The 283,924-nt window shown below is 31.5% G+C and overlaps 36 protein-coding genes, 2 long non-coding RNA genes, 1 other non-coding gene and 1 pseudogene across 60 annotated transcripts; 23 read left to right on the top strand and 17 right to left on the bottom strand.

The window, feature by feature from the left end:
• Positions 1-6,372: 6,372 nt before the first annotated feature.
• Positions 6,373-7,069, top strand: LOC102667218 (precursor of CEP14). Its single transcript, XM_006580114.4, has one exon. The coding sequence runs from the start codon at positions 6,491-6,493 to the stop codon at positions 6,779-6,781; it is 291 nt and encodes a 96-aa protein (XP_006580177.1). The 5' UTR covers positions 6,373-6,490; the 3' UTR covers positions 6,782-7,069.
• Positions 7,070-11,114: 4,045 nt separating this feature from the next.
• TRNAI-AAU (transfer RNA isoleucine (anticodon AAU)) lies at positions 11,115-11,188 on the top strand. The gene has a single exon. It is a non-coding gene; the product is annotated as a tRNA-Ile (tRNA).
• A 4,413-nt stretch (positions 11,189-15,601) lies between these two features.
• Positions 15,602-17,757, bottom strand: LOC100795349 (protein GRAVITROPIC IN THE LIGHT 1). The gene has a single exon (XM_003524925.5). It carries the CDS (start codon positions 17,354-17,356, stop codon positions 15,974-15,976), a length of 1,383 nt encoding a protein of 460 aa, XP_003524973.1. The 5' UTR covers positions 17,357-17,757; the 3' UTR covers positions 15,602-15,973.
• Positions 17,758-25,347: 7,590 nt separating this feature from the next.
• Positions 25,348-26,302, top strand: LOC100795880 (probable glutathione S-transferase). The gene is made up of 2 exons (NM_001317696.1): positions 25,348-25,665; positions 25,967-26,302. The coding sequence occupies exons 1-2, from the start codon at positions 25,348-25,350 to the stop codon at positions 26,300-26,302; spliced, it is 654 nt and encodes a 217-aa protein (NP_001304625.1).
• Positions 26,303-27,274: 972 nt separating this feature from the next.
• On the top strand, positions 27,275-28,995 carry LOC548031 (glutathione S-transferase GST 20). Its single transcript, NM_001250769.1, is given in 2 exon segments — positions 27,275-27,677; positions 28,401-28,995. Coding segments are annotated over 2 exon segments (675 nt in total). The 5' UTR covers positions 27,275-27,359; the 3' UTR covers positions 28,758-28,995.
• A 364-nt stretch (positions 28,996-29,359) lies between these two features.
• GSTU17 (glutathione S-transferase GST 17) lies at positions 29,360-30,580 on the top strand. The gene is made up of 2 exons (NM_001248028.1): positions 29,360-29,682; positions 30,086-30,580. The coding sequence occupies exons 1-2, from the start codon at positions 29,365-29,367 to the stop codon at positions 30,455-30,457; spliced, it is 690 nt and encodes a 229-aa protein (NP_001234957.1). The 5' UTR covers positions 29,360-29,364; the 3' UTR covers positions 30,458-30,580.
• A 1,519-nt stretch (positions 30,581-32,099) lies between these two features.
• LOC547583 (probable glutathione S-transferase) lies at positions 32,100-33,198 on the top strand. Its single transcript, NM_001317719.1, has 2 exons — positions 32,100-32,414; positions 32,839-33,198. The coding sequence occupies exons 1-2, from the start codon at positions 32,100-32,102 to the stop codon at positions 33,196-33,198; spliced, it is 675 nt and encodes a 224-aa protein (NP_001304648.1).
• Positions 33,199-35,317: 2,119 nt separating this feature from the next.
• Positions 35,318-39,041, bottom strand: LOC100306692 (ER lumen protein-retaining receptor). The gene is made up of 6 exons (NM_001248086.2): positions 38,823-39,041; positions 38,329-38,594; positions 36,474-36,589; positions 35,979-36,052; positions 35,828-35,891; positions 35,318-35,748 (listed from the first exon to the last, which is right to left on the bottom strand). Exons 1-6 carry the CDS (start codon positions 38,911-38,913, stop codon positions 35,712-35,714), a joined length of 648 nt encoding a protein of 215 aa, NP_001235015.2. The 5' UTR covers positions 38,914-39,041; the 3' UTR covers positions 35,318-35,711.
• Positions 39,042-43,869: 4,828 nt separating this feature from the next.
• LOC113001676 (probable disease resistance protein At1g51480) lies at positions 43,870-44,199 on the top strand. The gene has a single exon (XM_026128576.1). The coding sequence runs from the start codon at positions 43,870-43,872 to the stop codon at positions 44,197-44,199; it is 330 nt and encodes a 109-aa protein (XP_025984361.1).
• Positions 44,200-45,026: 827 nt separating this feature from the next.
• LOC100796929 (putative fasciclin-like arabinogalactan protein 12) lies at positions 45,027-46,166 on the top strand. Its single transcript, NM_001252691.3, has one exon. The coding sequence runs from the start codon at positions 45,116-45,118 to the stop codon at positions 45,959-45,961; it is 846 nt and encodes a 281-aa protein (NP_001239620.1). The 5' UTR covers positions 45,027-45,115; the 3' UTR covers positions 45,962-46,166.
• A 1,543-nt stretch (positions 46,167-47,709) lies between these two features.
• On the top strand, positions 47,710-49,067 carry LOC100812914 (fasciclin-like arabinogalactan protein 11). Its single transcript, XM_003524163.5, has one exon. The coding sequence runs from the start codon at positions 47,861-47,863 to the stop codon at positions 48,815-48,817; it is 957 nt and encodes a 318-aa protein (XP_003524211.1). The 5' UTR covers positions 47,710-47,860; the 3' UTR covers positions 48,818-49,067.
• A 4,353-nt stretch (positions 49,068-53,420) lies between these two features.
• LOC100797462 (U-box domain-containing protein 17) lies at positions 53,421-56,263 on the top strand. Its single transcript, XM_003524929.5, has one exon. It carries the CDS (start codon positions 53,812-53,814, stop codon positions 55,957-55,959), a length of 2,148 nt encoding a protein of 715 aa, XP_003524977.1. The 5' UTR covers positions 53,421-53,811; the 3' UTR covers positions 55,960-56,263.
• Positions 56,264-63,653: 7,390 nt separating this feature from the next.
• LOC106798868 (transcription repressor OFP5) lies at positions 63,654-65,444 on the top strand. The gene has a single exon (XM_026128481.2). The coding sequence runs from the start codon at positions 63,993-63,995 to the stop codon at positions 65,220-65,222; it is 1,230 nt and encodes a 409-aa protein (XP_025984266.1). The 5' UTR covers positions 63,654-63,992; the 3' UTR covers positions 65,223-65,444.
• Positions 65,445-70,769: 5,325 nt separating this feature from the next.
• HSF-11 (heat stress transcription factor 11) lies at positions 70,770-75,746 on the bottom strand. Of its 5 annotated transcripts, XR_005891538.1 has the most exons (5): positions 74,805-75,746; positions 73,634-74,684; positions 73,386-73,446; positions 72,876-72,947; positions 71,399-71,640 (listed from the first exon to the last, which is right to left on the bottom strand). XR_005891538.1 is itself a non-coding variant. In XM_041015542.1 (2 exons), the coding sequence occupies exons 1-2, from the start codon at positions 75,018-75,020 to the stop codon at positions 73,692-73,694; spliced, it is 1,209 nt and encodes a 402-aa protein (XP_040871476.1). In that variant the 5' UTR covers positions 75,021-75,746; the 3' UTR covers positions 73,537-73,691. The 5 variants fall into 5 exon arrangements, 1 of the variants encoding a protein (XP_040871476.1); XR_005891540.1 differs by lacking the exons at positions 72,876-72,947; positions 73,386-73,446 and adding an exon at positions 70,770-70,843 and having other exon boundaries at positions 71,577-71,640; XR_005891537.1 differs by lacking the exon at positions 73,386-73,446.
• Positions 75,747-94,201: 18,455 nt separating this feature from the next.
• On the top strand, positions 94,202-98,786 carry NIP1-6 (aquaporin NIP1-6). The gene is made up of 5 exons (XM_006580117.4): positions 94,202-94,413; positions 94,873-95,097; positions 95,468-95,665; positions 98,067-98,128; positions 98,234-98,786. The coding sequence occupies exons 1-5, from the start codon at positions 94,297-94,299 to the stop codon at positions 98,445-98,447; spliced, it is 816 nt and encodes a 271-aa protein (XP_006580180.1). The 5' UTR covers positions 94,202-94,296; the 3' UTR covers positions 98,448-98,786.
• A 424-nt stretch (positions 98,787-99,210) lies between these two features.
• NIP1-1 (aquaporin NIP1-1) lies at positions 99,211-102,030 on the top strand. Its single transcript, XM_003524931.5, has 5 exons — positions 99,211-99,824; positions 100,048-100,272; positions 100,742-100,939; positions 101,289-101,350; positions 101,598-102,030. Exons 1-5 carry the CDS (start codon positions 99,708-99,710, stop codon positions 101,806-101,808), a joined length of 813 nt encoding a protein of 270 aa, XP_003524979.1. The 5' UTR covers positions 99,211-99,707; the 3' UTR covers positions 101,809-102,030.
• Positions 102,031-102,783: 753 nt separating this feature from the next.
• On the bottom strand, positions 102,784-105,429 carry LOC100813988 (seipin-2). Its single transcript, XM_003524165.5, has 2 exons — positions 104,123-105,429; positions 102,784-103,509 (listed from the first exon to the last, which is right to left on the bottom strand). The coding sequence occupies exons 1-2, from the start codon at positions 105,200-105,202 to the stop codon at positions 103,024-103,026; spliced, it is 1,566 nt and encodes a 521-aa protein (XP_003524213.1). The 5' UTR covers positions 105,203-105,429; the 3' UTR covers positions 102,784-103,023.
• Positions 105,430-109,088: 3,659 nt separating this feature from the next.
• Positions 109,089-120,778, top strand: LOC100305385 (ATP-binding/protein serine/threonine kinase). 4 transcript variants are annotated; one of them, NM_001251468.2, is made up of 25 exons: positions 109,090-109,228; positions 109,310-109,440; positions 111,037-111,208; positions 111,438-111,509; positions 111,646-111,714; positions 111,794-111,865; positions 112,104-112,175; positions 112,293-112,364; positions 112,446-112,517; positions 112,654-112,725; positions 112,828-112,899; positions 112,987-113,058; positions 113,940-114,011; positions 114,322-114,387; positions 114,824-114,886; positions 115,152-115,196; positions 115,277-115,320; positions 116,141-116,532; positions 116,603-116,801; positions 117,895-118,044; positions 118,613-118,731; positions 118,822-119,032; positions 119,406-119,637; positions 119,721-119,871; positions 120,000-120,778. In NM_001251468.2, exons 2-25 carry the CDS (start codon positions 109,335-109,337, stop codon positions 120,285-120,287), a joined length of 2,955 nt encoding a protein of 984 aa, NP_001238397.2. In that variant the 5' UTR covers positions 109,090-109,228; positions 109,310-109,334; the 3' UTR covers positions 120,288-120,778. The 4 variants fall into 4 exon arrangements, with proteins under 4 accessions (XP_025984143.1, NP_001238397.2, XP_014630771.1 ...); XM_026128358.2 differs by lacking the exon at positions 111,037-111,208 and having other exon boundaries at positions 109,089-109,228; positions 120,000-120,695; XM_014775285.2 differs by having other exon boundaries at positions 109,092-109,440; positions 111,021-111,208; positions 120,000-120,695.
• Positions 120,779-120,801: 23 nt separating this feature from the next.
• On the bottom strand, positions 120,802-123,470 carry LOC100814520 (dynamin-related protein 4C). The gene has a single exon (XM_003524166.3). The coding sequence runs from the start codon at positions 123,148-123,150 to the stop codon at positions 121,123-121,125; it is 2,028 nt and encodes a 675-aa protein (XP_003524214.1). The 5' UTR covers positions 123,151-123,470; the 3' UTR covers positions 120,802-121,122.
• Positions 123,471-127,471: 4,001 nt separating this feature from the next.
• LOC100815052 (protein NRT1/ PTR FAMILY 4.5) lies at positions 127,472-131,980 on the top strand. Its single transcript, XM_026128593.2, has 6 exons — positions 127,472-127,540; positions 127,895-128,042; positions 128,532-128,749; positions 129,592-130,038; positions 130,590-130,717; positions 131,104-131,980. Exons 1-6 carry the CDS (start codon positions 127,472-127,474, stop codon positions 131,978-131,980), a joined length of 1,887 nt encoding a protein of 628 aa, XP_025984378.2.
• Positions 131,981-139,854: 7,874 nt separating this feature from the next.
• On the top strand, positions 139,855-143,537 carry LOC100815585 (protein NRT1/ PTR FAMILY 4.5-like; annotated as a pseudogene).
• A 360-nt stretch (positions 143,538-143,897) lies between these two features.
• LOC102664647 (F-box/kelch-repeat protein At3g23880-like) lies at positions 143,898-144,656 on the bottom strand. Its single transcript, XM_006580798.1, has one exon. The coding sequence runs from the start codon at positions 144,654-144,656 to the stop codon at positions 143,898-143,900; it is 759 nt and encodes a 252-aa protein (XP_006580861.1).
• Positions 144,657-146,433: 1,777 nt separating this feature from the next.
• Positions 146,434-147,413, top strand: LOC100799568 (cyclic phosphodiesterase). Its single transcript, XM_003524933.5, has 2 exons — positions 146,434-146,938; positions 147,028-147,413. The coding sequence occupies exons 1-2, from the start codon at positions 146,602-146,604 to the stop codon at positions 147,231-147,233; spliced, it is 543 nt and encodes a 180-aa protein (XP_003524981.1). The 5' UTR covers positions 146,434-146,601; the 3' UTR covers positions 147,234-147,413.
• An 11,391-nt stretch (positions 147,414-158,804) lies between these two features.
• On the top strand, positions 158,805-167,069 carry LOC100800107 (floral homeotic protein AGAMOUS). 2 transcript variants are annotated; one of them, XM_006580120.3, is made up of 9 exons: positions 158,805-159,111; positions 159,677-159,915; positions 164,084-164,168; positions 164,333-164,394; positions 164,525-164,624; positions 164,754-164,795; positions 165,711-165,752; positions 165,867-166,033; positions 166,755-167,069. In XM_006580120.3, exons 2-9 carry the CDS (start codon positions 159,686-159,688, stop codon positions 166,756-166,758), a joined length of 732 nt encoding a protein of 243 aa, XP_006580183.1. In that variant the 5' UTR covers positions 158,805-159,111; positions 159,677-159,685; the 3' UTR covers positions 166,759-167,069. The 2 variants fall into 2 exon arrangements, with proteins under 2 accessions (XP_006580183.1, XP_006580186.1); XM_006580123.4 differs by lacking the exons at positions 158,805-159,111; positions 159,677-159,915 and adding an exon at positions 159,990-161,825.
• Positions 164,053-166,029, bottom strand: LOC121174901 (uncharacterized). Its single transcript, XR_005891541.1, has 2 exons — positions 165,891-166,029; positions 164,053-164,377 (listed from the first exon to the last, which is right to left on the bottom strand). It is a non-coding gene; the product is annotated as an uncharacterized lncRNA (long non-coding RNA).
• Positions 167,070-169,209: 2,140 nt separating the features above from the next.
• Positions 169,210-171,849, bottom strand: LOC100816120 (GDSL esterase/lipase At1g29670). Its single transcript, XM_006580124.4, has 5 exons — positions 171,436-171,849; positions 170,934-171,058; positions 170,353-170,598; positions 169,911-170,175; positions 169,210-169,511 (listed from the first exon to the last, which is right to left on the bottom strand). The coding sequence occupies exons 1-5, from the start codon at positions 171,683-171,685 to the stop codon at positions 169,297-169,299; spliced, it is 1,101 nt and encodes a 366-aa protein (XP_006580187.1). The 5' UTR covers positions 171,686-171,849; the 3' UTR covers positions 169,210-169,296.
• Positions 171,850-177,874: 6,025 nt separating this feature from the next.
• On the bottom strand, positions 177,875-180,459 carry LOC100800635 (GDSL esterase/lipase At5g45670-like). Its single transcript, NM_001255437.3, has 5 exons — positions 180,120-180,459; positions 179,240-179,364; positions 178,894-179,139; positions 178,449-178,704; positions 177,875-178,335 (listed from the first exon to the last, which is right to left on the bottom strand). The coding sequence occupies exons 1-5, from the start codon at positions 180,367-180,369 to the stop codon at positions 178,112-178,114; spliced, it is 1,101 nt and encodes a 366-aa protein (NP_001242366.2). The 5' UTR covers positions 180,370-180,459; the 3' UTR covers positions 177,875-178,111.
• Positions 180,460-195,304: 14,845 nt separating this feature from the next.
• LOC100816642 (alpha,alpha-trehalose-phosphate synthase [UDP-forming] 1) lies at positions 195,305-204,334 on the top strand. Its single transcript, XM_003524170.5, has 17 exons — positions 195,305-195,751; positions 195,998-196,095; positions 196,232-196,620; positions 196,912-197,026; positions 197,200-197,301; positions 197,447-197,597; positions 197,742-197,830; positions 198,982-199,030; positions 199,597-199,697; positions 200,973-201,160; positions 201,457-201,574; positions 201,849-202,013; positions 202,090-202,212; positions 202,307-202,394; positions 202,955-203,085; positions 203,190-203,288; positions 203,814-204,334. Exons 1-17 carry the CDS (start codon positions 195,382-195,384, stop codon positions 204,198-204,200), a joined length of 2,763 nt encoding a protein of 920 aa, XP_003524218.1. The 5' UTR covers positions 195,305-195,381; the 3' UTR covers positions 204,201-204,334.
• Positions 204,335-204,554: 220 nt separating this feature from the next.
• LOC100801178 (exonuclease 1) lies at positions 204,555-209,373 on the bottom strand. Of its 5 annotated transcripts, XR_005891542.1 has the most exons (11): positions 209,169-209,373; positions 208,867-208,986; positions 207,543-207,666; positions 207,261-207,398; positions 206,926-207,135; positions 206,504-206,679; positions 206,321-206,393; positions 205,669-205,789; positions 205,246-205,377; positions 205,085-205,139; positions 204,884-204,971 (listed from the first exon to the last, which is right to left on the bottom strand). XR_005891542.1 is itself a non-coding variant. In XM_014775708.2 (10 exons), the coding sequence occupies exons 1-10, from the start codon at positions 209,327-209,329 to the stop codon at positions 204,715-204,717; spliced, it is 1,428 nt and encodes a 475-aa protein (XP_014631194.1). In that variant the 5' UTR covers positions 209,330-209,372; the 3' UTR covers positions 204,555-204,714. The 5 variants fall into 5 exon arrangements, 3 of the variants coding, with proteins under 3 accessions (XP_014631194.1, XP_003524984.1, XP_006580189.1); XM_014775708.2 differs by lacking the exon at positions 205,669-205,789 and having other exon boundaries at positions 204,555-204,971; positions 205,246-205,359; positions 209,169-209,372; XM_003524936.3 differs by lacking the exon at positions 205,669-205,789 and having other exon boundaries at positions 204,555-204,971; positions 209,169-209,372.
• Positions 209,374-213,716: 4,343 nt separating this feature from the next.
• On the top strand, positions 213,717-221,318 carry LOC100801724 (elongation factor 1-alpha). 9 transcript variants are annotated; one of them, XM_014775709.3, is made up of 12 exons: positions 213,717-213,903; positions 214,063-214,169; positions 214,439-214,597; positions 216,311-216,529; positions 216,788-216,865; positions 217,332-217,882; positions 217,970-218,080; positions 218,173-218,660; positions 219,398-219,566; positions 220,199-220,438; positions 220,535-220,669; positions 220,781-221,318. In XM_014775709.3, the coding sequence occupies exons 2-12, from the start codon at positions 214,070-214,072 to the stop codon at positions 220,910-220,912; spliced, it is 2,382 nt and encodes a 793-aa protein (XP_014631195.1). In that variant the 5' UTR covers positions 213,717-213,903; positions 214,063-214,069; the 3' UTR covers positions 220,913-221,318. The 9 variants fall into 9 exon arrangements, with proteins under 9 accessions (XP_014631195.1, XP_014631197.1, XP_040871480.1 ...); XM_014775711.2 differs by having other exon boundaries at positions 214,442-214,597; XM_014775710.2 differs by having other exon boundaries at positions 213,722-213,852.
• Positions 221,319-222,867: 1,549 nt separating this feature from the next.
• Positions 222,868-224,412, top strand: LOC106798869 (probable xyloglucan endotransglucosylase/hydrolase protein 16). The gene is made up of 3 exons (NM_001370637.1): positions 222,868-223,152; positions 223,603-223,796; positions 223,987-224,412. Exons 1-3 carry the CDS (start codon positions 222,868-222,870, stop codon positions 224,396-224,398), a joined length of 891 nt encoding a protein of 296 aa, NP_001357566.1. The 3' UTR covers positions 224,399-224,412.
• Positions 224,413-225,520: 1,108 nt separating this feature from the next.
• Positions 225,521-228,807, bottom strand: LOC102659482 (uncharacterized). The gene is made up of 2 exons (XR_414441.4): positions 228,363-228,807; positions 225,521-225,868 (listed from the first exon to the last, which is right to left on the bottom strand). It is a non-coding gene; the product is annotated as an uncharacterized lncRNA (long non-coding RNA).
• Positions 228,808-230,047: 1,240 nt separating this feature from the next.
• On the bottom strand, positions 230,048-235,761 carry LOC100802256 (rho GTPase-activating protein gacP-like). Its single transcript, NM_001255796.2, has 10 exons — positions 235,526-235,761; positions 235,017-235,139; positions 234,271-234,340; positions 233,972-234,117; positions 232,750-232,851; positions 231,826-232,023; positions 231,402-231,464; positions 231,195-231,284; positions 230,993-231,067; positions 230,048-230,867 (listed from the first exon to the last, which is right to left on the bottom strand). The coding sequence occupies exons 1-10, from the start codon at positions 235,583-235,585 to the stop codon at positions 230,748-230,750; spliced, it is 1,047 nt and encodes a 348-aa protein (NP_001242725.2). The 5' UTR covers positions 235,586-235,761; the 3' UTR covers positions 230,048-230,747.
• Positions 235,762-238,498: 2,737 nt separating this feature from the next.
• On the top strand, positions 238,499-241,314 carry LOC100527620 (uncharacterized). Its single transcript, NM_001248091.2, has 4 exons — positions 238,499-238,800; positions 239,069-239,781; positions 239,896-239,994; positions 240,983-241,314. Exons 1-3 carry the CDS (start codon positions 238,713-238,715, stop codon positions 239,986-239,988), a joined length of 894 nt encoding a protein of 297 aa, NP_001235020.2. The 5' UTR covers positions 238,499-238,712; the 3' UTR covers positions 239,989-239,994; positions 240,983-241,314.
• A 601-nt stretch (positions 241,315-241,915) lies between these two features.
• On the bottom strand, positions 241,916-243,104 carry LOC100527398 (uncharacterized). The gene is made up of 4 exons (NM_001248589.2): positions 242,843-243,104; positions 242,503-242,722; positions 242,355-242,400; positions 241,916-242,266 (listed from the first exon to the last, which is right to left on the bottom strand). Exons 1-4 carry the CDS (start codon positions 242,967-242,969, stop codon positions 242,171-242,173), a joined length of 489 nt encoding a protein of 162 aa, NP_001235518.1. The 5' UTR covers positions 242,970-243,104; the 3' UTR covers positions 241,916-242,170.
• A 2,120-nt stretch (positions 243,105-245,224) lies between these two features.
• LOC100803307 (uncharacterized) lies at positions 245,225-247,728 on the bottom strand. Of its 2 annotated transcripts, none has more exons than XM_003524939.5 (3): positions 247,611-247,728; positions 245,905-246,154; positions 245,225-245,513 (listed from the first exon to the last, which is right to left on the bottom strand). In XM_003524939.5, the coding sequence occupies exons 2-3, from the start codon at positions 246,121-246,123 to the stop codon at positions 245,400-245,402; spliced, it is 333 nt and encodes a 110-aa protein (XP_003524987.1). In that variant the 5' UTR covers positions 246,124-246,154; positions 247,611-247,728; the 3' UTR covers positions 245,225-245,399. The 2 variants fall into 2 exon arrangements, with proteins under 2 accessions (XP_003524987.1, XP_006580194.1); XM_006580131.4 differs by having other exon boundaries at positions 247,623-247,706.
• Positions 247,729-248,666: 938 nt separating this feature from the next.
• LOC100802788 (uncharacterized) lies at positions 248,667-255,423 on the bottom strand. The gene is made up of 9 exons (XM_006580132.4): positions 254,958-255,423; positions 254,753-254,887; positions 253,616-253,726; positions 252,823-253,104; positions 252,158-252,357; positions 250,675-250,933; positions 250,170-250,280; positions 249,467-249,658; positions 248,667-249,199 (listed from the first exon to the last, which is right to left on the bottom strand). Exons 1-9 carry the CDS (start codon positions 255,300-255,302, stop codon positions 248,852-248,854), a joined length of 1,983 nt encoding a protein of 660 aa, XP_006580195.1. The 5' UTR covers positions 255,303-255,423; the 3' UTR covers positions 248,667-248,851.
• Positions 255,424-262,130: 6,707 nt separating this feature from the next.
• On the top strand, positions 262,131-266,290 carry LOC100818240 (sulfite exporter TauE/SafE family protein 3). Its single transcript, XM_026128577.2, has 11 exons — positions 262,131-262,290; positions 263,073-263,273; positions 263,367-263,431; positions 263,526-263,571; positions 263,959-264,041; positions 264,160-264,246; positions 264,343-264,393; positions 264,611-264,832; positions 264,922-265,015; positions 265,198-265,338; positions 265,884-266,290. The coding sequence occupies exons 1-11, from the start codon at positions 262,134-262,136 to the stop codon at positions 265,973-265,975; spliced, it is 1,239 nt and encodes a 412-aa protein (XP_025984362.1). The 5' UTR covers positions 262,131-262,133; the 3' UTR covers positions 265,976-266,290.
• Positions 266,291-267,042: 752 nt separating this feature from the next.
• Positions 267,043-272,197, bottom strand: LOC100818778 (sulfite exporter TauE/SafE family protein 3). Its single transcript, XM_006580134.3, has 12 exons — positions 271,919-272,197; positions 271,385-271,544; positions 269,895-270,095; positions 269,739-269,803; positions 269,613-269,640; positions 269,439-269,521; positions 269,270-269,356; positions 269,119-269,169; positions 268,695-268,916; positions 268,527-268,620; positions 267,901-268,041; positions 267,043-267,315 (listed from the first exon to the last, which is right to left on the bottom strand). Exons 1-12 carry the CDS (start codon positions 272,108-272,110, stop codon positions 267,230-267,232), a joined length of 1,410 nt encoding a protein of 469 aa, XP_006580197.1. The 5' UTR covers positions 272,111-272,197; the 3' UTR covers positions 267,043-267,229.
• Positions 272,198-272,927: 730 nt separating this feature from the next.
• Positions 272,928-280,254, bottom strand: LOC100819316 (sulfite exporter TauE/SafE family protein 3). Its single transcript, XM_006580135.4, has 12 exons — positions 279,720-280,254; positions 279,393-279,552; positions 276,022-276,222; positions 275,871-275,935; positions 275,514-275,541; positions 275,314-275,402; positions 275,143-275,229; positions 274,970-275,020; positions 274,502-274,723; positions 274,323-274,416; positions 273,582-273,722; positions 272,928-273,136 (listed from the first exon to the last, which is right to left on the bottom strand). The coding sequence occupies exons 1-12, from the start codon at positions 279,924-279,926 to the stop codon at positions 273,054-273,056; spliced, it is 1,428 nt and encodes a 475-aa protein (XP_006580198.1). The 5' UTR covers positions 279,927-280,254; the 3' UTR covers positions 272,928-273,053.
• Between the last annotated feature and the right edge of the window lie 3,670 nt (positions 280,255-283,924).

A 283,924-nucleotide genomic window follows, 5' to 3' on the forward strand; every position in this document is an offset into this window, starting at 1 on the left:
GTACTTTCGGTAATTAGGTAAATCATGTCCCAAGGGAAACACCTGAACTGTGACATGTGTGAATAATTAAGGCTTCTCTGTGTCCATTCTTCCCAGCATCTTTTCCTTCTTTTAGACCTTTTCTAAAGAAGAAAAAAAGTATTTGCCATACACGTAATCCTATCCAACTACAAATTTTGACTTCCCTCCTACTATTTCCTTCAACGTGATATCAATTAGCACAAGTCAGCCATATTGTTATTGTTATTCTTTTAAGTAAACATATGCTAAAAATGTTTGGTTGTATGAACTCCTCCTCCTGGTCCAATTACGCACAACAATCACAAGTATATTAATTTTACAAATTTATTTAATCGATGTAATTCATTTTCACTTGAAAATGTTAGAAAATTAAGCACATTTTGAATTTTTTTTAATTATGATTTTAGATCTCCAATCAAGTTTTTAAATTCAGCTCGATTTTCACCCATGTGAATATACGGATTGCTAATTTCGTGGTGATTAGGATCCTTTATACTAGTACTATTTTGTTTAAGACAAAAACTCAACACGAATTTCATTTGAAAAATGAAAACAACTTAAAATTTTTTATTTTATAGTCTTTTCCTTTATGCCAAACAATGATATTTTTTTAAAAATGTCACATAAATCTTAATACAAGCATCAATCTTTTTTTTATTGGAAAATCTAAAAATAAATAAATAACAAATTAAAAAACTTAATAAATGTGTTTTCAACCAATACTTTTGTGAACATATGTATAACTACGGTCACAATTTACTTTAAATATATATATGTACAACTAAATTAAATCTAACATTAATCATTACCGTCATTATAAAGACAAACTTTTAATGACGAATTATTTTTTATCTAAATTACATATATTTTTCTTAAAAATAATTTTATTCGATCGAGTATAATAAAACTAATACGAACAATAAAATTCCTTATTCAAATATTTAGCACAATAATATATAAAAAAAACTTAAACTCAAGATAATTGATTAAGCTAAATAAGCCTATCCAGTTATCAATTGGATCAACAATCTATACCTAAAACTAAAGATAAGTGACTTATAAAAGTAAACATGTAAAGCAACAAGTATATAGATCATAGGATAATATATTATTGAATGGTATATATAAGAATAAATTTATATATATATATATATCACTTGAGTTCTCAGTTTTGAAAATCACGCATGTTTCTAATTAGCTACAATGATAGGTTAGGAATAACAAAAACCACAGAGCGAATATTGAAGACGAAAATTTTCCTTTCAACCAGGTAGAAGTGCGTTTTATTCTATACTTATTTATTAAATATATGACTTATATACCAAATTTTACATATACACAATTGTCACGCCATTTGTGTTCTCTCGATTAAGAAAATGATGTTATCACTTAATTAGTTACAATGATAGGTTGAGATAACAAAATTATCCATGTATACCCTACCAGCGAATATTGAAGACGAAATTTTTTCTTACAAGCTAGTAGAAGTGAGTTTTATTTTCTATACTTCTTTATTAAATATATGACTTACATATATATGAAATTTTTGTTGGTAATGAATATTCTCTCAGATAAAATTATTCACACCTATCAGAATCGTGAGAATATAATAAAAATTATATCATAAGAAAATAATAATAAATACAATAATTTAACGTGGTTCGACATCTCTTATCTATGTCTACGGATCTGTCTCAAAAAATATTTCATCATCATAAAAATGATTACAAGATTGTAACTCACCTTGAATAGTATATCACCCGAATATCCCACTCAATAGTTACAAGAAATGATAACTCTGACATTTTTCTCTCAACAAAGTAACTTTGATTCATAATCTCTCTTATCATACATTCTCTTGTCATGTATTATTTCTCCACTAGATCTCTCCTTTATAGTGAAATTATTACCAACTATAATAAATAAATTCTTTGAAACAAAAACAACTTCCAATACATCTATTCAACTAAGGTTCATTGTAAAATATAATCTTTCACTTTACATTTAAGTCACTTAAACTTTAATGATAAAAAATCAAATTCTCAATATTTATACACGTTATCTTTTAACTTAAACTCTACAATTTTTACTTATTGAAAACCGTTAAGGCCTTGTGTTCTCAGTTTTGAAAATCATGTCAGCGCTTAATTAATTACAATGATAGGTTGGGAATAACAAAATTATCCATGTATTATGTATACCATAGGTTCACACACACACACAAAAAAAATGTGTACCATACTTGCTAGCGAATATTGCAGAGGAATTTTTTTCTTACAAGCTAGTAGAACTGTAGAAGTGAGTTTTATTTTTCTTACTTATTTATTAAATATGCGGCTTAATAGATCTATCTAATTAACCTTCGTTTCCATTTATATCTGTTTTTTTTTTCTTTCAGTTTTTGTTCATTTTTTTATTCTGCTATGATTTAATAGATATTATACATACTCATTAACACATTATATCCATCATATTTATGAATATATAAAAAATAAATAACTTAAAGCTAGTATTTATCCGACAGGACCGAAAGTTCTGACCGCCCCACCCTACACTTAAAATGCTGTTGCAGTTGAAGTTGCACAGGGACCACGCCCACAATTATAATCATGCCTACTTATTTTAATTGGTAAAGTGATTTTAACCTTTTTGAAGAATGATGATCACATAATTAATTAACGAAAATAAATATATGACACAATTATCTTTAATCTAAGGAATACACATCATTTTATACTTTTAATCGACTCTTTCAACATTATAAAGCCATCACATGTTTTGGCTCCTTACTTGTTTATTCTATATTTAAACGTACTTATAAAACACGTACAAAAGATTATCTTTACATATTATAGATAGTATAGCTAGTTTTGATCGAGACACACACACAATAAAAAATGGTATTTCAAGTTTTGAATACCCGTAATCCAATTTAGTATGTTTTCAACCCAAACCATACTTTTGAAAACTTAAGTTAAACCTTAGGAAAAAGTCTCTTGCTGACTACGTACAATCATAAAGACACTGATTAAAAGAGTCAATAAATTGTTTTTTTAATTAAAAATCACAATGACAATGCACTATAAACATTTTTCTAATTCCTAAATTTAGATATTTCAACTATTTAGTTGCCATAAAATTATTTTAGTTCCCGATTATTTTTGTGTTTTTTTTAAATTATTATTAGAAAAGTTTAGTTAAAAATGAAGTGATAAATGGAGAGCCATCACCTCACCGTGTCATTAATTCATGGAGACATAATGACATATTTTTGGAACTAAATAATAGTTTTAAAAGTATTAAAAATATCTAAATTCTAAAACGAAAAACATGCTTAAATCTTTTTAATTTTTTATTCAGACAATTAACTGTAAGCAAAAAATGAGTTTTTTCAACGAAAGCACAAGGGCGACTAAAAAAAAACAAAAGAACAAGAGACAATCTGCCGGCTGCCCTCGCATAACTTAGATCTTCCACAGTCCGTACTATAAATCACTATGGCTTTTTTTATGTATATAAAACTACGAATCACTATTTAAAAGTCGAATCAGGGAAAATTAAAATTAATGGTTCAATTATTTAAATCGACTAATTTAATGATTTAATTGGAGTTTTTTTTTGTGAATCAATTGGAGTTGAATTGAATATCATAATACAGAATGTTAGATTTTTTTTTTTTTGATAATATAAAGTTAAGCCATTTATCACTCCAAGTCCAATTCTCGCTAAAATCTAAAAAATTACAAGAATAACAATAATTTAGATTCATGTATTAAAATCAATATAGATATAATTAAATTTAATTATTTTTTTCATTAATAGTATTTTCAAATTATTTTACAAAATAATAGTAGATAAATATAAAGAATATTTATTACATTAGTATGCAGTTAGTAGTGTAATTTTGTTAGAAGAATATTATTGTTATTCTATGCTAAGCTACACTAAACTAATACTTGATAATTCTTTCTTGTCCATTTTATTTCCTTTAGTGCTTATTTATACATGACTCATGGATGGTTGTCTGTTAGTGGAAATCATATGATAATAATATTTTTCTAATAGAATTGTACTACTAACTGCATAACAGAATTACTATAGCAGATTCTGTTATGACCTATGGCTAGATGGTGATGGTGTTGTAATCATTGTTCCTTCTTCCTATCATTCCCTAACCCATCAAAAACACCTTGTCCTCAAGGTGTTGGGTATAGGAAAATAGAACCTGGATCCCAAATGAAATTGGGTGTAAGAATGAGTGAATGAAGATCGTTGCGGAGGCAAAGCCATTTAGTAGCGATAAGAATGGCATAGACGATGATGAGGAAGGGGTGGAGATTTGTGTCCCTAACCGTGGTGACAAACACAACAAAAATGGAGAAGTGGAGGTCGAAGGGAAGGATGCAGTGCTAGGGGGCTTCGTGTGGAACCGGTGACTGGCGGCTCGAAGGGGGTCGGAGGAGGGTGCGTGATGCTTGGCGTTAACGGGGAGGTGGGAAGCTGCCATGGGAAGGGGAGGTGGCGTGGTTTTTGTTGGTGGTGGTGGCTTTGCAAAGGAAGAAGATGGGAAAAGTTGGCTGGTTAGCTTGGGAAGTAGAGGCGGCATGGTTCCGGCTAGGGGTGGTGACTTCGCAGAGGAAGAAGATGGAGAGAATTGTCTAGGTACCATGGTATTCAATTTCAGAAGAATGACATCAAGTTTGGAATCCATGGAAGCTTAGGCTGCAGCGAGTTTGACCATGGCGACCTCGAGGCGGTCCACACAGGCGACGGAAAGTTTAGCGTCTGCCATTGAAGAGCGACAAGTCGGACCAATTGTTAAGAACAAAAGACTAAGCTAAGCTACTCTATGCTAAGCTACACTAAACTGATACTTAATAATTCTTCTCTATGCTTATTCTATTTCCTTTAGTGCTTATTTATACATGACCCATGGTTGTCTGTTAGTGAAAATCATACAACAGTAATATTCTTCTAACAGAATTGCACAGCTAGCTGCATAACAAAATTGCTATAATAGATTCTGTTATGACCTATGACTAGATGGTGATGATGCTATAATGATTGTTGCTTCTTCCTATCAACATATGTGAAGCACAGAATCATAGCTATCATTCTATTAGAAATAGCAATTATGTTATTATTTATTAAAAAGACATTTTTCATGCTATCTCATGCATGTGTGGAGAATGTTACGATAAAACAAATAAAAAAATTATATATAAATAGAGTCATGAAAATACTCTCTTTAATTTTTATCATCCATTAATTTATTCCTGTACATTACACATTAAATTTGGGTGTATTAAAAAATAGACTTCAATATCTTTTTAGTATTTGTATAATTGTTACTTTTAGTTCTTCAATTTTTTTTATTAGTCCTTAAATTTTCAAAATTTTATTTTTAATTTCAATTTTTAGTAATTGTGTCATAATTTGTGACGATTTATTATTATTGAAATATTTTTTTAATTTAATTTCTTTAAAAATGATTTATGACAATTTAAAACAGTTAGAATATGTAAAAAATCACAATAATTTTACATTTATTTTTTATTTTCTTTTTTAAAACCAACAGAATTTAAAAAAAAAAACATCAAATTATACAAGTCAAATATTTTGACAGTTTAAAATGGTCAGAAATCATTTTTCAAAATAAATAAATAAATACATTTTGGTATAAAAATTGATATAAATTATGAAATCATGAACACATTAATAAAAATGGACTAAAAGTAATTTTTCAAAAATTTGAGGGATTAATGATAAAAAATTATTTTTTTAAGAACTAAAAAGATAATTACCTAAATTTAAAGTAATAAAAGTATATTTAAGCTTAAAAAATATACAGATCAAATACTTCACCTCTAAAGATTAGTATTAAGAAATTTAATATTAATATTTTTAAATAACTAAAAACAAATAATAAAATATACTAAAGAAAAATGTCATACATTATCAATGTAAAATTTTTTACGTAAAATTTTTTACGTAGTCATCTAATTACAATACTCATATATAATAAATTTATTAATATTTAAAATGATTATTTTAAATTAATTCACAGTTGTAATAGAAAGAAAATGTAATATTTTATACCGCATAAAAATTAAACTCAATATACTATCAAATACATACAAGTTCTTTAAGATCAATTCTTAAGAGAGATTAAAAAAATCCTTTACTTTATATGGCCTGTGTGGGGCTTGTAACATTTTTAATATATGATCAATATCTTAATTTACTATAGACCCACCTACATTCAATCCCAACAATCCCATTCCACATCCTGTTTGGATTTTCAAACCCCACGCCTACTTTCTCTTGACTTTAGCCATCCCTTACTCCTTAAAGCTAGCATGATCTCCAAGTTCTCTCTCTCTCTCTCTCTCTCTCGACCCATTTCTCCATTTCCTTGTATAATTCAATAACTCTCCCTCATAAAGCTATTCCCTCACTCTTTCACAATATGGCACGACCTAGCACGTTGCTGCTCCTGTTGATGCTTCTCTTGTCTTCATTTTGCTCGCTTTTTGAAGCCAGAAAACTTGTTCTAGAGAAGCAGCAGAAGAAGGAAAACCCATCTTCAAGAAGGGACAGTTTGTTTCTGAGTGCACTTCCTAAGGGCACCGTGCCACCTTCTTCACCAAGCAAAAAAGGACACTCTATGGAGGTTGATGAGAAGCTCATAGCACGACACCTCATAGCCATCGATCGAGTTCTTCTAAGATCTGTCCCTAGCCCTGGTGTTGGCCACTAATAAATTAATTAAGTTTGTGTGTTTATTTATTTTTTCTTTAACTTCTTTCTTGAGATATCACACCACATTTTTATTGGTTCAGTTTTGTTATTATATGGCAAGATTCTTTGTATGGTGGTAAAGAGGATTTTGAAATTGTGATATAAATAAACCGTAGGGAATAGTTGAATTGTGTAAAAGTGGAATGAATGAATATGTGTGCTTATGCTTTCCTCTGTTTTGGGACTAATAGCTTTCCTTTTACGATTATACTCATTCACTATCATAAATAAATGAATACATTTTGAACATTGCGTCAACTTCTTTTTCCGGCGTACTTGTAAGCTTTGCAGTTTGCATCAACGTTTTCTCAATTGGAATATTATATTATGTGCCATTTGGAATTGGAACAGAGATAAATTGTTGATTTGGTACTGGGAATCCAGGGATAACCCATTTGGCGTCATACAAAGAAATTATAATACATGAAAAAAAGAAAAAAGAAAGAAAGAAAATTCATTCCAGACAATTCTTTGTAAGCCTCCACTTACTTTTTTTCACCAAGAGTTGGTGCGTCAAGATTCGAGGGTATCTCTGTTTGACAATCGATGTTTTATTATTATCAAGGCATAGCTTTTCTTAAAGTGTGGTTTGTCTTTTGTATTGAAGTGTTATTCATACGCACAAGTAAAAGTTAAATCTTAGTCAATGTGTTTTAAGGCATCTAACTATATATAAATATATGCGTTGGTACTTGTGACTTGGTGATGATCTCGTTAGATGGTTAGAGATTGAAATTGCCTATATATACTTTTCACCTCCTTTCGAGTCTCTCTAATTAAAAAGCTACACATGATTAAAAAGGTGAGTATTTCTCCTAAATTAACTGTAACTTGTTATTGTTGATATGTCGCTTTCCACGCAACGTCAAGAGGCTTTTTTTTTTTTTTTAAGGAAGTTAAGAGGCTATTTCATTTACATAACCTTTTGATATTTATTTCAAAGCAAATGTATTTACTAAAAAAATATTTTTATATGCAAGGCTTTTATGAGTAGAATTTAGGGAAAGACATGACGCAATCCAATACTGAAAAAGATTATGGGCTAAAAACATACTTATATTAATTTTGATTATTTAAGATAAGATTTAATGAATAATATTTATTTCTACCACCAAATTATTAATTTAAGTGATATTGGATTCAATATCTTTAAGTAAGGTCTCGGATTTAAATCTTATAAATAAAAAAATATGATTAAAAAGAAAAAATTTCACTAAAAATATCCAGTCGAATTTTCCAACAAAAATCGATAAAATTAATGAATATTTCATACTAATAATATGATAATAAAAAATTACATTCATTTCTCATACACTTAAAAAGATTTTCTCACTCATATTTTGTTAATTCAAATGTCTAAATACCTCAATAGTTAAATAGTAGTTATTACTTGTTTGATAGGATATCTTTCGTCAGTGCCTGAATGAAATGTTAACTTCTTATTATTTAGATTAAATTACTCAATATATCCCCGAATTATTTGTGAATTTTTAAGTAAGTTCTTATACTATTTTTTTTTAAATTGGATTCCTAAACTAAAATACTATGTTCTTGAATTTATTTTTTGGTAGTTTAAAATCACCACAAAATATGACAATTGGTGATAGTTTTAGAAACTAAAGGGATTAAAAAAAGGGGACCTATTTAAAAATTTGCATATAAATTATAGATTTGATGAGTAATTTAACTAACTAATCAATATATTTATAAAAACTATCCAACCTTCTTTTTCATTACAACGGTCAACATATTACAGCTTCTACGATTTTTCTCTTTTTACATTTTGTTTTTTACTGAAATGATAATAATAATGAAAAAGACAGACACTGTTGAGTTGTTTTGTACTTTTTTACCGAGCAATTGCACGGGCGCTGATCTTGTTTCTATAAAAAAAAAGTGTTTGATTATATATATATATATATATATATATATATATATATATATATATATATCCAACAGTCCAGAACCATAACGAAATGAGTATCTCCAATAATGAACACAATAGTTATGCTGCATCAATTTTTTTACTTCAAGAAGAGTAGGACACAAGGAACTTTAATTCGACCGGGATTGTCCTAGCACATCGCAATTGAGGTATAATCGTGGGAGAATTCCTGAACCAATCCCATCATATAGCACATAATGCTGATCAATCTCATACTAGGGTACTTTGAAAAAAATTCTTATACCAGCTGTAACACTTTGAAAAAAATTTCATGGTACAAGTGTCATAAGTAAAAGGTCCTTTGGATTAAATGCCAGATATACTCAATTTCAGAAAGCATGGTAGGTGAGATCTTCAATTTTAAAGTACAAAAGGAGGAAGAAAAAAAAAATAGCGTTAGATATGGTCCATGCATACAACTACTGGTCTGCCACTCACTTTGCATATTATGGCCAAAAAACAAAAAAAAAACATAGCATCAGAAAAGACTAAAAACGCGTCCAAAGAACCAAGATATAGCATATCCTCAACCAGCACCCAGCTGTTTTTTTTTTTAAGAAGGGGATCACCGTCAGTGGCCTGTGTTTTGCCATTTGCACATCTTCTGACCCAACACTCTTTTCTTGTTGGAGTAATTGCATTAGCATTTTAGCCTGGCACATCTTCTGAAATTATCTAGTGACATTAATAATACTAAAAGATTAAAAAATACAATCGATCAATTAAATCTATTACATTTCAAAGGTAATTTTATAATAGCATCCAAGTAAAATCAATTATTCTAAATTAAATTTTAAAATATTGTTCTGAAATAGGAATCAATTTTTTAATATTACTTTTATATTAATCATTTAAAAATATTAAACTGAACTAAAGAAGCATTTTATGAAGATAAGGGGAAAAAATAATGAAAATGAGAATATATAATAATGTGTGCATCTCACTTGAACTATACGTTTAATTTATTTGCATCCATATGTATTGGATGACGGCAGAGGATTGAATCTTCTACCTAACATAACAGACACCTCACACACCGGAAACATTAAAAAATCAGAAACTACATTATTCATTAGAAACTCGACGTATGTCACACGTACTTGTGTTCCAATCCAACTTCAAGAGTCAGCGTTCTCAATCACACGCAACAAATCACTTCACATACTGCGTGGATAGGTCCATCCTTGTAATTATAGTTATCTCCACTAAATTTCTCTCTTTCAGTCTAATAATTTCCAAGGTTCATTTTTATTATTATTAAGATGTCCTATGTCATGTGCAATATAGTCAAAATATTCTTTATAAGACATGGATCCATTTTAATATGATATTGGTGCTAACCAAGTTGGGTCTCCAAAAGTTGTCAAGGCCCACTCAAAATTGGTTCTCTAGAAATGGTTCGACTGCCTCTTCAGGACAATGAGGATTGAGGAGTAAGAATGTAAAGGATACATGAGAGACTAAAACTTCTTGCACTTCCATTATTGTTTTCGGTTGTGTCGCATTGCATTTTGAAAAGTCTTGTATTTTGGATTGGGCTTTTTTAGAATGCAATGGGACTTAACATGAAACAATAATGAGATTACAGAAGCAACATCCTATGTACATGAGAGGTACTTTAGCACTGAAGTTAATGTGTAAAATGTGTTCATTGACAACGATGAAAAATGCAAAGAGTTGAGGTGAAATGTGTTCACTATTAGCTATCAATGCAAAGAGTATAGAGAACTCACATAATGTTGAACCATGCATACCTATGAACAATGAGAGTAGAGAGACTCACGGAATGTTAAAGCATAAGAATGATGGGAGTAAAGAGAACTCGCAAAACTTTGAAGCATAAGAACAATGAGTAGAGAAAACTCAGAATGCTGCCATTTCTATTTGCTAACCCTTGAGCTCACAGAATGTTACACTTACCTGCCTTCTTTGTATTCAAGCTTAAAAAATAGTTATTAGGTAAAAATAATTAAATACTAAAAAGGTAATTAACAAAAAAATAGTAAGGTTTATTATGAAAAATGTTAAAAAATATAAATCAGGTGAATAAGTATTATGTATTGTTAGAAATTTTACAATATATAACAAAAAAACGTTAGAAATTTGTAACATTTGCAACATACTACAGGTCTACAATATAGCATATACAATTAATACATTCCATTGTGTATATTTTATTCCTTTAATTCAATAATATAAACAAAGGATGTTTGCTAACCTTGTTTTCACTAGCGAATTGTCAAAGAGCAACGAGTATAATCCATCGGTCCAATTTAATTAATAACCTAAATGCCCTAATATATCAAAACACTAATAGATATCTTACTCTTGAACTTATTAATCAAATGGCCTATTAGCTCAGTTGGTTAGAGCGTGGTGCTAATAACGCCAAGGTCGCAGGTTCGAGACCTGCATGGGCCAAAATGTTTCCTTTTTTCGTTTTTCTCTATCTGTGAATTGTTAAGCGAGGCATACAGTCACCTTTAGCCTTCACGGGGTTCTTTCATTTTTTTCTTCAGTAAATCAAACTTATACAAGTAAACATGAATAATCATCTTACACAAGAGTGCATAAAAACGAATGATCTTTTCTCTCTCTCTTTTTTTTTTTTTTTTAAAAAAAAAACAATCAATTACATGATTTAATAGGTTTATAATAATTGCGGGGTTTTCATTGTAATTGTAATTTTTTTAGTAGTTTTAAATCTAAATTCTTTATTAATTATATCACTTACTGATAAAAATATATTAATTGTTATTTATTAAAAAATATTTTTTTTCCTTGAATAATATTTTCAACATGTTAAGTTATGTTGGATTGAAATGAAATGAAATAAAAATATTATTCTATTGTTTGATTATTTTATAATGAAACAAAACAAAAATTTTATTCTATTATTTGAAAAAATGATAAAATGGAATGAATTATAACTTTTAAATTTCATATTATTCTTATATTAAAGATACTTATAAATAAATTATTTTATAATCTAGAAATATTGTTCTATCAAGTGCACCCCAAATTGGGGGCGGGAATGTAATAGATGATGATTTATCTTCTTCTATTATGTTTTATTCCTATTTTTACAAACTAAACATTGTTTGATTTGAAAAAATAATTGTAAAAATATCATTTTATTGGTTATATTTTTGTAATTAAAAGTGATAAATAAAATAAAATCTTAAATCAAACCACCCTAAACTTGTCTCATTTACCAATCCCAACTCCCACATTTATGTCTGCCAATGTGTTTGTTTTGGCAGTCCACCAGTACTTCTACAATGCACTCGGCTTTGTATTGGCTAAACCCAAAGACGTCCCATGCCATCAAGAAACTAAAAACACGGTTTTGTGTTTCCTCATGAAAATGTATTGTCAAAGAGGTTTCCTCATCATGGTGTCAAACATTTGAACTTTTCTTAAAGGTATGCCAAGGTATTGATTGATGAGCTCTTTAGTATTTATTAGCTGGATTTGCCCCCAAAGCGTTTGGTATTAGGAGTGCAGATCAAGCTACGAATAAAATAAAATATCCAAATTGGGAAACATTCTTACCCAATTGCTTGAGAATTCCTACTTACTCTATGCTAAATGTTCAATGCATGCTCAACTTTTACATTAAAATTAATTTGAAGATACAGATGATTATTTTCTGCCATCATATATATATATATATATATATATATATATATATATATATATATATATATATATATTATACCGAAAATAATATATGGCTATCAGATGATGCGATCACATATCTTGGCTATTAGAGGCTTATGCATAGAGATTATGAGGCAATTATTTATTTATTTTTTCATCTTCAAGGGTATGATTACGGTGGAAAGTAATTTTTTTGTATGATAGACAAAAAATAAAGATTTTTAGATTGATTTCATTCCATGTTATTATGCTACTCTACTCTCCCACTATACCTTACCATTGTTTTGCTTTCTTTCTTGCTAACCCTTCTTCCTTCATAGTCTCCAACCACCCCTTCCTCTTTGACACCATCTCTATCGTTGCCATCATTTTCAATCTCAAAACCGATGATGGTTGACAATGATAACTATGATGGTGGTGGAAAATCAACGATATTTTGATGGTGGCATTGTTTGCTGATTTATAGATCTAGACTTGAATCATTGGTCGGGGGTGCATGGTGTTCAACAGTGGGGAATTGTTGGTAGATGGATTGAAGAAGGCCGTTGGAAATCATAGTGGTTTGCAACAAAGAGAAGAAGGAGGGAAAAAGGAAGGGCAGAGAAAAGAGTTTGTGTTAAACTGTGAAGGGTACATTATATTACAATGGACTGAGATCAATCTAAAGACCTTTATTTTTTGTGCATCATACACAATAATATTTGTTTTTCCACTGTAACCTGCGTCATCTTCAAGTTGTTTTTTGCATTTGTAATCTTAAAAGAAAAAAGAATCCTAAAATATTCTAAAAAAATTTATAATAATTTTAAATTTAAATAATATCCTAAAGATAAAATAAGATTTGAAATAAATAATAAATTCTTAAAAAATAAATTAAATTCTTTTTCTAAACTAAAAATGCAACACTATAGACATCCACACTCAGATTGGTTTATATATCTATTAAATTTGAAAACAAAAAAAAGTTTATTCCACAATTACAATTGTTTATTGGGATTGTGCCGTTGTGATAGTGAGTGGGTATGGAAACGACAGACAATATTATTGGCTACAAGTAATATCTAATCCTGACATGTTGCCTATCTATCTCGTGAACCATAGTAAAAAAAAAAAAACATCCAAGTACTTTCTATGATCGAGTTACCCGAAAGAAATAAGAAATTTCCAAGTTTCAAACGGATACTTATAAATGGTAGTTGTGTTTTACCCTAATCACATGAGATATATCCGTCAGACATTGCATGAAAATTTAAATATTTTTTGTTGCATTTTAATTATTTAAATTCTTTTAAAAAATTACATTGATTGCATGAACAAGTCTGTATCATATAATATTTGTGTCCTGATGTATCGTATCCATATTTTCTTGGACTGTTGTTCGTCTATAAAATGAATAACTCTATCAGTTATATCTAACCATCTATTACCTCAAGCCGGACAACTGAAATATTTTAAGATTTCAGTTGTATTTTTTAAACAGGTTAATGTCTATATATTATTTTATATTTTTATTTAATTAAAATTATTTCAAAATAATTAATTTAAAAATTAACTAATTTATCATATATGATAAATTGATGTGTAAATTTTTTTATATCATTAGTATATAATTTTTTTTCTATTTTTTAAAAGAAAAATGTTGTTTGAGAAATCATCATGTAGGCATATTAGGCTGTGTTTAAAGATTAATTAACCGCATATTTTAATGGGTCAGGTTTTGTTTTTTACTTTAAAAAAAGTTTTAATGGGTCAGATTACTAGCAAATTAAGCAGCATATTCCCTAATTTTCTGCTATGAGATATGAATTGTTGCAAAGTTTGAACCGATCACTGTTCCAACAGCCAGTAAGTTTATCTTTGACAAAAATGTATCGCAAGAAGAAACAAATCTGATACTCAAAGTTTCTCTTTTGTGGGGCCCTTAAAATCTGATTATCTCCTACCCCACCACGCTCATTCTCTATTCCTAGATCAGATTAATCAAGATCATAATATTGCTAGTTGCTACCCTGTTGGCCAATTGAAATGTGGGTCCAAAATGGCTATGGCTCTGTGCTCTTTCTGCTCTCACATTCACTTACTGTGCCCATCCTTTGTGGCTCCCCTCCACAGACTTATCCCACGCGCCTCCCTGATGTCACTGCATCCCTGGCCCATCATCAATCATGCACACAAGGCAGGCTTACCTTAGACTCAATTTTCTATCAAATGGAAGGTTTTGAATTCAAAATCAATCATTAAATAGGTGGGAACTAGTAACACTATCCTTTGGGAGTGACTAATGAATATGACTAATTCAGTGCGTGCTAGGTTTTTTGTTTGAAAAATTACCTAACAAGCTTAAGTATAATTTTGTTTTTTCCATAAACATATACTATAATATAAGTAAAATATTTACTCATTTTGTTAATAATTATTTTGTTAAAAAATTTGATCGATCATTTTTTATATTTTTTTTCACAATCATATAGTTTTTCATTTAACATAAAGTCTTACTTAAAGATTTTAAAACTCTAAATGAAAACCAAACATGTTATCATAAAGCATGGGTGAGTTTCAATACCTAATGAGGCAAAGTTTAGTTTTAAAAGGAAAACGTTCCTTCAAATGAAACCACTTCCTAAGCAAGTATCGGTCGGTGTAGATAAACATTCTCATTTATTCATTTCAAAGGAAACATATCCATATTGAAATATAGACAAAATTTAGGTAAATCTCTTCATTGATTGCTTATAGTATTATTCTCTTATGAACATCATAATGTGTACTCATTTTTATACTTACAAAGACATGATAAGGTAGTTAAAAAATAGAACACACATTATGTTTTTATTACAGAATAATACCACAAACACTCGGCGGAACCTTATCATCAAAATCTTTTTCGTAAAATAACCACAAACTTTAATCTTTACTTCATATAACGTTTATAATTGAGCACTACGGCAGCATTTGGTTAAGTAATCAAGGCTATGCTTATTAAAGTAAAAACTTAACATACACTCCAGTCAAAACATTCCAATGATTATGCTTTGAATCATTACTCCTTATTCCTATACTTGGCAAATTAAACCAAGTAATAATGAACTGAAAGAGACTTATCCTTCATTTATTATACTATTACAATCACACAAGATAATTTACAGTTGACATCGCTGATAACAGAAGAAAAACACAGAAATTGAGAAGGTGTATATACCAAATGTTATAGTACTACAAATTCTATGAAGAGAGTCTAACAGAGCACCTGAAGCATCCCTAGTCTAGAGACCAAATGTACAATAACAACTTCAAAAAAGGCCTAATTACACAGGAATTATGAATTAATACTTTGGTATATATCCATCCTTCCCCCCAAGTAATAATACAGAAAATGAGTTGTCAAGTATTCATTTAATCCTCCTTATTATATATTATATATTTCATAAATTTTTCTAAACATTTATTGTGTATACTTGACAACTCATTATGAGTATTATACTCATAATATTACCATGACATGGGATATACTAATACAGTCATTAATACTAATAATACTATGTATTAGGAAGTAGCCGGAGAACCCACCAGAGAGAGGTAAACCTGACTCTGTATCACTGTCTTACCGATTTTGAAACCCGGCACCACCGTGAAACCCACCCTAAGCTCGCCGGAGCTGGAATCGGAGGATTCCCCTGAATGCGAAACGGGTTCTTCGGTGACACTCTCCATGTACACCTCAGAGAACCTCGTGTTCTTCTTGATTTGAAAGACAGTGACATCATCATCCTGAAACGACAACGCCAAACAATGCAGGGTCCAAACGCGCTTTGCCATCTCTGCAAACGCGACGAAGAAAGAAGATTCTGGGTACCCTCCAGAGTTCACCACCTTCCTCTGGTTCAAGTTGCCGAAGAAGGAACACTCCATTTTGGCGTGCACCACTTGAAGGTACTTGGATTTTAGGAACTTGGAGAAGGAAGAGTTTGGGTTGTGGGTTAAGTACTGTTTTGGATTCAAAGATTTGACTTTTTTGAATTTGTCAAAGTAGAGGCTTTGTGCTCCTTGTTTGTGTAGGATTTTGTCTTCTGCGACGTTGAAGTTTGGGTAGTTGAAGCCTTCAAACATTGTTATGCAAACAAACGATTCAAACGCGAAGGTTTGGTGAGTTGGTTTGGTGAAAACCGCGTTAGAATGGATGAACTTAACCGCTGCTTCGAGATCCCAATGAGCAGATTCCATTTCCGCCATCATAACCTTGGAGAAGCTTCTGACTGATCTCAAAGTGTGGTGAAGAAAATGAACAAAATGTGTTGGACTCAACGATGAAAGTGTGAGGTTATCAAACAACGACAATGAGCCACTCGAGTTGAGTTTCTTTTCAATGGATTTGTTGAAGTTGACACAGTCGTCGAGGTGTTTCTTGAGCGATGAGATGTTATTGTCCTTAAAATCAACCTCGGCTTCGAGCCTCTTGATGGTGATTTCGTAGGTTTTCATGAGACTTTGTTGTTCCTGAATCTCCGCGAGCATAATAGTAACATGAGGTGAAAGATCAAGCTCCTTCTTCAAGAACCTGCGTTTCAACTCCGAGATGGCTCGAAGTTCATCCACCACGGCTTGATCCGCGGCTTGAATGGAGTCGTTGTTGTAAGGGTGCTGAGCCATTTGGAGTTCTGCATATGCTGCTTTGATGGTTGTGACGCCAGCGAAGAGTCTCGCGATTAGAGCCTCCATAACTGCTCTATTCTTGTTGTTTCCTTGGTGGGGTTTGTTGTTCTGATCGGTGAAGAGGTCCTCCTTGACTTTGAGGTGGGAATTGAGCATGCAAATGCCATTGTTTGATGCGAGTTTCGTTGCACTTCGGAGGCTTATCACCTTCTGGAACGTCTTTGCCAGTTTCTTGCTCCTATTGTTGAGTGCTGATTTGGGCTTCATGGTTTCCATCTCAAGACAAGTATTTTATTGTTTGAAGAAGCATAAGAGTCTTGTGTGTTCACAGCAAAAATAGATGAAATCCAATAACAATGGGAGAGAAAATGTTTGCAGTAGCAAAAGGAGATTTTGGTTGGAAAAGCAGGTGCAAATCTTTGACTACAACACTTTCAAATCAGAGTCTTTGAGCCGACGATAGAGATTGGTGGTGTGGTGATATTAATATATAAACATAAAAATTTTATGGAAATAATGGGGGGGAGATTAAGTAAATAGGAGTGTGTTTAAAGCGCGGGAAAAGGAAAAGGACGAATGCTTTAGCTTTCTCATGAAAGATGTTAAATACTCCAAGGTAGGCTTCTAGTACAAGAACTTTGACATACAAGCCACTGATTATCTACTTTTTTCTTTTTCTTTGCCTACTTGTGTTTGGAATAATATATCTGTATAGCTACCCACAGAGATGATAGTGTGGGGCATATTGCCTTACGTGATTGATGGGTATGATCTAGTTGTGGACCCTATTAGAATTCAAAATATTGATAAAATTATAATATATCGTATGCAAGGAAAAAATTATAAATAATGATATATATTTTTATTAAAGAGAAAATAGAAATCACGCACGCTAATTTTTAAAATGTTTGATTATTTGTTTAACATGTTTTATATTAAATTAAATGATTGGACACAAATTAAGTGATTGGCCGAATTTTGGATTAACCATATCTCTTTTCCATGATAAATTAGAGGATTAACAAAAAAAATAATTTTTTTGATAAAAAATAATTGTTGAAATTCCGAATGTAATAGTTATTACAAGCTTTTTTATGGGAGAGGCTATCAAATATGTGGGAGACTGGCAAATTTCTTGGTATATTTTATTGTATATATTCTATATAGTAATCTTTATATTAATTTGGTATTTTTAATTTACTAATATCTAAATTTTACATAACAAATTCATCAATTATTAATTGAAAAAAATCTGCCGTTGCAAGAACTGTGAATCTGTCATGCTTGTGACTGATGGAGGACATTATGAAACATGTGAGGGGCTGGGAATGTTGTTTTTTTATGTTGGTAAACTAGAAGGTACCGGCATGTTAAATATCTTTTTATTTGATTTGGAAAAGCAAATGATGGTTAAGCGCGCACTCTACAGTAATTGATTTTTCATTTTTCCATATGGCACCGCAACAAAAGTTTCAATTAATTATTGGAACTGGTTCATTCTAGGTATGTGAACATGAACGGCTACATTTGTGTAGCTAAGTAGCTAACCTGAATAAAGTTTACCATTATCCAGGCTTTATGTTAAAAATATAAAATGCGTGCTACACACAGATTTTATTTGTGGGGGACACTATAGTCACAAACATTATTGTGGTTTCCAAAAAGCTATTTCGATGGTAATAAAAACTCAGAAGGGATGAGGGAATATTAGGTAAGCAGCACTGCAGTCAGCAGCAGAAACAGAAACATGGAAAATGCTCTGCATGCATTTTTTTATTCAATGTATTCAATATCACAACTTTTTAAAAGTAAAAAAATTGAACAACTTATGTGAAACCTAAAACGTTATTGAGTTACATTTCTTTTGGTACATATGATCAATGTTCTCTGGCTAAATTTTATGAGAGAAAATTTTAAATATAATTACTATATGTAATATTCTTTTAAAATATTTAATGTAACTCTCTATATATAAGACTTACACTTATAACTAGTCGTTAAGTTGAAATAACAATTTAGTTGATTATGCATTTACTAGTATTAAGTTACATTTTCATTTTTTTTGCAAGAAATATGATGACAAGTTTGCTAATTTAAAAAAAATGTTTTTTATTGTTTAAATTATTTTAATTTAATTAATGATTTCAAATTCAAATTCTAAATTTGTAAATTAAATATTAAAAAAACATTATCATCTATAATAATTTTATCAAACTTAAACAATTTTATCTCAGTAAAAGTTACATGTAACATATGGCCCAAGTCAAAATGGGCAAGTACCAAGCAGAAAATGTTGACATGTCATAAGTACTTCGAATTCTTTTCACACTAAGATATACAATAAATTTTTTCGTACAGTAATTTGGGTTATAAATTTAAACTTCAAAATCATTGAAATTAATAAATAAATAAAAATTAATTTGATAGTTTCTATTACTTATTTTGATATCTTTTAATAAAAAATTGATTTAAATAAGCTAATATTTTGTTATAATTTAAAATAAATTCCACTAAACCCTTCAAAATATCACTGTTTGATTTTCTTTTTGTGGATTATTATACTTGTTTGGAGGTTTGCTACTATTCAGTATTCAGAGTCATTGTCTTTGCTGGAAAATACTGTGTCCAGTGCCCATGTTCCACTCAAAGCGCGAAACTCTTTGCCATGGGGTCCATTGTCCAATGTCCATTGTAGGCATGTGATCAAAGAAGCTGAGCACGAGAGAAGCAAAAAATAAATTGATTGTGACGAAAACTTGTTTTTTTTTTTTTTGTTTAAATATATATTGTTGGTTTTTGAAAATATTTTCAGTCACCATATATAATTTTCCCTTGACCCCTTAATTAACACTGTTAATATTCCAAGAAATTGAAATCCGTAGTTTATATATAGAAAGAGTCACGTTTTCTTTTCAGTTGTTTTAGAGGAGCTGTCTCTGGTGTGTCTTCGAATGCGGCAAATGAAGAAGAATTAGACCTTTTCTTCATGTTTTCTTAATAATTGCAAAATTGTTGACAGAACAGGAAAAGAAACTAAACGATGTGCTTCCATTTTTACGTGAAAGAACTTTGGCTTTTCTTTGATCACGATCATTGAATTAAAATGACACAAGATAGCATATATTATATATACTAGTAGAATCTTGTCTTGTATTGGAATTGCAATTTCAATTTGATGTGATATTATATTTTTCTTTAATTAGTTCTACTTAGCTGTAGTTCATGAATCCCACTGAAGTGAAGAATATGGGACCAAGGTTGCACATTGGTGGGAAAACATCACAAAAGAGACACAGCCGAAAGATTGATGGTGACTAGCTGAAATATAGCCTCAGGTCTTAATTAAACTTACAGGAGATGGGGTACATACAACAATAGTCAACTTGGGACAGTAATGGTTTATAATAATATCATTGCTTTGTCTTTTGAAAAATCGAAGTAAAATGGCAAGAACATATAACTAACAAATTTGAGTTGTACAAAAAAAAGTATGATCATTAATTTATCACCTTGCATTTGACTTTAATTAAGCTGGAACTATGGCGAATTAATCTTGAATATAACGTTAGGGATTATCTAAGACATATAACTACATTCTTTTTTTAGGAAAAATGTAAATTATATTAAACCCAAAATGATACAACAATAAGCGCGAAGAAAATCAAAAGTCTCCCTAATACAAGAATGACCTATATCAAGATATTAAAACAAATACAACAGGTGCATTTGTCTATACAAAAGAAATTTAATCTGGCTAATAACCTCTACTACAGAAAATTTTGATAATCTTAAAAAAAATTTACTTAGATTTTAGAGACCAGAAGATGATAGAAATTAAAATTTTGTTTTTATTTAATATTTAATGTACATAACTATTTAGAAGAAAGACTATGAGGCCCAAATACACCCTAAATGTCTAAAGTGTTTGATCCATCTTTTATCTTAAAATTTCTTGTTCATATTAGGCACACTCCTCGTTTACTTATGCAAAAATAATGAGTCATAATTAGGTAATGTTAACGAGTGTCTATATCAGTTTAACATCTTATTTCATTTTTATTATTTTTTCTGGTGGAGATTATTATTTTTATTCCTTAATTAAAGGTACTGTTTATTAAATTTTTAATAATAATAACAATAACTAAAAATCATAGCATAAAAAACAAAGTGTCCAAAATGTTTCGCTATCTAAATGTTTACTCTATGTAACTATTAGATTGTATAACAAATTGGAATGTACGTTGGTGAACACGGAGGTAGTTTTATGATTTAGCAATGAAGCCATGAAGGCATGGCTTTAGGTCTAAGAAAAAAGAAGTAATGCCTCGAATGAATGATATTCGTATGTTTGTACGTACGTCTTTAACATCTCTCAACTCATTCATAGTAATTTTATGGTCTTCGTCACGTCCGACATTCAAGTTATAATATTGCAGGAGTATTATTAGTCTAACAGTGTCCAAAGTTAAAATTATCGCATCTTATTAAGAATTAGACGAAGAAGTTTCCTAATACTAATTATTTTATCTTTTAAGATCCGTTTCCACATTATATTATCCTAAGTTTGACATCATTGGCTACTAGTTAGATTGTTGTATTGCAGGAAAGTGATCGAGGTCCAGGATTCAGTCAAAGGCACCTTGATCTAATTGATTCGCATATATATAGTTAATATTTTTTTTTTTGGGGGGGGGGGGGGGGGGAAGTAGCACGAAGTTGTAAATATCAAAATATGTGTTTGTTCATATCTCACATAGTCACATTCATTTAGGGCTAAATCAAACTTTGGATTAGTATTATTAGATTTGAATAATGAATAATTATATCATTGCTTGCTTCTTGAGCGTAGCAATTGGGATGGCCGGGAAGAAAAATCATTTGTCCTCCTAGATTCAAACTTTGATTGTATGGCATGCAGCTTTATGCTTAAATATTATTTGCATTTTGTCGTTAATGATGAATTCTATGTCAAGACTTCTACTGTTATACATTTGTAGCCTTGTAAAAATATTTAAAACCTATTTGGATAAGTTATATAAAAAATAATAATATTTGAATAAGTTGATCTAAAAGAAAAAAAAATGAAATTCTCTATTAACTCAAATTAACTTATGTACATATGATGCTAAACAAAGAGCGTTCCAACAATGTACAACAAATAAACAATAACAACTCATACAAACCCCGGCTTTAGCTTAATTAAAACCTAACCAGTGATTAAATACAAATAATTAATATATTAAATTAAGATGAAATTGTTTAAATAATATTCGATTTCCATTTATAATAAAAATAATTTTTGGTAAGATTTGACTTCTTTTTTAGACAAATTCAGATGAGTCCAGATCCATTTTTTCCTAATGAACCGGAAAAGGTTTAAAAAAACCTTAATTAAAAGGAACGCTGAATTTTAAAGATACAGGAAACAACAGTCCAACCGATGATATGGAAGAAGAATAACATTAGCTCAAATTTTAAGTTGTTCTTTTCGGCTTCCAACTCTTTAAACCCACGAAGCCCAAATTCATCGTGGAAGAAATATTTTTTTTTTATTATTTTACTCTTTTTTTATTGCATTTTACTTTTCTTCTTGAACCTTCCTAATTCTGCACAACATGCTATCACATTTTTTTGTAAATTTCTCTAGCATAAACTAAAGAGTGGTAGAATGGGTCTACTTGTTCTAGGTTGTTCCGCCGTTGACTCGTAAAAAATTAGGTAGGGTGAGTTGCCTTAGGTTGGTATTGTAGGTTAAAAATCCTAATACATCCAGACATCCTATTTAACGACAGTTTGACAGGTTGATGAATTCACTTGCCAAAAACAGAAAAGAAAAACAAATAAATTGAACTGGCAAATGAGCGGATTAACCTAAAAAATAATAAAAAGAATGAAAGATTATAATTATGAAATTTTCTATATTAATAATTAATGTGAGCTAATATTATAAAATAATTATATTAGTGATTTATCATGAGTATGTTTTATTTTATGTTATCAAATTTTCTTTAGACAATTAAATCAGAAAATATGAACTTAAATTATCGAACCGTTACATATAATTTCTATTCCGTAATATCCTAAAAAGAGTACATGAATCAGAAATTACTTTCGAATTTAAATTTCGCTGACTTTGTTTGATCAATAATTATAGATTGAGGTATTCTTACAACTCTTCCTGATAATCTAATGTGTTCCTTGCGGAGTTGTGGTTATATTATTATTTTATAAAGATTCTCTAAAATTCCAACATATAAAAAAATACAAATATAAATATACAAATAATTATCTAATTTTTTTTAATAACTGACTACATAAAAAATCATAAAATATTAGATCACCAGTATTTAAAAACATATTATCACCATACAATTAGTAATCTCGTGTTAAAAAAAAAAACCAGTAATCCCGTGTCTAAAAAATCTACAAAAATAATAAATTCCGAACAATAGTAAAAAATAGCACAGACACCTCATCGTTTATTACCTTTTCCGTCTAAAAAGAAAAATAAAGCATGAAAATTTAATAAGAATACTGTTATATATATTTTTATAATATCTTCTTGATGCTAGTTTGCCAAAATTGTCGTCTTAGAGAATGACGTACGAAAACCAAGACATAACCTAGGAATAAATAGAAGAAAATAAACATGTAACAAAATAAGACGAAACATAGAGATGATGAGAAGCCAGAATGATGTGAAACTATTGAGCTTTGAGTAGAGTCCAGTTGGTCATAGAGTTGAATGGACTCTGAAGCTAAAGGGTGTTGATTTGGAGTATGTAGAAGAAGATATCTTTAACAAGAGCAATCTTCTTCTGGAACTGAACCCGGTTCACAAAAAGGTTCCGGTTCTTGTTCATAACCAGAAACCAATCGCTGAGTCACTCATCATCGTTGAATATATCGATCAAACATGAAAGGAGAGTATCCGTTAATGCCTCAACCTATGAAGCACCGACACCAACACAGACACGGACACAAGAACACCTATAATGTTCAAAATATAGAACGTAGTATGGGTGTCGTATCGGTCGGACACTGACACGGACGCGTGTCGGACACCGGACACGACAAGGGACTGGAATGTCTGTGTTTCATAGGTCTCAACATCCTTATCTATCAAAGAGCTCTTACTCGATTTTGGGGTACCATGGATGATAAGGTAATTTGTCACACCCTCTTTCAATTGTAAATTTTTAAGTTTTCGGTTCATTTTTTACGTTGTAAATTTCTGAAAGAAAGGAAATAATTGCGAACTCACCTTCACTCCTTCATAATGGATTAAGAATAAATTCAAATCAAAGAAAAATTTCCTTGTTCATTTATGAATTATATTTATTTGAATAATATATATTTTTATATAGTTTGTTTTTTTTTTATTTCCTTCGTATGCACCTTACTCCTCGTTGAGTGCAGAGAAAGTAAAATTCCCTTTTCCCTCTTAATACGTATAAGAATTTCTTCGCAATGAATGCAAAATAACAGACCACCGAAAGAAGAAGCAAATAATTAAAATGACTCTTTGGAAACCCACATTGACCAACATAGAAATTGGGCCCAAGTACCCAACAACGAAGAATTTTTCCTTATTATTAGGTACATGACAATGGTTTTACTGTCATTCAAATTTGGCCATGTACCAAGCAACATAAAAGCCACAATTGAGATGAGCTTTCAGTTTTTTCCATGTGCATTTTATGTAGATTTACACAAAATTAATCGAACAAAAAAAAAGTAACTTACAATGACTTAAAAACAAAACTAGCTGTGCCATTAACCAACAAAATCAGGTAATGGTTTAATAGTTATAAGATTTTTAGATTTCATATTCCTCCGTGCAATATGAAGTAAGCCAAAAGAAAGAAAGAAAACCACTCCCTCTAGCTTTTACGGTAGTGTGTATATATATATATATACACACACACATACACAAACACGAGTTTTCTTATATTCTTCGTCGTTGATTCATGCTTTTTCCTCTATCTAATTTAATAGGAAAATGTTTGATAGATACCGAATGTATTAACTAATACCTAGAGAGAGAAAAAAAACACTTACACTTTTTAGAGCTTATAATATGATAAGAAGAAAAACATACAAGAAAAAAATAAGAGGTGTTATTAAAATATTTAAAATAAAAGATGATTTCTGAATAGTTATCCAATTCAATATGATATAGGCAGAGGGAAAAACCTATAAGAGTTAAGGAGAAGAAACACAAGGAGAAGAAAAGAAGGAGGTGAAGCTCTGAATTCTAAAACAAGATGGGAAGTGAAGATCGTGTGAAGCTGGTGAACTTTTGGGCGAGTCCATTTGGCAAAAGGGTTGAATGGGCCTTGAAACTGAAGGGTGTAAAGTATGAGTATATTGAAGAAGATGTCTACAACATGAGCAGTCTAGTTATGGAGTTGAACCCGGTTCACAAGAAGGTTCCGATTCTTGTTCATGCCCAGAAACCAATCGCTGAGTCATTCACCATTCTTGAATACATTGATGAAACATGGAAGCAGTATCCACTATTACCTCAAGATCCTTATCAAAGAGCACTTGCTCGCTTTTGGGCCAATTTCGGTGAGCAAAAGGTATTTTTTTTCTAAACCAAATTCTCTATTTTTTTTTTGAAGGTTTGTTAAACCAATTTGGAGATTCCATTTGACGAGATAATTCTTGTAAAAGCATTTTACATCCATTTTTTTACAGTTCTAAATTTTCTTAGAGAGATACTAAGAATGAGGATATATGTTTCATTCGTTTCTGAATTTTTAGAAACAATTTACATATCATTAACGAATAATCGATGGATGACACCAAAAAGCACTAGCGAAATTCGGGTAATGTTTCATATTTCATGCTTCCTAATTTGTATATATTTTTATATACTAGCTTATGAGAGCAGCACGAAAAGCAATGACAACCAGCCGGGATGAACGCGCAAAGGCTCTTAAGGAAACGAGAGAACTAATGGAGAGAATAGAAGAAGAGATTAAGGGAAAGAAATATTTCGGAGGGGACAATATAGGGTTCCTTGACATTGCACTCGGATGGATCTCTTACTGGCTTCCTGTTGTGGAGGAAGTTGGATCGATGCACATAATAGACCCATTGAAATTTCCAGCCATCACTTCATGGATGACCAATTTTCTCAGCCACCGTGTGATCAAAGACAATTTGCCCCCAAGAGATAAGATGCTTGTTTACTACCGCAACTTTGTTAATTAAGGTTTAGATGGATGTCTTTGACAAATTATGAATTTAATAAAACTACTAGCTCTTTTAACATGCATGCATGTCTTCCATAAATTACGATGAATTTATTAAAAATTGCTCGTGTAATATTTTTCATCAACAATTAAGACTTTGTTGTTCATTTCTTTAGAGTGAATTTCCCGTTTTAAAGAGTTTATTAAATATTAATCTTTTATAAATTAAGAATAATATCTTTAGTTGAATAAAGGTTATATAAACTATGGGAGTAGGTAATAGGGAATAATAAATAATTTGGGTTTGTAATATGTAGTTGTCATCCGATTAGAAACCCTCTTCTTGGTTGTATTGGCGTGTGTAATGCTTATTTTCATTAACGGTATATACAAGAGCCTTATAATATTGGATACAACTCTATCTAGTTAGTTAGTTCTGAGCGAAGTTCGTGAGTTTGATGGTCAAATTATCTTACTCGAACATAACTAACGATGATGGCAATAGATCATAATAAATTTATCTTCATCCATGCAGCCCTTCTAGCTAGCAGCAAATAAGATTATAATAAGTTCCATCTAATGTCAGAACCCATCTCTAATGAAACATTGACTATTGAATATGCTAAATATATAAACAATAATACGTAAGTGTTTGAATAATTTTATTTATACTATTAATTATGAAGAATATAAGTAAGAGCAGTTTAGCTAGGAAATTTAAAAAGTCACGTTAATTGTTGGATAGTGAGATGAAGGTGCCAAGTGCAATCCAGTCCAACACCAATATTGGTCAAATTTGTCAGCCGTAACCAACCAACAAAAGATAAAATTTGTCAAAATTATCGCCATTAGAGATGGTGAAAAGGTGTTGATATATAAGGTGACAATAATTTGCGTATGCATGTTGACGAGAAACAGTGAAACACACACATTAAAGAGACGCGTAAACTATACCAAATTAAAAAAAGAGACACGTAAACTATACCAAATTAAAAAAAGAGACACATACAACAACAAATGTATTAGAGATATAGAAGAAACAAATTAAAGGAATTGAAATTAACTTTTGAAAGAAGATGGGAAGCGAAGAAGTGAAGCTGTTGAGCTTTTGGGTGAGTCCATTTGGTAAAAGGATTGAGTGGGCTTTGAAACTGAAGGGTGTAGAGTATGAGTATATAGAAGAAGATATCTTCAACAAGAGTAGTCTCCTTCTGGAGTTGAACCCGGTTCACAAGAAGGTTCCGGTTCTTGTTCATGCAGAAAAATCCATCATCGCTGAATCATTCATCATCCTTGAATACATAGATGAAAAATGGAAGCAATATTCATTGTTACCTCATCATCCTTATCAAAGAGCACTTGCTCGCTTTTGGGCTGCTACTGCTGAAGAAATGGTAACTTATCAAATCACGCCCCATCTCTAAATGTCTTATTACTATTCTTTATTTTGTTTTTGTTTCTAAAATGAACTTGAAGGTTCCATTTCCAATGGATGAAATAATTTTATTTTATAATTTGCAGAGGTTACCATTTTTCCGTTTTTAATTTGCTTGAAAAAACATTGGGAATTTTTTTTTAGCTTCTGATTTCATAGAAATTAAAATGAACAATTTACTGTTGTTTTATGTTATTTTTTGTCTAAATATTAATCGGTAAATTTTATGTACACTTTTCTGTATTTTTTTGTTGTCACTTATTCCTTGAGCACGTACTGTTTTTGTCACTGAACTCATTTTTTTTTATTCCGTATAGTTTTTATTTTATTTTATTCGGATTGTACTCCTTATATGCTATAGCAGTAGCAGTGATAGCAGTGGTTTTAAACTTATTAGCAACAATTTTTTTACTGTAGTTATAGCCTTTAAGAAAGTTTTAGTGGTGCAAAAAAGTAAAAATATAAAAAGGTCAATAATTAAGCCATAGCTTTATGATGTATGGGTATATATAGTTCCTATTTCATGCACATTCCAAAGTGCGATATGATGTATGCATGATTGAAAAATAGATATATTTTATACAAAAAAAGATTTGTCTTCTAAAAATTTTGATTTTGGGATACAGAAAGCCATATGAATAACTAATTTTCAAATGCCTGTTTTGTGTGTATATATATATAGTTCAGGAAGGTAGTATGGATTGCTTTGCGCAGCCCTACCAGCGGGGATGAACGCGAGAAGGCTCTTAAGGAATCGAGAGAAGTAATGGAGAGAATAGAAGAAGAGATTAGGGGGAAGAAATATTTCGGAGGGGACAATATTGGGTACCTTGACATTGCACTTGGATGGATCTCTTACTGGCTTCCTGTTTTGGAGGAAGTTGGATCAATGCAGATAATAGATCCATTGAAATTTCCAGCCACCACTGCATGGATGACTAATTTTCTCAGCAATCCAGTGATCAAGGACAACTTGCCCCCAAGAGATAAGATGCTTGTTTACCTCAAAGATCTAAGAAGCAAATATATAGTCTTATAATTAAGATGCATGAATTGGTGAAGGACTAGATTTGTTCCTCCAAATTTATGTATGTGATACTTTCAAGATATTTGGATTGGTGTAAAGCATCGGGTCAAATCTCTGGCTAAGTTAGCATTTTCTAGATTTACTCTTTTGAAGTGGCTTTGATCTTTGATGTCAATTATCCTACTCTTATGTAGCTTAACTAATAAATATATTTATATTGATGGCAATAAATCATAATTCAATGTCTTTAGAAAATTGTCATATTAATCGAGAATTAACTCAAGGTTTGTTTCACGAGTCTAAAAGTTTGAGTATCTTGTTGTGGGCAAGAGGATCGGCACAACAAAATAATGAGAAATTATGAAAATATAAAAGGTAAGTTGTAAAATATGTAATTTATTTTTTTACTTTAATAATAATTTGAGAAAAAAAGTTGTTGGAAAGTTAGCATCCAAATTATAAAAAAAAACCATCCTAATGCCATTTCTGGTCAGAGAATGATAAAAGAGAACCAGCCGACACATTAATCATTTGCATAAATTACGAAAATAACCAAACAAACTAACACATAATAAATAGAGAAAAAGAAAAGAAGGAATTGAACCTCTGAAACAAGAAGATGATGGGAAGTGGAGATGTGAAGCTGTTGAGCTTTTGGGTGAGTCCATTTGGTAAAAGGGTTGAGTGGGCTTTGAAACTGAAGGGAATAGAGTATGAGTATATTGAAGAAGATATCTTCAACAAGAGCAATCTCCTTCTCCAGTTGAACCCGGTTCACAAGAAGGTTCCGGTTCTTGTTCATGCCCACAAACCGATTGCAGAGTCATTCATCATCCTTGAATACATTGATGAAACATGGAAGCAGTATCCATTGTTACCTTGCCATCCTCATCAAAGAGCTCTTGCTCGCTTTTGGGCTACTTCTGTTGAACAAAAGGTATTTTTTTTTTCAAATTCCCTTAATTTTTCTTATTGAGGTTGAACCAACTTGGAGATTCCATTTGACGAGATAATTCTTGTAAAAGCATATTGCATCCGTTTTTCGTAATAATTTGTATTTGCTTAGAGAACGAGGATGTTTTTTTTCCTTTCTGAACTTTTAAAACCATAAGACCATGTGCCTGTCTGTCATTAACGAATAAAAAATTATGACACCAAAGAAATTCGACTGAAGTTCAGATTTCATGCATATGCAATCACAATGTGCAACTGCAATGTGATGTTTGATTAAAAAATAGCATTATTCTGTACCATTTTTTTTTATACAAAACCACACTTTCAACAACTTATTATTTTCCAATTAATGCTTGCTCTGTATATATTTATATATAATACAATAGCTTGGGAAGGCTGGATGGGTAGCAATGTCTACCAGCGGGGAAGAACAGGAAAAGGCTGTGAAGGAAGCCATAGAAATGATGGAGAAAATAGAAGAAGAGATTAAGGGAAAGAAATTTTTTGGAGGAGACAATATTGGGTACCTTGACATTGCTCTTGGATGGATTGCTTACTTGGTTCCTGTTTGGGAGGAAGTTGGATCAATGCAGATAATTGACCCATTGAAATTTCCAGCCACTACTGAATGGATAACCAATTTTCTCAGCCACCCTTTGATCAAGGACAGTTTGCCCCCAAGAGATAAGATGCTTGTTTACTACCACAATCGCAAGAACAACTTGCCTTCCGTCTTTCGTAACTTGGTCAAGGATTAGATTTGTTCCTCCATGTGTGTGTGGAATCAAATTCAGTGAAGCTATCCTTTTCTCACAGATGATGTCTTAAACAAATTATGAATTGATTAAATTTACTCTAGTAACATGTACGTCTTTAACTGATTGTAAAGGTTTTATATACTTTGGGAGTAAGTATATAACGATACAACGCCTTTTTGGTTGTATCATTATATACTTGTTTATTTCCGTAAATCGCTTATCAAGCGTTACACTTACATTTTATACAACTTTATCTAGCGAATTTTTGGTGAAGCTCGTGAGTTTGATGTAACTAACGTCCGGGAAGTGCGTGAGGGCTCCTCAAAGCACAGTAATGTTTAAATTAGAGTTTGCAAATTGCACTAGGAACAATAGCACAATCAACTAGGAAGACGACTGAGTGAAAATGTGCATATTCGTAGGTAAGCAAACTGGATTGAGATCTGATATTCCAATCCAAACCCATGTTCAGTAATCTGTGTACATTATGGATCGGGAAAACTATTTTGTGTGGTCAAAGTTTTTATACTTTTATATCCATGAATTTTGTCCTTAAACTATTAAAAAATAATACGTAGATTTAGTCTATTCTCTCTAACAATTTATCATGCTTTTTAACATATTTTCTTTTAAGTTTAAGAATCAAATTCATCTTGTGTTGATTTAATATGTTCTTTACCTTGTCATAGGTGATTTACAGAGCACGGTTCTTTCTACGAGGGATTGTGCATGTGAGGTTAGTGTAGTGTAGCACTGTGCTTTTGTTCGGGTTTTAAGAATTCATATTGCTCCAATTAAGAATCAACATAACTCACTGAGTTGGCTTGGCTCCACACCCTCCATTTGCACCCTTCAAAATATTTCCAGTACTTCACAAGGGTTTGAGCTCTGAGATAAGCCTGAAATCATTGCATTCCAAGAAGCAATATCTTTTCTGGGCATTTTATCAAATACCTTTCTTGCGTTGTCTAAGTGACCCATCTCACAGTACATGTCAAAAAGTCCTCTTTACCATGTTTTGTGAGCTAAATAATTGAAAAAGTTACACATAGAGAGAGCTGAAAACAAATACCACAAAAGGTACCTAAAACCCCCGCATCCCATCAAATTGTTACATAAGCAGCACAAGATAAATGCAAGTAACTTATCTGGATTTTCATTTTTTTTATTTTCTAAAAATTGTTTTTATTTTTAAAAGATTAGAATTCTGAAAATATGTTTAGTTTGATATCTTGTTTTCTGTTTCTAGAAAATAAAAACATTAACAATTTATAATATATTGAATTTTTGTCTTTTTTATATTTTTAGATTTATTATTGTATTTTCATTAGGAAAAAGACAAGAAACAGTACATGCATGCAACCATGGTTCTAATTCACATGCTAACTTGAAAATCAGAAGGCCTTAACTCCCTTTCCCATAATTTGAAGTGAATCATCTGCACAAGAGTATGAAAATGACACGTTGTTGGATATTCATTTTGAGTCAGAGGTGGAAGCGAATTTGGAAACGAAGTCCATTCGGTGAAACTTGTACCCACATGAGGCAACCAAATTAATTACACCGATAATTTGCATAAATTACGAGAAGAACCCACCAGACACACTATTAAAAGAAGGAAGTGGTGAAACACGGAAGGAAGATGGGAAGCGAAGAAGTGAAGCTGTTGAGCTTTTTTGCGAGTCCATTTGGCAAAAGGGTTGAATGGGCATTGAAACTGAAGGGTGTGGAGTATGAGTACATAGAACAAGATATCTTCAACAAGACTAGTCTCCTTCTCCAGTTGAACCCGGTTCACAAGAAGGTTCCGGTTCTTGTTCATGCCCACAAACCCATCGCTGAGTCATTCGTCATCGTTGAATACGTTGATGAAACATGGAAGCAGTATCCACTGTTGCCTCGAGACCCTTATCAAAGAGCACTTGCTCGATTTTGGGCTAATTTCGCTGAGCAAAAGGTAATTTCTAAATCCCCTTTTAGTTTTTGTTTTCCGCACCTGGATTTGGGAGATGGATATTTTTTTAGTTTTTCATAAATATTAAAGTGAGAAGCTATTTTCATGTTTAATATGTAATTAATAAAAAAAAAAAGATTCATACGAAATTATGATTTTTAGAAATTAATCTTAGTTCATTTTTTTAAAAAAAACATCTTTAAGAAAGAGATAGGAATTTAACTTTATCGAGTGGAACAAAAGTTTTATTTTACATATATTTTTAATTCTCATAATTCATATTAATCAAACGTATTTTACAATTTTTTAAGAATTATTATAATTATTAAGAAATTATGTTTCTTTGGGTATAAAAAGTTTCTCTACTATCAAACACCTCCTAAAAACAAAGCTATAGATTCCAATTGAGGTTGTGTGTGTATAACAGCTTTTAGATGCAGCATGGATTGGTATGTATAGCAGCGGGGATGAGCAGCAAAACGCTGTGAAAGTAGCCAGAGAAGCAATAGAGAAGATAGAAGAAGAGATTAAGGGGAAGAAATATTTTGGAGGGGAGAATATAGGATACCTTGACATTGCACTTGGATGGATCTCTTACTGGCTTCCTATTTGGGAGGAAGTTGGATCGATACAGATAATTGACCCATTGAAATTTCCAGCCATCACTGCATGGATCACCAATTTTCTTAGCCATCCTGTGATCAAGGACAACTTGCCCCCAAGAGACAAGATGCTTGTTTACTTCCACAGTCGCAGAACTGCGCTTTCTTCAACTTTTCAGGGCTGATTCAAGTTTTAATTTGGATCTATATGTTTCTTATGGTCCATGTGATATAATAAGAATATCAGGGAATCATACTAGCTAAGTCTCTGTGCTATTATTTTCTGAGATTGTGGATTTTATTTAGACTTTTTCTTATTAGGTAGAGAAGTTTGTTTGGTTAAGTTTTCAATAATAAATTATGTCTTTTTTATTATCTTTTCGTTCAAGTTATTTCAATAAATTTAATAAATTATAAATGAGTTGATGAAATAATTAGGCACCATTCACTGGTGATGTAAAGTATGGGAAAGGGAATAACTAAAACCAATTGATTTGCGTTCTTGATTTTAATTGTTAATTCAAGAAAAGGATTAAAAATTACTTTACTTATTGTATATATAAAAAAAATTGTATGATCGAAATTTACTCTTGTCATTTCTAACAGAGTAAAGCGTGAATGTTTTTTTAGGATAATGAAAAAAATAAACATTTAACATTATATTTTATTATGAATAATCATAATCAAAACCATCAATTTTTGTGAGTTTTTTAAAAGTCACGCATGTGATCCGGTGACTTTAAAACTTTATCACCTATGAATGGTTATAAGTCTCATTTATCATTATAAGTCTCAAATGTATCATTCATATAACTACTTATAATCTCACGTTTTTTTTTTAAGAATTCTTACTTTTGTGTAAATATGAGACTTATAATGATCGAGAATGATAAAATGCATTATGAAAAATGTTAATGGAATTCTATCTAATATTCTTTTTCTAAGATTCTTTATGATTGATTAAAACTATTGAAAATCATCATTTTTGATCAATTTTACTTCTTATATAATAATTATCTCTCCTAATTTATATTAAATAAAAAATAAAATACCAAAATTGATAATTTATGATAAATTCTGATCAATCATAAAAGGAATCTTTGAAAAAGTATCAAAAGAAAATACCACTAACATTCCTCAATGCATTTTATTGTAAATTATAATCCTCATGCAAACTTGTAGAATTGATTCCAACTCATCCATGAGGTTAGTATTTTTTTTGTCATATCCATGTCGTTAGTATGGTTAAGCGGCTGCGTATATAATTCTTACAAGCTCATAGTTAAGTGGTTCAATCCAAAAGCTTCGTTTATATATATATATATATATATATAAATTATTATGATGAATTTAATAAGAATACACATGAGCTTGTGGGGAAGCTCAATTACCACCCATGCTGAATTTGTGAAAATCAACATAAATTCGATTTCCATAAAATCATAAGTATGATTGTTATTATAATTACCCATATAAAAGTATACAAATTTAAATTTATTGACTGATAAATTATACATAACCTTATAGTCATAGTCAACAATTTGTTTTTAGTCCTTTATTATAAGATTTTATTTCGCCTCTCTTATGTATTAATTATTCTTTTTGACTAAAATACCATTAATTATTTCAATCTATAATTAAACGCTACTTTGAAATGTCACTTTTCCTTATTGAAGAAGATAAATAAATTCTCATTAATATTAAGGACAAATTTAAAAAATATTACAATTAAAGAAAGATTTAATGTCAATACCTAAATTAACTAATTTTAACTTAACAATCCATGTGTTATAAATAAGATCAAAGAGAGCATACTTTTATGTAACATCTGGCAGCTAAACAATCAATTTTCTTTCGTCCAAATTGTCATTTTATTTAAGTTTTTCACAAATTAAATCATTAAATTATTTTAAACCTCTTTCTCTTAAAAGTTACTAACCAAAATATATAATTTTATTCTTTTATTATAATAAAACATAAAAAAAATTAAAAATATATATATAAAAACTTCATTCTTCAAACCCCAATCTTATCTTTTGCAATTTTTTTCCTTCAAATTTTATCAAAATTTCATTAAATTTCTAACAAATAATTTTTTAAAACTCTTATCACAAATTTATTATAAACTCCCCCCAAATATTTGAATAAAAAGTGAAAATATAATGATTTTCGATTAAGATCACAATTTACTGCAACCAATTACGGCCTACCTAAGAATTTCTCATCGAAGGTCAAAAGACATTATGTCCAATTAACATAATTTGCGATTATAAATAGAAATAGCAATCAAGTTACGGTATTCCGACAGAATTTGCATTTAGTCACCTCTGCCAAAAGAAGAAATGGTATAATTTTACAGTGTAATCATACCTAAGCTAGGGATCATTCGTATCATAACCAAAATCAGCTACCTTACACTACAAACTATACAATAATATGCAATGGAGACGTGAATATACAAAACATCATCACATAACATTTGCATTTTAACCCACGGGACGGTTATATTCATCAGAAGTTAAAACCTGTTTACCCTTGAACCTTAAAAACAAAACTTACTTACCCCACTCATGAACAGGGAGAGGAGTTAGCCTTGTCTCGTTACTCTCAAAACTAACATCATCCAAACCACGACGCTCTGTAAAATTTAGCGGTGACTGGTCACACAGGTCTAAATTCCAAAACAACTTGAGATAATTCAGGCAGGCAACTTCAGTTTCGAATTGTTCTTCCAGCTGCAAAACAAAGCTCCTTATATTACCTATTTATTATGAGTATAGTAAAAACAAGATGGAAAACGGACAATATCGTTACCTGATGAAGTAATAGTAGAAGAAATCTGCATACAAAGCTGTCTGAACAACACCTGAGACACAAGCTGTAATAGTAAAACAATATAGAAGTCAGAATATTGCTAAGGCTGACATATACTTTCAAAGTAATTTTTATTTTCAGCCTTTATTACCTATCCATCTAGTAAAATGTGGCTCAGTCAGATAGCGGTATATCCAGTTCAGGATGTAAAATGCACGATATGCACTGCATTTTAAAAATAATCAGCACATCTTCTATCATAATAATCAGTACATTCTATAAGAGCTTACTCTTATACATTCTGAGACAAGTTCAAATTGAAATGTCTGTACAACTTACTAAATCCTCAAGTAATTGTGCAAACATCAAGACAGGAGACAAAGTAGGAAATACATAAGCAGAAGAGTCCAATTCAACCCAATAAACATCAAGATTTGCAAATCAGGTACCACAAAAAAGTTCAGGCAAATATATACATATGGAGCTAATCTATAATACATCACTTTCAAGGAGTTTAATTTCTTAGCTATTTCAAGATGGCAAATATTAGTATACCATTGTCACTAGAAGATACCATTGTAAGCAAGTAAGCAACCAAAACATAAAGGCAGATCTTTAAAAGAGAACTCAACAAAAGCGTGCATACCCAAGAAAGAATATGTATTGCCCAGTCAAATTGTCCACATTTCCACTCCTTTGCAACAAAACCAACTGGGGTAATATTGCAACTGCCTCCAAGTATATTGAAAATGCCCAGAAAATCTGTAACAGATTGACTTACCATCAACTATTCATGATGTTACAATGTGTAACAGAATTATCATAAAGGTAACATGTAATGCAAACAACAATTTTCAGATTGGCAATCAATAAGGATAAGCAATGTATGTTTGGACAGGAAGAACATATGAAGCCATGTGATGTATTTGCTTTATCTTTTGCAATATTAACCTGAAAAATAATGGGAAAGGCCAGTTACACATTTTGCAGATTCCATAAGGAAATACATATTCCCAGAAGTTTTATAACACAATAAGCAGCAGCCTATCTTACCATTTTATGACTTTTAGCCTTTCCCAGTTAACCATGTATCAGAGCCATAAGACATGCATGCATTGCATTTTTCAAACTATCAAGTATCAACAATGTATCTTTTTCTCCAAGAGTTGGCTTCAATATAGTACCAAACTTGGTCATCCTTTCAAGCATGATACCAAATGGGTCCCTAACATAACTTTTTTTATATTTCCACCTAAAATCTGAAGAGCATTCAGAAACCAATTACATTATTTGGCCAATCAGGAAGAGAGGCAGCCAAACAATAGATTTAGCACTAGATGGGTTTCTAGATAACATAACAACTAGTTGTTAATAAACTTACAAAATCATCAGGCCATAATATAATTTACTTCAGCTTCTTATCTTGGAAAAAAAATTGGAAGTATTCATTCCAATAATGTATGACAAATTGACAATTGACAAAGTACTGAACTATTGGTAAATTCAACTACTGAAATTTATGTTAGAAAGCATAAATGATCCAGTTTCTAGGATTAAAATACAACAGGCTCCTAAAATTTGAGACTTAAAAAATAGAGTTATGAGGTGATTTATCATTTATAGAGGCTCTATATGACATGAGTCAAATGGTAAAACAGAAGATAAACTATATAGGGAAGAACTACATTCCTTAGCTGTTAGCACTTAGCATCACTCTGAAATAAAAGCCAACATGAGTCACATGACACAGATCCCTTCAAAGAATCAATTGATATACCCGCTAAGAAAAACATGTTATTATCAATAACACAATTAGAAGAATATGTTCACAGAGCTAGCATTGGTTCATTAGCTTAAGAGCTATGCCACATCATATGGACCATAAAAATCTTACTCAAAAGTACCTGTTCAATGAAACTCATATAAACTAAACTGTAACCCACCAATCAATCTCACGGAGATTCCACATGAAGAAACACTTGAGAACTTTGATCTTAAAAGTTTTATTTTTCCTCCTGTTTTGTGTAAGAGCAGCATTTGAAAACATAAACATGATTTTTCACGCCAGAAAATTTAAATGGATACACTACTGTTCAGAGAAGTTTGGCAATACCATCAGATTCAATAATTTGACAAAATTAAACACTCTTCAATGAAATATTGAAACCTTGAGTTGAATACAATCTAATGAAGCTTTCTTTTAAAGAAGTAAAAATTTGAAGAAATGCACAATGATTAACAATCAGAAATCAGAAACTCAATACAAATGAAAAACAATAAAACCCCACAACTAAAATACAGAAGAAGACAACATGCTAATGCATAACCAAAAAGTCAATCTATGCCGGTACAACATTACTTACATAACACATTCACAATGCAAAACTCTTAAAAAGGAAGATATGATTCAAGATATGAATCATTAGAAACTAAAACCAAGCTAACTAGAAAGCAGAGAATAAGAAGTGCAAAAAGGGGAGTGAGTTAAAAAAGCAAGGGACCTCTTGAACAGTGAACTTTTCATGCAAGATGAGTGCCAAAGCAAAGCTTGCCCCAACAAGGAAATAATGGCGAAAAGTGTCGAGTTCCCTATCGTAACTTCTCCTGACCATGGGGTGAAAACGCATGCACCAAACAATGGCTAAGGAGCTGGCAATGAACACCACCTTCATGAAGGTGTTGTAAACGGAGATGAAGTCCGTGAACAGATCCAAATAGCGTGCCACGAACACAATCGCGTAGAGCTCTTGAGTCTTGCGAGAAATCCCTGAAAATAAACAGTTACAATCAATCGATGAAATGATGGAAATCAAACATAGGGAATTTTGTTTGGCGGAGGAATGTGAGTGACGGAGTGACACTCGAGAATGAAAATTTGGGAAATAGAATTGAAAAAATAGCCCCAATTTTGGGGGAACCGCGAGAAAAGAGAAAGAGAGAGAGAGAGAGAGAGAGAGAGAGAGAGAGAGAGAGAGAGAATGAAGAGTGAAGAGACCTGAGCATGATTTGGTGGCGTAGATTTTGAGGAGGAGGACGAGAATGCTGAGAAGATGGGTCATATCACCGGCGAGCCTGAAGATGTTCATGGTTTTTGCCCTATCGAGACACACAGAGAGAAAACGTTCCAAGGGGAACGGAGAAATGGAAAGGAATCGAAAATGGAGTGTGTGGATTTGTTTTTTGTTTCTCTTATTTGGTAAAAGTACAACAGTATGAAAAGGAAGAAGCTGACGCCTGAGGTGCCACTCGTCTTCGTCTCACCGCTTCCTTCTTTTTTTCTTGTTAAAATTAATGAAACTTTAATGATTTAATCTCGCAATAAAATGAAAAGAAATATTAACTCAATTCATTGTATTTTAAAAATCATAGTTTACCAATTTCTTTAATGGTTGAATACGTCGAAATTAAGGTTATGTTATTCAAATTTGATTTTTTTTATGAAAATAACTTTTTATTAAACTTTATTTATCTTTCGATTATATCTAGTTAAAATTATTTTTCAATCATGAACCAGAGGTTTAAAAAAAACCATAATCCAACAGATATAATCAAAGATGTTATATCATGTATACCTACAAATTGATTATTAAAAATTATATACTTTAATTATAAATAATTTTTAAAATAAATTTAAGAAAATATGAATATATTTGAAATATTTATAAAATATTCATAAATAATATTTATCGGTGGCATGCACGGATCATCCATTCTAGTTATATAATAAAAATAAAATATATTTACTTTAATGTCTTTTTAAATATTTTAATTTATCTTAAAATATTTATATTTTGAAAAAACACATCAATTATTTTTTCTAATTACATAGTCGTTTGCAAGTATTTTATTTAAATATTTTAATTATTTATAATAACTATATTTTATCTTTATTAATACTTTTTACAATTATTATTTTTTTAAAAATATGCATTATGTTAAATGATAAAAAAAAATACAAGACACAAGAGTATTAGTAATATAAACTGAATTAAAACATGAAAAAAAAATTGTATAGAAGAATTGATGAAAAATTCGTCACCGTCCATCAAGATATGGAAATAGAATGGGAAACAAGAATACATGTCTTGGTTGGATAGATTTGCTAAATTCAAAAGAAAAAAAAAATATCAAGTAATATTAGGAAGAAAAAACATAAGAGTCCATCGATCTGTGCACAAAAGGTAATCATAGTCAAGTTATGCATTGATAATGTCATGCTAGTTGAAACTTAGGAAGAAAAAGAGAAAAAAAAAATTAGTCAAATGATACATTGATACTGTCATGCTAGTTGAAACTTAGGAAGAAAAAGAGAAGACAAGAAAAAATGTGTTGATATAATTAGATGATATGATGTAATAAGAAAAGAGATAACAGAGAAATGATAAGTGTTGACAGAAAATCTTAAAACTTCAATTTACTGTTCCGTTTTCCTAATGGATTAGTTTCTGATACCGTGTTTGTTTTCAGTTTCAGAAGAAGACTAAGGAATATCATAAAAGAAAAAAATGGGAGCTATTGTTTCCATTACCAGAAATTTTGAGGAATACCCAATTACCCGACAACTATGTCTCATGTTTCGCAGCAATTGCAGAATGGACGAGTGCCACAAAAGGCAAGATGGGGCAAAGGACGAATGTGAAGAGCCTCAGGAGTTGCAACTTGGTGGAATCAGTGCGGTATCTAAACACTGCAAGCAGGCTCTTTGAATGGCTGTGAGGTCTCTGAACCCATGAGCTCAATTTTGGATCAAATAATGATGGCTCTGGAGCAACCACATATCAACATTCTAGGGGTGTATGGATCAAGTAATGAGAGAAAGCGCAACGTGGTGAAGAAAATCACCAGGAGAATTCAGAGGGACAAGCTGTTTGATGAGGTTGTGATGGCAAGTGTGATGAAAAAGCCAGACTTGCAACTCCATGAGAAGGGCTACGCGTTTGTGTGAGAGGATAAAGATGAAGGAGAAGATCCTTATCATCCCTGATAGGAATTCCGTTTGGAAATGATCACAAAGGTTGTAAGATTTTGTTGGTAGCTGAGAGTCAAGAAGTGTTGTCCCACAAAATGAAAACCCAGCAAGAATATTCTGTGGACTAGCCCGTGAACGTTGGGGGGTTTAAGTTGAAACTTTCTGGATTTGTTTTATTTAGACTTTCTCACCGAGTTTCTCTTATAAGGAAAAAAAAAAAAAAACCCTTAGAATGTCATTACCTGATGAGAAAAAAAAATAGATATTATAAGATTTATAATATAATAAAAAATAAAAAGTATTAATAAAGTGTTTAACATTATAAAATCCTCATATATTACAATTCTTATAAAAAAAATTGTTTTATTATGAATTTAGGATAGGATTCAGTGCAGAGTGCAGTTTTCTGCCGGATATGTAGTTGCGTTGTGTGATTAAGTATTGTTAGCTTATTTTATTAAATTTATTTCAACAAATTTAATAAATTGTAAATGTTGACGTATTAAATTTTTATTAAACAAGTTGTTCATGTATTAATAAATTAACAAATTTTTTAATGCATTATCTCTTAAAACACTATATGAATGGTCAGACCATCAAAAAATAATTAGACAGAGAAAAGTAATATAGATAATAAGAATAAGAAAAAATTACATTACAAAAGTTGGTTCTCCCTCCAACAATAGGGTTTAGTCTTTCATTAGAAGAAGAGAATGACTAGATAAAGGAAGAAAATGGAATAATGGATATAAAAGGGAAATTTCTCCTATTTGAGATAATTAGACTTATGATTTATTCATTACAGAGTTTTGATTTATTTATTAGAGAGCTCTCAGTTTCAAGTCTCTCGTCGTTGTATAGGTATGTCTTTCCTTTCTATTTTTTATTCTTTTTTGTAGGCCTAAGATAGTTTACTTTTCATGCCGACTTCACGCTAAACATGTATTACTGGACTTAGCGAGAATAACGATTTAATCGCGCGCTTAATGCGGTATTTGCGCTAAGCGTGACCTTGGACTTTCTCGTGAGTCTCCTTTCGCTAAGCATGTGTTGGTTGCTAAGTGAGCACACGCTAAGTCAGTATAGTGCGCTACACAAGTTGTCTAATTTTTAAAAAAAAATTCAAGGTTTTTTTTCATTTTTGCATAAATTTTCTTTTAGAGTATTTGAAATATTCTTCTGTTAACTCTTACTAATAAAAAACTAAAAAATTATTAATTTTTTCATTATTTTATTAAAAATAACTATAAAATATAAAAATTATAATTATTTTTAATTAAAATTAACTTAAATTTCAGAGTTATGAGTCATATCAAATCAAGCCCTGTAACCAAGTCATTAGGGTAGTATTTGATACTGTACCTCCAATCATTTCATCTTCTCGATTGCGGAGTGAGTTAGGCATCATTCTAGTGACTCGCTGTTATCGAGGCGAGTTAGTTGTCCTAGAGTTTATTTTGAGTAATAACTTGTGACATAGATGCATAAAAATAAGTCGTCCTTCCTACTAGAGTTGGTACTTCTGGGATATTTAATGAAGATATTTACTCATCAATTATTTTGGAAAAAAAACTAAAACATCAATAATTTTGGTTCAAAAAGAGCAGAAGAGTTATGTAAAAATTAATCACCATTCATGAGGCATCTAAAACATGAAAAGGGAATATCTAATATTCCAAGCAATGAACTTGCCCTTCGGTTTCGGTTTTCAAAATCTGGAATATTAAATTGCAGAAGCTTACATGCAGGTAATGTAGGGTAAAACTAGTATTAATTTTAAATCCTTGCCTGGCAGTGACAGCTTCACGAGTTATAACAACTGAGGCATCTGGATACTTTCCTAGCAATGCTGTTTAATTAGCCAATGGGTCATTTCCTGGCAACTTCTTCACTCTTTTGTTTATTGGTTTTATTGTTTTAAGCCTTTTTTTTTTATTTGTTCCTCTCTAGTGCCATATTATGTAAAGCTCTCCATATTTAATGTAATTGTAAGACTTGATTTTAAAATGATTAGTTAAATTAGAATAATGTTGTTCCATTAGGTGTTCAATAGTTCCCATTTTTAATTATTCTTTTTTGTATGATTGACAAAATCAATGTGTTATTATGATATAATTAATGTTTGATTATGTTAAATATAAAAAAAAATGTTAGTAACATATTCTTTTACATATTTCTTTTATCAGTTAAAATTTCTTGAAAATTATAAAAGTTAATGGATCTTATATTATATTATATTAATTTTTAATAAATTTTAACTAATAAGAAAATGTATGTTTAGAGGAATTTATCAGAGAATATCTTTCTGACCCTCCTCCTCGTGCAAGAATGAACACAGAGGAGAAAGTGTGGCCGGTACCCATTCATATACACACTTCATATGCTCTCCAATTTATATTTACATATATTAGAAAGAGTGTGTCAGAAGATTCTATTTTGCGAACATTTTTCTTTTTTAAGTGCATGCTTCCTAAGCAATGAAGCCACCTAACATTTGGCACTTCCTAGCAAGTCTTCTTACGCGGCTGTAACATACATAGCTCATGAAGTTTGTGACAATAATTAACCATTATTTTTCTCTCAAATGTTAAATGATGTATCCCTCCGCCTGCAGCTTCTGCTATTGGTTTCAGTTTAATTCTTCAAGCCCTTCTATAAACCAAACTTAATTTGTTTCAGTATAACCCCCACTTAACTTTTAGGATAGTTGGTTCTTCACAGCATACCAAATCAGGGAAGCAGATATTATTATTCAATGGGGGCTGCTCTTGCAATTACTAAAACTTTTAAGAAGCAAACATATCCTCTCAGTGACAAGCACAACTTGGAATCCCAATTAGAGGAACCACTCAGCAATAGCAAAATGTGGATTGTTTTGTACCTCTCGCTTGTTTCTTACATCTAAAGCAAGCAATAATTTCCAATTGTTATGATGTCTCCGGATTGATAAGCTGGGCTCTGGAAGACACTATGGAAGCTCTTACAAATCCAAACATTAACATGGTTGGGGTCATGGGTTCATGGATCAACCACTTCGTGCACAAACAATCGAATTGAGGAAATGTCAAGAGTAATGAGAGATAACTTGTTTGATCTTACTGTGATGGCAATTGTTACAGAAAAGCCAGACATGAAGCAGATTCAGGGAGTGCTAGCTTGGGAACAAGTTAGATTTAAATTTGGTGAGGAGATTGTGATTGAAAGAGCTAAACTTCTGAGTGAAAGGATAAAGAAACAGAAGAGGATCCTTTTCTTCCTTGATGATCTTTCTGCTGGAATTGACTTGGACAGAGTAGGAATCCCATTTGGAACTGACCATACGGGTTTCAAAATAGTTTTGTTCTCGGGGTGTCCAGAGGTATTCTTCAACCAAATGAACACTGCAATGAATTATTTCACGTGAGTCTTTCTTCTAAGCATAACTCAACTTGTTTGTATAGAGATCACAAGAAGAGAAATTAGTAAAGCAAAGGTAACACATAGAAAACAATCTCTCTTTTAACATCTCTAGATCTTTCCCTATGAATAGAAGATTTTTTTGCATGTTCTATTTAGTTGAAACTTGAAAGCAAAATAATATTTTTTTCCCTTGTATTTATTTCATATGTACTTGAAGCTCAGAAACCAGTGTTGTGTTGATGAATTGTTAAGAAGGAAGAAAGTATATAAACCATAATAGAACATTATCATTAACGAACCGGGCTTTGATATTGTTTGCTTATCTCCCAGACTGCTACAATAAATTGACTTCTGTTATGTTTAATTATTCGATAGGGAGAAGTGAGGCATTTATTAGTTTTTCCAACCTGGCTTTTTTTATGATTAATTAAACAAATGATAAAAAAAAAAGGCTTTAACAGTCACTACAGCTTGCTTTAACTGTGATTGATTTGATTTCACATCTGCTTACCCGAATGATAATAGAGGGCGCTTCCTTTTTCTGCACTAGTGTGCTTCTTTCATCAGTTCACGCACAAGCACAACCAATTGAGATCTCTTTTCTCATTCAATTTTCCCTGCATTTCAAGCAAAAGAACAAACAATACAGCAGCCAAATCCACTTCTCCATCAACTTTATCTGCATTGATATACCACCTTAATCTTCCTAACAGATGGAGAAATGGTATCCCCACAAAATACAACCATATGTTATTTTACAACTAAACCTTTGTACCTAATCACCATTCACTTGGCGACTATATAAGCACCCTCCTCCATTCCAGCTTCCACACATCAAAATATTCATTGCAATAGCAACTTCCAATTCATTTGCAATTTAGCGGCAAAGCAATCTACAGCCTTCAATTACCAACAAGAATATGAAGCAAACTCTCTTCTTCTCCTTCCTTCTACTCACCACCATTTTCTCAATCACCACTTTAGCTCAGTCACCAGCTGCAGCCCCTAAAGCCCCAGCAAAACCTGCCCCTGCCACACCGGCTCCAGCGCCGGCAAAACCTTTAGTCCCTTCATTACCCCAGTCACCATCTTCAGGTGTTGATTCTTCTGGAAGCCAAGACATTGTGAAGATCCTAAGGAAGGCCAAGTCATTCAACACTCTAATCCGGTTGCTGAAAACAACCCAAATCATCAACCAAGTGAATGCACAACTTGTGACCTCGAAAAACGGAGGCTTAACCATCCTTGCACCAGATGATGGAGCATTTTCAGAACTGAAAGCAGGGTACTTCAACTCCCTGGGAGACCGGCAACAAAAGGCACTGATTCAGTATCATGTTCTTCCCGTTTATGTGTCCAGCTCCAACTTTGATGCTCTGAGCAACCCTGTGCTCACATTGGCCAGTGACAGCCCCACAGGGTATCAGTTAAACGTGACAGCGTATGGTAACAGTGTAAACATTTCAACTGGGGTGGTGAATGCCACACTCACAGGCATTGTGTACACTGATAAGACACTTGCCATATATCATGTGGACAAGGTGCTCATTCCTTTGGACTTCTCTAAGCCTAAGCCTATAGCTCCAGCACCCGCTGTGGCTAAAGCTCCTAAAGCTGATAAGGAGAACGCTTCAGCAGAAGATGATGACCAGGCTCAGGCAGCCAAGGACAGTTCTGGTGCCATGAGTTTGGTTAGTACTCAAGGGACAACCTTGGTGTCCTTTGGAGTTGCTCTTCTTGCAGCAGCAGCTACAATGTCGAGTTGAAGAACATCCATTTCTCCAAAGTTTCTAATATGTTTTGAGGACTAGCACGCAACTGTTGTGGAGTTCTGTTTTTGTTGTTTTCTTCTTGACCAGTGTATTGAAAAGGAAAAGTGGTGTTTGTGAGTTATGTGAACCTTTGCTCTGTTCTTGTTTTGTCATCAAGCGAAAGAATATGTGATTGTTTTATTGTCAAAGTTAAAAGGAATATCTGCTTGCTTTTGCTTAGTTTTGTGCTGTTCAGTTATATGCTCCGCTCGGAATCTTCTTCCACCCCCTCGTCTATGAGTTGCATAGATCAATATTCTTACTCTAGGAAATATGTATAACTATCTAATAATAATCATAAAGATGTATAAGTACATCTTACAAGACAAAATCCGTTGACACTAAATGTAAAAGCTTTAAAAACTTGTGTCTTTAATAAGTTTAATAAATGTGATATATAAGAACCATCAAAGAATTATGCCACAAAAACTAGTCGCTAGAGTCTGAGAGAGTTCAAGTACTTGTAAGAATTCCACACTTTTAATACGAGACTAGCATCTTTTAGTACAGCAAAATATAGTTTACTCAAAAAAATTATTAGATGTGTAAATTTGCTAAGTCTTAAACGTGGTTAATAAATTATCATTTACAATTTAGATAAAGTTCATGAGATTATTTATGTTTTGTCAATAATAAAAATTATTTTTTAAAATAAACTAAAATAAGGTATAACCGCAAACTTAAAGAAATTAATACTTGAAATAATTATCATGATAACTCACCAAAGAAAAACCATTAGCAAACATTTCAAAATGTTTTATCAATCAATTCAATGTGAAAAAATTAAGGCTTTTCACTTGATGGCTCAGAAGTTGACAATAAACTTTTTTTTTTTTATAATAAGTTGACAATAAACTAAACTTTTCTGAATCGCTTTAATTGTCTATAATGTTGGACATGCATTTTTTTTTAAAAAAACTATGTATGTTAAATAATCAATACAAGTAATGTAGCATTAAATTAAATAGTTTTAGGAAAATTGCTTCTCCCAATTAAAAACACCATTGTTATATATGTGAAGAATAGGCCCAAAATTGTTAAGGAAAAAAAATAATCTTTATAAGTAATTGAAGGTGCACTTATACAGGTTATACACATCATCAAAAACTTTACTTCATTATAAGTCTTTAGATTAAGGTGCAAATACAGTTATACACATCCTCAAAAACTTCACCTAAAAAATATGTGATAATAAACATACTATCCTCAGAAATTGTTAATAAAATTTGTTTTATGAATAATATATTCTACAAACTAACCATTGTTATGTTATGTTTTGGGATGATATAATCAAATGGAGAGATATAGGTAGTATGACAGAATTCAGGTATATGATTAGGCCCTCCATCCTTACCTAAATCTCTCTCAGACAACGCCACTTAAGATTGCTACCATATTGGGTTTTTGTTCCCCCTAGCTACTTGATGGAACTTCTAAACCAATATACAGATTCATCGTCCCCTTTCCACCTATATTTTATCTCGTGCATCCAACTGATTACAACAATGATGTGAAAGCAAAATTAATAGTTCCCTTGCATATACACTTTAACATACCTTGGGTTCAAAAATATCCCCTCCCTCACCACTTATATATCACACTATATATGATGCACCACCTTTCCGTGACAAGCAAAGGAGATTTGTTCTTTACAACTAGGTATATCTTTCCAACTAAACCATTGCTCCTTCCAATCATTGATATCATCATTCAATTCCCTTCCACCCTCCAAAATATATAAAAGGTAACTCCTTCTCCCACTTCTCTCACACCCCAGCACTCCAAAATAAGCAGTATAGTAGTCTAAAAAAAAACATCCCACACACTATCATTCACCCTAGCCAAAACCTAGAAATGAGGATCATGCAAGAATCTCAATCTTTCATTATTCCCACCACAATTCTACTACTAGCACTATGCTACACCACTTCAGGCCAACTCTCACCAATTCAACCCCCCACAACATCACCATCACTCCCATCACCACCACTATCCCAACCCTCCCCGCCGTCTCCGGCACTCCACTCCCCGCCGGCAACCGCGCCGGCGCCGGGGTTCAACACTGTCCCTCTTGTCCCAGTAACCCCAAGTGGGGCCCCCACACCCACCACCATCATCCCTAAGGGCCCCACCATTGACATAGTCCAAATCCTAAGAAAAGCCAAAAGGTTCTCAGTCCTCACTCGCCTTCTCAAAACCACACAACTCATAAACCAACTCAACTCACAGCTCGTAACTTCAAGCTCAGGAGGGTTAACCCTATTTGCACCCGAAGACAGTGCCTTCTCCAAACTCAAAGCAGGGTTCCTCAACTCCCTCACTGATAGACAGAAGGTGGAGCTCTTACAGTTCCACACTCTCTCTTCCGTCATTTCCATCTCAAACTTTGATACCCTCACGAACCCGGTTCAGACGCAGGCCGGTGATGACCCTCAGAGGCTGCAACTTAACGTCACCACTTACGGCGGCAGCCAGGTCAGCATGGCCACCGGCGCCGTCAACGCCTCCGTCACCGGCACCGTTTACTCCGACAACAAGTTGGCCATATACCAGGTGGACAAGGTGCTTCTCCCTCTTGACCTAGTGCTTCCCAGCAAGGCGCCGGCGCCGTCACCGGCGTTGGCGAGAAAGGGTTTGCCGAAGGCTGATAAAGGGAATTCCACGGCGGCGGACGATGGCACTGTTGACGGCAACGATGACAGCGACGGGAAGGCCTTGCCGGCGGGTGTTTCTGCAGGGTGTACGATGAAGTGGGTGAATAACGTTGTTGTTGTAGGAGTGGTGGGTTTGGTGGGTGGTGTTTTGATGTAAGGTGAGTGTGCATGGATAAAGGGATTCCATAATTTTTGTTGTGCTTTTGTGATCGAGTAATATATGTATTAATTCCATCGTGCTTAATTGAGGTTCTGGTTTATGGGTAAAGGGTAGGGTGAAAATGTATGCATGACATGCTGGGTTTCTTTTACTATGTTTCTTCTTCTTTTGTTTTGATAAGTGGTCATTTGTGTTAATTGATTTCTGGCTTTGTAACCGGATTTATAAAAGAAAAAGGTTCTGTGTATATATATTTTTGCTTTTCAAAATGTGTATTAATTAATTGACGATGGTTTATTAATTTGCTGCTGAAGAGTAATTAACGACATGTTCGTAGTTATGATTGTCTGATATGATGTAACTAATGGGATGCATGGTGCATGAATTTCTTCTTTAGAGGAGATCGAGGATCACAAATTTTATACTTCTACAAATTATATAACAGATATGATTAATGATTTACAAAGTACATTGGATTTCATTGCAGTTTATAATTAACTCATTGGTAACATATTATTTAACACTAGCTAAGGTTGATTCTGAGATTAATAGAATGAAATAAGAAAGAAACATGATATGCATGAAATGAAAGAGTTACAATTTCATAGAGTAGTGAATGATTATTTGTTCTTTTTTTTATTCATCTTCCTTTTTTAGAAAAAGGTTAATTCGAATCTTAACTAATTCAAAACAAATAAGGTTATTTAAAGAAATATAAAAATATATATAATAATTAATAGAATGAAATAACAAAGAAACATGATATGCATGAATCTAAAAAGCAAAAAAAAGAAGGTTAATTTGAATCTTAACTAATTCGAAACAGATAAGGTTATTTAAAGAAATATAGAAAAATATGATAAGGAGAAATTCTTAAGATTTGAAGTAAATTGAATTCCTTATCACTTAAATTCACATTTGTTAGTTACATTTACATAGCGAGTTAAACATTAGAATAATTTACGTACCAGAAAAAGTTATAGCTAGTATGATTTATGTTAATCAATAGTTTACATAAAAGTATACCGTACCACAAGAATATATAAACATGAATTAATGTAAGCATGCATCATTATTCTATTTTTTAGTTAACACTCCTACTTTATATATCAAACTAATACACAAATATTAATGGATATATATAAAAACGTGTAAAATTTAAATTAAAAAATATTTAATAAAAATAATATAAATAATAAAAATATTTTTTCATTGATAATAATAAAAATCAATAGAGAATACATGGTATATATAGTAAGTTTTTGAATTTTTTAATTTTTATAAGAAAAACTTAATAATTAATTTGATTAATAAATACGTTTTTAGTTGTCATTTACAAATTTCTTATTATATTAATGTTAATGACAGAAAATTGAGTGTCAATTTTAAAATAATAAAAACTCACAAGGTTCACAAGACACGTTACAAAGAAAGAAATGCATGTATAACTATATAAACTAAAGTTGAAAATACATACATGGTTTTACAATAATTTAAAATTAAAAACGAATTCTATAATATTGTATTATGTGGAAATCGATATTTTTAATTTTTATTTTTGGTTGAAACTTGAAAGATGCATGTTACAGAACAGAAACAAGATTAGGCACGAATGCATACAAATGCCCGAAAGCAGCCAAAACTGTATTAAACAGGGAGCCGGCCCAAGAATGAACACTGTTTCAGCATAAGTTCAGATCATCCAACCATAGATATGCATGCTAGTACAAAGTACAAACACAGTTAACTCCACAATTGCAGTATATAACCATCAAAACTATATATATATATATATATATATAACCATAAAAACTTGAAACGGAAAAGCTAATTTTATGAGCTTTGGGCTTTCGGCCTATGAGCTAGTCCAAAATGTATCTTGACTTGATCAATTTATTGTTTGGTAGCTCAAGTACATTTTATGTTTTATTTTGTCCACAAAACACATGTCCTCAACTTCTTTACTAGCTAGTACGTTTTTTTTTTTCTTTACTTACCATAAATAACATTACTATAGATGATTTAGTAATTTTGCTGATGAATAATCTCTTTGAAAAAATATAACTATTTCTAATAAAATATCTCTTTTCAACTACATTTTTCATTTATAACATAATTTTACTTGAAAAGAAAATTAAAATTGTAGAGTGTGTAGTCACAGGGTATTCATAACAATTGAAGCGTAATATGTTAAAAATATGTGTAAAATAAAAATTAATGTTATCTTTATATATTGTTATAAATTATAATTATTTATCGTCTTTTTTATATGCATTTCAAAAATATTCTAAAAAACTAGTTGTAATATTCTAAAAAATTAGTTGTTCAATGAATAGATATCAGTATGACTATAATACATATGTATTTATCAAAAAATATAACTACAACAGCATTTGAAGTAAGTAGTTTAGTCGGGGGGAAGCAATTAAAGAGTACTTTTTAAAAAAATAGTACTACATAAATTCATCTTTTAGGTTATATTCGCTGAAATATTTCTATTCTACTACTTATAGTCGCTTTATTACTTACATATTATTACTAGTACTTTAGAAGATCATGCAGCAAGCTATATAGATATTATTATATAAAAGATATTTTAGTTGCCACATTTAAATTTCTTACATCTACGTATCTATGAAAAACACATTTGAAATCTCAAACTCAGCCACACCGCTGTTCTGTTTAGAGAAGAAAAGGCCTTGGTCCAAAAGTAATGTGCATTTTTCAGTCACGGAAGAGGCAATTAATGCATCTGCTATCTAGCTTTAAACAACTCCCTCCATCTTAATTCTTAGCGGTCCAATAATAGAAACACATTAATGGAGAGGACAGGTTACTGGTTAGAGATTATTATTTGAATGTGTTTTAAAAACCCATTTGAAAATTTAGGTGCCTTCGCCATTGGTGCGTATTTGAAAGGGTTACTTTATGTGGCTCTTCATCAATTCATTCTGAGGAGCAACAAATATTATATTGTTGACTGGCCGTACTTAATTAATTACTACGTAAGAAATTAAGCAGAGGAAAAGTCTAAGATATCTTCCAGCATTTCCCACTAATATTAGAAATGCACATTTCACATGCATGTACTTTTTATCCCTTTTTATTTCATGTATCTCCATATTTTTATAAGTGTGATGCTCTATTTTCTTCTTCTTTTTAAATAAAAGAAGAAACGGTCAATTTTTTAATATAAATAATGTCTTTAAATATCTAGCCTTTTATTAATTACATATCTAGCCTTTGTTCTTTGTTAAAAAATGTAACGTAAATCACGCATAATTTGCCCATCTAGTGTATGTTCATATAATCATGTATGGTTACGGTTCTAAGAAATTATGATAAAAATGCAAAACCAAAGTTGAAGTGAGTGTTTGATTCTGCCTTGCATCTTAATTTCATATGTGCGTTTTAGACACGATACCAAACATACACGAAATGACAACATGAATTTAATATTGTAAAAGATTTTTACCATTTAAACAATATCAATAGATGATGATAGATCCATGTCATTTGCCGTAGGACATAGATGTATCTATTTTTAAAGAACAATAAAATCAAGGGAGGTGTATTAATAGTTAAATACCTCTTTTCCTCCATTAAGGTTTTTATTTTTCTTGGCATTATTTTTCTGTTCATGTTAGAGAGATTACTCTGATATATTCATAATTTTTTAAAGTTACTAATAGTTATTGAAATTAATGAATTTATCTTTTATTAAATTCATTTTCTTTAATATAGTATTAAAATAAAAATAAATTTAACAATGTTTTGTTCTTTAGAACTGGATACGTTAAAAGTTTCCTTTTAATAGTGACTTAATGCACATTTAATCTAATTTTTAAGAGAAATATGTTTTCTTATAATTTTAAATAATGATTTGAGTGTGTGCTTTTATTATTTTTTTTATAAAAAAATCAGTTTGTAACATGATTTTTTATTTATAAAAAAAGTAAATATTTCTTTAAAGAAACGTGACACATGCACTAAAAATATTTTTTATCCTTAAAATAATTAGCTTAATCAAAATTATTCTTTTTTTACCAAATCTTTATCATTAATTGTTTTTTGAAAAAGGAATCACACCCTCCTTTACTTTGCAAATGAAAGTCAAAACCCAAACAACTTGCATTAAACCTAACCCCTTGGTAGATACCCAATTCACATTATAATAATAGTATATAAATATTCTTTTATATTTCTATTATATCGTAATTCTAATGAAACTTATATTTTTCTCATTTTGTTCTCTTTTCTCATGTATATCATGGGGGTGTTAAACAAATATTTTTCTTTCATATTATACCCACGCCCCATTTCACAAACTCTGACCACAGCTCAGGGGTCTTATCAAGAACACTTCACTGCAGAATCTAATTTTCAATTTCCAACCAAACCCTGCTTATTTTTCAGACCAAAAATAAAAAATAAAAAAAATCGAACTCTTCAGGCTTCATCCTCGTGTTCCTATGATCATCAACTTCCTTCCTCTTACAGTTACAGCAAAGTTAAACAATTAAAAAAACAAATAACTAAATGGGCCATAATAATCTGAATACAAATATACTCCATAATCATCTGTCAAACTAATAAGGAAGGTCATTTTCTGGACGGTTGCATTAAATTGAATTTCCTAGAGAGAGAAAATGATGGAAAAAAATTTAATTATTTATTACCCGAAAACAAAAAAGTCTTTGGAAATTCAGTCCCTCTGTTCCCACCTTTTCTCATTCGTACGCGGATTCGGCCGAAATTATTAGCATAACTTGATCCAATCCTAACTTCATCTCTTCTTGTTTTCTTCACTTGCTAATTTAAAACCCTTCAAATTCTCCACAGCCAAACTGTTTCATACCATGCCACCACCGTTTCCACACCCATATCTCTCAGCCTTCGAAATTTCTATCCTTTCCTTCGGGGAACTGCTCCGTTCCTGAAACCATCATCTGGGTCGCACAATTTTTTTTTTTAAAAAAGAATAATCTCCGATGGCTTCGGCGGCCATATTCTCGTCGCTACGGCGGCGCCGGTCTCCGTCGCTGGAGGCGTTTCTGGTGCCGGTCGACCTCTCCGACGTGGCGCTGCTGGAGACTCTTATCTCCGTCGCCAGCGACGTCGCGTCCTGCTTCTCCGGCCACCGGTTCCCCTTCCAGCGCCGGAACTCGCGTGCCCTCATCGGAAAAGTTGAGATTTTCCGGTCAATGTTGGAGTGTCTGAGAGACTCCGCTGCCGCCGGAGCTCTTACTCCGACGGCGGTGCTGTGCTTAAAGGAGTTCTACCTGCTTCTATATCGCTCAAAGATTCTTCTTGATTACTGTGCCCAATCGAGCAAGTTGTGGCTGCTGCTTCAGAACCATTGTGTTTCTGGTCACTTCCATGATCTGAGCCAAGAATTTTCGACCCTTTTGGATGTTTTTCCCGTTGGGGAAGTTGGCCTCAGTGATGATGTTAGGGAACAGATTGAGTTGTTGCAGAGACAATCCAAAAGGGCTAAGTTGTTCATAGATAAGAAAGATGATGTTCTTAGGACAAGGTTCTTTTGGTTTCTCGAAGAGTTTGAGAGTGGGAGGGTTCCTGATTCTAAGGACTTGAGGTGTTTCTTTGTGGATAAACTGAGGATTCTTGATGCTAAGAGTTGTAGGGTGGAGATTGAAGCCTTGGAGGAGCAGATTGTGAACCACGAGGGTGATGTTGAGCCAACGGTTCCTGTGCTTAATGGGATGGTGGCTATCACAAGGTATTGCAGGTTTTTGTTGTTTGGGTTTGAGGAAGAGTTGGAAATTGAGATTCAAAAGAAGGGGAGGAAGAGGTTGATTGCTCAGGAAATTGCTGAAACGTTTTTGACTGTTCCTAAGGACTTTTGTTGTCCGATATCATTGGATTTGATGTGTGATCCTGTGATAATTTCCACGGGTCAAACTTATGATAGGAGGTCTATATGGAGGTGGATGGAGGAAGGGCATTGTACTTGTCCAAAAACGGGGCAATTGCTTTCTCATAATAGGCTTGTTCCTAATCGTGCTCTTAGGAATATGATTATGCAGTGGTGCAGTGCACATGGAGTACCCTATGATCCACCTGAGGGGGTTGATGCATCTGTTGAGATGTTTGTATCAGCTTGTCCCTCCAAAGCTTCCCTCGAAGCTAACCGAGGGGCGACCACGCTTCTCATTCAGCAGCTTGCGGATGGGTCACAAGCTGCACAGACTGTGGCTGCTAGGGAGATAAGATTGTTGGCCAAAACTGGAAAGGAAAACCGTGCCTTCATCGCGCAGGCCGGGGCAATTCCTCATCTTAGGAACTTGCTTTCCTCACCTAATGCTGTTGCACAGGAGAATTCTGTGACAGCACTGCTCAACCTATCCATTTTTGAAAGAAATAAAAGCATGATCATGGAGGAGGAAGGGTGTTTGGGGTCAATAGTTGAGGTGTTGCGATTCGGGCATACAACTGAGGCAAGGGAGAATGCTGCTGCAACATTGTTCAGCCTCTCTGCTGTCCATGATTATAAGAAAAGAATTGCGGATAATGTGGGGGCTGTTGAAGCACTGGCTTGGTTGTTGCAAGAGGGGACTCAAAGAGGAAAGAAGGATGCTGTCACAGCATTGTTTAACCTCTCCACTCACACTGAGAATTGTTTGAGAATGATAGAGGCAGGGGCGGTGAAAGCTATGGTTGTGGCTTTGGGGAATGAAGGAGTTGCTGAGGAAGCAGCTGGTGCCTTGGCCTTGATTGTTCGGCAGCCTGTTGGCGCCATGGCGGTGGTGAGGGAGGAAGCAGCAGTAGCCGGATTGATAGGAATGATGCGTTGTGGAACGCCGAGAGGTAAAGAGAATGCAGTTGCAGCATTGTTGGAGCTGTGCAGGAGTGGAGGTGCAGCTGCAACTGAAAGAGTGGTTAGGGCGCCGGCTTTGGTTGGATTGCTTCAAACCTTGCTCTTTACAGGTACAAAGAGGGCAAGAAGAAAGGCAGCTTCACTAGCTAGAGTGTTTCAGAGATGTGAAAATGCATCTCTCCATTATGGTGGATTAGGTGTAGGTTATTCATTTGCTAGCGATTCAGCTTCAACCAGAAATACTACAACCTTTGTGAGTGACGTTTCACTTCCAATGTCCATTTCTGTTCCTGTTTTATAGTGGTAATACTCATTCTCATGTTTGTTGTGTTCCCGATTTTTGTTGTAACTCTATTGATTCTTTCATTGAAATTTAAAGTCATCAAGTATAGGAATACCAGATATGTATTCTAAGACTTAGAGAATGATGCGTTGTTGAGCAGTTAGCTTCAACCCATTTGTAATGAGTTATTGCCAGAAAGAATATAAAGTGTTCTAAAGTGGAATTATTAGACCATTTCAGGCGTTCTATTTTTTCTGTGCTTTACTCCTCCCGTTGGCAATTTATTGGATTTTTAAGAGTAATGCTACTTCTTTTATATGTATATTCATGCTCCATTTATGTTTAATTTATACAATTTAAACTTGTTTTGTTAAATTTACATGGAGTTAAAATGTGTGCTATTGTGCACGATTTGTTCCTTGAGTAAACAGCATTTTTTTGTTCTTTCTATTTTATTAGAGTAACTATACATTTAGGATATAAAAACTTGCATTTTTCCAATGAGGGTTACTGGTGAGTTTTTTTTATTGGTAGGTCATTGATATGTCAACTTTCTTGTTAATAAAGTTTTTTATTTGAGCCTGGAAAAGGTGTAATAAAATTTAAACTGATTTACACCGCGGGAAAGTGTTTAAATGTTAAGATAGTTTAGTTTGTTATAACTTTATTTATCTAGTTGTCAGGTGTAATTTTTGCATAAAGCAGGGTAGAATAAATTCTCTTTGTTATCATGTTTTCAGTCATCAAATTTGTAGTTTTCACTTCAGATACCGTTTGTTGTGTCTAAGATTTCAATGTGAGTTAGCCTCAAGCGTGTTGCATGCACGATTATTCCTTGTTAACATTGTCCGCTAATTAATCCTGTGCCGTGAAGTATCTGAATGTTCTATTCTATTATTGGGACGCTATGATATCACTAACTTTTCTGCCTAACGTGTTAGAACGAATGTGGATCACACAAGAGATGCTCTTTCATCTTGACTCTTCCTTTCTTTGTTCCATTCCTATGTGCTAGGAAAAAAAAAACAGCTATCAATATGTGTCGTCATAATGGGTAAGTATCTTAAAATATTCTTTAGCATATCGTATGAAGATAGTGAGAAAAAAGCTAAGGCAATTCAAAGATGAGTGCTATTTTTGGAGATTAAAGTAATTGCTTGCTTCCATTGAGCGGTGGAGGATGATGGGCCAAACATATTCTTCTTTGGCATAGTGGCACGTATGAACTGACATGAGGGGTCGCCAAAGGAGACGCAATTTGATTTGTTTCGATTTGATTATTAGATTACTGTCATTGGTCGATAGCAGCACAATAATAGCATGCTAATGTTTCTTTATTATATAAATGACAGTAAAAAGAATATGAAGATAAATTGAAATATTGAATCTTCCATTGTAAAAAGAAAATAGTTGGAGATTTAAAGTTTTACAAGGGATTAAAATATCAATTCAATAATAATTCATGATAAATTTATTGTATCATAAAATAATTTAAACGATGATTTGTGATTAAATAATGATATAATATAATTTTATATGGGTAATATATTAACGTTACGTTAAACTCTTAAGTTTATTATGTAAGATAAATTTATTAATTTTTAAAATAATTATTTTAAAATAATTTAAATAATAATTTATAACGTTAAACTCCTAAAAGATAAATTGAGTAACAAGATGTTATTTAGCACGGAATAGAGAAACATGAAATTCACGGAATCAAAATATAATGCCAGGGGATAGTCTCACCATTGGAGGGAATAATTGAAAAAAAATTCTAATATCAACGGAACATGCCTATTTGTACACTTTTTTGCACACGTAAATTTCACCCGTTACATCATTATTCATCATGTGTAGTATTTAATATTTAGTCCGATTTATTTTAGGCTTTTCTTAAAAAAAAAAAGAAATTGAGTTAAACAAAAAAAAGCTTTTCTAGAAAATAGCTTTATGAGTTTTTACTTCTATTCAAGTTTCAAGATTTAATGATAATATAATATGCTAAAGAAACTTTATGTTAAAAGTAACCTTTGAGTTTAAGAAATTATGGAGTAATTAAATAATTATAATTTTTATCTTTAATTTAAATTTAAAATAAGTTTTAAGCTCTAAAAAGGTTAGACCTAACAATATTTGGTTTCTTTTAGTTTTACTTTCTATTCCCACACCTTCGAATTCCTTCTAAGTACATTTAATTTTGACAACAAAAGAAGAAGAAAAAACAATTTTGTGATTTTTGATAATTATACGTTTCTTTCTTCAGTTGAAGGGATCCAATCCTCGAATTATGTTTCAAAGTGGTCCAAAAAGCACAAAAAATAATGGTTGTTATGATAAGTTGTTTCTATCATTCTTAATGCAATGATCAAAGCCACTCTTGACCGCAGTATTCCAAGCTGTTTTCATCAACCTCTCTTGAGAAAGGAAAATTGCAAGTACTACACGCAAGTTCATGCTTCGTTGCTTGGGGCAATTCCATTACATGAATATTCTTCATAGTGGAGGCACACAGAGTGCACACATTTTAAAAAATAATTAATTGGAGGTTTTGTGAGACACTTTTGTTTTGAGACATGGTGGTACTCGAGCTTATCTTGTTTGATATGATGCGATTGAATTGCTAACGATGACAATAACACTATATGATTCTCAATCCATCCACCATATATTTTCAGCCCAAGAAGTAGCACAAGTTAGTGTCTTGAGTCCTCATTGTTTTCTCCATTTGGTTGTTGTGTAAGATTTTTTATTTTTACAGTGAATTGTCACTGATATTGCCCCTTATTGACTTGACGTATTAAGACTTAGACTTAATGGACTGAGTATTGTGTCGTTAGGTTTCTAGTTAATAGACCGTGACAAGAGAGTTTGTTAAGACTTAGAACTAGGTGCCTGTATATATAAGTTACGGTTTTATTTATTCATTGAAAAACGCACCACAACTAGAGGAACATAGGACAAGGCTTAATAAAAGATTTGTCAGGTCATTAAAACGGTTTTTTTTTCCCTCATGTAATAATGATAAAAATGTCGTGTTATTTTATTGTAACTCCTATTTTCATAAACTAATTTTATGGGTAAAAAATTGAGCCTTTATGATTAATTTGATGGCTAAATTATACTAATCCCTTTGTATCTTTAATTTTTCAATTTTCCTATTCATTAAACCCTTTTGCATTTTTTAAAATAATAATAATTTATCGGCCCTTGAAATTTCGACAATGTAATTAATTTACATACACTAACAGTCCGGTTCAATTCAAAAAACAAGAGAGAAATAAAATTCCCAGCCAATCAACAATTTCAAACAATCAATTGAACAAGTTAACAAGGTTGAGAGAAGAAAAAAAAATACTTTGAGTGAACAACAAGGACGAATCTCAATGCCTAAGTAGAGAAGATTCAACGATCCCCTCCCTCAACCTCAAGAAGCTTCGGTGATTCCACCTAACTCAAGTTGGGCCATTGGGTGTCCAGCCCGAACCTAGGAAAACTAAAGAAAAATAACATCTGACCCATGGGCCAACATGATAAGTCAGCCCATTAGGAAAACACAACGGAAATTATTTTCCACACCTCCCATTTGCTTCCTGCACCTACTCTGGAATGTAATTTTTACACTCCAAAAAGATCTTTCTCGAATGTAATTTTACAATCGAGATTAGGTGTTCCAAAATCTTAAAATAGGTGCAGGAAGAAACATCGGAGATATAGGAAGCAGCCAAAACAAAACCTGAGCATAGATTGGTGTCCAATTACTAATGATCTTGTTTTCAATTAGTTAGATGCTCGAGAAAATAAAAATTTCAAATGCAAGCATAACTGTTATATGACCCCTATATGCATATTGATTGGGTTTCGGCAATTCGAACTACAATGTCTAATATCACAACTACGCATGTGAAATTAAGCTGACACTTGAGTGTTTTTTGTTTTTATTCTTAAAGAAAATGGAAAATAAGAGTGAAAATATATTTGTTTAAAATTTAGAAAATATGAAAATATTTTCAAAAACAAACTAAAAAATGAAACAAAAAATCAATATTTTTAGTCTTTTATGAAGAAATTAAAATGCAGTGGCACCTTAGAATTTTTTTTTCTACACATGTTTTCTAAATCTTGAAAATTTGAAAATAAAGATAAAAAATAAAAATAGAAAATAAACCCTCAAATCAAACATCCCTTAAGTTGACTTGACGAGCAAAGACATAGCTTAAAATAGCAATGGTTTAAAAAAATTATTACTAAATTAAGAGGAATATATTCAGAGGGAAGTGACAATAAATATACTCGTTTGCTAGAAGATATAATATGGATTGGATAGTTAAAAAAGAAAAAAAAAGTATAGATTCAATCTCTTTTACTAATAAAAAATTAATAATTGATAATTAATATTTACCTATAAAAAATAGACCCTTTGCTATGTTTAATCATATAGTTGGGAAGGGGTGCAAAGAGAGGCTTCCCTTCTTAAGCAACAAAACCGGTAGAGGGAATTGGACTTATTGTAAGTCTTCCTATTCAAATGATTTAGTTGAAACATAATTATTAAGAAATTCAGTTAAACAAGGAAAAAAGAGTTGCAATTTTCTTCTTTTATAATATTGTAATAATACCCCTTTTTCTCTTGCAGTATCAAATGCATACATGGCATTTCATGCAATAATATGGAAATGATGAAAAGATTCTTTTTCAATTCAAGTTAATAAAAAAATGCCTAGATCACGTCAGAATGAAAAAGAAGAATGGAATTTATTGTCGAGTTGAAGGATTTATTGTGTTAGCGTGAAAACGAAATAACTTGAAAAAAGATTGTGTCCAAAATTCTTTTATGTACGTAGTTCGTGGTTTGGGCCATCTATCAAAATCGGCAACCGAAGAATCAATTTGATGACCTCTTTTGTTGACAAAATACAACACAACCAATTTAGAATTTCATAACTAAACCGAATATTTATCTACCCTATGGCTTTTTTGGTCTTATACCTTGCTTGGAAATGAAGGTTCCCCTGTTGACCCTAAGAACCTTATTTCTTGTGTTGGACCTTAATAGCTCATACATCATAATTTGGAGGAGACAATCAGAATCTCATGATATAATAACTGCTATGACAAGGGACCATTTACTAAAATGGTAGATATTGTGTCAAGTTTCTTTTGCATAATCACATCAATTTTTCTTCTAAAATACTTCATATGTAATGTTGGCACAGAAGCTCACAGAGGATCAATATTATCCTTGATAATTGTTGAAGAGGGAGCCCACGCCCTTTGAATTGTCACTGTTTATCTACTTTTGATATGCGTGTTCTGAGTAGAACAATATGATCAACACTCTATTTTTTATTAAAAAATTAGAAGTATATAAAGATAAAAACTGTAAATTTAAATATAAGTAAAAAAAAAAATTGTCGCTACAAGGCATATTTTTGTGCAACTCAATCAATAACACTTAGTTACATTATGACTTCTTTTTTTAATACAAAGAGTGATAAAATACGAAGACACTCAATTACTAGCAGAAGTTCACTCAAAATATTATTGCAGAAAGATAAATAGCAAGAAGTCTTACCCAATGTTTATGATCAACGTTATATAAATCAAACTAAAAGTTAAAATGAAAATTGCTTTTTAGTACGGAATTTTCATAAGAATGCTCACGGATGAATTTATAAAGTACTGCAGAGTCTGCAAATTGCCTTTTATTTTCCCTCTCATGTATGGTTAACGCATTCAAATGATTGGCAAATTTTTAGATTCATCAATTTTTGTGAGAAAAATTTCCGTACGTAATGTTATTTGTTTCATGCAATCTCTTAGTTAGAGTTAAGTCATTTTGGTAATTACTAATTACACACAATTAATTTTGGTTATCGTATCTCAAAACCAGTTTTCTAATATCTTTTATCCAAATAATTTTTTTTAGCATTTAATGTAAAAAAAAAAAGAACATTTAATTACACTTTTGATCCTTAGATATCCAATGACGGATCTAGGATCCGGGGCCAATCAACACAATTTATTTAGAAAACAAATCTAATAAAAATTACCATATATATAGATATGAAGATAAAGATAAATAAAAGCTATGTAACTCACAAAGAGCACTGAGAGAGAGAGTTATCACAGCTTAATCAAGATGTGTCTATGTGAAAAGAAAGTGAATTGCAATTGTTAATCCAGAATCAAGTTGTTTAGTTGCACAATGTAAAATAAGATAAAAGAGAACGAGAGTCACATAGGAAAGAAACGTGCGAGAAGAAAATAGAGGAACTTGAGAGCTGAAACAATAGAATAAAAAGTATAAGATAAACAACAAAAAACACAAAAATAAACACTACTTTTGTTTCTATTTATAAGAAAGAAATTATAATGTAAAATATACTATAACTTGTTTCTTATAAATAAAAATGAAAGAGGTAGTATATAAGAAAAGTGAGAAAAAAATAATGGATTCAAAACATAAAAATAAGAGGTAGAAATATTAAAATAAAAGAGTATTTATTTTTCTTCATATGAAAATAGGTCAGGAAGTGCAAATATATAAAATTAGGGGTGCAAAATATATATATATATATATATATATATATATATATATATATATATATATATATATATATATATATATATATATATATATATATATGACTTTATCAAAATGAGAGGGTGCATTTGTCCACCCTCAATTACATAGGTCTCTGCTCCTATAGATATTGTAATTGTGCAACTTGTTTCTCTATAGGTCAGTCTTTGGTTAAATAGATTGTATTTTCATGACATTGTATGATAACAAGGAATTTTACATAAGCATAATAGGTTTGTTGACATGATTTAATAGCACTTTTGATTTATGCATCATGAGGTGTGATACCAAAGAGGTTAAAAGTGTAATTAACTTGTACCATGTGTTAAGTAATACATCACCAATACATTATTATCTAAAGCCATGCCAGAAAAATTTATTAAATATTTAACCATAAATTAACAAGGAAGCCAAAATATCATTGTAATAGTTGGAAGATCTAATTTGCACCATTACAATTTAGGGAATCAAAATCACAGAATTATAACATAAGAGGAACAAGTGATATGAAGGAGGTGATTGAGGAACAAGTATCCAAACACAATATTTATGATTGAATGGGGTGCAAAATTTGACAAAAATATCACATTTTGGTCGCCTATGAAAGGATCATTTTACACGCCTAGACAGACAGGACTAAATTTGGAGCACCCCAACCGCCAAACATTCTGCTTAATCGTAGCAGTAGTAGTGTATGCTCCTAACATGTGTGCCAGTGTGTCGCAATAGTACTGTCCAATGAGTCTTTGACCGAGAAGAAAAAGTTGAGAAATCTGCAAATAAATAAAGCCAGGAAAGAAAAAGATGAGACAAGGATTTTGCTAGCCAGAATCATAAGAGGAAACACTCCCAGTCCATCACAATCCAAAAAGAAACTGTTTTATTCTTTAGTCTTCCACCTTTTACTAACTGTGAAAAACAAAGTTAATATTCAAATGAACTGCAACATTTACATTCAGCTAAGTAGGAAGTAACTGCTGTACAAAATGACATTTACTGGTCTATAATTCTAGTTCTTATTGTTACAATAAAGTTACAGACAACCTCTTGTATAATGTTAAGTGTCCTAAAAATAAAAGCTCATACAATGACAATTTACCCGGTTCATAATAACCTATAAGCAACCTAATTTCTGGTTAACTGCTTCTATTACCGAGTATGTGTGGGCCTAACAAAGTGGTCCACCCCATGGCACAAATCTTTTTTTGTGTACAAACCAAAAAGCATGAAAAGTGGCAAAAGTGGTCACAGGAATTGGGGCGGGTATCTCTTTTGAAAACATAGCAGAAAAAAAACCAGTAAGAAACCCACGTTCCTATTTAACAGCCTAACCGTCCCACTAACTGCTAGAACTCTCAACTCTCACTATGCACTTCACTTCTGCTCTTTATCTTCTCTGAAGACTAATAAACCCTTCACCACCAAATCAAGAGAGTTCCAAACACCAAAACAACAAGAGCAGATTATGAAGTGGGGTGGAAAAAAGCCTTCTCCTTCTTCTTCTTCTTCTTCTAGGCCTTCTTCTTTCATATCTCATGTATCTCCTTTTTCATGGCTTTCCAAGTTCAAGCAGATGAGAATCAACTCAGAGCCAAAACCTGGCACACTGAAGCGGAATTCAACTCCATCTGATTATACTTCACCCCATTATGCTAATATAAATAGAGGCAGGTTTTATGGAGGGGATGATGATGAGGCTTTCTGGAGACTCTCATTTGGTGAAGAGAGTGGTAACGAGCATAGGAAAAGTGAAGATATTCTGAAACCAGTAAAGTACAATTTGGATGCTGAACATGCCATTCCATCCTCAAGTTTCCCCACTGGATTGAATAATGCTAAAAGGCAAGGTAGTAGAAAAGAAGGCACTCAGAAGATGAAGCAGAAGGACACTACTGGACTGAGAGAAGAAACAAAATTGCTGAATGAAGCATCTAAGAGTGTAAAGGAACTTGAATCCTTAAGGAGGAGATATGAGAGGAAAGCACAAAGAGTTTTGCAAGAGCAGCTCTTGAAATTGGAGAAGGCAGAAGAGGAAGCTGAGTTTGCATCAAGTCCATTCTTAGGAAATGATGTGCTGCAATTTGAGTCACCAAGAACAATTCGCACACCAAGAAAGCATTTTTTTGTAGATTCAAAGAGTTCCGGCCTTGGAATTCTCAGAGAATCTCGTGTGTGTGGTCCTCAATTGGGTTCTGAGTGGCATAGTTTGAATCAAACTGGGGGGTTGAAATTGAAACCAAAGGGTAACCAACAAAGGCAATCTCTTCATGTGAGCAGAGAAAATCAGAAGAGGAAACCAAAGCAGAACTCCAAGGTTAGAGTATATTCTCCAAGGATGGGTTCCAAGGTCGAAGTCCGCAAAATAAAGGCCATGGAAGAGAAGAAGAAAGCAAAACTGAAGATGAAGAAAGAAGAGGAAATTGTGGAGGAAACAGAAGAAGGGTTAGATAGCTTTGCTGTGGTGAAATGTTCTTTGGATCCACGGAAAGATTTCAGAGATTCAATGATTGAGATGATCACAGAGAAACAGATCAGCGAGCCAGAAGAAATGGAAGATCTGTTAGCGTGCTATCTGACTTTGAATTCTAATGAGTACCATGATCTCATCATCCAAGTGTTCAAGCAAGTATGGTTGTGTATGAGCCAAGCCAGTTCGGATATTCAATCAGACAAGCAATGTTGCCGTTGTGATTAACAACATAAATGTTTAGCTTGTAGGAAAACATTGGCAGAAATTGTAAATAGTTAATCTTGTTTTAGTTGTGCTTTATTAGCTTTGCTTGAATTTCTTTATTCTCTTCACATCTGTTGTATAAAATTCAAGAGAAGTTGCATCAAGATCCCAACAAACTTAATACTTTATAATAATTTTAACTACTAGTAAGAGTTCTTTCTGCATGTATACCTATATAATACTAAGTAGTTTACACTCAAAACATGATTATCTTGTTGGAGTTAGGATTCTTGTAAGCTTGTAGCATCATGTTCATTCTTTAGCAATATTTTTAATATAGGCTCTTGGGAAAGAAGTCTGAAGCACTGATGAGAGGTGAAACTTGTTGAGGAAATAAGGAATCTAAAATTCCAAATGGTAAAAATTTCCAAAAATAGAGAATGAACTTATAATACACATAAGGCATTGCTGCTTTGCACATCAGCATGGTCCTAGACATTCACATCAGTATAATACCCATAAGACATTGCCCATGCCGGTGGAAGAACTGTGGTTAAATGAATGAAAAGGAAAGGAAACTATTCTTCAATCCTTGTGATCAGTATTTGACACCATCAGATACCTTTAGCATGCATCTTATTCTGGCAATACAAATAAAATACCCTAAGAATGCGACAAATACTAATATTCTGTTATGCTCAGTGATTTGTCTGCATCCTTAACAATATATGGCTTTAAGATTAGTTAGGCTTAAATTTATAACTTAAAAATTAAATTCTGATATGGTAATAGATTAAAAATGTTGTGCTTTTTAGTTAATGAGTTGAATATGTTAAAAGGTAAATCCGGGGTTCTTTAACAAATGAACTTGAACTTTTGATTCATATAGTTTTTATTTATTTATTTATAAACTAAACAAGTTTGATGAGCAGGTTTCACTCATTGTAAGGCCTACACAATCTTTCATTGTGATATGTAGTCCAAAACTGCCTACTTAAATAAATTAGCATGCCTCCCTTTGAAGACACCCGACACACTTCACTGAAGCCTCTATGACATTTCAAACAACATATCTTAGTGACTGACTCATTCTTCATAAAGTTGATCATCTCTTGTAGCATTGATGAAAATGTCATCTAAGAGAAATGTTAGTTTTACTAATAAAGCTTCTTATAAATTCCCCAACTTTCATAAGTGTCAGCAGGCATGTGGGGAGGCACATTAGGTGAGGCCATCAAATGGAGTCATTGAGTGAGTGAAAAAATTTAAGATTTTGTGAGATATATTTATCACAAAGGTACCCTTTCTGATCATCTATGTTAGGGATAAATAAATTATACAACCTAGCTACAATGCAAATACTATACATTTCTATTATTATAATCTACATCTACAGTATGGGGAAATTATTTGGAGACCGAAGTGTATATCCTAATACATTAATTTGATGACTATTCTTTCTATTGCGTAAAGACCCGTTACCTAATTCCTTTCAAGTGAGGCATTTATGCCACATCTACACAATACCAAATTAGCTAATAACATCACAATAAGTCCCAAGTTTGTATATAAGATCAAAGCAATTCTTAAAGTCAACACGGTGGTTACTTGGGATACCTATAAAAAAGCACAAGCAATAAAGTTAACCTACTTGCTAGGGGCTCATAAATTGGTCATTCGACTTTAATCATGCTGCTGCAGGTAGGCTTTACATGATCAAATTAATTTTTTCATTTATTATTTTGGCATCGATCATTCTATAGATGCATGTCCGTATTGATAACTGAACATAAATAAAACTATCTAGATGTAGAATTCAATAGATTTTAAACTAATCAACCAATAAAGGATTAAAGTTTTATCTTGTAACATCGATTTCATGAATATTGGACACTCATAGCCTTGACTAGCCATCCGAAAACACGGAAATTTTTCTTGGGATAAAGGCATAAAACTCATCTAGAACTATGGTTAGACTGCGGAAAAAGGATGGAATCAAATGATACTAAGTTCAATTATTTGGATTGTTAAAAAAGAAGATGAAATGCATCCTTCCCTCCAATTCAGATATCGATAATACTGGAATCATCTATTTCAATATAAAATATTCAAATAATAAAATAGTAAATTTATTTTATTTCATCTTATTGCAATGCATTTTTCTTCTACCCTACTCCATTCTATTTTAAATTTATCATTATATACCCAAACTTATAAACTATATTTTTATTGTCCATCGTGTTTTGAAGTGAGTAAAGGAAGTTGTGTCTATACTTAAATTTTAGTACGCTAGCCTTATACGATTACATTCTTATCAATCAATTCATTTAAAAATAAACTAAATAGGCCTAAAGTGAATTTGTTTTTAAAGCAAGCAAGTAAATGTTTATTTATTCTAAAATTTTAATATGTTGAAATCACAATTTATTTTAAATTAAATCAGTTATAGATACATTTTTATTAATTGACTTTACAAATAAAAGTTTTAAGAAAAACTCCCTTCTCTAGCTAGGGGAATATGTTCAACACACAATTGACATGCTTTTTTACACAACATATGCATACAAACAAATCATTAACCAGCAGTTATAAGTCAGGGGAAGCTAGTTTCAAAGTATAGTATTATATTTCCAAATATTACATTCCTAGAAATATTATGTATATAAAACATTAAAAAAAATAGAAGTAGAAGAAGAAATATAAAAGAATGAAATGAAGACTTGTAGTTATCGTATAAGTTTTTTTATAAGAAAATTATGTTAGCCGTTAATTGTTTTTAATAGGAAAAATTTGAACTTACAATTTTTCTCTTCCCTCTTCATAATTGTGTATAAAATAATTTTCATTCTCATAAAAATACAAGATACATACCTTTTTACCATAAAAATAAGAAGACAAATATGAATATTTATATTTTTTTTTTATAATCAACAATACCTAAACATATATTTTTTCAAAACTTGTACCATGAGAATATAATAAATCCTAGTCCCCGAAACTTCTTTCTCCCTCTTTCTTTCATATCTCGATTAGAAAAATGAAAGTTTTATACATTATGGGAATTAAATTACTTATCTAAACAAGAATTTTGATACACAAGATTATAAGAATATAGAATTGCTTTTTTAAAATGGAATATTTTGAAAATAAATAAAATTTAATTGAACTAATTAAAATGTAACGTCATATATCTTAAATTCATTAAAATTTCAAAAATCCTTTGTTCTAAGACTACTTTAAATATTTAGGTGAAATATAACAAATATGATATTATTTAAAATATTTAAAAGAATATATAATACAACTGAACTGGTTGTTGCTTCTTTGTAAATGTCTCACGTAGCAAACAAAATAATTATGGTTTAGAGTCAGGTGAAGTGTTTTAAATGTACTTGTTTTATTTTATTTTAGAGGCAATGTCATTCACAGTAGACCGGCTAGACAAAGTGGATCGCATGCTACAATCGACACTCATTCCCTATAGTCTCCATATAAGATCAGTGTGCTTTCATTTTAGTGGTTCACCATGTACATATGGAAAAGAGAGTAACTGATAATTACATGAAATTGTGAGGAACAAATAAATCATGATTAACATTATGTAAAAGAATATTTAAACTGTATAAAAAAAATCATGATTAACATTTAAAAAAAAAAAAAAAACTATCTTAGACATTTATCGTACACTATATCCAAGCGCAAGGGTGAAGTGATCTTGGTTTTTAACAATTCTATCCAAGATAACTAAGGTTGTTCTCCTTCTCATGATAAGAAAATCTTCTCTGCGCCGCCATTTGCCCACTGCCCACAGGATGAATAATTTTTAATTTAACCTCTGATGATATATGAACCTAAGAAAACAAAAAGGAAAGAAATAAATCACCTGCAAATAGCTCTCCTGAGTCATTTGAATGATTTTCATTATGACATAAATGACAAAAATATATTTTATTTTTGTACGACAAGTCTTTAGAAATTAAGGGAAATTTCAGTATGACAAAATATATTTCATTTTCTATTTTTATTTTTAAGTACAAAAATATCACTTTATCTCTTATTTTTAAAGATTTATATAAGAAACAATAAAAATAAAAGTAAATTACAGTAGCATCTCCTCAAGTTTTCTTGAAATTAAACATAATATCCCTTCTTTTTTTACGCTTACACTAAATTTAATTTGTTTGAAACATTATATTGATACCTCTTACATATTACATTAATTTTCCTAATTGTTTGAAAAATACTATACCTTATACTTCTATAATGGGTTGTTGTAATGGTAAAAAAGAAGCAGTGTGTGCAATTTTAAAAAACTCCAAGATGTAATTTCAAGAAATCTCAGGAGGTCTTGTTATAATTTACTCTAAATATAATAAAAATTTATTTTCATTGTTTTTATATGAATTTTAAAAATAGAAAACAAAATAACATTTTATAACTGAAAATAAAATAAAAAATATTTTCTTCCAAAGTCATAGGTTATTTTATGCTTTTTCTTACGGCCGCTACCGCTAGCTATTGCTATTTGTAGCCGCTAAAAGGTACTTGCAGAGTAACAAGTGAAAGAAAGAAATTTAATAGCAAGTAGATAAAAATTGAATGCAAATTTTAAAGAGATTTAAATTGTGATTTACAAAGAAAATGTTTAAAAAATCTTAAATGTTTTCAAAAGAAAAAGAAAATTTACAACATAGACAAATATTTGTAAATTACCAACTTACATAATCTTCCATAAGACATTTCAATTAGTTTTTAATTAAAAGTTTGTTTGACTGCTCGGTAAATAAATTTTTTTAGTAATTTCTAACGTTTTTTGAAACACGATGTGGAGTAGTATTTTTTAAAATACTAACTTCTAATTTTTGTATTTTCTTCCATTTTTATTTTCAACCCATTTATTCAATTTCCTTATTACTTTTTTTAAATAAATCATGATTTTTATTATTTTTATGTTATTTTACACTTCTCAACTACTAACTAGTTTTATCGAACAATTATAATTTAACAAGTTAATTTTCAGCTATTAGCTTCTAGCAAGCTTTTTAACTAACTTTGCCAAATATAGCCTTAATTTCTTTGATCGTTGATACAAGTCCAAACCACATTTATGTATTTCCTTTTGAAAGAAATTACATGCAATGAAATTCCTCAACAGTAAGGTTTCTGCAATTGGGAAGAATCAATCTCCATGAGATTTCTAATTAAATTACTTATAACTTTCTTATTCATAGATGAAGTTAATTTGAAATTATCTTTCATTTTAAGGCATAACTTATATCCACGCGTTTCATATTCAACCAGAGTTTGTTCCCAAAAATATAGCCCCCCTTGTGTAATCCCTCGAGTCTCTTACCCATTCTCAATTATTATTCGATCATGACATACAAATAAAGTTTTTTACATTGAATTTAGGGATAATGAGGCTCAAACTTATAACTTCCACACGTCAAGATGACACTCTACTCCCTCCAGTGCAAAACTAAACAAGTTCATTCACAGTTTAAAAAGGACCACCCCCTAATTTGCAAGGGCAAATAAAAGATAGTTCCATAACATGTAATAGGCAAAAACATATCAAATCAGTCCGTAGCATTTCACGTGCCTCTTGCTCGTTAATTATGTTGAACATGAAGCAGTCCAATCTAATGAAGAGTTACATAGTATATTAAACAGCAATACAAACTATGGATTTAATTTGAATGAACCATCAAACTAATATAGTTTTACACCACCCTTAAATAATTTTTGTCAGAACATTTAATTAGTTTGACCTCTCATGTATGCATTTAATTCATGAGGTGACAACACAACATCAAATAAATTATAAAATTTTATCAAACAAAGAGTACACCAAAATTAAAAAACACAAACCAAATAAAATTATTGTAATATACAATTTTTTTAAACAATTATTTTTATTTACGTAGTTATTTTTCTTAAAATTACAACAAAATATAATTATTACTCAAATATTTTTCTTCAAAAATATTGAATAACAATTTTTTTTAATATTTTAACTAATAATATACATTAAATTTACATGACAAAATTATCACAAGACAATGTGTTGAATACAAATTTTATATGTTAGTATAGATGTTATATTTATTATATATGTATATTGTTATTATATATATATATATATATATATATATATAATATGATATTCAACATATATTATAATAATACATAGAGAGAAAGAAAAACTATCATATCATAGTAATAATGCTTTCTAACTCAGCTCACTCTCAAGATAAAAAAAAAAAAAAAAATTAGACACAACAAATAACTAGTAGCAACAAGATAAGATAACTATTATATCCTATTTTGGCCACTGAACAGACCCTTAATAATTGTTTAATTTAAACTCCTTACCTGAACGTACCAATGCAAAACATAATTTTGATATTTATATGTACCATGGTCTGTCTTCCCCTTTCTACAAAATAAATTTGAAATTAAAAGAAGGATGAATAACTAAATCCAGCAGCCAGTGGTAAAATTAAAGGTATTTAACAGTTCATCCGCATTACACCAGAGAATCAAAGCCCTGTGGCTTACAAGTTACAACATATCATTTCACCAGATATTGCATGGATAAATTGAAGTCAAAAAGCACTTTTATCTTAGCTGGTTTCTGCTAGGATTTCCACTTGATTAGTAAGTCAAACTTGGTGTCCCCCCCCCCCCCCCTGAGAAAAGCTTTGCCAAGCTAGGATCATTAGAAAACTTGCTTTCTAACAACTGGCATAGCAATATATAATGTGGCCTAATTGCATTGACAAGATGCTCTTAATGAATTTCAACAAAATGGTATGACGCATCTCAAAATCTGTCTAACGCAATCAATATTTATTGAAAAGGACTATTTGTGTAACTTTTCCACTCAACTGAAAACATCAAACTGAACCCTGACAGACTGTCACTGATAGGCACCTTGTCCTCAATAAATTTTTTACCATTCAAGAATATATGCCATATATGAGTGACAACTTATGATCCTGCTGGTTTGATCAAATATTTAGTTTGCATTTCTTATTTTTATAAACAATTACAAAAATACTACTTTGTTTTCACTTCATTTCCTACTATCAAAGATTTGTATAAGAAATGGTGAAAACAATTGTCCATTTTTGTCAAATCTATGAAAACAAGAAACAAAATGACAAGGCATAATTTTTGTAATTTTTTTAAAACAGCAAATATAAACAAAAAATAAAAGGTTTTCTCAAACCAAACAAATCCTAAATAAAGCTAATTTCTAACTCATAATCTTAGTTAGCCAAATCAAGCTCAAAATGACCACAATTAACTGGACTGGCATAATTGTTTGTTGGGACTTGGGAGTGATTTTATTAATTATAATAGAAGTCAGCTTAAACATAACATAATAGTTGATTGTAGTATATCTGCCAGAGAACCCCCCCCTTTTAGACATTAAAAGTATGATAGGTTGACAAAAATGAACAGCTCTGGTCAAACAGGAAAGGATTTTTTTTTTAATATCACAATACATCCCCCCACCACCCTCCCCAGCTCCCTACCTTTTAGCCTTCGGACATGAGTTCAACACCCAAGTATATACTAGAAGTTAATTTTGCATCATAGGTTCAGTTCAATCCAAGGTAATTTTCCCTTCATCAGTTTGATGATTGTACACTAGTTTAACATTACCTTCTAGAATTTCTTTCCATGAACCTTGTAGTCCTCTGGTCAGGCTCACACACTTTGTGCAGTTTCTGGCTACTACAACATTATAGTTGAATTGACAAGATGTAAATTCCTATGAAAAATTATTCAGTGAACAAAATAGAAGTAGAAGTACTATATTGCATTTCCCAAAAAGGGAAATCCTAGTTTCCACTTCAAATGCAATGCTATCAATAAATTCATGAAAACAACAATCTATTCCATTCCAGGTCAGTAAGACATTCTCTAAAATACTATTGGTGTTCTTAGTTTCAAATTATGGACGGCATTATTGTGGTTGCGGTAATGTCCACAACAGCAACAGAACCACCCTGCAACTGCAGGACGATTTCCATTCACAAAAAATGGAGGCAAACCAACAACCAAAGGATGGCAACAGAGGGTATCAGTTGGCAGCTTCTGCCATATGGTACAAGTAACATCTGGAAGGGATCAAAGGAAAACAGAACAAATGTAGACTGGAGATAACCATACCAAGGTTCTAAATTGAGGTTATGATCACAGTCATGGTTGCAGTTGTAGTGCAGTACAGAAGCTGCATGATATGGTCCATAATTTAAAAGCTTGAACCAAACGACCGTTCTGTACAAGGCATAATAGAACTAGAAGAGACAAAAGAGCGGCATACTTAACTAATGAATCAATGAAGGATGAAACATTCATCCCACCCAAAATATGGAATATGTATCTATTGTAGAGAAAAATCAGAAAACTGTGCATACCTATATTTATTACATGTGATTGTAGAACAGTACAAGCAAGAAGAATAATCAATTGCCACTATGTTTTCTCTGCTTGACCAACATGCCCCATCTGTTCTGGAAGATTATTTGCATTCCATTTGTTCCACCAAAATTTGTTAAGGTCGCTGGGTTTTCCTTCATTCTTTCTGCCATCATATTCCTTTCTTTCTGACTGCACTTCCTGTGTTTCTGATGCACCAGGATCCTCAGTCAAGAACTGCTCCCAGAATACATCATTAACACCAGTTGCTGCAACAGTGGTTCCTGCAGGTTGTTCTTTTGATGCAACAGGCTCAGGAACAGCAGCTGTAGTTGGCTCAGAGTTCATGTCAATTCCAGGTGACTTAGGCCGAACTTCAACATCTAATTGTGCACAAGATATAGATGGACTATCAGCACAACTTGTAGATTCATCAAAATCCATGTTTGACTGAATTTGGACGAAGGTGTCACCAATATCATGTACAATAGCCTCCCAAAATGCCATGGATGATTCAAGCTGATCCAGTCGCTCCACATTTAACGTCAAGACAGTGGTATTGTCTGCATTTTCTCTTGGTAACATTTGGGAAGTTTCCATAGCATCTTCAACGCTAGCTTCATCATAAAAGTGGCCACTTCTCGGCAACCTTCGCTTTCTATCCATGGTTTCTGTCAGAGGCAAGATATTTACAGAAATCACAGGTTTCTGCAATACATGAGAAACAGAAGAAACCATCTTTTGTTGATTCTGTTCCAACTTTTCCAACCGATCTTTTGAGGAATGCATTTGTATCTCATATGCCTGCCACTCATGCTGATATTTCTGTAATTCCACGAGGAGTTGCTCTTTATCGTGTTTAAGCTTCTCTATTTCATCAGTAAAACTCTGCCTTTCTGCCTCCCCTATTGGGCCTTGTGCTTGGAGATTCTGCAAAGAATGGCTATGAACCGGCTTCCGTCTATGGATGTTCTTCATAAGATGAGGCTGCCCTCTAACAAAATCATCATTGGCAAATTCCCATTGTTCTGGGTCAACTTTTCTAAATCCCTGCTCAAGTAAAGAGGCTACCACTAAGTTTAAGAAACTAAAAGCAGAAAGGAGCAACACATACAACAACACAAAACAAGTAGTATTTACATCAACAAGACCAAGATCAAATTTGCTTACATATGTGTTCAGCTGCCTGATGAAACTTGAGAAGTTGTTGTGCTTAAAGAATCTAGGCAGCAAATCCCTGGCAAATTCTGGGGGATTCCATACAATGAAACTCTTGCTAGTGATACTCCACGAAACAACCGAATCCGTGGAAGGATCATCCACCATCTCATAAGTCTTTGCCAGGAAAGGGGGCAGGGAACTTGAACTACCCTGTGCATCATCCATCACTCGAACCAAACCTCAATCACTACTCCAAAATCTCAACCTCCCCAATTCAAAACTCAAACACCAATCAATTTCCAAACTTTCAAAAGAAGTCAACCCTTAATCCGCACCACGACATTCCACAGAACATCCCACAAAAAAAAGAAACTTTTTTTCTTTCCAAATCTGACCTAGACAAAACCCAAAAACAAAAAATTCCCACTTACAGCAAAATTAATAATAGCCAATCATTTCAAAACCCCATTTGCCTAAGGAGAGCAACCCTAAACCCATGAAATCAACAAAATCACAAGGCAGAAAAAGTTTTCAGCTTTTTCTCCTCTGTTACCTCAAATACCCAAACAAGCAACGTTTACGCTGAAACAAACCTCACAGAATCATGGGTTGAATTTCCCCCAAAAATGTTAACGTAGGATTCTTCTTTCCCTGGACGGGAGAAATAGGAGAAGCTTGCACGTAAAGCAACAATAATAATTAAATTAAAAATAAAAATGGCAGTTACGTTATTGAAGCTTTGCACCTGAAAAAGGAAAGCGAAGAGTGAAAGCTGAGAAATCGCAGAGAAGGAAAAAGAAGAGTTTTTTTCTTCTGTTTATGGGTGATTCCAAATTTCCAATTGTTGGAATCCTTTCTTCAATTTTCCACTTTTGTTATTGGGGTCAACGCATGGTTGATTTGGAAAGGAGGGGGGTGGTACCATAGGAATAGGATTTAGGAATGAAAATAAAAGTAAAGAAATGCTATCGGTGATGTAATATAAAAATTAAAAGCAAATTTAATACTATGAGAATTAGAATGAACGACGATAAAAAAAAAAAAGAATGAATGATCTTAAACATTTTACATTGTTTTGAGGTATTGAGTATTAAATAAGTGAGACATTAACTAAATGGAAAAAGAAACTTAAAGATACTTTTAATATTATTATTTAATTAAAATAAAAGTTTTAGTTCAATAACTAATATTGGTGATTCTCTTTGATTTACTATATGTTATTGAAGTAAAAATGTAATTTTAACAATGAAGTGCATCAAAAGATGTTTTTATCTAAATTTTATTCTATTAAACTTTCTAATTATTTATATGTAGGGATAAATATAAAATTTTCAAACATGAGAATGGTCATTCCTTAGGGGAGGACCTTGAAAATGATCTACAATTAAAATTGACATTTATTCTAGCAACAATAATATTTGGATGCCTTTTAAATCAAAATAAAGAATTGTCGAAATTTAATAAAGACTTATTTTTCTAACATGCAATTAAAATTTAATAATATAGAAAGTAAAATTTTATTATATACAAAAAATAATCATTGGACAAACGTTTACTGATAAATAAATAAAAAACTCTTATAATTGAGTGTAACAGGACTTTTGTAGCAGGGCTTTAGTTATCTATAACAATTTATAAATCATCACTAAAAGCAATAAAAAAGAAACATAATCCATTACAAACAACAGCTTCCATGAATGCTATTAGTAACGCAATGGTCTCTGCCTATCTGGTTCACCAAATGCTACTCCCTTCCATTATGCCATTAATCCATTATGATATCGTTCACATAAATGAGCTAAGGAAGCTTTATGGAAAGGTTCGCTTCAATCGATACAATCCAAGTGCAAGTCTCAGGAAGCAAAATATTGATATAGCACATGTGAATATAGATTTGTCTTTTTTGGGTAGCATGTTGATATAATACGAAAACGTGTAGATACCAACAAAATACAAAATAAAGGGAAATTTTCCTTCCCCCTTGTCCCTAGATGGAAGAAGATATATATAATCATATTTTAGTTTGAATATAATAAAATAAAAAGAAGCATTCTGAACCATTCAAAAGAAAATGTAGGTTACCTGGACCACAAAAAGGAAATGAAGAAAATGGTGTGTGAAATTGGCCTGCTTAAAAACTACACTCCAGATAAGAACATTGACTATTAGCAAACGGTTTTCCACACCCCTGTCTCTGTCTTGTCGTTAATTGGTTATTTTATTTATTTATCGATTGTTACTTTGCTTGAGATGATTATTTTCGGGAGATGATGATGATGTAAGAATTAACTAGATCTATAGTCTATAATAACCTAATGGAGGGGTCCATTCTAACAAAACAGTAGCACGGACTGAAGCCACATCCATGAAGCAATCGATCACCAATATATAAGTGAGATAACGTATTCAAGCACGCAAAAAGTGGAAGAGTAATGGTTGTTAACTGTTTATTTTAGACTTTTGGTGATAGTCGATTGTAACTAACTGACCGAATAATGTTTGTTGTTTTTGAGGATAAAAACGTTCAGTCTAGAAAAACTTCCACTGAAGAGCTGAAACCATATGCTCAAAGAGTAGGACTTGATATACAAGCATAAATGAAATCTTCAATTGACTTATCAGATCGTGTGGAGGTTCACAATGAAATGACATATTGATCTCAGTCATACCACCAACACCAAGAACTTGACTTCTATCTAAAATCATAAATGATTCCCTTTGAGCCAAGTCGCCATTCCAGTTCTTTCTAGTCAAACCCATTGGCTAAATGACCCTTGCAACAGAATCCTCAACAAAGTAACTAGATCCTTTTAGACGTTTTGCTTGGTCACATATATAGACATATGGGTTGTTATATGTGTCACAGGTATGCAGGACAAAACTTTTCCTAATATGTGGTAAACTTAGTCGGTTCATTATTTGGGATCAAAATTTGCTTAGGAATCGATTTCTATGCATAAACATCCCATATCACTCATTCACCCTCAAGAAAATAGCCACCGTTTGAGTGAAAACCTTTGGCCCACACTGCACTATCGCCTTCCAACATAGGTACAAGTGTAGAACTGAAACTGGTATCATCCATACTCCAGTATCTTCATACAGTGGAGAATCATTATGGAAATACTTTCCAAGCTTTCCAAGAGCACTTAAATGTTCCATCTCATCTTTATGTACTCTAGATTTAGTAACATGATCCCTTTCTATCACCACCCACGCCATCAATCAGTCAATGGCATCAAAGCAATGAAAATTCAAGATGTCTGAAGTCACAAACACACCATCCACTAAATACACATCATCAAAATCGTGAAAAATAAATTCAGTTTACCAAACAAAAACAAATGTATATATCTACCAAAGGAGGATTAGAACGGAGATATCTGATGTTGATGGGTGGTAGAGGTTAGTCTTTGACAAGTGTACCAAATCGTTAAGTAATATTCAATAAATAAAAGTTATCGTTTTCGCGAAGATTTATGCAATACTCAGCAAATATTATAAGTTTTTATTATCTAAACTAACAAATAAACTATGATGATTTGAACATAGTATTTAACAATAAAGATAAAGCGGAACGAAGCTACAACTTACGATATTTTTGGACTTTTTTATAAACACACAATAAAATGATATGAATATCAGATGACAAAAGTTGTCAGGGTCAAATATCACCAATCCAAATTCTCTTTACGTTAAAACATGATATTCAACTTGTAATTCAACATTGATACTGATCATAGTTCAAAAACGATATTTTAATCCCTAATTTTATAGGTAAAAATACCTAAGTTCTTTCCTTAAATGTCAATTTCTTGAACATTTAACAAAAGAAGTTGTTTTAAGCTCAATGACCCAAAAATAACCATTACCCTTCATTTTATTCCTAGTTTCGAGATTTAATGATATTTTACCACACTTCAAGATAAAAAAAATATTTTCTAATAATAATCTCATCTAAGAATCAAGTTATGAGTGACCAATCCATAGCAAACATGAAGCATAAAAGTAAAAAGCTAACATTGAAGAACAAGATGATTATATAACATTATTTCCAAAAGAAATACATGATACCATAAGGTTTGCATACAATCTAACCCCAATAACAGAGGACTTTACTATTCGTCTCCATGAATAACATTCAAAAATAAAGAAAATAGAGGAACAATGGAATGAAAGAGTTGGGAAAGAATAACTTTTTTAAAGAAAGTGTTTTTACAAAATGAGGAAGTGTGTCCTAAAATGAATGAGAGAATTTATTTATATAAACAAACAAAAAATCTATACCTAAACGAGTGCATGCTCAAGTCAAAAACTTCGTACTTAAATAGATACTACAGCTATGCAATTTTGCATCTCTGTCCAAATTCAGCTAAAACTGTTTTGGTGAAGCTAAATTTTTTCTTACAATTTTCTATTTCATCTCCTCTCCTCCAAAAAGAAACTTTGATTTGGATCCTCCAATTCCAACTTAAGTATATTTGAACTGAAATTTTTACTTCAAGCTTTCATTAAATTTTGCTCCAAAAAATTGCAATTCGATCCGGTTCAAAATCCTAAAAAATATCCATTAATAAACATGTGAAATCTAATAAAATAACAAGTTAAAAAGAACAAATTATAACTTAACAATTTACATAAAAAAGACATAAACAAAATCTTAAATAAGAAAAAAAAGATAATTATCTAAATTTATGTGTGAGTATATTTTTTACAATTAGCAGTAGCCATAAGAGAAACTAGAAACCCTTTAGGATAAATTTTGTGCTACTTCGACGTGTTCCTTAAAATCTGAATTGTTACCCTCCATTAAAACAAGCAAGCACCAAATTCTACCATTTAAATTTTAAGCTGTATGCAAGTGTCTCTCTGTACACAGTATCAACATAAAGATCAGCCAAAACAGTCAGAAAAATCACCTTTGCAAATAGGCAACTAACTTGCTGGGAAAATTCAAAGTAATGTCACAAGAACAAAACTTTCATAGTCAAAGCGGAAAGGATCTCTATTTAGGTGCCTTCATGTCAAGCAGGGAATCTTCAACTTTCCACCCTGGCCACATATTATCAGGTTTCTGTACTATATAATTATTGTTATATAGGAAACAAGAAAACGATGTCGTTGAAACGAGGAAACCATCACATTCTATTACTCATTAATCATCATACCTTGATAAGACGGGTTAACAAATGTTTGGAGTAGACATACAAACTAAATATTATGCAAAATTAAATTATAAAATTTTACAAATTAAATTTCTGAAGAATCTTACTATAATGGAGTATATTTCAAAATAACTTTCTCTGCTATTAAAATATTAAGTCAATTTTAGAAATTAGTAATCTGTCACTAAATTTTAAAAATATAATAAAATAAAGTAACCCAAACCTAGACCAAACTCCATGTAATTTTAATATTCTAAGAGCCCCACATGACCTGACCCAGTCACGTTGCAGCCACCACCCCAGTTTCAATCATTCAAACAAATACTGTCTTTCCAACATCCTTTTCCTACATCCTTTTCCTACATCTGAAGGTCCACTTTCCAATATCAGCTTTGGCTCTGTTGTAAGTAAGAAACTGAGGTGGTTTAGCATTAACAACCACTTTGAAAGCTGAAATCTTTTTTGAGGTTTGCATCATCCAAAGATGGTGTTGAAGTCCAAGGCAGAGTTCCTTATCCTCTTGGTCCTTGTTGTGTGCCAACCCTCTTGTGGGTTGGGGGAGGATTGGTCTACTAGGAGACTCAGTAGGCATAATAATAAGGTGATTCCTCCAAGCTGTGGAGAGTTGGTGTTGAAGTCACAGTGCTCAGAGAACTCAAAGTGCAGGTGGTGCACCAGTGAGGACCTTGATGACATGTGCTTCTCTAAATCTGAGGCATTGAGATTGCCTCACCAGGTTTTCTCTTGTGCCTTCATCCCCTGAGATCTATTCTCTCTTGGATCTCAGGATCTGTGTTGCCTACCCTACACTAACCAATTTTCAAGGACTACTTTTATTTTTTGTTGTGTTTATGTCTTGTTTTTTGTGTTTTTATGTATGACTTGATAGAGGGTGGCGTTGTTGTTGTCTATTCAGTTTATGATTTACTTCAAATTTGAGACATGGTTAGGGTATATAGTTGAAGATAGATAGGAAATCGCCACATTTTATCCTTTTGCTTCATTATCTGTTGCGAAAGCCTCATTCAAATAGCTGAATAGTTCATCTCAGTTCATTTACATGCCTTTTTTGGGGGGCAGCTCAGCTAACAATGTATAAGCTTCAATAAAAACAGCCAAAAAAATTATAATATGTTTTATTTTTCTTCTTAAATTGGATGGTGACATGAACACTTTAGTCCCCTCCCCCATTGCTTTGTTTTTCTAGCTACTAGAAGATTACTTTGCCCATTTTCATTATTATAAGAAATACTTGGTGCCATTAGAAAACCTGTTTACAAAACAAACTCCCTGATAATGTTGTTTTTTTTGGCCAGAAAAGAAAATTCTTTTTTTTTAATGCTAATTTAATGTTTTGGCTTGGCTTATCTATGTAAGGAAACTGCTGTCCGCTCTGTTAATAATACTGATGGTGCTTGGTAGAATTGAAAATAGGAGTTCTGGTTTTAATGCTATTTTAACTCTTAGATATCTAATAAGATAACATCAAGATATAATGCACAAATGACAAGCGAAGGAAATTTCAGGTTTCTGGTTTCATAATAGTTTAATTTGACTTTGAATTATCTTAACTTTTAGGATCCAGGTTCATGGTGATAAACAAAGTTGCAAACCATTGGTTCCAGAATTTTCCATTCTTGTGCCACCAGGAAGACAATTAAGATCTCTTAAAATGTTAAGTCTTCCCTGCTACATTGAAATTTTTGCTTATATAAAAAAAAAAAAGTCTTCCATGCTACATTTGCTCTGTATGTGATTTAAATGTTTAAATTCATTAGTCAATAAGTAAGTTTAGCTTTGATAGCTGTTAACTTATTTAATTAGTCATAGTGCAAAGTAGATTTTTAAAGTGTAATAATCTAGCTTATTTGTTATCTTAGACTTACCGTGACAATTTTGCGAATATTAAAAAAAAAAAAAAAAAAATTGACCACTTTTTATCCAGCTTCCTTTCTTTCTTGCCCATTATTAAGCTTTAAGACTAAGAAGTTGCTTACAAGCTTCAAAGAGCAAACAATTTATAGATCTCCCTAAATATCCTTTATCCCAATAATAACCAGCAAGTGGATATAAAATACTAGGATTTTTTTAATCTGGGTAAAATACTAAAATGTTCCAAATCAAGCAATTTTACTCAAGGGGGGAAATGCCATGATGATGAACTTTAACAAGTATCAGCAAACACTTGATTGTACATAGTGTGCCCTCAAGAAATCAGGGTGGTTCAATTCTTTCTGATTTTCTCGTTCAGGTGATTTCATGATCCACAAGGCCCACAATTAGAGTTATATTATTATGTTAAACAAAAGGGGGAGAAGAAAATCGTGGGTAGGTGATTATTTGAAGCCATTCATGAAAATTCCCATGTTATTTGAAACTGCAAACTTGATCAAATCCTTTGAGCTGAAACAATTACTGAAATGTTTAAACTAAACTTATTTAATGTTCAATTCAACTCATTTGTTTTAATAAATATTCAAATTTAACTTTGACTTTGATCTTTATTATCTAAACGAGTCCGCCCAAGTTATAGCCTTGACATTAAAAGTCTATAAATAACTCGCATGTGCATATATAGAATGTTACCAAAAAAAAATTTGAAATTTCATGTAGATATGTTTAGTTAATTGTAGTTTTATCTTAAATTTTTATCATTTTTTAATCTTTATGTCTAAATATTTTTCTATTCTCTTTCTCTTTTTATCTTTATGGAAATGTTTATTAAATACTTAATTAAGAAAGGGATTTTTTATGTACATATATAGACGGGGAAATTGAACCTAAAATCTTATATAAACTACCTACATCTTTCTACCGCTAAGCTGAACCTGGTGATAAAGGGATTGTTAATTGTGTGTTTATGAATCCCCAATAGAAAATCTAATTAATAAAGTTAACAAAACAAAAAAAACACTCTAAGAATATAGTTAATATATAAAAAAATCATATTATAAAAGAATTAAGTAAAGTAAACGTAAGCTTTGTATATTTTTAACAAATTTCACTCGTTTTAAATGTATAAATCAATCTTAATTATCATTTTTTTCCAATCAAACTAACTAGTGTCAGCTTTTTTTAGTTATCTTCTTATAAGAAAAAAGTAAGAAAAGATCTCCATATCAATTAGAAACGGGCCAAAAAAGGGCCCAAAGAGAACAATAGACTCTCAAGGAGTGGTCCAGCAGCACACAATCGCTTAGCATAGGATCATAGGCACTTGGGAACTGCTATGCGCACCCAGCAGTTTTGCTGGTACACTCATGCAATGTCAATCCTTATGAGGCACATAGGATTTTTTTTTATTTTTAAAAATATGAATTAATTTAAAATTAATGGTCTAAACAAAACTCGAACTTGTGACTTTCACATTATTAGCACAACACTCTAACCAACTAAGTTAATAGATCAATTATGTTATAGATTAATTAATATCGCTATATATAATAGTAAAATTTCAAATGTATATTTAATGCAAATGTACATTTACATAATAAATTTGGTGATAATTAATTTTTATCTAATAATTAATTTGTTTACATATATAAATTATAAATAAAAATCATAGATTTAATAAAAATTTACATATGTAAAAAAATACCAAATTTATTTAATTATGAATTGTTGTAATAAACATCTAAATACTTTATTTAATTAATATCATATTTGTTTAATTTTCAATCAGTGTAATAAAAATTCAAATACATCATTCAATTAAATATAAAATTTATTTAACTATTAATTAATGTAATAAACATCTAAATACAATATCCAATTAAATATCAATTTTTTTTAATTATCAAATTTTGTAAATAAAATAATGTATAAAAAATTATAATTTTTTTTAAAAATCAAACATACTGATTGGCAATCCGTATGATTCATATAGTGAAGTTCAGTAGTTTTTTGTCGCTAGAGAAGAAAAAATGGGTATTAAAAAAATTCAAAACATACAAATTGTCAATCCATATGTTTTGAATTTTTTTAAAATTATAATTTTTTTATACATTATTTTTTTTTACAAAATTTGATAATTAGAATTTTTTTATATTTAATTGGATGTTGTATTTAGATGTTTATTGCAGTAATTAATATTTAAATAAATTTGATATTTAATTGAATGATGTATTTCGATATTTATTACATTGATTGACAAATAAACAAATATAATATTTAATTGAATGATGTGTTTAGATGTTTATTACAGCAATTTATAATTAAATAAATTTGATATATTTTTTACATATGTAAATTTTTATTAAATCTATGATTTTTATGAGGACATACGAAAGGGCAAAATCAACATTGTATGTTATATTGGGTGTACCAGTAAAACTGCTGGGTGCGCCTAGCAGTTCCCTAGGCACTTTAGTCATTTGGGCATAGCCTTAAACAGATCATACGCACTACGTCCCAATGACCTTACACAAACAAAGACTTTAGAAAAACCTTAAGAGTGTGTTTGAATGAGACAATTCAAAATTCTAAAGAATTTTAAATTCTGAAAATTTTAAATGTTTCAATTTAAATACTTTCATTTTTAAAATTCTGTATTTGGATAAAAAAAATTAAATTTCTTCATTTTCAAAATTTTGTATTTGGATAAAGAAATTAAATTTTTTCCAATTCCAATTTCAACCTAATCCAATCCATTAATAATGAGGATAATTACACAAAGGCAATTCGAGATCTACGAAGGAGGACATCATCTTGGTGCAAGATTGAGGGGGAGAGTAGCGATCGATGGCGTCGGAGGAGAGTCCATTGAGGTTGCCACAAAGGGAGCAGGACCAGGACCACTGCTCGAGCTCGTAGTAGGTGTTGAAGTAGGCCTAGCAGTTCTCGCACCGGGGCAAGAGGTCGCCATCGGAGCCGTATGACAAAGCGCGGGTGTTCTCGCCGGTGGCGGCGAACGACGTGACGATGACACCCCAGAGCAGGTCAAAGCCCTCACGCGCGTCCGTGTCCATCAGGAAACGTGACACTGTGGACCGCATCGCCATGCTTCTTCTTCCTTCTTCCTCAGCCCAAGCATTGTGCTCGCTCGTTGTGTTGTGAGATCAGTGTGTGGAAACTGAGTTAGACTCGTTCCCCCACTTGACTCACTCGATTATAAGAGCGTGAATTTTGGTTCAAGAGAAAGAAACAAGAGGGAAGTGAGAAGATGGACAAGAGAAAGAGAGAAGTTCAAGAATGAGGTGTGTCTATGTTCACAGAATTTTTAAATTCACTCTCTTGAAGATAGAACTTGAAATTCTATTCTTTCAACTAACTAAAATTTCTTTTAAATTTCTAAAATTTTAAATTCTTTTTACTAAAATATCCAAACAATTACTTTTAATAAAAAAATTTAATTTCCTATAAAAAATATATTATCTAATTAAATTATTCTATCCAAACACAGTTTATGAAAAATTAAAATAAAAAGACTTTTAGCAGAGGAAACAAATATCAAGTAACATACATTACTCTACAAGTTAATTATTATTTTCAAATGAATGTAACTTACTTTTTTGGGCTCCACAAAGATAATTTAAGGACTTTAATCGAAAACCTTGGCCTGAAATGAATGGATGGAGTTACACTTATTGAAACTACTCCAAACAATCATTTAATCAAAAGTGACATATAAGAAGCTATTGGAATTGAATTATTAGTGGAAATTTTAAACAGTTTATACTAAATCAAACTTCATTGTCGTTATTAAAAAAAGCATGACATGTATAAGTCAGTGCCTGTCACCCAAATATTAAATTTATTAAAAGTTATCCACATGTTTCAAGTTCCAGCTTATAAAAAAAGATCATCTCTTTACGAATCCATGGGGAAACCCTTTCCAAAATGTTACTGTTCAGATTAGTGACGCGTTATTCCTGACATGTGGTAAAGGAATTGGTGGGGTCGACCCATTTTTTTTCAGTCAACTTAATTTTAACTTTAATTTTAGTGCATTTAGTGTAAAAACAATTATATTACGGAGATCATCTAACGATATGTATAACATTACTTAATACATTACAGTTGATATATTATTAAATATATTGAGTAATGTAAAAATATTCTATTAAAGCACTAAAAAAAAGTTCTATTAAAAGTGTAATTTTTGTAATTCATTAAAATTAAACACTTTTATTTGTTGTTCTTGCAAACATTTTTTTTTTCATTTCATGATAGAGCCATGGAAGAAAACTTCAACATGAGATCTCCAATGGTAGTTACGTGTAGAAACTCTAACACTCTCTAGTTAGTGAGAGAATGTGGGAGTGTAAAAAATGAGATTAGATTCATATTTGATGGGTTAGAAAACCTTATAGAACTTATAGAACGATGGTTTAAGTAGAAAGTCAGTGAATCAACCTGATAAGGTCAACGCTAATAAATTAATCTAATACAAGTTGACTACGAAGGAATTAAAGAATAGATACAGTTTCAGATGAATGGATTAGTTTCTTATATATATATAATTTCATAAAAGCATAAAAAACTTAAAGATGAAAATAAAATTAACTCGATAAAAATTTGTACTTCAATCACTGTTTCAGAAGTCTTATTGATGATAAAGTTCTCGAGAGTTCTTGTATAAAAATGGTTCTCTAGGCTACTAGACACTTCATTTCTCTTCAACGGGGAGAACTAAGCAAAAATAAGTTATTGTTTATAAGAAGTCAATAAAAACTTTGTTTTTGGAGATGGCCTCAATAGGCAATGACGTCAAACATTTTAGGCATTTTTGTCATCTGCTTACATTTTTTTTTCAGGTTGTGTCCTTTTTTTTATTATTAAATTTAGCTAAGATGGTAGATCTTGGGCTTTAGCTTCATGTGTTCACCAAAAAGAATTTGATTGAAAAAAAAAATTAACAAGTGTATTTAAATACTAGTTAAAAAATATCAATAAAAACATTTAATATTTATTTTAAGTGATTAAAATATTTAATTTAATTTAATAATTAGATGTTTGTTAATCACTTGATAAGACCCATGTTTTAAAAGCAATGGAGTATTTAACATGAACAGTTTGGCAAATAAGGGAAATGGTGAAAACAAAGTCAATATATATAACATAAAATGCTTAGACAAGGTCAAATTAAGCTTGGTGTTGACCATGTGCTCAGTAGTGGGAGTTTTGCATGCGCATTCAATTAATCCCTGTTGCGTCAATGCTTGGACTCGTTGCTAATTTGCTATTGATGAACTCGTTAGAAAAAAAGAAGAAGCAGGATTTAATTTTTACTATAACATTCTTGTATACTTATCAAATGCAAAAGTATTGAATATTTTTTTTTATAAATATTTAAGTCATTAATGCGCATTTATTTTCTATCCAATTCTTGTTTAGAAAATATTGAGGGAATTGATAAAAATATATAGCAGTATTAATTTTTCATCACATACCTCTGCTTTCTTTCTTTTTTTTACTGAATCACATACTTCTGCTATTTATTTTTATATAACTAAAGTATAAATATTAATGAACTGCATAACGAATATGATACAGATTCAAATATTCAATGATGGCCTGACAAAGTACTTAAATATTCTCCAACTTAGGGATCTTTTTTTCATTTTTGTCTTTGAGAAGATCAATATGCAAATTCTCGCGAATATTATATATATATATCATCATTTATGCAAGAGGACGTATGTATTTACATATGTTTTTCAATTATTAAAATATTCAGTTTTGGAAAACCTTGCTACTATGATCTCTTTTCTTTTCTCATAGCCTTGGACAGTTGGACTACTATCATCAACCTCGAGTAACTAACTGGTTGATATTTAAATTTCTAGTTTGCCTCGTTTGGTAAAAATATTGGTTCTCATTTTTGTTATTCAATGATTTCATAAAATATAATGCCTTACTCATTTGCATAAGATATTTACTTCGTGTATTAATTAAAATGATTTATTTTGTTTTCATGTTCTTTTACAGGAATTTTTCTTTCATGTTAAAATATACATATTTGTTTGTTTATGTGTGGTGTGATAATATCTACCAAACTTATAAACTTATTTTTAACTATTTTTTTTATTTAAATGAGAGAATAAAATAAAATTCACAATTATAATTTTAATAATTTATATTATAAAGACATAATATTTGGTAATTTTGTTGAACCTTCTTTAAGAGTTTAGTGATATATTGTTTTCGAAAACCACAGATTTTGTGGTAATTATTTAGTTTTTTTGTGTGTGATATTTTTACTTCTTAAAAATAATATATTGTAATTTAATTAAATAAAAATATATTTATTTAAAATTAAAATTATTTACTTTTCATTTTTATTTAAATTTTAAATAACATTGTTTTGAAAAAATAATTAATATTTTTATAATTTTAAACGTTTTACTAAAAAAGATTAAAATTTCATTATAGAATTAAAAATAAAAAAGTAAATAATAATAGTAGAGGAAGAATTCTATTGAAATAATGACGATTAAATGAGAAAACAAAGTTAGGAATAGACATATTTTATAATATACTTTCTATAAAATTTATTATTGTTATTGTACACAAACACTTCAAGACCATAGAAGAGGGTTTTTCATAAATTATTCGATTTAATTCACAAAAAAATCTGAATAATTTTTTATTATATCAAATTAAAGTTAAAAAATAAATTCAAATAACATCATTAAAAATTAAAAAGTAAAGGTAAATCATAACAAAAACATAGACAGTACAATTAACCAAGTGATATTTTACAGTAGATATCGATCCTCAAGTGGATAAATGGAATTACAAATAGCCAAGTACGTTGCTATGACAGAAATGTGAGATCAGCCTAATGCTAATTCCTAGGGGTAATGTGAACCCAGTTTATTTTTTTCGGTGCATGATGTGAACTGAATCTTTAGACAAACCTAAGTGTCTTCTTTGGTTTTTAAAATATAATTTTTATCAAGATTTTCATAAGCATGGATTATTATTGTATTATTAACAGATCAGAAATCATTTTAGATATAGTTTTATAATCTGATTATATAATAATCAACCAATTTATCATACATAATTGAAAAACGAAAATCCGTAGTATAAAAATGTGGGAGCATATATTGCTTTTTTGTTTTATCAAAACTAACTCTTCGTATCATTTTTTTTTATTTAATTCCTCGTATAATCTTTTTCTTTTAAAAAAAAAAACTCCTCGCATCATTTACCACTCCTAGGTCCATTTAATAGCGAGCATATAAGAACTATGAAAATGACCAATCTTTTTTTTTATCATCATATGCCCAATCTTATCCTGAATTTGTATTATACTTTTAGTATTCTTTTGTCAACTAAGTCATTTTAGCCCTTCTTGAAACAAAAAAAATTCAAATAAGTTTACGAGATTTTAGTAAGTCCTAAAGATATTTTTTTTTTCCATTTTGGTCCGTTTGGAAACATAAATAATAATAATAATATAAGTTTAGAGACCAAAATGATCGAAAAAAAAGATTAATTTCAAAAACTTCAATAAAATCTTAAGAAATTTTAGAAATTTATTTGATTTATTTTTAATTTTAATTTTTAAGAATTAAAATAACAATTAAATACAAATTTAGATACTAAATTAATCGTTTACTCTATTTAATATATGAATGTAAAAAAAAAAACGCCAAAAGCAAAATGTACTATTGCACTGGAACACGTACAAGCAAGGAAATGATCATTATTGATTCTTATACCGTAACACTTTTCATGGTGTGGATAACACTAAGAATTTTTAAATTAGTGATGGAAACTTTCCTTCCTAACCTTTAGCAAAATAATTTTGTAGAATAATATAGTAAAACTTTGAAGAATAATAGTTCGAAAATTCTATGAAAATGACTTTAGTTCTCGGCGAGGAATATGCATTTGGGTGCGATGATATATAAACATTTATATATTATATATTTTACTAATATTTTTTTTATCAAATATTATTTTTTAAATCACCATTGGACATCTAATTTTGTGATGGGATCTCCAAATATCTTTACAAATTTTGACCTAATTATAAGATTAATCATCAATTTAAAACATAATCAGATCTAAAAATTCTTATTTCACATGCTTCAAACTTGAGAATTGCATTTCCTTTGTTGTTTTTTTTTTTCTTACAAGGACCATCATCATCAATGATTTCTTCTTTGGTATTTCTTCATTGTTGTAGAACCATCATCACCAATTTGCACCAACAATCTTTAAGTTTAAATCCGACCAATAAAAATTGTTCCAACATCCAATAATATATTTTATGGAGATCAAATATAAATCCTTCATCACAAATTCTACGTGTTTTTAACTGAATTATACACATTGTATAATTTTTTTTTAATCTTAATCTTTCTTATTCTATTACATCAGAAATGTCCAACCTATCGTATTTAGACTTATCGCCTACTCTTGGTAAGCGTTATCCAATGTTGAATGTCTATAGATTATTTTTCTTGTGCTATTTATCAATCTCTAGTTTTGTGTTGGAATATTTGTCTCGAATAGTTCCTGCTCACTAAAATACAAAATTGATTACATAATACTACTATAATAGTATAATTAATAGGTGCTCTCAATTTCCAGTAGTTCCTGCTTGAGTATCAAACTTTGTAATGAAACCTGGATAGCAAAATGATGTCTAAATTTAATCGCCAATTAAATACAATTAAAAAGGTGTCCCTAGATTTTGTCAATATTAAGATGCCCTATATTAATGATAGAATATCTTAAAAAGTCATTAGGACTTTGGTATCATCTTAAACTTAAAGTATATAATGAAGTATATAACGTGAGAGATGTAACTCAATCTTAAAAATAGTTCAACGAATGAAAGACAAAATATTTTTCTCTTCCCTTTCGTTAAACATCATTAATTTATATAAATGATTATAAACTTAGAGATAAACTAAGAATAATGATAGAATATCTTATCTTATATTCTGATAATAAATTTTATCAAATACTGATTAGCTAGTTGATAGAATATTTTATCATATATTTTATTAATTAATTAATCAACCAGCAGTTTTAAGACGACAAAGATATTTTACGTACCCAGATCTTTCTGCTGCTCCGTCAGAACTGAATATATCTGCTAAGAGGATCACAGTCCAAATAATACTTACAAAAATGCCGCATCTGTTTTAAGATTTGTCTGAGAAGTTAACATTAAAAAAAGAAAAAGAAAATATTGTGCGACATTTATTTTATTCGAGTTAATTCTCATTTTGATCCTCAAATTTTGAGATATCGTCAAAAACTCATAATAGTTCTTGAAATTAAAAATGGTAAATATTTTTAAAAAAAATTGAATTATGCAATCATGCTAGTCTTTGTCGTTTTTTATCTACTAACTCCGTCAGTTTAAATGTAATGTGCGTGGGACGTCAGTTACTACTACTTTGGCAGCCATGTAGGCGTTTACACTGTGTATATAAACACATCATGGGGGATTAAAATGAAAAGTTTATGGACCAAAATTTGATAAGCTTTGAATGAAAGATAAAAACACTAATAAAGAAAAGAAAACGTGGAACAAAAACGAAAACAAGTGAGAAAAGATTAACAAAATTGAAAAGGATAAATATATAATAAGAAAATATAGACTGAAATCATGCTTATATATATAAGAGGAAAATCAAGGGTTACGTCCATTTGATTTTTCCTGAATAACACAAAATTAAATTATTTTCCTGATTGAACTTGTTTCTCGTTGATCATGATTTTAAAGCATTAAATAGTGAAAATTTAATAATATGATGAAATGTTGAGATAATTAGTATTGGTATGATGGTACTCAAGACAAATCTTCCATATTTTGTTCTTAAATAAATAAAAACTTACTCTTTAACAAAATAAATAACTAAATAAAAATTATAAATTCGGTCAAATATTTAGTGTATGTTTAAAAATAATTCAATTATTAAACATTGTTTTTGTAAAATTCTCTATAAAATATAAAATCAAATTTTTAGATAAATTAATTCCAAAATATATTTAATGTGTATTTGGTTGTTGTTATTTAAGAATAATTAATTTTTATACAATATGAAACATTACCACAGAATATTGTCGTTTATGAATGAGAAAAATAGATAAGTTATTATAGGAGTAACTCCATTAATATATTTTTTTATCAAGCAAAATTAAACTGTTAGCATAAGCATTTTAATTTTATACTAAAATTGTCATTCACTCTAAAGTTTTTTCTAAACTTTATCATGATCAACTTTCATAAAGCAAAATACCCATTTTGCTAAAGTTTCTATATTAGAGTTCACCAACACCTATAATTCTATTCATGAAACAAAAGCAGCCCATACTATTTATTTCAACTTTTTCTTTTGGTAAATTTCATTTTTTTTTTGTTTGGAAAAAAGTTAATGTAAATTTTATCTCGTTGTGTTAGCTCATGTTATTAGGCAGTATTTTATTTTGTTATCATGTTATTGATATATTAATTTTGTTAGTAACTAATCTTCGTTACAAAAATATTTTTAAGTAAATTTTTTTCTCTTTCAATAACATGTTTTCGAGACCAAATCCCTTATTACTAAGATTAATGACTCGTTAAGCTTTTGTTGCTAGGAAGCATACTAGTAATATATTTTTAATATTTTATCATTAGGACAAATTTCATACTAGTTACATTAATTTAAATTTGTTTTTGTTTGGTAGAGCTAATATAACATCTTGTGTAATTGTAAATAGAAATAGAGAAAATATTAGAAAAAGCATAAAAATAAGTAGATAGCGTTTCCGTTTTATCAAAGTTGTTGTAACCGCGTGGCTCCCAAAACCCAAAAGAAAAGGAAACGATCGATACGAACGATTTAAATTTGTACATGATAGCTGCGTCCACTCCACCCAAAAGAAGAAAAGGAATACTATCTCAAGACCTATTCTGCTATTCATGATTCTATTTGTATAATCCAGTGGGTAGTTGGTTCAGCCTTCAATGCATTTTTAGAGGCATATTAACCAACCACTTCATATGCTAAATAACCCATTTTGAATATTGATTAATATCAACAGCCATAAGGCTGATCCAAATCATAATCCACCACTCCTCTTACTTTCTATTTGTATTATCAACTACTCGTGAACTTAACAAGGAATAACATAATTGGTAGAAAAAGTATTTGTTTCTTTCATTGTGTATTGTGTGTATAAAAAAAATATATTTGAGAAAAATAAAATTCACTTTGATTATTTTTACTTTCAGCTAAAAAAGAAACTAACCTTGAGTTGGTATGATTGGAACTAAAATTATATTCTTTAAATAAAATCTCATGTTTAAATTTTGTCAACATGAAAAAAAAAGTAATTGGAAAGAAAAATATTACTAAAAATAATATGGAGTACTTTTATTAGTATATATCAGTAACTAATATGAAAATATCATCTTATAAGAGATGAAAATAAAAAAGAAATTAATGTCTTATATAAAAAATAACAATTTTATTAATAAAGTAATTTTGTATTTTTCTCTTATAACATCATAAAAACCAATAGCATACCATAAGATACAAAACCAATTAATAATCCTAATATCTTCAAAACTACACAAGCCCCAAAGAGGTTCATTTGTCTTCTATCCTGATATAAGTCCAAGGTCTGTGCCTTTTTGCTACCTCTATTTTTTCCCCCTTTTATTTGGAATATCTGCATATAGTATATTCCTCTTTGGCCAATGTCATAACTACTTAAACTATCTTATGAACGATCGCCCTAATATTTTAAAAAGATAATTAAATAAAAATAAATGCATTTAGCTTAAAATATTTAAAGAGACTAGTTTTTATTCATCATTATCGTAAAAAAAAAATACTATCAAATACTCAAAAACCCTATCATATATAACTTTTAAATCATTATCATAAAAATTAACAAATTTATTATACAAAATAATATGTAATTAGATTAGTTTAAACTGTGAAATGTATTCTAATTAAATTTGTATTCAGAACATAAGAATTTAATTTGCATAAACTTTCAGTGTAATATATTTTTTTTATAATATCAAAATCAAATTATGTTAAATATAACTTTTAAAATAGTTATTATAAAAACTAACAAAATCATAATACATGGCAAAAAACATTGTATTGAGCTTAAAAAAAATTGTATTCTAATTAGGATTTAATTCAAAATACAAAAATATTTAATAATTAATTAAGAGTGCAATAAGAAAGGTTGGTTATAAGAATATAAAACTATTCCGTCTCTTTGTGAACAACTTTTTGGTTGTCTATAAATTGGAGTTGTTTGATAAGTGTTTCATTTGTAGTTGAGTAGACAGAGCAGAGTGTCCAGGGCAGTTTACAAAGCCTAATTTTGTTCTTTAGTTGTTTCCTTGTTCTCTGTCACTGATGGCTGATTATTCAGCACGAACTGAATCCTGCGAGGTAGTTGTAAATGTAACCAAGGACACCTCCAAAACAATGGAACCCTCAGACTCCTTTGTCTCTGTTCCTTTCTTGCAGAAGGTGTCTCCTAATCTTCCTTTTGTATCCCAAAAACCATTAAAAGTGCTCTTATTACAATTTAATAGATATAATGGATTGTTATCTCTGCTAGAATCTGTTTTTCTTTTTTGTGTGTGTATATATAGTTTCTTTCTGAATTAATCTATTTATCATATTAATAAGGGTGGTTGAGCAGGAAATATGATATTTCCTTTAGTGTGATGTAGAGTTCAAGTAGCAGGTGGGGTGCCAACCTCGTTGGGATTCCGTACGCTATTTTGAGGCTCCTGCATGCCACCTCTTTTTGATTAAAAAAAATGATTGAACAAAATGCCTGAGTTGTTATATATATATATATATATATATATACTTGTCTTCGATACTCACAGATAAAAAAAATCTATTCTATTGATCATATTGAACTAGAAGAATTGAGAATGGAAATGACAATATCATGGTTTTGTTTGCTGATGGATACAGTTGGTAGCTGAGGTGGTGGGAACATATTTCTTGATATTTGCAGGGTGTGCTTCAGTGGTGGTGAATAAGAACAACGACAACGTGGTAACACTTCCTGGGATAGCAATTGCTTGGGGGCTGGTTGTAACAGTGTTGGTTTACACTGTTGGTCACATTTCTGGTGCCCATTTCAATCCTGCTGTCACCATTGCTTTTGCTTCTACCAGAAGGTTCCCCTTGATGCAGGTAATTGACCCTTATAATTTTTCTTAACTTGGTTGATCTAAAAATAGGTAAATGTGCCCATTTGGAATATTGTGTCATTTTCCTTCTTAAATTGTTATCTCCAGCTAGCCCCACAAGGATAGATGGAAGTCTTTAAAGCCCAATTATGTTAGAACTGAAATTATGAGATGCCCATATCATATACAAAAAATAGAAATTATGAAAGTAACTCCTAACTTAATGATTGTTGCCAAAACAAAGTTGCCTCTTTGCACATGCATATACAGCTAGCTAAGATATTTCATATTCACAGAAAAAAAAAATTCTTCTATGAAGTTGTTTTAAAATTATGTGTTCGGGCATGTGATTTATATTGCAATTAATTATGTAGGTACCAGCTTATGTAGCAGCTCAACTCCTAGGAAGCACACTTGCCAGTGGAACTCTGAAACTATTATTTATGGGGAAGCATGACCAGTTTTCAGGAACACTCCCAAATGGGACTAACCTGCAAGCTTTTGTGTTTGAATTCATAATCACATTTCTCCTTATGTTTGTCATATCCGGGGTTGCCACCGATAACAGAGCGGTAACTTCTCTCACATTACTCCCTCTGCTTAAATTTGTACATACTAGTATTATCTTATGAGATTTGGGCGCCTCATTGATAAAGTTTATTAAACCAGAGACAATACCAATTCATACTTTATTTATTAACTAAATTACACTCAATCTGGTAGGACTCAATGAAAAATGTTACATGTACGCCCTTTTATTTTAAACACTCATTTGACACATTTATTCAAAGGGGTTAGATCATCTGTTATCAAGCTGATAAATGAGGTGGAGAGTGTGCACAGGGGCATTCTTGAGTGAGAGGTTTCTAAAAATAAACTTTGGAAATGGGATGATATCATATTTAAATGTTCTTTAATTCATACAATACATATATTTTTTTTACGGAAAATAAATATCCTAAAATAATGCCCTGTAGTGTTTTTTTTCTCTAAAGGTTTCAAACCAATTTGACTGGTGTTTTTGACAGTGCTTTGAACCGTTGTTTTGAGTCATGTAAATTGAATACTTAATTGGATCGTTCATTTTTTAGTCAAAAAGTGACCAATCCAATCCAATTTTTGTAATAATGACACGAAGAAATGGAGAGAGGCATGACAACACTGAGGTTAATGGTTGACCTTTCATGATGATATTTTTGTACATAAAAAACTTACACTATTTTTAATAGTAAAATAATGTAATTTTTTTTATAATTTTTCTTACGTAACTTCTTTTCTACATAATGAATCGACAAAAAATATGCACAATCTAAGTCGGCTAAACGTATATTTAGGTCTAAAAAGAATTTTAAGATGTTTTTAAATTACTTTAAATAGTTTTCTATTTATAATACTACCTAAATTAAAAATAATATTTGTTCCCTTTTGGTTTATTGCATTTTTACCCCCCCCCCCCTTTTAATTTTTGGCTAATTTTATCTCAACAAATTAATTTGACATATTTTATCCTAACCTTTTAGAAACGTGAGAATTTTATCTTCCATTATTTTACTCATAACATAATTACAATTTTTACTCTCAATTTTTTTTATTTTTTGACAAATTTTATACCCAATTTTTTTATTTTTGACAAATTTTATTCCAATTTTTGGGCAAATTTTGTGCTTATTATTGGATAAACGATGAAAGATAAAATTTATAAATTTCTTAAAAGTTGAAAATAAAATATATCAAATTAATTTTTTGGAGTAAAATTTATCAAAAGTTAAAAAGTTGGAAGTAAAAAAATACAATTAAGCCTGATTTTTTTTATAAGATGCAATCCATAATGTACCCTGCATTGATTATTTTTAGGCCGAAATATCCCTAATTAAACAAGAGAGAAGTTGTGTACATAAACATTTAGAATGGATATATTAATGAAAATGATATTTTTTGAAAAAAAAAATATAACCTAAATATAAGCTAATTTAACTAACTTACACGAGAATTAATCTAATGACATTTAAAGAATAATCATTATTTTTTAAAGTGTATTTCATTAGAACTTGATATTAAGAATAAAAAGAAATCATTAAAATTATAATCACAATTAGTTAAAGAATTTTTGGGGATGATATCATTAAATAGGGTCAAAATAGTTAAATTTTACTTATATAGTTTTAAAATATTATTTCTTATATTTAGGTACATAGATAATATAATTTAAGATAAATTTATTTTTATTAACTAAGTTAATCAGTTTCTTTTATTGGTAATTGGGTCTTCTAATAAAATAAATAAAATAAAGGAGGTATGATTTTTTACTTCATAATTTTAAGATGAAAATATTTATTAAAATAATTATAGAAAGTTATATATTAACAATTAGTAATATTTTTAGGAACTTATATATTTTTAAAATAATTATAAAATTACGAGACTTATGAAGTAATGAGACTTAAGGGTTATAGGTGTTTGATTCTCGAATAATGCCCTGTACACGATGTTTAGGTACCATTTTTTTATTTTAATATTTAATTACAGGAGACGGCTAGAGGCTAGATTATGGTAGGGGAAAGGCTTCTCTTGTTTTTCATTTCTATAATGATTGCACATTAATTACATGCCTTTATGTACATTTTTTTAATATTTCACATAGCTGCCTATAGTATTTTGTTGCAAAATATATATCTCTAATTAAAGTTCACACATCTGTTTATTTTCATTTGAAAGTATCATCCGCCCAATGCATTGTTGCCAAATTAGAACTTGTAATTTTCTAAATTACTCCCAACGTTTAGCAAATTAGGCTTCACATATAAAAAAAAAGAAGAGAAATTAGTACTACCTAATTTGTATCGTTTTGAATCGCTTGCAAGAATCCTAGAAGTTTACGTTACGAGGCATATCTCATGAGAATCAATAATCCATCCACGAAATATTCTTCTTAAACTCCTTTATTTATATTAACTTGAATTTAAAATTGTGCAGGTTGGTGAGTTGGCTGGGATTGCAATTGGGTCTACAATACTGCTTAATGTGATTATTGGAGGGTAATAGTAATTATTAACCAATCCAAATCCAAATTAAATGCAAAATCAGCATTGTTGAAGTTGTAGGACATAATATTCTTGTGGATTGTTATTCATATTTGGCAGGCCAGTGACAGGAGCATCAATGAACCCAGTTAGAAGCCTAGGACCTGCTATTGTACACGGCGAATACAGAGGAATATGGATATATTTGTTGGCACCGGTTGTGGGGGCCATAGCTGGAGCATTGGTATACAACACCATTAGGTACACGGACAAGCCATTGCGAGAAATCACCAAGAGTGCCTCTTTCCTCAAAGGCCGTGGTGGCTCCACATAATTTAAGCAAATGCAAATCCACTAATGCTAGGGAAAAAGTTACATCAGCACTCTTAACACCTAAAGGAAGAAAAACTATATAAGAATAATAGAGTTTATCATGTGATTAAAAAAATAGAAAAAATGAAAAATATTGTTTAAAATTATAAAATATTTATATATAATTACTCTTAATGTTATCCTCAGCTGTCATGTGGATAGTTAATAACTTCTTCCTTGTAATTGTCTTTGTTACAAATAATAATTAGAAGAAAAAAAATTATGCATGAAATCACTCAAAGAAACTACGCTATGATGTTTCATTTCCTGGTTTTATTAAAGGTCATGCACTTGAATATCATCACCCTCTTTTTCCTCTCTATTTGGATAAAATAAAAACTGATTTTTGACATTGTTGGTGGATCTTGAAGCTTTGTGGACCAAGCTAGATTTTTTCTTGTATGCGAGTTATGAGGAGTTGAAGGCACAAGCTTATGGGCTTTGTTGACTCGGGTGTGAGTTTAATCTTGTACTATAGTGAACCCTTTGTGAAGGGTTATGCCATTGGTTAATTTGGTCAATTTTTCAAAATTGTAATATTTCATAACTTTTCCCCACTTCAGGCCATTGAATTATGTGATATATATCCACGGTTGTAGGGATTTGGAGCATTCATATTCACCTTAGAAAATAAGGGGCATGTCATGTTAGGCAGAATCCATAAAGGCGTCGCATTAAATAATTGTCTTTTTGAGGTCTGAAGACGGCGAATAGACTCGGATAACTGAGATAATAATATACTAATCACATAATTACAATTTTTTTTAAAAATCAAACAAAAAAGGTTAAGGTTCGGTCTGTTAAGAGTTTTGATAAGTAAAAATAAGTACATGGTAATCCATTTATATGTCTACTATACTTGTCCAGTGATTAGTTACATTTATAAGTCGTTTAACAGATATGACCAAAATTAATAGATTATTTTATACTTTTTCATAATTTACATAATAAATATTTTCTGTTTCTAATTTTTTAATAAATATCCTAAGAATACTAATTAAAAAACCGTATTTTTGAAAGCTATAAGTACAGTTATTTTGGAATGGTGGGAGTATTATTATTATTGACTAAACTCTGTTTCCCCACGTGTATAGTCGTCATCGCTCCAACAGCATCATCATATAAATAGATCACATTCGACTTTGGTTTATTTACTTCTTCGCTGTCGGAAACAGTTTTCGTCGTTCATTCATCAGCTGTTCTCTTCGTTTTTCTGCCTACAATGGATGAGAATTCAGCAACAAATGGAACCCATGAGGTGGTTTTAGATGTAAACAGGGACGTCTCTAGAACAACTCAAGCTTCACGCTCTTGTGTCAATGTTTCTTTCTTGCAGAAGGTGTGTCCTAATCTTTTTTTTTTTTTTTTGTGTGCCCAATCATATGAGATTTGATTAGATGAAATGTATTGTTATCTCTGCTAGAATCTTATATTTTTTATTATTGTAAAACGCTACAGTGAATATATAGTCTCTTTCTGAATTAATCTATTGACCATATTGAACTTGGAAAAAATGAGATTAGAAAAGACAATATCATGGTTTTGTTTGTTGGTGGATACAGTTGGTAGCTGAGGTGGTAGGCACGTATTTCTTGATATTTGCAGGGAGTGCTTCTGTGGTGGTGAACAAGAACAACAACAACGTTGTAACACTTCCTGGGATATCAATTGTTTGGGGACTGGTTGTGATGGTGCTGGTTTACTCTGTTGGTCACATCTCTGGTGCCCATTTCAATCCTGCTGTCACCATTGCTTTTGCCTCCACCAAAAGGTTTCCCTTGAAGCAGGTGAACCAACCACAATTTTTTTCCTTCAACATTGATTTTTGGTTCAAGTAGGTAGGAAAATTAGAGGTCAAATTAGTTTATCATAATTGAAAGAGAAATTTTGTTTATATTGTATTTTCACACAACTTAATTTTAACAAATAAATAAAAGAGAGACAAGAAGACAAATAAAAAGAAATGTGAGATAAGATGGATGATATAACGGAGAGAATTATTGAGAAAAGAATGTGTTGTATACTTATATTGCATGTATAAATATAATATCTCAAATTAAAATACTTATTTGCCTTGACCTTTTTACGCTAGTTTATAATTGGTAAACAAAACGCGTTATTGAACATAGGTAGCAAGAAAAGTAATGGAATTAGAGAAAACCTTAGTCCTCTTTCACTACATCCAATTGTCTCATTTTATCTTGAAATTATTGGCATATTCACGGTGATATAACTATCATCCATGTAACATTGTAGGTTCCAGTTTATGTGGTGGCTCAGGTTGTTGGATCCACACTTGCAAGTGGGACTCTCAGACTATTATTTAGTGGCAAAGAAGCCCAGTTTTCAGGAACACTTCCATCTGGGTCCAACCTGCAAGCTTTTGTGATTGAATTCTTAATCACTTTTTTCCTTATGTTTGTCGTATCCGGGGTTGCCACTGATAACAGAGCGGTAAAGTTTCTTATTCCATCATTAAATTTTGTTTTTTTTGTTTGTTTGTTTGGTTACAATTAGCTTTTATTTTCTATAATATTTTTTTTATTAACACGTGTCTAGCCAAATTGGCTTTAATTGGCTAATCACGTCCCCAAATTCTGACATAAAAAATGGAGTACATAAATTGACTAGTTGTCTAAATATATTTGTAGCGTTTTGGATCACTTGGAAGAATGCAACAAGTTTACACCACACGACACATCTTATACGAAACAAAAATCCATATAACATGTTTGAATATTTGTCTTTCTTGGACCTCAATTCCATGGATTTCATTTATTTATTTTATTTTGAAATCTTGCAGATCGGTGAGTTGGCCGGGATTGCCGTTGGGTCTACTGTGCTGTTGAATGTGATGTTTGCAGGGTATTATTATCTTACCCAAAGCTAATTAATTAAATATAAGTGTAGGCGACACATATTATGAGATTTAAAATATTACATTATTTACTGAAAGATGTTACACCTTTTGGAAGCAAAATAGAGGTCAAAGTATGATCTCATTTGCGTGATTGAATATTATAGGTTTGTGTAATGGTTGAACTAAATTGACAATACTTACTAGATTATGTGAGTTAATAGGTAACTAATGACATGGTTTCATATACGACAGGCCAATCACAGGAGCATCAATGAACCCAGCAAGAAGCATAGGGCCAGCGATTGTACACAAGGAATACCGAGGAATATGGATATATTTAGTGTCTCCAACTCTTGGGGCTGTGGCCGGCGCATGGGTCTACAATAGTATTCGTTACACGGACAAGCCACTGCGTGAGATCACCAAGAGTGCCTCTTTCCTTAAAGGAGTAGCCTCTAGGTGATTTAACCAAATTATGCTAGAAATTCATGTGTCATTTACAGAGAGTAACTTCATTTGGAAAGTAATTGTCTCCAAGATTTGTTACTAATTTATCATGTATCAGGGTCAAAGTATAAGGAAAAATCATTAGTATATTGTTGCAAACACATCTACAGAAAATCAAAATTTCATCTCCTTGTTTTTCACTTTATTAAGTTTATAATCATAAAATCACTGGATTTTAGGCCCCATACCTTGCACAGGTTTTTTTTTTTTTTATATTGCATTTTAAGAAATACAATAAAATATGTATATATAAATAGTTCAAAACTATTTTTTAAGCTATAATAAAATAAACCAGTATTTTGATATAACAATTTTTAATGCGTGTAATATGTATAACAAAAAATATGCTTATTTATGTGTCTATATAAATACTACATTAATAAAATTAAATATAATAATATTTATTTTCAAGTTTAATACTACATCCATTCCTTTTTATTTATAACAAAAATAAGTTATAGTGTATTTTATTATATATAACTTATTTCTTATAAATACAACCAAAGGTAATAATATATATAGAGAAAAGATATATACTATATTAACATATATTACAAAAATTCTATTATAAAATATGTTTATGTACTTTTTAATACCTATAATAAAATATAACTATAAACACCCAATTTCATTCGGACAAAGAAAAATAAAAATGCAAATTATAAGAAAATTTAAAACAAAAATAAAAACATAAAAAATAGTATAATAATAAATAAATAAACAAAAATCGTCACTTTTCTTGATCTACTAATATCCATTATAAAAATATTGAATTAAAAACTTGCAAATTGTACAATAAAATTTTAGAAAATCGTTCTACGAACATGAATAAATAAACTATTAATTTCAGTTTTGGTTAGACACTTTGTCTGATTTTCTTTTGAAATAAAATTAAGGATCCTTGACAAGTAAAGAAAGATAATAACAAAGATAAGTAAATTAATGATATGGACATAGATTTGGCCAAGTTACATTACAATTAAAAATGTACATACTAATTTGGAAAGGAAATTTAATAAAGAATATTGGAAACTGGAAAGGAAAAATGAATTAAAGTAACGATGCCTCACTAAACAAGATATACATGTCAGAAAGTGCTAGGTTATATTATTAGACGGAAAAATAAATCTCCCATTATTGTCACGATGCCTTGGGAAAGAAACTAGTCTCCTTAATTTGGTGCCTGAAGATTATTTTGGGTACCGGTAACACGAGCAGCACCACTGCTTTGCCTGGTTCTTGGAATAATTATAGGCAAACAACACACTAGAACGAGTAGTAACTCCATCATGAAAGCCATCATTGTGATCCATAAAAATATGCAAATCTTCCCATGCCATATAATCCTCTTGAATAAGGGAAGTTCTGATTCAATAACCACTGATGAATCATACATTTGAGGAATGCCGGCACCAGGTGAATATTCTGCTCGCTGCTCAAGGGTTACTTTTAAGCATGAAGTAGGTACATCCCCTTCAACAAAACCTCTCATCTTGACATTCAGTGTCTGGGTTTCTGATATATAGCCAGTGACAAGAGGTACAATCTTGAGGAATGTCGTGATTAGGCGGATAGGCTCACTTGTGAATTTCAACATGCAAGGTTGGTTTGAACTCCAAATTGTTTTGCCATCAGAAGACAAGAAGTCTACCCTGATCTATAAAATAGACACGTCAAAGAACCCAAAACAAAGCAACAGGAAACTATGAACTGTAATTATCATCATATTAATAGTTCAGATTCTTTAAGCAGAATGATACAAGTACAAGAAAATGGCAATTTTAACAGAGGATCTTCTTCTTTGCCTAATAAATCTAACTATCATCTTAAAGCACTCACACCACAATGATAGGAAACATAGTACATAGACACAAATAAAAGAACCATTCTAGCTAAAAGTTTTAGCTTTTATGTAAAGGCCAGCTAAGTGTCTTAATCGCGACACTTGGCGTATAGAAGCTATTGAACATTTGAACCCCTAATTCATGATATTCTAGAATCATGTTTTCATCATTTCTTCTAACCAAACTACGACAATACTCAAATAAAGCAAATAAAAAGATATTGAGAGTTAAAACTAGCACCAACTTGCCACTCAAACCCTTTAAAGTCGTACACTACTGAGAAGTGACCACAAATAGCCCATCCACCATCAAAGGTCCTTATGCTAGCACAGTAACATTACACATTACTATTAGAACTAGTAAAACATCATGCAAGCAGTTCATGTCATTCTCTGGATTAAAATGACTGAGATAAGTCATAAGTACCTGAAAGATGCCAAGATTTGTGTTGTATTCTGACTCTGGCACAACCAATGAAACAGTGACCTGCACCTTTTGGTTAGCAGGTATAACCCTTCTACCCATCCACTCTCTAACAGCAATGCCCTTCTCAGAATCATGCGCACCCCCAACACCATCACAAGACATCACAGGTACAAATGCAACAGGACTCTGCTTGGTGTAATCAAAATTCAAAACCTGCCTCATCTGAAACGGCTCCTCCACCAACCACCTCACCAAAAACCCACTCACCACAAGTGAAGAAACCAAAAGACCAAACAAAATGCAACAAATATACATTGACCTCAAGAATCCCCACCCACACCTAAATGCAACATTCCACAAGGATTTGTGCTCTTTGAACCACCCTTGAGCTGAAGGATCAATGCACCGAAAAACAAAACACCAAAATTTACCCAAAATCACCACCAAAAGACCTTTCCCCTTACTGATTGTTCCAAAAGGGTCCACGAAAAACAAAAAAACATGTAACATAAACCACACTGGGAATTTCATTAAGACAACGAAAATATTGATTTGAAACACAATTGATCTAATCACCAACCCCGTTACATAATCGAGCGAATTCAAAGGGGAATTACTGAATTCCACCGCCGAGTCAGCGGAATCGGTGACGCCGTCTTCGTTCTCGGCGGTGGTTAACGTCGATTCCTCGTTCCCCTCTTCGGTGCCAACGCTTGGAGATTGAAAGGGACGAACTTTCTCTCGATTTGAATCGCATTTCTCGGGGAAATTCTCATTTCCGTTTGAAGTTCCGAGATTTCGATCGCTCCGAAGGTTCGTGACGTTTCCGGTGGTCGAATTGTGGCTGGAACCGGTATTCGTGGTCTCCCTAACCGGTGAGTTACGGCGGGTTGAACGGCGGCGGATTGTGGTTGCCGGAGGTGGGGAGGGTGGGTTGGGGTCGGAGAGAATTGAAGAAGAGGAGGAAGATTCCGGCGATTTATCGGCGGCGCCGGAGCAATGGTGGAAGGGGCAGTGAGGAAGCGCGTCGAGGAAAACGTCGTCGTTTTGGTTGTTTGGGCCTGAAAAAGATGACTCCATTGAAGATGACGTGATCGGATATTGAACTTCCCAGGCTGGTTAATTTTGAAGCCAAAAAATTGAGAATTTTTTGCTTTCTCAAAAAGGGAAGTATATTTTCGGAAAAAAAAAATTATATTCCAAAGCAACACACACAAGTTTGTGTGGTGCAAAATAATTACATGGTTTTTCGACACAAAAGTTAATTTATAACATTACATTTTCTTAAAAGAAAGAAGCATATATTCATTCATCACTTTGAAAATAAAAACAAATAAGGTATGTTATTTTCATGACCATTAACATTTTTTGTAATTTTTTAGGATATTTTTTTTGTCATTTTCTTTAAATGATAACACGTAATATTTTTTTTTTGTTGGGTGAAGAATGAACATTTAGCTTGAATATTTTTCTCTCCTTTTATGATGATTCATTGTTTTAGATTTTGTAGTGTTATTATGATAGACGCATATTTTTAGTGTTAATTTTCATAGATTGTTATCATATTTTGGTCTTTAGATTAATATTAAGACATTCAAGTATTATGAGATGTATGGTTAATAAGATTTTTTGCATTCTCCTAAATTTATTTTTTTGCATTAAAGAGTGTTTCACATGAAAAAATGATTTAAAATACTTTTTATATTCGAATTTGGGGATGTTGCATGCTAGAAACATTAATCATACCATGGTTATTTTTATAGAAATTTATGTTCTCGTGCACATGATTTCCATTTTGATTATCCTAAATCTTATGCCTCTACAAATAAATTTTTTATGTCTTTCCCATATTATTCAATCTTTAAATTTTAGTTTAATTAATGCTCCTAAAAATGATCAAGCTTGGTGCCCTTTTAGCCTCTAAGCTCTTATTTCTTCTTTTTCTTTATAGCCACTGTCTGCATCTCTACACAGAATCCTTTGCATTATTCTTGCATAATTAATGAAGCATCATTCAATAACTCCTCGTGGATTCTCATTAAATGAAGCATCTCTACACAGAATCCTTTGCATTATTCTTGCATAATTAATGAAGCATCATTCAATAACTCCTCGTTCGTGGATTCTCATTAAATGAACTTTCATGGTCATTGTTGTTCTCCTCCGATCCTTCACATTAATTAGTTGTTTCCTCCAACCATTATTAGTATATGTTTCAACTCTATAAAGGGAACTTCAACCTATGACATCCATTTTCCTCATCATCTTATGCAATAAAAATAAAGTGAACTTTGATACCATATTATAATTTGAAGAAATGATACAAATGATATCATTTTTGCATGTCCACTTATAGCTCAAAGCAGGGGGAAGAATTTTTATAAATATGAAAGTGTGATTAATATAAAAAAAATATTTGAGTTTCATATTTACTTGTTCACATTATCTTTCTATTTATTATTTTTCATCACAAAAGTTTGTCAAATTAATAACACGACAGTTTATATAATATTATTACACGTTAAAAATATGGATGGTGCTATAATACTAAAGAGTCCTATTTAAAAAATTCAGAATTGAACTAAATAAAGTTGCATGTAATAGATATAACAGGTATAGTATACATTTCTGAAACCATTTTTTTACACATATTTTTACAAGTAATTCTAAATCTAAGTGTTTTTTCCCCTCTAAATAGAGATAATTCCTGTTGGAATATGAGCCTAATCAACTAGCTAGAGTCAATTTAATGGTCGAAAGTTTGGATATATATATATAGAGAGAGGGATCGGAATATTTCTCAACATTATGTGATATATATATTCCTTTCTGACTTCATTTAAGGAGTTTTGAGACACATTTTCCTACTAAATAAAAGCTGATGATACTAATGACTTTTAATTTCAATTTTTCTTCCACAATTTCATCGTACGTTATTCAGGTATTGCCAAGTCATAAATAAGAAAATCTTAAAATGCAAATGATCAAAATGCGTGCGATAAAGATAATAATTCGTGCTATTAATTCCATCAAACTAGTTAAGAATGATTAATACTTACCAACTAATTTGGATACTTTGTTGATTACTCCCCTTGAAACGCGAGCCAGTCTTTCAAATACATAGACACTTGCTTTGTGATCAAAGTGTTTCACCTTCTCAATATATGTTTTTCAATCTCCAAAAGCAATTAGCATAGAAGCATCAAACTCTTTAAAGCTCAATCGGCATCTCATGCATCATCAAATAGCATAAATTGGGCTTACTTCTAAATCAGTTTCTAACCCGGAGTTTGATCCACTCATGAACAAGTTCTTCTCTTTTCTTCTAGCTCTTTGATAACGTTTATAATACCTCATAGTACCAACAACACCAATCATTATAACTCAATGTGAAGTGAAATCTCATACTGAGTAGAAGTAAAAAAGTTAAATATCATATAAGAAAAAATAATACTCATAAATCTAAGTCATAAGATTTTGGATTATTTCAAAATCAATTAATTCAAAATCAATTAGGATGAATCTTTATAAATTTGATTTTGCAAAATTATTTTTTGGTTAAAATTAATTTTAAAATTATATGATTTACGTTTAAATAGTTTTATTATAAAATCAGGTTAATAACAAAACTTTGTATACAACTCATGAGAAAATTATCTAAACTTACTTCAACTTAGAATTTATATGGGATTCAAAATCAATTCTCAACTTGCGCAAATAGTTGTTTCATTATAGATTCTCTAGAATCAGTTAAAATAAGTAATTTTTCACAGTTTAATTTCATATTGAAAAATTAATTATGATTTCAAAATGTATTTTGATTTGAAGTAACTATGATTTTAAGTAGCTTTTTTGTAGCTTTTTCGTTAGATAAAAAATTTATACTGAATTTTTTACTTCTAATTTGATTTATAGTAAAAAAACCTAAACATTAATTACATCACTTTAATTTTTTTTTTCAAAATAAATCTTCCCAAAGCGTTCATTCAAACACATGAAATTACTTAAAATCAAGTTAATGAGTAGTGTTTCAACATGATTATGAAGAAATTAAATACATCCTTGTTTCTTGGATCACATTCACTGATCTTTAATCAAATACTTCTAACGTGTTTAAATCCACATCCATATAGCTTAAATATGGATCACATAAGCAACTTGTAATTGCTTTTGTGTATCTCTATGTAAAAATTTGATTAAACGCGAATGACAAATGCTAATACAAACTCGTATTTTGTACCAGCCAGAACATAGAATCTCTATGTTGTAATAATATTAATTCCAATAAACATTTGTATGATAATTCTTTCTTTGCAAGTTGCAACCGTTGTTTCTCTTGGCTCATAAAGTAGAAAGCACAACCAATAGAAATTGATTAAGTTGATAAAGATTAAACTTATATTCCACAAAAATATAAATATAAATTTCACTATCAATATAAAATTTTATTGATGAACCATATGTAAATACTCAGTCACCCTTAAGACATATTTTGATGAGAGTAACTGTATTCAACTCTATCCGCCTAAACTTTCAATTATAAAAAAACAAGTAGAAAGAACATCAATTTCTCCGGCATCTATTCCCTATCCGTAATTTTGTCGTCACAGGGACCGCAACATTTTTATGTCATGTCAGAGACTCAGTGGCTGTAGCTGAAAAGGAGCTTTCATGTTTAAAATGCTCTCTTTTTTGTTCTAACAGTTCAACACGATACAATCAAGAGCATGCTACTAATATGCAACAAGGACCCCCCAGTACCCCACAGATCGAGTGGCCAAGCAGTAGAGTACACTATAAATTATTAAACGGGAAACTAATTTTTTATCATTGAAATTGAAATTAAAATTATTAAATCATATGTTTAAGCGTAATCTTATCTCACATTCTCTCTTCTTATGTCCCTTTGTCATATGACTTTTGGGATAAGATTTTTATATTAATACAATTTCCCTAAAATAATACTATAAGCTATTATTTCTGGTCGAGAGCATCCCGCACAGCAAAACAACATTCACGTGCACATTATCATTTTCCTTTGAATCTTTGATGATATTATTGATCTTTCTTCTCCCATCTGCGTTATTATGCTTTTGCCTTTATCAAGTGCGTGCTACACATTCTGCCAGCTGTCCATTTCCAGAGTCACTTAAGTTATCAAAACAAGACAACTACTTGGTGTTGCAGGTCAAAGAAACATTCGGGGTGGAGGATGATGCTACCTAGGACCTTCTTTGCTTTCTTACTCTTTGCACTGAGTTGCTTCAGATGGCTGGAATACGCAGAATCCAAACTACCCAAACTACCCCAAGAGGAGGGTAAGAATCCGTTATTCATTCCAGTGTCACAGCATCTTGTGTTGGAATCCTGAACAAATTAAAGTGTCAGAAGGGTACACAAAAAGCTTGTGTGCTGCTTTTGCTTGCATCATGCATCTTGGTTTATTCAACACTGTTCTCTTTTGTGTTGCTAGTAACACACATCTCAAATATGGTGAATAAATGTTGCTGTTGCAGCAATGATTGCGGTCTGATGCGCCAAAAACCTTGACTTTCTTCAATATTTGGTAGTATAAGTTTGTCCCATGTTATTAAAAATGTCTTTTTGCCGTACGTCAAATGACAGAAACTGTTCCAATTATAAATTAATTTGACCATATGAACAGTCGCTTGACTTTAATTCACCCTGCTCATCTTAATCAAGAAATAACATAATGGAACTAAAAACGTCTTCTTACTGGTGCACTGGTATGATAAGTTTTCCTCAATTTTGAAGTGTTTTTTCTTTCTTTATTCTATTGATCTGTTTTGAAGAATTCCATCCAGTTGCTTGTTCCTAATAGTTATATTCGTGGTAAGGCAAGTATTAAAGCATATTAAGTCCGGAGTAAAAGGAATTTGCTCCTTCAGTTTAATGCCAACTTGGAAAGAGTTATGAATATTTTGTATCCTTTCTACATTAGATTCTGCACAGGGGTTAGAGGAAGGGAATAGGTGGGGCGATTTTGTTTAGTCTGTAGTGATTTTTGGGATCAACCTCGACTGGTTTGCTCTGCGAAAGACTCCGATACCTTTGCATTCCATGAATACTCTTTTGTCTATGTAACAATGCCATCAAATGTTCTTGAAATTTGAATTATGGCCTAACTCAATCCCATAAGTCAACTCAGAGTGATTTGATAAGCCATATAACAATTACAACTACTAGGATAAATTGTGATACAATCTTAAAATTTAAATTTGATCCTAATTCAACTTGAAAAGTTAACTTTTGAAGTGAAAGTGAAACTATGAAAGTTGCTCCTAATTTATATATATTATTTTAGTCATATCACTTTTCAATGTGGATCTCCAGCAAGTGTGTAAGAACTAAGAAGTAAGAAGCAACAGTGATAGAAATAAACAGTTGATGTCCAAAATTTCACGGAGTAACTGAAGTTTTCACAGAAAGAATTCATTTGAGAAATCAATTTTGATGGTTTTAATTCTGGGCCGGTATTATTTGTTCTAAACGGTGTCTCATTCCTTGTAGGAAACTTACAGTACTGTTTGCCTTTTGGAGTATAAATATCCAATCGATCCTTGTATACAATTGATAATCGACAAAATATTTTATGTTCAATTGACAGGAGCTGCTCATGTCAACCTCTTTGGTTAATTTGCACCATTATTGTAGTTGGTGGCTAGCTACTAACAAGCAACAACACTTAATCACTCACTGAAATGTTTTTACTCCTCCATGGTCAATATCAAGTTAAATAGTGAATCTAGTGTCAGTCCCCCTAATTTTATATGGAGATACCTTATATCAAGCTTTATTAAGTTCTAACATCTAACTTTATTTGTTATTGTTTCCTTTTCTTATACTGTACAACTTAATTGTTATATCATAATTATAGTGTCATTTTTTTTCAGTTGATGCTCTTAAAGAAATCACTAGCACGATGGGTGCAACCTATTGGGAGTTTGATAGTGATTCTTGTCATAGTAAAATGCTGAGATTAACACCAGAGCCACCTAAAGGATCTCAAAGCAGCATTGATTGTGATTGCACTTCTGAAATTAACACCTGTCATGTAGTTGGGATGTAAAAATCTCCTTATCTTATCCTGAATGCTTTGAACTTTGAAGTAGTTTATGCTTCGCTATATTTTCTGATATAGCTAGATTTTAATATATTTAATCTATAGTTTCCTTATAGTCGTATGTATGAGAAATTCATTGTGGACTTTAAATTCTGAAACACTATTATTGAATCTTAATACTGCTTGTCTGAGCCTATTTATTTATTCTTAAACAATTTTTCCATGTTTTAGTACCTTCAAACGGCTCAACCTTCCTGGCATGCTTCCACCTTATTTGGCTAAGCTTCCTAACCTCACACAAGTGTAAGAACTATGAACACCTTAAAAATCTGTTGTTTAACGTTAAAACTAAGAATTTTTTTTTTCTCAACTAATTTTGTTCCCATTTTGGTGGAACTTGTCACCTTGCCAATTGAAATGAAATTTGCTTTGATTGTAGTGATTTTGCTTTGAACTACCTAAGTGGTACGATTCCAAAGGAGTGGGGTTCAACAAAACTAACTAATATGTAAGTTCTTATCAATTAATTGAAAGTTTTCATCTAGTTACTTGCCTTTTGTATTAAATACGGTTGCTATACTGTGCAGCTCTCTATTTGTTAATCGTATATTTGGGGAAATTCCTAAGGAGTTGGGAAGTATTACCACTCTAACATACCTGTAAGTTTATTAATAAACTTTTCTTATTTTTTTATTTTCTGATGATTTATGACTTTATGTTGATTGAAGTTAAATAGTGAAACTTCAGGCTCATTTTCTTGTGCCATTATATGATTCTGGAAGTTTCAAGCAATATTTTAGCCATGTATTGTGATTATTTACCAGTACCTAGTTATAATTAATGACATAGTGCATTTATCTTACTTTTTTCACTTTTATTTCTCTGACCTAAAATCAGGAATCTCGAAGCAAATCAATTTTCTGGTGTTGTTCCCCACGAACTTGGAAGTCTCTCTAACCTGAAGACTTTGTAAGACAATGAATTTCTATTTATTTTCCAACATTCAGTAGTATTACTGTCAGAATAAATTTGAAAGATTAAACACTCCTTATCTGATTGTTTTTACATGCAACATTATCTTTGCAGGATTTTATCATCCAATAAATTATCTGGGAAGTTACCGGTGACATTTGCTAAGTTGCAGAATTTGACAGATTTGTAAGTTCCGATTAACTGTTTCACTTAGAAAGTAAATACTTACACTTTCCCTGATAAATATCATTTCATGGTGCACTGCAGCAGGATAAGTGATAACAGTTTCAACGGAGAAATACCTAGCTTCATACAGAATTGGAAATCACTTGAAAGATTGTGAGATAATTGCAATTCATTTTTTTTATTCTTGTTTTCAACAATACTTCAAATGCACTCTAAATTTTCACAATAGATAAAGCCTTCATTATGGTTATTAAGATGGATATTCTCATTATAATGCACATCATTGAAGAGATATGCTTGCAAGTGGAATGGAGGGCCGTATCCCATCAAATATATCTCTTTTGAGTAATTTAAATCAGTTGTAAGTAAAATGCTTACTAATATTTTTGTTTGTTTAACTAATGTTTTCTCTTGTTTGTCTTGTTACATCTATATTTAGCTCATGGGGGAAAATTTGATACAGGAAGATTAGTGACATAAATAGTCCAAGTCAGGATTTTCCTATGTTAAGAAACATGACAGGAATGACAATATTGTATGTTGAGTTCTGTGTGTTAAAAAATAGTTGGCATATGTTCTCTGCTATTGTTTAATTTAAAGTAATTCAGGATTTTCAATGTAGAGTTTTGAGAAATTGTCATATTACTGGGGAGCTTCCTAGTTACTTCTGGAGCATGAAGAATTTGAATATGTTGTAAGTAGAAATTTTGAATTTTTTGTGTCAGTTTTCTGATCTTTTCAATTCTTTTATTATCGAAGCAAACACAAATATCATATTTCTAGAAAACAACACATGTATGATTGATTCTATTCCCCTATAAAACACATATTTAATATGTTACTGCTCCTAACTGTTAACAGAATGAATTGGTAAAATGAATTCATCGATTGTATTCATCAATTGGATAAGTATATATATAAGTCATTTGACAGTTATGCTAACAGCTGTACTTGAAACTAACTAACAGTTGTACTAATCATATTAACAACAAATTATAGTGAATTAAATATATTAACACTAACTTCCTGCCCTAAACTGTCAGCCGCATCACAGTTACTATTGAAAATATTCTAATAATAAATAATTGCTAATGATAGTATTATTACATATTTTGATAATTAGTGCCCCTACTTTCTACCAATAACTGTCATAACTGCCCCTAACTTCCAGTTCCCATCAGCATTCCTTCGTTTTTTACATATCCAACGAAACATGCAGTTTTATTAGTTCAAGTTTGTGAAAGACATATGATAGGAGATGGAAAATTTTGTCCACGAACAAGGGGACTAAATGTTCATAAGAAATTTTGAGGAAAATCTAAATTTATGTGTAAGGTAATATCAGAACTTTGGTTAATTGCGTTAAGTTGAGCATTAATTTGGAAGTAAAAGTTGGTTTCATGTATGCTAGGGTAGATATATAGCACGGCAACATGCTAATTTCATTGATGAATGTACATAAAAATTAAACGCTAATGCATAAGAAAAAAAATTAGTTGTATATTCACATAATTCTAGTTCGGAATTCAAACTTTTTAACCCTGAAAATTTATACTATTTCTTGAACATTTGAAGGGACGTCAGTTTCAATAAGTTGGTTGGGGAAATACCAGTCATCGATGTACCTGTGGGGCATCTGAGATTTCTGTAAGCAAGCTTCTCTAAATTTTAAAATATGCTGCATTAAACTATAAGTAGAATAAGTAATTTATCTTCTTTCTCCCAACAATCATAAAAGAGATGAAACTCATCTAATAAAAACCAATGCACCGGCAAGAATATCAGCAAGTGTGGAGTGAAGGAGGTATTATTTTAATATTTACCCTCAAGTTGAGTTTGTGTTTAGAAAGAACCATGTAAGCAGACACATACAAAAAGTGTTCCCTTTTATTGCCTGAGTTAAAATGTTGTAATAGTAAACCCTTTTCCATTGTTTTTTTTTTTTTTTCGTTTCCAGCTTCCTAACTGGCAACATGCTAAGTGGTAATCTACCTGAGTCACTCTTGAAGGATGGAAGCAGTCTGTATGTTTCTTACTCAGTCAATTCAACTTTAATATTGCAAAAAGTATATTTTATTGTTCCAATGCAAGTGTATTATGAGCTGCTGATATTCTTGCAATCAGTAGGATGAGGGAGCTAGCAATTTAAATTTTAAGCTCACTTATATATCTTTCTGCTTCTCTGTATAGGAATTCTTAAATTTGTTTTGTGAGAAAATTATTTTTATTAGGTTACAAATTTTTCTTGTTTATAGATTTTTTTATTCCTCTGCAACACACTATGTACCAAAGTTTTCTAGCCAATGAATCTGTTATAAGTCTTCTGGTTCAACTGCAGTAAAATAGCATCTTGGATAGATTCTGCATGAACTGAAGAATATGATTGTGTATATGGTGGTACAATTAAAAACATTTGACTGTTGATAATATACTTTTTTTTTTCTGATATTTGCATGCAGTGACCTTTCTTACAACAATTTTACGTGGCAAGGACCAGATCAACCTGCTTGTAGAGATTACCTGTCAGAATGCAAAGTCTTTCGCAATAATTATTCCTGTGCCTTTGTTACTTATACGCCTTAATTCTTGCACTTTCTACATACTTTTTCTAGTTTTGGGAAATAAACATAGTGTATGTGTGTGCTTGCATGTATGCACAGTAGTGTTTTGGAATGTGTGTTTTTTCTGTTTTATTATAGGAAAGTGGCATAAAAATGATGTATAAATAGCAATGTTTTTCATGTTATTGTAAAGCTAATGATTGTTTCACCTTGTCTAACTTGGCAGAAATTTAAACTTAAACTTGTTCCGGAGCTTCTCAGGGACCAAATTGTAAGAAACTATCTTTTTCTGTTGTTTTAAGCATTTGAGTGAACTAATTTGGTACCACTGTCGATGTCGATTCTTGACAGACGGGGGCTTCTTCCATGTTCAAAGATCTCCAATTGTCCTGCATGTAAGTATATATACTTATTCTATATTTGGGCCCTTTTGCTACTTTATCAAGTCTCAGAATTTACATGACAATTTCTTTTGCATACTAACATGCGTTATAAGGTCCCCTTTCCTTTAAAAAGGAATGATCAATTTGAAGTTTGATGCATTTCAGCTTTGAAAGTTATAGAGCACCCTTGCACATCTGCTACAGCGTATATGCATGTATATATCCACATCACAAATAATTGAACATACATATAGATGGATAAAATGGTAGGTGTTGATGCTTGGTATGCATGTATGATGTATCTATCCATGTGCATATAATATTCGTTTTTCTTTTTTTCCTTTTGATTTCAATTTTTTTTCCTGTTTTAAGTTAATTGCTTAATCTTATTTTTTTTATATATATTATTCTGCATCCAATCCGGATTTTGTCAAGCACATATAGTTTGATGACTTTTTGAGTTATAAATTCTATAATTTTTTTTGTTCCTGGATTTGTTATTTTCACAAGATACACACGGCTGAACGTGAAAAGTAGGAAATATAAAATTGGATAAATTTATCACTGAATTAATTCTGACAGCTTAAATTCATTCAAGAAGCCTAGAAGAGCTCAACTTTAATTGAAAGTGTATATAACTGTATTATTTTATTGGCATATAGTGTACTGATTGTCATTATTATATCTTAACTTTCAACTGGTTTGAGATTTGAACAACCAAAAAAGAAATAGTACACCGTGATCATCCTAGAATGTAATTTTTTTTCATTATGGTTGATGCACAATTGTTCTGTGATATTTTTTTCCTAACTTCATTTTTCTATTATTGCAGATTCACACTGTTTTCATGTTAATTGTGGTGGAAAGAATGTAAAGGTGATGGAAAATGATGAAAATATTCAATATGTAGGAGATGATGGTGCGTTAGGTAGTAGTGCTGCTAAATATTTCATTGATTATGAAAATCACTGGGGATTTAGCAGCACTGGAGATTTCTTGGATGATGGTGATTACCTAAATTCACGTTACATTAGGTCTTTGCCGTCTTCAAATTTGCCTGAACTATATAAAACGGCTCGTGTTGCTCCAATTTCACTTACTTATTTTCGCTATTGCATGGAAAATGGGAAATATACTGTAAAACTCCACTTTGCAGAAATACAATTTTCAAACGATAACACATACAGTAGTCTTGGGAGGCGCTTATTTGATATTTATGTTCAGGTATTGCTCAAAATATTGGAATTGTGTTTTGCTGGCCACATCAGGATTTAATAAGATTGCTCTGTTTCAGGGAGCATTATTTAGGAAGGATTTTAATATTGAAGGTGAAACGCATGTTGCTCAAAAACCGTATATACTGTCCTTATATAATGTCAATGTAACAGACAATATTCTGGAGATTCAATTCTACTGGGCTGGCAAGGGGACTACAAGGATTCCTGTTAGTGGAGTTTATGGTCCCCTCATATCAGCTTTCTCTATTGTTTCTGGTGAGTTGCATGATGATTCAGCTTGTGTATTGTAATTTTAATATGGATGACTTTTTGTTAGATATTGGATTATAAGATAGCATCTCAACTGCAGGTCATTTTACGTATTTCAGTTCCTCTAAGGGATATTTTAGTGTATGTAATATAAAAACAGGCTACTAGGTTAGTTATGACAGGACATCTTTCCTCAGTTTTTCTTGTATAACTCTATTAGTATTTGTAAAAAAGTTCCAATTTGAAAATTCTTAGCTCCTCACTAACAATGATTAGCATGGGTTGAGTACTTTGAGTCTGAGCCAAACTTAGATGGAGGTAGTCCAACCACAGCTACTCTTCTATACTGTTTTGTGTTCTCAACTTATCTGGGACTAATTACTGTTTTTATATTTGTATGCTCAAGAGTTCAGTAAAATGACCCCCTTACCTGCAACATTAGCAATTGTATCAACTCATTATCTAGTCTCATTAGCTTGTGCGAACTTTCAGAGTCAGTTAGATGTAGCAAACCTAGAGCTTTGTAAAATTTGTTAATGATTTCTTGGGCACTTTATTTTCAACAATTATAGATAGTAACCTTCAACTTCACGATGGTGCTATATTTTATCTGGTAATCTTTATTGTTTAAACAAGTTTATATATGCATAATGAAAAAAGGCATTGCAGTAAGACAGCTCTCTTATTCTCCACAACCATCCTTTATTCATATAGATGGATAATGAGCTTGTTTGTTTAATTTTTCCATTTCACTGGTATGAGAAATAAGCATAATTGTCCTGCCCTTGCTATATGGAAGAATTTATGGGATATTTTTTATACGAATAACATTCAAAGGGAACGAAATGGAGTTGTGATATCTTAAATTGTTGGAACTCTAGAATTTTTCTTACACGCTACAATTTGTTCATTGTATTATTGAATGGGACTTGGAAAGTAAACATGCTTCCCTATCCATTGGGCAAGCCAATTATGAATTTCTCTATATTCGGCATTAGAACTAAGCTTCTTAATATTTGAAAGTTGTAGTTCTAATTTAAATATTTTGGCACCATTTTCTTGAGATAATTAGATCTCATGATTTTTTTTTCTTTTCCAGATTCTAAACCTTGTACAGACCAAAAAAATGTAAGGCATAAGATAATCGTTGGAGTTGGATTTGGAGTTACAGCTCTATGCCTTGTCATTATCATAGTTGGAATCTTTTGGTGGAAGGGCTACTTCAAAGGAATAATTAGGAAAATAAAAGGTAAATACTATCATGTTTTTACCATTCTGAAATTAGTTCACTTGATTTGCTTCTTAAAGATTTCCAAGTTCAAACTTCCCAAAAAGTCAATCACTTGACTTAGCGTCTTGGAACTGTGAAGTTAGCTAGGTGCTACAAGACGTGGTCAGGTAAGATTGAATATAGTGCCCATAATGATAGACCTCCTTAGGGATTCACTATGGCCAAAGTGGGTATGAAGGTTAAGATAATAGGTCAAAAGCAAAAAACTTGCCTTAATTTTTTACTATGGCCTCCAAGGCATCCAAGAATGTGCATTTAGAAAAGTATTCATTCTTGGATCCAATAGCCTTTGAGGATTGGAGATAACGATTTATCTCTTATGTGGGTGGTGTTTTATGCGTATGAATTATTTGCATCCACTTATTGCCTTTTATGGTGACAAGCATTTCTATGCAGTTTGACACATAACAAGCATTTGTACTTTCCTCAAATACTCTTAAATAATGCAGATACGTTTAACTTACTACGTAAAATGAAATTGGTTGTTCCTCTGGAACACTTATTTTACGGCTGACATATTGAACAGATACTGAAAGACGAGATTGTTTAACGGGGACATTTACGTTAAAACAAATTAGAGATGCCACTGAGGATTTCAGTCCTGATAACAAGATTGGAGAAGGTGGTTTTGGTCCTGTCTACAAGGTATTAGAGTGAACGCCCTTTTTTCTTCCAAGCATAAAAATTGATGTTCCTCTCTAACATTTAGAATTCTAAACAATTGTTGGATTGCAGGGTCAATTATCTGATGGTACATTGGTAGCAGTCAAGCAACTCTCATCAAGGTCACGGCAGGGAAACGGTGAATTTTTGAATGAGATAGGCATGATATCTTGTTTGCAACACCCTAATCTTGTGAAACTTCATGGATTTTGCATTGAAGGGGATCAATTGATATTGGTGTATGAGTACATGGAAAATAATAGCCTGGCTCATGCTTTATTCAGTGAGTTTCTACCCAGGAGTGCAAACTATTATGTTTGTCTTTTGCCTTGTCATTTATTATATGTTTTGTAAGATAAGGTGCCAAGTGTTCATTATGAGAAATCACTAGGAGATCTGATTAATCTGAGGAAGTTTGTTTCCCACCCTTTTCCATTTTTCAGGATATAAAATAAGGAATGAATGAATGCTACAGCTAGTTGTTTTTCCTTCCCCTTTTTTCTAGACAAATTAATTCAATTATTACCCTGTGCTTAGATTTTTATACTGTTAAACTTTTCCTTTTTCCCATTTCTATCACTTTAGCAGCAAGGCCAGAGAATTTTGCAACCGTGATTCATATTAATTCAACCATAATTTCTTTTTGCATCTTATAGGCTCAAAAGATCAACTTAAACTTGATTGGGCAACAAGGCTTAGGATCTGTATTGGCATAGCAAAAGGTCTTGCATTTCTACACGAAGAATCAAGACTCAAGATTGTTCATCGAGACATCAAAGCTACTAATGTGTTACTGGATGGGAATTTAAACCCTAAAATATCTGACTTTGGGCTGGCTAGGCTTGATGAAGAGAAAACCCATGTCACCACCCGAATCGCTGGGACAATGTTAGTTATCTCTCCCTTGATGATAAATACTCAATAAAAGTTTTATTGATCATGAATTGTAATCTGTTAATTTTGTTTTGCAGAGGATATATGGCACCAGAATATGCATTATGGGGTTACTTGTCTTACAAGGCTGATGTTTACAGTTATGGGGTTGTGGTCTTCGAAGTTGTTAGTGGGAAGAACTACAAGAATTTTATGCCAAGTGATAATTGTGTTTGCCTTTTAGACAAGGTATTCTACTATGCTTCAATCCCTGATACATTTTTGACATTATGAATCCCTTTTGTTTTGGTAGTTATCCAATGCAAATATCCATATTTTCACCATTCTAAAGAAAGATAACAAAATTCCCATTGCAGGCATTTCATCTGCAGCGTGCAGAAAATTTAATAGAGATGGTTGATGAAAGGTTGCGATCAGAGGTAAACCCAACTGAAGCTATAACTTTGATGAAAGTAGCTCTCCTGTGCACCTCTGTATCACCTTCACATAGGCCTACAATGTCTGAGGTTGTAAACATGCTTGAAGGGAGAATCAGCATTCCAAATGCTATCCAACAACCAACTGATTTTAGTGAAGATTTAAGGTTTAAAGCCATGAGGGACATTCATCAACAAAGGGAAAATCACAGTTTGAGTACAAGCTAAACAAACAAGTCAACAGAAGTCCTTACACTTAGCTCTCCCTAAACATTTGGCAATGACCATATTGCAACATGAGATATCCTTAGAGCATAGCTGAGAATATATTTACATCTAGATCCGTGTAAATTTATAATTGCTCTTGAAGGGTACTTTTTTTTTAACCTTGGTATTTCATTTTGAGAAATTATTGTATGGTTTGGTGTAATCCTAGTTAATCTTCATATGACACAATCTCATGTTTCCAATTTATGAAAACAAAAATTGGCGTGTCATGTGAAGATTTCTTGAACTAAAATGATCACGGACCATATACTAATTTCTCATTTAAGAGGGACATATGAACTCCTTTTGTACATACGCACCCTTGAACTTGGGTGTTATAGCAAATATCATTTTTGAATATTAGGTTAATGCGTGTCTTATTAATCTTTGGGTGACTGAAAACCTGTTTGTTATATCAACTTAAGAACGTACGGCACATTGCGTTTCTCCTTTTTGTCAGCTGTGTACTTTTTTTCTCTTTTGGTTTAAGATTGTTTATGAAAGTATTTTATGAAAGTATGTTTGTGTTGCATCTTCTTCCTAAAATGATCACGGACCATATACGCACCCTTTTGTACATACGCACCCTTGATTCTAATCCATTATAAAGGTGCTGCAAACTTGTGTATAATCAGGTATTTAGGAAGAAGATGCAACACAAACATACTTTCATAAAATACTTTCATAAACAATCTTAAACCAAACATACTTTCATAAAATATAACTAAAAGACAACTTAAACTACTAACGGTTCGCTCGGGATAATATAGAGAATAGGTAACATTCACGAACACCTTCAATGGGTTGCAATTCGGTCAATTATGTGAGCAACAGTTTCCTTGCTCTCCCTTAGGACTTTGAGACTCCTCTGCAGCTTTTCACGCTTCCCAGAAATTGAAGGTGACTCCTCCAACAACCTCTCTAACCCACCACTACTAGGGGATAACAGATCCTGAACAATCTCCTTCTCCAAATCCTCGTTAACAAGATTGTTAATACTAAGCATAAGATGTAAGGCAATTGTGTCAATCAATCGTCTCTGCACTATCTTCCAGTACGAAATCATCCTAACCTTCAAATCAAATGCTTGAGCAAGCACAGACGATGGGTATTGCCTCAAATGACCAACTTCAATGTTGCCCACACCTTCAAGATTCACATGTGATGGATTATCCTCATTGTTCAAAACATCATTCAGAAAAGCATCTTGCTGAGATATTAACTTGTTGTATTCCTTCACAAACTCAGGATTACAAGTGTAATCAGTATGCATCTCCATTTGGATGGCCTCTCTTACATGTTTTGTGGAACTTATCTTCTTCTTAGAAATAAGAACCTCACTTGCACGCCTGGTAGACATCAAAAGCTGGTAGTAGTTTTCAGAGTGACGCGTGATAACTGAAATCAGCACATTTTCCAGATAGTTCCACACATTTTCAACAAAACCTATAGGCTTGTTGGCAATCCCATTCACCTTCCCTTGCAATATAGAAAGAAAAGCAGTGCGAGGCATGAAATTTGGAAGACCAATCCACTTTGCCTCCTCCAGCACCTTTATCTCTTGCATAAGAAAATTCTTGCTTGCATCACTTTCAGCACAAGTGTAAAGATCATTTGTGAAGGAATCAAGCATCTCCACCAACCGGGCAGTACAATGCATGTTTTTGTCTTCCATATACTCATCAAATTCTCCTCTAAGAAGAATTCTTCTAAGAGATTCCTTAGTCAATCCGATAATATGCATAAAAGCTGTCATGGCATCAGCTACTGAAGCCAAGTTTGTTGGCAACTTTTCCAACTCAGACAAATTGTTAGCTAGCTTCTCATTGATCTTTTTAACTATTTCTGGCAAAGTTTTAGATATGCTGATTGCCTGAATCTGAACCAGTTTCTGTGCTAAAACTGGAACACCCACCATAGACTTGTCTATTTTGGAAAGAAGTGGATGGGACTCAAACAGCATCTGTTCTTCCACTCTAGCATCCTCATAAGACTCATCACCAATGCGGTTTCTCACACAAACATAACCAAGACCTATGTTCACATCATCAGCAGTAACTTTTTCTAACAAGCCCTCAGGAGACTTGTCTGCCTTTGTGACCACAGCCAGTGTCCTGAGGCCAGTTTTGTCAACACTCTGAGACATTCTAATAGACTCACATGTAGTGAAATCAACACTAGCAGAAAGAACATTCAAGATAATACTTTCTTCTGGCTTAATGTACTCCATGATCATGTCTTTAATCTGGTCATAAATGTTCTCAGGTTGACCATGAACTGGAACCCGAGTTATACCAGGAAGATCAACCATTGTGAGATCAGGAACACCATTCTTCTTCACCAGCAAAGTCAAAGGGTTGTTGGAAATCCCTTTACCATGGCCTGCAAGCTCTTCTGTGGCAGCATTTATGGCATGAGAAACGTTTGCTTCATCAGTGGAGACGATTTTTCCATTGAACTCCAACATAAGCTCTGGGGTTGGAAAAGGGTGGTTTTGGAGCCTCATGACCAAGGGCACCCTAGTGCAAATGCCTTGGCCACGTGGCAAGTTGATACCAGCAAGAGATTCAAGAACACTTGATTTCCCAGAAGATTGATCACCAACAACAACAATGGAAGGAAGCTGAATTCCCTCCTTTGAAATGTTAAGGCGCCTGAGATTTTCCATAGCATCAAGAACTGGACGTATCCTCTCATTATAAGAGGACACAATTGGTGCAACAATAGCAAGAGGCTGAGGCTGTTCTTCAGATGGGTCAGTTTCACGTCGAGTAACAGATGATTCAACAATAGCCTTACTGATAATTCTCTTTCCTCCAGCCATTTTCAATCACAATCACAATGGTCAAATGTATGCTTATGCTTATGATGAGTGAGTGAGTAAAAAGCCTGAGCTTAAATGCATATTTATAGATTAAAAAAAACTAAGAGGAAAATGAAAGGAAAGGACAGTTGGTTTGGCATCTTGAAAGTTGAAAGCAAGCGTGAATTGAGCTTTTCATGGGAACTGCAGTTACAGAGCTGTTGGGGTCTTCCATGTTTAGGTAATTGAAAGGTTTCAAGTTAAATGCATGGTAGTAATTGAATTGCCGCAAATATTTACATTAATTAATTCAATTCAAGTAGTTGTAGTAAAACCAAACCTGAAGGGGAATATGTACTAAAAAAAAAAACTGAAGGGAATGTAGTTTAGGAAAAGGGACTATTAATTTTATAATTCATCTGAGGAAGCTGTAAAGTTTTACTTATAATTATGAGTAGTTATTACCAATGATAACATGCTTCGTAGTCTCTCACATACTATGGCATATGTATGGTCGTGACCTACCTGTGACTTGTGAGAAAATCTTTGGCTATTGCTTTTGTTGTCTTAAAATAAAATAAAAATTAATATATGGTGCTATTTAATTAGTATGGAAAATGGTGACAGGAAAAGGAAGGGATAAACAGAGAAAATACTAGTAGATGATAAACGATGCGATGGAAAATAAATAAGTTTTCATCATTGATTAAAAAAAATACTACTACTATTTAATAATAATATAAAGTTCTCTTAATATTTGGAATTTTAGAATTAAGAAAGAAAAATTAATTTGTTTCATTTTTATTTTTAAAGAATTTAAATTATTTAATATAAACTCTAATGAAATAAATTGTAGAGGTTTAGAGTAATTCTATTCTCTATAATTATGAAATTATGGGCCATTTATTTTTAGGAGAAGAATTTTTATTTTTATGACTTTTAGTTTTCGATTAAATCCTAGTAAAACTAAAAGTTTATAGTACTTTATTAGTTATCTAAAATCGTATTTTCCTTTACAAACAAAGGGGCAAAAAAACAAAACAACAAAAATACGATTCCATACAACTAAATCTTATTTTTGTTATTTTTTATGTTTCTTTTACCCTTAGTGTTTCTGTTAGATAAATGGAGATGAAAAAATAAAACACAATTTCAATTATGAAGTATACAACAAAATTGTAATTTTATTGTATTTTATTTTTTTTATTTGATGTACGTAATTGAAACACATTTCGGCTGTGTTTCCAAAGGGACATTTTGAAAATATAGCTACCCACTTGGGTAGTGCCAATACGCAATACTCTGTGGAATATGCAAAGGCCCATGATTTTCATTCTTCTACTGGGCCAACACAAACAACCTCGGGACCATCAATTTTATATGTTCTAGTTAAATCCCTTTTTATGGCCCATGATTTTCACTTTTTCAAAAAGTTTTTTTTTTAATTTACATGTAGTATAATTTAATTTTAGTTTACCAGATAAAATAATTTATTTTTTCTTATTTCTTTCTTCTATAAATTTTTATAAAAAAGTTTATTCAAAAGGACCTTAATTAAAATAAATTAACTTTAACCCATTTTTTTAACTTTCAAAATAATATTCGGTAAAAAAAAACTATCAAAATAATAAAAAAAAGGAAATTTTTTTTGAGAAATTTATAACACCAATTAATCATGACTCGTGGCATTTGAAAGATCACAAGATTAATAAGTTTCAATAACAAAATAAACCTCGTTTCAAAATAATAAAAAAATAGTATTTGCAAATTACAAAAATTATGAATACAATATTTATGCTTTATTTCTCTCAAATTTCTAATAAAAAATTTGGAATTTAATCCCATAAAAATAATAAAACTTACATTGATAATTAATTATACACATATTTTTTTAATTACTCCTTCCGTAAAAGACATGTGTATAATAATGGAGGGAGTATAATATCAACAATTTTTTTCATAAAAGATACTCCCTCAATCAAAGAAGTGTTATCCTATATTGTTCACACATATCAATAAAAATTAATAAATAAATTAAAGATAATAGTAATTTTTAAAAAATAACTTTAATATTAATATTTATTACATTGAAGAATTACAGTGACACTTAATGATAAAAAATAATTAATATTATATTAAAATTAAAATGCAACACTTATTTTAAAATAATTTTTTTAGGAACTTTAGAAGATATACCCTTGTACTATTCTACAATCAAACATAAGTCATTTCCACAAACACATTGTATATTATCATCTGAGTTATATTCATTCCATTGGATAGTGAAAATTTTATACATTCCTATGTTATAACATTCATAAGTTTAAGATTTCATTCTTAAATAAAACTATAAGATTGATTTTAAGAGTTATTCGATTCTTCGTCTAATCATGTATGGCTTCTTTTCCATAGACTATTGAGCATTTTATTTTACTTTTTATAATTTTTTATTCTTCTCAAATACTGTTACTCATTTTTAGTTTTTATTTTATTTCAATTTTAAATTCTAAGTTCTTTTATATATATAGTTAAATTTTAGAGTTATTATAATCTTATTCAATGAAAATAAATTTATTTTGAATTTTAGCATTATATTATATATACCAATAATGATGATTTGTTTAAACTCAAATGATTATATGATTATGATTCATTTCCATAATTTCCTCTCCAATTTGGAAAGTCTTATACCTATAATTTATTCCTATTTAATATAACAAAATATTTCATTAATGATGAAAATACTGATATTCTCCTTAATTTTTTTCATTAATAAATTTATGAAAAATCATACAGTGTAAAAAAATATTAGAAATATTTCATCCATAATTGAACAAAATATAAAAAATAATTTAAATATACTGTCATTTAATTATTTAATTATAAACTACTGCATGTATGATAAAATTGTTATTTTTTATAATAATTATTTTATAAATTATAAATAAAATCAATTTTATTAATTTCGGATTGATAGCATAAATGAAAACTAAACTCAAACATAAAATTACAGGTATAGTAAGCTGGCTAATTATATCCATGCCAATTGCTTGTGTGAGTAAACGAACATGACGAATCGATGATACAATATTTTAAAGTGAACTCAATCAACTCATCTTCGCAGTCATACTATTATTTAGCCGGCTATAGGTTGCTAATTGAATTTGTAATAGATTGAAACATCACCCAATGGCTCCAAGTATCAAGCTAAGTGGGGTTTCTGTTCTGCTATATACCCTACCTGAAAAGAAAATCAATAAAGAAAATTATTATAATTTTCACCATCATCGAAATTTATATATTGTATGATGTGATGTGAACCCCATGATATGTCTATAATGTCTGTTGGTACTCTTTTAAATTTTATGTAAAGTGTATGAACAAAATTCTTTTCTTTGTGACATTCATGACAGACTGGAGTTTATAAGTTAATTAATTTATTGCCCAGTCAGTATTAGGAAACCATTTTTCTCAGCAAATTGTTTATTTTTTAATAAACAATCTCCAAATAAGAAGTTTTAGTATGCTATATTTTATTTTTAGCCGTGAGTGATTGCCAACGATTCAAAGGGTGCCCTGGCGTTATGCAAGAAAGGGGGGGAAAAGAGTTAAATAGAAACACTCAAGTGTCGGGAAGCTCTTGTCTTGGATGATCCCCAAGTCTTTTTCTTGCTGGAGAGTTGCTTTGGTTACATGCATAACCTACAAAGAAGATTTCAAATGCCTAATATTTTATGGAACTTCTTCCATGACTAAAAATAAAGTAATTAATCTTAGTTTTTTTATAAGAAAATTAGCGGATAATTTTTTTAAATATATATGTATGATTTGTTATATGTGTATACACACGAATATATATCAACTTTATGTTGATTTTCTCATTAGCAATAAAAAATAGTTATTTTATTTTCTAAAATTATCCTGTAGTTTAAATTGGACTACACTACTGAAAACAAGTACGTGATGAATCTTTTTGATAAAATATGGTTTTTTATCTTTATAAATATCGTTACATTTAATTTATTATGTCCTTTATTTTTATTTTTTTGGATTTGATTTTGATAAGATTTAATAGTAAGTTTTTTTAAACAGATATATCCCTCCCTCATCACTTAATGATACTTGTCAGTCAGATTTATATATATCTATGACACTAAATTATGTCATTTAGTAAGAATTTAATGTTTTCTTTTTATTCGTGTGGGAATCAAATTCAAATATCATCAAATTTGTATTCTTTTCTTATTGTAGTGCTTGAGAATTGAGATTCACTTTGTTATAATCATAATTTGAGATCCACCAATCTATTTTGGTAGGAAATAGCCATTTTGTACTCGTCATTATGCTTCTAGCTGACGCTGATGGAAAACTACCTTCGAATCTTCCTGTTCTAGAGTCGGCGAATTCCCATGTAACTCAATTTAGCTATCAACCAAGAACACTACATTCTCCTTCCGCAGAACTGGTCACAAGCCAATAAATGATAGTGACCTTATTAATTAATTATGAGGCATTTGGTGTGTGCATAATTATCTTTTACACATGCATTGCTTAATTGGATGAATGGATGTATGTATATATAGGGGAGAGAATGTTCTTCCCTTGTTGTATTTCTACTTCCATTTCTTTTGAATTGGCTATTACAAGTTTTCTACAGAGTCATGGTATTTCATTATTTTTGCTTAATTTGTTTATATTATTGCATGCATGTTCCTTACTGTCTTCAAGTTTCTTGCATGCCACTTACTACTTTATTTGCACGCAGGAAAATCGTGTTGTTGACGGGAATGTGGAGAGGATGCAGCGGGAGGAGAGAGCAGATGAGCTGGTTGTTCATGGAAAAGTTGATTGGAAAGGAAGAAAAGCTTTGAAACACAAACATGGGGGGATGAAAGTTTCATTGCTCGTACTTGGTAAGCTAGGATTGTGACATATATAGTATGAGTTCATAAACAGTACTTAACATGAAAATGCATGTGTATACATATACTAATTAATGGGTGGATTAATTATACTACCTCGTAGTACTAATTAAACCCTGAAGTGATGGCAAGTCCTTAATTTAATGACCACTAACCGTGTGTATATAAAACAATACAAGTTTCATTACATATTGTTGTGTCTTTAATGTTTAAAGCAATTAATTAATTAAGGCAAATGGATAATCTTGAGACATTAAATTAAAAATATATATTTTTATTAAAATACGTAAAATTGTGTCTATGATGTTTTTTACATTCTTTTATAATTTTTACATTATATAAATATTTTTTAATTCTTTAACCAATATCTAAGAATATTATTCCACAAGACTCATTAATTAATTGTGCACAGTGCATATACACTACTCGTTCATTAATTGATGCAGCTGTAACTGTTAATTTGGGTTTGCATGGGTGCAGCGGCATTTGGTATGGAGAACTTAGCAACTCTGTCTCTAGCAGTGAACTTTGTGTCATACTTCACTGGTATTATGCATTATGAACTAGCAGATGCAGCTAACATGGTCACCAATTACATGGGTGTTAATTACATGCTCTCCATTGTGGTGGCCGTTCTTGCTGACACTTGGATTGGTAGATACAAATCCGTTGTTATTTCTGGAATCGTAGAGTCTTTGGTAAGATATAAAATTACCTTAATTCCTCATTGCATAATAACATAATTTACTAATCGTTATTGGTAAACCCCAGATATATAGATGTTTATGTGAGTTTGACCAAATATAGCAACGCAATCTATTTTTTAAACCCACCTTTATACCTATTCTTTTTTTTTTTTTCCGATTACCTCATTTACTATTTTTATTACTTTCTTTCTTTTATCTCTCACAGTATATATATAAGGAATAATAAACCTAGACTCAAAAAAAAAAACCTAGACTCAAAAAAAAAAAACCCGTTGACTCTCAAGTATATAGTGGGAAGAGATATACATATAAAGAAAAGAGGGGGGAAAAATAAATGTGAAAGATTATATGATTGGAAAACATAAATAAAAAAAGTAAAATAAATATAAAAAGTGAAAAGTATATGGTGCTGATTTTTCTCTATCATGCTCTTGACCAATATATTTACTTGAATCATAAAGTGTTATTAATTCATTATTTCTTACAAAATGTTATATTTAAATATGTGTTACATAAATAGTTGGTTGTCTAGAATCATTTAATAAATTTTTTTTAGTAAATATTTTTACAAGATCTCTCGTTGACAATGCTCTGATAGTCATACACTAACTTATATATTGTCCTGATTATAATTTACTTGTTGGTATCACTTATAAGTTAAGTTATTGGAAAACTTATCATACATAGTATACAAATGTTTTACATATTATCTTTTTTCTCTTTAATAAAACCAATTGAAAGTAAGCCCAATTTATAGAAGCAACTAATTTACGTACTTTAAATTTCTAAAGCTTATTCAATCACAAGTGCATATGTGCATGAATGTGTTGTAGGGACTGGCATTGCTTACGATACAGGCACGCGTGGGTAGCCTGACACCACCCATTTGCGACCTGTACAATGTGAGAGATGCACATTGTGAAAAGCTTAGTGGGAAGCAAGAAGCATTTCTCTTCATTGGCCTCTACTTGTTGGCCTTTGGCAGTGCAGGTTTGAAGGCTTCCCTGCCATCACATGGTGCTGATCAATTTGATGAAAGAGACCCCAAAGAAGCAATGCAAATGTCAAGCTTCTTCAACGGTCTCTTTTTAGCACTTTGCGTTGGTGGTGCAGTCAGCTTAACATTTAATGTGTATATACAAGACAATAATGGATGGATCTGGGGCTTTGGGATCTCCACCGTTGCTATTGTTTTGGGCACCATTATCTTTGCCTCTGGATTGCCACTATACCGAATTCATGCTGCACATTCAACAAACGGAATCTTGGAGATCATTCAGGTATACACTCTTTTGCAAACCTTATTTTGTGCTGCATATATTTCAATTTGAAAATCATATTTTTTTTTTACCATGATGATATTAGTGTGGAACATTTATTAATTTTACTGATAATCAATTAATCTTTTGCCAAAAAATCTATTTGATTGTCTTTAATAAAAAGAAATTCAATCATATTTTTTTTATCCACAAAATTTAAATTTGAGACTTTGTTTAAAAGAACAAAATCCCATACTACTCACACTAAGATTTGTTGGTTGAAAAAGTATACTTTTGAGTTCATTAGGCATGCATTCTGAAAGTAAATTTTTTTTATACAAATTGTTAACCAATTAAAATTCATTCTTAGGATGACTTTTAAATAGTATATTATAAAAGATAATTTAATAAACTTTTATGTAAACCCTTTACATTGTTGGTAGATATTTTACTTATTCTATTTTTATTTACTTATAGTCTGGTACAATACAATAGTTGAAGTTTTTAATTTAGCTCGATATACTGCAATTATCAAGCGCATTGGTTTTGAATTCTTCGCGTCTATTTTCCAGGTCTATGTTGCTGCAATTCGCAACAGAAACCTTCCCCTTCCTGCCAATCCTATCCAACTATATGAGATTCAACAGGACAAAGAAGCCGCAGTGGAAATAGAGTATCAACCTCATAGAGATATTTTCAGGTTCAATCCGACTGTAATATGAGTGAAATACTATATGTTAATTGTTGATAGCTAAGTATTAAAGAGTAATGATAAATGTATATACCATGGGGATTCTCCAGTGTCTACCTGTCACACATGGCTAACCATGTGTGCAAATAAATATGATTGTATACAATTATCGATTTGAATTTATAGTGTTTGTAGTTAATTAAATATGTCTGCAAGTGGTTAATAGTATCACGATCGAAGTTATGAGGTTATTGAAATGTTTAACGGTGGTTAACTTTACCTCACAAGTCAGAACTGATTAATAGGAAATGAACTTGTATATATAATTATCATTATGTACTATTGACACAAATAGTTAAATATGTCTCACAAGTGATTAATTTTCTTTTGCACAGGTTTTTGGACAAAGCAGCTATCAAAAGTAGATCTGATGAGCAACCTGAGAACCAAGAGACTCCAAACCCGTGGAAACTATGCAGAGTTACCCAAGTAGAAAATGCTAAAATCATTCTAAGCATGCTCCCAATATTCTGCTGCTCAATCATCATGACCCTTTGCTTAGCACAACTTCAAACCTTCTCTATTCAACAAGGCTCCACCATGAACACCAGGATCGCCAAGCATTTTAACATCCCACCTGCATCTATACCAATCATCCCAGTTGCCTTCTTAATCGTTTTCGTCCCTTTCTATGATCGCATTTGTGTTCCTTTTCTACGTAAATTCACCGGTATTCCCACCGGCATTACACACTTGCAACGCATAGGAGTAGGCCTGATACTCTCTTCCATCTCCATGGCAGTTGCAGCAATCATAGAGGTCAAAAGAAAAGGAGTTGCTAGAGACAACAACATGCTTAATGCCTTGCCAGTATTACAGCCCTTGCCAATTAGTATATTCTGGATTTCTTTTCAGTATTTTGTATTTGGCATAGCTGACATGTTTACCTATGTTGGGCTTCTTGAGTTTTTCTATTCAGAGGCACCAAAAAGCCTTAAATCAACAGCAACATGCTTTCTCTGGTGTGCTATGGCCCTTGGCTATTTTCTAAGTTCCATAATGGTTAAAATTGTGAATAGTGCAACCAAGAATATTACTGCAAGTGGAGGTTGGTTACAAGGGAACAATATCAACAGAAACCATCTGAACTTGTTCTACTTACTCCTTTCCATATTGAGCTTGATCAACTTCTTTGTCTATTTGTTCGTTTCAAAGAGGTACAAGTACAGGCCTCAACACCCTGCAGTTACTGGTGGCAATTCAGAGGAGTGAATATTGGGAGATAAAGGTTTAGCTTAATATGATTAATATGGAACAGTGAAGATTTGGTGGGTTGTACTTTTCTTTGTTTGTTAAAAATGTACGTGAGTAAATAGATAGAGGACTGCACCTTTATTTTTCATGTAATGTCTTGGGTTAGAGCTATAGTTTCCAAGAAATCCATGTGAAGTTTTTATTTTACCTCTGCATTTGGTTACATTTGATTTCTATTTTCACTTTTGCTACAAATTTTTAAAATTCACGAAAAGTTGTATTTTTAAATCAATAATAATTGTACAATTAAATTTAAAATAGTTATTTTGAAAATCAATACATTAGAATTTCTTAAGATTTTTTTGGTTTGAGATGTAGTGTAAAGTTCATTTGTATAAGTCGTCTGATTCATTAACGGAGATCTTCCTAATATTTTATTGTTTGCTTTCCTAACATCTTTTTTTTCCAGACAAATCCTAACATCTATTTGATCATAATTTTGAGGCATGATTAATTAATTAAAGCTTATTAATTATTTTAAGGCTTAAATATATTTTTAGTTCTTGAAATTTAAATAATTATTTTTTATAGTCCTTAAAAATAATATTTTTATTAGTCTTCAAATTTTTTAAAATTTACTTTTAATCCCTCTTAATTCAATGTATTTGTAGTTTCACAAATTACAAGGATTTTTAACCGCCAATTTTTTTTTATATTTTTTTTAGAAAATTGACAATTTTAAACCGATGAAATATTTAACTCGTATTGTTTGATGACCTTTTTTTTACATATTTTTTTTTTGGTTTTAAAGAAGAAAAAGAAAAAGATAGATGTATAATTGTCATAAATTTTTTTTACAAATTATTATTGTTTTAAATTGTCACAAATCATTTTAAATAAATTAGTTTTTTTCTAAATTATGACAGTAACAAATTATCACAAATTGTAACACCATTAACAAAAGAATGAAAGGACTAAAAATAGTTTTCTAAAAATTTGAACAACTAATAAAAATAATTTTTTTAAAGGATTAAAAAAAATTATCCAAATTTAAAGGATTAAACACATGTTGAAGTCCATTTTTAATATAATTTATTTATTTTTTTACAAAGAATATAAGAAAATTAAAAACTTAAAATTTAAAAAAAAAATCAATTTAGACATTACATCATAGTAATATTATAATATAAAGATTATTAGACATATTGGTGATGATGATACTATAATGAAGAATAAAAGTATTAAGGGTGAGGCTCTGCAACAAAATCAATAAAAAAAAAAAACTCAAGTCTTTAAGGCGTTGGATGCGGTATAATGGTGGATTCCTTTTAGAATATAATGTAAAGTAATACCAGGGAAGTTGTTTTTTTTTTTTTTAAGGATTTTCTTAGACTTTTGTGTTTAAATGAGGCTGAGTCAAATACTTATTTATTTTTTTCTTGCAAGAAATTTCTTTCTTTTAAGTTTGGGCTCACATTCGTGGTTTGGTTCCTTCCGCACTTCTTTGCAGCATCGCATTACTGACTTTTTGATAAGGGACAGATCCACATTAGATATTCAAGGAAAATTTCATTTGTCTGGCTATAACAATTACAGTCTAGTGCATTTGGCTGTTTAGGAACAAGCTGATTGTTAAAGATTATTAATTTTCTATAATAAAGGTTATTAGCAAGATTAAGTTTCTTATGTATAGACAAACATAAATGTTGCATTTGTTATTTTAACATCTTGATATAGACCTTCTTGTAATAAGAAGACTTTTGATTACATTTTTTTTCAAAAAAAAAAAAGTAATACGAGTAATATTTCACCTATATATCCGTACAAAATAACGAAAATAAGATAAAACTACAGGTAGTAAGCTAATTATATATATCGAATTGCGTGTGAGGAGTAAACGAGCATGATACGAATCAATGACACAACATTTTAAAGTGTGAACTAATCTTAGCAGACGTAGTGCCATACTATTATTTAGCCGGCTATATAGTTAATAACTAGCTAATTGAATTAGTAATAGATTGAGACATCAACGATCGAGTGGCTCGAAGGAACAAGTGGCCGTTCTGCGCAAATTATTGTAATTTTCGCCATCATCCAAATTTATATATTGTATGGCCGATGTGAACCTTTGATTATATGTCTTTATCTGTTGGCACTCTTTTAGATTGATGTAAATAAAATGTAACAACAAAAACTTTCTTTTCTTTGTGACACTCATGATACACTGGAATTTTTAAGTTAAATATTGCTTAGCCATTATTACTCGAACTTTTCTTGGCAAAATGCCAATTTTGTAATATAAAAGGTCTCCAAACAAAAAGAATAGCTAGTTAAATAGAAGCACTCAAGTGTTCGGAAGCTCTTGGACTATCCCCAAGTTTTCTTCTTGTTGGAAAGTTGTTTTGGTTACATGCATAACTTACATAGAAGATTTCAAATGTTAATAATATTGTATGGAACTTCTTCAATATGCCCATATACCCGTCTGCAGATTTTATTTATTTATTTTGGATTAGAAATTATGGATGTTTTCAAATATTATATGTTAAATTATTCATTTGATCCCTATAATTTTATGATTTTTATCTTTTTGGTGTCTATAGTTTAAAAGTGATTTTTTTAGTCCTTATAGTTTATATTTTAATTCTTTTTTAGTTCCTATAATTTTGAAAGCGGTTTTTTAGTCTTATAATTTGTATTTTAATTCTTTTTTAATCCATATAGTTTGAAAGTAGTATTTTATATACTTTATATTTTAATTCTCTTTTAGTCTTTACCATCAAAATATGAGTAATATTATTAATTATAATTAACTATAAAAATATTAGCAAGTAATTCGTAACTAATTTATTGTAAGATAATTTGTAATAAAAAAATAATTGATAATTTATAACTAATTTGTAATTAATTATTTTTATATATATTTTTGTGATAAGGACTAAAAGGTAATTAAAATACAAATTATAGGAATTAAAAATATTACTTTCAAACTATAAAAACTAAAAAAAAATTAAAATACAATCTATAAGAACTAAAAAAAATATTTTTAAACTACATGGATTAAAAGAGAATTAAAATATAAATTACATAATTAAAAAAACCACTTTCAAACTACAAAGACTAAAAAGATAATAATCGTGAAACTATATGAACCAAATGAGTAATTTAACCTTCACTGTATTATAAATTAATTTCACTTGTAGCATAAAAAGATTTTTCATACTATAAAAATTAAATATAAATTCTCTCACATGTAAACTCAATAGAATATCCATATGCAAATTTAGCTTCTCTAAAGTGAGTAATTATAAAATAATTAATCTCAGTTATTAATAAAAAATCAATCATCAATATTCTGATACATAAAAAATTTGTTATGAATGTATATTTACTAACAATTAATTTTTAAATCAATGACTTATTTTTATAAACAAAGATATTTTATTTATAATAGAATATGGCAAAAACACAAGTTGTGTCCAACAATTAAAAGTGCAACCATACACAACAATCCTCACAATTAACAACTAATATTACTTACTTTACCTTCTAAAGTGACACCGTAGTTTAAATTTACCATGAGATTGACTAGGCCACAATTATGTGATTTTTTTATAAAATATGTTTTTAATTTTTATAAAAATAATTTCATTTCATTTCATATTAGTTGACTAATTCTTTTTCTTGGATTTGATTTTTATAAATTTTTAAAAATGTTCCCTCTCATTACTTAATGATCACGTGCTATATATATCAGGTGACAATGTTATCGGTTATCCCGTAATGGTTGCCTATCGACAAGTGATAAATGTCTTATAGTACATTATAATATGTGATAATTAAACATTTAATTATGAGATGGATTTTTTTTGAAAAAAAATATAAATTATATTAAACTCAAAATGATACAACAATAAATAAAATATAACTCGTAACAACGAAAATTAAAAGTCTAGGGATTCTTGAACCTAGGCCTGCCGTAATTGATAATTTTAAGGAATTAGGGTTTTCATTGAGGAAAAGCGTTGTTGAGTTTTCAACTACAATTGTGAATTTGGTATTCAAATATACTTTTAGGACTTGAAATAAGACGAGTGTCTACTGATGTATCATCATAGATATGTATTGCTTTATTTTGTTTTGACTTCTGTTGACTGTTGGTATTCCCGATTGTATAATGTAATTATAGTAGTGCAATAAGTTGAAATCTATTTACACATATACGTACGAAATACCTATATCAAAGAAAAAAACCCCATTGGAGATTGCAAATTAATGTAGATTGAATCACTCTCTCATTGTAGATGACATATATGTCTTTTATTTGTTACAAATGAGATGTGTTAATACAGAAACTCAAAAAATATTCGTCTCAACAACAAAGAGTCTTTTAAGTAACATTTAAAAAATATTGTTAAATTATAAATAAATATTGTATAAAATATGTTATTAATTAAAGACTTTTAACAACATATTTTATATAGAGAGACAATATTCTAAAAATATATATTAATAATTTAGATATTTTGTAATATTCAAAGAAAAATGCTAGTAGTATTCTCTTTCTAAGCTTTTATTTTTATGATTGATTCAAATCAATTTGAAATCACAATTTTGTGTGACTTTGGCTTCTCATTTATTGATTTTTAATAAAAAAAATTTATTAGTGATTTTCAATAAATTATAATGATATGTCGCTAACATTTCTCATATATATTTAAATATGAGAGCAAAACTTGAATTTAGTCTTGTGTGGCTTATGCTATAAAAATTATGCCATATAACAGATAAACAATTAGATGATAGACAACCTTGTGAAGTAGAAAATTAAATAAGCAAAAATTGAGTAACTAACTGGATATAGCCATTTTGTACTCGTCATTATGCTTCTTTTTATTGATGCTGACAGAAAACCAGCATAGAATCTTACTGTTCTAGAGTTGGCAAATTCCGTATACACTCAATATCGCTACCAACCAAGAACAGTGCAATCCCATTTTCTATTTTGACACCTTTTACTACGACATGTGTTATATATATATATATATATAGAGAGAGGTAAACAAATTCATATAGGTAAAAAGTTTACATTTACTGTACTATTATCAATTAAAACTTATTAAAAACATATTCGCCTTAAAATAAAATCGTCAAAATTTACAAAAATATTTTGTTAAATCAGTGAGGTAAAATAAAATAAACTAACATTATAAATTTAATATAAAAACTTATGTCCCAATGTCACATCCTATCAGAACATTGTGTCATGTCGTCGTTTAACACAATATTCCTTAAAGCAGTTCACCTAGTCATTTGCTCCCCCGAACACAAAGTTGAATATCATCACAGGATCCAAACACAAACAACAAACTGGAAGTGAGTTATCACATTTTTAATTACTAGAGAGAAACAAGACAACATATAATAGCCAAATACAATTCACTTAGCATAACTCACATTATTGCACCACTTTGTCATTCAAAATTCACTTTTCAATCATCAATCATACCTTTCAATCATCAATCACAATACACAAAAATCACACACTCTGATCAAGACATAATAACACATCAATTTCATAATAAACAATTAGCAAGCGTATGCAACAGTTATGCTAAGACTCAAGCTTATATGCAATGTGGTACCATGTCACTCAAAAATCTCGTCGGGCGTCTAGAGTACATGACAAGACAAACTACACACTAGCAAGTCAAGTCACTCTCACTAGTAATATCATAGGGAGACCAGTCAGGGTCACAGTGTTTTGCGAGAATGCTCCAACCATATGGGATTAACATAGGCTTAAAGGAGCACTCAAACTGGGTGACCCCCAAGGCTTACACTCCGAAGAGTCCGCCCGGGCCTCTCCCTCCTAATTCAGGTCCAACCCAAAAAATATTTTAACACACAGACTCTATCTATGATTTGTACAAAACACACGACTCCTCAATTGTTCTCAAAATAGTTTTAACTCGTCGCTCTTAAAGAGTTTTATAATTAACTCACCGCCCGTAAAGGGTCTTAAAGTTGTGTGCTTGTACAATTCATAATTCATAACTCAATGCAAACAACATCACAATCACGTAATACTCAATTTATCACATACACTCGATCTCAATCACAATGGTATAATCTCAATTTAACATGTCACCACACTTCATGAATCACATACACTTTACCTATGAACTATGCAATACACACAACTACTCAATTATTTTCAAAATCATTTTAATTTATCGCGCTTGTGATTAAACTCGTCGGGTTTCCACAATGGATCCCATCACAATACCTGTCGCGCAAAACCCGTCATCCTTAAAGGGTCTTACAGTTGTGTGATTGCACAATTCATAACTCACAACACAATATACATCTCAATATACATGTATTTCATCATTCATCACTTGTTCAATTCACCACATACTCACAATTTGAATCATCATTTCATATCCTCAATATAACAATTTATACAAAAGACTATCACAACCTGGGGAATAAAACCCCTCAAATAATATTACACAATTATATCAAAATCATAGGTTAAAATATACAAATATCAAGAGCACAATTTATCAAGCAATTCTCATTAGAACATCAATATTTTATTTATAATCATAAAGAAAAAATTGCAATTTAATAAACAACCCCAAATAAAGCTCTAATTTAATCCTATAAGGACTCATACACATGTTCTTACTAACCTTCAATTGTGAATAACTGATTCCTTACCTCTAAGCGGACTCACGTGTCTTCCGACAGTGGTAGCAGAATCTCTAATGGTTTCCTGAGATTCCTCCAGTTTTTCTTCCGACTGCTCCGATAGAGTTCCCAAACGTCAGAGAGACGGAGAAGGGATTGAAGCTTCCATTTGTACTGTCTTCATGTGATTCCTTTTTCTCCCTCTACGATTATTATCTCGCAAATCCCAATGGTGAAAGTGTGCGAAATTGAGTCTCGAACAATGTATCAAAATTTCGGAAAAATCCAACGGTTAACGAATCCGGAATCATAGTTTTACCGAGACAGCTTTGAGTTTCTGCGAAAAAAGAAAAAGTCACGATGCGAACAATAGTTCTCTCATCTCCAACATCTTTTCGTAATTCCCAACGGTGAGAATGCTCGGAATTGAGTTGTGAACCATTTTCTTAAATTTCACGACGAACCAACGATGAATGAGTCCGAGATCGTCATTTTTCTGAAACAGATTTGATGGTCTGCAGGAAAAAGCGAGGGCTTTGAAAGGAGAAGGGAAAAAAGGAAAATGAGGAAAAAAAAGAAGCACCGTCACTAACGCTATTTATAGTTAGATTTACTCTATTTATTTATTTATTATTTTATAAAAACAAACTCTATTTTATTCTCTATCAAACAAATAAATAAAATATTTTTTTTATTTTCTCTCAAATCATTATTTTAATTAATAATTATATCTCCTTATTTATTTATTTATAAAATTTCATCATTTTTTAAAACTCTATTTATTTATAAATAACAATTTTTTTAAAATTAATTTACGAAAAATGAAATGTTACACTAATCATCATCCAACATATGATGGTGACCTTACTATGAATCATTACTCATTTGGTGTGTTCATAATTATCTTTTATAAATACATATATATTGCTAATTAAGTTTGAAGTATATATAGGGAAGAGAATGGTTTTCTCCTATTGTATATTACTTTACTTCTTCCCTTTCTTTTGAATTGGCTATTCAAAAGTTCTCTGCAGAACCATGGTATTTCGTTATTCAATTTGCTTTGTTTATATTACATGCATGCATGCATGCACCCCATGTACCTAACCGTTTTCAAGTTTTCTGAGTGCCACTTATTCAGCTCATCATCTGCACGCAGGAAAATCATGTTGATCGGAATGTGGAGTGGATATATGCAACAGGAGGAGAAAGCAGTGCTGGTTGATGGAAAAGTTGATTGGAAAGGAAGAAGAGCTTTGAAACACAAACACGGGGGATGAAAGTTTCATTGCTCATACTTGATACGTAAGCTAGGACTGAGACAGATTGAGTTCATGCACATCTTCCTAAAGATTAACATGCATGAACTTGTAACTACACTAATTAATTATATGGTGTGGGTTAGAGCAAGAAATATGAATATACACTTTTTTCACTCCTTTTCTCTTTTTTCCTTTTGGAGTCACAGATCCCAGAAGTGATGACATGGTAACCACTAAGAAAAGTCCTGAATTTAATGACCACCACTAACCATATATGTATATAAACTTAAACCACATAACTTATAAGTTTCATTGCATACTGTGGTGTTTTTATTGTTCAAAGGAATTGATTCTGCCATGCATAGTGCATATATACACTAATCGTTTTGGGGTTAGGATTGTCTTTGCAGTTATTTCTGTTGATTATTATATTGATGAAGCGAGTGTTATATAAATATATATATGAGTATATTGGGTTTGGGTGCAGCCGCATTTGCTATCGAGAAAATGGCAACTCTATCACTAGCAGAGAACTTTGTGTCATACTTCACTGGAATTATACATTATGAACTAGCAGATGCAGCTAACATAGCAACCGATTACATGGGTGTTAGTTACATGCTCTCCATTGTGGTGGCCGTTTTTGCCAACACTTGGATTGGCAGATACATGCAAATCCGTTGTTATTTCTGGATTCATTGAATCTTGGGTAAGATCCAAAATTACGTACCTTAATTCCTCATTGGGAAGAGAAATATAAAAAGAAAAGAGAGAAAAATGATAAAAGTAAAAGATGATATGATTAGAAAAAAGAATAAAGATTAAAAAGACTGTAATACAAACATAAAAGCCAGGTGTGTAAAAAGATATATATGCTGTTCATAAGTAGCAGAAGGAAATGCGTATTAAATTGAATTTGACTATAAAGTCTTCAATGTTGAATAGATCTGATTTTTTTGTCCAGCAATAGTTTTATTCCCTAATCTTTTTTATATAAAAAAACATTTAAAATATATTTTATTGGACAAAAAAAGAAGATATATTTATGAAAAAAATATTTATATAGTTTCAATTGCCTTATTTTGATTTTGGGGGTTATTTTTAAAACTATGATATATAAACAATTGAATGAGAAATATAAATAATTATATATAATATTACATACGATATCAATCATTCAAACAATTAAATGGTAATGCATAAATTGTTTCAACCTACATATTCACTTTACTATAATGTGACAATGACTTTTCTATATTTGAAGATAAGAGGATCAAACCTTGTTTCACCGCATCCTTATACTTCTAACACATAGTAGGTGTAACCGTGCAGGGAACTTACTTTTTGCAAACCTTTTTATTTTCCTACATACACCCTTCCTCCTTTTTTTGTATTTTTTCTTCTTTTTTAACTCTCATCGCGCCAATAATAATCAATGCATTCTAATTACTATTATTTTTAATTTAAACAAATAAATTAGATAAGAGATACTTTTAAGAACATTTTATGTTGAATGAAAGTAAGCTAAATTTATACGACTAATTTATTTGAACAGTTTCAAATCAATTTTGAGGATCACTGAAAAATACTTCCACCTCTTATTGTTCTGGCTTATTTAAAACTTGTTCAGTTACAAATGCAAGAATGTGTTGTGAATTGTGTTGTAGGGACTTGCATTGCTTACGGTACAGGCACACATGGGTAGCCTGACACCACCCATTTGCAATGTGTATGTGAAAGATGCACATTGTGAAAAGCTTAATTAGTGGGAAGCAAGAAGCGTTTCTCTTCATTAGCCTCTACTTGTTGGCCTTTGGCAGTGCTGGTTTGAAGGCTTCGTTGCCATCACATGGTGCTCCTCAATTTGATGAAAGAGACCCCAAAGAAGCAATACAAATGTCAAGCTTCTTCAATGGTCTCTTGTTAGCAGTTTGCATTGGTGGTGCAGTGACCTTAACGTCTAATGTATATATACAAGACTGCTATGGATGGGACTGGGGCTTTGGAATCTCCACTGGGGCTTTGGTTTAACTTCTTGTTTTCTGTTTGATATATTAATTTTGGGCACCGTAATCTTTGCCTTTGGATTGCCACTATACCACTATACCGAATTCATGTGGCACATGCAAAAGGACGGCATCATTGAGATCATACAGGTACATATAGACCCTTTAGTAATTACCTTCATGTTTTAATTTGTTCTGCATATGTAGTAAGTAGGAAGCTCTTGATATCTTTGTCCAAGTAGCTCAAACTTAGACCATACATGGGCTAGATTTCATATTTATACAAAACACCATGGCAATACATATGAATTGATTTTGTTAAAGTTTGATAGATACAGAAGAAAAATGTTAAAGTTGGAATTGTATATTATGTGCCTTCATTGATAGATTCTCATGGAATCAAATTTATGTCTTGATATTGCATTGATCTAGCTGTTTGTTTTAAATTCTTCGCTTCCATTTTGCAGGTCTATGTTGCTGCAATTCGCAACAGAAACCTTTCCCTTCCTGAAGATCCTATAGAACTACAGTGTACGAGATTGAAGAGGACAAAGAAGCTGCAGTGGAAATAGAGTATCAACCTCAGGGATATTTTCAGGTTTAATCCCACTTGTGACTAAAATTATATGTTACTTGATGATAGCTCAAGTACTAAACCTGATGCATGATTAGAGTCAATGCTTCATCTGCTGCTATATCACTCCAATTCCAATGCATCTAGTTCCAAAATTTGAGGTTCTTTTTCACAGGTTTTTGGACAAAGCAGCTATCCATAGAAAATCTGATGTGCAACCTGACTCCAAACCCATGGAAACTATGCAGAGTTACCCAAGTAGAAAATGCCAAAATTAATCATTCTAAGCATGCTCCCTATATTCTGCTGCTCAATCATAATGACCCTTTGCTTAGCACAACTCCAAACCTTCTCTGTTCAACAAGGCTCCACCATTGGACACAAGGATCACAAAACATTTTAACATCCCTTCCAGTCATCCCAGTTGGCTTCTTAATCATTATAGTCCCTTTTTATGATTGCATTTGTGTTCCTTTTCTACGTAAATTCACCGGTATTCCCACTGGCATTACACACTTGCAGCGCATAGGAGTAGGCCTAATACTCTCTTCCATCTCCATGGCAATTGCAGCAATCATAGAGGTCAAAAGGAAAGGAGTTGCAAGAGACAACAACAAGCTAGATGCCTGCCAGTAAAACAGCCATTGCCATTGAGTATATTCTGGCTTGCTTTTCAGTATTTTATATTTGGCATAGCTGACATGCTTACCTACGTGGGGTTTCTTGAGTTTTTCTATTCAGAGGCACCAAAAGGCCTAAAATCCACATCAACATGCTTCCTTTGGTGTTCTATGGCCCTTGGCTATTTTCTAAGTTCCATATTGGTGAAAATTGTGAACAGTGTGACCAAGCATATTACTGCAAGTGGAGGTTGGTTAACAGGGAATAATATCAACAGAAACCATCTGAACCTGTTCTACCTGTTCCTCTCAATATTGAGCTTGATCAACTTCTTTGTCTATTTGTTCGTTTCAAAGAGGTACAAATACAGGGCTCAACACCCTGCGGTTACCGGTGGCAATTCAGAGGAGTGAATACTGGGAGATTAAGGATTAATATGATTAATATATGATGGGTTAAAAATTAGGGGGTTGTACTTTTCTTTGTTTGTCAAATGTATGTTAAAAAATAGAGGACTGCATTTCTTTTTCACGTAATTGTCTTGAGTTAGAGCTATAATTTCTAAGAAATTTATCTGAAATTTTTACCTCATGCCTTTGGACATATTTGATTTCTATTTTTAATGTTGATTGCAAGTCTAGGAATAGAAAATTAAAATAACCTCATCTAATCCAAAGATTTTGATACAACCATCATAACAACAGCAAATAGAATCAGCCACCAAATAAGTCAAACTGCAAAATTGGCAAGGTTCTAAAACCACTTACTTGTTTTTACATAATACTTGATTTAACGTAAATCCAGATAAGCCAAGCATTACAGAGGAGTAAGCCAATTACGATAAGGAAAATTAAACTTTGAACATAATCAGTGGAATTCAACCAAAGTTCTTGGTTGAGAATTTTAACATACTCCGTGCTGCTATCTCTATAGTGATAGGTAATAACTAAAAGACCATGCAATCTGTCCATCACCGTAAAAATGACATCACCATTTTCAGTCATGATCAATGGAGACATCCGAAGAGATGGATCCCTAAGATGAAGTTGAAGACAACTAATGTTCAGCAACGAAATCCAAGACTCTACAACTCCAAACTCCTTCATTTGCCAAAAAGAAAAATGTTTTCCGTAGCCATAATAATGAGAAAGACATAGGCAGCCCCTCAAAACCCCAAGATCTGGGTAAAGATCCAGCATCACCAAGGTTGTATAAAGGCATTCAAGAGGCAACAAATATCTGCATGTCTCATTCCTTAAATCAAAGGAACAAATTACAAAAGACAGATAGCGAGTATCAGCTCTGGACTTAACAGCAGCTACCCAGTTAAGATGGCCACTCACATAGTGTCCTCCATGGCATCCTTGAACTGTCATTAGTTTGGGAAATCCATTCCAACTTACAACCTTTCTCCAACAATTATCACCCATGCAGTGAACTCTCACTTCTGCTGTTTCCGGTGAATATTCCCCATCGCCAACCACTGCAACCACTTTGTAAGTGTCACTTGAATTGTCATAGCCAAAGCCCATATGCAGAAAAGTCCTAGGATGTGGATGAGTTTGTAAGCAGGGTGACTTTTTGGATCTTAACCTTGTAGCAGGGTTCCAAAATCGGACCCATAATACTTCTTCTTCACGAATTACAGATTTTAATCTCAAACAGATCAATCCATTGCAGTCCCCAATAAGTTGGAAGTTGTACTTGATTCATCAACTGTGAATGGTGGCTCCTCCAGTAAACATTCTACGGGGCAGCAGTGTAGGAAATCTGGTAAGTGGATATGGGAGTAGTTGACTAGCGTGAATAGGATTGGAGTGTCTCTGAGAGATCTTTGAAGGTGCAGTTTCACGAAAGTAGGATCGAAAACATGGAATTCCAAGACTTGCAATTGCACCTGAATCGCATTAGAGTCTTCACAAGAAGGAACAAGAAGATTTCCGCGACAAGTTCCGGAGGGAGAACGGGAAGAGACTTTTTGGAATGACCGATGCAAAAACAGAAGCGCTATATATGCAGAATCCCTTCATCGTGCAAGCAAAAGATATTCCTTCGTCTGAGCCAAGTAAACCAGTACTGTTACACAAGAAATGATAGTTGAAAGTAAATGTGTATCAATAATGTGATGCCAAATAAAAACATCATCTAAATACCAAGGATCAGACAAAAGGGAAAACAGCATGTTGCACCCCAATGATCAGCTTTGTTCATAATAAAAAATCTATAGGCGTTAGGGTTCACAACTGTACAGAAAATCATACAAAGTGTCGTGAGAGCAGCAAAGGAGAACTGGTGCATGGAGAAGAGAAGCGATCAAGTGAAGCGTAAGGGCTAAGGCAGGGCTGCATGTTTTGTTTGTGTTGGGCTAATTAAGGCTTAGGAGAATACAAGTGGCTTAGGGGTGTTTGGTTTGTCTATGATAAAAATGTGTTTGATTGGATTTTGGAAAATATTTTTAGTGAAAATAAAAACAGAAAAACAACCAGAAAATGAAAACAATAAATTTTTTTTTTAATGGAAAACATAAACCTCATCTTGGATAAAATGAATATAATTTTAAGAAAATTTAAAAATATAAAAAAGATAAAAAGTCAATATATCAAACAAAAAATAAGAAATCAAATTAAATATATTTTCAGAATTTTAATATGAAAATAATTTTTAAAAAATAAAAACAGAAAAATGCAAACCAAAAAGACCCTTATTTATCACCTATTTCTCTTTTCCTTTTCAATTGGTTGGCTTTGTCTTGCCTTCACGACTACTTCCCGTATTCATCTTTTAATCAGATTTCGTCCTCAATATGAATAATCACTATTACAAAAATGCATAATAGCCACAATTTTATTTCCGTGTTTTTCGACCGAATTGACCTTAGAAGTAGCGACGGAATATTTTCACTCGTTGATGAACAAATATTTGTCATATGCAATGATGGTAATGATTTTTTTGTTTCATTTTTCACTGATTTTTCAATTTGAATAGTTTTTTCATTAAACAGTTCTAACAGATTTTATTTTATTTAAAATTTTGTTTGATTGTGAGGTCTTAAAATAGAACTTCAGTTTTGCAATATTAGAGTATTATAATTCTGCATATGAATATGTTTTGGCCATAACATATTTTTTTCATTATTGTATCCCCTGTATTATTCTTGCTTGCAATTAGCACATTTTTTACTAATTTTTATAATTAAAGATTTAACTCTTATTATAACTCACCAATTTTGAATGTTCAGCATAATTTATCCGACTAATTAACAAGAGACATAATTTATCCATACTCTTATTATAAACTCTCTCTCACATTATTCTTGATTATGATGATGGTATATTGATTTCTAAAGTGAGTGGGAGAGAATAGAGTATATACTGGGAATATGCCTTATGGCACATTACATGGTTGGATCCAAGCATAACTAACCAAGACAGTCGATTCCAAATCCTAATCAATCTGGTTCCAGTTTGAGTTGCGATTATGGCAAACCAGGCAGTGTATTCGGTGTGGGCGATTCCACCGGAAGACGTGGGCGCCAGATGCGCTAACCTCATGACCGCCCTCCGATCCGAGTTCGGCGGGCCCCACTTCCACCCCCACATCACCGTCGTCGGAGCCATCAAACTCACCCCGGAAGACGCCGTGACCAAGCTCCGATCGGCGTGCCAAGCCCTGAGGCCCTTCCACGTCACCGTGGACCGCGTGGCCGCCGGCAGCTTCTTCTACCAGTGCGTGTATCTCCTCCTCCGCCCCGACCCTCACCTCCTCGAAACCAGCGCACACTGCTGCACCCACTTCGGTTACACCAATTCCACTCGTAATTGCCTTTCTCTTTCTCTAATTAATTATTCTTCGTTTTCGAAAGAAACTTTAATTCGCGAATGTTGATGATTGATTCCTTTGCAGCTTACATGCCACACTTGAGTCTTCTATACGGAGATTTGAGCGATGAAGAGAAGCGGAAGGCGCAAGAGAGGGCTAATGCTATCGATGACACGCTCGGTGGCTTGACCTTTCAGATTACGCGCCTTGCCTTATACAAAACGGACACTGAAGACAAAACGCTCAAATCTTGGGAGAAAATTGCTGAATGCACTCTCACTCCAAATTAGTAACTTCTTAACTTCAATATTAGCAAAATCCACAACTCTGATTAAGTTTTTGGTTTTCTACACTCTCTAGCTGTCTTCTTAGTCTTTCTGAGTGCTACTGCTATGTGCTTACTGCTTACCAATTTCCAAACTCTATATATAATAATGTCAAATAATAAGGCACTAGTACTTCTTGTTGTTTCTTCTTTTTTAAGGCCCATAATTATGAAGGCATTATTAATCTGCATAAGTTTTGCTGTTGGTAAGAGATTGTTAGACACCCTTGGAATGTAGACATCAACATAGAGATAGGAAAAGAGAAGAGATGAGTAATTGATATGATTAGTGATGTGATTTGATAAGAAGTAATAAAGGGTAGTGCCAGTTGAGTATTTGCAAATTTTGAGCGTCCAAATATCATGACTCTTTTGTTGTAACATTATTGACAATTAGAATTAGGGCAGTTACATACATACAGTAAGTTTTGTTGCAGCAAGAGAAATGCTTGCAACAAAATCTCTCGTACTCTATTTTCAACCTAGTATTTTCTATAGGGTCAAATTCATGTAAGTCTCATTAAATATATACATCTCATTTGGTAGGTCTCATCCTCAAGCTAATCATACTTGAGTGAACTTTAACTAACAAGAGAAAGTATGCTACTAGTATACACTAAGTTATAACAATATGCATGCATACTGCAGCTCTGTACAGTTGTGTAATCAAATATTGTGATACTAGTTTGATTGTATATATGCCAAGAGCCTTAATACAAGTAGCAACACTAGGTCTCTTTAGGTATTGCTTCATGCACCAAAGCCGCTTTTGCTTCACTAGAGCTTCTTTATCCTTAAAATACCCCAAGGAGGGCAGGGCTAATAGAAGAGTAAAAGGTTTCCATGAGATATATCTGTTTGAAAAAAAAATAAACAAAACTATTAGACCTGTATTATACCAAAAATCTCCGTTGTGGAAGGTGGTAGTATGGATTAGATAAAGATAATGTCACAGCGGAACAGAGCAGTTGCAATGATGTTGGATGGGGCAAAGCTCCATGTGGTTCAATCTGGTTTATGGTTCATCATGGCATGATTTTAGTTAAATTAATCAATTCCTAAAATAAACTAACTAGTCCATTAAAACCAGGTTTCCTTGAATAAGAACTGTAACTGTACACTGTTTCTTATGCACGAGCCGAAGCACAAAAAAAAAAGCAGTTAATCTCAAAGAACAATGATATATGAATATATTCTTTTTAAGTACTTAATCAACACCCATCATATTTTTTTTTTTATCTCTTTTCTCGTATCACATCATATAACTTATAACACTTTTATATATATTTTGTTCTCTTTTTTTCTCTCTCACCAATTCATGTTTCTGTTTTGTTTATGTATCTATCGAGTTGTAAATAAAACCAATCTTCTATAAAGTTTAAACTAGTTTGACATAAAAATATTTTTTAGATATTTCTTCCTTTTTCTTTTTATGAACAAAATAATTCTCTTATGACCAATTAATTTAAATATCAACAGAACCTTCAAATTTCAATTCGTCAATGACGTGGGGTGTGGCAGTGTGGCACGTTACTTGAACTGTCATTATTGTGATGATTAACACAATCGATAATTTCGTTATCCCAACATCTTTCATATAAAAAAAATGACAACATGATGATTAATAACTGCGGCTACCGTAATTTAAACTCTTTATTGATTAACTACTAAACTAAGCCCAAATGCCCAATCACTGAAACCAACATTGATGACTTATGTAGACCTAAAGCAGCAAAGTTAGCAAACGGACAATAAGAAGAAGGGAATAAATGGTTAAACAGATCAAACTTTGTTATATTAGTAGCACAATTTTCCATATCACCAAAAAAAAAAGTAGTACAATTTTCCAATTAAAATCAATATTTCATCTGGTTTCACGCTTTTGGTTACTAGATGAAATTAGCAATTACTAAGATGATATAATAATTTTGATTGGAGAACCACTATAATAATACTTAATGGGTACTATTACTACTGTTAAAATTTGTACTAATTAATCAATTCTACCGTATGAACTATAATTGCGGAGTGTTGGTGGTACTTTCTCGGCTTATTTACACAAATGGGTAAATTAAAAAAAAAAAAAATACAACAATCGGTGGATTTTGAAAATATTATGAATATGGATAAGTGGTATTTTAAAATACGACTTCATATAAAAAAACGTGTTTGAAAACATCATTTTAGAAAGTCAATCTTTTTTTTTATAAAAAATACTAAAATCATGTTTTAAAATCCGACTTCAAGTATTATTTAAAAAAAATATGAACATGAAAATCCCGACTTTAGCCTTTTGTTTTTTTTTTTTAAATATTGAATTCGTTTGTTAAATCATGACTATAATTTTTTTTTATTTGAAATATGAAAGTGGCGTTTATTTTTTATGCAATAGGTATTAGTGTTGTCTATGAAATATATTGTACGTATAATTGTATATATTTTTATTATTTTATAAATGTGATAATTATTTAATGAGTACTTTTTTAATTTGTTGAAATATTAATTATTTTTAAAATGGTAATAATATAAAAAATAGAAAATTAGTCATAGAAATGTAATAAAAATTAACATGAAATATATTATAAATACATGAAAAATAAAATTATTTGTAAGAGGATATTTCACATATTGGTCTTTCCATAAGTTAATGTTGACTTAATATTTCAAATAATTTTTTTTTTAAAAAAAGATTAAAGTTGTGATTTAAAATAAAATTTCAATATTTTTTTTTAAAAAAAGACTAAAGTTATTATTGTAATCACAACTTCATAATTTATTTTAAAAAAAATAATTCTTGAAATCATGTTTTGAAACACGATTCAAGTATTTTTTTAATTTGACTTTTTAAAATTATGTTTTAAAATATGATTTTCTTTATATATAGTCATGTTTTAGAATATAATTTACTTATACTTATAATATTTTCAAAATCTATTTTTTTATAAAAAAAAATTACCCATTTATGTAAAAAAAGCCTGCTTTCTCGGTGTCCATGGACCATGGCTAATATATAGGTAACATGTACTTGCTACGTAACAGCCTTTAAATGCTTGTTTAACATGTTTGCCAATAGGTGTGGATAGGTGTTCTGTGCCACAATGAGTGATGAGGCACAATCCATGAATAGACCAAACTGTACCCACTAGACAATTTCACTTGCTATGTCCAATCAAGTGAAATATGTGGGAGTTGCATGCGTAGTTGGGACGTGGATGGATGGTAAACTCAGGTTGGGATAAGCTATACCTTCTGTAAAAAGAATTAAATCAAATAGCCAAGATCAAATCAACTATTGTTAGAAATGACTCTATATGTCATATCACTCGATTTTAGCACACAAAATTATTGTTAGAAATGACTCCATTTGTCAAATCAAATAGCCAAGATCAAATCAACTATTGTTAGAAAGGACTCCATTTGTCAAACATTGAATAAAATTAGAATGAAACAATCCACCCTAATCAACGTTGAGGAATTAACGCTGTGTTCGATTTGCAAGACAGAAATAAGGGACAAACAACGGTAATGGGGACCGAGTTTGGTTGGCATGATTTTGGAGAGAGTAAAGTTATAATTTGTGGGATTCATAGCTTAAAATGTCCGTCTTTGGAATAGGGGTAGCACTAAGTGGGAGTTTAAAGTTGTTGGTAAAAAGATAATAGTAACCTTAAAAAATCAATTGTTTAGGGGAAAAAAATCGATTTTCTTTGATTATCATACCTATAGGGGACAAAAGGGATTATCTGACCCAATACGGGCCGGTCGGATTCGAGATATGGATTATAATGGGTCGGATAAAAATAAGTTTGGATTTATCTGACCCAATACTCAGACTTTTAATAGATTTTGTGGATTTAGCCCACATTGAATCATGATTGGTTAGAACAAAAAATCTCCATTTAATTTGAATTAAAAAATTTAAACTCAAAGTTCAATGTTTCATCATCGGATGGATTTGGATTGATTGGACTAGCTCAATCCATTTTTGTCACCTTTACTCAGGCCGAATAACATAAACACCCAATAATATTATTGTGTCAGGTTTAATTCTCTCTTTCTCATATGTACTAAACACCTTTACAATATTATTTACTCTATTTCTCACATATTTTTCTTAAACCAGACCATCAAACATATCTCTTCATTTCTCTTTTTTTTTTTTTAAATTATCTCTTCAATTTTTATCTATTATAGTTTTCTCTTCTAAACCAAATACAGCTTAGGAGATGAAATTGTCTTGTAAACCATTACAGTACTTTTTGGCACATAGATAATCAACTTGAAATTATCTAATAACATTTATGTCTAGCATAAAAAACATTCATATTTGTTTATATGAAACAAATATACATTCTTGAAAACAAGGTTTGATTTATTTTAGATTTTAACAACAAACGATGCTGTTGCTCATAAAGAAGAAGAAAATTGTTAATTTTATGAGATTTTTTAAAATTTTTTTGAGAATTTAAATATGGATAATAATTTTCATTCTGCATACGCTTATCAAGGTATGTTAAAATAGAAAACTAAAATTTGAGCATGCATATAAAATAAAGTATGAAACAAAAAAAATGAAAATACATATTTAAATTTTAATTGAAATAAATTGAAACTGTAATATCTAATCACAACTTATCCTATAATTAAGAATTATTAATTTTTATAATAACCACTATAAAAGTCTTACTTAAAAATAAGTTTTAATTAGTTAACGGTGTATTATAATTAAATTATTTAAAATTTTAAATATGTATAATAATTTCCGTTGTGTAAAAACTTGTCAAAAATATGTTTACTATTTTATACATTAACAACAATATGAGGATTGAATCCTCATCTATTTATCCTAACCCTGGTCACTAACCCAGTGGATTACTTTACTTATGAAAGTATGTTAAAGATAAAAAAAAAAAAAAACTAAAATTTGATTTTACATAGATCATGCAAATAATATCAGTATAATAAACAAGGGTGAGCTACATTGCTTGTCAGCAAACAAGAAACAGCAGAAGAAGGAGTTGAGGAGATGAATTAAATCAGGTTGTCACATTGACATGGCAGTTGCCTTCAACTTTTGGGTCACCGCATAGAGGTACAATGTGCTGTCAATGACAATGACGACGAAAGATGTCCTACAGTATAACTAATACAAATTCCAAGATTAAACATATATATTTAAGGAGAGGTTTAATATGGTAGTCATTGTAAATATTAGTAGAAAGATAGAACCTTCACAAAGGACTAAAAAGAATAAAACCGCGTTGTTCATGATTGTCAGTTTGTTAGAAAAGCTAATACGATACTTGGAATTAAGAATGAGAATTGTTTGAAGCCCTTGTATGTAGAATACCCAAAATGGAAAATTTGGAACATATTGCATTAAATATGTGTAGAAGTTAAAGGAAATTATACTTGGAACAGGAACACGCCTATTTTCATTTTCTATCTTCTTTTTCCAATCGTATTTGTAATTAAAAAAAAAAAAAACACCTTATTTTTCTTTTGTTCCCTATTTTTAAAACCTTATATAATTGTTTCTTATAATTTATTTTTAAAAAAATTGTAATTAATTATGTTATTGGTATAAATCAAAACTACTTATTTAGAATTCAAACTGGAGAGTTTTGATTATGTTGAATAATTCAGGTTTGTTAATTTACACGCTTAATTGATAGTATGTTACTATTTATAAAAAAAAATGAAGCATATTTAGAACTCTACAATTTTTAATTGACTAGTGTTTAAACTCAAGTTAACGTACACATGAAATAGGACAGAAAAAACATATTTTTACTTAATGTATTTTTTATTGGCAAAGTTTCAAAAGGTTTATTTCACAATTGTGAATAGTATTAAATAAAATATAACTTAAAAGAAAATTTTAAAAAAATAGAGAATATAAAAATTTAGAGAGAATAATAATTGTGTATATATTTTTAATAGGAATAGTCTATTTATATGTACAAAATATAATTGAGAAAATTAAAAAAGATAAATATAAATAAATTAAAGAAAGATTATAAAAGATAATGAAATATATGAATAGATAGATTATTCATAACATTTTCTCTTGAATGTCCATTATCTAAGAATGCGTCTAGTTAAAATCTTATTAGAAAAAATCTTGTAGAATAAAAAATTAGTAAAGGAAAAAGAATATATCATTTTATAATTAATCACCTACCTCATTAAAAGTCTTGTCAGAAAAATCCAACAAGACAAAACACATATTTATTTCTCTGCCTTATGTAGACAATCTTCTCTAAAATAATGAAATACAATCTTGTGAGTCAATTGTTCAAAAAAATTCATTGGTAATGACTTTGTAAAGAAATCTTTTAGATTCTTACGCAAACAAACTTGTTAAACATTTATGTCATCATTGTTTTGGAGATCATAGGTGAAAAAAAAAACTTTGGTGAAATATGTTTTATTCTATCTCTTTTAATGTATCATTCTTTCAATCAAGCAATATATATAATATTGTCTTGATATGTGATCATCAATGCTATTTTTCCTCATGTTGAGCTAAAACTTCTGCGTAATTAGTTGATGTGCCTATTTTGGCTTATTTCACATATTGTCATGGAATTATTGTATCACTTAATATAAACTTATGATATATCATTATATGAGGATCTAACTAATAACCTCTAAAATAACGAAGTACATGCTTAAATATCTTCGTATTAGTGAAGAATTATATTTTGCTAGTGAATTAGTAATAAATGATATATTAAGTCGTATATGCATAATAAGATACATTAGTGTTTCAATAACACTAAGACATGGTACTTCATGATCAAGTACTTTTTCATTTTTTTCTCAAGATCTAGAAGGATCTTAGTTTACATGTAAAGACCTTCAATCATTGGAATGTACAATGAATATGATTTTTCTTATAAAATTTTTTAAGCAGCTCTACTATATAAGTTTCTTGGTGCACAAAAAATTTATTTTTTAAATATTCAATTTTCCAAATAGAACTTTGTGCTTCCTAAGTCCTTCATCTCAAATTATTTCTTTAATCAATCTATAGCTTTTGAAAGCTCTTCAAAAGTTCCGATAATATTTATGTCATCTACATAAATAACAATTATGAAAATTCTATTTTCAAATTTTCGTGAAAATACATAGCAAATACTCACTAAGTTGATTATACCTTGCATGACTTGATATGGATTGCAGGTTTAACATCTTCAAGTGTATAACCAACCAGTCAAAAAATATAATAAATTTTATATCTTCAAGTATATGGACTACAAGTCCAAAAATCTAACTAGTTTTGTGTCTTCAAGTATATGGACTATTGTTAATTGCTATTCATGAGTAGTTTTATATTGAATATTTGCAAGGAAATAGCGTGTTACCTCCAATTTATGATTCTTTTTGTAGGAATTATACATATTTTTCTGTTTAGTGTGATTTTATAGAGTAAATACTCCCATTTTGTGAATTAATGTTGAATCCAACTCAATTTCAGGCCAAAGAAGAGAAAGTTCAAGTAGCTGATGACTCGCTCAGCGAGGCGAATCCACTCAGCGAGTGACATCCACTAAGTGAGGCTTACACCTCACTTAGCGGGTTGGGAAATCCTAGAAGAGGATCAGTCATAGATGTGCTTGCCCAGCGCGCAGCCAGCCCGTCCAACGAGGTCGTTGTCTCTTCTCGCGCTTAGTGCGCCTAATCTCGCTAAGTCAAAATTCACTTACTCTTGCTTAGCGAGCCTTCGAAAGCTGATTTAAAACACTGAATTTGGCAGAAATAAAGAAGAGTCTTTTTGATAGAGTTAGAGAGAACACCAGAGGAAGCTGAGAAGATAAAAGGAAGGCAGCTGAAAGAGCTTAGGGTAGAATGAGTGAAGTCTAGGATTTAGAGGTTGTAGGAGACATCCTCAACCATCCTTTGTCCTTTTCTTTCACCCAAAATTATTCCTTCCTTGTATTGAGAGATTGCATTACTTGTAATGGAAGACTAAGCCTCTTGGTTGGGGAGTTCTGCTGATCCTTGATGTAAAACTCTTTTACTATTTATTTAATGTTATTTTTATGTGTTCATTGCTTCTATTTATGCTTATTTTACATGCTTGTGGCTTGACCATCCATTTGTATGTATAGTTAGGATTTTTAGCATTGGAAAATGCTTTAAAGCCTTAGAACTTGGTAGAGCAAGCTAGAAATCTGTATGTTTAGGAATGAAGTGCGGTGATCTAGTTCATATTATGTTGTAGACTTAATGCAACTCTTTTAGACTAAGTTTGTTGAGGGATCAATGATGAAGTTTAAAGAGAGTTAGACTCATTCACTAGAGGGATCTTGGTTTGAGTAGTTTCTCAGTATAAGAACACTAGGATAACGTTAAATAGAGAAAAATACACATTAACATCAAGAGAAATTCAGTAGAACGACCCAACGCTTTTTATTTTATAGTTTTCACTTCCAAAATTCTAGATATTTAGTTTATATTCCAATAGACTTTAGTAAAGAATTCAACTTGATATTTGCTTTGCTTTGAATCCATACAAATGTTTGCATACTGAATGTACAATGTCTAAGTGAAACAAATTCCCTGAGGATACAATAGTTGGTCTTATCGTTTTATACTATTTGTGCGAATCGGTACACTTGTCGATACACGAACAACTATATGTCCAAAATTTCATTTTCGGGTGAATAGACTATATGTCCAAAAACATAATCGTCTTTTACATCTTCAAGTGTATATACTATACGTCTAACAATCATTCGCTTTGGGAAACAAGTATACTTTTGCCTCAATTGGCTATTTCTATTTTGGCCAATAATTTCTTTGTCTACAATCCTTGTAAACTTACTCTTAATCCTCATTATTATTATGATCATTTATTACATTTAACACTATATTATATGCAAATACATTGCCAATGTTAGCTTTATTTTGGTTCTATCATATTCTATTCATGACATAATATGATATCTCTTTATTTTAACTAATTCCAAATACCTGAGTTCTTCCATAACTAAAATATATAATTATGTTAGAGAAATCATTCAGCATTCTCATAACCTCAATTTGATCATCTTACTTTTAACTCATTTCCTTAATTGAAGATGTTTATCTTTGGAATCAACGTGTCTAGCTCGCTTCATGTGTTTCTAAGACCTATTTTGCTATATTGTCCAACAGAGACATCAAATTTTATTGGAGCATTAATCGTTGATACATATGATTTAGCCACTTATTTTGACTAAACATGTAAATGAATTATCTTTTGAACTTTCAGTTCACAAATTGTTTTGTACGAAGATCAAGATAATGATAATTCATTCCAACTAATTTCCTTTTTCCAACTGCTTGCTATCTCCCCCTTATGTTGGAAAAATTAATTCAAAATAACAATTGACAAATTGAGTCATAAATAAATCTATTGTTGTTGATTTAGCATATCGAGATTCATACCCAACATAAATAAATTTATTGTTGATGATTTATCTTTTTTACAAGTATATAAGAAAAACTTCAAATATTTTTAAGTTATTTTCTTTGATATTGCTACAACAAGAGCCTATTATATGCATGAAAATAGATAACTTTTCTTTTTAACATAATATCATTGATAATTTTTTTTGACACAATATTCATCAACTAGTGATTATGAATATTGCATATTTATACTCACAATACAACATATAGGTTTTTTTATGCGTCCATACACATGATATATAACATGTAAAAATATTCACCCACAAGGATAATACTAATCAATATAAATATGACAATAAGTATCATAAATAATTATCTTTATTTCCCATTTTCAAATTATTAGTTAATATGTAAATAATTATTTAGATTGCATATACCCAAGAATCATATATAATATTCTAATAATATTTAACAAATGTAATTACCTAAATCAAAACATATATTAACAAATAAAATATTAATAATAACATATTACAATATCTTACGAGATTTAGATACACATATAAAAATACTATAAGCAAGACTAATCATGTTAGGATATTACAAAAAAATTGGGATAAATTGTTATACACAAATTGAGATTTTAATAAACGGTAAAATGTCACATTCTTCAAGAATGAAAATTTCCTCTTTTTTTTATTGCATTATTTTCCCACTTCTAGCGAGAAAGCATCAATATTTTCTATTCTTGTTCTTCAAGAATGAATTTTTTTTTCCTTTTTTACTTTTTGTATTGTTTTCTCATTTCTGGTGAAAGAAAAAAAATCTTCAATTTTTTTTCTTTGATAAGGTCTTAAGGATCTCTTACAAAAATATTTTTAAAATTTCTTTATATAATAGTGTTTTCAAGACTTATTATGTCTAAATATAAATTTCACATTTATGTGAACAATATAACTATTCAAATTATAGTTATGAATAATATGAGTTGTAAGATAAGAATGGTGTTACCTTGAAATGTAAACTAAAAAGAATATGAGATTCTCTAGGGTAAGATCAAATTATAATAAAATCTATAGGCCTCAACAATTACAACATTATTTTCTCATTTCGGGTGAGAAAAATATCCTAAAAAATTCCTTCTTGATAGAGTCTCCAAGACTCTCAAATAATCAAATTCACAATTACCTAAATAGAACACAAATATTATACCAAATTCATAGTATGTATAACAAAATTAGAGAGAGAGAAAATATGACCTTGAAATATGAGTCTAAAAGAACAATTTTCTTGAATCCATTTCCTTACAAGTTGCAATATCAATTGTCAATGACCCATGGAAGAAAGATAAAGACAATCATACAAATAACATGTTAAATAAAATGTAATTTGAATCAAAGAAAAATAAAGAAGAAGTGAATACAAGAGTTTAGAAAAAATGAAAAATATATATATGCTTTCCAATAGGAGTAGTTTATTTATAGGCGCAAAACATAATTGAAATTTTTTACATAAGATAAATATAAATAAGAAATGATTATAAAAGATAATGAAAAATATGAGCAATCACAAATAAATTATTCATAACAAATAGTTTTTATTTTACTTTTTTTTTATAAAAAAATTCATTTGACATTGTGAATAAAACTTTTATACTTAGTAAACTAACACGCTAGATATCAATTAACAACATATTATATTATTCTTTACTTTAAATTTTTTAAAAAATTAAACTGAATTTTAAGAGAGAGAAAACAATGTTTACACAACATACTCATTAGTTATGGACAAGGTTAAGATTTTAAAAACGGTCTGCAACAACAATTACAATGGCAACATCATGAGTCATATTTGTTCACAATTTTCACAATATCAAGAAATAATGGCCACAAAACAACCACCACAATTTAAAATCTCACACAAGATACACGAGATCGAGAAAAGAGGTTCCACTGACTGAATCATATCATGGAATATCTCTTGTTCTAAGTTTCCAACTTCGCTCCACGTCCCTTTCACCCCATTAATAATTGTTTCCAGATCTCTCTCTCATGCCCTACTTCCCTCACTAGCTAGTGAATGAATTTCTTAAAAATAAAAAAAATGTCAACAAAATTCAATTAATTTGATTCACCTCAAGTGATTCAATAAATAAAAACAAAAGAAACAAAGAAAAGTGAATAAAATATACACAGATGCAGATGAGTGTGTGTATACACACACACACTTTGTTTCATATATGCATAAACCATTATGGAAGAAAGGCTGTTTTTCACTTTATAAATACCCATTTTTGGGCACTTTGCTTTCATTTTCTGATATCTCCTGCCTGATCTGCTGAGTGGACAAAAGTGAGAAAAATATATACACACTATTCTTCTAAGGGCTGGAACTTGCTCTCCTGTCCTGAATATAACTTCTCCGCTTTGTTTGCTCACCAGGTTTGTTGAGCAAAATACTGAAACATCATCTAAAATGTCTTCTCAATGGTTCACCTCTTTTTGGAGTAAATATTTCCCTTGAATCCAAGATTTTGCAACACATGAACTAGATTGCAAACTAGCTATTACAAGCAAATGAAACTTTTTGAAGCTAAATATATATAAATAGCTAATGATTTAAATGTTGGATAAGTTCTTGAGGGGTGAAGAGGGTGTTCCAAGCTTTCATTTTCTTCTACATTTCTTTTCAGATTTTTCCCTAACCTGACAAAATAACTGAAAAATCAAAATTTACTAATATGTTTTGTCAAGATATACTTTTTTTTTTGTGTGTGTGTTTATATGAGGACAATAAAATGATATGATCTTTTACATGATTCAGCTTGATTAAGTCCTTGAGGGGTATTCCAAGCTTCCATTTCCTCTTCTTTCCTTTTCAGATTCTTCACCTGACAAAAATAGCTGAAAGATAAAAATTTACTTATGTGTTTTTGTCAATATATACTTTGTGCGTGTTTGTGTTTATGAGGACAATAAAATGATGTGATCTTTTTACTTGATTCAGCTTGAAAACATGGCTCTTCCAAACCAATCCATGTCATCAGAGTCTCCCCAGAGAAAGATGGGAAGGGGGAAGATTGAGATCAAGAGGATTGAGAACACCACCAGTCGACAAGTTACCTTCTGCAAGCGCAGAAATGGTTTGCTCAAGAAGGCATATGAGTTATCTGTGCTTTGTGATGCAGAGGTTGCTCTAATTGTCTTTTCAAACCGTGGCCGCCTCTATGAATACGCTAATAACAGGTACACGCTTTTCTTCAATCTCTTCATAAATATTTTTCAAGCTTTCTGTGTTCTTCCCAATTTTTCGTTTCATTCTTTTCCTCTGTTTGTTTTTCAGTTTTTTCCATGTTATAAATATTGTTCATGCTGCTTCTTTTGGGAAAATTGAATTTATATAATTTTGCTGGTGCAAAAAAATCTTCTGAAGGAGTTAAGCTCAAAGAGCCTAATCACTTTTGTGATGCAGTTAGAATATGGAGTTAATTTTTCCTCTTTTTCTTTGTCTGTTTTCTGTAATCACGGTTCCCTTGTCTTTTTTTTTTTTTTGTCTTTAACACTCATCAAGAATTGTTTCTTCTATTTTGGCCTTTTTCCTTCTATGAGCTTTTAAGCTCATTCTCCGTTTTTTTTTCTTCTTCTGTTTATGACAATTATTTTCTTAGTTCTTGATTTGGTGGGCACACAGATCTGGTGTACCAGATAGACATAGAAGCACTATGGTTGTTAACTAGTAGCAAGAGGAAAGGATTTGGGGATGTTATGAAGGTCTGTGAGATCAGCCAATCCCTAGAACTCATAAACTTTCTGTTTCCTTTTTCCTCTTTCCCTTCTCTCTCTTTCTTTACTCATCTAAAAGCTAAAGCTGTAAGCTTTCCATTAGCTCAATTACCCTAGTAACAAAGCCAGTTGATTAGACAAAAAAGAAAAAAAATCAAGTACACTTTCAACAAATTGTCAATGACTCAATGAGTTAAACGGAATAAAGAAACGAGTAAAAAAAATAAAACGGCTTTTTGTAATCCATCACAACAAAATCTTCTCAGAAACATTGACATTTGACACCCACTTGCAAGATCTCGTAATGGGTTAAAAATAACCCTAGAAATTAGGGTTTTATTAGGGACTAATACATGAGCTGAGCATAGCTAATTAGTCAAGGGAGAAGAAAAAAGAAAGAAAGAAACCGTTTTCTCTTCTCAGCATGACCAGAAAATAGTCAAATTTAATCTCTTAATATTTATTGCTCGTTGATTTTCCCCATTTTAGGCAATGGAGTTTGGTAACTATGGTTAGGGCTTTAAGGAAAATAAAGGGTGACTCTAGACTAGGATTTTCTTTTTTGTCTTGGTTGGAAGAATCTTTGAACACGTCACACGTGATTTTTCAGTTCTTGACTTTTGAAAGAGTTTAACCAAGTCATACTTGGAAGATGGAATTGGTATCTCTTTAACTCTTGGATCTGAACCCTAAAGTTGGATCTTCTACAACACCCCTCCTATGGGAAACTCTCTTCAGCATAGAGTAAAAAAATTCTTTTACATAGTTTGGAAAAACAGCAAAAGACAATGAAAGAGAGTCATGAAACAATGAGGGTCCAAAACGCTGCATCATCATAATTTCAATGGTAGCTTATGGAGTCTCTGCATTTGCTCAAGATCTTGAACTTTACATATTTGTGAAAGTTGTAGTCTGAGAAAGAAAAAGAAGGGTTTTTAAAGCTGAATGAGAGAGAGAGAGAGAGTGAGATAAATCGGGGAGCAGAGAGCCAGGCCAATGAGAGAGTTCTGAGCATTTTGGCTTCTTCCATGCAAAGGAAAGTGTACAACTACTGCTTTTGCTTGCTGATAATTTCCAGTAGCTGAAATGAACGGCTGTGATGTACACACACTTTTACACAGAAAAGACCATTTTTTTTAAACAATATATGGTATCAGATTCAGTAAATGTGACTTAAAAATCTTGCACGAAATTTAGTTGGTTGGAAATCGAGGTGGGCAATGAGGTGTGGTTGAGAGCATTATCCACTGTGAGATGCGTTTCCTTGAAGTGGCAGAGAAAAAAATAGGTCTAGAAATGGTTGAACCAATCATATTGTGGGAACCTGTGCCACCGTGGCAGCAGCAGCCAATCAGTGGCTCGAGGATATTAAGGTATCAATTCATTGCAATACTGAAAAGGTTTTCTTCTTTTCCTTTTTTTTTCATCCCTAATTTTCTATTATTATTATTAAAACTAAATCATTTTGTTATTTTAAGATTTTATTTTTATCACATCTAATCAGACTATGCCTCCAGTCGAGGTTTCTGAATAATGAGATCATGTTTATTACTTTTGTGAATTTAGTTGCGTTTGAGGTTCGGTTAACTGAACCAGTTGGATGATTTGACATTAATTTCAACCTTGGACAAGCTCTGTGGTTAACCCCAAATTAATATCGAACACAGTTGTTCCTTTTTAATTTCTTTTCTTTTTGTTTCTTTTTATTTACACAAACTAAGAAACCGAGTTAAATTGAAAGATTCGGATGAAGACGTTCTAGAGACTGAAATGTATCCCTTAGAGTTAGTGATAAAATGATAATACCTACTGATTTTAAAATTAGTTGTATGCATTTATAGAATTTAAAGTTATTAATCAGTTGTGAATTTTTAGAATTTACTAACTACATTTTTATTACTAGTTATTTCCACTTTATTATTCTATTACACTATAAACTGTAGAAGATATAAATCCAATTAATAAAGCTGACAGCTTCACGAAAGAGATAAAATAAACGAATAAAGGAATATAAATTCAAGAGGTGTGATATATATATATATATATATATATATATATATATATATATATATATATATATAATTCATCAATAAATTTTAGCTTATATTATAATTTTTCATTAATAATATTATCCAAGTAATTTATACACTCAAACCAAGAGATAAATGTAGTTAATTTGTCAATATTCCTCTTTCTCTTCAACCAATTTATACACTCAGATTTCCCAATTACTAATTACCCTCGAGAGGCTTAAGGATACAAGATAAAAAAAACCTGGATTGGGTTCATGCACTTTAGATGGTAAAGAGCACAAATCCTAATCATTCATATTAATAAATGATTTAGATTAACACACCTTAATTAAAATTGCCACATCAAATTTTTCTTTAATAAAATGAAACTTATTAAACTAAAATAGAAAATAAAAAGAATATTTTGCCTCGCTTCACGTAATCATCTTCATTGGTTACACAGAAGAACAAAATCCCCCAATACAATTGTTACAAAGTTGTTCTTCTTAATCTGCAGCTTTATCTTACAACTTCTTACTACACTTAATTGTAATTTTTTTTCTTCAAACCACTTATCCAGCAATGTAGAAGCCAATAACGGGAGAAGGAAAAAAAAATACATTTACCTCAGAGCCAAGTAGCAACCAGAAATTAGTAGCTATCAAGAAAAGAAATTAGTACAAGACTAAATAGTGGCCCCTCTGTCCAGAAGATGTTGTGTCCAGCATGACCTCATTGGTCGATGCAACTATTTTTTGTTTTTTTTTTTTCATTTTGTGATAAGCACGTATGGAATTAATTGAGAGAGAGGGGGAGAAAGAGAGAAATCACGTTGAAGACATGGAGTAAGAAAATTTCAGATAAAGCAAGATTTAGAATAACAATGCCGCAACAATTGATTTTAGGATTTTTGTTCTTTTGCATATCATGAAGATGATATGAAGCACACGATAATAGATTTTTCATTTTCTATTTTAATAAAAAAATCTATATGGCAATTTTAACTGAGGTGTATCAATCTAAATCATTTATTAATATGAATGGTCAGGATTTGTGCATTTAATCCTTAAAGTACATGTTGCACTTTAGAGGAGTCCAACCGGGTCTAGTCATATTGAAAGCTAGTGCACTGTTTGATTTAGTTAAGATTCACAAAAATCCTTTTACAATCAATTAAGTTGCAGGGGTTAATAATAATCACAAGGAACCTAAAGCCTTTAACATAACTATCCTAGTTAGGATGGTTACAAATTTTGTAAGACTAAGGCAGCCTAATTATTCGTTTATCATTCTGAACTTCTTTATTTTCCAAAAAAAATTGTTACTGGAGAAGGAGATTGAATGCTATACCGGAAATTTGGTCGTCAATCATGTTCTTTGACTTTTGGGTTATGAATATATAATCTTGTAACAGGACAACTTGTGAATGTATATAAGGTTTTTTTTATAACAAGGGTCATGCTCTTGCAGATTATTAGATTAAAAAAAAGTTATTTTCTGTGCTTATATAATGTTCTTTCACAATGATCAGAAAAAGTCTTTTATCACTTAGATGATGCCATTGTCATATCACGTAGCACAATGAATATAATTTGTAAATGATCCTACTGTTATTATAGCGTCAAAGCTTCAATTGAGAGGTACAAGAAAGCAAGTTCAGATTTATCTACTGGTGGACAATCTGCTTCTGAGGCTAATGCTCAGGTATTAATTCATTATTCCTTCTCTACATTTTTTTCAAGAGAAACTTTATTTGAAACTAATTAAACAATGATAGATGCATAAAATTAATATCATGCAGAAAAGGAATTTGATTGTAACAGCAATTAAGTATAAACTAACTTTTTAACCATGATTTCAAATCTCAGTTTTACCACCAAGAAGCTGCCAAACTGCGTGTACAAATCAGCAATCTGCAGAATCACAATAGGCAAGTTGCATTAGTAATTCATGTATTACGATCAGGACAAGAAAAATTTAACTACAATATTGAAAAAAAAAGCATATGAAGAGATCTCAAGTATTATTCCAATATTTGGTAAAAATGTTTTGAATCGCAGTCAAATGATGGGTGAGGGTTTGAGCACCATGAATGGCAAGGATCTCAAAAACCTAGAGACTAAATTAGAAAAAGGAATCAGCAGAATTCGTTCCAAGAAGGTATTTCTAGTAACAAGAAGTTTCTTTCTATGATTTTGAAAGAATAAAGTACGCAGATTTACTATGTTGATCTAATTTTGTCCTTTCTTCCTTTGTTTGCATGTGCTACTTCCCAAACACCTACATCAGAATGAGATGCTATTTGCAGAAATTGAGCACATGAAGAAGAGGGTAAATGCTTTCCTTGTATTCATGTTTTAATTTCTAAGGTCATTTTTTTTGCAATTATTATCTAAGTGGCTCCCATTACAATTTAATCAAGTTTCTTAAGTTTAGCCCCATGGTCTCTGGTTAAGATTTCACAAATATCAGTATTAGGGCTCTACAACTGTTTTTCATATTCTGTTTGTTTGTCAATTTCCCCTTGGTCAAATTTGGAGATTTCCAAAGATGGTAGTGAGGATATATAGATCATTCCATTGCATGAGTACTATTCATGATAGCTTGAGTAGCTCCTAGAGCCTAAAGATGAATCATCTTAAAAAGATGCAACTCAATGAGGCCTAAGACCCCCACTCAACAAGATCAAGAAAGAAAAATGAAAATTTGTAAGGATTGTGTATAAAATATAACTGTGAATTGTAGCTGCAAATGTTGTCACGAATAAATAAAACAGAATTTGATCACATAATTATTAATTTTTGAGTATGGAATTTTCTATTTATACACTTTATAATATTATAGGCTATAGATATATTTAGTTTAATTTATTTTATACTATTTCTAAGCAAACATTTTTCAGTATTTTCAAGTAGTTTTTCGTGAGAAAAAATAAAATTAATCGGAATGTTATTAAAACCCTCTAACTAAAAAAAAAACTTCACAATAAAATAGCAAATTTAAAGCAAATATGTGAGAGACTGACAACTAACCATATCACAACATTGTAGACGGTGTAAAGTTTGACAATTTGTATATGATGAAACTTTGGCTTAGACTATATGTTCATCCATATCCCGAAATAAATCTATATATAGATGCCTATAATTTTAATTTGCGTTTTTTTTTTTGGGAGAGGGGGTATACAAAATTTCTTCTACAATGGCTTTCAAAGTATATATAGTAACTAATATGTACATTTCACAGGAGATACACTTGAACAATGACAATCAGCTTCTTAGAGCAAAGGTTTGTCATTCTATCTATCATCAATCTACACTCACTCTCACTCACTCTCTCTTATATGTATGAAGTTTGTATTGTAGTTTCATTATCAATTTTCTTTTTTTTTTGAGTGTGTAGATAGCAGCAGGTGAGAGGAGTCACCATAATGTTAACGGGTTGTCTGGAAGCATAAGCTATGAATCGATGCAATCTCAGTTTGACTCCCGCGGCTTCTTCCAAGTAACTGGATTACAACCTAATAATAATCAGTATGCCGGACAAGACAACATGTCCCTTCAATTTGTGTAAGTTTCTCCCTTGCTAGGTTTCACATTCATTCTATTACTTGATATGTATTTGTTTTTAATTTCTTAATGCTTAAATCACTAGTTACTACCTATTAACAAATCTTATAAGAGTCATCATAGCTGAGTTCAATTTCTATACATAAAAAAACAAAAAAATTATTACAAATGAGTCTTTCAAGATACAAAGGGACAGGCTTGTGGACATAGTTGTTCTTCACACAAAAGAGTCAACTACAATTATGATTTCAGAAAATCCCAATAGTCATAACATGTCAATTAAAAAAGGTAATAATAGGAGAATTGAACCTCTAGTAAAGATGATTCGTAAAAGAAATTGGGATTTATATAAATGAAGAAAAAAAAACATATGGCTAATGAATTGCTTTAGTTGGCTTTAAATAAATGTTTTCTCAACATAAATTGAAATTCAGTTTCAATAATAGCTTGAGTTAGTATACCCGCACCATGACTTGATTTCGTAAAACAAAGAGAAGGGATAATGGGAAGTGAATGAGTAAACAAGTCCTAATATAAAATACAAAATATATACAGATCCGAACTAATTTGCATTGCAAAAGTTATGTTTTAATATTCAAGTTATTTTGTCCGTTGACAGGCATATTTGTGTGTCCCATGGAGACTTGACTCACTGTTTATTTGGAATTAATGAACAAACATAAATCTAATGCTTGTTCTTTTATCTTGTACTCTTGTGCAGTTGAAGAGTTTAAGCTTAAGAAGGAGAAAGACTTAGATTTCCTATTGTTTGTATTTGACATCTAGAATGATATATAGGAATGCTAAAGCCTATGAAGTATGCAGAATTCAATGGAGGGAATTCATTTAAGTATTCCCCTCAGTACTATGTTATGGACTATTTAGTATGCATACAGGTACTCTGAGTACAGAGATTGCACCCTGCCATATTTTGTCAACTTTTGTTTACTTTCCCTATTTCTCCTGTAAGATAGGCTTCTATATATGTCTATTAATTTCATACTTCACTTACTATGAATTCAAGGTCCTACTCATACATGCAACTGTTCTTGAGTATGATTTTTTCTCGGGGGATCATTGTTATTGGTGCAAAGTATTCCCATCTTTTTTAGTATGATTAATTTAAGATTTAAATACATTTTAGTCTTTAGTTTAGTATTTTTTATTTTTTATCCTTTCAAACTTCTTTTTTTACTTTTAATCATTACAAATTATACTTGTTTTGTTTTTTTATAACGTTCTCAGCAGTAAAAGAAAATATTACCTAAAATATTGTAAAGACGAAAAATAAAATAAGTATAATTTATAGGGATTAAAAATAAAAAAATAATTTTATAAGAATGAAATGCAAAAAAAAAAAGTTAAATTAGAATGAAAAGATATTTAAGCTATAATTTAAATAGTTACACTCCTTACTGCGGTGGGCTAATTTCCAGCATTGTTAAGCATATGCAAGTGCATCGGCATCTACTGTAAATTGCAATCTTCCTTGCTTCAACATCTACATACTCAGCTTTATGTGGAAGCTTGAAAGGAATGTTGTGATCTACAACCATAATGTTTCTTTCCTGTTTGTTGAAATTGTTCCAAGGGCAAAAGCATTAACAAAGTGAGAAAATAAAACTGGAAAAAAAAAAAAGCACTCAAGTATATGCAATATCAGTATAATATGTATTATGTGTATCTGAATGCTAATTAATCAAGTTTCTTAGATTAAAAGTGAGAGAAACAAATAAAGAAATTAGACCTATTGATATATATATATATATATATATATATATATATATATATATATATATATATATATATATTGTGGGTGAGAGAGAGGATCTTTAAACTTTTTAAAATATATAAAAACAATGACACGAGCTGAAAAGGGTCGTACTGATATATGCAAGATGAGAAAGGTGGAATGTTAGACAAGATAAAAACTCAAAATAGACAAGCAGGGTAAGAAGTATGATTAAACTCAGTGAGAAGTGTCACATGAAAATAAGCGAATTGAGAAAGGCTACTGTGAGTGTGACCATCCTACTTAGCTTTCACTGCCTGACAAAGTCACTTTCTTGATACAGTAGTAACCACTTCTCTAACAGCTTGTTTGAGTATTAGAGCCTCACAGAAGTGTTCTAAGCTTCATGTGGTTATATTCAAAGCTTATAAGTAGGATTACAATCAACTAAAACACTGTTGGCCAAGTTGAGAAGCCATAGAACAGTTATAAACTGTTTTTTGCCACTCTGCTCAAACAAACTGAGTAGCATGAAACTTTTTTCTTGTGTAGTGTATCCCTGCTCTGCAGTAATTTTTAACCCTTTCCTAGAGTGTTTTTCAGTGTAGAAATGATACACATTCAACAACTTATACAACAATTAATGCAACATTATTTTTTTTGTCTATCTCTCTCCATCATCCTATATTTATTGTATTTCAAATTCAATTTTTCCTCTCTTTTTCTCTATTGGTTGTACAAGTAATGCGTGTTTTAGTTCAGTCTGTTGGGTCAAGCTCTATCTTTTTTAAATTTCCACTCTTCCATTATTTATACCTTTGACATTGTGACCGTTACGGCAATTGAATGTTTTGTTAAAACTCGTTTTCAAACTCAGCTTGTTGATTAACCAAATCATCACTTAAGTTAAATTTTTTAGAAGGATACTATTTTGCATGTGTTTATTTCAGGTATAATTAGGTTTCAAGTATTGGGTTGCTGTAGCGAATAAACCTCATTCTTATAGGTCTACAACCTTTTTTATATCTTAATCTTGGTAGTAACCGGTTATAACCATAAATCCAAAATCCAAAAAACTAACAATTAACATTTATATAAAAAAAAACATAAACCCAAAATAAATTAAACATAATTAATGTCTATGCATGAATACCACTATATACAATAACAGCAACAAAAGCTATGGAAGATATTGGATAGTTTTCACTCTACTTGAGGGTTAGTGGCCCTTGGCAACTCTGATTCCTGTAGATTCTTTTTTTTTTTTTTTAACTTCAATTTTTGTGATTTGTTAGAAAAGATCTGGAACAAATTAACTACTATTCAAACTATCATAAAGTTATTGATCTGCAGGAACAAAAGTACACCGATACATATGACATGAAATAGCTATATATAACACTGCAATATTGCAAATGAAATTCCAATAATTGGTTGCAATTAATCTCCTTCGGCTACAATATGATTATTATAAGTTCTGGCAAAAATCAGATACATATGTAAATAAATACGGTTGTAAGAGTTTCCATCTTCATTTTAACTTAACAAGATGACTGATATCCATTGGGTGCGCGAGAGTTGGAATGGGAGCATTATACGCACTTCTTGCACTGAGTTGGTTGGTCATCTCAGATGGATGAAATGCATCAAAAAATACGTGTAGGTTTCTGTTCTTGCATGGCTCCTCATTAGGGATACACTGCCCATTCGGCCCCACTTTGCAGCACACAGCAACTTCTGAAATCCCTACATGGGGCCTCCAACGAAAGTTAATATATTTAATAAACAACATATCTATTACTTCAATTTTTTAAAACCATATGATCATAATTGTATTAACATAATAGTAAAAATTGAAGAGATGCATGTGCATCCTTTTGGTCATAGTTTCAATTATACAAATTCAATTTAGCCAATCTTTTGTGGAAAGTACAAAGATATATTATATATGCATGTTACAAGCTTTCTGCTACGATCGAGGAAATAACAAATACGTTAAAACCAGTTTAGATGAATAAGAGTTTGAATATACAGGCACAGTAAATTGTAAAAAATCCATACTTGCTGCTATATCATATACATCAATTAAATCTTAGTACTACTATAATTTTGGCTATGAAAAAAAGAAGAAAAAATAATTGTTACCTTGTAACTTTGAGGTATTGAAATCTTTTGAGTCTCGTAATGAGATCACGGCACTGTTAATGAAGATAAATTTGGCATCAGGTAATTCTTTATTGAAACGATCAACTACTGGTTTAAGCTTGTCATTAAACATGAGTGCTGCTCTATTTTCCTCGTCAACACATATTGACCCATTTTCCCCATGAATAGAGATTTCATGTGGAATGCAGCCTATAAGTCCCAGGCCTATCAAGGCAAACCTCCTTGCCCCAAGTGCGTGCAAATCCTGCACATAGAAACAACAAATTAAAAGTAGATAACTAACCATTAATTTGGTGCATCATATATATTATAAATGTTATACTACCTTTGATCCTTTTTTTAAGAGACAAATTTTAGTGTATTTTATACTAAAACTTGTTTCTGATATTACCTTTTTCTAGAATTTGAAGTAAAATAATACCTTTAAATTCCTTGCATATTCTTGGACAAGGGCCACAGCATACTGTTCAGGAGAATACGTTCGACTTGATGGGTAATGCTCCGGTAAGAAGTAATTGTTTAAGTAGTCATTGCTGCCTATATTCACATAATATAAACACTTATTTAGGTGGTGTTGTGCTTGGTCAGGGCCTCCAAGTTTCTGAGTGATTTGGGAAACTATGACTTTATGATTTTGCAACTGCAATCCCAAGCTAATATCCTCACCCTTCAATTACAAATTAAGTAAGGCTTTGGCTCCATTAGCATGAGAGGATAAATTAAGTAAATATATCCATCATATATTAATATCAATAGCTGATTTTCTTATAAAAAATTGAAATTACTTTACCTTTAAGGTGAGTTTTAGCTGGTGAGTTGTTCAATTTAAAGAAATCAGATCCAATTAAGTAAATGAACATGTGATTTGATTTAATGCATGAAACAAATGACACATCACACAAATCATGACAAAATCACATAGGCAAATATCTCAAAACCAAATTATAGGTAAGATGTATATATATAAATTCGAGATATATAGTAAAAGAGTTTGACATATACCAAATGTGTGCCGGTCTCGTTGCGAATCCCCGCTGCGCCGGATGCATAATTCACGCCTTTGAGTATGTCTGAAACACCGGTATTTGCAAAGGGCGGGATAAAATTTTCCAATCCCAAAAGCTCAGCTGCAATAACATAATTTTATATTGAATAAAAATGAAATTTTAATTAACTGAAAATTCATATATACATCAAAATAACATGAAAACAAATCATATTAATCTATGGAATTTATTCTTTTCAAGTTATCAAACTTAACGTGACAAAATCATTGTTTGTCTTATTAGAATTGAGTTTGGATTCGTTAACAAGGATTCAAATTCTAGTCTTCTTATGAAAAAAAGAAGAGATCTCAGTAAAAAAATAATTCAAAAGAGATCAATTATGGGTAAAACCGGTAAAACATTTTTGCACCTATAATCCAAAAAACTTGATGTGACAAAATTAAAGATCACGTGTCCATGTGAAAGAAAGATACATATGCGGAGAATTGAATTATTACTGATTATATCAACTGAAGTACGGCCGTTGGTAAATCTTCCGGTGGGGCCAAGTGGAAAATCAATCCCATAAGGCAAGTTATTAACTTTGGCATCTGTATGTAGATTGTTGTTGTTTCCACTATCAGATAAAGAGTCTCCAAAAATGAAAAGGCAAGGTACTTGGGGCTTCCCAACAACACAATAATATTGCATGTATGTTGCACTGAAGAAAAAAATCATCACTAACCATAACTTGGTTTCATAATCCATATCAAAGGAAAATACGAAGAGGGCGAAGTTCAGATCCAAAATATTAGGGGTCCAAACACAAGGGTGACTAGATAATATATATATATATAGGGAGAGAGAAGTGAGAGAAAGGCAGGTATGACCTAGTTTTGTGGAGAAATTCGTTGAAATAATTTATCTATGTGACACATTGTAAGGTCGACATATGTTGATTTTATTGAGTCAATTTCATGCACACACTATTAGAAAATGACTGGAGCCTACATACGGCAGATGACAGTTTTACTAGAATTCCGCCAAGCCATGAGAGTGTAACTATCTCAAGTTTTCAATTTGGACAAAATTTAAAAGAAGTTCCTTATGAGTGATTTTTATTTATTGTATTTACTTGTTTAAAAAATTTGGAGGTAAAAGGAGGGAAACATGAGGGAGGTTTAAAATCATTACCTTTTAATTTGTATCTCCCTCTCAATGTTGGTAGAGGAGGAAAATGATTTATATATAATTTTAAGACTGTGACGGTTAGGGAAGGAAAGATAACAGCATGGACAAGGTCGAAATAGCAAACCAGGGGTACAGGAGGAAGTAAAGCTCAAAAGAAAGGAAGAATGGTGAGATAGTTCAGGAAAGGGAGGCACCACTAAGAATATATATCCTTGCTTGATGCTGTCTGATGAAAAATATACAGATTACCTCTTCTTTTCTGTGTCTTCTTCTTCCTCCGGAGGTTTTGGTACCTCAAAATCAACTTATCTTGTTCTTCTTCCTTATAATTATGGAGGATCTGATCCTCGAAGTCAGTAACCAGCCGCACGTACCAGTGACTTAAATTATTTTAATATTTTCTTGTATCCCTTTTTTCTCTATTGTCTTTTATTAGGGTATAACTGCATATATTCTCGGCTTTCAACAAACTGCATATATTCTCCAGATTTTTTCTTCTCTTATACGAACTAAAGAAAGTGATCTTTCATGATCACTAAAGCAAATAAAAAGTGACCTCTTTTTTTAACTCCTCTTTTCTCTGTTAAAATTTCTCTCCTCCACCTTTACTCCCTTGAACTAAATACACTATATCTTTGCATTAAATTATGCAGTTTAATAATTCCCACAAATATTTATATAAAATTCCATAATACATATATTTATTATTTATAAAAACATCTACGTGTCATCATTTAAATAATAAAAAATACAGTAATAAAGAATTTAAATCCTGGTTTATTTGAAAGAAGTCAAACGAAAGCAACTATAAATAAACATAGAATAAAATTTATTCATAGAAATCAAAAACAAGTAACGGAATTAGACCCCTCATGGAATAATATTTCATACAGTTATATTTTTTTACAAAATTTTCATCAAGGTAAAGTTTGAATTTAAAAGACACCAAAAATTGAATTTAATTACATGAGTTGTTTCATTAATTAATTTAGATACAACCACTTAGCAAAACAACATACAACCACTTTTTGAAGTTTTAGATTCTTGCCCATCTGTTTTGAAGCATTTGCTTTTCTCCGATGCTTCTGGTGCTACTTCTGCTAGATTGTAGCTAGTTTTCTGTTTTGCTTTTATTTTCACAAATAAATTAAGAGTATTAAGTCAGTTGTTTGAACATAATAAGTTAATTATTATAAATATTTCATTGATTCCCACGAATTAAAAAAGAAATAGAACCAGCTGCTTGTATTTTCTAATACAAAATTACATATACCGCCGGCAGCTCAATGGTAACTGTGGAAGGCAGTAGTAATGCTCAAAGCCACATAGAATGCCACGTTAATTCTAGGTCAATACCCCTCTTACAAACTTTGAGCTACTGTAATACTCATAAATATAAATATTGTAACTCTTCACAGTATCCTAACACTTGGCATTGGAACATGGTTTGGGAGCTTCCACAACAGTCGACGTTATTGTGTTCAAGGAAATTCAGCGTCAATCAAGCCACCAATGAACATCCTCTCCAACGGCTAGTATTTTGAAAGAAAGACCAAATCAGACTTCATAACGTCCAGCAAAATCCAAGGCTGAGATTGGATGCTAAAGAGTATATTTGGTAATGAGGAAAGAAATAATATAGATGAAAAAAAAAAAGAGTAGAAATAAGTGAGAAATAAAATGATAATTTGAGTTTTTTAGTTAAGAGAAATAGAAAAAAAGAGTAAAAATAAATAAGAAATAATTCAAATGAATCGCACCATTTTAAAACTTATTTTTAGTTTCCTTCGAAGTGCAGTGAGCCAAATCCAAACTCTGATTGTATATCTCTAACAAAAAAAAAAAAAACTCTGATTGTATATATAATTTTCCCATCCATTAAAATAATACAATAATATTTACTTCCATAAAAAAAAAATAGTTACTTAAAAATAGTAAAATGCGTACGAACTCAATTTTTTTTAATTAGTGATTTACTCTGCTTTTTTAATTTTAAAGTTCTTATTTTAAATTTTAATAAAATTTGGGTCAAATATAGGCACACGTTTTTTATAATGTGACATGTCATTTATATTTTAATTCCTTTTTAATTTAGATTTATTTTTCTTAAATTAAATATAAATATTCTTTATAATTTTAGTTTTCTTATCTGTATTCTTTAATTTTTATATACAATATAAAACACACACACACATATTATAATTTATATACAACAACAACAACAACAACGCCTTATCCCACTAGGTGGGGTCGGCTACATGGATCAACTTCCACCATAATGTTCTATCAAGTACCATACTTCTATCCAAATCATTAAGTTCGAGATCCTTCTTGATAACCTCTCTTATAGTCTTTTTGGGTCTTCCTCTGCCTCGAATTGTTTGTCTTCTCTCCATCTGGTCTACTCTCCTTACTACAGAGTCTATCGGTCTTCTCTCTACATGCCCAAACCACCTAAGTCTATTTTCCACCATCTTCTCTACAATAGGCGCTACTCCAACCCTCTCTCTAATAGCTCCGTTTCTAATTTTATCCTGTCGAGTCTTACCACACATCCACCGCAACATCCTCATCTCCGCTACACCTACTTTAGTCTCATGTTGGCTCTTGACCGCCCAACATTCTGTTCCGTACAAAATCGTCGGTCTTACCGCAGTCCGATAAAACTTTCTCTTTAGCTTGATCGGTACCTTTGCATCACATAACACCCCCGATGCTTTTCTCCATTTCATCCATCCTGCTTGAATGCGATGATTCACATCCCCTTCAATTTCTCCATCATCCTGTATTACAGACCCAAGATATTTAAACCGTGTAACTTGAGGGATAATATGATCTCCTATTTTCACCTCTGAGTTAGATACCCTCCTACTTTTGTTGAACTTACATTCCATATACTCCGATTTGCTTCTGCTTAGGCGAAAGCCATGTGTTTCTAGAGCTCGTCTCCAAGTTTCCAACCTCTCATTCAACTCCTCCCTCGACTCCCCAAGGAGGACTATGTCATCTGCAAAAAGCATGCATCTCGGCGCTATCTTTTGGATTTGTTCCGTGAGGACATCCAGAATTAAGGTAAAAAGGTAGGGGCTAAGGGTTGACCCTTGATGCAAACCAATTGTGATGGGAAAATCGTCTGACTCTCCACCCTGTGTCCTAACACTAGTCGATACCCTATCATACATATCTTGGATAGCTTGAATATATGCAACCCTAACCCCTTTCTTCTCTAGAGCTTTCCACAAAATCTCTCTAGGCACTCTATCATACGTTTTCTCCAAGTCAATAAAAATCAAGTGCAAGTCTTGTTGGTCCATGCGATATTGCTCCATCACCCACTGTAATAAATAAATCGCTTCCATGGTCGACCTTCCCGGCATGAAACCAAATTGATTCTCAGTAACTTGAGTCTCCTTTCTTAATCTCCGTTCGATCACTCTTTTCCATAATTTCATGGTATGACTCATGAGCTTGATTCCCCTATAATTTGCACAATTTTGTATATCCCCCTTGTTCTTATAGATTGGCACTAACGTGCTTCTCCTCCATTCCTCCGGCATGCGTTTTGACCTCATAATTTCATTAAAGAGTTTGGTGAGCCACTCAAGACCTCTATCTCCAAGAGTTTTCCACACTTCAATAGGTATGTTGTCTGGCCCCACCGCCTTACCGTTACTCATTCTTTTCAACGCTTCCTTTACTTCCTGTTTCTGAATCCGACGATAATACTTATAGTTCCGGTCCTCTTCTCTTGTGTCTAGACTGCTAGAGTCATATCCATATCCATCATTAAATAAGTTGTGGAAATACACCTTCCACCTTTCCTTGATATCTTTTTCACGCACTAAGACTTTGCCTTCTTCATCCTTAACACACTTTACGTGATCCAAATCTCTAGTCTTCCTCTCTCTACCCTTAGCAAGCCTATATATAGATCTTTCTCCGTCCCTGGTTCCTAGAGCTTGGTATAGTCCGTCAAAAGCTTGGGCTCTTGCCTCACTCACCGCCTTTTTGGTTTCATTTCTAGCTATCTTATACTTATCCCAAGTTTCAGAATTTCTACACCTAGACCACTCCTTGAAACACTCCTTTTTTATTCTAACTTTGCTCTGAACACTTTCATTCCACCACCACGATTCTTTACCCCTAGGTCCAAAACCTCTAGATTCACCCAACGTCTCTTTAGCCACTTTAATAATCTCTTGGGACGTCTTGTTCCACATATCATTTGCACTTCCTTGTGATTGTCCACACCATCCCTCTCATATCTTTTGTTGGAAGATTCCTTGTTTCTCACCCTTCAAGTGCCACCATTTGATCCTTGGTGCTACCATAGGACTTCTTCTCTTTGCCCTATCTCTAATTCTTACATCCATAACCAAAACTCTATGTTGGGTAGTCAAGCTCTCTCCCGGGATAACTTTACAGTTCAAGCAATACTTCCTATCAGACTTCCTGATAAGGAAGAAATCTATCTGAGAACATGTCCCTCCACTTTTGTAAGTGATAAGATGTTCCTCTCTTTTCTTAAACCATGTATTGGCTATAGAAAGATCCAAAGCCTCCGAAAACTCCAAGATGGATTTACCCTCCCCATTCATCTCCCCTAGGCCAAAACCCCCATGCACCCCCTCAAAACCTCTATCCACGCTACCTACATGTCCATTGAGATCCCCTCCTAGGAAAACTTTCTCTCCTTGGGGTATATCCTGAAGTACCCCTTCTAGATCCTCCCAAAATTTTACCTTAAAGTGTTCTGCTAACCCAACCTGAGGTGCGTACCCACTAATAACATTAAAGGTGTCCTGTTCCACTACCAATTTTAAGGCTATGATACGATCTCCTACTCTTCTTACATCTACGACATCCTTCTTCCACTCCTTGTCCACAATAATCCCTACCCCATTTCTTGATCTGATTTTTCCCGTATACCACAGCTTAAATCCCGAGTTGTCTAATTCTTTCGCTTTTTCACCTGTCCACTTAGTTTCTTGTAGGCACATAAAATTGATCTTCCTTCTCACCATAACATCCACTATTTCCATAGATTTTCCAGTAAGTGTGCCTATATTCCATGTACCAAAGCGAATCCTCCTGTCATGAACTAGCTTCTTTATCCACACCCGTTCACGAAAATGTGGGAACCCTTGCTTACTTTTCACTACATCCGGGCGGCGATGCAGCGGCCCTTGCTCTTTTGACACTGTACTCGAGCCATACAGCGCGTTGCTTCCGGGCAACGACCTAACATTCACATTATTACGTAATTGATCCATGTCATAGAGATTCGACAAAGTTTTACGTTGGCTGTCGAAAGCCTAACACAACCCTCTCCTTTTATCCGGGCTTGGGACCGGCTAAGAATAGCAAAGCTAACCTAGGCAGGATTACATATTATAATTTATATGTTTAAAAAATATTTTTCTTTTCTTGATGCCGTGAATTCCACTTTTTTTTAATTAAGTAAACCTTTAACTTTCTACTCAGTTAATTTATACTACCAATATATATATATATATATATATATATATATATATATATATATATATATATATATATATATATATATAAATTTTACATGCATTAAACGATAGCCGTAAAATATATAAAACCCTTGCCAATTTGACTTCTAAGTTTATTTTATCACCAGATGTTTATTTTGTCATCAATTATTTGTATTTTTTTTTTCCAGAAATGTTAAAGCAAACAGTTTGTTGTGAACGTTGTCTTAATCATTTTGGAAGAAACATTCACAAGGAGAACCGATCAGCAAACAACATACTATTATTCACTATAATTAAATAAGCAATCTTCCAAAACTTTACCACAAATTACACCTGTACTTGTGAACCCATGAACATTTAGCATATATGAATATGTAAGAGAAAGAGAGAAAACTTAAGACTCTTATGCCTTAAAAGGAGTAGCACATTCGAAGAACATTAAATATGGTTGTGGCAGAGCTTAATAGCCACTACCCACTAGAACATGTTGATTGTTCAGAGATCATATCTGAGCTAAGCGTTGGATATCAACAGGGTAAGCATCTGATGCAGATTGAGCACTGTAAGCTCTCTGAGCCACAACAACATTGCCAGCTTCAGTAGGATGAAAAGCATCCCAAAACAAGTACTCTCTCCTGTTTTGGCATGGTGTTTGCATTGGAAGACATGTAATTTGACCATTGTTCCTTCCTACCCCACAGCACCCAGCATTTGTAACACTGAAACCTGAAGATTGATTCATGTCAACAGAACTTTGTGAGTTCATATTATTTGCTGCTAAAAAAAAAGTGAAAAAATCATGACTACAAAATAAAATGCATTGGTTTGAAAAAAATTACCATAGGCTGAAGGGTTGCTTATAATATCTTGAAAGATGCCATAAGAGTTAACATAGATGACTCTTGCATCAGGCAGCTGGTTGTTGAATTGGTCAGTGAGACCTTTCAGTTTGTTGTTGAATATTTGGTTTGCAGAATTGATCTTTTCCACACATGTTTTACCATCTGGGCTGTTTTGGGCCAATTCATTTGGGCTGCAACCTATTTGGCCTATTCCAAACAGCACCATTTTCCTTGCTCCATAATTGTACAAAGTCTGAATGACAAACACAAACAGTCAATATTTCAATTTGTGGAGCTAGCTAGCTTTTCAATTTTAAACCCTGACTTTATAATTGAAAATTAAATGGCTATTTTGAACACTGCATGTTACTACTATATTATAATAGAAAAATTGAAGATGTGAATGTCAAATGGTAAAAGACAGAGAGAGCTAGAGACTAACTTTTAGTTGTTCAGTATATGCTTGAATAAGAACATCAGCATACTCATCTGGTGAGTACTGCCTGCTGCTGGAATAGAATTGAGGCATGAAATAGTTGTTGAGGTAATCATTGCTACCCAACCCAATTGAGTATATGCACTTGCTCAAGTAATTTGCAGCTGAGTCCTCATTTCCCAGTAAATTTACCACTTGAGACACTGTGCTTTGGTAATTTTGCACCTGCCCACTAAAACTAATACGCCCTCCCTACAAAACATATGAACAACTTTAGAACATAAATACCTTAACAAATGAAGATTAAAAACAGTGATGTTGCATGAAGCAAAATGAAACTATAAAAGGGTACCAGTTGCTGCCCAGTTTCCTCTCTAATTCCAGCAGCAGCAGATGCATAATTGACTCCTTTGAGTATAGCATCGCCACTAGCATCAGCATATGGAGGTATGTAATCATCGAATCCCAAAAGTTCAGCTGTTAAATTTCAAAAGAAAGTTAAAACAAGAGTGAAACCTTTCTATGGTTTCAATTTTATGTGCCAGATCTACTTTTCTCTTGTTTTTGTTTTTACCAAATCAGTTCTTCTGGTAAGTAACCATCTGGCAGTAAATTTTTCCTGTTTCTTTCTTTATCAGTAATTCTACAATTCTACCTCTTTGTCAATGAAATGAACTACGCAACACTCTAGTCTTAAATTGCATATTGAATGCGGGCAAACAGATCCATGTGAATGGAATTTAAGGGTCAGTCACAAACCTTTATGAGGGGTAACTAACTCAGAGTAGTGCCAACTCTAGTGTCAAAAGTTTTACTTTTTTTCACTGACATCTTCATGTTACTCCTTTTTTAATTTTTTTATTTCACCGGTAAAAATATTAATGCATCTTAATTATACCCTTTCCTTCTAGGTGATGGATATTTATTGTCAGATTTTAGCATAATACAGCTTGTCATCCAATAGAAAATTATGAATGCATATATTAAGATGCTTTTAGTTGCAATTAATTGACAAGTTCAAAAATAGGGAAGAAGAACAACAGATCTTAGAACCATTTTGATGTCATTGACTCACTATAACTATGTCTTTTACAATGATGAATTGATGATTATTATAAGTGTATGCATGTGAATCTAGTTTTAAGACCAACCAATGATGCAAACGAGTATATATTTCAACTAAAATGCTGCCATGCAAAGTTTATAAGCCAATGAAGAAAGTGCAAGCTCACCAATTGCATCAACAGTGGTTTTCCCATTGGAAAACCTTCCAGAAGGTCCACCAGGGAAGTCAATCCCATAAGGCAAGTAATCAGCCCTAGCCAAAGACTGGAGCTGGTTGTTGTTCCCATTATCAACCAAAGAATCACCAAAAATGAAGTAGCATGGCACTTGTGGTGCACCTTGAACACCACTCCACAAACCAAGAGAAACAACAACAATGAGTGCCAACATGCTTATTGGGAGATACAAAGCTGCCATTGGAGCAAGAAACGGTGTTGCTTGTGAGGAATTGAAGTGAATAATCTAGGTAGCTAAGGAAGATAGGGGCATGTGTGAGTGATTGAATGTGGAAGGTGTGACACGAGTATAAGTATATATAGTAGTAGAGAGATAAGGCTCTATACTAGTAGTAGTGTAGCTTTTACGGTTGGGAGTGTTAGTTAGGGGCATTAAATGGACGCGGATATAATGTGAGATTGAATGAAATGGCTCCATTACCAATTCCACTGTACCACCCCCACCTCATTGATGAAATCTGATCACTGATGTGATCCAACTTTAATGTAGAGTTGCATCTTGCAGGAATGGAAATTTGGACATTACAACGACTCGTTAAAACACTTGGGTATGATACGACACTTTTTATGTTTTTGTTGAGTTTTTCCGGAATGTTAAATTTTCGTTTAGTATGGGAATTTCAAAAATTATTTTCAGGAATTTAACAAGTCTGGAAATTGGTTTTCAATTAAGTTTCTTACTGGTTTCAAAAATTAAGTTTCTCACTGAAATTTTTCTATGAGAAAGGGTGGAAATTCAAGATTTATGTAAAACAAAAAAAATCTATAATTATGTCTTTCATTGCTGAAAATATTGTAGAAATACTAAATATATACTTATACGTTGTAACATTCTTTTAGAAAATATGGTATTTTAGAAATATTATAATTTTCAACAAACATGATTTTTTTTTAGTTTATTACGTAGTACGCAATATTATATTTTAGAAATACTACATAGTATTATAGACATCTGTATACATGATTTTGTCGTGTTCAACAGAACGAGCTCCACCGCACGTCGACCTCGATAGGTCTAGATGCCACATCATCTCCCAATATGTACCCATAGCCAACTCGCCAAAGTTGTCCAACCATTTGAAGTTCATGCCCAATAAAGAAGAGAAAGATAATAGTACTAGCAAGTTAAAAAACAAAAACTTTATTTTATAACATCACATGATCACGATTTTAAAAAATCATCTTGAAATAAAAAAATCGGGTGACAAATTTGCAAATAGTAACACACAAATGAGAACAGTTTTCGTGAAACCATTGTGGTTTGCACACTCAATTTACTCCTTCACCTTCCACTTAACAGATTCACTCACTCACCGTCATCGTGGTTTCCCTCACTTGGCTTGTGTTTATGCCTTCCCTCATTGTTGCCACCATGGAAGGTGTCTCCATTGTTGCGTCTCCTCCATTGTCCCCAAAGCGGTTCCTCTATATCGTCCCTCCTTTCTCTCTCTCTCTATCTCTCCACGCGCCGCCACACCTTCATTGTTAATTTGTGCCGAATCACAAAACGGCACTGACACCACCTCCGCACACTACAACTTCGACCTCTTCACCATTAGTGCCGACAGCGACGATGTCCGAACCGCTCACTTCGCTGCCAACTACGACACTTCCGTAGCCATCTGTGAGTTTCCTTTCTCCACTATCTCCTCTAAAATCACCAAAGGCATCGGCGAAACATGACTTTCTGATTTTTTAAATAAAGTCATCACTGGTGATGAGTTGTTTTTTGTTCGTAATGCATTCAAGATAAATAGGCAAGGTTAATCACTTTCTTACATTCTTACTTGTTAGCTTATGTTGATAAATTGGCAAATACTTCAATGTATCTCAAATAATAAAGTTAAAATAAAAGTTTGAGTGTTGAATTATGTGAACTTTATTTATACGTAAATATTTTATCAATGAAAGAAGTTAAAGAAAATTGACTTAAAAAGATTATGAAAAAAATAATTAAATTAACAGAAAATTAAATCAAACAAGAAGAGAAATTAAATAAAAATTTAAATTAATTAATTAAAAATAAAAAAGATGAGAAAATCCAATATCATTGTAGAAGGAAATTCAGAATATGAGAATGTTGAAAATTTAGCTTATTAGGTTTACTCTTTAACGTGATGTTAATTATTTTTCTCTATTTATAATTATTTTAATTTTATATTTGCATCTACTAATATACTCTAACTTTGGTCCCCAATAGACATGGCAAAAAAATCTGTACCCGTGGGTACTCGCCCGAATCCGTCCCGACTTTGACGGGTAATACCTGAGTTAACCGGGTATAGGTTCGGGTTCGGGTTTTTCCTGATAACCAAAAGTCGGGTATGGGTACGGGTATGAGATTACTAGACCCATCCCGACTTCGAACCCGAACCCGCCCCGTCACTTAAAATCTTTAGAATTTTTGCATAATTTAATCAAAAGGTATATAATTTTTATTACTAGTTAATTTTATTTTAAAATTTTTACATAATTTAATATTATTTTCTTAACTATTTATGTAGACACACGCGTTATAATAAATTTATTGATATATAAGTAGTTAAAAATAAATGTTTAACAATCAATTTATTTTTTTCTAAAATCAAATTTTTAATATTTTTTTACAAAAAAAAATATTTTTCTAAATGGTGTGTGGAACGGGGTTGGGGATACCCGATACCCGACGGGTACGGGGATGGGACAATAAACTCAAACCCGTCGGGTATCGGATACGGGTATGAGGATATGTTGAGGAGTCAGGGTAAGGGATTGGGGAGACAATACCCGTACCCGACCCGCCCCATTGCCATGTCTAGTTCCCAACATGAAAGAGTCTAATTTATTTATTTTCTCTCTCAAATCCCTTTTTAGAGCTAAAATAGTATATTGCATTAGGAATAAATATGTATAAAAGGCTAAACAAATATCAACATTGATTACTTTCCTTAGATACTTTTTCTTAGTTCAATTAAAAAATAATGTTTCCGAACATTGTGAGTCATGTGTGAGTTTTCTTTCTTTAATTAGTTTGTTTTCCTTAATTATATTCTATTGGAAAAAAAGATAAAAAAGAGAATGGAGGAAAAGAATGACTCACAACATTTATTTCTCTTTCTTCTAACTTTTGTCTTCTTCTATAAAGAATTATATTTTCTTCAAATTTATGTATGTCTTTTTCTTATTCTCTCTTATTCTCTATGTAGGTTAGTAGATTTTTTTCACTAAATTCGACTTTACTTTTCTTAATTAATCATTGTTTTCTTTAATTAGTCTTCTTTCCTTAATTAATTATATTTTCTTTAATTAGCTATGTTTTCTTTAATAATTTATTGACAATTATTTGAGCATAAATATATTTATTTATTTATTACAATTTGTTTAAGTTTGATTTTTGAAATTGCAAGTTGGATTTGTTGTAAAACAAAATAAACATTAAAAAAAATAAAACAATATTGACTTTTAGAAAACGTCTTAAAAATTATATGTTTTAAGACAATTTTTAAAAAATCATCTTTAAATCTTCACGTTTTTTAACATTTTTTTTAAAATAACACATTTTAATCTAAAAAATCAATTTAGAAACTCAGAATCTATGATGATTTAAAAATTATCATAAAAAATGTTAATTTTTCACAACAATTAATTCAAAAAATATTAAATAATCGTCCTTGAAAGATTTTTTTTAATAGTAAATAAGGATGAAACAATATTTTAAGTAATAATATTTTTTATTATTTTTAAAACCTTATCATTTTATTATCCCTCTATTTCTATCATATTTTTCTTCAACCAAATCATCTCTTTAGTATTAAATTTCTCTTCTTTCCTCTTCTCATCTATTTTTTTTTTTTTTCATTCTCTTCTTTTAATTTCATCCTCACAACCAAATGACCCCTTAATGAACAGTTAGGAGATCAGCAACTGAATTATACGTTGGACCAAATAATGAATTAATAAAGTGAGATGTTGGTATTTGATTTTGACAGAATAGATGTATTTTTTTAGTGACTAAAATAGGTGTATGTGTAATAATGTCTACTTGGCTGCCTTCCACATCATCGTAATCAAATGCTAGAAATATTTTTTTCGTAATCTTTATGAAAAAAAAGTTTAAACATCCATCATTTGAGATGGAGGAAATAATTATAACTTGCAAATTAAAAGAGAACTGATCCCGAAGAAAGAAGTTACATTTTCTGACGGGCATTCAATATTTGATCTGAGTTTATGCAAAGATATGGATATGAATGCGTTGTAAAATGATTAGATCATCTCAAAACCACAAACATAAACTTTTTAGCTTATAAATTATAATCGAAAATTCATTAAAAAAAAAAACTTATATTCCATATATCAATCATTAGATGCAAGTGCATCCTTCATGCAGTTCTTTTATGGAATCCTGAGGATACGTTTCCTGCATTACGTTGGAGATATCTACATGAAAGTAAATGTCAATTAATTATTGTGAATAAAAGAAAAATCGACAGCCTATTATTACCTCAAACATGCACAGATGCACTAGAGGATATTGAAGGACGTATTTCACCCCAGCTTTAACTAGCAATAACTCAAATTAAATAAATAAATAAACTTTAGGCCAAAATATAAGAATTGATTTTAAGAAATATTTTTACAACATAATTTATTTCTGTTATAAATTTGATTTTTTAATTTCAAAGAAAAGTGTGACTGTTTTGTATAGCTTAGCACATAGATCAATAAATATATAATTATTTCAATTTATCCAATGATTTTAAATTTAAGTTTTGAATAAGTAAGTTAAATATTTATAAAATCAGAGGTATCTAAAGAATTATAAGATTGATCTAAGTAGTTGAGGGAAGAAGAGAGGAGAAAAAAATTATAAGTTTAAATCTTTTCTATCAAAAAAAATAACAGAGTTTAATATTTAAGTATTAACTGTATTTCAATTTAATTTATATTGTTATTTAATCATAAATTATTATTTAAATAGTTTTTTTAATAATTAAATTGACTATGCAAAAACTTTTTCCTGCATCGGTGTACAGTCTTTTTTCTTAAATTAACAAACAAACATCAGCAGATAAAAAGAATCAGAATTACCCACCAGATTAATTGACATGAATTACTATAGCATGCATGCAGCAGCTAGGGTAGGAACAGCATCTACAAATTAACGACTAGCTAACAATCCGGTCTTTCCAATCGATGAAATGGTTAGTGATTATGACCCAGTGGCACATGCTCAGACTAAGCATGTCTTTTTCTCCGAACCTACACCTTTAGGGTTTCATGCATGGGATGGTAATTTGGAAAGCTGGAATCATCAAATTATAAATATGCCCCTTTATTTGTCTCCTTCTTTGTCCCTCTACACATAACTTAATGACGCGGAACGAAAAAGACAACGATTTGATATATAAGTATGTCTTAATAAATTATAAAATCATCACTTAATTTTTCTTATTTATGACTCCGGATATTAAAAAATTGTATATATTATGGCTCAACTAATTTAAACAGTCATTAAGGTTAATCATATTTTTAAATAAAATAAAACCCTTTTTGGTGAATTAAATATAATAAAACATATGACGACTGATCAAATTAATTGTGACTACCTTTTCAGTGCTAATGTGATCATCTAATAAAAAGACAAGCAAAATTTTAGCGACAACTTGTTATTAATTAGCATTCGATAACACTTATTTAAAGTTTTTTTATTCTAACAGTTTGATCCATTCTATGATATCATATCACCCATGAAAGTTGTTAATTAAGATTCTTCTATCTAGCAACACCTTAATTAATATGGCATAACCTTAAAAGTTTGTTAAGGATGAGATTCAAAGGGAAAAATGATTTATAATGAATACCTTGACAATCAAATACAGGAAACAGAATAATTATAACGGACATTTTTTTATTAGCCAAAAGAGATTCATTTAAAAGGTACGGCAAACACCAAAAAAATGATGATGATTTACAAAGACCTCCCCCCTGCACATACGTTCACTAGCTTAGCAATCTAACTTGACCAATTGTTTCTATTCCCAAGCCCATAAATATCCAACCCGAGACATCAACATATCGCATATCACATGTTGATATTCATCCAACACCAGTTTAGACCCGATTTAAGCCACCTGATCTCATTTTCCTCCCCCACTAATATAATTTTCATCCATAATAAATATTGTATACTAGACAAAGGATTTGAATACCACTCAAAATAAGAGAAATGAAAAGTTTTAAGTTTAGCCTCCAACCATGACCAAGACTTATATTTTATTACCTCCATGACAGAATGCAAGTCAAGTAATTGATAGCGGAAGATGATGTTGTTTCTATGGCACCATAAGAACGGACATAATGCAAGGGGGAATTGAAAATAAGCTTAAAAACTTCTTTTAAAAAACATTCCATAATTTTTTGGACAAATAATCAAATTCCTTCATGAAATTGTAAGATGTTGAAAATTTTGTTTCTAAAAGATTAAAATTTAAAGTTTAGTCTTTAAATGTGTAAAAAATACAATAAATTAGTTTTATAGACAATTTAATAACAAAGTAATCCTTAAACTTTATAATTTAATATTAAATTAATCTAAAAAATATATAATTTATTGTTAAATTAATCTTTAAACATTATAATTTAATGATAAAATATCTTACAAATTTAACGATAGACCTAATAATTTAATGTATTCTTTACACATTCAAAGATTAAATTTATATTTTTTATCTTTCAAAGTTCAATTTGTTATCACTGTTTAATGATAAAATATCTTACTTTTTTGGAGATGAATTTAATTATTTATTTATTTTATAATGGTGAAAGTGAATTTTGAACTACTAGTAGGTTCACACTATTTACTAAATGGACACTTTCACCCCGCAACTTTAGGACGACAAGTGCTCTCAAGAGTCAAGATATAAATTTGGTCTTCGGAAGCCATGCAATACCGTGTAGCTAACTATTCCTATATACAGCATCATAAATGTTAGTGGGTTGAAGAATTTAATGAGTTTTCCTAAGTCATACTTAGTAACGTGCTTTGTTTTGAGTACTACTTCATTATTATGCATTTATAGCAAAAAGTCCACACTCCACTCTCTTCAATTCATGGATGTTTATCCAACATTGCAAGTTGTCGTTGACGTTTGCCTAGGGCTAGAGGTTAGCTTTTTTGGATGGCTCTTGGCATTCAAACCAAATCTGCAACCCGTGATCCTTAGTAATGATCAATAATCGCTCCTACAATTTTAACAACTACAACTAGTACTAGCAGTAATATTTTTTTTTTAAGCCAAACCTCTTACTGTTTTAAGAAAGAAAAAAGTAACTAGCTAACTCAAAATGAAATTATTTTTAAGAACTAATTTATAGTATAAGAATTTGTTTCGACAAGGAACTCTTTTTTAAACATTTGGATAATTATTAATATCTTATAAAAAAAAATGGATCTAATATGTACATATAGATTTTCGTTTCCTGGAAATTCTCAAGCGCATATTAGTTTTGAGGTAAAATTTGCTATACTAAAAAACTATTTAAAAGTTAGTATTTTTCTTATAATCTAACTTTTTCATATTTTTTTCTTCTCCTTTTTTAGTTTCCATTTCCCCTTCGTTTTGCTAGATCTAAAGGTATGTAATTATAGGGATTGATGACTTATTTAATTAATGGTCGGTACGAAAAAATTTCAAATTTAAATATGTTTAAAATAAAATAAATTTTATTTAAAAGAAGTTTGTACACCATACAATCAGTTAAGAGTAAATGATAAAGTACTAGTAATATAATTTTATATGAATAGGGATCGTTGACTAGCTTATTTAGTTAATGATAGGTACCAAAACTTTTCAAATTTAAAAATAAATTAAATTAGAATTTATTTAAGATAAATTTGTACCAAACAAAGTTTAAGTTACGCATAAGAGAAAAGTAGTTAAACGGTCATTCAATCTTAACTCAATGTGTATACTAAATTTGTTGACGGTTAAAATAATTATTTTAAAGTAATTCAAACAGTTATTTATAATTAAATAATAATGAAAAAATATTTTACACTATCAATGCAACATTAAATTCTAGAGTAAACCATAAAATATAAACTAATATAATTTTATTTGAATAGTTTATCTAATTAATACTTTTAATTTCATTTTAAAAGATGTGAAACTGCTTTGGCTAAGGAACTAACAATATAGTACTATTTCTTGCCTAATGTCTAATATTCAGCACGGGGATAGATAGAAGAATTAGTGTTTGATATTTTCCTATATTTATTGACTGTATCATCCCCCAAAAAAATACTGCAGTGGTACTATAATATTGCAAGAAAACGTATGATGCAGGTAAGATGCTTGGAGGTTGTCACCGAATTGAAAGCATCATGCATGTTGAGTTACGTTTGTTATTTTATGAAGATCCACGGAAAAACCCCACATGGCGGTGCAAGCAGAAATTTTCTTTATATAGTACGGGATATTTTTATCAGAATTAAAATTTCCCCCCTCTTTGAGAATTTTTCTACATTAATTTGATCACATTCACTTAAAAGTTTTTTAATATTTTTTCTGAAAGCTAAGAAGAGTCCCAGCTGTGAATCTTGATGTTGATCGAATCATGAGTCATGACAACGATCGAATAGCACTCATGTGATTACAGGCTGACTCGGTTGTTTCATAAATAATCCATCTGCCTTTATATATGTGTGTTTCCCTTTGTTGCAAATCACTAAGACTATTCGAATAAGACGTGCATGGTCTCCCCATTTTTTGAGATGTAAATTAACCAGACATGATAAAATATGGAACACTCAAGTAAAAAATGAAGTTTTTTTTAATAAGTGAGAATTAAAGATAATATTAGAGAATTTACAACAACTCATACATCATACATCATGTTTAATTAATTGAATTAAATTCCTTGACTAAAAAAAGATAATTTTTTCATTCATGAAAATAAAAATCAGGAGGCTTATAATAACTAGTTAAACTAGATTTCCTTCAACCAAAAAATAATAATTTAATGACTAAGGAGGCATGTATTTCCTATTTTATAAGTTTACATTCAAAATTTGAGTTAATATTTACGTTATACATTATACTTTTCTGATATTTAAACACATAACACATGCAGTTTTACTTATAATAAACCCCATAGGAATAATGGAGTGGAGTAAGCCAAAATATTGTATATGAATATGATAATTGAGAAGTTTCTTGCTAATAGCTAAGTAGTATATGAATGTTTTTTTGCATGGGTAGGAACCACCACATGGGCGTAATAATGAGCCATTGCCCAGGGGAAATGTGCTGTAACGTTTTCTTGAGCAATGCTAGGCTGTTATACGCGCGTGGTCCAACACAAACTGTTAGAAACTAATGGGCATGCAATGGCTTACGTTACAATCTGAGGTCCTAAATTAAATCCTAATCGTCTCTAGTCTTTAATGTTCGGATTAATGTCCCTTGGAAGATTTCAACTACGCGTTCAATCATGGAAAGTCGCGCATCCTGGTGGCAATACACTTATTTTATTCATAGCCTTTTACTATTCTTTATGAATAGTAATGGCAAATGTTACAATAACACTATCATAACTTTAACCTAGAATTCTTCTATAAAAAAAATCTGACCTTCAACTCGGCCGTAATATTGAGCCAATGAGGTTCTTTGTTTTTACAGAGCCGATGAGTTTCAGGATCAATAATTAGGTTACTAGTTGACTTTAGACAAAGAAATAAAAAATTATTCCTTCCATTTTCTTTTATAATAAAATTGATTTCACACTTATTAAAAAAATTAATTAACTTCATTAAATTATATCATTTTAAATTAAAAAATAAATTTTTTTAAACTACTCCCATTGGAACTTGATATTAAACTTAAACCCCTATTAAATAAAGATTAAATAAAAAGTATTTTAGACTGTAATGAAGGAAAAGTAGTAAAAGAGAACAAAATGTGTTTTTATGTTTACAATAAAAGAGAATGGAGGAGGCATGTAATACTTCTTATAAATAAAATTTCACCTAAATTTTACAAATGTATATTAAAATTTCAGTTTAAATCAAATTTATATTTCTTTAGGTTAAAAAACGGGTACATGACGGTGTCTAACCCCAATTCTTTTTTGTGGGACTCTGATCCCTCTTTTTGCTCCCATTAATTACTATGACCGCAATTTCAATAGACTTCTTGAATACAGATTTTGCTGACCTTCCATGGGTTTTGGCCTAGTCCTTCTATGTTTTGTTCTCTCTTTTTTTCTATAAATTTGGGTTGAGTTTTGATAGAGGATCTTTGGATTAAAGGGGGTGTGTCAACATAGTTGGGATGCTTTAAACCTTTTTTTGATGTTGGACTTGCCCGTTTCAAAAAACAAAAACTCCCTCCAACTACAAAAGCTAGCTCTTAAACAACAACACAAATAACCCAACAATATGACATTGAATAAAAACGAAAAAAAAAAAAAGAGAGAGAACGCGTGTTTGTTTTAAGACTCTTTTGAAATCTTCCCCCTTTTTTTATTTTCAAAACTTGTTTTCAACACATTTTTATATTAAAAAAATCTGAATAGATTTTAAAAACAAAACAAAAGAAAATTTTATTTTGTTAATTTTTTTTTCAAAAAACAGATTTTAAAAAGAATTGTATAAGATAACAATATCTATCAATTACATATTCATTACTACATATGTGACATTTACCTACATTTTACAGAGTTCAAGTTCTTATGTTCAAAGTAGAGAATGAACTCTTTGTTTAAGTGAGTAATGACTCTAGTGTGTTTTAATGCTGAGACAATGGCATAAAACTGATTGTCATGCATAAAATACTTAAATTTGTCATCATTAAGTTTCTCATAAAAAAGAAAAATATAAGGTTGATCTAGTAGTTGAAAAAGAGATGAAAGAAGAAAGAAGAAAGAAGGAAGGAGAGATCACAAGTTTGAATATCCCTACTAAAATTTCTAACAAAACTATTAAACTAACATTATAGCTTTGTTTCCCTCTTCTGTTGATCAACTTTACCAAGTAACAAAGGTGCTAACTTGATTTTCAACTCATCTTTTATAAATAAGTAATTGTTTGCATAGTTGTCATACAAGCTAGGCTTGATAGTCTTATTGCTCGGGTCTCCCAAGAAGATGACATGCATCATAGGAAATTACATCACATCCTATATGATGTTATAATATTTCCTAGCAGTTGAAAAAGACAATATAACATTTAGAAACTTTGACCTTACTTTCTTTGTTAAGCCATTGGAACTTGTATGGAAGTGGATGTTTTTGTGTTGATAACTTATTCACCATGTAGTTTTATACTGCATTTTCACACCCTTTGTTTATTATAATACTAGCACGATACCTATCCATGCACGGGTGACGCCGACGATTATCCATGTTGTAAATGAGTTAAACAATGAATTATATATACTGAATTTAATCTATAGTAGAATATTTGCAAAAAGGTAAAATTTGAATTTCAATTGCACCGATAAATTATATAAATACTACTATTGCATTAGCTTTCCTTACATCAATTGCATATTTTCATGCAAGTCTTTCAAAAAAAGGATTAACTTATTTTAATAAATACATCCAACCAATTAATCCCAATCCTTCTACCGATTAACATATTCGAAAATTTTTCAAAACTCTTATCTCTTAGTTTTTGACTTTTTAAAAATATATCAACTGATGAATTAGTAGTTGTTGTTCTTATTTCTTTAGTACCTTTAGTAATTCGTATACATGTCATGCTCCTTGGATTATTCACAAGCAGTATTCAAGCTCTCATTCTTACCACTTTAGTTCCGGCTTATATAGATGAACCCATGGAAGTAGAATGCGCTTTGGTGGGATCTTCACATACAGAAAAGATTACAGTCAATTTGATAAGGATCAAGTGACATTGCTTCTTTCAAACCAAGGAATCCCTTAAATATGAATCAAAATGAATCTTATTATATGGTTGATCAAAGGTTTCTCTGATGAAAAATATGAATCAGAGTTTGAAGGAGGGAGGAGTCCTCAACCCACAACAAATAGAGAAGGATTTTTCAAACACATTGTTTGAGTTCCTAGAATATGGTGCCCTTAGGGATTTCTATTTGATTGTATTGAAAGGTCCAATGAATTAGAATTTTCCTATAGGATCAAATCATTTCCGGACAGCAGATCATTTATGATAAAGAGGATGAGTTTCAAGAAAATGATTCATAGTTCTTACAAAGTGGAATCATGCAATACCAGATAAATTTTTTAACGAACAGAGTTTTTTTTTTTCCGAATAAGCTAATTCATTTGGGATCCCAAGAATCCACTCTTTTTCCTATTAAAATATCAATATTTTATCTTTGTGTTTGTAATTTTGTAAAGTTAGTGAATATGATAATAGTGTAGTCTTTTGATGACCAAAGATGAGTAGTAGCAGATCCACTATATAACGTTGATGTGAAGCAAAAACACTTCAAAACTAAAATATATATATTTTAATCTTATCCAAACATATAATTATTTAAAACTAAAAAATGTATAAGTTATCGTTTTGAATAAACATGACAAATGGATAGGAGAACAGGTATATCTCAAGTTAGTTTGCTAAGAAGTTAGTTACACATGGTTATCAAATCAATGATCATTCAATCAATTTATACAATGTTCTTATATGATACTCCTCTACTATATTTCAAGCTAGCTTTATGGGTATGACGGCATTATGTTTGTGCTAGTTGTATTTTTTTTTCAAACCATTTCATCTCAAATTTCTAATACTAATCAATATTGGTTAACGCTTCAAAACAACCACTACACCCCAGAGGAGTATTTTGTAAGCTACATCACCAGTAATTAATATACCAAAAAAAAAGTGTTAAAGGTTCATTGTTTACAACAATTCAACTTTTTTTTTTTTTATCATTTTTTAGATATTTTAGTTTACAAAAGAAGTAGGGATATATGTCACTTCCCCAAAAATATATTCAAGAAACCCGACCCCGTGCAGATCGTCTTTTTATTCATTTTCTGAAGTAGAGGTGTTGATATATCACAAAAAAAAGGAGTTGATAAAATTTAAATTAGAGGACCAAATGCATCAATTTAATTTTGGAGATGGAGATCACAAGGGGGAAAGAAGTCAGTTAAGGACGTACGTCTTAAAAACTCAAAAAAAAAATAAAAAATTCTATTTCGTATTACATATAAGATAATATTGGTGCATGTACCCAAAAAAAAGATGATATTGTTAAAAAATTTCTTACTATAATTATAATTTTAATTAATTAGAAGTTATAAGAGAATATAAACCAAATTAATTAAAACATTCAATGAATCCCTAATTATAATAAATACATAGTAATTTTTTATTTATGAGAAAACAAATTCTAGTCAATAATCAACCATTTATTTATGAAAAATAATATCTTATTAAATATTTTTATGTTGACAGTTGTTATCTTCCGTGATAGAAAATTTAAAATTGAAATTATAATTCTTAATTCAAAATAGGGTTTGGGTTAAGAATTGATTGCCAGAATCTGTGTCATAAATGCAATATTGATTTAAACGGTAAAATAATCATTAATTATATTTTCAATCAAATCATTGTGCTCAAATTTAAGATAGTAGTATTGGTTTTACGAAATAATCATTGCTTTAGAAATTGTCATGTTTGGAGTTTTCTTTTTTTAAAACATTTTACTTCTTTTATAGAACATTTTACTTTTTTTAATGCAATAAAACATTTTACTTTGTATATAGTAACATTTTCTTTAACGGTGTATATAGTAACATAGATAGAATTCAAAAAAAAAAAAAAAAAAGTAACATACATAGATAGATTTCTTATCTTTTACACGTATCTATTTTTTTAGGGGTTTTACACGAATCTTAAAACACACCCCCTTCCTAAATCATAATGGACAATAATTATAAAAATAAAATATAATAAGGGACAATTTTTTAATATCCTACGCTGATGTTCACTAATTAAATCATTCTCCAATTTCAATACATTGTATTCGCATGCATGGCTAGTCTTTGATTGGACGAGAATGAGTAGATTAATCTAACGCATTACACTCTTTAAGATTAATCTAACGCATTATACTCTTTAATGTGTGCTCTTTCAAATACATGATCTCCTTTTTCCCCTTCAAGCCAATTACCTCGTCTATGCCTTTTATCTCTTCATTGCATGGATAATCTTCCTTGTTCTATCATGGCCACCACCCTTTTGATCACTTGTACAAAACCACGGTGTGTGAAACAATGTGGAGTTGTGGACAGTAATGTGAAGTGAAATCATCTCACGAAATATTCTACATTCTTATAATTATCAGGTTACACGCACCCTCCCTGTAATGGGCATATTTTGGCTTTCAAAATTTTCAACAAAACAATGTCTCAAGTAGGTATATTTTGCTGCCTGCGTTATAACTTGCTTGTGTTGCCTGGTGTCATTTTATCCATTACTGTAAATGATTTATTTATTTAACACATGAACTTTTGCTAAATTTGCTCTAGGCATGTTAAGGGTATTGTTAAAGATATGATTAGATTTGCTGATTATAGGGATTTATTTCCCTCTTTCCCTTATTATTTTTATCCCTTCAGAACACACAATTCCAGCAATACTTGTTTTGTTTTTTGTTTTTTTTTTTGTGCTGACCAGCAATACTTGTTTAGGTATTTTATTCCTTGAAACAGTATTTTATTTTGGTGGTCATTCAATTGTTATGAATTTTAAGTACATTTCAATATTTTGTTCACGATTCAATTTCAAGAATTTTCTGACCCTTGTCTTGTTATTTGTCTAATGTGATGAGAAGCATTGCAATTATTTTTATGCCTGATGGTTACTTTACGCATATATCATCAGTATGATTTTTACTTCATTGCAATAGAGAAGTTGTTTTAGCCTATGGAGACATTGAACATTGACTAATGACAATACAATACGTGGATCAAAGCATGCATGTTAGTTCTCTAGAGTGCATTTTCCCATTTGGTAAGTAATAGGAATGTGAATAAACTGCAAAAAATATGTAACAAATGATTGGAGTGTGCAACTATTCCCGTGTTTATTTGAGAATGTGATTTTGAATATTTGAAGGTAGGAAAAATAATCTTACCTTTTGAGTGAGAATGCTGTCTTTGTAGGAATCAAATAAGTGAAAAGACTTAACATGGAAAATTTCAGGCCAAGCGTATGCCAGGGAACAATTATAACTGCGTCCCTTTAACACCAAGGTCTAGATTGGAAAGGCTTCTGAGGGAAAGAGAGCTAAGGAAATCCTTCAAGCTTATTCAACCAACGGAGGAAGCAAGAGATGGCAGCAAAGAGGGAGAACAATTTTATGGTGATTCATGCATAAGTGAGAATGAAATTTTGGGTATTCATAAAGAGGAAGAGGTCACGGAAACGAGTTTTACAGATAGAAGCCAAAGGCAAGATGAGAGGCCAAGCAAACAACGTTTGTTGGTGGTAGCTAACAGGTTGCCTGTGTCTGCTGTTAGGGAGGGTGTGGAGTCATATCGCCTTGAGATCAGTGTAGGCGGGCTAGTCAGTGCACTTCTAGGCAAGAAAATTTTGTCACCTTGCATTAATTGTTTCTTTGGTGTGTTTTGTTAATTTGTTTATTATGAAGTTTGTAATTGTAACTCAGCTATGCTAATTAGTTGCCTTTCTTGATGATCTCATAGAGGTCACAACAATGATAGTTATCTTCACAACATTCTTATAATAATCTATTACTTATAGAAATAGATTGAATTTTTCTATTTTTAAAGTGAAGGTTGTATGAAGCTTGTTGTTTTTGTTGAAGGTGTAAAGGAATTTGATACCAGATGGATTGGGTGGGCTGGTGTGAATGTGCCTGATGATGTTGGGCAGAGAGCATTGACAAAAGCTTTAGCTGAAATGGTATTGAATCAAATTTATAATTCACAAGCATGTGGCCACTGATCAATATAGTGAATAATGATAATCTAGCTACTCTTCTCTTTGCAATACCAAAGACACACACAAACCATCAGTAATTATGTGCTGTTAACTGCAGCGATGCATACCAGTATTTCTTGATGAGGAGATAGTTAACCAGTACTATAATGGCTACTGCAACAACATCTTATGGCCTCTATTTCATTACCTTGGGCTTCCACAAGAAGATCGACTTGCTACAACTCGTACTTTCCAATCCCAATTTGATGCATATAAGAAGGCAAACCAAATGTTTGCTGATGTAGTAAATAAGCATTATGAGAAAGGAGATGTTGTTTGGTGCCATGATTACCACCTAATGTACCTTCCAAAATGTTTAAAAGAATACAATGAACAAATGAAAGTTGGTTGGTTTCTCCATACACCCTTTCCTTCCTCAGAAATACATAGGACTCTACCGTCCAGATCAGAGCTGTTGAGATCTGTACTTGCAGCTGACCTGGTGGGGTAAGTTATTCTCATGCATCTCCAACTTGATGTTGATTATAGTAGTAACTAGTACATTCACAAGCTAAATTCCTTTGGTATATAGGCATCAAGGGCATGCATTTAGAACAAGCTAGTCAATATTTAGTCAAAAAATTATCTTCCACCTTGAGATTTACTATTCTTGCTTGTTGATTGCACTATTTAGTCAATAATATCAAGTGGTATGTTTCCACTTGCTAGGATATTTGAGAACTCTAGACATTTTATTTAATGTTGTGATTTTTATATTTTTATTGGTCTGCATCCCAGATTCCACACCTATGATTATGCAAGGCATTTTGTTAGTGCTTGTACTCGTATTCTTGGGCTTGAGGGAACACCTGAAGGAGTAGAAGATCATGGGAAACTGACCCGTGTGGCTGCGGTATATCTGCATATATTATTTTCCCTTTCTAATTCTATACATCTAACTGCGAAACTGGAATTTCATCTTGTGTTGTATGTTTATCAGCATTGAATAGCTTTACTTATCAGTATGCAGTATCTGATTCCATTCTCATAATGACAATGTTTTATTTTTTGGGAGTGAAACTTCAGTTTCCTATTGGGATTGACTCTGATAGATTCATTCAAGCCCTTGAACTCCCTGAAGTCCAGGAACACATGAAAGAACTGAAAGAAAGATTTGCTGGCCGAAAGGTAGGAGCCATATACGCCAAAGTTTCATGTTCAACAATTTGAGAAGTTGAGATTATTCCTCAGTTTCCTGTTTCTGTTCTACATCTGCTTTTCTCTGAAAATGTGAATCATTAGAATCACTTAATGTTTCTTATCAAATGGACAGGTAATGTTGGGTGTCGATCGTCTTGATATGATAAAAGGAATTCCCCAAAAACTCTTGGCATTTGAAAAGTTCCTTGAGGAGAATTCACTCTGGCGTGATAAAGTTGTCTTGCTGCAAATTGCTGTACCTACAAGGAAAGATGTTCCGGAATGTATGTTATTTCTCTAGACAAGTTAATTATCACTTGAAGCATTTCATCTATTGATTTAGACTCTTGTTTTATTTATTGTTTGTCATCTTATTATAGTTATTGGCGTTTTTCATGACTGACACTATTGACTTAATGCTTTGACAGATCAAAAGCTTACAAGCCAAGTGCATGAGATTGTAGGACGCATCAATGGAAGATTTGGAACACTTACAGCTGTTCCAATACACCATCTGGTTGGTGTTTTAAACATCTACAGCATATATGTCTTGTTTGGTATTTGACGATGCAAGGATCATGAGGATGAATGCTAGTATCTATTATTTGAGATCTCATTGAAAACATTAAATTTCCCATGTCATTACTATATATGAGTTGATCCCCGTTACTACAAGATTTGAACTATTCATCATCTATATATTGTCTGTGTTCTATACATTGTCCATTTGATCATTATGTTGCCACCAAAAAGCTGTAAATTCAATATTTGGGTTGATCTACTTAATTCAAATTTGTTATTCTCTATTTGTGTTGTTAGCTACATTCTCTGTTAGCTGTTTTACAAAACATATCGTTATCACAAACATATTCACGATGTCTCATTTCTTCATCTCTCTTATTTGATCAAGTGATATAAGACAAAAGGGCAAAAGGAATAAAAAAGGGAATAACCATTCTAGCAGATGAACAAGAAACCTACTAGACAGATTCTCCTGAAAATTACCAGGAAATGGGGAAAGTCCTCTGAATCATAAGTGATAGATAGGAGTTGCATTTTATCACATCTTATTTTTTACATAGCAACCTTTTGATAACAAGACTTGATTGACAAGTAAAGAAAACATACCCATACAAAGTACTCTGATGGGATTTTAATTCTATCAAAATTTCAGTAAAATTAGCTCCAATAACCCCATAAAATTATAAAAATTCTTTGCCAAAATTACAATAAATCTTCAATAGTTGATCTTCTTTTGTCCTGCATCACCAAGGAACTTTCAATCTATTCTTTCTAGATTATCTTGATATTGTTCAGAATGTGGAGCTTTTGTATTACACAATCACTTATTTTTGTAATGTTGTCAAGCAAAAAATTATTTCCCTTCCATCAAAAATTAAAGTTATATTTTATTTTTTAAAAATATTCAAGTAACTACTTTGACTGTTCTTTGCACACACTGACCATGCATTTTGTCTTGTTCGTTACACATCCTTCTCTTGAATTGCTAAAAAATTTAGGACAAAGTAAATAACATTGCTAATCTTTCCCAGAAGATGTGACAAATGAAGTGAAGTCATATGTTTATTTATCATACAGAAAACATTTGTTATTGTTATTCTGTTGTCCTTGTAATGATTTCTGGAACATCTCTTTCTATGATTACAGGATCGGTCACTTGACTTTCATGAATTATGTGCACTCTATGCTGTAACTGGTACTCATTTTCTGCTATAACATACAAGATTTAGTCCATGTTATCCTTATTTATTCAAAGTAATAATATTTTTTATATAGAAGTAACATATTTCACCATTTCATTGGTGAAATACTCAAGCTGTAGGACATTCTTTTCTGTTATTGGAAAAGAAATTTCTTTATCTTTGCAGACTCTTTCACTTTTCTTTGATATGTGTTCCACGTGATTTAAGTCCTCTGCTTACAACATGTACCTGGCTGAAAGAATAAATTGAACTGATGGATATTTATTTACCAGGAAATGAGGAAAGTCCTCAAGAATCATATTTCTTGATTTTGAATTCATCAAGAAAAGAACAATTGAAGTACAATGACTTACAGTTGTTTCTTTATATTCACATTTGTAATATACTTCCGTTTTATGCTTAAGATTTGACAACTATCCCAGGGAATCAGAAAATGGCAAGAGGCTGCAGCATATCTTCTTTATATTATATTATAAAATCCATCTTAAGTAGTTTTATTGAACTAAGTATTCAGCACCCATGATATGTATCATACTAGTCTGACTCACATCGAATTTAGATGTAGCACTTGTTACATCTTTAAGGGATGGAATGAATCTTGTCAGCTATGAATTTGTTGCGTGTCAAGCATCCAAGAAAGGGGTTCTCATTTTAAGTGAGGTAATTCAGTTTTTTAATGTTCTCATTATTTATTTTGGCTGCATCTCTTGGATACGCTGAATGTTATTTGATCTTAATATTTGAGAAAGTGCTTTATGTTTTACTAAGATCACCAAATTTTATTAAGCATAGTAATGTTGAGGTATATGTAGACGAAGTGCAACAGAGTAGTTTTAGCTCTTTTTGTAAAACAGCAAAACATGAAACAAATGTACTGTCATTTAATGAATGACTTTCCTAAACTTAACTAGGGCAAGCTTGCAAGTCCTAAGAATTATAAACAAGTTTGTTTTTCCTTTATCACTATATATTAATCTATAGCACCGGACATAATCTTTTTTATTTTATTTATTTTGAAGTGTTTACACATCAATGGTGTTAAAGTTTTTCTAGTCTCAAGCTCACAGTTTGGCTTGTTGGAAAAAAAAACTAGCCAAGCTAAGCTGAGAAGTTCAGCTTTCTTTTTTTATTTTGTAACCTGAGTTGTGGATAGTTTGGAGGCTCAACTATAGAGAAAAATCATCAGTATGTTGTATCTGTTTCTTCAATCATCAACGTCATTGTTGAGCTCTATAATGACAAGGTCTACTTTTGATGGTAACCTGGCTATGTTATAATGTGTTCATAAGTATACTTATGGTTTCTTGAATACCAAGAACCAAAATTAACTGAATATTTTTTTTGTCAAAGGTTAACATTTGTTGAAAGACATGTGTCAAGAGAATAAGTTAGGGTAACATGAAACGATTGCTTTTGATGCAGGGAATTGTGATTGCTGATAGACTGAAATTCAAATAATTATAATCATCTTCCCCTATCATTATCATTCTATAATCCACGATGCATTACTGATGTATATTTGTTTTTCTTTTAAATTAAGTATGATGTCCGTGTTCTTCATCTTATCACCATCATTGTGAATGTTAAATATACGAAATGATCAATCTATTCAAACCAATATATTTTCTGTTCTTAGTTGTTTTCTATGTACAACCCATGAGTGCTGATACAAAAACTGGAATATTTGTGATAAAGTGACAGATAGGAAAGGATAGGGTTGATACTAGGCTTCTAGTTCAAGACTTCAGTAGGAATGTAAGATCATATTGTAGAACATATTCTTTATAAAGTTATTGTTTTTCTGGAAATATCATCTTGTTTAAATAAAAACAAATTCTTTTATGTCCAATTATTTTATTATAACATAATTAACTCCTAAAATCACTAAGCTTTCAGTATAATTCAAATAATTTAGAATTCTTTATTTGGTATCAGTTTGCAGGTGCAGCACAGTCTCTTGGTGCTGGTGCTATCTTGGTAAACCCATGGAACATCACAGAGGTTGCTGCTTCTATTGGTTATGCGTTGGAAATGTCAGCTGATGAAAGAGAAAAACGACATCAGTTTAATTTCAAACATGTTGAAACTCACACGTCACAGGAATGGGCAGCAACTTTTGTGAGGTTTTAATCCTATAACATTGCTTGCATTTTGTTTTTCTTGGATCAATTTTGTTCCGTACTTTATTTTTCTTGTAAGATGGAACAGTCAGTCTTACATGAGCATATTAGATCGACCACTAAAGCTAGTTTGAAATAGTGTCAATGGGAAAATGGAGAAAAATGGAAATTCTGTCTTTGAAATAGCTATATTGGTCGCTCTATTGCTCTAGATTTTGTCCTGACCTTCTATGGTGGTCGGTGCCACGTATGTTATTCTTGATTATTTATTCTAAAAACAAGGTTTTCTTTTTGCACAGTGAACTGAATGATACCATTGTTGAAGCTCAGCTTAGGACAAGACAAGTTCCTCCATTACTTCCCAACAAAGTGGCAGTTGATTGTTACTCAAAATCCAATAACCGACTAATTATACTGGTAAGCTGTTTGTTAGATCATCAAACACTGAATAAAGGGTTGTCCCTAATTATTCACCCTATTTTGTGCAATAAGTATTATGCTTACATTTATAAATGGAAACCAACTTCACCTTACATATACAAGTGCACCGCATGTTTTTAAGAGAAACGCACATGAGGACTTATTTGTTTCCACTTGTTTTTTGTGAATAAGTGAGAAGGGTTGCCTTCTCACCAACATATGTAGCTCCTTTTCACTAAAACAATACCATTTTGCCTCAACTGCACTGCAGGGTTTCAATGCCACTTTGAATGAACCAGTGGGAAGGGCTGGTCAAATTAGAGAATTGGAACTTAAATTACACCCAAATATGAAGGAACCTTTAAAGAAGTTAACCGATGATCCAAAGACAACAATAGTTGTTCTGAGTGGGAGCTCTCGAGCAGTCCTGGACAAAGTACTATCAAGAAAACTTCATGTGTTTTTGGATTTTCAGCAACATTTGCTTTTGAACTAACAACTACTTTGTGCAGAACTTCAGTGAATTTAACATGTGGTTGGCAGCAGAAAATGGAATGTTTTTGCGACGTACTTCAAGTGAGTGGATGACAACCATGCCTGAAAATTTAAACATGGATTGGGTTGATAGTGTGAAGGTAATTTAGCTTCATGAATACAAGTGTTTCTCTTATTAAGTTCCTTTAGTTTCAAGTGTGGTTTATTTTTCATATTTTTTTTATAAAATTTCAGCATGTTTTTGAGTATTTTACTGAAAGAACTCCAAGGTCTCATTTTGAGCTTCGGGAGACGTCAGTAGTATGGAATTACAAGTATGCAGGCATGTGAAAATTTTCTGTTACCATCTTCCCTTTTATTTTTCAACTTACTTATTCTCTTCTAAGTTTCGATCTCTAATAAACACTTAAATTTTGTTTGTTCTTTGATAAAAAAAAATAAAATTACATCAAGTCTCTAATAGATCAACAATTTTATTTTTTATCATTGTCACTTTTTATAATCTATGATAAATTAGTAAATTTTGGATTTGTTTTCTGATAAAAAAAATTATTTGTTATTAGTCTTTTTTTCAAAGGGCCTAATATCAAATGAAAAAAAAATTATCAAGAGATAAACACAAAATTTACTAATTTATCATGGACCAAACAAAATATCACTGACTAAAAATAAAATTTTTATTTTATCTAGGAGCAAAAATGAAGAACAACTTTATTAGAAAACTAACACAAAATTCAAATATTTATTAGGATCACAAACATATTTTAATCTTTCTTCTAATAAGACATTTGTGCTGATGAACATCATCTCTTTACTCCCTTCCCAGCAAAGTGGGAGCCTTCTATGGTTAATTGCTAACTTATTGTGACTGCAATTAACTAGATGTTGAGTTTGGAAGGATTCAAGCAAGAGATCTGCTTCAACATCTGTGGACAGGGCCAATATCAAACGCATATCTTGATGTTGTCCAAGGTGGTCGATCTGTTGAGGTTCGCACAGTTGGCGTGTCAAAGGTATAAGCAATTTCTGCTGGCTAGTAGAGTCTCTCACCTATCCTTTTCTGTTCAGAAGCTTTATTTCCTCTACATGCTAGCACCTGACACTTTTTTTGGTATAGGGAGCAGCTATTGATCGTATCCTTGGAGAGATAGTTCATAGTAAAGGCATGAAGACGCCAATTGACTATGTCTTATGCATTGGGCACTTTCTAGCCAAGGTTGGTGCACTTTATTTGATTTTCTATTCTTAGTTCACTTGAGACTTTGTTATTGTTAGAGTGGCATATTGCCTTTTGGCAGTCTGGTAGCAATCCTAATGATAGAACATCAATTGATAAGGTAATAAAATATAATATAACACTGAAATCACACACGATACAGCAGTACACTTACTTTCCCAAAGACAAAAGTCTCCTGCAGAGAGTGTACCCAAACTGCAAATAACTACACCCTCCTTATTTACACAACTTACTACCAAATATATACTCCTAATATATAACTGTCAGTAGTTAGTTATTTTCTATGCATGCAGATTCTAATATGGAACTACCTCCAATTCATTAAGGGTCCTTTCCTAACTAACTTGGATCTCAGTTCCCATCACCTAAGGACTCAACTGTAAATATTAGAATGAAATTTGTAGAGGAGCATTGATTTTAGACTGATCTACATCAGAACAAGTTACATGTCTAAGCCTTCTATATTGATTAAGGCAAATAATGGTTTGAAATGAACTGTTTCAGGATGAAGATGTGTATACATTTTTTGAGCCAGAGCTCCCTTCTGAATCACCTCCATTACCAAGAGCTATGCTATCCAAATCTAATTCTTACAGGCCATCATCTCTGCCAAAATTACCAGCCACCAAAACCGGGTCGAAGGCAGCTAAATACAGGAAACAACGTTCGTTGTCAAACATAGAAAAGAGAGAAATTGATCAATGGAGACCAAAGTATCGTGATAAAATAGCACTGCATGAGGGTTCCTCAGTGCTTGATCTAAATGGTGATAATTACTTCTCTTGTGTTGTTGGACGGAAAAGATCAAGTGCACGTTACCTTCTTAAAACCTCAGATGATGTTGTCAACCTCTTAAGTGACTTGGCAGAACATTCTTCATCACCAACTTAACTGACTGTCTTATTGTTAGATTGTATTTTGGAAAAGTGTCTATTCATATCATTTGATTATGCAATGCCCTACATGTCTCTTGTGATTTGAATGAATCTCAAACTGGCAACGTACTTTCAGCATGTCTCTTGTGATTTCCCACTCAATCATTTTCAAAGATTAGTTTTAATTTTAAAATCAAATATGATCCAAATTTAAAGCAGTTTAAATTAAATAATTTTTTAGCTTGTTTTACCCCTGACGTATTTGTCGTAATGTGAGAAATGAACAAATTTTAAATATATATATATATATATATATATATATATATATATATATATATATATATATATATTAAAATCATAAAGAATCAGATGGCAAAAACAAATACTATAATTTTATAACATAATACGGCGATATGCTAATTTCATACCAATAAACGTTTCTATTCTTCAATTGATATTAATAAATGAGAATACAAAACATGGGGGCATACACTTATTCAGTGACATACAAAATTTATAAAAATGGCCGCCTATTCAGATAAGGCATTTTTTCTCTCATCAATGGCAATGCCAGATGACAGGCAATCTTGTTTTTCGCCATAAACATTCTTTTCCACTTGCTTGTGCTGAAAATAAGCACTCCTTACAGTTACCTTTCTTGTTGCCTCCTCCCTGGTTTTTCCTTCAGCTGTGTCTTGGACGTTTGTGTGCCCATGCAACCCTAGACACGGTTTATGAATTGGCTGCCTGGGCTTTCGCAGTACTGTATGTTCAGGGCTTTTCTTCTCTTCACCCACCATGGACAAATCATGCAAACAATGAAATGAATAACTAACACATGTAAAGGCATAAGGGATTACATTTTCCCATCCAAAGCAAACCAGCAGATTTATATCTTACCATGACATGGAGACTCTGTAAATTCAGAATTGTTTGTGGCAGAACTATATCCAATCTAAAGAAAGAAAGGAAGGAAGAATATGTTAAAAAAAATATCTAAGTCTCACTACCAACAATAAGTAGAGTTTTCACTGTTATAGTTCTATATTAAGGCAACTTACATGGATATTAGGAGGAGGGACACTGCCCCAATTCTCAGAGTCAATATGCAGTAGAGTTCTTTGTTTCATTAGCAGCAGTAGGTGACACCCGAGGAGCTCTGAATTTCCTTTTTGCTTCAAGAGAAGCAAAACCTTTCATGGCTAAGGAAAAGTTACTCTAAAGAAGAATAGAAAAAAAACTGCTAGCTACAAGTGGTATGTTGTAAAGAAACATTGAGCTCAAATGCCACCAAAATTCATTGCCTCAACTTGATTGTTTTAAATGTTATAATCTTGAATCTAAATTTTTAGAAAATTGGTAACTGAAGCATCAATAGCATCAGGCAGTATCCCAGTGAACCATAGAATGCTGCCCTGCATTCCTCCCCTTTAAACATGCTAAACATATTAAAATCAATTCAAGAAGAATGCTTTGTAGGATACAAAAATACTTAGTTAAGAGATTCTTCTGCACGGGCAAATCAATCTTTTTCTTTGCACTTTCAGAATGAGTTTTGAATTGACTAGTTTCCACAATTGCTAATCTGGCTGTAAGATTCTCTCCCTGCCATTTAAAAGAAATGGACTTTTAACCAACAGTACCCTTTAAACAAGGGTTTAACTGAAGGAGAATACATCCATGTATACTTCTTAAATGCTTTTAACATTTATTAAAAAGAAAGGGGTGACAATCTATTCATATTTGCTCAAAACATGGGTGAAGGTGATACTAACTTCCAAGAAAACCTTGTACCAGTACTAGAACATAAGAAGGAAAACAAAAATCTACTTTATATGTAGAATTTACACAAACTCATGCACATCCATGCAAACCAATGGCAACGGTTATAGAACACTAAGAACAGTCTTTTCAGTTGTTGTCAATCCTATTCCTATCATTTTCAAAATTCTTTTTTTTTTCACAATCGTGCAAATTGTCCTTATTCCAAAAATGAACAAATGAAATAAGTCAAGTTATTTTGACCAACACATGCAAGAAAAACAGAGAAATTTCAGTTACTATAAATTTATTCTTTCAATTTAACACACACACACTTTGGTATGGATGAATATAAAGAAGAAATTGATGATGTACCTCAAATGGCATTTTGGTAATTGGATCAAGATCCCCTTTTGCTATTCTTTGTGCTATATCTTTTGGCATGGTTGTATCCCAGGTTAAGGTATAACTTCAAGTAAGATCTTAAGATGATTGAACAAAATGGAGCAGAGTGATATTAATTTAAAATGGCAAGAGAACATTAAAAATGAAGGATATGGGCCTAAAAAGTCTAACTCATCACCAATATCATCAGATATATTAGACAAATGAACAATATTTTCATTAATTGGATCATAAACCCGTTGATATTGGAAAGTAAGTATAGCCTTCTTGAATGACTCTTCATAAAAGGGAGGCACAGAAACTCCACTATATCTCAAGTGCTTAAGAACCTGATACATTGCCATTTGCATTAGAAATACAAAAAATTCATATAGAAAGATTTACATACAAGATTTAAAAGATATATATAGTTATAAAAAGCACTTTTAAGCATTTCTGTTATGAGTATAGATGTAGATCTAGCTGCTTTAGTGAGTTTAAACAGGGAAAATGAACAATGATAGTTAAATAAACATGCTTGTTAGTTTTTATGGTGCTAAACAATCATGTTTGTTAAGTGTATCAGCTGCACTTACCTTGTCATAACTTCTAAATTTTTTAATGCTTGCATGGGCCCTTTTGAGACCCATACCTGACAAGGACTGCAGATAATCACAGCCACTCAAAATACACATTTCAAGAAGCATTTGTCTGTTGAACCCTTCAAAACTAAGCTCCTTATTCTTTTGTAGCATGGAATCCTGAAACTGAACACCTTGACCAAACTTGTCCATTTTAAAGATAATCTAAATTTTCAAGGAAGAAGCAGGCCAGTCAAAAACCAGTGAGTACATCAAAGTAGGAATAAATATACACTAGTATAGAAAGATAACAAAAAACATCTATAGCTTAAGCCACTTGGTAAACTTACTCTTGGGCAACCAAATGGTATAAGATCAGAGTCTTCAGTTATAACTGCATCAACTTGTCCACTAATTGCCAAGAATGTCATCTGGGCATCTGCCTCGTAAGGAGCAACAATATACTGCAAGTTCTCCTGCTTCAATACCTTCCAAGAAAAAACAAGGTTAAATATTTAGTTGGGGATGTAATGTAATTATTGTGTTGAATATATTCAAATGAAATACATATGAGATACACACACACAACAACAACAACCAGACCAACTCTGATATATTGAACTCCTTTTTACCTGAATTAGTTCACATGCAATTTGAGGTGAAATATCAACTGCTTTCTGGTAGCACTCATAAGCAGCAGCTGAATTTCCATCTGACTCATGCTCAACTGCACGTGCAAGATTATCCTTTCTAGCCCTGCACTTATAGCATAGAAAATATTTGATTCATTTGCAAAAATGAGATTTTAAGGTTCTTAAGCCTGCCTAGAAATCAAAGCACTCCTCTTTGGTGATCTTGTAATAAAGCTCATAACCCTTTATCCCTTAATATCCTTTATACTTAATTCTTTTTGAAAAAAGAGAGAAAAACTACAAAACTCAGGCCCCATGACAAGATTTTGTTTTCATGGGTGCTGGAGAAAGATTGGTTTTTCAGTATTTTAGTTTGAAAACTATTAAATTATTAATCAATTCTATCCCTAAATCATTGAGTATTCCATCCATCCTCTATATTTAACATTAAACCAAGTTCATTTTACCTCAATTTCAGAAACAGAAAAGCAATCAAACAATGGCAAACAGCAAAGAAAACAAGTGTGGCATTTAGAACAGAAGCAGAAAAATTGAGCAAGTCAAGATCATAAACATGGCATTACTGCTATTTTCAACAAATTGTGCTTGTGAATAAGAACCTCATGTAGACATGAAGACATACATGGAGACAGAGCTCAAGAAAGTTATTGTTCAAAATTGTCAGCTTATGTCATTTGGAGAATTGCCCTACATGCAGACGCACTGTACACTGAGGAAGTGAAATCCCACAAAGGGAGAAACTAATGCAAATGCAGACAGCTGCTACAAGCACAGCATCAAATCCTTCTTTGAATTTTGAAATTAGATAACTCACAGAGAATCAAATTAAAAGAAAAACGAAAACTGTTATGACTAGCACATTAAGCTTCTTATTCTAGTCAATGTAAGACTCATAACATAGCCAACTCATTTAAGAACTGATGTTTACAGAGGCTTCACACTATCAACAGAAACCCTGCCTGATAATAGCCCCTCTTCCTCACCTATCAGTATTTGGTACATTACACCTTAATCTAACCTATAAGTAGCTCTTACCATAGTTCAACGCTCAACAAAAGCACTAATTGTCATGGCTTGAGCAAAAGTGGAGAGTCCAATCCAAAAGACCAGTTTGTTAAGTAAGAGAATTTCATAGCTTAAGTACCACATTACTCAACATAACATACATGAAAGCATCCCATTAACAATTAGGGTGCCACTCAACTCAACAAAAGATAGGTTTTTCTTTTTTATGCCAAAAAAAACTTAAAAATACCCAATTAAGAAAAAACAAAGTACAATGTCGTGAAGACAAAGAGAGTACCTGGCACGCTTGTTCTCTTGTTCACTCTTCATTGGCAGAAGCCCTCCATCAAACACTAGAATAGGCTTAACCCCAAAATGGCGCAGCAAATTTACTCTGTGCATGCAATACTCAATGTGCCTAAAACACGCCAATGCACAAGCCAAAATCAGTTAAGCCCTTTTGGGGTGCCATAAATTCAACTAAACCCCATTTAAAAAAAAAAATCGAACTTTTACGAGTGGGGTTGCTCCAAACAAAAATCAAAGAAAAACCCAATAAAATAATGGTAAAGAAAAGTGTGAAAGGGAGGTTGAGGTTACCTGGTAGTGGGCATCCCTTTGCAGAGTTCGGTGCTGCAAGAGAGGGCACCTTTGTGGAGCCAAGAGTAGGTGTCTACGGCTACAGAACAACCCTTCAGATCCTTAATGTGGATTGGAACCATAATCGACTTCAATAGCGGCAAAAACCCCTGAATTCCCATTCCTCTTTCTCTTTGGAGTGAAATTACAATGTACTAACACTGCATTTCATTTCATATATACAACGTTTAAATATATTTTTAATACATCATATATATTTAAATTTTGTATTTGACCCCTAATAAATATTTATTTTACAATGAGTTCCTAATATTTTAAAGGTTTTATACAAGATAAAAGGGATTCATTAATTATTGATGTGGTCGTTAACTCGATACATACTGTGATGTCACGTATACTCTATATCTAAGTTAGAATTTCACATAGAAAATTGATTTTTTTTATAGAAAAATTATTAACAAATATTATTTAGAATAAAAATTTAAATTAAGATTAAGAGGGATTAAGAAGGAGGTTACGACATTGTTATGCTAATACAAAAAGGGCATTGTGTTTTGCTTCAGAATAAAAACGTGATTTTCTTTCTTCTTCTCACATGCTCAATCAATGTTTACCAAAAAAATGGATTAGAGTTAACGATTTATTTTGTCGTCACCTTTGCGGTCACTTATGTCATAACATTTGATGGCACCATCGTTTACAACAAAAATAACAACCAAAAACCAATTAATCAAACTCAATGCCATAAAACAACGATGCCATCGATCAAAATGTTTACAGCAACAAATGAACCAAAAACAATCAAAGCAAAAAATGACCCAAAAACATCACCACCACCCCATACACACAATAGTATAGCTCCCCCATTGTCTCTCTTGTTGTAATCGCAACAAGTCCATGAATGAAGGAGAACGAAAAACCATAAAAGCTCAAAAATTCAAATATAGGGTGAATATTGTCAGATCTTGTGAGGGTTTCATCGGATCTTGTAAGATTCATTACATCTAGGGTGCTTAAGGTTGATTCATAATAGCAGTTAAAGTTTTCGACAGACAATGTTGTCGTCGTGGCACAGACATAGGTGCCAATGAATTCTAGACACAAATTCACGTTTTTAGTCTCTACCATGACACCCAAATCCTCTTCGAACTCGTACTTCTGCTCCCTCTCTCGCTCTAAGAACCTTCGTCACGCACACATACTTGTCCACCATGTTGCTACCCCATAACCTATTTTATGGAAACATTCTCATCCGAGGCTATGCCGCCAATGATTCCCCCCTCGAAACCTTTTGGGTGTTTCGGAAAATGCGAGAATGCAGTGTCATGCCCAATAAACTCACCTTCCCTTTCCTCACCAAGTTTTGTACAATGGCTTTTTGCACTTTTGGAAGGAAACAAGTGCACACGGATAATAGTTTAGACTATTATTTAAATTTTTATCTTAAATAATATTTGCTATTTTTTTTTAAAAAATATTTTCAATGTGAAATTCCAACTCAGATATAGAGTACACTTGCCATCATTGGTAGCTTATTGATGTGTTGAATTAAAAGTCATATTAGTCGTTAACATATTCCTTTTAACGACAAGGATTTTGCACAAAACTTTTTAAATGTTAAGGACTCATCATAAAACAAAATTTTGCTAGGGATTAAATGTAAAATTCAGGTATATATAAGAATAAAAAACACATATTTAAGTATATATATATATATATATATATATATATATTTAAACTTATTAAACCCGTGTGGATTACTTTATTTATATCAATGAAAAAAAAGTAAATGTTAATAAATGGTTTTTACTATGCATTAATTGTTAATTTTCAGAAGATGTTGAGTTCACGTAAAAAAATAATATATTGAGTTTTTTAATGAAATATTGAGTTTGAGAAGTGAAAACTGAGGGTGTAGCGAAATGAAATAAATATTATTTTTTATTGTTTGAAGTGAAATTTATCTTATTTTATCTATTATGTCTATTTTTCTTTATTTATTATTTTTTAATCATTTATTCACTTTTGAGTGATGAAAATAAATTTTTTACTTCCATAACTAAAAATGATGATAAGAATATTTCAATCAATGTCATTTTATTTTACTAAATATTAATTTTCTAAGCATCACCTAATGGAAAAAAAAAGATAGACAAAATTCTCTTTCTCTTAAAAAAAGGCTTAATAGAATTCACCCAAAAAGAAGAAAAAACTTGATATATATCAGACCAATTATGTGGTTGGTTAATACATCAGGGTATACGTAAGCTGTGTAAGTATTTTTGGTTAGGGAAGAGAAGAGAAAAATAGATAATAAATTGTTCGGATTTCGTTGGGATAAAATAGGAATTCAAATAAATAAAAAAATCAAAAGTGGAATGAGAAGGAAATGAGTGAACAAATAAAAAAAAACAGAAGAAAAAAAAAACAAATACGAAAATCACAACTAACAAGTCATAAATTGTGTATTATCGTAAGGGATCTACATCCATTCCTATACTATTAATATTGACAGTTTAAATTTTAATATTCTAGTTGACATGTAATTAATTTTACAGGTTTTTTTTATCTTTGTTGGTGAATAAATAATTCGTTCGTAGGTTTACATGTAATTAATTACACTAATTTGTTTATAGGTTTTCAATCAATAAAGCTGAGTTCAAACATTCATTTGACTCTTATACTTGTATTATTTTTATGTTTTAGTCTCTGTACCTAAAAATTACAAATTTTAGTTTATACACAGATCTATTAATTACATTTTAATCTTTACTGTTAATTATCTCTTAACACCATTAGTGTTGGGCGCTCTTATATCATCACAAAATAATTGACGGTGTAAATTTATTAAAAATTTATAAAGTAATTGTTAAAGAAAATATATAACATAGAAGATGTTCATCTTTCATTTACTTGCTTTTTCTTTATTGCTTTTTCTTCTTTAAGGATGAGAAGAAAAATGTGAGAGAGAGAAATAGAAGAATAAAAATAAGATGAGGGGAGAAAAAAAAAGAAAAAGAAAAAGAAAAAGAGAGAAGCACAAATGGTATTCTTAACTTGGGTTGACCTCTTTAAGCATGAATTAGTCGATCCCCTTTAAAGCGAGAATGTGAATTGAAGGTTTTTAAACCTCCTTATTAGATGAGTTAAAATATTACTATCATTACAATGGGTTATCCCATGATCATAAGAATAAAATGACACGTTTAATTTTTTTTATCAATTTGATACATGTTGATTTATTCTATTTATTTATTTTTAAACAAATAAGTGTTTATGTTTAATAGTCAGTCATGTCTTAAATATGAAAAAAAAATCTAAGATTAACTTGATGATTAAAGAAAAAAAATAAAAGAAAATTTATGATTTTGAATCCGTCAAAATAACATTTTAACAAAATTAATAATTGACATTTATCAATAAAAATATATTCCAAATATAATTATCTAAAAAAGCATGTCTCAAACATTAGTTATACATAAGATACTAAAGAATCTTTTGGTGGTTAATAGAATATGATAACATGAAGAGATAAATGTAAGATGATTTTTTTATTCTACCCTATGCTTCTTGATGCACACAAAATAACATACTAAATGATATTATTATGTTATTTTCTTCCACACTTGTCAGAGATGAAATAATGATAAGATAAGATATAAATTTTGTTCAAAATATAAATTTCTCTTTCATTAAAATTATATATAATTTTGTAAAAAACATTTTTTTAATTTAATTTTTAATTTTTATTAATATAAAAACTATAGTCCTATTATTTTTTTAACTCAATTACACCACGCAGATAGGAGGATATGATAAATAATGATTTTTATTATATTTCATCTTATTTTCACCACCAAACAAATCCTAATTAAATATAAAATTTATATTATAATAAAAATCATAATAAATAAATATTTATATTATAAAAATCATTACCAAAAATATTTATGACAGATAATTTATATTATGATTTAAGATTTTTTTTAGTTATTGATAATTTATAAAAAGAATTAGTTTAAAAATAATATATTGAAAGAGATAAGAGGTTAATACCAATTTCTATAAAAAAAAATTTACTCAAAAAAAGAAGAATTAGTTTAAAAATAATATATTGAAAGAGATAAGAGGTTAATACCAATTTCTATAAAAAAAAAATTTACTCAAAAAAAAATCCTTCTTTTTACGTAAGAAAAAAGATTTCCTAAAAATTCTTAAAAATACTATTTTAAAAAAATCTCTAAACACACTTAATTAAAATAATATTTATAATTAGAGTAAATAAGTAATTTCATTCGAGATGAGACATTAATAGATTAATCCTGTAAAATAAAAAAATTGAAATCTAATTACTAATCATATAAAATATGTGAAAAATTAATTTTGAAAATAATTTTATAATAAATTAATTCATAAATTTGATAATTTAACGTTAAATTAATTTTAAATAAATATAATTTATTATTAAATTGATACTGATAAAAATTATGGCATACTTAATTTATTTCATTAGATCACACTTTTAAGAGGAATTTGATTAAGAATATCCTTATAAGAATATCAGTGAAACTGAAAAGGGCAAGAAGAAGTGAGAGAGAGGGGATCATTCATCCACGATCCCTTGCGCGTTTGCTTGCTTTGATCCACACCACTGGATTCTTTACTCCCTTCATTTTCCGCACAAGTAAGGGTTTCTCAATCGGACTCCTCCATGCTCGTAAATCCAGAATGCTAGGTTAACGCAGCTCTAACCTATCAACCTCCGGAACGGTTAACTCTTGTTCAAAACCAACCGTTCCGCCAAGAACTCGTACTAATTGACGATGCGGGCTTAGTTTCGTTCTCTGTTTCACTTCTTTTTCTAATTCATCTGCTTTATCGTTTCCGTGCTCAGTGCCACCATGCCTCGTAAAGTAAATTACGGACTCGATTACGACGACGATTTCTATGATGATGATTATGATGACTATGCTTATGATGATGCCGATGCAGAAGACTATGGTTAGTTACTTTAATTTTTTTTTTTTTTCCAATATGATGTTTTGTTTCACTTGTATTTCCTCTGGTTTGGTGTCTGTTATACTTTACACAGCTTGTTTCACATTGGTATCTGTTTAGCTCTGCTATATTTTTTCCATGCAGTTTCTCTGATTTGGAGCTGTGGTTGTTATTTGTTAGGTTTCTTGTTATTGCTACTAAGTTTTTTTTACTGACTGACTATATGAATTTTTACTTTGTTTGTTGTTGATAATAATTATTTTCTGCCGTAGCAGAAGGACCTGATACAAAGCAAGAGACCATTAAGCCTGGGCTTTGGCAATGCTCCATTTGCACTTATGACAACGATGAGAGTATGACTTTTTGTGATATTTGTGGTGTTGTACGCCGTTCCTTGGTTAACACTGGAACTTCCAACAGTAACAAAACAGGTAATCCAGTTAATGAAGAATAATTTTGTTTGTTGGTTGGGTTTTTTACTTTTGTTTTGTGTGACAAGCATATCTCTTTTACACTGTCTAAATTCTAAATTACTCTCTCTGCCTTTTTCAATTTGTGGTTTAGGATGTGGGGGAGGGAAAACTTCGTTGATGTGGTACATACAATTCTTTTGTCATTCTGTTTTGATATGGGAAGATGAGACTTGGAATGTAAAGTTTTTAAATTCTTCTAGCTTTACTAATATCAACACTTTAGTTTAAATCCGTGGGATATTTTATTTCTATCCTCCATCCCTAGAAAGATAAGCTGGGATAAAAACTTATCTGAAATTCTGGTTTGTTTATTACTTCTAAGGCTATGACATGGTTGTAGATGAAAAAAATAGACTTGTTATTCTCACAGGGTAGGATTAGATGTGGGGAGGAAGCAAATCAAGAATGAAGCTAGGCTTTCCTGTCTCTCTGTTTGTTAGAAATGGCAACTGCCATAAAATGGCCATATGAAAGAGTCTAAAAGAATGAAGCATGATGTTGTATATCAAGAATGAAGCCATGCTTTCCTGTCTCTCTGTTTGACTATCATGATGCTGTATATCTTGTTCATAGAGCACCCTTGAGTGGATTTGAGTGCAGTTCAGTTTAGATGGCTATTGTAGGAAGAAACACCAAACTGTGAGCTGTGTTAGGAATATGGACAGAATACTCCTTATAAGAATTTGGCAATCCTCCTCCCTTGACTAGCTTTTGGAAGTGAGTTAGGACTAATCCATTTCTAATATGGTACAAGAGCCTATTCAGTATTAATGTTGGGTCACCCACAAATGTTTAGTCTTGCAAACCTCACATTCTAGATATCCTGTACTGGGCGTGATGTGTGTCTGTTAAGATGTCCTACATTGAATAGGAATATGGCTAAAATACTCCTTATAAGACTTGGGAAATCCTATTCTTCTGAGCTAGTTTTTGAGAGTGAACTAGACCCTGTCCATTTTTAATTAACTGTACCATAGTTTTCTTGACAATAACAAAATAATGACCAGCAAATTATAATAATTGAGCTAAATTGATAAACAATACTGGCTCTGGTATTAGTTATTGTTTGGTTTTAACAACTTGGAGGGAATTCAACTCTGTTCCTGAAAACTGATCATTTTGCATCATCCAGATACAAAAAACGAAAAATATTAAACTGTTACAAACCTAGAATTAGGAATGGGGAAGAAAAGAAATATTTTATTGAATAGTATGAAAAGAACAAGGAATAGCCAAATAGAAAGATCAATCTCACCTCCAAGGGTTTCGGTTTCCGCTTCACAAAGACTAATGCTCAATTTACAAATGATACCTGATAGAATGAAAGCTTTCCCCTTACATTCTCCTATTTATTTAACTCACTAACCTCTAATTATCTAATCAATAGGCACATGATTTCTCAGTGTTTCTGGTTGTTTGGCAATCTGCCAATTTATCTTTTTATGTAAGGTTAAATAATAATAATTTGCTGATAAAAGGCGTAGCAGGAGGATGAGGAATCATCAATGAAGGAAAAGAATAATTTAATCTTTTTGCAAATCTGATAAAAGGAGAAAATGGGGAGGGAGGAGAGTCAAAGAATATGAGAACATGTATCTGGCTGCATAGTGTTAGGTTTACAACAATGGCCATGATATTCCTATAACCTATTGAACAATGTCTTTGGTGCAGTTGAAGACATAAGCAAAAGTCCTGGAGCATCCAAGTTGGCCAGGTCTCTTTTTCAATCATTACAACAACAGATTCCCAAAGAGATTGTATTATTTCCAAAGCCAGATGATGGTTTTCTGACAGATGACAGTAACTTCTACAAGCTTGAAAATGTCCGAGGAGAATTTCATGAAATTCATAAGGCTTTTAGTACTCAAAGCCATCCACATTTAAACATAGGTCTTCACAAGTTTTGATTCAGGATTTGCATGTGACTAGTTTGAACAGTTTCTTCTAAATTTGACATTTGAATGTTATGCAATGCAATTATAATTAGAGCAAATGGTCTTATTAGTTGAAGATTAGAGTTTGTTTAATGAGTAATGACATATCATGATTTAGTCTCTGCAAGTTGTAACTCCTTGCACACGTGAGCAAATTACGTATTTATTCCTTTTGAAATAATAGTTATAAAACCATGCTTTTCTTTGTATACAGATCCTTTCAAGTTTGATGTTCCATCCCCAGATGATGTGGTTTATACTGGCCTACGTTCTTCCAAAACGGGTTTGAAAGGTATGCTTCCCTCAACAAATAATTTGCCTCTAGAGCTCAAGTTGGAGAAAATGTGTTTAATAGTTGAGAGAGCTACTAACCATCATTGTGGTTCACTTCAATATTTTCCAAAAACTTTCAATCCCTTCCCCCACAATATGTTTCCTACTAGCTGTTCAATTTCAATATGTTTCCTATTAAAGTTGTGTCCTTGAATCACCCTCGAAAAGATTTCTAATTTCTAATTCTTGGAGGTTGTTTTAAGTCCAATGGCAGGAAGCTTTCATTGATTCTGATAGTCAAAGTAATTGGAAATATCTCAAGCCCAAACTGGGATTTCTAACAAAATCTTTATCACGGTAGCTTTCACCCAAAAATGAAAAAATATTTCTAGGAAAAACTGTTTACTTTTTCCATATTTACTGTCTTCAAATTCTAATTCCTTGTACATAAATATTAATCCATCTTATTTGTGTAATGTTTTCAGACAAAGCTACAAACACTAAAAGTTCTCAGCTTTCATCAAGCATCAGAGAGAAGAATGAACTTTCTGTACAATCAAATGCTGAAAGTTCTGACAACTTATCATCCTTAACGCGAAAGAGCAAACAGGATAGTTCAGCTAAGAGCAAGCTTTCCAAAAATGTAGCAATTGATCTACAAACAAGTGGTAAAACTTCAAACAGCTTGCCAGAATCTTTGTCAAAAGACAAAGGTAACAATATTAATAAAATAAATTCTTTGAAAAATGGTACAATTGATATTCAATCAAGCAAAGAAAAGTCAGGTAGTTTGTCTGCACTGTCAAAAGTCAAGGAAAGTGATAACATTAGTTTCTCTTCTATCAAAGATGGAAAACCTGAAAGTATTTCCAGCAGTTTCAACAATATGGCTCTCAATGTAAGATCTGGAAATTCATCTGGAAATTCTGATAATACTAATGCTAAGGGAACTCGCTCACATGTTTCTTATAAGCCAGAAAAATGGATGCTCCCTCAACAAGCTGAAGATACATTGACTCAGCTGAATCTTGCAATTGTATGCAAATGGCCAATTCTTTTGTACGTTTCAGGAAAATATTTCTCGGAATCAATGACACTAAATTTTTTGGTTTGTTTATTGTAGGTTGGCCATGTTGATTCTGGAAAATCAACTCTATCTGGTAGGTTACTGCACCTATTGGGACGGATTTCCCAGAAAGAAATGCACAAATATGAAAAGGAGGCCAAGTTACAGGTAATTTCATTGTGGTCATCTTTTTTGTGCTTTTAAAGCTTGATGTTTCTGAACTCATGCCAATTTATGCTCCTTTTTTTTTTGTTAATCAGGGCAAGGGATCCTTTGCTTATGCTTGGGCACTTGATGAAAGTTCTGAAGAAAGAGAAAGGGGGATAACTATGACAGTGGCTGTTGCTTATTTTGACACCAAGAGATATCATGTTGTTGTGCTCGACTCCCCTGGCCATAAAGATTTTGTCCCAAACATGATATCTGGGGCAACACAAGCTGATGCTGCAATTCTTGTTATAGATGCCTCACTTGGTTCATTTGAAGCTGGTATGGATGGCAGCAAAGGGCAAACAAGGGAGCATGCACAACTTATCAGAAGCTTTGGTGTTGATCGGGTTATAGTTGCTGTAAATAAGATGGATGCTGTTGTGTACTCCAAAGATCGATTTGATTTTATAAGGCAGCAGCTGGGAGTTTTTCTCCACTCTTGTGGTTTCAAAGATTCTTCGCTATCTTGGATTCCCATGAGTGCTATGGAAAATCAAAATTTGGTGGCATCCCCTTCTGATGCCCGTTTAAAAAACTGGTATATTTTTTTATTACTCTAGGTGTTATTTTGACTTTTCATGATGGACAATGAAGAGGGATATAGAAGGGGTGTTTTTTTTGTTTATGTAAATTTCTGTTAGAAGCCATACTTTTCACTCTGTAAATTTGATATATCATCCATGGTGTCTGGGGCTCAAAAGTACCATTTGAAACAGCACTAGTAGGGGATGCTTCTACCTCCCAACTTCTTTGATACAGACATTTTCTCAACTTCTTTTCTCTTAAACAAACAAAAAAAATGTATTTAGAGAGGACATGGTGAGCTTACCTGTGCAATGTATGGTGATGGCTTTTATATTAAAAATGGACTCAGCCTAATTCAACCCCTAAAACTAACTGATGGAGGGAGGACTGCTCAACTCTTGTTAGAGGAGTATTCTGATCATAAACCCCCCAATTCCCAGGACTGAGTATTTAGAGCATAAGGTTTGCAGATACTTTTTTGTAAGAAAGATGGATACTATTTAAATTGGAAACCGTGCAATTGGATAGAATCCATACTGTTACAATGGTACTGCCCTAGTTAATATAAAAACACTGATAGTATGGCAGCATTCATGATATTTTATAAATTTATAGTGGGTGTTTATATACTGGCAATCTATGTTTGCATTTAGTGTGATAACATTTTAGCAACAAGTCACTTTTATTTTGGTTTTGATTGTATGCAATTTGTACTGCTAAAAGAATGATGGTTGTGTTCATTGCGAACAGGTATGGTGGACCTTATCTATTAGATGCAATTGACTCTCTCCAACCTCCTACTAGAGAATTCTCAAAACCTCTACTAATGCCAGTATGTGATGTCATCAAATCAACTACACTTGGGCAGGTGTCTGCCTCTGGTAAACTAGAAGCAGGAGCTCTTCGGAGTGGATCAAAGGTATACCAATAGGGCAATGTTATGGCTGTTAATGAAAAATCAAATGGTAGATATAAATTTGGAATTCTCCAAATTAAGTGTTATTTACCGATATGAAACTAATTGTATTTCTCCAAATTAAGTGTTAAATATTTTATTCTGTGTTTTTACTGTATGAACATAGTAGAGAAACTGAAATGAAAATGTTGAAAAAGAACTCACATAATATAATTAAGGACCAAAAACTTATGAGTTTTATTTATATACACTGTTAGTATAATTTTTTTATACATACTTTCAATAAGATTTGACTATTTTATTACATCATACTATTTATTAATATGATGTGGGGATATGGTAGATTTTTATTGAATGTATGTGTAAAAATATTTCATGCTGACAGTGTATATAAATTAAACTCAACTTAGTAAGCGTTATTATTATTTTATAAATCAAATGTTTACTTGATGAACTCATTTGAGGCAGCAAGGGATGTTATCTAGAATTTTTATTCAGGAAAATTGTCTAGCATGAAAATTGAGATAATAATGTCTCTCAAAGGGCACAAATTTTGATTTGCTAGCTTTTCTATACATGACATGACATGAAACTATTTGTCCATAACTGTAATTTTTTTAATAAAAAAATTGTAGGTCTTGGTTATGCCTTCAGCTGTTGTGGGAACAGTACGTTCATTGGAGCGTGACTCTAATGCTTGTACTGTTGCAAGAGCTGGAGATAATGTAGCTGTAATGTTGCAAGGTGTCGATGGAAATCATGTGATGGCAGGAGATGTATTATGCCATCCTGACTTTCCTGTTGCAGTTGCTAAGCATTTGGAGTTGAAAGTGCTAGTGTTGGATGGTGCAAGTCCCATATTGGTGGGCACACAGGTGTGTACTATGGATGCGAAAGACATTCCTTGCACTTTATTTTCCAGTTTCTTTTTATTGGAGGAAAAAATGCATTTTATTTTTCCATCTCTGCAGTTAGAGTTTCACATACACCATGCGAAGGAACCTGGTAGAGTTTCAAGAATATTATCAGTACTTGATCCCAAGACGGGTAAGGTGACCAAAAAGTCACCCCGCTGTCTCACTGCAAAGCAAAGTGCAGTAATTGAGGTGAATAAACAATTCAAAACTCGTTGTTTCAATGATCTTCACTTTTCTGTTCATCTATGATGCCAGGGATTCACAAAACTTAGAAGGACTTTTATTGTGTCTGATTTTTAGGTGATTTTGAATGAGACAGTCTGTGTGGTAGAGTTCTCTAGTTGTAAAGCTCTTGGAAGGGTGTCCCTAAGATCAATGGGAAGAACGATTGCTGTTGGAGTTGTGACAAGAATAATTGAAGAACAAGGTTAATTTATTCTATTCATCAAACAAGATAAAATGATGATAACAAGGAGGGATTCTCAACTGCATGCCATGCATCTTTGTTTGCCATCCTAGTCTAGATTAAGTTGTGCTCCCAGACAACAGGCAGCTATACAAGTCTCGATGAGGTTTGTGGGTTAATATGTGAATTATCAATTATGTAAGAATGGTGAAGATTTTTTTGTATGTTTTTCACCATATATGTATCATAAGAGAGCGTTTCTTTTCAAAAGATCTAGACTTATGTACCAAAGCAACTAGTCGGACGAAGAGACGGAAAAGTATGCGTCGGATGCAATTGCTTTTATTCTTTAGATTGATCTACATCTGCATATCTATAATCAAATTTTGGGCTTGGAAATCATGGAAATTTCGTGGTATTTTCCTTGGGAAAGGCATTTCTTTTTCTACTACAGTCTCTTGGTTTAAGTAATGGATGTGGGACAGTCTAGTTAAGTGAATCCCTAAATGAATTGGACTAAATAGTTTTTTTTCTTTTTTCTTTGGGAGGCTTGCACATGTAACCTTACTGGAGTCATTAATAGGTATGTTTGGAAGGAAAGAAAAGGGTTCATTTTTTATTTAAGAGCTATATAATAGTTATAAAATAAATAAAAGCTTAAGTCAGTAAGTTTGTGTGGGGTGAAGAAAAATTAAGGGCCACTATAGTGAGGAAAGTGGCACACCATGTACTTAGGGCTGAAATGACACCTACTTTCAGTTTGCCTTTTCGAGCAATGGTGATGTTTATTTTCCCTTTTTTTTCCTGTATCATTTTATCAAACTAGTTTTGGTTGTAATATGATTGGATATTAAATATAGACATATTTCTTAATGGGATTTGATTCTCTAATTATGTAGGAAGATAAGTTTTTTTTGGAAGAGACAAAATTTTGATAATCTTTGTGTCACTGACGATTATGACTTTTGGATGTGTGAATACTTTTTTTTAAAAAAAAAAAACTTATCGTTGATACGAAGATGCTGATTTAAAATCATATTGGTTGCTTGACTTAAGGAATAAATCACATGCTGGTCTGCACGTGTAACCTTGTTTTTCGAGTTACTTTGCCAGGTTCTCAATCCATCTATAGATATTAGTTACCTCCTTTATACCTCGAAGTCTAAATTTGCTCTTGAAGAAATGACAGCCCATATTAAGGCCGAAACAAAGCCAGTTAAGCATATATCTATTGTGCAATTGCACCCTTCATTCCATTGATTATGGTATGAAATGAGATATCCTCAAATCAGGCAAAAATTTTGGACATTCTCTGGTCAGTTCTGTACAATCCAAGATATATACAGTTACTATACACGCATATCACTAATCATTTTGTAACAAATACTCAAAGTTATTGTCCCCTTTAATTAAAATTCGTTAAATAAGAGGACATGAATTGAACTGAGTATATGTGCAGATTCCATTCTCTACAATGTTTCGCCTTTTTTCATTCCCTCACTCGTTTTTTTTCTAAGACCTATTATGAGCTTTGCCTTAGAAAGAATAGAAAAGAAAAACGTCTCTATATGAATAAAGATAAAGAAGTAATTTCAGTCATGAAAATATTTTACAATTAATATCCTAACAAGTCTGTAATTTTATTATCAACTATTGATATTACTTATTTTATCGTATAAAATGAGTTGCTGATTTTAAAAATGTCATATCCATTAAAACTAATAAAATAAGTAATGACTTCAACAAGGACAACTCTTTGTAGCATCCCTAGTTCATACCACCATATGTGACCTTCCCGGGAAGCCACTTAATTATTAGCTCAAATCATATATATGCCAGCTTATTTCCTTCTATTGCTTTCATCAGTGCATGAAACGTCCTGGTGCACCAAAAGATCATCATGGTCTCTCCATCACTTATATAAACTCCATATAAAGAGACTATCTTCTTACACTTTAAACCACAAAATTTTATAGCAAATATGGCAAAATATGAAACCTATCTGAGAGTCTCAGCTCTATTGCTGGCCTCTCTCTTGATGTGTCTCTTTGGAGTCACTGCTGAGGGCAATTTCTATGAAGATATTGACATCACTTGGGGTGAACATGGTGGTGTAAATATACTAGGAAGCAACTCTCTCGTGCTTTCTCTTGACCAGTCCTCTGGCTCTGGCTTTCGATCCAAGGCAGAATATCTATATGGAAGAATAGACATGCAGATTAAGCTTGTCTCTGGTAACTCAGCTGGCACAGTCACTGCATATTATGTGAGAAATCCTCTGATTCTGTTCTCATGCTAAATTTAAATGTTTTTACATTTAATGCCGTTAATACATTTCATGTGAGAAATTCTCGTGTGCCCTAAACCAACCAACATTAAATAATTATACAAATCTCGCGCCACAAAAATATTCTATATTTTAAAAAGTGATCATACACCAATTGTTAATTGGCTTAGGCAGAAGAATCCACTGTATTGTATGTAACTTTTAGTTTAATAGGTATGCCCTGTTAGTTTAGAAGTCTTTACATTGTTAATCAGTTTTTTTATGACTTTTAATGTAATAATTATAAAAGTCAACAAGTTTATATCATGACACATGACGGTTTAATTTTAAGTCGGGTAACAATATAAAAAATCTTTAGATTATCTGTGTATGTATTATTATTCATAACTTTTATGATGCTTTTGACTGAACTTATGTGTCATGGTGCAGTTATCTTCTGAAGGGCCAAATCATGATGAGATAGATTTTGAGTTCTTGGGAAACCTCAGTGGAGAGCCCTACATAGTCCACACCAATATCTACACCCAAGGCATAGGGAATAGAGAACAACAATTCTATCTTTGGTTTGACCCCACAAAACATTTCCACACTTACACTATTGTATGGAACCCTCAACGCATCATGTAAGGAACACAAAGCTTTCATTGTCCATTAATCCTATAATTTAATTTCTCTCAAATTTTACTATGGATATATTTTTTCTCTATGAAATTATATTTGGTAAAAAAATGAAAATTTTCATGGAACCATCTATGTTCCATATATATTGTATAACTAGACCATTGATCCTCTATGTTTCAACATTTTGGCTAGTTTCATGGTAGATAGTATCCCTATTAGAGTCTTCAACAACTACGAAGCCAGGGGAGTTCCATTTGCTAGCAGCCAGCCCATGAGGCTATACTCCAGTCTATGGTGTGCAGATCAATGGGCAACAAAAGGAGGGCTTGTGAAAACCAATTGGTCTTTTGCTCCTTTTAAAGCTTACTATAGGAACTTTGATGCTAAAGCTTGTGTGTGGTCCAAAGGATCATCTTCCTGTCCTTCAAACTCAGCTTCCATGACTCATTATAATAATACTTGGCAAGCTCAAGATTTGGATGCTTATGGTAGAAGAAGTCTGAGATGGGTGCAAAAATATTACATGATTTATAGCTACTGCAAAGATTACAAGCGATTTCCTCAGGGTCGACCTCGTGAATGCAGGCTTTCTAGATTCTCTTAGTGTGGGATAAGTAAATTTAAAATTAATTTGATGATTTTTTCATTTGTGTGTATTTAAAATTCCACTCGAATACGGTTGAATTTGAGTAAGTTCAATTTGATTTTACTTTTGCTTGCTTGAACTGATAATTCTATCTCTGTTTATTTACTTATTTTTCCTACTCTTTCTAAACAATGTAAAATTATTAAAACGAAGTGAACTCTTCATTTTAAAGGTGTTCCAAACATACAATTTGATTTACAAAGTTCAATCCTATATTTACAATGAAAAATGCTAACAAATACTCTTATGACACAAATTAAAGAATAAAAAATAATAAAAAATTATTATTAGAGTGCACGCTTTTGTAATTTCCAATGTAACATCAACCTAATTTTCAATAAATTTTTTTTATTTATTGATTCCTTAACTAGTTTTTTAAAGATACTAGTTAACAATATCCTTTTACAATAAGCTGAAAAAATATAATTGATTTTTTCATCAAATCAAACCAATTTCATTCAAAACATGAGTTATAATATTTTTTATTTAGTGAAAACGCTTTTAGAGTAATTTAACGGACAACTGATATAAACTCTCCATAAAAACAACAAAAAAGTGAAAAAAATACGTGCCCCCCATGAAGAGTAATATAAATAAGAGTCGAGCTAACTAGTGTTCTTAAGACATTAGTTAAAAAACTAAAAAAAAATATTTATTGTGTAAATCATATGAAAGCATAAAAAAGATCATGAACAACACAATTTTTCACTTCTCAATAAAAACATTTCTACTTTAAGTTTCTTAACCAACCCTTAGGACACTCGTTAGCATTTTCCTATAAATAAACATGACACAAATGAAACTGTTCAAAACAGTAGATACCACACATGTTGATCATGATAGATATAATCACTTAGCATTAGAGTCAGGTCCAACAAATTCAAAGTGAATAACACTACTTGTGCTTGAGAAAGCTTTTATCTGCATTGTGCATGTTCTTGCACAAAAAGAATTTCTTTTGTAGATATTAGAGGTCAGAATTGGCTTTTGAGGCGGTATGGGAACAACTTATGGGTCGTTTGCATGATGTTACGAGAAAACAAATATTTTTGAATGCTGAATAATTGCTAACAAAATTAATTAGAAGGGGGATTAGGTGCTTCTATTTAGCAAACCTACCATAATGCTACCTTTGTAGTTCTGGAAGCATTGAAACCAAAAAGTAAAGTTCAAGCTGTCATCACTATCATATATGTAGCAAATCGATGTACAGCAAATGATTTGGTCCAGACTACATCAAATAATGTACAAAAAATTCAATAATATATTGCATATAAATTAAACTACTAGGACCAATGGCTTCATTCCCTATTCCAACCTTAAGGTATATTAATCCATAACTCCAATACCTTCAAGCGACAAAAAATCTTTCATGTGTTACAGACGAGGATCGACTCCTTGTGCCAGGCACCACAAATTTCCCCAAACCTACAATTCATGAGAAGCAGTCGGGACAAAATTTTAGAGACGCAAGTATGAAACAAAATGGTAAGCACATAAAAAAAGTAATGTCAGAGAAAAGAAAATCAAGGCTACATTGTTGGCCACGATGTTTTTTTTACAGAAAAATAAAATTAATATAAGAATAGGATAATACAGAAAAAGAAGGATAAGAAACAGTCGAAAGCAAAACACATTAGGAGGAAAACAAAACAAAAAGTAATAAAATACAGCAGAGCTGCCCAAACTATGTACTCCAAAATTTTGCCATAAAAGTTTGACCTTTTATCTAGTCCTTCAAACCCACAAGTAGAAACTGCTCGCCAACCAAGGATCCTAAACAAATTGTCCTATAAGATGGTAACTGTTTCACAATGCAATTGCAAGAGCAAGGGTCCAATTGTTTCTGAAAGCAGTCACTACTTACTAGTGCCTGGGTGGAAAGGCCAGACAAAAGCTCTAAGAAAAAAACATTTCACACCCAAACATCCTCAAAAAATCTGAAGTGAGGATCACCCAACAACAACAACAATAGTAGCCTTATCCCACTCAATGAGGTTGACTACATGGATCACCACCACTAATAGACTTGGTTAAAAGCCAAATTCTTAGGGATATTATTCAAGTGAGAAACACCCACATGTAGAAAATTATTGCTCTATATACTTTTGATAGATAAACAAAGGAGTTTATCAAATATTCAATACTACGCATTTTTTTTTTTTTTGGTCAGCACTTTAGGCATAAAATGCATATCTACACATATTGGCCAGAACATATAAATGTTTGAGGGAGGAGGAGGAGCAAGGTAGAGTAGTTATCAATAGCAACCGGAGGCCCAAAAATCAGCAGAGCAGGGGCACTAAATTGTTATAGATGGTTGAACGGGTTGAAAAATCCTAAATTGGCCTCACTAAAATCCCAGTCAGCAGCATCAAAAAAGGGATTCTCAATCTCTGATAGGATTTATGTGGACACCTATTTCATCCCAGTGTAGTCCCCATCATCACCTTGTGCTTGCAGCCTATTAAGGTTTTCAATCCTATTTCACATGACCCCTCTCTGTTTTAAGCCCACCTAGCCTCACCCAGATCCATCCTCCATTTTTACACTATCCGGCTTTGTTTCACACTCGTACAAGGTTTCATGTTCAATTATATTGTATTACACTATTACCAGTTTGTGAAGTTTTTATGTCGTATCCTCTACCTTTGGTGTGTGTTTGCCACAATCAGAAACCATTCAATCGTGCAAGAAGTAATGATCTTTGCAGCATTTCCCTTTTTCAAATAACTTCCACCTAAAAAGGACCAGGATGATAAACAATTTTTGTTAATGAATACTAACTTTCAATTTCCCCCTAAAAAATACTTTCTTGTATCACTTTGGTATATTGAAAGTTTATAGAAAAGTGCATCCAAAATCACATATTCGTTAGACCTTCCATCTCCTAGTATGCTAGATACACTAATCCCCTAGTTAACTCGACATATGTTATTCTGTTATACACTTTCCAATAGTATTATTGATATAACGGGTAAGACTTTTTGCACATGCATGTATTTGCACTTTTGACCAACTGAAATTATTAACATAGTTTCAAATTCAAGGGCAGATATCAGCGAAGGCTTAGTCAACTTGTGCATTTACCCATTAGACTATTGATTAACAAACTTTTTTTTTTTAAAAGAGATAACAAAATCAGTATACATGGGTACAAGCAATCTTCACGAAAACAAATAGGCAAAAAATAACAATTGCAATCCACCTCCAAACTTTCCCCAACCCCAACTACCCAAATTCAGATATATCTTGGACTTAGCCATATACAATTGAACAATTGGAGAAAACAAATGGAAAAAATTAAATTCATGAAGAAAGGATTTTGTTTAAGTAGGCCCTAGAAGTCCTTGCATCACCCATCCACCATGTATATGCTTGCAACATAAAGTAGCAATTTTACCTCTACTCCAATAAACTCTCATACTTACAAAGACAATTCTTCCATCAATATCCACAAGCACATGGGTGCTGCACACAACACAACCTTAATCAACCACAACATTATACAATCAAAATTTTCTTCACCACCTTCCATCCATTAAGTAGCAAAGATAAATAATACTCATCAATCTATGCATATCTCTTACATCACTTTACCAATCAAAGAAAGACCCCAGGCATAAACTGGACCAAATCCTTGGACAAAAAACTGTATGCTCTAGCACCAAGAATAACTACATAAAAATACCCCAGAGGAGAACTACTAGCATATAGAAAATGAAATGGAGACCCACATCAGAAATGCTGGTAATAAACCCAAAGTGGTAGTGCTTACTCAGAGACATAACAAGTTCAGAACCAAAGAAGTGGCTTTAAAAGGAGAAAAAAAAAAACAAAAAAGATAAGTACTTTAACCATCAAAACTAAAACCCTATGAGAATAGAAAATGAGGGAGGAGGAGGAAGGGGAAAAAAGTTACCTTTAGAGCAGAAAACATGTGCTGAGGATGTGGGTATGAAAAATGCCATGGGACTGGGAAGAGTGAGAGAGTATTCGTTGAAGAAAGCTGAGCTAAGAAGGGAATGCAGGAAGCTGAGACTTTATATTACAGAAGTGAGTGAGAGGTTCTTTCTTTTTCCGAATTCCGAGGTAATGTATCTGGTTTGAAAATGAAAAGCCCCACCACTGGTTGTATTGTGTGCTGTGCACCCATTGTCTTTTCTTGGGTGCTGAGACCAATGGTTCAAGAACATGCAACTTTGTTCATACAAAAAAAAAAAAAGAAAAAGAAAACATAAGAGGGTGAAAAAAAAGAGTAAAGTGCCAATTTTGTTCATGGAATTCTCATCCATTGTAATTTTAGTCTTTAAATTTAGGGAAATTAAAAAAAAAGTCTCTCAAGTTACATTTCATTTAATCTAAGTATTAAATTTAATGACTTATTATTTTTTATTTTATAAACATGTATTAATATTATTATTTAAGTCACATCTTCCGGTTCGAGTTCGATTTACACAACATAATTAATTAATGAAAATGTCTATTATGAATTTGGTTGAGTTGATTGTGAAAAGAATTAAAATATAATTTGTGGGACTCAAAAGTTAATTTTTTTTCTTTAGAATAAGAGATTATAATTTTCGATATAAAAATATAATTCTATAAAAAAGAAATTGATCTTTTTTTGTGATCAAACCTACTCACATAAGGGTATAATGATATTTTTGTGTCTATTTAATTTTCTCATCCCTATCTCATTTTTTTTTTACAAAAGTCATGTCTATCTCATCTTTACCAAACAACTTTAGAATATTATTTTCTTCTATTTCTCATCTATTTTTCTTAAACCAAACAACAAAATATTTTACTTTATTTCTCTTTGTTAGAATTATCTTTTTCTATTTTCATTTATTATATTTCTATCTTCTAAATCTAACACAGACATAAATTTAAATTAAAGTAATAAACATATCATAATTTCAGGATTTGTTTTCATACCTTGTTAATTATAGATACTTAAATGACAACAAGTCACAAATTCATGAACTAAACTCATCATTCACTAAAAAAAAACAATACAACTCGGGGGCCAGTTGGTAATGGGCACATTAATCTCTGGTGTGGTCCACAGACCAAACAAGTTTTAACTACATAAAAATTATTTTGATAAAAACGACTATGGAAAATACAATTTTTTTTTTGCTTTTAATTTTGAGATATATTTTTAAGATGTGTATACCCAGAAAAAAAAAACACAGATGTTTATATATGAGTGTGAGTGTAAAGTGCACATATAAAATGATCGTCTAAAAATAAAAAAAAGGATTAATACAATAAAATATAAAAAAATGTAAAATAATTTGTATGTAAATGTGTACATCAAAATTAATCCATTATGTACAAAAAATTAATAATCCATTTATTAAATGACAGTACTTAATTTTAGATTGTTGCATTCTTGCCTCTAAGGACATATTTGTGTATTCCTCCCCGTCCAGGGTTATGTTGTGAGCGATCTTAACTCCAAAAAAAGTACTGATAGATCAAGAAAACTATCTAAAATCATTTTTAAACAAATGAAAACATAATTGGATGCAATATATTGTCTAAAAGAAGTTGAGTTACATGATTCAAGAACCAAAATGAATTAGAGTAATAAGTAATAAGCACTAGAACAACTTTACCTCCTTAAATGAATCCGTGCCACTGAACTCGAATTATTCAAAATGCAATATAATCTCAAATACTGATAATCATAATCACCCAAAAAAAAAAAAAAAACTCCATTTAAAAGTAAAGTGTACTCTACAACTAAGTATAAAACTTGATCAAACAGTCCCCAAAAGAACATGATCTCACTTTAGGGTAATACATGGCCCAGTTCCATTAGTTCTGTCTTGCGGATCACGATCCTCAGTTACTAGAAAATCAGATATCTCTTTCCATTGGACCTAATGACCTATAGGGCTACATTGGGATTGTACAAATTTAAATCTTATCATCCTTCATTCTTCCAATATGTACTACCACAAACATGAAATGATCATCAACAAAGACACATGTATTCCAATCAATCAATTACAATACAAAAGATAAAAGTAAAACCGTGTCTGTGGCCGCAAAGTAAAAAAAAAAAAATAATAATGGAAAAACTGTCTGCAAAGCCAGTGTCAAGTGTCACCCTTGAGCAACGACAGACCACATGTATATAACACCCCTTTTTTCCTTTTTCTTCATTTTGGGGTAACACTTCCATCAATTCCACTATCCTCTACACCCCTTTTTCTTATCCTCTTTGAGCAGTGCAGTGCAAAACCAAATATGGGAAACGAACAAAGAATGAATAGCACAAGATGAGTAGAACCTAGTAAACTTCACCAGCCATATTGCTAGAGGGGATTCTTTGTCGTTTCTCCACATATGCAGAAGGAAACCATCCTGCTTTGCCATTGCATTCGCCTTCTGACCATCCTGATTGGCTCACCTGGGTAAGCATTTGGAAATTTGGTAAACATGGAGGCTAAAAAAGATTGAGAGATTAAACCAAATTGATCAAGCAAATTTCGCGATGACAGTGATAGAAGCAACAATTGATAACTTTATACAAACCTTTCGCACAACAACAAAATCACCCTTAGAAAAGCTCAGTTCCTTTTCTGATTCACCACTGAAGGGATGCGTTGCCTGCAAGAGACGCACCCAAGATCAGTTGATGAAGAAATAATAGTAATAATGTTAGTGATAAATGATAATGATAATGATAATCATCATAATAATCAACTGAAAGATTAGGTTTAGGAATTTAGCATACTTCAGCCAAGAAGTACATTGTTTTCTCTGTGCCATTCTCAGAAATACCTACTGGAGGGGCAGATTCTTTCTTCTGTCTATCTGAGACCATCTGAGAAGAAGTTCCCATGAGATGAAAATTGAATTACGAAAATGAACACAATTCATAGAAACAACACCACACTCGAAGAAAAAATAAGCTTAAAATTTCAGGACAGTTGGTTCTCACCTCAGCTTCAATTTCACCAAGAATAGCTGCAACTCTTAAATGAAAAGTCTTTTCTCCTTCAACCTATAAAATTATAAGCACAGACTATATATAAATTCTACTCCCTCCATTCCAAAACTATTGATGTTTAAGGTTAGGATAAAATAAGTGTAAAATAAGTGTAAAATATTAATTTACTTAGTCTATAATACCCTTAATTAATACAGGATATAAATGTGGTTCACTGTTTGTTGAAGTGGTCGTTAAATAGGCTGTAAGTACAATATTCCTCTTAAAGATCTAATATAATTATTTAAAATATGAGTACATTCAATAGTTTTGGAATAAAAAGAAAAGACTAAACACCAATAATTTTGGGATGGAAAGAGAAAAACAATTACAAGTTTGGCATAAAGGTACACAAAAAAAATCAGTGTTATCATACCATGGCAACAAGCCTTTGAAAAGTAAGTCTCTGCTGTTGTGCTTCAACAGCAGCCAATGCTGCTGCAGCTTCTTTACCTAGAACTGCCATGTTTGCTTTCAGCTCCTGCATCCTTGCTTCCGCAGCATGCAGTTTGGCAACCTGTTCAGCAGTTGGAGCTTCCCGAACCCGTGCTTGTCTTCTAGCAATCTCCTCTCTCTGATTGAATTTTAAAACCATTCCGAGTTATATGATTAAGAAGAAACAAGTAAGAACACCAAACTCTGAAGTGAATGTAAATATGTAATAGATAAGAACCATGGATTCACCAAAAATAAAAGGATAAGAACCACGTTATAAAAATGGTAGTCTTCAATTCATCAGAAAAAAAAAGAAGAGAAATGACAATCTGTGACAGCATGGAAAGCAAAGCAAAATGGAAAAGGCAAAGAAAAGTATCTCTCAGCTCCCAAAGCTGTGAGCCCAAGCCAATGACTGAAAGATTCCCAAAATGCAGTCCACCACAATAACCTCTCATAAAAGCTATTTCTAACACAACTGCATCCACTCAACAATCAACATAACAACCTCCTCTCATATTTGATTCCTATAGTGTCCACTCTTTCCTTCTTGAATAAACTCCCATATTTTTGGTCCATGGCCTAATTGACCCAGCACCTGCCCATACCTTCTTTGGGCTCAACTTCTCAAGCTCTATCAACATTGTTATCATGTAACAGCTGTCTGGAGTCTTTCTTTATCAATAATTTCAACATATATTGTTTCTGCCTTTCTGGTTTACCATGCATCAAACAAAACATGAATCCTAAACTTCACTATTCATTCCATCCCATATATGAGAATGAGATACAGAGTTCAAATCACAATTAAGTTACAGGTTGATCCAAGAGCAGAACTACGAATCCATTCTAAACTTTGACTTACTTGTGCCTCTGCTTCTTGTCTCATCCGACTATATCGTTGAGCAAGATGGCGAGCATCCTCCAAAGGAACACCATTGATCATTTGTCTCAAAGGATCCAATACCTGGAAATTGAAACTATTGGATTCATGTTTCTTTCCTTATACATTTAAAGATAATGCAAATAATAAATTACATTGACCTCCCTTTAGGATTCCAAATGTCATATAGACTTCCTCTGTAGTATCAAAACATACAAATGTTACTTAGATTTTCACCTTTTCTGAAGGGTTTCAAGACTGGCACATGTTTGATCAAAATTAAAAATTGGGGGCTATGTATGGCTTGAAAGTAGGAGGTCAATGCAATATTTAATAACCTTAAGAGATATCAGTATAATTTACTTTAACATATAAAAAAAAGTTGTATAAGCAAATTGGCTGTATTCTATCTTCCAAACTATCTGCTATGTAGCATGATCAGTTTGATACTCATAATCTAGAGATCCACATCAGAGTTTTTTTAAACATTAGTGTCTTGTTCATCTGAACTAAAACTAAATTTCACACAGAAAAGGTCATGCAAAGTCATATTGAAATGGTGACCTGGTCGCCCATGCATATCATACACAAACAGTAACAGAATATGGCTATTTATGAATTAGAATATCTAAATCCAGCCTCATGATAAGGTCAAGGAACACTATGTACTGAAAAAGATAGTTAAAATAGCAACATGGAGATTTTAAACTCCTCTGTAGGTCATTGAAAAGATTCTATTACTGTTTCATATTCTAAGCACCAATTCTTTATCAACTTTTTTAAACAACTACTTACTCAGCTAATCATTCACTTGACAATTAGAACACAAAATTTGGTCATTTTAGGACTTCATCTTACTTTATTTTCCAGTAGACTCTTCAATATGATTACTGTACAATAGAAAAAACATGACAGTGATTGCTTACAAAGAATGCCCTAGAAATTGTAGTATAGTCCGGTAAATATCAATTGACAATATTTAAACTAAATCATTTGTATCTGGAAAATAGAGTTTTATGAAATTACAACTTAAAACTTTTCAAGACTGTAGTTAAAAAACTGACTTAATGGGGAAAAAGCAGAGTGATATGTAACACCAGTACACAGCTAGGAATACTCATATAAATTAAGATGTGGCTAGGAGATAAAACTAATATAATCTCGTTTTGAACTTGTACACCTGAACAACATATGAAAAGTCCACCTGTGTAGATAAAAGCCGATTTAATTCTTCGTGCTCCTTTTCCACATGCTTGCGGGCATCACCATATACTGATGCAGCCTTAGATAATATGTTGTCACTGTTGTTCTCTGCTCCATATTTACAGCAATCCTCAGAAAGTTTCGTTCCTGTCTACCATGGGTATTGTTTATGAGGATTTAATCAAATCATAAGTCAATAAACAAAACTTGCAGGTGCTTCTCATTCCTGGACACATGCTATCAAGACTTGTCAAGGTAAACTGAATTTGCAGGAAAAAAGAAACAAAAGCTAATTTTCACCTGTTTCAATATGCTTATAACCTATAGCTGTAAATGTTTCTGCTGCTTTAACAATTTCTTTCTGGAAGTCCTGGATCAGAAGACAGTTTTACGCACATCAATATACAGAACCACCACAAAAAGACAAATCATTTAAGATAAAATTCTTTTATGAATGTTATATGACAACTACTACAACTGTGGTTCAGAAAGGCTGCACAGCCATGTTTAAGTTAACTCCACCCCCAGGTTAATTTATACATTCCCCATCTCTCACTACATCACTTAAGGTAAAGCTGATTAATAGACCTTCCATAACTAACATGTATTCCAAGAGATATAAGGTTAAATGTAGGATATCAATGTTTGGGGTAATGACAGCAGCCACTAAGAAAACCATTCAGGATAACTACCCCCAACCCTTCTTTTCCAAAACCCCTTTACAAACTGCCAGATCCAAGCTTGACATGAAATGGATTTTTTTTTTTGATCGGCAAAGATAAGTATATTTATATATATAATAGCAATTGAGTACCAGAGGTACACATGAAATGGATTTAAAAGTTGTTGCAAAAAAAGGTAAGAAAAAATGTGAGTCCATAAATCTGGCAAGCACAATAATGTCACTCACCATGCATGAACATTGAATAGACTTCCCTAATAAGCATATAACATTCTATTTTGAGTTAATATGAAGTAGGAAATTCCTTGTTGCTCAAACATAGCAAAGCTAACAATTAATCTAAACACAAAGAGAAATTGCATACCTTCCCTGCACGTGTGGCCCTGTACAGCTTTTCCAGCTGGTGGTGCCTCTGCATTTCGACCTCATCGATGACCACAACATCTGAACTCTCATAACCACTACTGCTGAACTGCTTTATTACTGCCTGAATAACAAGTACACTGACAAAGATTACAAACTAGCAATTGGAAAACAGTACTTTTCCCTGTTACTATGAAAGTGTAAATCTAAACTAATAAAACACTATGGTTGGTTGATCCACAAGAATGTGCCAAACACAACCAGGGAAATAATAATTCAACATCTTGCTTAAGAAAATGAGCATCTCCACTTAAAAAAAGCTATAACATTAGTCAAACTACCCCCCATTTTCAATTGCATTTCAGAACAACGAAAGAAGAACTAAAACGTCAAAAGTGATCGCCAAATTTTGGGAATTTGGGGTACCCATATGCGAATTTGAGAAGAGAAACACGGTACTTGAAGTGACTACACATAAAAAGACAAACTTGAAGGGAAGTGAGAGCAAACCTGTTGCTGTTTGGCAACTTGCTCTCTGAGCTTGCTGGCTTGTTTCCTCAGAGCGTCCATGGCAGTTTCTTTCAGCTCTCTGTTCTTAGTTCTCAGAATATAAAAGACAGACAACAAACAAAGTATGAAATCAGATCCAACGAATGTTATCTGAGAACCCCAGCTCAGCTCAACGTTGTCAACTTGAATTATGTCACTCTTTTCCCCTCTTTTTTCTTCTGTAAATCCCAAAACCGTATGTGTAATATGTAATAAGAATAAACCATATATCTAATAAACCATCAATTTGGTAATGATATATCACTCTCTCTTTTAAATATATCCTTAAGGTATTAGAAATTATGTTATATAATCTTTTAAGTATTGAAAAAAAAAAATCTTCAGATTAGTATTAGTAAAATACACCAATCCAAACACTAAAATAAAATTATAGATATTCAATACTTTAAGAACCATGTGTATCATTTCATTAGTTTAAAGACTAATTGAGATTTAAGAAATAAGGTGATACTATATAGTGAATTAATGGTTTTTTCTATCTAATGTAATTTTTTTAAAAAAAATATTATTTTCTTTTTAATTTTATTTAGTTTTTTTATTTTTATTTATTTGAACTCTTTGTTACTTTTTATTTAAAATTTATTTATTTTTATCAATTATGATAGTTTATGTTATATATGTTAGTTTGTTGTTGATTATGATAATTTTTATCACCTTTGAGATTATTATCTTAGCAAAAAAATATTAAATTGAAACAAAAAAGGATACAAATTAAAATAAATAATTAAAAGATTAAATTACTAATGTTGTTTAAAAATGTCAAATTAATAACATTAAAAATGAAACTACTCTTTTTTTTTGTTTAATCTTTTTCTCCTCCTTTGTTAGCAAAATTACAAAAGAATAAATGTCACATCTTAGACACCAGCAAGAGTGAAAAGTGATTAAAACAAGAAAAAAAAAACTTGTTATGATTTATGAATTATGAGTATACTTTTTGATCTGAAAGCAATCAAACAATATAAAATTATATCAAAATAAGATCTCTAGTAATAGGACATGGTTTAAAGACAGGCCCAAGTAGAAGCTTATGAGCATTCGATATCCTAGGTGCATATTATTAATGATAGTCAATTCAAAATAAATAGGGCATGGATAAGGGGAAATTCTCCAATAAGAAGAACACATAAATGAACTGAATATTCACTAAAAAAGGGAAGGATTTATAAATTATACAATTGATGATAAATTCAAAAGAATTAATTAATACTAGATTGATATTAACATTATACATATTTTTAATGACAGTTCATTATTTAAGATTTTTAAGGTTAAGTATACTTAAAGAAATTTTGGGATGAGTAATTTTTTAAAAAGTTTCCTTAAAAAATATGATAATAAAAATAAAATACGTTGAAAATATTTGTGTTAGTTTATAGGGTTTGTTGTTGATTGTATAGTAATCCAAAATCACAACTTATATGAAATATATCTCAAGACTAACAGTTAGATATTTAATCTTTTAGGATGTAAAGATCAACAAAGTTCACTAATCTATTTAGAAATAAGGTTATAATCTTATTTGATAGGTTTTTATTACAAATTAAACTTTTTAGATATGCCCAAAATTTTAAAAAGTCAAGTCAAGCCTTTAAAAATGTTATATTAAGTAAATACTATGTCATATTGACGTCTTTGATTTGGAAATCAAACAAGACTCCATACATATAAAGTTTGCCTATTAATTGATGGCTATCTTTCAAAACTATCCAAGATGAATATTAAAGCAATAAATATGTTACTCATAAAAGAGATTAAAAGAATTAAAATTAATACAAATCATTGAAAAAGAACAAGAACATGCCTCATTAATATTAAGATAATTTTGAAAAAAAAGCATATAAATTTAAGGTAAATATAATGTTGCTAACTAAATTATTTTTTTCCCAATTTTTATGAATTATAATTAGTTAAATTTTACAAAAAGGAAATAATTTATTACATTTATTAAATATTGACAGGAAAAGGTTATTGAGTAATTGAGTCATTTTTTGTAAAAAAAAGTCTTATAAAAAATATTATTCGAATGATCGAATGAAATACTAATAACAGTATAATTTCCATTTTGAACCTTAACTTTTAGTCACACATTATTTGTTATACATGTGTGATTTTGAAAGTCAATTTTTTAACATTCATATTTATTTATTTTTCATTTTCTTAATTATTTAAAATAAATTTTACTAATCTACTATTTTATCAGGTAAACTTTTTTTTTTGTCAAATACATTTATTTATTCGCTCTTTGAATTTTTAATATATTTATATTTATTAATATACAAGTTATAATCATATATTATTGCAAAAGAGAGAGAGCATTTGATTTTTTTATTAATGAAAATAATTTAGTTTCTCAACTTTGTCCTTAATAATAATAATAAATCAATAATTACACATTTCTTTTCCTCCACTGATAATTATGTTGTCTTAATTTTGAATCTTCCCAAATTACGACATCAAGAATGTGAACTAATGTAAATAGTAGAAATTAACGAGTCAATATATTTCTAATAAAAATAAATATAAAATTTAATATAATATAAATAATTTTTAAATTCAACCATATAAAGTTTGTATCTACAGAAATCACTTTTTACAATAATTTATAGCATATAAAAAGGCCATTTGAAATTAAGAAGACGTTGCTCTAAATTTTACATTATTAATAGTTAGTTATTTACGCGTTTTAGAATATTATTTTCCTTAAAATGGTATCCGCTTCTGAAAGGTGTTGTTCATAAAAAATTAACCAATTAAATCCAGTAAAGTAAATAAATAAACACAATCAAAAGAAAACCTATGAAAATCCAAAAGCAGATCCAGAAAAGGTAAATTGTGATTTGAATTAATTATTACCATAAAAACAAATTTGAAAGTTTGAAACTTTTCTCGGTGGGAAGCTTGAACATGACAATGACATGACAGGCTTTTCACAAGCCTAATAATTCTCTTTGCTGTGTCACTGCATTACATACAATATATATTCAGAGCACAAGAGAAACATTCATACATACATAGCTATTAGCAGTTCACTTTCAATCTCTGTAGATTTGGTTTGTGTTCATTGTCCCCACTGAATAGTGAGGGGTAGCATAGCAGCCCACCATCCCATTTCACTCTCCACACCATGCCTCCAGGTGCTAGGAAGAGAAAAGCTGCCAGGAAAAAGAAGGCAAAGGAAAACAACATCAACCCATCAACCAACAACCCCCAAGGTACCATTTTTCACTCAAATGCATGTGCATCTGGCAATTAATCATAGATGGGTCCTTTTCAGTTGTGCATTATATCTTTTTATTTTTTTGGGTCTTTTGTTCTATTTGGGTAGATGGGGTTCTGTTAATTATTCTTGTTTTGTTTTACTTTGATTGGGAATATGCAGCTGTGATTCATTGTGGTTGGGGTAGTTGAGTTGGGTACACTGGTATTTGTTAATTTGGTTGTTTTAATTGATAATAGCTTGATTGATTGTGTAAATAATAGGAAACGATGGTTTGAAGTCACGAGATGGGAAAGGAAGTGATCGTGGTGAGGGTAATTCTCCTGCATTTCATGAACATGGTGACCATCGTAATCCATTCAATGATGGAAGTGAAGATCTGGAAGAGAGACCATCAGCTACTCAACCGTGTGCTTCGGATGTCGAGACCCTGGAAGAAGTCCCTAATGATACTTCAAAAGAATTATGTTATGAGAATGGGAATGGTGGCGATACTTCAAAGGGTGAATCCCTCGCTGAGAAGAACTCAGAGGATGGGAATTGTAATTCAGTTGAAGAGGCAATTGCAAGTCATGAGTTTGTTAACTCCATTGATTCTTCCCCTTCCAAAATGACTTTGATTACTGAAATGGCACCAGCTGAGGAGACTGTTAATTCAGCTGCTGACTCTTCTGTTAATTTAGTTACTGACATGGCTTCTGTGTCTGAGGTGGAAAAGAGTGACACTGGAAGTGTGTTACTAGAGAAGTCAGTAGTCCATCCTGTAGAAGTGACCAATGTCGCAATGAAGATAAATGAGGATAACGCATATTCCTTAACCAATGAGAATGTGACAATGTCAAGTGTGGAGGAGCCTAAGCCAAAGGAATGTGATAGTAAAATGTTAACTTCACTGTCTGCTAGTCCTTTCACTAAATTTACCAATGGTGCAGAACACATTAAGGATTGTAAGACTGCAAAACGTTCTGAAAATCAGGTTTTACATTTTCTCACATATACATTACAAGTTTTTCATCTCACAATTATGATTGGTAAATTTTTGTGAAAAACTAATTTTAAATATATTTTTCTTTGCTAAATTAATTTGCAGCCTCATGTAGCATTGGCTCCAGATTTGGTGCAAAAGACCTCCTGGTTGAGTTGCTGTGGATTGTTTGAAGTTCTGTCAAGTTCAAATAGATAATTTCAGGTTTTTCCTTTGAAGTTATTTTACCTTGTAAAATCATGTTTGTGTGGATTCTCTTTCAACTTAAAAGGTTGCGTTTACATAAATTTGCTACCCTCATGTATGCTTGCTTATGGTTGTTTTTAGCTTTAGTTTTGCAATTTTTCTAATTGGTTTGGTAATTTGCGCTTTGTGACTTTTAAACTATTAGAAGGAAGTTTGGTGGTGTTTTCTTTCACTATTTATTGCTTGTTTGTCTTTGGTGAATGCGGGTGTGTCATGGGTCTTTGGACCAATTTGTAGATACTAGCTTTAATGGTTTCAATACAAATGAGGATGCTAAATTTTTGTGACTATCAATCCATGCTATTATATTTGGTCATTTGGGAAGAGCACAAAGCTCATATTTTTTACGAGATATGCTTGGCTGAGCAGCTGTTTTGGAATGTGATTAGGCAATTAGCTTCAATTTGGTTTTAAACACATGGTCTTTTAAGGGGATTTCTGTAACATACACAGTGGTTAGATAACTTTGCTCCATTAGTGATTTGTCTTTTTCTGTTATTCATTTTCCAAATTCTTTGTTATGGAGGATCTCTTATTCTCCAATTGTCTTGTAATTTTATTTTCTTCATCTGATTTTCTTCTTTTATTATTGCTGACACTGTCTTGTTCATGAGATTCATGAGCACAATGGGAGGGTGTGATTCTTCTATAACTAGCAGTGTATGCATATCATTCTGAAGGTCATACTCTGTTATTATTCAAGTTCAACTTAGTCTGAGCGTTATCAAATATTCATGCCTTTTGGATACGGATTTAAGTAATTAAGATGTACTTCTTAGTTCTTCATGTGGTATCAATTGGTTTTTTAAGTTGTATTATTCGTTCTAATAATGCTCATTTTGGGGATTATTGTAGTAGTATATTGCTGTATCAGTATACAATTATACATTTTAAACTTGCAAATTAAGTTATGTTTGACAACATCTTCCCTCTGTTTTTCTTGCAGAGATACAAGATACAAGCATCAAGCGTGAGTATCTCAACTGAAGGGTCAAACTTGTGAAGATTTAGAAGAATTTTGTGATATTTTGATTTAGATTCTCTCCTTTAAGCTTTTCAAAAATATAGCAGGCAACCAGGCCAAACTGTGTAATCCATACAACTTTTGTTTACATTACAGTGGGATTTGTTTGTAGTTATTGTGCTAGCAACAATTACAGTCTTTTAAACTGATTTATTAATTCTGTGACATGGAATTGGTCATAATGCTGTTTATTTCACCCTTTCTAATTAATGTAGAGCAGCAATGAGACCTAGAAACTTCCTTAAGAAAATTCACTTTGATCTTTATCATCTAATGCATGATTCTCATGCATAAAGCACATACAACAGTGTTTGCAGTGCAGCGCTCTTTGGGTGTAACTTTACAGTTTATCTTTAATCAGAGTAACTACCAGAACCATAACGAAGCAGGATTCTTCGTGTTCTAACTTATGATGCAATCATACCTCGGATGTGTCCCTGTTCAAATGTCCTTAGTTAGCTATCACCATGAGAACTTCATAGTAGACTGATGAAACTTTGTTCTTGCCCTGGTCATGGAAATGTCCTTCTTTGATATTTGGTTTTTCTTGTCAAGGTTATGGTTCAAAGATTATTCTTTCATGTTTTTTTGCTCTAGACCATCCTGTGGATACCAAGTGAAGATTTCGTAATTACTGTGTGTGAATTGCTTTTCTAGTAAGTATATCCTTTTAAAAAGATCTAAAAAGCTGCTTGACTTTGCATACATGGTCTTTGTGTGAAAATGTTTGGGTTTTATTGTACCCCTTGTTCCTTAAAGACTTATAAAAGCTTATCAAGGCTATGCAGCCTGATGTCCCTGTCATGATCAATGCTCACAGCTTACTCCTAAGAAAGTTGGAGGAAAAAAAAAATAGAAAAGTAAAGATAGTGTTCTCCTTTATTGCTCTTGTAAATGACATTCTTGATTCATACAAATCCAAATTCCAATCATTCAAATCACACCACAATGCTAATTCTCCTTTAACTTATATGAATTAAAAGTCTTGATTGGACCGACAGAAAAAATACATAAACCAAAGAGAAAAAAAAAAAGCAAGAGAGGGAGAGAAAAATACAAGCACACCAATACAATCCTTCTTGGCCAACAAAAAAAAAATTCCTTCAACCTTCAAGTTTTTCTTCTATACGCAGCAGCACTGTGAATAGCAACTATGTAGAAAAGCTGTGTAGCTGAAAGTATAATTATAAAAGCCTCCATGGTTTTCTGCAAAATTGGACATTCCATAGGTCTGACACTTGAAAATATACTACAAGAAAGTTATTAAGAAAGTAAATGAATCTTCCTGTCTTACCAGGCGTGCATTTCTGATACGAAGCTCAATCTCTTTCCAGGCAAAGCTGCATTAATTTAATTATAGTTAGGTAAGTAAAATAATACCGCAAAATTATTTTTTTGGAGGGGATAAGAATAGAAAATAGAAATCATAGAGAAAAGATTACCCCATGGCCAGGAGTGTAAGAGTCCAAGCCATTGTAGCAACTGAAGCTGCAGATGGCAAGCTCTCAGCAGTCCATGACTGGATATGATTGATTCCTGAAATTGCTGATGCAGCACCAACCACTCCAGCAAGCAAAGCAAATGTGACAAAGAATCCAGTGGATGCATTTCCCATTGGGAAGAACAAGGGTGAAAAGTGTGCTGGTAGTTTTAATTCTGGACCTGCATAGTGCATAGTTTCTCAACAACATAAGCAAGCTGAAGAAACACAAAGAAAATGATTGGTTACATGAGACTATGAGAGGAAACATAGGGACATTTGGACATTTTAAATTTTCATACCTATAATAAAACCATGATCTATTGCTCTGTTCATGGCCCATCCACCAATGCCCAAAACTATGGCATACATGCAGAAGTTCAGCCCCAAAAGAAGAGTGGCAATAGGCTTCATTTGCTCCTTAGCCATCTGTGTTGCTGTTTGTTTTTTGGATAAGGAAAAAGCTGTTTTGAACAAGAAAAGTACTAGGGGATTTCAGGAACCTAAAAAGCAGTGAAGGGAAGTCTATAAATCCAAGGACCAGGAGGTGCATATCTTTGGTACAAATGAGAGTTCTTATCTATATGAGAAATGGATAAAACAGAAGGTTGGGTTCTTTTCTTGACAAGGCTGCTAGTTAGCTAAAAAGCTCCATGCAGGCCTGTAAAGATGATGCTTCACAATCATACTTATACATTAAAATATGTATGATTCTTACCTGTCTCTTATTTTTAAGGTTTGTTTAACTGTAAATACCTTCCCCACAGGCAACTTCTTAGGAGTTGTCAATTGTTTGTTCTCTGAGGCAAGTCATATTCTTTGCCACTCCTGAACTCTTCTCATTCACAACACTCTGGCCCAATCCCTATTAAAAAAACCCTTACACTGTTTCTAACAAATTTAATAATATCGCGCAAGTATTTATTATTTAGTTTTATATACTAAAAAAACTTTTTATTTTTATTAAAGCAGTTGTTACTATCGTAAAAAAGTCAGATATAGAAAAATATGAAAATTCTAAGATTAGTTAAAAAAAATTCTATTTTGTTATTTGATATACAATGAGACAATTACATAAATGTCTTATATTTTATAATTTTGTTAGTAATAAAATAAATTATATTATCAACATTTAAAACACATTTTTGTTTACAATAAGTGATAAAAAATACTCATCTCTGATTATATATTAATATTAATATGATTTTTTTCAAATATATTGCACCCCTTCCTTTATTATCTTAAACTTTATACATAATGCCTAAATCTATAAATTTATTTAAATGTTCAATCGACTAAATCTGACTCTGAAATGTATGTGAACAAAATCCAAGTTAAAAAAGAAAAGAAAAAATAAACTTTACTTGAGTTTTATAGTAACTACGTTAAATACTTATGGTGATTCTTAATTGATTGACGTGTAAAAAATGCTTACACTGGTCACGTACGACAATTAAACTGATAAGAAAAATGAAAACTCCGACAATCCTTAGCTTCTTTAATTCTGTAATTTTTATTTTATCTTTAATGTGCAAAAAATCATAATGCCGATCGATAGTATTATGACTACGAGGGTATATTCCATTCTTCTCTATAAGGTCACAAAAAAAAATGACGTTCATCAATATTTCTTATAAGTTGGTTAATACTATAATTTGAACCATGCGTGTTGAAATTAATTTACTTTAAGAACAAATATATTTTACAGTTTTCAGAAAGCAATAAAAAGGGATTACTTCTAAAAAAAAGTTAAATGCTCAATGACAGAATAAAACCCAAACATCCGGACTGCCACCAAATGTGTAAATCAATTAAAATAGGATTATTCTAACTCAAATAGAGATTTGGAGTTCAAATCTTAAGTATGTAACTACATTAAATATCCAGAAGGAGAGTTTTTCCTTCATAGTAATTTCACAAGACTTGAACTGAATCTCCCATGAAAGATACCTGCGATCCATACAAAAAAGTATCCCAACCAGCATGAGATTAGTCTATTTAACCATATGTCTGAGTTCAAATCCTGAGTATGTAAGTATCTTCTCCCGTAGAGGATACGAATTCTGTATAAATAAATTTTTCCGCATTATATATATAACCACTTTTACATTAAAAAATACTTTCAATAAATTTACTTGAGACCCAAAACTTACATTTTCTACAAAGCTCAAGTGCTAACAACCAAAAATTAATTCAAAATGGTAATGTAACAACAGGAATCAGCTATTTTAAAGCAAAAATAATTTTTTTAATAAACGTTATAAGAGGGGAGAAATAACATATTAGAATAATAATATAAAATAAACTTCTCATATAAACTAAAATCATCTTATATGCCACAACTTCTTAAAAAATAAAAAAGTTAATAGAGCTTAACATTCTTACCTTAAAATAGTTTTACATTTAAAAAATTCTCATAGGTTAGAAGCTATTCAAATTGAGCCAAAATGTATCAATAGACATTTATTAGATGGAGTTCGCCAAGCTTTCCATAAAATTCCAAAAGGCAACAAGCTAAGCCAACACCTGAACTTGAATTGCAAACATCCGTAGAAGCAACTCAAAATTTGAAACCTTGAAAGACATGCACTTAATTTGAAGGAAATATATCTATTACACTCGTATAATAGATTTTGTTATTAGAAAGAAAAGAACTAATGAGTGAATGATATAATTTGATATAATTTATTCATCAGCACTGAATCCCATTCCTCTTTTTCTTCGTTAAGATTTTTTGTTCTGGATAAAAAGCTATGAAACCATTTTTTTTTTCATTCAGAAGAAACAGTCACCCCACCAAAATCTACAGTGTAGTACAAAGGCATGTTCCGTGCATGCAAAAATTAACACTAACAATCATTATGGCTGATAAACCTCAGGAAGCTGAAGACCAACACTAGAAGCAGATTTTCCAAGAGTCCTTTTTACTTCATCTGACCTATCCACGGCAATATTGTACGAAAAAAGTAAATCCTGCAAAATTGTCAACAACGATGCATGGTCAAAAAGCCAGATGGACAAAACGTAGCTTTTCTTGAAAATATATTTATTCAGAGGCATAAAATGAGTAAAAATAATTATATCAATGATAGGACACAATCTGCAGAGGATTTCTCCAGGCTCTGCCACACCTTGGTGATGCTGAACACTAGTAAAAAACCACATCCTCTTCTGTGCTTATTTTAATTTAACTATATACATACCTTAACTAAAGCTGTTGAGTGTTGACACCTTGTTTTTAACTAACCGAGTTTGTGTAAATCTCATTTGACCAATAATAACTGTTCAATCAAACTTCTTACCCACAGGCACAAACAAAACGACTATTTGAATTTTGAAGGAAAAATGCAGCAGAGAGCAATACCTTGTGATGGTGTACACTGTTAAGAAGAAAAGTATAATCACGAGCAAGCTTTATTTTCTGTTGGATAGCCACATTGTCAGACAAATTTCGGTTGTTACGGAACTCTGAGGTTACAAATTCTATAAAATGTTTCTTGTTCTCTTCCTTCCCAATATGTTTCTTGACCGCCTTGAGAAGAAGGCGATAAATGTTAGCTGTTTGGAAGGCTTCAGATCTCATTTGTTTCTATCAATATCCACTACCTACTTTCCTGCATAGGATGGCAAGTTTTAAATATAAACATTTATAGGAACCTTGTTAGCAGAAAAATTAAAATTGGAAACCTAAATGATGGGAGGGAGAAGGTATAAAAGAAAGAAATACTACTATAGAGAACAAAGAAAGATTACAACAGAAAAAGGAGTGCAAAATTTCAACCTAAGAAGGTGCAAAGAAACAAAGAAAAGATAAAGAAAGTCGTATAGAAGGAGGATCTTCAATTTCTGTGTAAACTAGGATCAACCTTGGGTTTGGTAGAGTTCCTAATTCAATTTTACGCTACAGAAATTTTCTTCTTAGAAAATCCCAGAAGACATGCAGAGAAGAAGTTTATCCTATGTCTATGTATAACAATTCCATTACAACATGCACTTAACACAATTTGTTGCATCTCAGAAAATATTTTACAAATCATGCAACTAGTTCAAAACAACTTGACTTATTGTGCTAAATGGAAGCTATGATAATTCAAATTTGAAGTCAATTCTATCAACTGAACAGTGGAAAATACTTATAATGATGCCATGATCACTCTACAAGAAATCATCAACTCTTGGCTTGAATATGCAGCTACAGCTAGCATATTTTTCAGATTCCTTGCTCTGTGAACACTGTCACAATGGATATGCAAAATGTTGCAAAAAGAGGCAACTAAATTCATTAAACAAAAATCTAGGTGTGTATTTGAATGGTACATTTGAAAATCCTAGGAAACTCACTCAATTGCTTCAATTGAATTCCCTTCATTTGTAAAATTTGTTAGTCTGAATAGAGTAATCAAATTCTCTCCATTCATAAAATTCAATATTAGGATAAAGTAATTAAATCCCCTCAATAACAATGATAATTTTGATATGTTATGTATAACTTCATATGGAATCAACAACATAGAGCTTAGCCTACGAGAAACTCTAGGCATATACTGTGTCATATGATCATATATGTGGTCTAATAAACAATTGAGAACGAAAGCAAGGGGGGTACGTCAAAAGAATTTGTTCTGAACATTTTCATTAATAATATTGATCATATATGTGGTCTGATAAACAACTGAGAACGAAAGCAAGGAGGCTGAAATCACAATTTGTTTGTGGCTCCCCATGTTTCAGAACTCACATCAAACAGTTTGTGAGCAAAATCAAATATACTGCAAAAGTAAAACGCAACAAAATGTGAAGCATAATGGAATGGGCAAACAAAGTATCATACAAGGAATAAATAAACAAATAAATAAAAGTCAGATCCACAAACACAAGTGGGCAGTTAGCAAAATAAACAGAGAGCAAGTGAAAATGAGGAATAACACAGAATCATATCATATTAAGAAACAACTAAATATCCATATTTTACAACTATGAAAATGCAGAAAGTAAGTTCATTGACATTTGTAGAAGAAGCGATTGAAGTACTGCAAGCAAAACAAGGAAAATCAAATCAGCGTTGCTTACTTCCTTTCTTACTCGCTGTGGATGAGGCTGAAATCAAAGCGTTGCTAGTTGCGTTTGCGTTGCAAAGAAAGGTGTCTCTGCCTCTACTTATCTCAACGAACAAAAACTTGTTTAAAGTGAAAAAAAGAAAAAAAAATTATTAAACGAATTTATAACTTTCTTCGAATATTTAATTTTAGCTTTTATATGAAAACAAATGATTTTAGCTTTGAAAAAAAATTGTGATTGTGGGTTAAAAACATATTGAGCATTGAGTAATTAATAAAACAGAACATTAAACTAATTAATCTAATTGTTTGTAAAGTTTTTAATATAAGTTATTAAATTAGTCAAAATATATTATATTTTCGAAACCTAATGGTCTAAGGGGAAGCATGTTTTATTAGAATAGTCTATCCTTTTATGTGTGTATATTTTTTTTTTGAGTTAAATGTTATTGATCTAATTGCGTAAAATATTTATGAATTTTATAATTTTTGCCACAAAATCTGATTAATCAGAGTGGTTAATATTGTTTTATGTAAAACTCTTGGAAACCCAATTAGTGAACAAATTTATGCAAAGCTCATTCCACCTAAACCCGCACGTATATGCTGCTCCATACGCCATTAGAGGATTCTTAACACTTATTTACACCCCACCTTAGGGGTTCCATAATATTTAAGGGTTAAGAAACCCACACTTTACAAAGATTACCACATGACTATACTTTGATGTTATAATTGTGACTTATTCACGTCGGAGTCCTATAAACAAAGCACCTAAAGAGTCACCATGTATAACTAAATGCTTTTCAATTTTCATTTACCATTATTCTGTTGATTCATCCAATTACTTTGGACATTACAATACCTTTACATGTATCCACCATCTTCCGTGGAAATACTTGAAAGCTTAGCTTGATCAATAAACATTAAAAGTAAGCTTCAAAATTATTATAAAAAAAAACATGTATTTGACCGGAAAATTACACCACCAATGACTGAAAATCATATCCAGCCCAAATGGTAAATCTCAATCATAAAATATGGTTGAATCTCGTGTCTACACAAAAAATTCCACAGCTTAAAGCAATATCATACACGATACATCATATATATGGCCATCTTTTTTGTTTGTTGGGTTTTTGTTATTTCTTTCCCTCTCATAAATGAGTATGACGAAGTACTAACACTAAATAATCTATTGGGCCTGTCATCTAATACATGAGTATTCCCTCTCAATCAATATAATTTATTGGATTATTCTGTAACCTCCACTATACAAACCTTATCCAATGAACATGCGTTTAAGGAATCATGTATACTACAAGAGAGCTCATATGAATTGGGGGTGGACGAGGTGACAGTAACCCATTCTTTGTCAACTTTCTCAACAAAGGAATGTGCCTTTGGGATTGCATCAAATTGGAGTTTGTTGCTTTGCTTCGTTAACTTCTTTACAAAGTCCATCGAGAATATCATGTCAAAATTTTCTTCCAAATCAGTGATTTTAGGGGAAATTTGTATCCCAATTTTGGCTTCCCGTGAATTAATCAACCCAAAAAGTAGAGAGTTTCCACCGGCCGTTCTTTCACTCGGGCAGCAAAACTGCAAGAATATACAGCACAAATGAATCAGGGAAAGTATATGCCATTAAGCAATGGAGAATAAATATAGTTATTTTGGATAAACTTTCTCTATAGCTGCAACAATGAGTCAACAGTAAAAGTAGATGCATCAAATCAGGAACTAAAAAACCTAACAAAAATGGCGTTGCTCTGTTTTATTCAGAGTTATGCATTACATCTTAACAAGTATAAATGTATAATCTGTATCAATCTCAATTTATAGAGAAAAGGAATAAAACAATCTAACCTCAATGTACTCAACACCCATGTCAATAAGATTATCTACAATGCTATGTTTTGAAAACAAGCTAATAAGGCCTCCAGATCCAACTGGAGATTGGAGTATTTCCCAAGGTGATTTCATTAAAATCTTATATTTGTTCTGTCCCTCCGGCAAACTGCTAACTACTGGCAGCTTCTCTTCCTCCAAAAACCATACCTGAAAGAGGGTTAAAACATGGAATTATGCAAAAAGCCAATTTTGAAATACCATAATTAAACGTTACTGGTTAAAACAGATGGACCATCAATTCAGTTTTCCAGTGTAAGATAGTATGGTTCATGGTAGACTTAATGATATCTTTAAAGGTAAATACCATAAGAAGTCTAACGTTACTGCAATGCAGTATTGAAATTTTCAGTTAACAAGCAATGACCAATAAATATTCCATCCTATACACTTCCCTAGACTAAACCAATAGGAACGGATGGCATATTATTCATAAAACAATATTGACAATGAGACAAAACAAAACATTGTTAGATCAAGATGAAAGCCAAGGTAATTTGGAAACTGAAGTCATATGAGGTTTTCTTTCAACCAAAAATTCTGAACCTCAAGTACATGTAATTTGGGATAGAACAAGACATATGCAACAGCGAAAAACTTAAGTACATATCTAATTGAGATAATACATGATATAAAAGGAGATCCTTGGTGTGATGTCAACCTTTTCTGAGTCAAATGCAAAGTAATTGTTGCTTCGAAACAGATTTCTTAAAGAATGAATTTTCTGGGCTGAGGAAACCAAAATTAAAGGCACAGAAACACGATCTTTGACCTGCAAAAATTGCAAATTCGATAGGTGAAGAAAAACTATTCAGTATAGTCACTCCAAAAGGTACTTAACCAGATAATACCTCACAAAGGAGTTTTACTTATTTCATTAAGGCAGAAAAAGGAAGAAACATATAATAGAAGATAATACATTCTCTTCAAAATAATGGAAATGAACAAGAAGAACAGAACATTAACTGGGCATTTTTCTGATCTCTTTGAGTATTTGTTGAAGAGATTATTGTTCTGTTGTAACTGAATTAAGACACAAAATCCATCTGATGGATCATGGAACAAATAAATATTCACAACAATGAATCTTTATCACAAGGATATTTACCAAAAGTAAATAATTAAAACACAAATTTACAACCTTTACAAAATTTTCACAGTAGTACCTTTTGAAACATGCGAAGTACCGAAGTGTCAATTGCTTCATTTTCAATCATGTTAGAGTCAGAAATGCTCCCCTGACGCTCTTCTTCATTCAAAAGAAAGACAATAGCCATTTTGCCCTTAGACATGAGCTCAGCTCCCTTCTCTTGCATATCTCGGAAAAACTTATTTTCACTTCCATTTAAGAAATATTCCTCTGGTATTTGGATAGAATTTATAAGCTTTGCTTCTATGGCACTGACCAACTCAGCAACTTTCCATCTGATTTAAAAAAGTTTTAAAAAAACACAAATGAAAATTCCGGCAAATGATACTAGGGATAAACAAAAGGAATTTTTGTTTTGTCAATAAAAAAGGGCTAGGCAGTGGTGATAAAAAAAAATTTTAAAGAAAAAGTTATATTATTTTGTAGATCTTTATAGCTTTATTGAATTTTTAAATAAGTCCATTAATTTAATCATTTTTAACAAAATTTTCACACTTTTAAAGATTTTTAAGTAGGTCCCCTATCTGCAAATGACAGTTAATTTTTACCAAACTATAGGGAACTATAGGGAACTATTTGAGAACTCGGGTAAAGTACTTGAACTAATTCAATTGTGGTATTTGTCAAATATATTCTATAGTTTATATAAATATTCGAATAATTTCCTATAATTTAGCAAAAATTTATGGAGCCTTAACAACCGTTAGTGAGTAAGGATTCATTCCTGAAGCTTTGGTTTTTAACCATGCCAAATAGCGTCATGTGAACCATGTAGCCGACCTCACCTAATGGCTAGTGGTATAAGGCTTTGTTGTTGTTGTTTGTAATGAGTAAGGATTCATTTAAATATCTTTAAGAGTTTAAGGGCTTTGTTAAAAACTGCTAAACAATAAGAACCTATTTAAGAATTTAGTAAAACTATAAGGGCCTAAAAGGTAACTTAGAAAAAGTCAATGATAATTAGATAAAGTTCAGAAACAACAAAGAGAATAATTAAATTAGAAGATGCTAATATGTCCTATCATTTTAGTATCAATAGGGATGGGTAGTGATGTCCAAAATCGAGTACCTCAACGACCCATGAAATGTCATTGGGCCACATATTAACTAGAACAATGATTTCTCTTTTTTCTTTTTGTTGGGGTGGTGGATGAGGGTGTCAATTGTCAAAACTTAAAATAACTCCAGTTTACAAATGATAGAAAGTTGGAGTGACATCAATTCAGGAAAAATTGATAGAATTGTGTCTAAGATAGTTTGGACATTGAGAAGAAGACCAATAGAGCATCCAATATCAAATGGAGGATAGCCTACTAATTAGAAGTATAGATAGACCAAGAAAGACTCCAGGAAACCATTAAAAAGGATCTAAAATTAAATGGCTTAGCTGAATAAATAAGAACTGCTCTTGGATAGTACACAATGGCTGTTCAATTTATGCAGCTGACTCCACTTAGTGGGAACAGGCTTTCATTTTTGTTGTTGTTATATTAACTTGCCTCTTTGCTGGCCGCTCTAGACTTTGTAAAGCCTCCTGGAGCAATTTGGAGTTTACGCCAACAATCTGATCACTAAGCAAGCTCCATTGATCTTTCTCTCCATATTGAAATCCATGAAATACATGTTTTTGCTCCATTTCAATGAGTTTCTTTTTGGCTGCTATGAGATGCTTTTGAAACTTTTTCCTTTCTTTCCATTCCTGACAGCATTAAGTGAATTATCCAGAACCAATTAAATATTTGTATCAATTATCCATGGCAAAGAGCACCCAGTCAAATATTGATATCACAACAAAGAAATTATTCCAAAGAAGGCAATTTAGAATCCAAATAATACAAATACAAATATTGAGGTGTAAAGCAGAATGCCACCTTATGAAAATCAAATTCCACTTGGGTTGGTATAATGTAAGTCTGCCAGAATGACTTACATACAAATGGAAAAAAAAAGGTACAAAAATCATATCTAAATGATAGATAATTGTTCCATTTTTTTTTGTGTGTGGGAGTTACAGTTATGCCTCAATTCACCTTTAAATGGTAGATACTGAGACATGTAACATAGCAGCAGGAATAAGAACAAAACTAAAAAAACATATTCAGTGACAATAAAAACTCCTAAAAGTAACAAATTAGTAGTAATGCATTAGGGAAGTATGGCTCACAAGTTGGCGCCTTTCTTTTTTAGACCTCTCATCAAATCGTAAATTTAATTCTAGGAGTCCCTTGGGCGGTGTAATATGCATTTCTCTTTTTTTCATATCAACATCTGGAACAATGGCTTCAACGAAAGGTACCAAAACAAGCTGATCAGATGCATCTTCTGCTGATCTTGACTTGCCACTTTTGTCAAGCATATCAAAAGATGAATCGAGTACAATTTGTAGTAGGTCATTGGCTCCACTATTGAAAACATTCACAACAGTTCCCACAAGTTTTCCATTTTCCTGATAGGAACAAGCATGGTCAACACCTTCAAAAATTGAATTGAGGATTACAAAATCACAATAAGATGACAAAAATACCAAAGTAGAAATTTCAAAGCTCATACAAACCAATATAACAATATCTTTAAGTCATTTATAATAGCCCTTTTCATTTTTATCACTATATTAGCACTTTTCATTTGCTGAATCCTTAGTACAAAGGGACAGCTAGCAGTGACATATGCATCTAGAAAAGAGCTAAATAAAAAAGGAATAATCCTGTTTTATGAAAGGGAATAAATTATATGGTAAACAATTGGCATTTCTGTTACAATAGCACACTGGTGAGAATCACCAAGTTAATACTGAACTCCAAAATATAACAGAAAAACAGCTGATGACTATCAGAGAAGTAATTCCATTTCATTAGTATTTAGTAGGTGATACTTTAGCAAAACTTTAAACAATGAACAAGGAAAGGAGAAAGTGGTCTGTCTTCATATATACACAAGATATGTGATTAAGAACAAACCTTCATAAAAACTCTCATCCCAATCAGATCATGTGTGTAAAATTCACCCTCCTCTAATTCCGGCCTGTCTTCATCCGTCACAAGCAAGGTAGCACCAATAAGCATCTTAGCCTGCATGACATATTGATTAGCCAAGGCCAAAAAACATGCATATCATATGATCAAACGAGCCAGGTCTACATAGGAAACTTGACGCTTCCCACTTGCAACCACAAGTGCTACATCCCTTTCAAGGATCAATAAATAAAGGCGAGTAGAAATAATTTTGACACAGTGTGATATCTGTGTTTGTTATTGTGGCATCAAACTGACTTTAAAATATGATTAGTCAATAGATGAATTCACTAAGGTGCTTCCTCTTTCTTGAATTAACATATACAAATATACTTAAAATACTGAAATAAGGGACATTTGGAAGAGCTTATTTGGGCTAATGAGAATAGCTTACGACTCCTATATAGGTTCTTTTCAGCTTATTTTCAATAAGCACGACTGATCAAAATAAGCTCTTTCTAACTTATTCCAATAACTTTCATGATCAAATTTATTAGTTATGACACAAGCTCTCAAGTGACAAGAACTCAATGAATAAGCACTAAATTAAGTTGTTTACCAAGTGCACCCTTGCTACTAATCAACACTCACTTTATTCATCCAAGTTCAAGATGCACGAAACATGGAAGAGAAAGAAAATAAATCAGTTAAAACTATGAGAAAAAAATATATGCACTGATAGTGTAAAGTATTTTTACATCACCATCCAATCATAAATTGTCACAAGTTTATTGACTTTCATAATAAGACAAAGGCAAACCAGTACCCTTAGAGCATTGATTAAGGAACTAAAAGGAGAAAGATTTTATTGGGATGCACAATCCATGACTTTTTTTGCGCTCTCCCATGATTTCCACAATAAATACTTTTTTTTTAATTCCTTAACCAATATCCTAAAGAAACTGGTTAGCAAGACCCTTATAATAACTATTACTTAAAAGTTGATTATTTCTAATTGGTTGTGAGTGTAAAATTTTCTATACTAACAGTTCATAGAAATTAAACTCTATTGTTCATACACAACAAAGATGGGCTGGTAAACAAAATTTGTAAAACTAGACAGGGTACGAGGTATTGAAAAACCTGCTCCACGGTGTCAATTCCTCTGAATTTGAGTATCCAACTCTTGAGTGCAGGGTGCTCTCTACCTTCCTCCAGCTCAACTTCTTGAACGCTTTCTCCCCCCAAAACCTTGCTCTTCAACCATCTTCTCCCAGGCTACTCAACAAACAAGCTTACTTAGTCACTTGAATTTCCACAAACACAAGAGATTAAAAAAAATCATTACAGTGGAAAAGCGCAGTCGAGGAAAATCGGTGGCGGGCTTGACGCGAATCTCGCCCTGAATACCATGAACACTCGATATGTAGCCAATGTTAACGAAGCCCCGTTCGTTGTTGGTGGTGTAGCTGTCGTCAATAACAGCCTCGTCGGTGGTCGCTGTAACCGTTGCAAAAGAGCGACGAAACTTAACTGCATGCAGAAAACGTGAATATAGGACGAATGAATTATTAGTAGAGTGCCAAGGGGCGTGTTTGGTTGGAGTTAAAAAATAAGGTTTGAAAGGGAATCCAAGAGATAGTGGAGGCTGAAACGGGCGTTGGAGAGCAGGGGGCAGTGCCTGTATCTGCATTTTCTGCTCACTGCATTTGCTTTCCAACGATAAATAAGGAAAAGACAGAAATATCAATTTGTGCCTTCTTTCCCTTACTAAAACTCTTGTTCCTCGTTGTGATTTTTATTCAATAAAACTATATTATTAGATTTTATTGTTCACAACTTGTCACTTCTCAATCAACTCAACTTAGAGCTCCTTAATATACATCTAACCCATTTAAATTTAAACTATTATTTTAAAAACCAAAATATTATTTTTATTATATCTTATTAGTTGAAAGAGAGACAATTTGTGTCTCTATCTGTATTTTCAAAATAAAAATTAAAAAAGAAAAAATAGTTGAGGAAAATAACTACAGCCGTTTATATATTAAAAGATAATTTAGGAATAGAAATTTTGTATACCACAAAAACAATTTTTTTATTAATAATTATAAATAATAGATTAATAGTTATCTTGAGCGGGAACGTTTATGGAGACTATTTTCAACAATAATGTTTTCAAATATTTCTCTAAAACGAAAACTTATTTAGAAAATTTTCTTAATCTTTTAGGGGACAGTTACTTGTATTTTTATGTTTTATTTTTGTTTTTTGTTTTCACTTTTTAATTACAAAATTAACATTTTATTTTTAATTTGTTTTCTATTTTCAAATAATTGTACATGAAACAAATAAAACAGAAAAAATTGTTTTCGAGTGTTTCCTATTCAAATCTTTAAAAATAAAAATAGAGTGACAATTGTGTAATTAAAAAAAATAAAAACAGAACAAAAGTACAAGTAAATGCTTCCATATTCTTTAATTAGTTCCATATGAAATGAAAAAGATAGACTTGGTCAGAGCAAGAAAACCACTTCTACACCATGGTCTTCTGGTAATAGTGGTGAAAACTGGCATAAAATGAGAAATGCTGTCAATTTCGTAGAGGTCCCAAATTTGGCTATCGGGGAAATACACATAGGAAACAGCACCAACGGCAGCAGCTGTCTCCACAAGAGATTCATCCCCCTGAAGGGGGTGTACAAATGGCTGTAGCTCCAGGTTACTCCTCTCAACCTGTATTGCAAATTCAGCTATGCAATCAAGGACAAAACCAGTTTCAATCTGCTGCTACTACTCCTACTGATTTTGCAGCAGTTAATTGTTGGCCTATGCAAAATATGCAGATACAGAACACTTCATCTCAGTCTCAAACACCAGCCAATACCACATCACATGTATTACAACATGCAATGCAAGGTAATGAGCAATATGGATATATGCAGAATGGCCAAGAATATAATCATTTATGGCAATACTATTACTACCAGCAGCAGCAACAGCTGCAGCTACAACAACATTATATTCAATTACAGCAGCAATCGTTCCAGCAGGGACAGTCACAACAACAACATAGCCAGCTGGAACCTCTTCAACCACAACAGCTCCAACAACAGGTTCTACAGCAGCAACCTCTGCAACAAGAACACCCTGTACACCTTATGCAGCAACAGCAGCCATCAACAAGGGTACACTAAGTGTTAAAATTATAGGGTTTAGCTGGGGAAGTAGGAAAAGAGAGTATGAATACTGATGAATTTTTTATCTTGAATTGATTTGGTGGGTAATTTGTAAATAAGAAGCACCAGCACCTCTATAGATAAAAGTTATAGCAGACTTTATTAACGCAGTGGGTGAGACAGATTCTTGATGAACAATTTTTTTTTTTCAGTGAGATTGTGGAACATCTTTCTCTGAACCGTTAGGACTCAATTCTATTAGTTTTTGTTTTTTCGTTTTTTGCAATTGCAGAGCAGCAGTCATCCCATAGCAGACCAAGGGCAGGCAATATTAACATCGCAGGTGAGTTAAATCATTATTCTTATCGAAAAAACAAAACTTGGTATCTTGGCTGGAGAATGAATGGCTTTTGTGTCGGCAAATTCCAATGTGTCTAAACTGGCTGCATGTATGGCTTGTTTTCCGGCCCTTTAGAACATGAAATTTAATTTTTGAATTTTGATCATGTAGGGCCACGGAGCAATATTATCCCAACAATCAGACAAACTTGGGTCGATTTCTTCTCTAGTTGTGTATCATCCTCAAGAGAAATCAACCAAAGAAGACTGACATTTCCTTGTAAATTTGACAGAATTTCTGTTGTAAAATTAAGGATTTCACCGCAATGAACTTGGCCCAAAGACACTCGATATACACATGAAATATTTAGCAAGAAAAAAAGTTTAAATATGTTTTTTATACATATAATATAATCCATTTTGATTTTACTATCTAAACTTTACTTCTTTTCTTTTTTATTACTTGAAATATTTTTGCTTGATTTTAGTAGCTATTCATGATCCTTTAACTACAAGTGTCTTTTGTTTAGTATTAGATTTTAAAATCGTGCAATGTATGTGTTTGATTACATTATATACATATATATATATATATATATATATATATATATTATGTGTATTTAGTATTTATATATAAAAAATGTGTACATTAATACAATTAATTTTAAAATATTTAATAGGATGCTAAATATAGTTATATTAAAATTAGGAAAGATAACTAATTATATTTTTAATTCAGATGTTGTTTTAAAAAATATTAAGTTTATTTAAATTTATTTTGATTGTTCTTTCTCCAATTAATAATGACATAATATTTATATGAAGTGTATAAACTAAAAAAAATTATACTAATTAAATATATAAAATAATAATTATTTCAATTTGAGTATTCATGTTTGTTACTGTAAATATTATGTTTACATGTACTTAAATTTTGTATTTTTATAATTAATAGTTTTTAAATGATTTTATTGTAAAAAATAAAAGAAATTATTTTAAATTGATATTTCAATCATTTTGAAGAGATTAGTTTTAATTATGTGATATTAAATTTACTTTTTTTTAGAGAGATAATAGTTTTTACTATTACTGTTGCAACTTCTTCTTTGATTGTAATTTCATTACTTTTTCTTTTCGTTTTTTTTTAGTTATTTATCTGTATTTTTATATATCTGAGATTAGTTGTTATGTAATGTTTGGTTTCCAATCCCTATTTAACATGTTTCGCCAAATTTAATTCATTAGATGATGAATTTTTATCTTTTATCTATATAAAAATATCATCATTGAGCTAATTCAATAAGACATATCAATTGGTATTTTTTAATCTCTTTACACTAAGGAAGTATGTAAGAAGAAAAATGTAATTTTACCAAATAGAAGTCAATAGAAAAATAAAACAAGTCTTATCTGAAAAATAATTGGGATAATTAATAAAAAAACTAAAATAATATTAAGATAACTTCAACATAAGTTTTGATATCTTAAATTAGTTAGAATCTTGAATAGGAGACATAGGAGTAGTAGGTAGTGATAATTGTGAAGTAGGAGTAAGTAGTAGTTGATTAAAAAATTACATCATATGTTGGAATATGTTAGTACTTCATTACACATTTAACGGATTGATAAAAGTTAAAATAGTTAAAAAAATTAAGTGATAAAATTTATGAAGTAATGAAAATTGAGTGATAAAAAATTTTAATTGTTATGTAACTTATACACTGATGGGCAAGAATATGTGTAAGGTGATATATGTACCTCCTATGAGTTTTCAATTATTATTTGATGTGATGGTCTACATACTCAAGTTATTATAAACTACGTTTATTTAAAATTAATTTTATAAAATTCAAATTATTTCTACAAGGCATATTCAAGCACACATAATATAGCTTTAGATTTTTCATGTTTTTTTTTACGTTCGTACGCTTGGTGTCTTCAACCCAAACCAAACATACTATAATTTGGTAAGTCAACTTTTGGTGCCAATCAATTGCCTTTTGACCCATCTTGTAGAACAAATATATATTTTGGTTGAAGAAGAGATAGATGTTCACAATGCAACATGGGTCAGTGTCATTTCGCCGCACCACTGATCCTCCTTCAAGCTGTCACATTACAAAACAAAAGGAACGAGACAAAAGAAAACTAAATTAAGCAATTGAGAATGCCGATGCGCTGTTTTTTGCTGTCTAACTAAGCTCCTTATAAAAAATGTTCATGTGTTGACTTGAAGCTAGCTGCTTTTGATGCTTGTTATGATCATCAATTTATTTATATATATGGTTCTCATGTGCAACAAATTAAATTGCTTGGTATGGTTGATGACATTGTTGTATCATGGTTTTACTGATATAGTGGCACCGTCTTCATGGATGCTGTACCACTTTCTTTTGCATTTCCTTACTATATATGCTCCTAAACTTTGATACTCTCCTTGTGTTGTGCTGAGTTTAGTGGCAGGTTGTTATTAATATTATTTTGCTTATTAAAAAAAAGCAATTGACAATGTCGAGAGATGGAAAGACAAAACAATGAAACAAGAGATGGGAGAAAATTTGAGATACGCTGATTATTTCTCCTAAGAAATTTTCACCCTATTCATCATAACTCAGAAGACAAAGTAGCTACAAGCTTGATTGTTGAGGTAAGATTATTTTGATCTGTTCATTTTTTTTAAGTTACATATATATGCTCCTTGCTTACCATTAATTCTTGTATGTGCACATATCATTGGGCCACACAACAACGATCCCAGCTCACAGTTTAACCTTAAAAGCAGAAAAAAAAACATATATAATAATAATAATAATAATAATAATAATAATAATAATAATAATAATAATAATAATAATAATAATAATAAACGAGTATTAGAATGAAGAGAATCATTCTTGAACTAAGCATCAAAATTCAAAAACCGTTAAAGTGGTATTGCATCCCAGCTCGCCATGATTCATCGTTCTGACATATTCTAAGACTGTGTTGAGCCCTATTTCCCTTATTATTTCTATTTATTATTTATCAAGTGAATCCTCGATTTATTTCCAGAAGCATTACTCTCTCTGTCTCTCTTAGAAGATCCTTAGAGTAAGAAAATTATATAAATAATCCCTTAATTAATAGAAATCATAATAAGTAATTCTTCAAGTATCAAGCCATCCATGACTGGGTATCCATCACAATATTTAAAATCGAGAATTGGTGCTTGTTTAATATCTACCCATTAGAGCAGAATCCTAAATAGGATCGGATGCTTATAGAAGCACCGGTGCTAAAGAGTATTTAGTGGTTCCTCCTATCACATCAAAACACTTTTATAAACAAGGATCCTGTATTGAGATGGTCTTTAAAACCCATCGAATTGGTCCCTTGATGTTAGTGAAATATTTTTGATGGATAATGTTAGTAAAATATACCAACTTAAAAACTAAACTAATGGATATTGTCAGGCAATTGCTTTCTTCAACTCCAATGTTGCTCCCTACACCTTTTTAAACTTGTTGAACACCTATTTTGGAATGTACCAAAATAGTCTTTTCATAATATAAATTTTTACCTTCTAGAAAGGCTATTGCAGAATGTAATTTTACATTTCAGAATAGGTGCATAAAATAAGATTGTTGCTTCCTGCACCTCCAAGTTGCTTCTTGTATCCTTTTTAGAATGTTTTCTATCTTTTGGATTGGTCATTCTAGAAGCAAAAAAAAGAAATATTGCATTCCAAAATGTAATTTTACATTTTAGATTGATCATTCCGAAAGTCTAAAAGGGGTGCATGAAGCAACTGGGAGGTGCAGGAAGAAACAGCCAGAAAACAATTGCCCCTACCCAACATGCTTTGTTTTCAAACTGGGGCCAGCCTGTGCCAATATTCAGTTTGTTTTTATTCTGTTGGGCCTCTCGGGTGTGTTGGCCGGGCCCATTTACTGGTACCCCTTTCTTGTGTTCTGATATTGGGTCTTGTTTGTTTGGGGTAAATGTATATGTGTGTCCACATATATTTTCTGCAAAAGCAAATTGAAAATTAATGAAAGTTCAAGGTATTTTGTCCAAATTCTTATTTATATTCTATTCCTATATTAAGTCAAAACAGTAGTAATCACAAAAAAATACTAATAAAACTATACTATATAGAAATCATAATACAATTCTAAATAAGATATTTTATAATTATTAAAACCAGATTTTACAATTTGATGCACTAATTAATTATTAGACCTTAGGCCGTAGCAGTGAGAGTACCCGTCCACAAATAGCCAAGAAAGTATGCCTAAATGTACAAGAGATAAAAGACGAGAGAGACCGATAAAAACGTGATAGAGGCAATGCTTATAATCAATACTATTCTGACACGAGATTTATTTTCTTGCACCTAATTAAATTTTGATTGAATTCAAATAACATCATTAACAATTACCGGGAAGCTACTCTGGGTTCCTATTTTATTGAAGATTTTGAAAATTTCTATATATAATTGTTATGGTCTATAGCTCATTTGAAGAGCAAATTAAGCATAGGAACATCATAGTACTAAAAGGACTAAGATTTTGAATTTTGGAAACAGCTCTCTGTATCTAAAGAGACATAATGGCTATGCATGTACTATCACAAAGGTGGGATGTGAAATGGGTTGCTGGAAAGGTTCTCATCATTGCTTTGCTTCTTCCTGTTACAGTCTCCGCTAAGAACACAACCTCAGAATCCAATGAGATCACAGGGGTTGGCACCGGTTATCATGCTAAAGTATTTTACCAACACACTTGGCCGGTGAGAATCTTACCTTCACAAATATACTATATATGATCGCATTCGCATGATGTTTTCATATACTTTTGTGTAAATTTAAAATAACCACAATAATAATTAACAATGTTTTTTTTTTCTTATCGCCAAAATGTTAGAAGGTTAGTTTTGTTAGTCGTGGGAATTAAACCTGTGATCTGTATGTTATGTTAAGAACGTTGAATTGGGATATAACTTTGTAATAATGTTTTCTGCAGAGCATGAAATATGGCTGGAAAATAATAGTGGGCACCATAGTTGGATTCCTAGGATCAGCATTTGGGAATGTGGGAGGTGTTGGTGGGGGTGGCATCTTTGTGCCTATGCTCACCCTCATTATTGGATTTGATGCAAAATCTGCAATAGCAATATCAAAATGTAAGAAGCAGCATTGTTCCCTTATTTTCTCTCTTCTGCCGTTACAAATCGATGATGTATAATTTGATAAAAAAGAAAATCGATGATATATAACAATATCAAAATGCAAAATCACTTCATGATCTATAATACATTAATATTTAATACTTTAAATTTCTTTTAAAAAATATAATAAATTTACAAGACATTTAATATTTTTTATATAACATAATACTAATATATTTGCACTGATATAGTTTTGTTCTAAAATATGATTCTATTTTTTTTAATTTTAGTTTGTTACGTTTAAAATTAATTTATTAGTTATTTATATATAATGTTTAAGTGAGCACATTCTACATAAAATATTACATTGATCAAGAAATTATTGGTTTAAATGGTCTTGAGTTTAGTATCAAATTTGAGTCTTATGAATAAAAAATGTGATTGAGGAAAAAAATTTACTAAAGATGTAATAAGCATAATAATACTCCATATTAATATCATGGTGACAAAAAAAATTATATTAACATGACCTTGACATGGGCGTTAGTTAAGATATGACCAGTCAAATTCTGATGCAGAGAAAGGAATCGATTAAATTTTCCCATGAATTATCCAGGACTCTTGAGCTCTCTGTCAAAGGGGTTTTAAATCACATGAAAAGGACAAAATCCCCCATATTTTTTTTTATTATTTGCTTTGTATTTGTGGCAATTTTTAAGCTTAATTGTTTTAACTATTATTCTTTTGAACCTTATAATGATGAAGTATGTATGTTTCTGTTTGTTTGTTTGGTGAAGGCATGATTACGGGTGGAGCAACAGCAACTGTTTTCTACAATTTGAGGCAGAGACACCCCACCCTTGATTTGCCTGTGATTGACTATGACTTAGCACTTCTTTTCCAACCAATGTTGATGCTTGGAATCAGTATTGGTGTTTCTTTCAATGTGATTTTTCCTGACTGGATGTTAACAACTTTGTTAATAATATCTTTCACCGGTAAGAATTGCTTAAAAGTTAAAAAAATTCAGTCAGTTTTAGCACTATTTCCTTTCATTGTCTATCCTTTAATGTAATTTGAGTGTGAAACAGGCATTTCGGTCAAATCCTTCTTTAAGGGTGTTGACACATGGAAACAAGAAACCCTTATGATGAAGGTAGCTTAAACATGACTCTTTTTATGTATATTAAATTTCTTTTAAGTTATGCATTTTGGTGCTTTGGTTTGATGAATGCATGTTATAATTCCAGGAAGCTAGCAAGAATTCACTGACTGATGGCAGGGGTGGATCCACATGTATAGCAACAAGGCAATTATCCTTACAAAGTAATTTTTTTTACTTGAATAAATTAAATAAATATATTTTTGCCCCATAAAAAATAGATGTTGCCTCCAAAAAATATTTTTTAAGAAAATGAATATAAAAAATTATAAAAGATAAAAAAAATTAATACTAATTTTATCCTTTTAACTTTTATTATTTCCAATTTATCTAATACCCTTTTAATAAAAGTTATATTATTTTTTGTCTGAAAAAACATCAAACTATTTTTTTGTTCCCCACTGTAAAGAAATTTTAGATCCGCCACGATGGTAAGTGATTTGATATTATCTCAATTCTAACCTTTTGTATAGAGATACAGTGTTTATACAAAATGTCATGCTAATTTTCAATCTAATCAGATATTGGGAATCCTGAAGATGATGCACATTATATTAAAACAATAGACCCGGTCAAGGACAATACCAATCAATCAAGGAAAAAAGTAATATAAAATACAAACAGTTGCTGCTTTCATTTATGTACCCAACATCTATTTTTTCTAATGAAGTCTAAAGGTATTATTCAAAAAAAGAAAAATTAAGTCTAAAAGTATCATGCAGGTTTCTGTCATTGACAATGTTCATTGGAAGGAACTTGGACTTCTTTTCGCGGTCTGGATCATGATACTTGCATTAGAGATTGGAAAAGTTGGTAAATTTGAGTTTTTGATCGATTTCTTGCATTTGTGATCATTGGTCAACATAATATATATGATGATAATATATGCCTTTATTTTGGAACAGAATTACACAACAACTTGCTCTGGAGTATATTGGGTAATCAATCTACTGCAGGTATAAACTAGTATAGAAGAATTCAATTTCTGGAAACCATAGTTGTTAGCTTATAATTTTTTCACTCTCCATCTTAATCAAGCTAAAATGACCTCATTGTTAAGTGTTTGAATACCTAAGAGCTAAGAGGTTCATATATTTTATGGTTCTAGTCTTCTAGTACCAATTAACCATCAATGTCATTATCATGGTGACTATTTTATTTATTTACTTTCAGGTCCCCATAGCTGTAGGAATGAGTTCATACCAGGCTATGCGTCTATACAAAGGGCAGAGAATCATAGCATCAAAGGGAGATCAACAAACACATTGGCGAGTGTTGCAGTTAATTGTATTTTGTGCTTGTGGCATACTTGCCGGCACGATTGCAGGCTTGTTAGGCCTTGGTGGAGGATTCATCTTGGCACCCCTCTTCCTTGGACTAGGAATCCCTCCTCAGGTACCTTTCATTCTTCTTTTTTTCCATAAAGTCTCATTATGTAGATTTTGCATGGAAACCACTCTAATTGGGGATTTTTTTCCACAAAGGTGGCTAGTGCAACATCCATTTTGGCAATGGCATTTTCTGCATCTATCGCAGTGGTGGAATATTACCTTCTCAAACGTTTCCCAATTTCTTATGGTAAGTATGGACACATAGACATTACTTGAGGAATTAACAATTAATATGCTAGAGGATGAGTAATTTTGCCAAGCTCCAAGAGCATGTGCATAGTGTAATAGAGGATGTTTATTGACTAATTAATAGGTTAATTAAGGAAGCAATATATTATGGACTTTTTGATGATTTGGATGATCTTGCAGCTCTTTACTTTGTAGCTGTAGCCACTGCTGCTGCACTTGTTGGGCAGCATTTGGTGAGAAAGGTTATTGCCATGTTGGGGAGAGCATCTGTGATCATTTTCATCCTAACCCTCACACTTTGTGTTAGTGCAGTTTTACTAGGTAAGACTTAATAGTGTACTGCTTTGTGGACATTCTTCTGGTATTCTTTAATTTTGTGAGATTACTAGGATCTGTGGCAAATATGGGCTAATATATTGTTTACCTACATGTCATATTTTATTACATATAAAATATTAAAATATAGCTTGCTGTTTTTATATTTCAAGTAAAAAACTTGGATAATTAATATTAGGTTGGTTTTTAGTTTTAAGTTTTAAAATTTTCGAAAATCAGAACTAGTTTTAGTTTTTTGTTTTTATTTTCAATTTTAAAAGTTTGTTGTAAAATTTAAACTCTTTTTTTTATATAAAAAAAAAGTGGTTGAGAATAACAATTCTTTACTCTTTTTAAATCTTTTTATAAGAATCAAATTCAAAGTTTTGCCTGAACCTTTTTGTAAAACAAGTTTATGTACCACAAAAACTTTAAGACAAATTTATATAAAAAAATTAAGACAAGTTTAATTTAAATGTGCTTTATGTCTATATTGGATTTTGCAAGTATTTATTTCGACCGCTTATTTTTTTTATTCTTTCCAATTACAGGTGGAGTAGGCGTTGCAAACATGATCAAAAGGATTGAAAATAAGGAGTACATGGGGTTTGGAAACCTTTGCACGTACAAGGTTAAAGAATAAAGTTCATGATGCCTAATATTTAAGGCCAGGGCTCTTTACTTATAGTTTTGTATGTAATACCAACGGATCAAATCTAAGTTCTCGTGTATATGCTTTAACCCTTAACTATTAGGCCCATTCTAATGAATATATTGTCGGGATGTGTATATTAAAGAACTTGTCTTTTTTTTTTTTTTTAATAAAAAGCAATTTATTAGCTGTGTGATTATTCCTGTAAAAAATTATGACTATTTTAAAATTGCAATAGCATTTTTAATTGGCGAAATTACATTTTTAATAGGATTTGTTTCGCCATTCGGATAAATGGAGCATCTAATGACGTAATGTTAAGTGAGGTTCCTATTCTCTTTATGAGATATCGATAGGGCCAATGTAAGAGGGACTATCACTACTTAGGAGGAATATGAATTGAAATCAATGTATAGCTAAATATTTAAATGCAAGAAAAGAAATCATTGGCTTTAGACAAAAAGATGGTGAATCTTTAAATGCTTGGGAGAGATTCAAAATCGATCTGTTGGGATGGTGTCCAAACGACACTTTTAATGATTAGTACGTAACAAATGCATATTTTCTACAATGGTTGGAGGCCTCTAATGGCACCATGAACACAAAAGTTGTAGAGGAAGCTACGTAACTAGTGGAAGTTATGGCTTCTAATAAACATCATGTGAATCATCATAAAAGGGTTGTAGTAAGAAGAAGAATTAATTCTAGAGTTTGACACTCGAAGTGCTTTCTGAGGAATATATAATACCAATTGTTTCATTTAAACAAACACGGCATAATATATTTGAAATTATTAATTTACCGAGAACTCTGAATTTAATTTAAAAATTTGTATTGCAAAATATCATTTATATGAAAACGGTTAATGTTTTAATATTAAAAAGGTTATTTCAACTTTGAGATAGTCGTAAACTGATGGAGAATAATCGCACAGGTAAACTTGTTTTTCTAATATTATTAAAATAATAGGTAAGCTGTATTAATATATATACAAACCCAGACAACACAAAACTAAATTGTTATGTAAAGAGACCAGCTCTTAAATACCACGCATCATGAACTTTAGAACTTGATATATAAACATTATAATATAACATTGTAAACATTCATTTGACATTCTCAATTTCTTTTCATCTTTCTCTTCTTATCATATCCTATCATTTATTACATTTATTATCACTTCTACTTTTCATCTCTCTAGATATAGTTGAGATTTGGAATGTCCCCAGAACATTTCTCTAATGTTTATTTTCTGTACGTGCAAAGGTCTCCAAATCCCATGTACTCTTTATTTTCAATCTTTTGAATCATGTGTGCAATACCTACTCCACCTGTGAGTTGGAAAAAAAAAGCCATCCAAATGAAAAATTGCAACAGCCAATGTAAATACAAAACTTATTTAATGTGAATTAATCTTTAAAGAGAACAAATAAAAATTATTTATAATTTTTTTTTATTTTGTGTCAAAGATCACCACAGTTATCTTTCAATCTATTCAATCAAAAACTAATTTCATTCATAATGTATGACTATTGTTAACACAAAAAAATTTAGCACACGAATGTAATATTAACTCTCTAAAAATTATATTAATAAATATACCTTTATTTGCTTTAAAGAAAAATTCATTTAATGTTTCTTTTATTTAAAATCATATTTACAAATCCAATCAAAACTTTTCACTAGCTAACTTTTTTTTTTGTGAGTAACAATATATTTTGATAACTAGTAATTAATATCATAGTTTGTACAAGCTATTTTAGTATTTATATTTAATAAAATATGAAATGTTGGTAAACAGTAGCCAAGCTCAACATTTACCATGGGTAGTACTAATAAGTAAGTAATAACCTGACAAAAATAAAAAATATCAAAGAGAATGTCCACAAAACGGTGCTCCAAAAGATGATACTTACCTAATAAAACTGCACTAACACTAAGTGTGAGGGTTAGGATGAAAATGATCACAGATGCTCTCCCCAATATGGCAATCGCCTTTCTCACCAAATGCTGCCCAACAAGTGCAGCAGCAGTGGCTATGGCTACGAAGTAAAGAGCTGCAAGATGATATCCAAAGTTGAACATTAAAGTTCCATATGATAATAGCAAGTTATGGCTTCCTTAACCTATTAATTAGTTAATTAATATCCTCTATTATATTATCAATATGCTCTAGGAGCATTGTAAAATTACTCATCCTCTCACTAAGGGTGTGCAAGATAAACCGGTTCAAACTGAACCGGTCCAGTAAAAATAAACTGGACTTTTTTAAAATAAATTTGATTCGAACTAATTTGATTTCTAAAACAGGTTTAATTTGATCAGCTGATTTCTAAAACAGTAAAAAATAGTTTGAAACCAGTCGAAACTAGTTCAGTTTTGAGCTGGTTCTTTAAAAGCAATTTCCGAACCAGTTCAACAAAACAGTTCGCCAATTAAGATTTTAGAACCAAATTAAAATGGTTAGGTTTGGTTTTTTTACCGAACCAGCCTACCTCTCACATGTTAATTCCTTCAGTTAGGTCCATTCGTTCATACTTACCATAAGGAACGGGGAAACGTTTGAGAAGGTAATATTCCACCACTGCCATAGATGCAGAAAATGCCATTACCAAAGTGGATGTAGCACTTGCAACCTTTATGGAAAATTCCAAAATTAGAGTTGCTTTCAATTAAATTCTCCATAGACTTAATGGCAAAAAGAAGGTACCTGAGGAGGAATTCCAAGTCCAAGGAATAGGGGTCCTAAGATGAATCCTCCACCAAGGCCTAGCAAACCAGCAATCATGCCAGCAAGTGTGCCACAAGCGCAGAATAGGACTAACTGCAACACACACCAATGTGTTTGTTGATCTCCCTTCGATGCTATGATTCTCTTCCCTTTGTATAGACGCACAGCCTCATATGAACTCATTCCTACAGCTATGGGGACCTGAAAATAAATAATATAATGACCATGGTAATGATGTTGATTGTTCATTAGTCCTAGAACCCAAAATATATGAAACCCTTAGCTCTTAGTTACTCAACACTCAACAATTAAGTCATTTTAGCTTGAGATGGAGAGTGAAAAATGTATAAGATGACAACTACTATAGTTTTCATAAATTAAATTCTCCTGTAGTGGTTTATACCTGAAGTAGGTTCAATAGCCAAAATAACCGTGAGCAAGTTGTGGTGTGTTTCTGTTTCATAAGAGAGGCATATGTTAATCATCGTATTATGTTGACCAATGCATAGAAAAAGAAAAACTCAAATTGTGAGTAGAACTCATGTGATACCAACTTTTCCAATCTCTAATGCTAGTATCATGATCCAGCCAGCGAAAAGAAGTCCAAGTTCCTTCCAACGAATATTCTCAATGATAGAAACCTGCATCACAGTTTTAGATTTTATTATAAAGAATAGAAGTTAGACATGTACAGAAGCAACAACAGTTTGTGTTTTGTTATACTTTTTTTCTTGATTGATTAGTATCGTCTTTAGCGGGGTCTCCTGTTTGAATATAATGTGCATCATCTTCAGGACTTCCAATATCTGATTAGATTGAAAATTAGCATGACATGTTTGATAAACACTACTATCTCTAATCAGAAGGCTAGAGTAGAAATAATATCGAAACATTTACCATCAATCCGTGAATTCTTCTTAGCTTCCTGGAATTATAACAGGGGAATGCATTAAAAAAAAGCACCGCAATGCAAAACTTAAAGAAGAAACTTAATATACAAAAGAGGAGTCATGTTTAAGCAACCTTCTTCATAATGGTTTCTTTCTTCCATGTATCAACACCCTTAAAGAAGGATTTAACTGAAATCCCTGTTTAACATTCAGATGACATCAAAGGATAAGCAAATGAAAGAAATTGAGAAAATAATACCACAAATTTTAAATTTTAAGCAATTATTACCAACGAAAAATATTATTAGCAAAACTGTTAGCATCCACTCAGGAAAGATGACATTGAAAGCAACTCCAATACTGATTCCAAGCATCAACATTGGTTGGAAAAGAAGTGCTAAGTCATAGTCAATCACAGGCAAATCAAGGGTGGGGTGTCTTTGCCTCAAGTTGTAGAACACGGTTGCTGTTGCTCCACCCGTAATCATGCCTTCACCAAACAAACAAGCATATAAATTTCATCCATATAAGGTTCAAAAGAATAATAATCAAAACAATTAAGCTTAAAAATTGCCAAAAGTACAAAGCAAATAAGATTGTCCCTTTCAGTTGGATTTGATATTTAGCACATTCTCATTTTGAGGTGGAGAGCTCAAGAGTCCTGGATAATATTTTAGGTACTGTATGTCTGTAACGTTCTTCTCTAACCAAAATTAAAGTTTTACTAATAACTGATGTCTAATTTTAGTGAATGGGTAATCAAGATAAAGTTTTAATTTTAATAACAAAGTAATTATTTAATTTTAATTAAGGAATAACGTCAAAAACATATAAAATATTATACTTATTATGTTATATAAAATATGAGTGTTTTATATATGAAAAAACTTAGGTTTGTCACAAGTTGACTCTTTAATCAACCCATTTTTCTATCATTAAATTGTTGGTGTAAGTGATATTGAATTAAGTTTTTTTAAATAAGATCTTGAGTTTAAAATTTTGTAGATGAAAAAATATTGAGAGGAAATAGCATACTAAAGATGTTCAATTAAATTTTTCAATAAAGGTTAATCATCATAAAAATTAATGAATATTTGGTAACAATGCTACGATGATAAAAAAAAAAAATCAATCTAATTTTTTACATCAGCTTTACTGAACATGTGTTAGTTATGGTCATGCCAAGGTAATGCCAACCTGATATTCGTATTGAATATGTTAGCTTAAAAATTAATTATTTATATATATTTCATAAATTAACTTTAGATGTAAGAAACTAAAAAAAACATTTATAATTATATTTTAAAATAAATTATATGGGTACAAATTAATATGTTATCATGTTAAATAAAATTATTACAAAATGTCTTTATAATTCATGATTATTTTTTAACAATGTTTTGAAGTATTGTGCATCATCAAGAAGTGGTCATGCTCGTATTTCATGTGATACATTTTTTCTTTTCTTTTTAAGATTAATTAAAATATTGCAAAATATGTATGCATTCATACATCGGAAGATAGTGGTAAGGTCTAAAGCAACACTAATTAATAATATAAATCCAAACAATATGCTTCATTAAAACTTTGGCAGAGAGTGAGACAAGGAAAGCAACCTAGTACCACTCCCACATGTTTGGTGTCAATATCCAATACATACCACCGTGTACGGAATTATTGCAGATCTCGTAACTTAACACATCCCAAATGCTATTAATTTGTATCAGAAGAGAGGAAATAGAAAATAGAAAAGAAAAAAAAAAGAAGCAAAGTTCTTACATTTTGATATAGCTGTTGCTGACTTTTGATCGAATCCAACAATAAGGGTAAGCATAGGCACAAAGATGCCACCCCCACCAACACCTCCCACGGTCCCAAATGCTGATCCTAAAAATCCAACTATGGCGCCTACTATTATTCTCCAGCCAAATTTCATACTCTGTAGAGAACCAAAAAAAAAAAAGCATTACAAAGTTAATTCCAATTCAACGTGCTTAATACAAACACTAATCCACATGCAGTATCGATTTTGACATTTTATAAACCTGAGATAAAATAATAGATAAGTACCCTTATATACAAGTATTTGAAGTGCAAATATATATCATATAAAATAAAAGAGACGTAATTTCATTAAAAAATTATATGTCTAATATATAAGGTCACTTCTTAGAAATCATATACATCACATGCATGGCCCTGGAAATTTTTATTACTATTGTGGTTATTTGAAATTGACACAAAAGTATATGAAAACATAATTTTTTTATAAAATCTGTTGTGATCATATATTTGTGAAGTGAACACTCTTACCGGCCAGTGGTGCTTGTAAAATGCTTTAGCATGATAATCAACCCCTATAGTTCCATTGGATGGTGAAGTTGTTTTGTTGTCTGTATTTTGATGAGAAGAAGTAGCTGAGACTGAAACAAGAAGAAGAAAAGCAATAAGAGCCTTTCCAGCAACCCATTTCACATCCCACCTTCTCGGTACATGCACAGCCATTTGTCTCTTCAGATAGATACAGAGCAGTTTTCTAAATTGAAAATCCTAGTCCTTTTAGAACTAAGATATGTTCCTATGCTCTGCTTCAAAATGAGACCATGACAAATATATATAGAAATTTTAAAAAATGTTCACTTCAAATAGGAAACCAGAGGCTGTTCGGTAATGGCTGATAATATTATTTAAATTCAATCGAAGTTTAGGTACAAGGTCAGAGTAGTATTGATAACATGCATTGTCTTTATTCTTTGTGTTTATTGGTTTATTGGTTTATTGGTTTATCTCATCTTTTATCTCTTGTACAATTACACATGCTTTTTTGGCTGTTTGTGGACAGTGTAATCCCACTACTTTGGCCTATAAACTAATAAGTGCTTCATATAAGCCACAAGCACTACTACGGTTTGTGGTGGATCCAAAACCGAATGTTTTAATGTTTAATATATATCAAATTTATATAAATATTTGAAGATTAAATATTTAAATATAGAGGAATTAAAAAATATATTTTTATGTTTATTGATCAATGTCCGTAGCCGGCCTCTTTTTGAATATTCTTGACAACTCATTTCATTTAATTAAATGCAGAACTCATATATGAAGTTTAAAAAAAACGTGTGTGAATTTATTTAAAAATTAGTATTGCAGAATATAATCGATATCAAAACAATTGATTTGTGAATCCTAAAAACGTTTTACACAAACATAGTATATTTGTAAAATAGTCATAGAATTTTACTGAATAGTCATAGATATCAAAACTCATATATAAACGTGTGTGAATTATAATTTAAGCTTAAATGTTAATGCAGCTTTAAAATAGTCATAGAATTTTACTGAATAATCAATCAGGTAAACTAATTCCGGTTAAGAAAAAAGATACATTTCTTAATACAACCTCTGAAAGCACAAAACTGCACTTAGAAACTACACATCTCCATCTTTAATTTCTAACCCTGTACGAGCAAAGGTTCTCAAACTTCATCTGCACCTTCTTTTCAATCAGTTTTGCTATGCCTACTCCACCTGTAATTTGAAATAATAAAAAAGAGTTAAGTCATTGTAAATTTGTAATCTATTACTTGGAATGTGAATGCATATTCGTAAATAAATTTTCCCCTAAGTAGTTTTTTAAAGTAAGCAAGTAATTAAATATATATGCTCACTATTCGTTTAATTTAAAATGCAGTGTATTCACTATAACCGGTTAAATTGTTTTTTTTTTTATGGCAATTCATTGTTAGATGATAGTGTAAACACTTTTTATCCTATCAGTATATTCCAATTGATTCCATCTCAATTCATTCATATATTTATTCATATCTTTAATTCACTACAACTTAAATCACCACAAGTTGATTTTTATTTTTATATTTTAATAAAATAAGATGTGTGGCTAAGCACCAGCCACTAGCTAATACTCCTCTCAAAAAGGAAGAATCCAAAAGAATCTTCTGCAAATGGCACTTGCCTAGTGAAATTCCGCTCACAAAAACTGTGAGTGCGAGGATGAAGATGATCAGAGACGTTCTCCCCAGTATAGCAATAACCTTTCTCACCAAATGCTGCCCAACCAGTGCAGCAGCAGTGGCTACAGCTACAAAGTAAAGAGCTGCAAGATAATCAAAGATTCAACGTTAAAAAGTCCAAATTAGGAAGTAATTTTCTACTTTTAGTTAAAAGAAAGTCTAGTAAAACATTTCCAAACATATTCTTTCGAACAACTACTAATTAATATTGAGTATTAATAAAAATGAGATTCTTATAATTTTTAATAAATTTCAACAAGCAAAAAATACTATGTTAGAACTTTAAAAGAGTTTTACGTTCCTTTTTATAAGAAATAACTTATAATATAATTTTATTTCTTATAAATAGGAACAAAAATAATTATTTTTTAGAGCTTAATATGCATTTAGTATTACTAAAGGTGATTTTTTTTAATATGATTTATTTCATACTTAAAACTAAAAATGGAATCTTAAAGGACACAAATTATTATTTTTTTGTTAGCTAGTATTGGTAGTCAACCAATATTATTATTAGATAACAGTGTCACCTATACTTTGTCACTTCTATGCTATTTATGCTTTTTCCTAACCAATTAGTTGATCATAATCGTCTAATTATGTACGTGATAAAATAGTTAAATTACTCCTCCTCTCAAATACTTTTTAGGTCATTTAATTTATGTTCGTTCATCCATACTTACCATAAGGAATAGGGAAACGCTTGAGAAGATAATATTCCACAACAGACATAGATGCAGAAAATGTCATCGCAAAAGTGGAAGTAGCACTTGACACCTTCGTAGAAAATTCCTAGATGATCAGAGTGAATTCCAAGTGGACCAACATTATTAAAAGAGAATGATCAAACTTAATTACGTACCTGAGGATGAATTCCTAGTCCAATGAAAAGTGGCCCCAAGATGAATCCTCCACCAAGGCCAAGCAAGCCACCAATTATGCCAGCAATTATGCCACACGAGCAATATAGAATCAATTGTTGTACACGCCAACGTGTTTGTTGATCACCCTTTGATGCTATCACTCTCTGACCTTTGTATAGAAGCACGGCTTCATAAAAAGTTGTTCCTACAGTGATAGGGACCTGAAACACAAGGGAACAAAATGAGAATAATCATCATGATAATGGATATTGTAAGCCTATAAAAAAATTGATGTTACATATGTGGTTCTTTGGTTCTAAAACCTGATTTGAAGTTAAGACCAAATCAAACTCTTAATGCTCAACACTAGATTTCATTAGGCCATATTGGCTTGATTAAGTAGGAGAGTGAAAAGTATAAGAAGAAAACTTTGGTTTCTAGCTATTGAATACTATATTAGTGTGTACCTGTAGTAGATTCATTATCCAATATAACGCAGAGCAATTTGTAGTGTAATTCTGTTTCAAAACAAAGGCATATATTATCATACAACAAAATGAAAAACATATGTACTAAAAAAACAGATAAGGGGAAAAAATGTACCAACAATGAAAAAAAAAAAAAAGAGTTAGACATTAACTTTTCCTATCTGTAATGCAAGTATCAAGATCCAGACAGATACAAGAATTCCAAGTTCCTTCCAGTAAATGTTTTCAATAACAGAAACCTGCAGAACAGTTTTAGATTTCATCAGAAAGAATAGGTGTTGGAAATGGAAACACTAGCAGCAACTGTCTGCATTTTTTACTACTTTTTTCCTTGATTGGTTGGTATTTGTATGGCTTTCATTGACCGTCTCTTCTGTTTGAGGATGTGCAGCATTACCGGTTCTTTCTGTATCTGATTAGACTAATTATTAGCATGACATGCTTGATAATGCTATCTATGTTAACTAGTAGCTAGAAGAACAGATGCAGAAGGCTAGAACAGAAATAATATCAAACCACTTACAATTTAACCGTACATTCTGCCTAGCTTCCTGGAATGATAACAGATGCATTAAATCAAAGCATCAAAATGCAAAAAAAGAAATTGAGATAATGTACAATTTAGTCTTGAGAGTGACATATTTTGTTGCTTTGGTCCTTAAAAGTGTATGTCTTTATAAACTAGCCCTTTAAGGGATCACGTAATTGTTTATAAGTACTAAATAGGATAAACTTGTTAACAAATTGACACTTTTGGTGACCATTTATATTGATTAAATCTTTCAACGATCAAAGCAACAACAGCCTGTGTGCAGGGACTAAAGTGTGTATTAATTCAAAGTTTAATATAAAGGGTGAGCTATGTTTAAGCAACCTTTACCTTCTTAATAATGGTTTCTTTTTTCCATGTTTTGACACCCTTAAAGAATGCATTGACTGAAAGGCCTGTTTCACATTCAAACTACGTCAAATGATAGGCAAGTAAAGAAAAAAGAAATAGAGCACAGATTCAATTTTTAAGCATTCCATACCTATGAAAACTATTATTAACAAAGCCGTTAGCATCCAGTCAGGAAAAATCACATTGAAAGCAACTCCAACACTGATTCCAAGCATCAACATTGGTTGAAAAAGAAGTGCTAGATCATAGTCAATCACAGGCATGTCAAGAGTTGGGTGCCTCTGCTTCAAATTGTAGAAAACAGTTGCTCCTGCTCCACCGGTAATCATGCCTTCACCAAACAAACAGAAAAATACATATTTCATCCATACAAGGTTCCAAAGTGTTAAATTTCATCTTAAAATTAATTGACACTAAAGTTGTCCACCAGATATATAAGTTATACCCTAAGAATTAAGGCAACAATGTGCGACTTCCCTACACAAAGAAGTACATTGATGCATGGATAATTCAAAATTGACAACATGCTCATATTGTATCCAATACGATTAACCGTGGTCAGAACAAGCTTAAAACTTACCACACTCGCAAAGCAAATATGTTTTTTTTTAGTACAGGTTTACAAAGGGGATTTGGTCCTTTTTCGTTTGATTTTGATATTTAATATATACACTGATGACAGTAAGAAAAAAAAAACACTTACACTGACCAAGTCGGGAGAGCACAATGATGTTTAACCTTTTTTTTTTTTTGTATGAAGAAATTTATTCATGTAATGTAAAATAGAAGCATCCTTGAGATAGGTTTCTCTGGTTCGATCTTCATGACCTAATGCATTAATCGAGTCATTTTTGTAGAGGATATATTACTTCTTATTTCATTGTAATTTTGTACCTTTTCAACTTACCATCCTATACTTTTTTAGTGGCAAATGGGTGTTATTTTTTTTAAAAAATAATACAAAAGATGAATATTATTAATAAAATGCAATCAAACTTAAAATAAACTATTAAACAATCTAAGTCAATTGATCAAACATGCTATTTTAATATCATCTTTGATTCCGGATAAAAAAAGGCTTAAGATAAGTTATGTCAAAAACTACTAACAAGAATGCTGAAGATGTGGTAATTGGAGAGTTTGACTGCTTGTAACAGTTGCCTTTCAGTTATTTTCTAATTAACTTGACTGGAGTCGTTTATAAGTAGAGGGGTATATGAGTTCCGGTCTCTAGATGATCCGTTTAACGTGCAGATCAAGCATATTTGGACCAATTAAAATCCCGGTCCATTTAAATACAAGCTTATGGTTCATTTGACTTGCGAGTTGAACAAGTTTGGTTCGTGGACTGACTACTTTTTTAAAATATGATTTACTATTTATGGTTTAATTCTTTTATTTAATTAACATTATTTGATGTATGTTTAGGATTATTAAGTGTTTGAATAATTATGATATGTGTTTAATATGTATTGACCTCTTTCTTAATATTTGAATATTTATAATTTCTTGATTTAAAAAATTGGAGATATTGATTTTTTATGCTTTATTTAATGTTCGAGTTAATAATGCAAAGTTTTCTTTCAATACGGTTAAATCAAACATTATTATTTTGTCGATGTCAAATGTAGTCTTTACATGGAGGAAATTTGGAACGAAGATACACCCAATACCACGTACCACATACAGTAAATTATCATTTTACCTTCCGTTTGTCATAAGTTGTTTAATAAGACAATAATACACTTTAATCTTTGTTATTAGGGATTTTCACCAAAATGGGCAGGCTCTTTTCTTACAGCGTACTCGCTCAAATATAATTTATTATTACTCTAATGTGGCTAATTTTTTTATGAAGGCCTCTCCATTGGTCGTGTCCGTCCAATCCTATGAAGTAGAGGTGTTTACAAATTAGATTGAATCACTTTAAAAAAAAAATATCATTCCATCTAATATTACTTTAATTTTCTTAATTCATTATCCAACCAATTTGGGAAAAAAATTGGTTTAAAATTAAATTCAATCCATCTAAAATGTTTGGATTGGATTGCTTTTCGATTTTAGTCTTTTATTTTCTTTCTTTAGTAAAAGTATTAAATAAATAATGAGATATATAATAAACATAATAAAAAATAATTTAAAATATAAAATATCACATCTATAAGTGAAGTATCAAGCTTAAAAGATGTGGACATACATCTTATTTAGGTTGACCTCCTAAGTCGAATAATCTACATTTCCGCAAGCTTTAAGCCTTAAAGGCATGACCTTATTAGACAATTCATATCTTTTCAAGCATTGAGCTTGAAAGACATGAACATTTTTTTATTGAGGTCAACCTCTCATTCATAGATCTTCAAACATTAGATTTGAAAGATGTAAGCATTTCTATTGAGATCAACCTTTAAGGCTGAACGGTTCATCATCCCTCAACCTTTAAGCATGAAAGACATGGATACTTCTTTTTGAGGTCTGCTTTCCAAGAAACAATTCATAGTCTCTCAAGCATTCAACTTGAAAAGTGTGAGCACTTCTTATTTATGTTGATTGGCAATTCCAAGCAGGATGGTGTAGTAATTGTTTTCATTTGATATTAATTTTTGTCGCCACACCTAATAGGCAAACATATATGGAAAGATGTTTTCATGTCTATAGACCATAAAAATAGTTACGCTTCATGATCTTATATTGATCGATGATAGTTTTCTTGGAGATACTTAGGCTGAGAAGCAAATATAGTTTGCACGTTCTAAACTACAATAGTTCGTTATAGAAGTTAGGAAACATGAACGTGCATGCATCCTCGATGAGAGAAAAGCATGCGAAGGAGTGGCCAAATTTGATCCACTTGAGTGGTGACCAAGGGTTTTAGAATTGAACAAAATTTATTCTTGAAATGATTAGAGAAGAACTAGCCAAAGAAGTAGGGTTTCCTTAGCAGAATATATTGACCTACGGGCCCACGTAAGCCTGGTTTAAATCGGAAATCCTCATATAAGCCTACCTTAGAGAGGAAGTCATGACCGAGTTTAAAATACGTCACTTAATTATGTACACGTCTATAAAGTCTCAAACTTGAGTAGATGGGATATTTTATTATTATATTTGTACGTAGAGATTCAGTAATAAACTTATTAGTAGTTACATTTAGGAATAAAGAATAAAGAATTATAACTAACAAAATGAGGTGTTATTGATCAACAATATGTTCCAAAAAAATTATGCATTCATTCATACTTGAGAAGACAGCTCCGAAATATCAAAGTGCATGCTAGATTATTTTGGAAAATTTTACAAAATTTTAAAAAATAAAATAAAAATTATTTACCTCCAAATGACTAATTTTTTTAATGGTACACGCACATCAAAACATGCAAATGACTAATTTTTCTAATTGTACAACCGCGCATATGCCATGCATCATTGCATCTCATAAACCCAAAATGCTATTTTTTAACAAATAAGAGAGGATTAATGGAGAAAAATAGTACTAGTTCTTACATTTTGATATTGCTGTTGCTGATCTTGCATCGAATCCAATAATGAGGGTAAGCATAGGCACAAAGATGCCACCCCCACCAACACCTCCCACAGTCCCAAATGCTGACCCTAGGAATCCAATTATGCTGCCCACTATTATTTTCCACCCAAATTTCATCTCCTACAACCAAAAAACAGAAGCATTACAAGGTAATTAATCCCAATTCAACGTCCTTAATATACAAAACACTAATCCACATGTTTGGCCCTAGAAATTCTTATTACTATTGAAGTACATGAAATTGACCCATGAGGTATATAAATTTGTAAAGTGAATTGAACACTCACCGGCCAAGTGTGTTTGTAAAAACCATTAGCATGATGGCCATTAGTATCAACCCCTTTCGTATCATTGGATGGTGATGAGACTGGTTTCTGTTCTGTGTTTTGATGAGAAGAAGCAACATAGACTGAAACAAGAAGAAAAAAAGCTACCAGAAGAACCCTTTCAGCAACCCATTTCACACCCCACCTTTTCGATCCATGCACAGCCATATGTACTGCTCTTTAGATAAAGAGCAGTTTTCAAAACCCAATCAATAAAGTCCCTTTAGTACTAGCTATGACTTTCCTATATGTTGCTTCAAGATGAGACCGACACAACCAAAAACCATGCATAGAAATTTTCAAATTCCTCACTTGAGAGCAACTTAGCAATTGTTGATGGTGCTACGAGACTGAATTCAATCAAAATTTTAGGAGTAAGAAGGAGAAATCTGGAGTTAGGGTATATTGATGTTAACAGGAATGGTCTATATATTTTCTCATACTATAGATCATGGAACCCTTATGCATTAATTATTGAAAAAAACTTCTTCAACACACTCGTTCCGTATCATTATCAAGTGATTTGACATTTTACAGAAAAAAGTAATGTGAAACGAATACTACTATTTTTCATTATCTCATTGCGTATCTTTTAAAAAGTAATATAAAAAAACTTCTTCAACACACCAGTCGTATCTTATAAAAAGTAATATAAAAAAACTTCTTCAACACACCAGTCGTATCTTTTAAATTATTATTTTTAAAATTTATAACATTTTCTAATTATAGATCGTGGCTCACATTTCCTGAATTATATAATTAGCAAAGGAATGAAATTTAAATAAGCATGTGAGATATGACGAAACAATAAGAATTATTAATGTAGTAAAAGACATGTTAAAAAAAATGTGTTGTGATTTGTATCTATATATACTTTCTTTAATTATATTATTTGACTGTATTCAATGCATATATATTATATTAATTATTTATATTTTCTTTACTCGTCCCAAATACATTTTCTTAAAATTAAAGTTTGTAGTGTAAGAAAACCTTTTCCTATGTACCAAAAAAAAAAAACTTTTTCCTACTTTCTTTGCTCATGGGCTTGGAGAGTGTACTATACTCCCACGTCTTATATACTCTCCACCAGTGTACCCTTCTCGACATTTGTTAATTTTCTTCCTTAAGTTTCTTCTTACTATTACCGCTTTCGTTTTCATGCTTTTTTGACTGACTTCCTCGTTAAGCTGCTGCATGGCCACATGTGTTTTTGTTTTCAGTCGGTCAAAATGTATATCACTTTCTTGCCTCGTGAGAAACGCAAGTCACATAACGAGAATGAGTCACACACACACATATGAAAAAAAGCAATTAATCCTTCGATATATTTATATATAAGCAAAATGGTCTTCACGATAAAGTCCAGTATCAAAGTGTGATACATGTAGTCTTCAAAGCAGAAAAGAATACCCCACAAACCAAGACTGAAGAGTTATACAAAATCCATCGGAGCAAATCAAATTTCATATCATGCAAAATGATGAACTATACAGAATTGGTTAATCCTCGTGCACAAAGTTGCAGCCAAACTAGCATATCAGTGTTTGTTCAAACAGATTCTTGTCTATCTAACGTGACAGCGTGTTATATTACCTATAATTAAGTTTCATCAATCGCTGATAACATGCGTGCAATTAATATGCCAAAAGCAACTAAATCTTTGTCATCTTGAAAGTATGAATAATGTAGCTAATGTGATATTTTGTTTAAGAAATTAAACGAGTGAAATAATAGGTGAATTATTTTACTTTTTGTTAGGGACGTGTAATATACTCCAGCACTATGAGAAAAGCGACCCTGTTAGGTGGTGGAACAAAATACGTACCCACACCCAATTGAGGGATATCTAAGTACAAATGAAAGCTTAGAGGAACTGCATGAACATGACTAGTAATTACCTATGAAGCCATGTATAACAAGCACATGCATGCTAAGTCTTATCCAATTACATGAGGATAGTATTGACTATATATTGCCAACACGAGTATACGTACGTGTGTTCAGGGAGCAACCATGGCGTACCCAACCTTGATGTTTTAGACTTTTAGTTATATATCCAGTTAATGTATATATAAAGTTATTCTGAGTAACAAACAATTGTTGAAATATAAAATATTAATATAACATGAAAATAATTTTATTTAAACATCAAAATATAATTGAGAATAAGTTGAAAGTATTTTGTAAACAAAAAAATGTAAAAAAATATGTAGATTTTATAAGAAAATACTAAAAAAAATGTTGATAAATTATAATGGTAATCATTTTTATTTAAGTTGTCTACATAATTAATCATAAAATTATGAAACTTTAAAGATTATAAGTATATTTAAATTGATTTATTTCACACTAGATGAATTTAAACACATACCTTTTAAAATATATGAATTAATATAGGGTTTTATTCAAATTATTTACTAGTATATCCTAAATAAAAATGTGTCATTATGGCTGATTTTAAACATCTCTTGTAACGTATAAATTTACCTAAATAATTTTTTTAAATGTACATGTAATTTTCTTCTGGTAAAAAGTCTAATGTTATTAAATCATTTTAAATTTGTAAAATTTAATTTTGTGGCGTCATTTCCTTTCTTTCCTTAGTGCTTAAGATGCCATTTGTCTCCTTGCCAAACTTGCCAAAGTTTCTCTATCATTCTCGTCAATTTATTCAAATGCCAGTGGTGAGTAAAATGTTTTCTACCTTTTAAAAAATGCATATGGACAATAGTGTCACGCTCTAAACATATGCATATGTGGACATGACACCGGCTAAAGAATAATACATGAAACAACAAAATGTGTAGGTCCAAAGTTCAATGGAGCAGCATAAAACCGATAGATGTACTTGGTTAATACAAAAACAAACAAATTAAGTAAATGATATTATTAGCACCTCAAGATCCACAAACTCTCTTCATAAATTATGAATAATCAGGTAAGTTACTGAATTTGACATTACATGTGGAATCTCAGTTTGCATGTGTATTCAATAATTTATTTTTTCAAATATATATATATATATATATATATATATACCATGCGTACAACCTCCCTTCCCCATACCTTCGCATAGCGAAGAGCCTCCGAGCAATGGGGTACGAAGTTTTATATATATATACCATTTTATTACTGACATGACGAAAAAGAAGCGAAGTGGACTTTCCCTTGAACGAACGATTCTTCCTTTGTTGAGATAGAGTCGACAAACTAAGCTAAGCGTTTTGACATTTTAAAAAAGAGGATCCTAAGTTCTCAAGATGGGCGTATAACCAGTTTTTACTTTTTTGAGGACCTAAAGCGGGCATTGATCGATAGTACACCTTCCTATTCATATTCTTTATTCCAATTTGGCTGGTTCACCCGCGTTGAACGTGACGAGAATAGCCTTTTCCAGCATAACCACCGGCTTCTACAGTCTAGCTGGAATCCCTCCCCCCTTCGTGGTCGAGTTACTTCGTTCCCTTCTTTTTTTGCCAATCAATATCATTTCATGTTCCAACCTGGGTATATATATATATATATATATATATATATATATATATATATATATATATATATATCAATTACTTTATGTATAAACTCATCTGCCAAGAAGATTTTTTATACAAAAGATTTTCATGTTTATAAATTAAGTGTTAATCTATCTTATTCGTCTAAATTGATTACCACCTCAAACCTATCAGTAATATATAATTGTTGGAGAATCAAGACTCATTATTATTCAAAATTTTAAAGCTGGGATGCATGAATCTTATCCTTGCTTATGATTTTTAACCTTATTTTCATTATTATCCAATATAAAATTTCATCTCACAATTATACTCTAATTAACATCAAGTTTCTTCAATTTTTCTATTTATATCATTTTATTGTTTGGCATGCTTTGTAGATGGATGTCTACCATTTTTCCGGTGTACAATACCTGCATGATTCCCAATTTCCATTTTCTTCATTGTCAATATGTAATGAATTCTTTACTAATACAGTGGCATTTTTCCATGCACTTGAACAATCAACTAATACATCTGATACACAGTAATATTGGGGAGGATGTGGTGCGGGGTAAAAAAAGGAACATAGTATCAAAAGGTTCATAAAAATGTGCAACAAAGCATTTCTATGTTAGTATGCATTAAACCCAACTCACTTCAGTTCTGCAC

This window comes from Glycine max, chromosome 5 (assembly GCF_000004515.6).
Source record: "Glycine max cultivar Williams 82 chromosome 5, Glycine_max_v4.0, whole genome shotgun sequence".
Classification (NCBI taxonomy): Eukaryota; Viridiplantae; Streptophyta; class Magnoliopsida; order Fabales; family Fabaceae; genus Glycine; species Glycine max.

Bases quoted from the DNA above. Each gene is read 5' to 3' on its own strand.
- LOC100816642 (XM_003524170.5), top strand. From the start codon at position 195,382: ATGCCAGGGAACAATTATAACTGCGTCCCTTTAACACCAAGGTCTAGA. The intron at 197,027-197,199 runs GTATATCTGCAT...GTGAAACTTCAG, and splicing joins AACTGACCCGTGTGGCTGCG to TTTCCTATTGGGATTGACTC. The intron at 203,086-203,189 runs GTATAAGCAATT...TTTTTGGTATAG, and splicing joins GCACAGTTGGCGTGTCAAAG to GGAGCAGCTATTGATCGTAT.
- LOC100802256 (NM_001255796.2), bottom strand. From the start codon at position 235,585: ATGGACGCTCTGAGGAAACAAGCCAGCAAGCTCAGAGAGCAAGTTGCC. The intron at 235,140-235,525 runs GTTTGCTCTCAC...CTTGTTATTCAG, and splicing joins AAGTTGCCAAACAGCAACAG to GCAGTAATAAAGCAGTTCAG. The intron at 234,118-234,270 runs GTGAAAATTAGC...CATGGTAGACAG, and splicing joins TTATAAGCATATTGAAACAG to GAACGAAACTTTCTGAGGAT.
- LOC100799568 (XM_003524933.5), top strand. From the start codon at position 146,602: ATGGCAAACCAGGCAGTGTATTCGGTGTGGGCGATTCCACCGGAAGAC. The intron at 146,939-147,027 runs GTAATTGCCTTT...ATTCCTTTGCAG, and splicing joins CGGTTACACCAATTCCACTC to CTTACATGCCACACTTGAGT.
- LOC100815052 (XM_026128593.2), top strand. From the start codon at position 127,472: ATGCTTCTAGCTGACGCTGATGGAAAACTACCTTCGAATCTTCCTGTT. The intron at 127,541-127,894 runs GTAACTCAATTT...ATTTGCACGCAG, and splicing joins TAGAGTCGGCGAATTCCCAT to GAAAATCGTGTTGTTGACGG. The intron at 128,043-128,531 runs GTAAGCTAGGAT...GCATGGGTGCAG, and splicing joins AGTTTCATTGCTCGTACTTG to CGGCATTTGGTATGGAGAAC.
- LOC102664647 (XM_006580798.1), bottom strand. From the start codon at position 144,656: ATGGGCTTTGGCTATGACAATTCAAGTGACACTTACAAAGTGGTTGCA.
- LOC100796929 (NM_001252691.3), top strand. From the start codon at position 45,116: ATGAAGCAAACTCTCTTCTTCTCCTTCCTTCTACTCACCACCATTTTC.
- LOC100795349 (XM_003524925.5), bottom strand. From the start codon at position 17,356: ATGGAAACCATGAAGCCCAAATCAGCACTCAACAATAGGAGCAAGAAA.
- LOC100813988 (XM_003524165.5), bottom strand. From the start codon at position 105,202: ATGGAGTCATCTTTTTCAGGCCCAAACAACCAAAACGACGACGTTTTC. The intron at 103,510-104,122 runs GTACTTATGACT...TCTATTTTATAG, and splicing joins CAAATCTTGGCATCTTTCAG to ATCAGGGTAGACTTCTTGTC.
- LOC100812914 (XM_003524163.5), top strand. From the start codon at position 47,861: ATGAGGATCATGCAAGAATCTCAATCTTTCATTATTCCCACCACAATT.
- LOC100802788 (XM_006580132.4), bottom strand. From the start codon at position 255,302: ATGCAGATACAGGCACTGCCCCCTGCTCTCCAACGCCCGTTTCAGCCT. The intron at 253,105-253,615 runs GTTTGTTCTTAA...TGTTCCTATCAG, and splicing joins GGATGAGAGTTTTTATGAAG to GAAAATGGAAAACTTGTGGG. The intron at 252,358-252,822 runs GTGAGCCATACT...TAATGCTGTCAG, and splicing joins AAAAAGAAAGGCGCCAACTT to GAATGGAAAGAAAGGAAAAA.
- LOC106798868 (XM_026128481.2), top strand. From the start codon at position 63,993: ATGAAGTGGGGTGGAAAAAAGCCTTCTCCTTCTTCTTCTTCTTCTTCT.
- GSTU17 (NM_001248028.1), top strand. From the start codon at position 29,365: ATGATGGGAAGTGGAGATGTGAAGCTGTTGAGCTTTTGGGTGAGTCCA. The intron at 29,683-30,085 runs GTATTTTTTTTT...ATAATACAATAG, and splicing joins CTACTTCTGTTGAACAAAAG to CTTGGGAAGGCTGGATGGGT.
- LOC100800635 (NM_001255437.3), bottom strand. From the start codon at position 180,369: ATGGCAGCTTTGTATCTCCCAATAAGCATGTTGGCACTCATTGTTGTT. The intron at 178,705-178,893 runs GTTAGTCTCTAG...TTTGTCATTCAG, and splicing joins CATATACTGAACAACTAAAA to ACTTTGTACAATTATGGAGC. The intron at 178,336-178,448 runs GTAATTTTTTTC...ATCAATCTTCAG, and splicing joins AAGCAACCCTTCAGCCTATG to GTTTCAGTGTTACAAATGCT.
- LOC102667218 (XM_006580114.4), top strand. From the start codon at position 6,491: ATGGCACGACCTAGCACGTTGCTGCTCCTGTTGATGCTTCTCTTGTCT.
- LOC100816120 (XM_006580124.4), bottom strand. From the start codon at position 171,685: ATGGATTATGAAACCAAGTTATGGTTAGTGATGATTTTTTTCTTCAGT. The intron at 171,059-171,435 runs GTAATAATTCAA...ATGTTATTGCAG, and splicing joins TACTTCAGTTGATATAATCA to CTGAGCTTTTGGGATTGGAA. The intron at 169,512-169,910 runs GTAACAATTATT...GGCCCCATGTAG, and splicing joins CAATACCTCAAAGTTACAAG to GGATTTCAGAAGTTGCTGTG.
- LOC100306692 (NM_001248086.2), bottom strand. From the start codon at position 38,913: ATGAACATCTTCAGGCTCGCCGGTGATATGACCCATCTTCTCAGCATT. The intron at 36,590-38,328 runs GTCCCTTGCTTT...AATCTGTTACAG, and splicing joins AAAAGTTCACTGTTCAAGAG to ATTTTCTGGGCATTTTCAAT. The intron at 35,749-35,827 runs GTAACGATATTG...TTTGTTTTGCAG, and splicing joins TTCTACTATTACTTCATCAG to CTGGAAGAACAATTCGAAAC.
- LOC100814520 (XM_003524166.3), bottom strand. From the start codon at position 123,150: ATGGCTGGAGGAAAGAGAATTATCAGTAAGGCTATTGTTGAATCATCT.
- LOC100527620 (NM_001248091.2), top strand. From the start codon at position 238,713: ATGCCTCCAGGTGCTAGGAAGAGAAAAGCTGCCAGGAAAAAGAAGGCA. The intron at 238,801-239,068 runs GTACCATTTTTC...TGTAAATAATAG, and splicing joins ATCAACCAACAACCCCCAAG to GAAACGATGGTTTGAAGTCA. The intron at 239,782-239,895 runs GTTTTACATTTT...ATTAATTTGCAG, and splicing joins CAAAACGTTCTGAAAATCAG to CCTCATGTAGCATTGGCTCC.
- LOC106798869 (NM_001370637.1), top strand. From the start codon at position 222,868: ATGGCAAAATATGAAACCTATCTGAGAGTCTCAGCTCTATTGCTGGCC. The intron at 223,153-223,602 runs GTGAGAAATCCT...GTCATGGTGCAG, and splicing joins GCACAGTCACTGCATATTAT to TTATCTTCTGAAGGGCCAAA. The intron at 223,797-223,986 runs GTAAGGAACACA...CATTTTGGCTAG, and splicing joins TGGAACCCTCAACGCATCAT to TTTCATGGTAGATAGTATCC.
- LOC100801178 (XM_003524936.3), bottom strand. From the start codon at position 209,329: ATGGGAATTCAGGGGTTTTTGCCGCTATTGAAGTCGATTATGGTTCCA. The intron at 206,394-206,503 runs ATATCCTTCATT...AACCTGGGATAC, and splicing joins GAGTTAGACTTTTTAGGCCC to AACCATGCCAAAAGATATAG. The intron at 205,378-206,320 runs GTACATCATCAA...TAGCCATGAAAG, and splicing joins TTACCAAAATGCCATTTGAG to GTTTTGCTTCTCTTGAAGCA.
- LOC100818240 (XM_026128577.2), top strand. From the start codon at position 262,134: ATGAAATATGGCTGGAAAATAATAGTGGGCACCATAGTTGGATTCCTA. The intron at 263,274-263,366 runs GTAAGAATTGCT...AGTGTGAAACAG, and splicing joins GTTAATAATATCTTTCACCG to GCATTTCGGTCAAATCCTTC. The intron at 264,833-264,921 runs GTACCTTTCATT...TTTTCCACAAAG, and splicing joins GACTAGGAATCCCTCCTCAG to GTGGCTAGTGCAACATCCAT.
- LOC100527398 (NM_001248589.2), bottom strand. From the start codon at position 242,969: ATGGCTAAGGAGCAAATGAAGCCTATTGCCACTCTTCTTTTGGGGCTG. The intron at 242,723-242,842 runs GTATGAAAATTT...TGCACTATGCAG, and splicing joins AGATCATGGTTTTATTATAG to GTCCAGAATTAAAACTACCA. The intron at 242,401-242,502 runs GTAATCTTTTCT...AAATTAATGCAG, and splicing joins CTTACACTCCTGGCCATGGG to CTTTGCCTGGAAAGAGATTG.
- LOC100803307 (XM_003524939.5), bottom strand. From the start codon at position 246,123: ATGAGATCTGAAGCCTTCCAAACAGCTAACATTTATCGCCTTCTTCTC. The intron at 245,514-245,904 runs GTATTGCTCTCT...ACAATTTTGCAG, and splicing joins ACAGTGTACACCATCACAAG to GATTTACTTTTTTCGTACAA.
- LOC547583 (NM_001317719.1), top strand. From the start codon at position 32,100: ATGGGAAGCGAAGAAGTGAAGCTGTTGAGCTTTTTTGCGAGTCCATTT. The intron at 32,415-32,838 runs GTAATTTCTAAA...TGTGTATAACAG, and splicing joins CTAATTTCGCTGAGCAAAAG to CTTTTAGATGCAGCATGGAT.
- NIP1-1 (XM_003524931.5), top strand. From the start codon at position 99,708: ATGGATGAGAATTCAGCAACAAATGGAACCCATGAGGTGGTTTTAGAT. The intron at 100,940-101,288 runs GTAAAGTTTCTT...GAAATCTTGCAG, and splicing joins TTGCCACTGATAACAGAGCG to ATCGGTGAGTTGGCCGGGAT. The intron at 101,351-101,597 runs GTATTATTATCT...CATATACGACAG, and splicing joins TTGAATGTGATGTTTGCAGG to GCCAATCACAGGAGCATCAA.
- LOC100795880 (NM_001317696.1), top strand. From the start codon at position 25,348: ATGGGAAGTGAAGATCGTGTGAAGCTGGTGAACTTTTGGGCGAGTCCA. The intron at 25,666-25,966 runs GTATTTTTTTTC...TTTATATACTAG, and splicing joins CCAATTTCGGTGAGCAAAAG to CTTATGAGAGCAGCACGAAA.
- LOC100797462 (XM_003524929.5), top strand. From the start codon at position 53,812: ATGGCTTCGGCGGCCATATTCTCGTCGCTACGGCGGCGCCGGTCTCCG.
- LOC100801724 (XM_014775709.3), top strand. From the start codon at position 214,070: ATGCCTCGTAAAGTAAATTACGGACTCGATTACGACGACGATTTCTAT. The intron at 214,598-216,310 runs GTAATCCAGTTA...TCTTTGGTGCAG, and splicing joins TTCCAACAGTAACAAAACAG to TTGAAGACATAAGCAAAAGT. The intron at 220,439-220,534 runs GTGTGTACTATG...CCATCTCTGCAG, and splicing joins CCATATTGGTGGGCACACAG to TTAGAGTTTCACATACACCA.
- NIP1-6 (XM_006580117.4), top strand. From the start codon at position 94,297: ATGGCTGATTATTCAGCACGAACTGAATCCTGCGAGGTAGTTGTAAAT. The intron at 94,414-94,872 runs GTGTCTCCTAAT...TGATGGATACAG, and splicing joins CTGTTCCTTTCTTGCAGAAG to TTGGTAGCTGAGGTGGTGGG. The intron at 98,129-98,233 runs GTAATAGTAATT...CATATTTGGCAG, and splicing joins CTTAATGTGATTATTGGAGG to GCCAGTGACAGGAGCATCAA.
- LOC100818778 (XM_006580134.3), bottom strand. From the start codon at position 272,110: ATGGCTGTGCATGTACCGAGAAGGTGGGATGTGAAATGGGTTGCTGGA. The intron at 270,096-271,384 runs GTAAGAACTTTG...TGTTTGGTGAAG, and splicing joins AGCAACAGCTATATCAAAAT to GCATGATTACGGGTGGAGCA. The intron at 269,170-269,269 runs GTTGGTATCACA...CTTATGAAACAG, and splicing joins TAGCATTAGAGATTGGAAAA to AAACACACCACAACTTGCTC.
- LOC100305385 (NM_001251468.2), top strand. From the start codon at position 109,335: ATGATGCTACCTAGGACCTTCTTTGCTTTCTTACTCTTTGCACTGAGT. The intron at 111,510-111,645 runs GTAAGAACTATG...CTTTGATTGTAG, and splicing joins CTTCCTAACCTCACACAAGT to TGATTTTGCTTTGAACTACC. The intron at 119,872-119,999 runs GTATTCTACTAT...TTCCCATTGCAG, and splicing joins GTGTTTGCCTTTTAGACAAG to GCATTTCATCTGCAGCGTGC.
- LOC100819316 (XM_006580135.4), bottom strand. From the start codon at position 279,926: ATGGCTGTGCATGGATCGAAAAGGTGGGGTGTGAAATGGGTTGCTGAA. The intron at 276,223-279,392 runs GTAAGAACTAGT...TGTTTGGTGAAG, and splicing joins AGCAACAGCAATATCAAAAT to GCATGATTACCGGTGGAGCA. The intron at 275,230-275,313 runs GTAGTAAAAAAT...ACTGTTCTGCAG, and splicing joins CCAACCAATCAAGGAAAAAA to GTTTCTGTTATTGAAAACAT.
- LOC113001676 (XM_026128576.1), top strand. From the start codon at position 43,870: ATGAGAGATAACTTGTTTGATCTTACTGTGATGGCAATTGTTACAGAA.
- HSF-11 (XM_041015542.1), bottom strand. From the start codon at position 75,020: ATGGATGATGCACAGGGTAGTTCAAGTTCCCTGCCCCCTTTCCTGGCA. The intron at 74,685-74,804 runs GTAAGCAAATTT...TTACTTGAGCAG, and splicing joins TCAGGCAGCTGAACACATAT to GGATTTAGAAAAGTTGACCC.
- LOC100800107 (XM_006580120.3), top strand. From the start codon at position 159,686: ATGGCTCTTCCAAACCAATCCATGTCATCAGAGTCTCCCCAGAGAAAG. The intron at 164,395-164,524 runs GCAAGTTGCATT...TTTGAATCGCAG, and splicing joins AATCTGCAGAATCACAATAG to TCAAATGATGGGTGAGGGTT. The intron at 164,796-165,710 runs GTAAATGCTTTC...TACATTTCACAG, and splicing joins TTGAGCACATGAAGAAGAGG to GAGATACACTTGAACAATGA.